Here is a 221,597-nt window from a genome sequence, read left to right as displayed (position 1 = left end):
GTACAATTGACTTTTCATGCCTCCATAGCAGCAGATAAGGAAGGAGGAGGCATTTCGCTTCACCCTGGTTGCTTAGTCCAGACAGATCTCTTACTGAACGTGAGCAATAAAGTGAAAGCTTTGTCTGTCAGACTTCCTGGTTATACTATAGAAGACGTGGGGTGCAAAGATGCCTTCTGGTGTACTGTGTGGCTGACAGGACATCTTTTCGCTTGCTTTTGCTAGAGATTTTTCCTGTCCCTTGCAAATCACAGGAAGGGTAGCTGTGGTTCCATCTCCTCCCTGTCCCTTAAGAACACTGGTAGCCAGGTGGTTATTACACTTCCAGAGTGTAGGGACTATAGGTATGCCAAGCCTCTTTGTGTAAAAGACATGAATTCCCTGTACTTCCTCCTACTTAGGTCTGCACAAAGCCTAAAACCAGATCGAGCTGTCACTTCTGAAGTGACATTATGGAATGAATGTTGCACTCTCATAAGTTGAGCTTGTAGCACCCCAGAAATTCATCCACCCAACTGAGAGGCACGTGCAGCATGTTTGCTGTGTGACACATGAGCTGCTCTATACAAAGATCTCAAGAACTGCAGCATAGTAGAGTTTAGAGGTTTAGAGTAGGTGGAATATTCGGAACTGTAATATGTATATTGTGTGATGGATTCTTGTGGAAAGTATTACCACATACAGTGGCTGCCCTTAGAAAATAAACACAAAAGCTTTTCATTTGATGGTTATTTTAGCATATGGTCAAAGAGTGAAAAGAATTTAATACCTCTGCTACTTAAACTGGAACTCTGACATTTCTATAGCTGATGACAAATTATTTCCCAGGCATATTTCTCAGTTTGTTTAAGCTGAGAGGTAGCTGTTATCATTCTGAAATGTCAGAAAGCTTGTCTGTGGAATGCTGATACTCCTCTCCTTTAAGTGGCATTAAGTATGTGAGAGCAGGATGCACAGGGTCAAATACAGACCCCTTTGTGCAATAAACAACTCCCAAGTCATAAATCATCTCTTTATGTAAGTATCCAAAAAGTTTTCAGCACCTTTTTGTCTTGACCTTTTACCATGGGCAATAGTACTTCTGCTTGCTAGGCAACTGATTTTTGCTCGTCTCTTGAGAGGTTAAAATGAAATAGAAATTATTTTTTTTTTACTGCTGCTTCAGAGGACTGCAGAAAGAAAAGATATTTAAACAGAATGCATAGCTTCAGGAAATTACCAACTGCTATTACGAAAAAACCTGAAAATATTTTAGAATCCCGCACCGTTACAAATGGTACTGCTTGCCAGTATACCATTTTAATGATAATTTCAAGAGGAGACAAAGCCTGACAACATGTATCATGGCAGGGAAATCGCAGCTGCATCCAGAGAGAGCAATTTCAGGCAGGAAGCAGTGGGAGAGTTTCACAGTTCCTTTCAGATAAGAAACTTAAGCAACATACAAATGTGGAAAATAAATTAAAATGCAACGTAAAAACTTCTCTCCTAAGTAAGGCAGTGAAGAAAATCCCCCCCAAAATGTACCTAAAACTTGCTGTGGACGTGTGTTTTCCCACTGTCATCACTGCAGCTTCCTGTGACTTTGACAATAAAACCAAACACTGTTGATGATTTAGTAACACTGAGTGATGCATGTTTTATAAATATTTGCATTTTGTCTTTTATTAAGATTTTGCTAAGCTGCCAAATTACTGATTTCAGTAGGGAGGGCAAGCTTCTGTTTGACCTCCAAGTAACAGGGAGAAAATGAACTTCCTTATAAATAATAATAAAACACTTTAATCTGAAGTTCATACAAAGTCTAATCATATTTCCATCTTCACACAGATTTTGCTTTTGCAGGGTACTGTGCAAGCTTCACTTTCTCAGATGAACTGTGCAAAACAGCATCCATATATCTGCCTAACAAATGAAGAACCGTAAAGATCCTGAACGTGTTTGCAGAGGTGTGCCATTAGCTGGCACGCATCACTGTGCCCTCAGTGCCCAATTCACGGCCACAACCTGCTTCCTCATGCTCTCAACTCGAGCACCAGGCAGGTTGATCGAGGCTGCAGAAGCAGGCATCCGGCTGTGGGGGTCTGCGCCACAACCTTCCCTCATGGAGACAGCAGCCGTCACGCAGGGTCATCAGCTACTTGCCCTTCCCCAGCCTGGAAGAGGCACCTATGGAGGAAGACGTGCCTCTCAACTGAAGTGAGAAGACGGACAACAAAGTGCAGAGTGCTTCCTGCGTTTGCCGAAAGCGTTTTACTTACTGAACGGTGCAGCCTTTGTGGGCTGAGAGACCTTTAGCAGAGAGGAACTGTGGAACAGGAAATCTGGGCTCGTTTTGCTGTGCATGTCAGGCTGCGGCCAAAACCAGAGTAGCTGTGCTAACATGTGAAAAGTCATCTGATAAAAGGCTGCTGCCAAAGAGGCACAACTCAGAGGAGGAATAGCCTGAATGCGTTCTTTTTCTTGGTTTTGGTTCCAGAAGATGCCTCTGTCTCATGACTGTAATAATACTCAATCATCATGCTATAATTAAGGGCTTTTCATGTAATCATCTGTAGAACTGATTACTTTGGGCTATACCCTGCTCATGCTGAGCTTCCTGGCAAAATTCCCACTGACATCAGTAAGAAAAGGATTGGACCTTTCCTCAGCAGTTTACCGCTATTGTTTAACAATACCATGCTTTTCAGACAGTTTGCAGTGGAGATTAAATATTTAGACTCTTAATTCTTGGAATATTAAAATACCACTGTACAAATAACACGCTCTTTCTCAGAAGCCTGAGTTTGTTCTGGTCATTATTGCTTCTAAGGAGTACAACACCAAAGCAAAGCAGGAACAGGTCTGAAGAAGATTTTATCCAAGAGGCTGAAAATCGTAGACTCTCAAGGCATGAAAAATAGGAAGAAAGAGGAATGATTTTATATTGCGGACGATATGGCAACATTTCCTTGCCTTTTTTTTTTTCCCAGTAAAAAAATAACCAATTAAGCAATCAAACCCACTAAAACTTCAAAAGATAACACACCCACAGACTTATTAATTATTTTTTTTAAATGTACTTCGATCTTTTTAGCCAAGTTTTGCCATTAACTCTGATGGGACCAGGATGCACAGGAGATTAGTAGGATCTTGAAAAGCGTTGGATATTTATAGGGATATCCAGAACACACATATGTTAGTAAAGGCTAAGAGCTTGCTTTTCGAAGTATTGCATGTATGTAGTTAATTTTGACTTGAGCTGGAGTTCAGGATGTGCAGCAGTGTTGGAGAACAGACCTTAATCTCCTGTCACAAGGGCCAAGTGTCTCTATATTCAGATATTCTTGCTTTTCATAATTTGCACTGCAGTGGCAGTTAAGGGATACCATTATACACAACGATCCCATTGTAGTAGAAATAACAGTTCATTACTCCAGAGGCCTTTGACTCTAAAGCCAAGGCCTGTACTGGAGGCAGTTTACTGAAAAGAAAAGCGAAGAGCAAATTCCTGCAGTACCCATCTTTCAGCGCCAAGCGCAGGTGCCTGGATGTGGAGGCTGCTCTGTGGAAGTCCTCTGCTGGGCCAACACGCAGGCAGGCTTCTGGCGGCAGTGGCAGAGGTGCCCGAGTGCTGTGCGAGGAGACACCGCAGCTTTCCCTCTGGGGACCACGTCGGTCGGGGCCGGCAATCCCAGCCTGCTCATGGGGGGTGCAGGGCGAGCACCGGGCTGTGGAACTGCGGCTCTGGCTGTTGGGTGGGAGACATGTCATTGCCAAATGTTATTTCTCCCTTTCCAGCCAAGCTTTTGATGCGGTTCCATGTCAGAAGAGCAGCAGGATATTCTGTGCTGCGGCTGGACTTTTCAATGAACTAGGCATTGGTGTGTTCAGGAGAGCTGGCTGCCTCCTTGTTCAGCTGAGGCATCTCCCATGAGGGCATCACAGAAGACATCCTCCCCCAGTACCTGGTTTCCAGACATGGAGAAGCAGCTGAAGGGCTTACAGAGATGGGTCAGGGAGTGTAGGAGCACTTCTCAGTGCAAACATTGCCTTTATGGGTAGATAACATGGGTGCACCTACCCTACACTCTGTGCTGCACCATAGGGCTTGTATGTTTCCATAGCATTTTATCTGCATTTCTTAAGGATTATGCTTCACAAATACTTTCAAAAAGGTCTGATCTTAACTAACAGTTGCAAAAAGATTCCAAATATAGTGGATGGCACGTGGATTTTTTTGGCTTCGTCTGCACTAGCTCAGCAGAAGCAGACTGGAGGAAAAAGGAGCTGGTACTCCAGGGGTTTTTACTTGGGACCAGGTCCAGTTTGACAGCATGGCCTGAATACCTCACGCCCTAGGAGCGTCTCCTGGAGGGCCTCTTCTGCCACAGCTCAGATGGTTCTGGGGTGCAAGCCAGACAGGCTGCTAGGACAGGCAGGAGCTCTGCCTCGAGAGGAATGCTCCTTGATCTGTCTGAACTTTATAAAATACTCGTGAAGGTGCACCACCCGCTGCCTGCACTGCCACGTGCATGAATTGTATTATCAGAAATACACTGGAAATCTGGTTTTACGCATGGCGCTTCAGCTGGCTGATCTCTTCTGTGAGCTGACGCACTGAGCCATTTCTCAAGAGGCATGATAGTCTGAAGCACAGTGTAAGACCCAGGGCTATGCTGCCTTTAATCCTAGCTCTCCCCTTAAATGCACACCTCTTTTTGTCCATCATTTTATCTGCTTACTCACCTTGCTTGGATCTTACAAGGATTCAATTTTGCACATTAGTCCAGAGATGTGAAGGTTTCCATTTAACTAAGTACTGTAAAAAAAAATCCAAATACAGTAATAAAGCTGCTTTGTCATCATGCTAATGTAAAGGAAGAAAGAAAGGAAGGAAGCGAGAAGGAAAGACAAACTGCATGATCAGAATATTGTCAAAGAGAAGTGAGGTGTCAAAACTTAGCTAGTAAAACAATAGTGGATGAAAAAGTTTACTGTCAGCAAATAATTTTTTTTCTCCAAAAGGCAAACATTTCCACAGTGCTGAAAATCTCACCCCAACATCCTTGTTCAACATCAAAATATTCTGCTTTGTGAATTGTAAGTGTTTAATTTTCCTATTCCTTTCATGTTGACTTTGTAATCATACTGGAATACCAAATCAAATATTACAATATGTTCCTACTAGAAGCTGCAGTTAGTGATATATGTAGGACAGTGTTTTGAGAGTATCTATATTTAATACGAAGAAACATAATTTTTGAGAATTTTTCTCTGAGAGGAATTTGAATTTTTTAATTTTGATTCAGCATGAAAACAAATGTTGAAGTGTTAGCATTTCCCTGAGCATGGAGATTCTTAACAGCTGTAAATTATAATTATTCTAGATAATTTTGTTTCTGAAGCCAAACAGAGCAATGGCAGCTAGAATATGCAAGCCTACATATTGTAGTCTATTGATATTCACAGCTTATGCTTTTCATTTCAGCAATTTTCCTTAATTTTTATTTTCTTCTTGTGTATGTGACTTATGCAAGACACATTTATTCAGTCAGTTAAATCTTTTGCTCCATTGTTTCTAACATCAGACATGTCAGCACTGGGATCTTAGCAAAGCATAAAAACTCTCTAATTTTACAAGCTAACATATGTTTGACCTATTCCTTTCTTGGTTCGGTTATAAAAGTAGAGAAAAAAAGACTATTGATATTCAAAGAAAAATAGATATAGAAAGTTTAAGATTTTTCCAGTAAACGGCTCAAGTATGAGGTCAGATTTTTTTTTGTATACAGGACTTTCTTCTTCAGCATTGCCTCTCTGTGTATGACTCCGTCTAGAGATATTCATATCCCCAGGTGAGAGTTGAGAGGATTTAAGGGGAAGAACACGCCATCTGGAACATTTTTTTCCACTTTGTACATTTACAATGTGATTTAGCTGTACCCGCCAGCTCTGCAGCTTGGCTTGGGCTATGCAAGTTGACCGGCATTTTTCTAGCTGCTATCCCGTGGGATTTACGGTTCCGCAGGCCAAATCCTCCTTCCAGTTACACCTCTGCAACCCCACTGACAGTTACAGCATTGTGCGAGGGTAACTGAGGATGTCATTTGGCCTGCAGTTATGTGGAATCACGCCGTGCTTGTATTTCGGTTTTTATTCCTAGGGTCACGTTCTGAAGCAAACCCACAGTTTAATTACAGGGGCACTGTGGTCAGTAAATAAATCTGAGACTCAAAGGCAGTGTTGCAGAAATTAGTGATAAAGCAGAACAACCCCAGTTGGGAGGAGAGATCCTCTACAGCAATTACATTTTAGCTGTCGAGGGAAACCTGCCCCAAAAGCAGGCTGGGCACTCTGAGGGCTGAAGAAGCTTCCAAGGATTTAGAAAATAGATGATCAGCTCCCAGGCTGCTCAAAGAGACAGCTGGAGAGAAACGAGGCCTGAAACGAGGCCTTTTCATTTGATCTTTAGTCTTTTCCAACCTAAATGATTCTGCAATCGATGGAGAGTAACGTTTTTGTGATGGAAGGTGATTTCAGCTGCTGTTTTGTTTTCTGTTTGTCATCTATTGTTACGGACTTGAAAGGGTGCTGGGTATTTTCAGGCACCCCTCCCTCCCCAGCCTTCCTTCCTCAGTATTCTCGAATATTCTGCCCAGCTTTGCCCTTGCTTTTCATTTTGCAGTTGGGTGTTATGTCCAAAGAGAACCAAAGCCTACCAAGATGTGTTTCATGGACTTGCTGGGCTTCAAGTCGTGCCCTTCATGTGTTACCAGAGGAAATTCTCAGCCTGAGTATTTTCTGTACTTTTTGTAAAGATATTAACAGCTGCAAATTAGCTTTTGACAGAAGGACAGAAGGTTTGCAGCCTAGCCATAGCACCAGGTCTTTGATGGAAATAGTTTTCAGTATGGGCCATGAGACCATGCAGCCCCTCTCTCCTTCCTTGAGCTGGAACGTATCCGCTGCTGGGGTGTTGCCCCTCTGGGACATAGAAAATGACAAGTGAAGTTGGAACATCATTTTAAGCTTTTAACTTCTCTTGTCACTTGACTATACCCACTAAGGAAAGTGATTTATGATACTGGCTTCGCCCTCCTTGCTCTGCTAGGAGACGAAGCAATGCCTGACAGGGAGTATCCATCTTCATTGCTGCTGTTTTGATTTGAATTGGTGGGTGCTAAAGATGCAGGAGACAGTAATGGTGCCTTTCAGAATATTAGGGGGTGAAGAAATAAGCTTAAGGAACTGGCAGATTATCAGAGGGGAAAAAAAAAAGTCAGAAAAAAAAAATCTGTTAGGAAAGCAATGTTTGTTTGTTGACTCTACTAATGAGTCCATAGGGGTTTTGTAACGTAATTATCACTGATCTTAATAGATATATTTCTTTCTGGATGCATACTAGGGCTTATTTCTTAGATTTGAATACTTTCAGTGAGTTTATTTTATAAGCAAATAAAAAAGGGCACTGAAAAATAGGGAAAGCCTAAAATTTTGCAGAATCACTAAGTACTACAAAATTGTTACGGGAGGATTTCTTCTGCTTTCCAGACTGCCAGTGGTACTGCCAGAGTCAGCTGGCATTCAGGAGTGCTTGGTAGTGACCATCCTCCCTCCCCAGCCAGCTCCTCAGAAGAATCCCTGCACAGAGAAGTGGGAGCACAGGTTCAGGTTCTCTGCAGAGATGTCAGAGGCAGCAGCCTTACACTTAAAGTGTAGGTACAAGACAAAGAAGAAAGATAAACAAAAGCTTTCAGAGAGTAGATCGAAGCAAGGAAATTAATGAATGAAATGTAATAAATAAATGACTAGGTAGGCGAGGTGCCATGCTTTTTTCTCATTTCCAAGCTCTACCTAGGAAGGCTGGTAAATAGAACTGGTCAATCAGTGAAGCAGTGCCTAGACAAGAAAATGAGTTAATGCACCGCAGAGAGTGGAGGTGATGGGAGGAGGCTGTGTGCACTATCACTACCTGCTCGCTCATTTTCCCCTGAGACAATTTCCTATCATCATTAATGATAATTTCTGGAGACGCTGGGCAGAGATGATTAAATCACTCCACATTTCAGATGCATGGGTTTTTAGTCACTAATAATCTGGATTAGTTTTTGATTAGTGACTACAAGTTATCAAGAAATGTATCTTCACGGCAACGAAACCTGTTCTCTCTCTTGTAAATGTGGAATAAGCTTGAAGTCAGTAGTGTGCCACTGATGCGTAGCAAGCTTAATTCAAGGTAAAATGATTTCTATTTGAAGGCACAATGCTAATACTGAAAGAAGAGCAAAGTTCCCCTTTGTGCAGGAGGCCTAAATGCACCAAAAAATCACCTCCCGAGCACTGAAAATGATGTACTTCTTGGCCCTCTCTAAAGGGGTGAATGCCTTTCATTCAAAGAACAGAAACCAACCATTTATAAAAACATCCAGTTGGCTGGCTTTTCCACTGGAATCATTGTAGAATGTATAAATGGGAACTGGTTAGTCTGGGAGGAAAAAAGTCCACACTAAAGTATATGTACTTAGTAGAGCCATCATCCAGTGCAATGATCAGAAAAACGGCTTGAGGTTATTAAGGGGAAATCATTGAAACTAGCAGCCTAGTGCACAGCAAAAAAAGCAAACAAGATAATAGATTGCAATAGATTGCTTTATGTAAGCAAGAAAGTAAGAGAGAACATGCCTGATTCTTGGTATATGGAAAAATCTATTCTGGGAAGAAAATGAAGCATCTTTACACTCAACAGGTGTGTTCATTTTCCTATACGACATAGTTTGCAGCTTGTGTATCAAAGTATACATCAAGTGTTTGCTTTTAGAAAATTGTATTGATAGATTTTTATCTTTTTAGAAAAATCATTGCAATACATACTATGAGCATAGACAATGACACAGCAGAAACAAGAGAGAAGTAATCAGAATATTTCCCAACCCCCAGAAGGATTAAATTGTTGTAACTGTAAACCAAACAACTTATTACAGGCCCAAACAGCCCTGAAAATTCCAAGTAGCAGCAGCAAATAATTAAAAAGGAAAAGCTGAGACCAAGTCTTATATTTAAAATGTTTCAAGAACTCATTGCAAATACCTCTATTTTATTTCTTTTTTTCCTCTCTCCCTCCCTCTCTCAGTGGCAAACAATAGTAATTGGAAAAAGAAAGTGCAGAAAAAAATGTTACTTACAAATTGTTCTTAGCAGCATAGTGGCCTGACTGGTGAAGGGGCGATGCAGTCCCAGAATATGGCTGCAGAATGGCACAGATGGAGAACTCTTGTGTGCTGATGTGAGAGCAGATGCTGTCAAAGGCATTTTGGGGCATTAGATAAGGCTCTGGCTCCTCTCCATCGGCAGCACCAATCTCGTTACTCTCAGCATGTGAAGAGATCTCACCCTCTAAAGCCAGGGCTGGATGGCTGTAATGAGGCGCACCAGTGCTGGAGACAGCCAAAAGCCTGCAAGCTGAATTTTAGGAAAACATCATGTGCCATTGTCATCTATATTTTCATATCTCACAGTTAAAAATAGGGAAGAGCACGGCACGGTATGACTAGCCAGTTCAGTGCAGGCCTTAACAAGAACATCTCTTGTCTGTGGTTCACTTACTTAATACTTATACTTTAATCTTTGCCTAGTTTACACTTGAAGTTGAGCACTGTAAATACATTAATTACTCTTTATACTGACACCTCTTTCCATATGTCAGTCTCAGTTACATTAATAGACACTCTGTAGACACTTTGAACAGGAGGTGTCTACATAAAAGTTAACAGATTGTGTTGTATCGTGAACTCCCTCTGAAAAGACATAAAAGATCTTTTACAGTAAACAGGAAATGAGTAAGACAAAGAAGCAGTATATAAAATAATAAGTGGTTTAAAGATAGACTGGGAATTTTGCTTTCCTGCCTCATAGTACAGAAATAAAGGGCTATGCAATGAAATTTGAAGGTGGAAAATTATAAAAAAATTAAAATATTTTGTGACATTTGTTTGTAATCATATACATGAAGTGCAGCACAACTAGAAGAGTAAAATTCAAAAATAGTTTGGAGAATCATCTACATATCAAATATATCTAAAGAGACAATTAATGGCAGCAAGACAAAAAAATGGATGTGAAATCTTAAAGAGTTTTAGTTTAACAACCATTACTAAGTATCGGTATAATAGGTGGAGATGAGAAGTAAAGTGGAGATTACCGTGTAGGAGGTTTTCTGCTGACAAGATTTTAAACTTCCCTCTGAGATATCTGGTCCTCGTCATTTTAACAGATATATACAAATCTGTGCTGATCTTCATCTCATCCAATGTGGCTGTTCAGTGCTTGATCTCATCCCTGAACTATAGATCATGCATTCATCCATATGTATTTCTGAAGCTGAGTAAAATTTTCTTTCATAACATCATGACTTAAATTATTAACATTTTGATTAGAGCAGGAACAGTTAATAATTAAATAGAGGGAAAACTAAACCTGCAGGTTAAAAAAGCCATTTATTTGGGCCTGACTACAGACAAATTTATGCCCTTTTCTGTAAATAAACTGTATTTTGATTAAGCAGTCAAGTTCTCTTTCGGTTCATACTCTCCCTATTTAATCAACAACAGCAGGAGAGATAGAATCAGATCCTTGATTGCTATTGATGGCTTATTGTAAACAGTTCGTTGCAAGACAAAGACAAATGCAAAACAAAGGCAGGACTGATATTGTGGCAAACAAAAAACAGGAAAAGCCAGATGCAAAATGCAGATTTTACCTTGATTCCTCGATGAAAAAAAAATATTTAAATACAGCAAATTGGCTGTTAATAATCTCATTATTACAAAGCAAAACCCCAATGAAAGACAGGCTGGCCACAAGCAAGATGGGTGCAAGACACCACATGCAAGTTGCAGGAAACCCCCTTGTTTTGCAATTAGAAACCCAGCCAGTGAAATCATGAGCATAAAGCCGCTCATCCTGTACATAATGTATGGTTTTCATTGCTTGCTTTTCTTTACTTTGGAACAGTAGTAAAGGCTCCTGGGTTTACACTTCTGATAGATAAAAACCTGTTTGCTAAGGCTTGCAACTTAAACATGTGGTTAACAGGAGAATCTGCTGTCCACCTATAATTTTTGTGTAACAAGTGCAAGTTATAGCCAGTATAACTTTTTTATTCAAAGTAGTAATGATGCTGTAATGTGATTTATATAGTAAAAGATCCCTACTCTTTTGAGGAAAGAAGTAACGGCTTAAACCAACCACTTTAAACACTTCCCTATTAATTCCCGGGCGCAGGAAATTTCATTCCCCTTCCACATGATTAATGAAATTTCACAATGTTATTTTATCTGTCTGTATACATAAATGTGCATATACCTTTATAAACTATATGTTTACAATGTAAATGTATGTTTTGTTTTTTTATTATGTCTAAACTCAGTTTAGTAATCTCAACCTTAGATAAATCTGCTTTGAAGTGAAGTGAGGGATAGAAAAATATCTCCTAGCTGGGATTGTGGAATAAAATGTTCTGCAATGCTAAAGCAGCTTATCCTAGACTTATCAATTAACAGTCATAGTGACATGTAGTAGATCACCGGGTGATGTTTTTTTGTGAGTTTCTAGAAAAAAAACACCCCAACAGCCTAGTTTTAAGAAGTAGCTTTAAGGACTGCAAATCTTCACTTGAATTATTAGTTGGTTTGGATTAAGGCCTTTTACTAGATGAAAAATACTTGCTATAAAACAGTCTTACATCTTAGTTTTAAAAGCTTCTTATGCTTGTGAGCCACCTATGTCAATTTATAATGTCATGCTCGTACTTAAAAGCATACTTTCACAAAAAAAACCAACAAGCCAAACGCAGAAACTAAAAATTTACCTAAAAATATATACAAGCAGTGATAGCTAAATCCTTTATGTAAGGCTTATCATCACTAAATGCTGAATGTAAATAGTTGATATTACTTGAAACAGCAGCAGCAGATTAGAAAACAACACAAAACCAGGATGAATCCAGAATCTGAAATGCACCATTTCTAACCACTGCACCTTGTGGGAATGCAAGTTATGATCAGGCTTGAGCAATCATGGCTCTCAGGGCAGCTGAAGGACTGAGAAATACCTACTTCGTAACGCAACTGAGAGTGTCTAGTGAAAGATTTAAAAAAATGGCAGATCTGTCACTCTGCACTGTCTCAGCAGACTGGGATGTGATGATGATGATGATGATGATGATGATGATGATGAAGGCCAGGCTGGATGTGGCTTTGAGCAACCTGGTCCAGTGGAAGGTGTCCCTGCCCATGGCAGGGGGTTGGAACCATATGATCTGTAAGGTCCTTTCTAATCCAAACTGTTCTATAATTCTGTGATTCTATGATGTTGAATTAAACTGCTGTCTTAATAGACTCAGAAATTAAACTGTCACAAGTAGTGTATTATGTATAATCAGAATAGTTTATTACCTCTGAAAACTATGAAGGCCATGATATTATGTATGATCAGAGTCAGACATAGAATTATAGAATATCTCAAGTTGGAAGGGACCCCTAAGGATCATTGAGTGCAACTCTCTGCTCTTCGCAGGACTAAAGCTAAACCATAGGACTAAAAGTGTCGTCCAGATGCTCCTTGAACTCGGACTGGCTTGGTGCTGTGACCACTTCCCCAGGGAGCCTGTTCCAGCGACCAACCAAATCTGAAAGTACATTCTTAACAACTGTCAGGATAAGCCTTTGGCTTTCTCCAGCCTTTAGATTATTTTTATCAGCAAAATGAATTGTCTTTGATAATTTCTAGTGCATATATTCTAGGGGGTCAAACTACAATCCTGGAACATTCTATGCTTCCTCACTGGCAAGTGTTTGAGGAGAAAGTCTGAGCCTGGCTGAATCTTCCCTGCAGTTGTTCTGAAGGCAATTTGGCACTGATCACAGTATGATTTTCTTTTATACAGACAAAAATGAGATGAAGAATGAAAAATAAAGCTCAGTATTTACAGAGACTTGGATCACCCCAAGGACAAGGAATGAGAAATGTTTTTTCACACCGTTTCCTGTTGCCTTATCTATGTCATACATGAATTTGTCCTCAAGAATAGCAGGAGCTCTTTATTAATTTGTTTAAATTTTCCCTTTAAATTTAAAATGTTGAGTCTGTTCATTTCTTGGCCTTGCTAATTTTTTTACAGAGTTGCTTTGTGCTTAGTAAATTAATGAATTGCCATAGAATAGCCGAAGTCCAAACCATTACTGCACAAGCCAAACATAAACAAGTTATATAATGCTGCAATCATTCATTTATTAAAGGAAGTGGAAAAATCAAAGTGTATGTAATCTTTTTGGATGACTGACAGGCAGGTGTGATCAAGAGAATGGGAATCCAGTGATTGTAGGCAGATAGAGAGACAGGTTTGTCTGGGTGATAAGAAAGTAAAGTGAGATGGAATTGGGAAAAATGGGAGAGAGCATCATCTGTTCCAGGACAGAGAGAAGTAACAGTGCGAAGGCTGCTGGGGGGGTTTAGAGGGAAGCACTAACAAGTGCCTAGGGAGATTCAGGAGCCAGGACCCGTTGACAAAGAGGAGCGTAAAGCAGCTGTGCCAGGAAAGCGATAAAAAGAGTTGCAGAGCAGGCTTACAGAATTGCTGGACCACCTCTGATTCTTGATAATCCCCCAGTATATTCGATCTAGAACGGAGAAAGGTAACGCCAGGCTTCAGGAACCTCCCAGCTCAGGTCACTGTACAGGATCCACCTCTGCTCCTGGTCCACCTGCCCACCCCACATAAGCACACCTCCTCCTGGGGTCAGCATGGGGCAGCAAGCCTCAGCCCTGTCTTTTTTACTGCACTGGGCTTTTCAGCTCCATTTGCTTTCAGACATTCTGACCCTACAGACCAGAAAATTGTCCATGTTCATCCTTCCCGCTGCATGCTGTGATTCGGGTTAGCAGTGAGGTGAACCCTCTTTCAGCAAAGCTAAACCAAAGCCAATGCACCTCTAGGGTGATTCTGCTTTTTTATTTCCTTCACATTAGACTGGTGCTAACCAAGTTTCTGATGAAAGATGTGTTTATCTTACAGTGTGGCTAAGGAGGAAATCACAGATACATGGAGGACCTGGTGTTATGGAAAACTCTTGCTTTGGACCATAATCATCACCTTGGCTGTTTGCTGAACCCTAACAAAATCCTCTTAGCTGTGGGTTTGGCAGTTTTGCACAGGGTATGCCACAGGTGCTTGCAGACATAACTGCACAAACACTGAAATAATCACATGGCAATTATTGACACTAGATATTTTTTAACACAAATTAACTAACTGTCAACAAAACCATTGCTATAGCGGGCATAATTAATCTTTTTTTTCAGTAGCATTATATTATCAGTGTTGGAATATTGCCATTCCACCCTGCTTGTTTAAACCTGTCTGAAATTCCACCCCTCCTCTCCCACCTTGACTGATAGAAATAACACCACCGTTTTGGTGCGACAGCTTTTCCCTTACCTCATCCAAGATATTTACAACGTATTATTGGGGTTGGATATGGTATGGAAGCTTGACACCCTGCTCTTATTTTACTCTGATTTCCTGATGAGTATCAGTAACTTTTGTTTCACTCTCATTTTAGCATGGGGTTTTGTTTATTTTCTTCTGTTTTGTGAATATGCTGGGTCTTATCCCCTGATTGTTTAGCATCCCTTGTGTGCAGGGTCTTGTCAAAGGGCTTTTGAAATTTCATGTATGTTAATAAGTTTATCTACTTACAGACATTTTCAAATAAAGCCCCAGAACTATGTGAGAGCTGATTTTCCACTGCTCAAATAATGCTGGTTAGTTCTTGCTACATCTAGAATTTCCAGATGTTTTGTTATTCTTTCAGCCAATTCACCAAATCAAGTTGCCGAGTACAGTTTGTAGGCTGCTAATACTCTTACTGAACTCTAAACAGATTTACTCTTTTGAAGTGTTTTATGACAGAAGTTGTTTTTTAACAAAAGCTTGTATATTTTTGTTAGCAGCTCACCTGCTTTATATTCCTGCAGAATTTTTGTATGTAAACACGTTTGGAGATTTTATTTTATTTTTATTTTTGTTATTGCTTTTATCTACATGCCTTCTTCTGACTTTTTGGTCTCTGAGTCTTGACTGAACTGCAGGAGGGATGCCCAGATCTTACCTGATAAGTATGAGTATATTGGGGGGGATGCAGCCCCAGCCCCAGCTACTCATGTTTCAGGCTTTCCAGACCAGATACATCCTGAAAGTGTGACACAGGCTGAACACCCAGATGTACAAATACAATAGTTGCTGCAGAGACAGTGGCTTTAAAAAACCAAAACGCTCAGCACCAGTAATAGGCACACTATGTTTCTTTCACTATAGCTGAATGGTTTGAGCATTTGGTTGAAGAGGGAAAGTCATCCCTATTCCAGGACTCTATTTGCACTTATTAGTCCGTATTTTGTCCTATTCTTCTCTAGTCTAAAAAGGATAGGCTCTTCAGTGAATATGGACTGGAACTCTGTCCCCTTGATCCCTTGAACCTAAACGCTAGGCTAAACCCCCTCAGATTTCTTTACTGTGTTCCCGGGCTTCACATCCTTATGACTACAGCCACACCAGCAAGGGTCAGTTTTCCCCAATGACACTATTTTCTTGAAAAGTGAAATATCTGAAAAAGACTGGGAGGGATCAAAAGCCATCCTCCTTCATGGGCAAATGCTATAGTACCAGTTCTGTTACGCAGAAGGCTGGTGGTCTTACACTCATCTACTATGTCCCAGTAAAGAAAAATAAATGTGTCCCATCAGATGGTTGTCCTCAGCAGAGGAGCCTGCTCTCGCTCCCTGGGACTTCCTACTGCATAGCTTGCAGACACCTCTCCGCTTGGCAAAGTTTCTTTCCCTTTCCAGTTAACCGACCCTCCCCAGGCCACTACTGAGGATGCCTAAGACCTTACTGCTCCATATGGTCCTGCTATGCCCAAGTGCCCAGCATTAGGCAAGATGCTGCCTATTCTAAGGGGTACCTAAAATGACTCTTTTTTGCAGAGGGGGAAAAAAACCCATATGCAGCCTGTCAAAATTGTCTGCAGGTGCTCAAAACTCCACATGAATTCCAGATGCAACCCCAACAGACTGTTTCCCAGCACTGCTTAATCTTGTGAGCACCTCCCTGCTGAACCTGAAAGCTCCTCGGGCGTTTAACTTTATTCACCCACACATGTTAAGGAGATCCTGTTTTGGGAAGATAGGCACTTATCTCTTGCCTCAAGTCCCACTGCAATCCAGCTTAGGAAGACAGGCATTTAAATCCCTTTTAGAAGCCTGAAAAATTAGCAGCAGTTAGAATTATGTCTGGCTTCTTCCGGCATGGGCCATCAGCTTCGACATACGTGCAAAACGCAGAGAGCACGTCTCAAGCTAAGCACAGGAGTAGAAGTGTACATTTTACTGTTTGAGAGGGATTGATGTGACAGTGTCGACATCTTAGGAGACTGCCCCAACTACTATGTCATGCTTGGGCAAAAAGCATCGACCTTTCCTACTGAACTGGAACCACCGCATGGTGGATACGAGGAGTTGTTGGCTCCAGTTCTCTGGGGGAGCAAACTCATATACTTGGAAAAGATGTGTTATACACAAGATTGTCATGGAACAAACAAGAAAAATAGGGCATAACCTCATAACCCTCCTCCCCGTGCCAGAGAGCCTCTGAACTGCTAGGCTAACCTTGGGTTCCCTTTTGTCTGCTCTGATGTGGCCCCGTGTCTTGCGCATTCCCAGCTGCACAGGCTCTCAGCTGCAACACCTACCATCCACGCTACCTGATGGCTGCTGATTATGCCATTCCGCTGGGAAGTTTGAGCTCAGGGCTTAATTAGAGTCTAGAAACATCACCCACTTCCTTTCTTATAGCTTTATGCATCTTTATGCAAAGTGTGGGTGGAAGCACTGTGATCACATACTGCTTCGTTAGCGCCAGTCCTGCAGGAGGGACAGATAGGCTGCAGCAAGTCTGGATGGGGTTACTGGCTTCCAACGACTTTCCAAGAGGGTATCTGTGCTCTAACCGCAGGCTGGCTTTGCCTGCTGGCACTGTGAGTTCACTTGCAGTCGGTGGAAAGAAGGAAGCACTGTAAGCACCTCAAAAGAAGCAGTCATCATCTTCTGCAGGTCTTCAGAAGCGCCTCTCTGTCCGCTGCCTGTACAGCAAAGCTGAGGCAATTAGATTGCTCCTTTCATCCCTTGCAGGGCTCAGACAGTTAAGATTTCATTGAGGTAATAATGCCTCAGCGAAGTATTTAAAGTAGATGGACAAGATTCCAGCCCAAATACTCGAGGTTTCTGTTAACGATTGCAAGAAAAAAACCCAAAGTATCAATAAGATGGTGATTATTGAAAAATCAGGTTAAAGGATGTATCAATTTAAATTAGGATGTATTCTAAGACACTATTTGAAAAGAATCAAAAGACCTACAGTCTTCTGTTAATATTTTCATTTCTCCTCTGTGCCCCATCAGGCTTTAGAAAAAATAATTAACATTAACAGAGCGTTGAAGCAAATTTTCCTCATCCTTTCTGTGAAGCTGTACTCATGAACCACAGAGGGTTGAAAATTTTAACACCTTGTGAAAAAGTAGTGGGACCAATAAGACCATAATGTTAACCCATTGGTTGTTCCCCAGTTAGTCCAACTCTTTGGATAGTGTCATCTGAGAAAAGGTAGAGGAGTTTTTATTGCCTTATCAATTGATTTTATTCTAGAAAATGTGTGAAAGCAATTACATTATTTATATACAGATTGTGTAAATATACTGTAGGAAGTTTCAGTTTAATGTTGCAAAGGGCTTTCATTAATGCTGTAGTTCTGAGAAAAGGATGTAAACAACATAAAGGAGTAGAGATTTGATTTTTACTGAGATAAGCTGAAAGAATTCAACTTTACTAAATGTCAGCGTTTCTTCTTTCATGTCATTTTATGTGATGCTCTTTCTACCTACTCCACGCACGGTTGTGAAGAATATGCATTAATAATGAATCCTTTATTGATGTGACTTCATGATGTTAATTATTTACATTTGCATAATTCCATGCGTTAGTAATAAAAAAAAAATTCACCAGAGATACATAGAATTAAATGGTTGGGTTTGTCCTGGAGCAACTACACACCGCTTTTACTGTATGCGTATTTCTGACAGAAGACAGAAAGTCAGTTCTGCTGAGCAATCTAATCTGACATTGAAGAAGTATATCGTTAATTGTATTTTTTCTAGGAAGTACGTTTGCTTTTTTATAAAGGGGAGGAGACTGCGTTTCAAACGCACTTCCAGAACTTTGCATGGCTCCCCAAGCCAAAACCTTACCGAAGGATTTGAAACCGACTATGTAGGTCAGCGTCTCCTCCCGCGGAAGGCCTGCTCCCATTTTTTGCCTTGCCCCGGTACTGGGGCTCATCCGCGTTTATGCAAAGCCGCCGGCTCTGTGAATGAAGCCCGCGCCGCCGGGGCCCGGGCTCGCTGCCCGCAGCCGGAACCGGCCACCTACCGGAGGGACCGCTAGGGAGGACGCGGTCTTCTGTCGCCGGTGTTCGGCGTCTTAAAGAGTCAGGCTGAGGGTTTTAAACTGGCAGCAATAAACCTTCGGAATAAACCGCGTGGTACGCCAAGCGTGACTGCAAGGGCGCGCAGTCAGGCCGGTAGGAAGGCTCCGTACGTACACGGCGCTTGGCGACGGCGGGACCTGCCCCTGCCAGAGCCGCGGCCAGGCGGGGGGACGCGCGGCGGGTGCCCCAGGTGCCAGCGGTCGCACCCAGGCCCGGCGGTGCCTGCGGGTTCCGCAACAGCTGCAGCCGCCCCGGCCCCTCGTCTGCGCCAGCGAGGGCAAACCCCGCAACCGCCCAGCGGGCGCCTTCAGCCGCGGCATTTCGAGCGGGAGCCGCCCGCCCCGTCCCCGCCCCGGCGCTTCTAGCCCCGCTCGTCGCTGTAACAGACCCGGCGCTGGCCGCCTCCCCGGGCGGCCTGTCACACCGCCTGCCGGTCACGCCGCCCCCCCCCCCGCTCGCTGCTGAGTCACGCCGCCGCGCCGGCTCCGCTCGCCCCCTCCCCAGCTCCCCGGGCGCCCCCGCGGGGGCCGAGCCTCCGCCCCGCCGCGGCCGGCCGCCGGTCCGCCCGCCGCCGCCCCTTCCCTCCCCGCGCCGGCCGCGGCGCGGCCCTTCCCCCGCCGCACATGCCCAGAAGGGCGGGAGCCGCGGCGCGCCCCGGCGCTGCTGTGACAGCGGCGGCGCTTTCCCTTCCGCTGGGTGGGGGCCGCGCCGCGCCCCCCCGGCCCGGCGGCGGTGGCGAGCCACCGTGCCACGCACAGGCCGGCCGCTCGGCCAGCTCCTTCCCCGCCTCGCCCCGAGCCAGCCGCCGCGGGACGGGAGGCGGCCATGTCGCTATTGTCTGCGCTGGTGCCCTTGCTCCGGGTGTACTGCATCGGCCTCCTCGTCATCCTGCACCAGCTGCGCCGCCGCCTCCGCCCGCGCTGCCCCCCGGCCCCAGGTGAGCATCGCAGCCGGCGCCGCGGGGCGGGGCGGCTGCGGGACGGGGGGTGGCTCCGGGCCGGGGGCGGCAGCCCCCGCCGCAAAGAGGGGAAAGTTTGCCGCACCTTCCCCCACCCGCCCCGGGGAGGGTGGCGGTTGCCCGGGAGCGCGGGGCCGGGACCTCCGGGGGGCGGCGGGGCCGGCCCGGGCCGCACAGCACAGCACTGCCACGACCTTGGCCGCAGCGGAGGGGGGCCCGGGCCGCGCCGCTCCCTCCGCACCGGGGCAGCGGCTAAGGCACCGCTGCGGCCCGGGCCGGGGCGTCGCCGCTGGGCTCCTCCTCCGCCCCCCTCCACGGGCCGGGCCGGGCCCGCCGCGCCGCCCGAGGGCAACGGCCCGGGGGGGCTGCGGCTGGCGGGGCGCCCTTCCCGCCCCCGCTGCGCCGGGCCCCGCCCTCGCCGCCGCCGGCGGCCGTCAGGCCCCGGCCCCTACCGCCCCGTCCGGCCCCCGGCCCGCGGCCGCCCCGGACGCGGGGCGGGGCGGGGGGCCGGGCCCGGGACGGGCGGCTGGCTGCACGCCGGCCTGACTGCGGCCTCGGGAGGCGGCGTGGGGGCTCCGCGGGCCGGGGGTCCCCACTTCTCCTCTTCCTCTTTTTTGCCTTCTGACGGTTTCGCCTCAGACCTCGGCTTAGAGCCGCGCGGCCGCAGCTTCCCTCGGCCCCAGGTAGGTGCTTGGCAGGCGGGGAGCGGCGGGCAGCCTCCCGCTGGCCGGGCCGCTGGCCGGGCGCTCCTGCCGCCGCCGGCGGCCGTTCCTCCGCCCCGCCGCCTCGGGACCGCCGGCCCTGACCTCCCTGCCCCGGCCGCCCGGGAGGGGCGCGCACCCGCTCTCTGGAAGCTTAAACTTCGATACCGGCTGTCACTCGCTCGCAGCCTTCAAGCTGACGGGTGAGTGACACTTGTAGTTTTCTCCAAGGGTCCTCAGATCCGTCATTTGATGGAGAAGTTACGGTTTTGCCCTTTTCCGATCTGGGTCAACAGCATGTTTAATGCTCGCTAGGGGAAGGTTTAGTTTGCCAGAAAACAAGAGATCTGAGTTTCCTCTTTCCTCATGTTACACTTGAAAACTTTAAAATGTTTCCGAGTTTGTAAACTTACAGCGTGTCCGGACGGACATCATCAGAGCTGAGCGTACGACTGCATACAAGTCAGTGCCTTTAACTTTTTCTGCTCGGCAGCAAGTGAGCCTTTGTGGCTCTGTCAGTAGTTTTAACCAGTGGAACAGGGGGGGAAAAAAAGTCTTGGGAGAGCATGGTGTTTCGGTAAGCAGGCGAGGATATTGTTTTAAAGAATATCTGAAGTACTGGAGAGGAGGTGGGACAGGTGCACTACACAGCAAGAGCATATTTGTGCATTTCATCACTCATGGCATCCTTGGGTAGCATTTTGTCTGCTTTTTGTTAATTCCTGATCCTTCTGTGATAGGCCGGGATTCTTTTTTTTTCATTCTCAAAAGACAGTGATAAAACCCCTAAACAAATGAGAGAACCCTAGTGACAGAAAGGGCATATCTGCCTACAGTTTGAAGTCATCTGAGCATTTTTCTAGCGTTAGTTTTTCTTGGCAGAGCAAAGCTGGGTATTGTGCCTAGGGTGTGTAACACTTTCCAAATCTTTTTTTCGAACTACAGAGAAGCAGCATGACAAAAATGTGACCCGAGTATTTTTTGCAGTCTGTTCTTAGCTATTAAAAAAAAAAAAAAGTATTGAATTTGGAAGTGCTGGAGGAAGGCAGTGAAGATCCAACCTGGGAAATGTCAGCTGCCTGAGTAGAACCAGGGCAGATCTGACAGCTGTGAGAATTTTTCTTTCAGCCCTAACTTGGTTTCTTCCAGGGACAAGTAGTTTCCTCGTAGGATACTTGTTTGCTTGGAGTTGCCCCTTGGCAGTTACCTGCTGCCTTGCTTTGACTTGCTGTGTCCGGTCGTTGCTTAAAAAAAGTGAATCAGCTTGTCAACGGGAACTTTTTTACGCAGACTAACCTTGTTTCCATAATAACTTCAAAATAGCAACTGCAGTGCAACAAAAAGCAAAAGTGTTGGTTAGAGCATGCTTAATTAAAGCTTGGATCAGTAAACTACACTAGCACTAAGAAAACTTCAAGTACATTTTCCAGATAGTAATCTAGAAAAGTGCATATGTTTAAAATTTTCTGTATCTTTTTGAAAGGGAGTCTGTAACTCTCAACAAGTACAGGTTTATCGTCGGGGTGCCTTCCCTGGGAGAGCCTAGAGGGAAGAAACGGGGCTGGGAAGAGCAGGGCAGCAGTCATCCAGGCCTCCAGTCCCATCTCCTTGGCCCCAGTTCCCCTGTCAGGTTTCCCGGTCTTCGTGCGCCCGTGGTGCAGCTCTCCCATGGAAGGTTTAAAACAGAGGGATGCCTGGTGGCTCGTCCTTGAACTCTGCGGGTGAGCAGAGGGGTCTGGTGTTGATGCAGCCCTTTGGCCTCCAAATTTTCCAAGAAAAGCTTGCTTTCTTGCACTTGCCAGGAAGAAGCGTTGTGGATTTCAATCCAACTAAACCAAATTTGTTTTGTTTTTCTTTTCTTTTTCTTTACCCGAGCTTAGAGTTGCACACTCTCAGCACATGGGCTTTCACGTGGCTTTTAAAAGTGACCATCTGTTTTGCCACATCCTACCGGGGGTTCATCTAATTTTTATATGTGGGATTCAAGACAGTTTTTTTGGGAAAGAGGGTGGTTTGAGCTCTGAAATCTAGATTCACTGCAAAAACTTAGTGTTTGTTTCAAGTTGCAAACTGAAAAATTAGTAATAGTTGCTATCGAAGTGAGCCTTCCCCCAATAAAGAGTATTGGAAGTTGGTCTGATATTCTGATCTTGAAGCTCAGGGAACGGAAATACAGAGCTGGGAGGGTAAACGGAGTGCAGTCAGTGATTGCTTCGCTAACTAAAATCAGCAGAAGTAAAGGGGAACTTATGTTTAACTTACGTTTTTCCAAGTATCAATTGCACAGACAGTATAACTGCTGATACATAGTGTAAACTGTGTTAGTTTTCAGTGGTCTAAATAATTACTAGTTTCATTAGAAATTACTGCCTGTATTGTTTTGGTTTTTTTACAGTGTTTAATCTTAATTATTTTGAGGGGGGAAAAAAAGCCCTGCATGACTAAAGATCCTGATATAAGCAGCTTTTTAAAAAGAAAAATCTAATCAGTGGATTAGTAAAAGTTAAATTAGTATTACTTGTGACACCAGGATATTAACACTTGAAATGTGGTCACTGAAAGTCATCCTACTGATAACAAACATGGTCATACAGTCTCTTTTGGTATTTTAAGAGCTTATCAAGGAATTTATTTGGCATCTTCCTCCTGCATTTTTCTCTTCTGCTGGTCACGTTTCATTGAAATTTGAGGTAGAGGAAGACTAAATGCTGAATGTTTTGTAGTTTAGAAGTCTTTGTAGTTAAATCTGGTACCTGTGATGTGTGGAGAACTGGCTCTGAAGAAGGTGGTAATGTGGCTGAAGTTTAGAAGGCCTTAAAGACTACTCCCGTCCTTAAGTGATTGAAATTTCATACATATTTTTCATTTGCCCCAATTTCTAGTTGTTCAGTATCATAATTTGTACCAAGTTTCTTTACAATTAATTGTGAAGAAATAATTTGGGAACATGCATCTTTTAATTTGATTCACATATCGAGGGCTTTTTTTAATGATTAAAGTATAATGATAGACTGAGCACTTCCTGGTCAAAGCTGTATGAGCGCTAGGTTGTAAAATATCCAGAGGTGGGTAGAGAATCAACCAGGTAGGAAGGACTGACGGCAGGCAAAAATAAAGTTGCATCTAACAATTAATCCCTCTCCCCCATGCACGCACCTAAGAGTTAGATAGTCTCAGAAGTGAGGAAACAGTCATTTTATGGTTGCCCCTGTGCTGAATGAGGCAAGGGTTGTGCGACGATACCTACCGTGTAATTAGGGAGGGTGCCATCGCTGTGTGTGCACAAGGGGGCAGAGCTAAGGTTGCACGGTGGCTACACACCCCACGTTTCCTCACGTTCCCATGCTTGGTTTCACAATCCGAGTGACTCTCGTGTGGGTTTTGAACCTATTTTCTTTGCCACTGGGGAAACCGAGCCCTGCCTGGTGCAAGGGGTAGCACTGTTGCCCTTTGCAACGTATCTAGTTGCTGGTGTTTCAATGTTACGGCCCTGCCCTGGCGAGGGGAGTCACAGGTTTGTGTTAGGAGAGTGAAGAGGGGTCTGAGAGGTGTGAGGAGGCAGCACAACCTGCCCCAGGGAAAGCAGAGATGAGGTGCTAGGGCCAGGAAACTTGGGCCTTTCTTCCTCCTCCTCCTCCTGTGGCAGCTAAGCCCGCTGCGAGGCCAGCAGAGGATCCTGTCTGCAGGCTCTTAAAAGCCTCAGCCCTGGTACCAGCTGGTGGTGTTGGCCAGCTACATGGAAAGGCATGCATGGCGAGGAAAACAGCAGCTTCTCCAAACCTGCACTGTGTTTCAATGTGGGTGGGAATTCAAGGGAAAAAGGAAGAGGCACGCTTGTTAGCCTGGAGGCTTCTGTGTGCAGAAGGGTTTTTCGCCAAACCAAAGTAGTGCTGGTTTTTTTATCATGGAAAGTTCAGCAAGCTGAAAGAGAGCACTTCCTTCAGCTGCCCTTGTAATAAGCTGTGGGATTTCCCAAAGGCGGTGAGGTGCTTCATTCACAAGGGATTTCATTCTGCAAGGTGCTGGTGTCCAGTTTGGGTCAGAGTTGAAGCTACTCCAGATGTTCCCAAGCCTAGGCTATGAGCACTGTTCACCAAAAGAGGAAAATTTTACCTTTTCAGATAGAAAAATGGGAGGTATGTTTTTTTGGTTTGGTTTTTGCCATTTTTTTTTCCCCTTCATAGTACCAGTTATGCTGTGTAACACTGGAGGAGAGACAGGGATGATTAGCAGTTTATATTTGAGCTATTACAACAGCTGAAGTGTGGTTTACAGCATTATAATAAAGGCTGTGTTATGTTGGCATGTCCTTAACTGTGGCAATGCTACTCTGTGCCACTATTGCCAAGTGCCAGATCCAGCTCAACGATGGCAAAGCTGTAACATACATAAGAATGAAAGGTGGGGTGAGTTTGTAACACTCCCTTGCTCTAAAATAACTTGTATTTTATCAGTGTGTGATGAACTTTTTATGATCCAAGGTGTGTCATACTGATTTTAAATATTAAAGATGCATCAGCTCTTTTATTACAGTGGCTTCCTCCTTGCTTTTAGGAACTGCCACGTAACTGCAAAGGAAACTGTAGGATTTAGTGAAGTTCTGGGAGCCTCTATACTCCTCGAGATACCAGGTCATGGATTGAAATGGAGTGATCTAAAAGCAGTAACACTACATACCGATACAATATATCTTGTCAATGCACAGTCTGATGCTGTGGCAGGTTTACATCATTGTACATTACACCACGTTGTCTTTCAAAATCATCATTTTTTGTGGAATTGCATACCTTGGTGGTGTTGATAGGCACATCTTTGGAATGAGGGAGCATTACCACGTTGAATCAATAGTTTATTCTGGCAACTTAAAAGGCACTGAATGAATCACTGTAGAGGGCATTGCTGGTAGTCGGAACATTGCCCCCCTCAGGGGAAAAACCCCCAGGTCTACACCCAGAAGTAAATCTACAGAACAAATTAGGTAAAATGTTTGCCCTGCATCTCTTGTTCTGTTTCTGAACCAACAGCTATGTTTAAATGAATATGCTTAGTCTTGGTAAACCTGTCTTTGGTTTTTCATTCAAGACATACAGAAAGTGCTGCAAAATACCAACTATAGTTCAGAGAGAAAATAGCTTTTCTTGGGAATATTCATCAACAGCAGAAAGCACACCAGCGAAGCTTGCACACATATTTTTTGGAGATATTCCCTTGCAGCAATGCGAAAAAGTCAGATTGTTTCTTCCTCCTCCAACCAGCCAGTCTTACCACCCAGGGACTTCTGGGCTTGGGTGCAGGAGCAGCTCCTGATGGGCAGAGAAGGAGCAATGCCATTGCTTTCAGGCTGGCTGCAGGGATGCTCCCAATGTTTCTCTTCTGCTCTCTTTCCCTGGATTTTTGTGAAGGGGGCTGCATCTGTGTTTAACTGATTTACTTCCTTCTTCCCAGTCCTGGCCAGGCCCCTGGTGAAGGGCTTGTTGTCACAGGCGCTCTGGTGGTGGCGTGGAAGAAATGGAGAAGCGTCAGCATGCAGTCATGCTTTGCTGTGGCTTGGCTTTTTGGTGTAGCAAAATCAGCTCCAGTGGGTGCCAGCTGCCAGCACTGTGCACAGAGGCGCTGTAGGGCTCAAGTAGTGCTTGCACATGACTGCACAAGAAATGTTTTCCTGTGCAGATACTGAGGTACAGATTGCCAAGTCTTGGCTTATCGCCATGCTCATCTAGAGTGTTACCCCCTCCTGACTTCTGCAGCCTTTTGAAGAAAATACAGCAAAATTATTTTCCAGCTGATGTGGATAATAACATTTATTAGTGCTTCCATGTCTGCTTTTCCTGTAATTATAATGCACTGTTATTCCAGGAACCATGATTGTGAACTAGTAGTTCAGGAGATGGCTTTGATTTCAGAAAGAGGACAGGAAAGGTGTCAGATGCGTATTGTTGATCTGCATGTAGGTTCAAACTCCTTTTCCTTTTACTTCAGTAAGAAAACATTTTTACATTTCAGAAGAGCAGATAATGCTATAACTTGCATCGTAGTTGGGGTTTTTTTTTCTGGTTTTTTTTTTTGTTTGTTTTGTTTTTTAAGCAAATGGTGGAACAGTTTGATCCAACTAACAAAACTTCTTTCAAAATAAACAAACAATAAAACCTTTGCTCCTTCAGTATCAGGTTTCAATTGAAGTAAATGTTAACAGTGAAGTTTAGTAACTCTTAGGCAAGAGGATGTTGGTCTAGCCCTAACTATAACTTAAGAGGCAGGAAAATGTTATAGCAGATCACCAGTTTGTGTGACAGTAGTGCGTCAGCTTTGTGATGGTACCCCTTCTCTACCCAGAGTTATGTAATTTGAGAAGCAAGATTTACTCGGGTCTTCTAGCTCAATTTCACAGCACAATGTGATATATTAAAAATCTTTTAAATTCTTGACATTCTGATGGGCTTCTTGTAGATCACACTTCCTGCAAATCTCATCTTTAAATTTGCAAATGTAATTAGTAAGGTAGGTTTCTTGATACGTTTGCAGAAACGTTAATTTCACATAGTTAAGTGTGGTCAAACTTTTGCTTTCTCATTGTATCTTTATCTTACTGCCTTTATCAGGTACTCATTAATGAGTGAAGGATCAAAAGGTGGGACGGTGGCCAAGAAGCAATGGAGAATAAAAGTTTAGAAGGTTCCCCATCAGACCTAAAGTTAGTGGCTCACCCGAGAGCAAAGAGTAAAGTGTGGAAGTACTTTGGGTTTGATACCAATGCAGAAGGATGCATATTACAGTGGAAGAAGATCTACTGCCGTATTTGCATGGCACAGATCGCCTATTCAGGAAACACGTCCAACCTTTCCTACCACCTTGAGAAAAATCACCCCGATGAATTCTGCGAATTTGTGAAAAGTAACACTGAGCAAATGAGGGAAGCCTTTGCCACCGCATTTTCAAAAATCAAGCCGGAATCATCACAGCAGGTTGTGCAAGATAGCCTCATCATGAAGACCTACCAGAACTATGAAAACAAAAAGCATCAGGAACTGACATCTGCAGTCATCAGCTTAATTTGTGAGGGCATGTATCCTGCCTCTATCGTGGATGAACCCACCTTCAAGGCCCTCTTGAGAACAGCAGACCCCAGGTATGAACTTCCGAGCCGGAAGTACTTCTGTACAAAAGCTATTCCCGAAAAGTACAATGCCATTAGAGAAATTGTGCTGAAAGAGCTCACTGAGGTTCTGTGGTGTGGCATATCCACAGACATGTGGAGGAGTGAAAACCAGAACAGGTCATACGTAACTGTCGCGGTTCACTTTCTCAGCAGCAGTCCTGCCAACTGCCTGGCTGTGAACTCGCGGTGTTTAAAAACATTTGAAGTACCTGAGGATAATACTGCAGAGACTATTACGAGAGTCCTTTATGAAACATTCATTGAGTGGGGGATCAATACAAAAGTCTTTGGTGCTACAACAGATTATAGTAAAGACATTGTGAAAGCTTGCTCCCTTCTAGATATTCCCGTACAGATGCCTTGTTTGGGGCACACTTTTAACGCAGGAATACAACAAGCTTTTCAGCTCCCCAAACTCTGCAGCCTTCTTGCCAGGTGCCGAAAACTGGTGGAGTATTTTCAGCAGTCTACAGTTGCGATGTACATGCTGAGTGAGAAGCAGAAGCAGCAGAATATCCTCCACTGCATGCTGGTAAGCGACCGGGTTTCCTGGTGGGGAAGCACACTCGCTATGCTGCAGCGCCTCAAGGAGCAGCAGTTTGTCATTGCGGCTGTTCTCGTGGAGGACAGCAACAACCACCACCTCATGCTGGAATCCAGTGAGTGGAATACAATTGAAGGGCTGGTGGAGCTGCTGCAGCCTTTCAAGCAGGTCGCAGAGATGATGTCTGCTTCAAAGTACCCAACGATAAGTATGGTGAAGCCACTTCTCCACATGCTTCTGAATACTACCCTGAACATCAAAGAGAATGATTTGAAGGAAATCAGCATGGCAAAGGAGGTGATTGCTAAAGAATTGTCAACCACCTACCAGCACACCCCTGAGATAGACATGTTCCTCAATGTTGCAACTTTCTTGGATCCTCGCTACAAAAAACTGCCTTTTCTTTCAGCCTTTGAGCGGCAGCAGGTTGAAAACAGAGTGGTGGAAGAAGCAAAAAGCCTGCTGGAGAAAGTAAAAGAAAATACCTTTAGGACTGAAGAGAAATTCTTCACAGTTTCAGAAGAGCCCCCTGTAAAAAAAATCATCATCTCCTCTACTCCTCCTCCTACCAGTGTCATCAACAACATGCTCGCAGAGATCTTTTGCCAGACAGGAGGTGTGGAAGACCAGGAGGAATGGCATGCTCAAATCGTTGAGGAGCTGAGCAACTTCAAGTCACAAAAGGTCCTTGGTTTAAATGAAGACCCACTGAAGTGGTGGTCTGACAGACTAGCGCTATTTCCAGTTTTACCAAAGGTTCTTCAAAAATACTGGTGTATTCTGGCCACAAGGGTCTTCCCTGAACGCCTCTTTGGTTCATCTGCTAATGTTGTAAGTGCAAAGAGAAACCGGTTAGCGCCGGCTCATGTGGATGAGCAGATCTTTTTGTACGAAAACAGTCGGAATGGGTCTGAGGCTGAACCGGAGGACGAAGACGAAGGAGAGTGGGGTTTGGAACAGGAACAGATTTTTAATTTAAATGACTCGGTAAATGTAAACAACAATTTCTTTAATATCAGAGACAGTGGGTTTGTTTAACAGGACTGCTGCGGTACAGTTAATAACAAAGAAAAAAGTATTTGTCTTAAGTTACCAAAAATACTTCTGTTTTATGCTTTGAATGCTGTAAATATTGAACAGTTGTAACAAACTTGATTTAGCTTCCATTGTCTATGTTTTCCCCACTGTCTTAAAACATGAATGACTTGTGATTAAACAGCACTGAAATGAATGAGGAAATAAATTCTACAAAGACCGTGATTTCTGACTGTGGCCCAGATTTCAGAAAGCACTTACCCATGTGTTTCCTTTCCACTTGCTTCAGTGGGAGACAAACACATGCTTATGTGCTTTCTATCACAAAAATATTTTCTTGAATTAGGACCCTGAGCAAGGGAGTTTTTAAGATTTACGCCTCTGTTTGTGAATCCTGTGTGACTCAGGATGTTAGCTTTAAATTTTGGATTTTAAAACATTTTTAAAATCCATAAATCTGAGCAGTGGATATTTTTAGAGTGTATCAATGCTATGAAATGAAAAAAAAAAATATCTTGAGCCTGATTTTCTGTTTTCACTACCTCATGTCTTAGGCCTGGTCTATGCCAGAAAAGTTCAGCTGGTATATTTCTGTCAATTAGGGGACTGATGTATTTTTATTTTAACTGATACTGTGCTGGCATAGGCTGTAGTGTGGATGCACTTATACTGGGATAAGTTATTCTCCTTTCCAGTGCGGTGTAAATGGTATAAACACTTCTAAACTGGTATTGTTGTGTCCACGTTAGTCTGGTTTTACCATTTAACTGCAGCAGCTAAATGGCAAAACTTTTTTTTTGTGTGTGTGTGTATGTGTCTAGGCAAGCCCTGATTGTAGTCTCTTGCGCTTTGACAAAGTGGTGACGAAGTGTGCAGGGTTGAGGTGGCGTTGTGTTACCTTGGCTTTGTTACGTTATGGCTGATGCCATGCGGTGCGAAGCGGGCAAGGTATCGGCCCCTCAGCGGCAGTGGCGGAGAGAGGGAGGGAAGGAGGGTTTGGGGAGACGTGTACGGGCTGCGGGTCTAACATTCTGTCTAAGTTACAAAATCCTTAACCTCTTAATTTAAATGGGGACTTTGCCCAGGGTAGCTAGAAAATTTTGTTGGCAAGAAAAGCAAAATAAAAAGCTTTACTATTATGTAAATATATTTAAAAGAAGGGGACCCTTCCATTTCCCCACATGTATTTAGTGAGTCTTTAGGATTGTTTCTTATTACGTTAGCACTTAAACCATCTTTTTTTTTTTCTCCTCTTTTTGGTTCAGTTTGTAGAGTGGACTTTAGTCCCGTCCAGTCTAATGTTTGAGTACTGTTTCTGATTAGTTGTTGTGTATTGTAATTGCTCCTTCATGTCTCTACGCTTAAGTGTTTTAAGCCTTTTTGAGAACTCGGCAAACAAGAAAAAGAAAGAAAACCATCCCCAGCCCCCCCATCTCTTTATGAAATACACATCATAAACAAGATTAGAGTTCACGCTTGGCACAGAGTGGGATAGCAGCCAGCATTTTTCCCTGAGGTGCAGAGGAGGACATCTTGGCATTTTCCAGTTAACAGTCAAAAGGTTTTTGGGGTTTTGTTTTTGTTACTGGTGTCTCGCCCCCCACCTTGGCTATAGTCTATGACTGTCAAGCACAATCTTTCCAGAGAGGTCTGTTGAAGACTGGCCAGTACTGTTCTAGAGGAAGAAGTTGGGTTTTTTCATCATGATGGTGACCATAGACAATTGGTTGTAGAAAGGGCCCAGCCAGGAGGAACACAGAAAAATGAGAATTGTGATAGAATTGAATCTATTGCCAGACTGCTTGTTTATATTATGGTTTAATAGTTTTTGCAAGTTTGAGGCCTTGTGTTCTTTGTAGGTAGTAGGAAGGGGTGGGTGGGTGGGGAGGAAGGGCAGAGGTTAGAGTAAAGGAGCACTGAAGTAAATAGCCATGAACTACCTGGCATGTTTAATCCTGGGAAAAATGCATTTAACAGGTGCTGTGGCCGCTGTTTGGCTGTCAGTAGGCCTGGGTTTTCACTCTCTAGCCCCCTGAAAATTAATTTGCACTTGCACAAAGTACACACAGAGTGCATCCCGTTGGATCTTGCTACTCTCCACACCCACTGAGGAGGTGTATGTGATTGCCCAAGGTACAAAACACAGGCTTGGCCTAAACTCCCGCAGATATATAGGCTGTCCGTGAGGGTAGAAAAATCAAGTTATGGAAGGGAGCGAGATACAGGAGGTCCCTTTTTGATGTTATCTGAGCTCCTGTGACACCCCTGCAGTCTGCCAGGAAGACCTCTTGGTTTTTACATCCGTTGAGTACCAGCTGGTGTCAGTTGTGTCCCCTCACACCACCTCCGCCTGCTACCACTGCTGCTAGCCCTCAAGAAGCTGCGCAAATGTTAGTGTGAGGTGTGTGGATCCTGTCTCACGTGAGCATAATTCAAAGCCGTGCCCTCACAACCAAGGCAGAGCCCAGAGCACCGCTCCCCTGGTCTGTGTTCAGCCTGCCCCTCTTAACAGCATCCATCTCCTGTTTGCATCTTTGTCCTTCTAGGGCTAAACATACGCAGTGATGCTTACAAGCAGTTTTACTGAGATCGGTGCAATGCACTACTCTTTTCTTTCCAGCTTCTTTTTATTTTTTGGTATCCAAAATAAAACTGTAGTCGGTTCAATTGATGTGTGTCAGCATTCTTTTTAAAAAAAAAAGGAGAAGAAAAAGGAAAAAAAAAAACAACAACAAAGCCATTGTTAGTCCTACCCATTGTCTGTGAGATTTTTATTTAATGTTCTAAGCCTGGAATATTGTTAAATAAACCAGAAAAATAAGTTAGTTACTAGATTATTTGTCTGATGTGTGTTCATATCTGCAGCACTTTATGACTTTGAACTCTTCCGCAACAAGGGGAGGTTATATTCTAAGGTTTTGAAGCTATGCATTTATTTTCCTTTTGATCCTGTAAGTTATTTAAAAAAAAATGCTGTACAAATCTTTTGGATTAAAAAAAAATGAAGATGAAAAATGTCAGAAGTTTAGATGGTTTCTCTCGCTTAAATACGTGTGGTGTTTTTCATTTAACAACATAATTTTCTGTTGTTTAGTTGGGTGGAGAACCAAAGTTGCAGAGCTGTTTTAAATATTGCTACAACATGAGTTAAACCCTGGTGTTATTGCCAAGGGTGGGCCCAGAACACATTTCCAAATTATGCTATTAAGTCAGATTTATGTTTGTGTTTCTTGACAGCTAATTTGAATCCACAGCCGAATGTTTCCTTTTCTCTTCGGTACAGCTGAGACATCTTTTTGGAGGGGCGATAAAGGAACTTCAGCTTTTGTGTGTTTTCATGCTGGAAAAGTGATTTTTTAAACAAGCTCTCAAACTACGTACTTTATACCAATAGAATTGCCTTTGGCCACCAGCTAAGTATTTCCAATTCAGGATTAATATTCAGTGGGGTAGGCAAGGTTTCTGAGGGTTAACAACGTAACTAAAGGGAGTTTTGTGGGACTGACCAACCTCTGTGCAGGTATTTTGCCTCTTTGCTGTCAGAGATTACCATGAAGACAAAACCAAAACCTCAAACCAAACTGAAGTTGAAAAGGTGAATTTTTCCAGAAAACCATGTCTAAGATGCCTTGGTTTAAATGGATGGAATAAAGTTCTGGATTATTTGTGGAAAGGGTGCATTATTTTAAATTTCTATCACAGCAGTGTGTTAGATTAATTTAGAGGGTTTTCTTAATTAATGTCATGGTGGTCCAGTTAGCTTTAAAGGAGCATTGTGTGCAGGCAGGAATATGAAAAGCAGAAGAAACGCTAATTGGTTACTTGTAATATTTTGTAGTACTTCTGAAAAGTGGCATGTAGCTCATGATCTTGTCCTTTTTGTGTGATAGCTTAAAAAGAAGGGTCTGCCTGAAGACATCATTTCTGAAGGAGGGGAAGCATACGAATTTGAACACAGAAGTGGTATATTTTACATATTCTATAACAACTGGCTATAGGAAATTTGCACTGGAAAAAAAGCATTTTAGTCTCTGCACGTCATACTCCTTTCAGTGGTCTCCATTTCTGAGTGTCCTTCTTAGGGGATGATGTCTTTTTGAAGGTCTGGAAATCTGGGTTCTGGTGGTGCAGTGCTATGTAGTCTAGGCGGTCTTTTTGGCTATGCTGAGAAGCCTCTTTTGCTTTGGCTTCTGATTTGTTATGTTTTGTAGCTTCATTTTTTTTGCTTTTTAATTTTTTTTTTCCATTTTTCTTTATTTCTTTTTTTCTGTTTTTTTTTTTTTTTTTTTTTTTTTGTTATTTTTTTTTGTTTTTACCTAAGCCAAGATTATATTGTCTGTCTCACCATATTTCCTACAAATTACTAGTCTTCTGCTAAATTCAGGATGTGTTTGTTTTTAGGGGATGTAGGGAAATTACCAAAGTTGGTTTTGCTTTTTAAATTAACATTATTTGGTGCTGTAGGAAGAACTTAAAGATACAGTATAATTTTATGTCTGCCTTAAAAGCAAATCAGTAAAGTAAAATGTCTAATGGCTTTATGCTATTTAAACTTGAATTTCAAAACATCCCTACAGTTGCTGTATAATGCTGTCATTTTTACATACAAAAGCATTTTCTTTAGGTTGAACAATAAAAATCAATTAAATAGATTTTTACTGCTTCTACAGTCATTTTCAGTGCCCCTGCAGCTGGGTTAAAATGCCACAAGGGAACTGAGTTTACTATAAAAAAAAAACCCCAAAGCAAAACACCATCTTCCAGCTTGCCTTGTGTTTTAAAAACATTTTTAGTGATAAAATTTGATTTATAACTTTTTAAAAATGCAAAGGCTGTTGCAGAAAATTTTCAGATGAGTCCCTCAACCTCAGAGATGTCAATATTACGAGATAAAATTCGATTTATAACTTATAAAAAATGCAAAGGCTGTTGCAGAAGATTTTTAAATGAGAGTCCTCAATCTCAGAGATGTCAATATTACGATTTTTGAGCATTACACTGACATTTATGCACAAGGTGCTGTTGACTTACCTTTCTGCCAGAAGAAAAGGTTAGTGTTCACAAAAGTGATGCTGCCATCTGCAATGCTTTGAAGTGGGGATCAGATGTATTTTTTTTCAGAGATGTTGAAAAGACTGGTACTTGCTGCACATGTGTGCTGGTTTCCATGCTTTACAATTAGGACTTTTTTCCAGTGACTTGAATTTGCAAAATCCTGTTCCTCTGTCCTGTCTCTCTCCCTGGCCCTGTCTGGGCAGAGTGCTGGGTGGGAGAAGCCCTGCTCCCCAGTGTGGGGTTCTCTTGCAGAGACACCGTTCCTGGAGAGCAGGTAAACCTCGGTTTAAAATGGGTTTAAACTAGTTCCTTATTCCTGTCCACTGGGGCTACAGCACCTGTGCCATGCTGTGTAAAGGCAGAGCCATCAATTCTTCCCCCCGGGGTGATGTACAGTTGAGCACATCGCTCAGTTGTACCAAAAGTTGCCTACGTGGCAGGGGAAGATGCTGCGGAATTGGGCTCAACACAGCTAGGAAAATAAGCTTGGAGTCAAAGACATAGTAAGCAGTAGTGGTCCTTACTGCATGTCAGGATAGAAACAGGATCTGTGCGGCTCTGGTTGTTTGGGTTTTTAAGGTAAATATCTTAACATGATACTAGTTCGTGCTTTAGGCTGAAGTTGTGCCTGGGAACTTTTGTGAACTATTCAAATAGTTACGTGTTTAATACTCACATAGAAAAGAGTGTTCTGTGGCATTCAAGTAAAGGTTTTCTACAGAGAGTAAAGCTGCAGTTCCTATTTGATATTTTGGAGATTAGGGATAGCATTTACAGTGGTTTTACAGGTATAAATACCGTGGCCAGAGGTACACACACATTCAGCTGTCAGAAGCGGTACGGTAGTCCTGTTTTTGAGTACAGCAGAGGCAGGAGGGGATACTTCCATTTCTAATAAATAAGAAATGTTGTTATTTTAATGCTTTTAGGTAGAAGACTAATTAAAATGCATCTGTAAATCTTCATGATAGTATAATGCTTTATTTGGATATATCTGTAGAGAATTAATCCCTTTGGTTTACTTTGTACACTGAAGGTGTGACTCTATTTGTCCATAGCTGCATGCGCGTGATATCCTGTTCGACAGTGATTCCCCAAACAATGCACAGTAAAGTTATTTTTAAAGTGGCGATTTCTTTGATTACATACAATTTTCAGCATACGTCTTTGTCCCCAAATACTTGCAGTCAGGAATGAGAAATTAATCTTTTATTTCTGCAATGGGCCCTGCTTTGCTTTTGAATTTGAGACATTTTGTGTCTCTGTGTATCTCTGTGTTTACAGACACCACCACTAAAAGTGTTCCATTCTCCCTTGTTTTTTTTTTAATGTGCTTTTTTTCTCATGAGTCATTGGTGAGGTTTACAGTGATAGGAATTTACAGTCATAACAAGGAAGATGTCAAGTCAGCATCAGGAAAGCTCATGCCAGAAACATTCTGTCCTGTGTCATGAATGCTTTGCTCCAAGGGAAACCTTCACGTTCTCAAACATGGCTTTCTGGTGTGTGTGTGAGCGAGAAATAAAGTGCTTTTGCAAACAACGCACAGTTCTGTTTTATGGTGGTAGTTCAGTCTGCTGTGAGTTTGTACTCTGGGAAGCACTCTGGTTTAGCACCAAATTCAAGTTTCTTGAGCACACAGCAGAACTCATGAACAGAAGGAATTTAGCGACAATTAAATCTGCAAAATGCTATCGCTTAATTGATGAGAACAAAGAAGAAGTGGATCCATCTAGGAAAACTACTGAAATTGTAACGGGAACCTGCAATTCCTGTCTGAATTCCTGACAGCATTTAAAAATACTAAATGATTAACCTTCCAGTAATCTGACATTTCAGATGCTGTGAAACAAGTAATTTACACACTTGTTGATGTTTCTGTGCTGCTGGTGGTAAGCTCTGTTAGCTGCAAACCCCTGTGCTCCCAAATGGCCAAGGAAGAGTTTTCAGTAACAAGGCAGGGAGGAAGAACAAGCTGTTACTGTAATGTCCCTGTAGCATGTGGGAGCCTGGGCTGAAATGGCTGTTTCTGAATGACACTTTGATGCAGCCTCGCCGGTCTACCACAGATATACATTCACATGCAATCCAAGGATTTGCCACTGATCGTAAATCTGGCAGGTCCCAAAGGAGCTAGTGCTGTGGTGAGAAAGAGCGAGTCTTGCAGATGAGTGGAGCCTTCTGTGTGTGGTATGTATCTTTTAGCACCCCTGATTTTAAGCCCCGTTCTCTTTCCTGTGCCAGCAGCGTGAACAGTGGTGCTGATCTTCGCTGTGTTATTTGCTGTGGGGCTCTTCTATTTGAAGTGTAAGAATAGGAGAACGTCACCTGCGTGCTTTCAAGAGGCAGTGAAAGTAGGCAGAAGTTCACCTATGCTGTATGTGGTTTGCTGACTGCTCTGCATGAGCAGTAGGTTGAGGGTGATATTTCGTTTACCCTGTAGTGTTGCAGATGTGCGACTGGCATTGCTGCTGGGAGATTTCTGCGTGCCTGGTCAGAGAAATGAGATAGGTAAAGAGCAACCGTGTGCATGTTGTATCTGAAGGTATGATGCAATCCCCAGGTGAACTTAAAGTGCTCGCATGAACTGGTTCTTTTGTTGTCCTGCAAACAGACTAACCGCCTTGTTCATGTCCTGCCCACTCCACCCCACCTCCTCTTCATTCCTTTGGCTGATGTTTGCAAAGATTTCACAGTTCTTATTGAAGATGGAAATTCACAGATAATGCTGGAAAATATTTGTCAGTTGTTGGGACCGTTGCGTATACTTTTTGTGCCTTTTTTGGCAATGCATATTAGAGCTGATGGAATATAAAATTCTTTTTTTACCCAGGGACAGGATCCATGCACGTCTGAAGTTGGTTGTCGTATGCAGAGACTGGTAAACTCTTCCTACAGTGAGGGGTTCAGCTCAGCCTGCAGTGTTGGTCTGTTGGCTGCACTTCTGCCCTTTCTCTAGGCTGTTCAGGAACGTTGCTGTACTCTGCAGAGGGAAAACCGATTCCTCTGGATTGTTTTCCTGGTGTTTTTGTATTGCTGGGGCTGTTTTCTGGTCTGCGAGTGCCTGAAGGAAGGGAACGGGCCAGGGCTTTTCCCCTGATCCTGCTCCTTCCCTGGGCTGGTTGACCACCCTGAGAAGAGGATCGTCCAGAAGGTAACACTGCTGGATGATGTCTGCAAACACCAAGACTACAAAATGATTCATTCATTTTACATTTATTTTTAGGCTAAGATGAAAATGATATAAAATGTGGCCTAAAAAGGAGCCTTCAGACCCTCTGCACTAACTCCTTGAGTTAGGCGTCCAAATATAGATTTAGGGATTTAATCTCTAAAAGTGATCCATTTTGCATGCTCTGTCTTCAGAACCACTAGAAATGCAGGCATCGTAAGTGTGTCTCTTTAAATATCCTTTAAAGAATGGTATTTTGCAGTGGGATGTATATGCAGAACTTCTTTAAATCCAAACCATAAGTTTTCATTTTCTACACGTCCATTTTGTCTTTGGTTGTGCTTCAAAGGTTAGTATCCATAGGATCGTTATGTCTGAAGTGATCTATTCAAACATTTTAGGTCACAAAAGTAGATGGGCTTCAGAAATAAGAGAAATATTTTCCCCCACAATTTATAAGCTGAAAGTCTTAATTATTCTGTGTTGAGGGAGCCAGTTGCAACTGTTCTAGAAAAGCGTGGAAGAACATGAAATGTAAATAATTTCACGTTTTTTAGGTAAAATTCTGACAGTAAAAGGCTTAAGTGTAAGCACCCTATTTTCTGCTCTGTTATCTGCATTGTAGCAATATGGAATGAGACCCATGGTATTTCATTGAGCGTACAAGTGAAAGAACAACCTTCTTTTATTTAGTAATTATTCTACTTGTGAGGATGTTTTCGTTTAGATGATTTAGTCTTAACAAGCATAACTTCAACAGATGGGCATAAGCATTTCTGTTGCTTGGTCCTTCCTTCCTTGATAAATTGGAACTTTTTCTCCTTGTTAATGTAGAACAAAGGGAAGAAGGCAAATGGGGGTGCAGCGTTAGAGGTGGCAGGCTGGGTGTTTGCTTCGTGCTCACGCAGCTGAAGCACTGATGGGTTTAAGAGGCGGGCGATGGGCTGTGTTTGTGCCAGTGGGGCATTTGGGTCTAAAGATGGGCAGATGGTACCTTGCAAAGGATATGTGCCCTTTGCTTTCATGTCAGTAGTATGCCAATCAATGTGATACGTGACTCGGAGCATTAGCTGGTTGTGCAGTTGGGAACTTCTGCAGTCAGTCTGTGTCTCTGCTTTTTTGGGGCTGTTTGGAGTAGCATCTGCTCGTTAGGTGATAGAGCAAACTGTTAGCCTTAGAGATGCTGCAGCTCAAGAAAGTGAGCTATAAAATGTAATTGTTCCTTTGCATCAGAAAAAGAGTTGTGTAACCAAATCCCACTCAGTCACGCTTTGGTTGAAGGCACCAAAGGTTGTAGAAATTCAGCTGAGGAACAGCTGAGTTTTACAGCCAGGGTAGTTGGATGGGTGGAGGTCTTGAGTCATGCAGTACCTTGTGTGGACTCCACCATGAGGCTGCCTGCGTGGGACAAGTTGCACAACCAGAAATCTTATTTGTCTTCAATGTGAGTGCTGAAGCAGTCTCAAAGTTTCACAAGGCCGGAAGGCAGGGGGAAGTAAGCATAGACCCAGTGACGTTATTTTTAGAGATATTTTTGTAGTAGAGTCGTATTACGTTAGTTTGCTTAGACCATGCAGATACTGTCCCACCACAAACACTTTACCTGGGGCTCCCACACTCAGTGCTGGAGTAGCACTCGAGATACACGGGCACTGACATGTAATTCTTGATTCAGCTCAGTTATGGTAAAGGTTTTAGTGCATTGAATACATAGAGTCTTATGAAATATTTTGGTATTTGTGTCACTAAGATTGTGTGTCTTGCCTTGCAGACAGGGAAAGAGTCAAGATTTGGGCAGTAACGGAGTAGAAATGTCAAAATTATACATACATACATGCAGTCCCCTCTTGGTGTTCCCAGAAACTTGTCTGCCAGTTTCAAGGTTCCCATCTTTGCAGTTTCTGAATGACAGATGTCATTACAGACAGTGATTTCGTGTTTGTGGCTTTATCGTAGTGTACGAAATACTGCATTAAAGCTGCAGATGTGGTGGAACATAGCAAGGTTTAAATGGGGTTATCGCCATCCAGGGAAGAAAATATTTGACAGTTACTGTTGCTAAAGGAAATAACCAAAAAAGTGATGATATTTTGCTTTACATCAGGATTGCTTTTAAGAAAAAAAGGTGCCATAGTTTTGTAATAAACCTTTGACGTTTGCCTTCCTATCACTGTATTTGTGCTCTGCTAAGAGAGGTTTGATGTTTCACAGAAAACGCATTGGGCAAGAAAACTACATCCCCCATCCTACCCAAAACACCATCTGAGTTGTGTAAGGCTGAGTAAGAGCGTTTGGCTCTGCTATGCTTCTGCTTTGACTGTTTTCTGACCGAGTATGCTTTCTGAGACTGGCGTTTCGCTGTCTGAGGGAACGTCTAACCATGATTACTAACATTACTTGATATTTTAAGTTAGACTGGGTTAAAAAAAAAAAGGAAAGCTGGACCTAAAAACTGCACTGAACTTGTTTCTGAAGGAGGACCTTGAGGGAACAGTTAAAACCTTTTGTTTTTCTTTTTTCTTGTTGGCACATTGGTGACATGGTGATGTAACTAAACACCCTCCAACTCCACGAGGAAATGCGCATCTCCTAGGTCACTGAGTTACCCTCTGTGACGTGAGCTTCACCAGCGTGAGAAAACTAAGTCACGCCAGATGAAAGCAAAGCTCAGTCACCTCCTGACCTCGCATCTTATGCCAGTGTTTCTCACACACAAACCAGGGGTTGAAGTTAATGAGCCTTATGAGCGTTCAATGAATTTGGGATTAAGTTTTTAATCTGCTGTGCTGCGGGCAAGGGTTTGATTGCCACCTCTGGCTGCCCAGGCATGGTGTGCTGCAGCAGGGGGGGGGTGATGCTCCCTGTTAGCGATTTGTACTAAAACACCTGATAATTAGGGCCCGTACGCCAAGTGCTTTACAAAGCCAACCCAGAAGATGCTGTCTGCCTTAGGCAGGTTATTTTTAAAGCAGAAACCGATAGTTCTGTACGGCAGTATTGTAACGAACACGTTAACCTGTCCTGGCTAAGGAAATCACAGATGAGTTGGCATCAGACCTCATTCTATAAAATAAGTTCAGTGGTACCATTCCAAATGGCTTATAAAGGATGCAACAGTCTATGAATTACACAGAATGAAGGTGACTTTCAAAATAAACTGTTACTGGCACTACACTTTCTGCAAACCAGGACCAACGCAGTGAAGAGATGAGCTTGTAATTTCTTTACTGAATGTATCCCAGTGAACAGGCTGCCTGCAGAGCAAGCAGTAAATGCTGGCTTTTTGGAAATTGAATATAACCTGGATAACTGAAAAATAAACGTTTGTGCTATGAAATGCTTCTTATAGCAGATATACAAGGGCTTCTTGGACATATTTTTTCAAAATAACATCTTGTTAGCGAATAAAGCCATCCAGTGTGAATATAGATATCATCTAATCTGCCTGTTGGAGTGCTTTTGGGCTAATTAACGCCACCACCTATATGCCAGTCCTACTTGTGCATTCATAACTGGAGTCGCTGCACTGCACGGTATACGATTTTAACATTAAATAGTCTGCTGAAAATTAGTAGGGAAAAGGTCAAGAAATGCAAAATCCACATTCTCTCAATGATGCTATACTTCCTAATTATATGATAGAGATATTTAAAGAACAACTAACTGGAATCAGAAGTAAGTTTCAAGAGCTACAGATGCTGCCATTGGTAGTGCCTGGTAGGTGCTATCAGAGTTCTTTGCGTGTGGTTGTAGGCGTGTAACTTTATTCTGTCTGTAGTTTCTCATGGGTTTATTTTTGCAGTTGATCTTTTGAAGTTATTATGTGAAAGCATCCAGCACTGCAGGGAGGAAAGGGGTATTTGAAGATACAGGGAAGAGCGTATAAAACAATAAAATATGTGGGCAATGGGGTAGCCTGGATTTCAGCTTGAGCATGGCCGTTAGGGTTATACTACAGTGTCATATGGTCTTAGTTGTTTATACACTGATTTAATGACCTTTATTGGGATTTTTGCTATTAAGTGTAGCATATTTTCTATCCATCTCTTCCATCTCCATTTTTAAAATAATTTAATTTTTTTCTCAATGTTCGCTCATTAAAACCAGTCATAAAATATTCTAGTGACAGGTGAAAACCATGATTTACTTCCCAGTCTTCTAATCCAATTTTCAAAGCATTCTTTTTCTTCCTTAAAAGAAAAGCGTGTACATATCCACATACATATACAGAAAATGATTGTAATTCAGCGATGAGGTCCAATTTATTCAGTTCAAATTCTTCCAAGCTGCTACCCTCTGCTGTAAAGGAGAAGGCATCTTTACAAGCGCGATCTGGCTGTCAGCTGGCATGTGGTTTTGCTGAGGGCTGCGATGATGGGGACCGAGGCCGAGAGCCGCGGGAACCACCGCAGTGGCTCAGTGGGCAGAGCGTGGCTGGCATGGCCATACTGCCAACAGCATCTCTGTGGGCAGGATCTGTTGCTTGCAAATGCGTCGGGGTCTGTGTCAAAATGGGTTTACAGCATGCTCCTCTAGTTTGGCCAGTGGTGGTTTGGAGGAGGAGATGCTGAGACCTTTTCTTCCTGCTGGTCCCTGGCATGTGCAGCAGCAGCAGGACTAGGGAAAGGCAGGGCTGGCAAAACGCCTGCTCCCCCTGGAGAAACGTCACTGCTGCCACTGAGGTGTAGGTGGTGTGACCCTGGTGAGTTGTTCTGGGTGTCCCTCTTCGTATTGACATCACTCCTCTCTGCCTTGGGTTTGACTGTTAGCTACTGCTTTTTTTACCTGAACACTGGTCTTCTCTAGGTTGAACACACACGGGGCTGGCTTGGCTGCTGAGCTGTCGTGCTGGACAAAGCACTCCCTTGCAAAGGTGCCACATGCATGAGCAGGGAAACACTTGCAGAAGAACAGCTTATTCAGTAAAACAAAGTTTTTCTGTTTCCCCAGGCAAAATCTGGAATGCCAGTAACTGTGTCTGGAGCAGAGTGTGGGCTTTTGCTGGTACAGCTGCACTGGTCACAGGTTGCATCAGGGCACAGAGACATTAGCCAGATGTCCCCGCGTGCCTTGGGAGGGAGGTGGTACTGTGGCCAAAATGAAGGTGTTGTAACCTTCAGCACTGCTGGGTTTTCTGTACAGAAAGTTGCAAAGCTTCAAATGCAATAAAATATAATGAATGCTGATGTAAGTAGCTGCTGGTACAGCTTGCAGAGATGGGAAGGACTCCCTTTCCTCTCCCTGCAAGTAGCTGCGCACCTTTTACCTTCTATATCACCATGATTTTTTCTGACAGAGGTTCTAACTGGTGGCAAAGCCCCACTGGAGGAGCCAGTGTGAGCAGGCTGGCTGTTCAGACTGCTTGTTACAGGGGGCTGATGGAGACACAAGGCTGAAGTCTGGAATAGTAACTGCATTTGAGGGTTACATCTTTCAAATCACCAAGAAGTCAGCACAAAGTGTGAAAGTGTGTGCTTGAAAGCCTTGCATGTTGGTGGAAAAAGCCCTAAACGGAGAAATATTGGAAATGGCAGAGAGTGGCTGCATAAGCCAGTGCAAGCTCTTAAGCTTTTATTCCTCAAGCTTTTTTTCCTCCCCTTGATATGTTTAAATGCTAAATTCCTTTATGCTTCTCAAAAAAAAAAAAAAAAAAGTCATGCAAATTATTGTAATTATTTAGCATCAAACAGAAATTAAATGTAATTTAACTTTTTGTTGTTTAATGTGAGGTTAGTATGAGTGCTGTAGATAGGTAACTGCTGTCCATCAGCTTGGCAAGGTCTGTCCTTTGAGAGGTGGCTCTACTTCACTGAAAGTTGATTATTAGCTTGGCATAATGAATATGGGACTGTAAGACCTGTCATAATAAAGTGTCTTTTTCTCAGATAAGAAGAGGGAATTGTGCCTTGAAAGAGCATTTCACACCAAATGGGCTGTTGCACGGCCACGTGGTTTGAGCTCGATCCTGTGGTCAGATGCAACAGAAAGCACGTGTGAGACTTGCTTGCGCTAGCGCTGACGCCCCAAAAGTGCTGGCATTTCTGTCTGACATCCTTAGGAGCACTGACGGGGCGCACTGTGATGGACTGACCTGTTTGAATGGCTGGTAACATCAGGTAGTGGTGAGTGAGGTCATAGCCTGGCTGTGCAGAAGGGCCGGCGGTGGTGCCTGCAGCCTTCACCCCTTGCAAGCAGGGTGGTTGGGAGGTGTCAGTCAACGCGTGTTTCTGTGTGAAATGAGCTTTTCCCTTAAAAATTTCAAAAGCTATTTATAGGAGGTAATTAAATGTAGGAACAAAAATAGGACGTCTGTGTCATACTCCTGGAGCATTATCAATACTGGGACTTGTTTTGCGAGCAGTTGCGCTTCTTCAGAGGAGTGTGATACTCTCTAATTGAAATATTAATAGCAGATAATGACACTGTGGAATGGTGGCCTCTTATATGGAGAAATACTTTGAGAGCTTTTAATCTGTGTGGTAACTGCATATTAAAAATCTTTTGACAATTTTGATGAAGAGCAATTGTAGAGCATGCACGGTAGCTGCTCTTTTAAGTTAACTAATTCCCTGAATTCTGTGAGTCTGCATTAGAATAATGGCCTGTAAAATTTCATTCAAAAGCAAGTTTTTCACTGAGGAATAAAAATGTCTACTTTTTTAAAAAAAATCTTTCAAAAAAATTAGCTGTCTGTTGCAAAGCAGGTACCTTGTGAAAACTGAATAAAATGAGAAAAATGAATAAAATGCCATCTTTGGAAAGTAAGAGTTGTAGCTGTCTTAAAGACAAAACATGTATGTGCCCTTCATACTTTCTTGTTCCAAGTTAGAATTGATTTTTAAGCAGTTTTGCCTATAGAAAAGGCTCCTTCCAGGGCCTTGGGGGGTTCAGTGAAACTCCCATCTTAAAAACAAATAATAAAAAATACCCCCCCACCCCCCAAGCTATATTCCATCATGAGTCTGTGCTTCTGGAAGCTGGGAGGTGGTCCTGGGAGGTGGCATGTGGCAGTGGAGGGTTGGGCAGCTCCCCCGGGGGCTGGGCAGCCCCACAAGTGCCTGCCCTGTCTCCATCCTCTTGTCCCACACGAGCAAGGTGAGCCTGACTTTCCTTGGAGCCACTGCTTTGGGTGCATCCACTGAGGGGCAGATGGGCACACATGAGTGATGGTCTGCAGACAGCTTTTGCCACTGTCCAGATTCTTCACCAGGTGCTGCCTAGCCGAAGAAATAAATGTTTTATCCAGGGGCTGGTTTGAAGGATGCGGAGGTAGGGCAGAGAGGGAGAGGAAGGGATGCTGAGGCTATTTTCCATCTTTTTTATTAAGCCAGCAGCACCTGAGGGTTTTCTCACATGAATGATGATGCTGTCATGGCTTCTGATTGTTGGTCGCTTCTGACAATTTTATTAATTTGGAAATGTGCTTTTTAATGTTTTGTATTTTAATTAATTGCAGGTATGTCGCCATAGCTTTAAGTATCGATTGGTTTATGTGCTATGCGTCCTATTAAGTAGGTTTTTCCCAATAATCTCTAATCACTTTGTATCTCTTTTCCTGATTCTAATTACTGGAGCTTTGTATATGATAACAAGCACTTAAGTTCACAAGTGATTGCAGAGTTTTCTGAAGTGAAGTACTCCAGAAACTTTCAATTACCTTTTAAGTTCCGTATACCAACTTGTGACTTCTGCTTACTTATTGACGTTAGATGTAAATACTGTCATGCTGAAGCCACGGGAAGCAAAGGGGACTGTTTAAGTGGCAGCAGAGCATTTTGTTGGCTGCAAGAGGCAGATCTGAATGTGACCTTCAGCTGGGTGCTCTTAAGCTTGATTGGGATATGGAAATTACATTCTCTGCCTCTGGGAAGAGAGGAGATGCAGTTTAAACTACTCTTAATGATCTTGCCAGCTCCCCCCTCCCCCCTCCCCCCCCGTCTAATATAATAAGGGAATATTTAAAGAATCGACTTTTATGATGTATTGGTTGCCCAGCTGTATCTTTCCATCTGCGCTCTGAGCAAGAAGTGATGGAATGATTAATTCAATCCTTTAATAGCATGTGGTCATAACAAAAGGTGTTGGAATTCACAAGCGGTACAAATAGAAGCTGTAAAGACGATATTGGGGGTTGTGATACAATATCCTGTACTGTCTAGGAATACAATAATACTGTCAATACTATCTTGAAAATTGAAAATAAAATATTTGGTCTTTTGAAAAGTATGGATCATAGTGCAAAGTATAAATTTTTTTCTGTTGGCTTTTTAATTCCTGTGGTGAGATGCTAAAAAGTAGGTAACTATTTCGCTTTTGGTTTGGATTTCCAGTTTGACTGTAAGTAGATCAGTCTTTCCAGTTTGACCGTAAGTAAGATCATTCTCTGCTTCAGTTTCTGCGTATGAAAGTGCTGATGAATATCTGGAGTTTCAGCATTTTCTGAGCTTTGATTACTGTAAATATTCTCCAGACTTGAAGGTTTGTGACAGAGCCTTTCTTCTGTGGAAGGTGTGGGGGCTTGCCTGCTTGGGTTGATTTCTGCTTTATTTGGGATTAAATCAAGAGTAGCAGCAGGGTTTTTGTTGTGCTGTTTGTTTTTTCCCCTTGCAGAGGTCTCTTTGTTGTGAAACAACCAGCCCAGCACTTACAATCATCTAAAATGAAGTTTCTGCATTGCAGCCAGTTGTGACATTTACTCAGGTCATAATGGAGTAACAGGCATGTCACTCTTTGCCGATTCTTTTTTTTTTTAGCATTTCAAACTCACTGTCATTTCAAACCATTGACATGTTTTTTAGGTCAAAACTGTAACCTAAATGCTAATTTTTCACAGGTAGATATGAAATTTTAAATCCCTTAGGAATTCTGTGCCACAGTGCCTGCATATTAACTGTCAAGTTGTTTGAGATCGCTGGGACGTGGTCTTTCTGAGAGAAGACATTTTCTGGCATTACGTACATTTCACTTTCTTTTCTATTTATGGCTTCTTACAAATTGTCACTGGATTGCTGAGCATGGCCTGGAGGAAGGAAATGTGTCTTTAAATGGCAAATGTTTGGTGGCACTGAAACTTTCTGCTGTTAGATTGGGTGTTATGCTGGGAAGGCTTTTGTATGCTTGGGGTATGACTGAGGGCAAGGGCTTGAAATGTTTTTTTACATCTTGAGGAATGTAAACCATTCTGACATGGAGCTGCATCTACTTCTTAGGTGTTTGTAAAAGCTTGAAGCCTGGATAATCTTCGGTTCCTGATACAGAATGAAAAAAAAATATTTCTAATGTCTCTTAACTTTTGCAGGATGGGAAAGTTCATTCTGCAGGTATTAGACTATGCAGAGCTATTTCCATTACCCCTATTTAAATCTCCTGGGATGAGCTCCTCTTTTTCATCTCTTATTTCACAACAGGAAAAAAATATAATTACAAGGTGACATGACTTGAAGAGCATTGGGAAGTTTTACATAAAATGACATTGCCTGAGGTATTGTACAGTTACATTTGCCCAGAGGGAGGGAGTATGGGAGTAAGTATTAGTAAATCTGTTCAAAAGATAACCAGATGCTTTTTCTTGATTTGAAGATACAGCTGTATGTAACTTCCCTATCTTTCGTGTGACTGGAGTGAAAGAGAAGAAAGCCAAAGAGTAAGATTTAATAGGTAAATATATAAAAGGAATGAAAGATAAGCAGGGCAGAGAATACATGACAAATGGAAATATGTCCTTCTCTATTCTTGTGATAGTATTTTCCCATGTAAGAAATGAGATGGGTAAATGGTTCCTTTAAATATATGCATATGTAAGGGATGGTTATTTTCCTCTTGGAGCTTGTGTCGAGTTTCTTCTCCTGGTATTTTTGACAAGACCAGCAATCTGTCACATGCAGGCTGTGGCTGTCCACTATACTGTAAGGAATTACCAGAATTTCTTCATAGGACTGCAACAACCCTCTTGTCCTTATTTCAGAAAGCCCTGCATTAGATTTTGTGAAGTGCCTTTTACGAGCAAAGCCAGGAGCGCTCACGCATCGATCGCCCTGGCTGAGCCCCGCTGGCGCTGTGCCCTTCAGCCGCCGCTCCCATCGGACCGCGACGGTGTCCCGCACACCTCTCGTACCTGGCTGCACGGCAGCAAAGCCCTCCCTTCCAAGTGAAGGTGGCGTTTCATGGCCTCATTCGAGGCCCTAGTTGGCATCTTTCCCCAAGACAGAATGATTGCGTATTGGAGCAAAAAATGCCATGTGTGGTGTAACGCCAGTGGGTAGTCTGGTGTCAAATATTCTTGCACAAGTTTGTCTATATGTGGTATCAGCCTTTATCTGAAATATCCTTGTCTCGAGACTTGTATTTCTCTGGCAAAAGCTGTCTCAAGCCAAGAATAGCAAGGATGTTTAAGATAAGGATCAGTGTGTGATAGCAGAAGTTGCTCGATGCCCGTTTGGAACTTGCAGAGTCATAATTTCATTAATACAATTTGTATTTGTAGACCTAAAGCAACTTTTCCATCTCTTTTTTCTTTCTTTCTCTCTAACCCCTGCCTCTCCAGCTCCTCCCAGGGATCAAGTGCTTTGCTATTCCTATACATTTGGTTGGGAACTTTACTCCCAGAGCGCATTGTGGGCAAACCTGGATTCCTGATGAATTTTTAGTAGATTTTAATAGTGCACTGTGGTATTTCCCAACTGTCTGATTTGTATAATGGTGTGTTCAATCTATCTGTTTGGCACTCATCAAAATTAGATTCAAATCTCTTATCTTTAGATGAGTTTTGGCTAAGGGAACAAAGTACCCGAGAATGGCAAACATGGCCAGAAGTGAGATTTAGGACTCGGGAACTGCACCCTCCCTTCTACTTTTGCTTTCTTTCACCTTAGGGCAGCTCCATATTCGTTGGGATCAAATTTCCTAATATCTCTCTGTCAAAATCAGCCTGAACTTGTATGGTAAAAAGCTCAGATATATACTTAATCAAACCACTTTTCAATGCAGACTTGTTTCCCATTGTCTTAGAGAAAGCCAATTCAGAAATGGCAAGAAATCTTCCCATATTAACCATCCTCTTTAGTTTTCTCCATTCTCAGCCTCTGCTTTCTTGGGCGGGGGTAACATTCAGCTTTTTTTGGTGTGGTCAATGGGCATGATACAGAAGGTCTGTGTCGGGTTTATTGGAGGAAGAGGTTCTTCGCAGTCAGAGCAAAGACAGCATAAACCAGTTCAGAAAATTGCCACCTATATTGTTTTTGAAAACCGCAGTTACCTTTTTGTCTGTGCAGCCCTTCTGCCAAGTCTAGCAGCATCACAAAGCCCAGGATCAATATCACTGAGGATTCTATTTGACAAATAAACCAAAAGAACTCAGGGTCCAGCCGAAAGATGTGTGAAAATGCAGCTTCCCTTGGCTCTCATAACCAGGCAGGACTTCTTCCCTTGCAAAGTCCAGTCACACACTCTAGAGAACAGGGCACTGAAAATACATGAGCAAGCGCAGAGGAAGTATTTTTCGGATGACTTTGGCAGTAGCCATAGCTTACCTTTCTACCAGTCTGTGGTTACAGTGCCTTGGCTTACACCATCTTTCCCGCACCAAACCACAGTTGATTTGCACCCATAAATAGCAGGAGGCCAAGCTGTCTGTGCAGGTCGCCTCATTGGACTTTTTTTTGCCTTGAGGACAATAACACCATGCAAAGATTTATGATTCAGGTGTCTTAAGTTGCTTAGTGATGTGTCTCTTTCAGCTAAATAGTTGGAAGTCAGGGGATAAGCGAAGAGAGGGTGAGGGGGGCTGAAGCATTCAAAAATAACCTCTTTTTGACAATAAAAATATTTTCCTGTGTCTTTGAGAGTCTTAACACTCTCTTCTGCTTCCCCTTCCACACCCTGTGTTCCCCCCCCACTTCTCCCTTTATCGGTATTTATCCTGTCTTTCCAGGAATCACCACAAGAAATGCAGATAGATGTGTCTTGCAAATGAGATTTTTAATGCAGCTTTCCACCCCGCTTCCCATTTTTGCGAGAAAGATCTCTTATCACAGGACCTGGATTTTTGAGTGCCAAAACCTGTTGCTCTGAAAAGCTGCCTTATTTAGAGTGTCATTGTTTTTCTTTAGCAAAAAAATATTTCTTCCAGTACTGTAATGCTGCCATCACATCTTTCTTGTGAATATTGCACCAGGTTGTCTTGCATCTTTTCTAATATGTGAATTTCTTCTACTATAGTTAGGTCTTGCTGTGGATACTGGTACTTTGGTCTGGGGATAGTGAGCTCTAATAATACTTGTTGCTATCTAATACCTCCCAAGGCTCCCCAGTGTGTTCATGAGTTGAAAAATAAGAGGAGGAGGAGGAGCTATTCTGCTTATTAATCCTTTAGTATGACTTTCTCCTGTGTTGAATGAGATATCTGGGGATGAGTCCTGGAATTGATTTTGGGATCTTGTATCTGGCTTCTGTGAAGGGCTTGACATCTTGCCTGAAAATGTTATCACTTTGTCCCTACAAGCAAGCTGGCATGCTTTTCAAAAAGCTAAACAAATGCTATAAACTTACAGCAGAATTAAATGTTTGGCGTTTTTTAAATTGTTTTCATTGGCAATTAAAAAAAAAATAATCATTAGTCTGGCTCAGCAGATGTTTAGTGCTAACTCTGGAGAGATATCTCTTGTTCCTATGTTGATGAGGCCAGGAAGGGATGAGGATACACATTAGCTCCTTGGCTGGGTGAGTATGCTGCTTTTCTGTTGGCGTAGCTGTCAGCTCCTCTGCTTTTGTGTCGTTTGCTGCCTTCATACACTTTAGCCGTTTGTCCAGGCTTGCTAGATATGTGGTGCCTTGGCTTGAGTCACGGCACTGCTTGGGTTTCCAGGTGTCCAGGCAGCCCAGACAAATTGCTGCTGCTGGTCCAGTGACTGTCCATGCTGCGTGTGTGTGAGAGCTCTGCTGTATTGTGGAAATGCCTGCTTCACAGGCACGGGCTGCATGTGTGTTCCCGTGTCGGATATCCCTGCCTGAAATACAGGGGATGGAGCTTCTATGAATTTCCAGTGTGGGTAAGTGTGAGCTACTGTTTGTTGGCACGCAGCGTTTTAGGACTTGTGTGCGCCTTATGCAATGGTTAAACAGAAAACTTGGTCTTACGGATGCCAGGGGTTTTGCTGTGGTTTTGCGAGTGGTTGTTAACAATCTGTCTTCTCTATTGATGGGTGTGTGGGAGGCTTCTTAAATTAGGTCTTCCCCTGGCTGCTGAAATTCTTACAGCCATCTGGCTGCTGCTGTTCCATTAATAGCACCTTGAGATACTATGCCTTTGTAGGGTAAGGGACACATTTCCATGGTTTGGTTTCTCCTGCTGTTCTGGTTCTTCAACACCTTTCCCTTCCCATGAGTGATTCCAGGACCATCCTGTCTCTGGTACCTCCATTTGCTCGTAATTCCCAACTCTCACTTCTACAGAAGTAAAGTAAGACAAAAGCTAGGAGGCTCATCACCTAGCTGGTGCAAAATTAGAACAAATGCTCTCCCTGGGCAAATAAATCACTCTTACACAATGTGCCCAAGGATTTGAGGTACATGGACCTGTTGGTCATGTGCCAGTGGATCTGCATGTGCACATGACAGTTGTTCATCAGTGAAGGTGTGATGGCCTCAGTTGCTGAAACCAGCAGGATACCTCTTCACAGAAGGACAAGTCAGGCTGGTTGTGACCTACCTGGTTTCCAGCCTCAAAGGCCTTCCATCTTGATTGCATTTTGATGTTCCTTAGGAAAGTGATAGGAAGCAGCAGAGGCAGAAAATATTTTGGTGTGCAAATTTGGAAAGACCATTTGCAATTGAAAGATCATCTGCACAGGCTTACGACATGCTTAGGACATGCAGCTTTTCCACTGGTGAAAGCTGGTGCTGTATGAGAAAAAACATTGTGTGGTTTATTCCTCAGGACTTGAGTACCAGAAATTTTCTTCGGTTAGGATAGTGCTGGGGTGACTTTTTGAGTCCGGGCTCTGTTTACCCAGTTTCTGCCAAAACAGAAGTTTACAGAGATGTGACTGTAACATCTAACACACTGAAGGCTGTTGCTGGAAGCTGCGTGGATTCCCCAGCAGTCCACTGGTTGCCTCTCGGAGCAGCAAATGAATCATTTTTCTACATTTGCTTTGAAAGGGATGTTAATGGCTATAATCTCAGCATCACCACCATGTAAATCAAGGAAAAAGAGATTTTTGTGGAGAATAATTCTGTGGTAGACTGAGCTGTATGAATTCTTCAGCCGACTATAAAAACTCGATGGTGCCTTGTCCTGTGGCATTAGATGAGGACTGACAATTAGTTTGCTTTCTTTTTCTCACTTGGTGTTGCTGTATGGGAACAGCTCCAAACTTGGCTCTTGTTGTTCGGTCATCAAACTAAATATTCATTGGGGCTGTTTTTCTTTTTTTCATTATATCTTTTCCCCCCACCTGTGGTTCTCCCCGTTACCTTCAGGCATAATATTTGCATGTAAATTATTCAGGTATAGGAGGAAGGAAAAAATTAACTGGTAGGATTTGTCTGCAGGGGTCTCTTCAGTGCAAATGGCACCAAAGTCCCTACACTGTGTGCCCAGTTCGGGAGGTGCAGGCAGGTCCCAGTGTGGTGCCTCTTGGGTGGCTCCTCTGACCAGCTCTTTGGATGCCTTCAGCAGCACTTGTCTTTCTTGCCTGATGAGGACTGGAGACTGATTCAGACAATCTAAATTCTGCCTTTGGCCTCCAATGTCTTAAAAAGAGGATTTGATGAAGAGAATAATATAAAGATATTACATTTTAATGTGCATGTGACTCAGAATGTTCCACAATGCAGATGCTAGATTAATAGGGTAGGAGATGGAACTTTGTAAAAATTTGATGTCATTTACTTTTAATAAAGCTTTAATAATACCTTTTTCTTCCTTTTTTTGGCCTTAACTGGGCTGTGTTGTAAAGATTACAGAATGCCAAAGCAAGCAGCTCTTAAGGGGAGCTCTTCTGAGCTTCTGCATTGTCTGTGTTCACATGGTATGTTTCTGCGAAGAACAACGTTTAATGCCTGTGTTGATTTGGCTACTTCAATTAACCCCATCCCTACCCCAGAGCTGAGGTTTTGCCAGCAGGAACTGGTCATCGATATGGAGGTGGTCATTGATACGAGCCTACGGTCTGTTTTATTTCTGGTGGTCTTGGCAGTTGCAGGAACATCTTGACAGCCCCTTAAAAATTGCTATTGTAAAAATTTACAGAATTGCCTTAAATTCTTCATAGTGTCAGCTTTGTGCTAGGATGTGCATGGAAGTTATTTTTGATTAAGGAGAAGTATATTTAAAAGGACAACAATTATTTTAAAACAGCTTTACATCTGGACATATTTATTACAGACTAAATCTGCCTTATTTTTCTGCTTTAGCTTAATCCGCTTGCAAAGTAGACAGGCTTATTTCTTCCAAATGTGTTGGGATACAGGCAGAACCTGCACCCCGGGAGAAGCCTCTCTCAGACTTCAGCGTGATAAAGTAGCACTTAGGGACTGCAGGCTGGCTTCGCCGAACACAAAGGGAAATGAACAGCTTGGTCATGGGATTTCATTAGCAGCAGGACTGTACGGTTCTCTTGTCCCACGGTGAGAGCACTGGCATTACGCCTGTGTAATTGAGATCAGTATCTGCCTACTTACCAGGAGCAGAGGCAGAGTCAGAGCTAGGATGTTTTAAATGAGGTGCAAGAAGCACCAGAGGGAAAATCCCCAGTGTGGCAAAGCCAGTGAGTCTCCACTGCCTCCTGCCTGGAGGGCTCCCAGCCTCCGGCCACGCTCGCTCCTCAACCTCTCACCCAAAATAAACAGTATCTGCTGGAACACCAGGCAGAGCCCAGGTCTGCTTTGAAAGTTCGATGTTAAGTTTCATCATGGAAGAGGTGTTTTCACACTGAAAAGGTGAGTGTTTTGCAAACTCTACCCAACAGCAGAGTTCTAGTGGGAACAAGGCACCAAGAGCCTGCCTTTCACTGTAGTTGCCGCTGGCTTACACATGCAGCCTGGATTTGATCTTGACCACTTTTATCGGTGTAAGAACCAACAGTGTCTCATTTTCATGGAGATTCATTTTACATTAAGGTATTTGTCTCGGTGGAAACAGTACACCTTTTCTGCAGATTAAAATTAAGAATAATAAAAATAAAAGTTAAGAATTAATTGATGGGGTTATTTTGTTGGGTTTTTTTTTGCTTGTTTTGTTTTTTCCTCCCCCCTGCCCCCAGCTCTGAAAGATGCATTTCAGTTTTTCTCTTTGTCTTTCCTGTTTGGCTGCAGTGAGCTGATACACTGAGATGTGACATGCAGTGTTGTGTCTATTCAAAACCATGCTATGTAGAAGCTGTATACTGTACCTGCTGTAAATAAAATGGATACTGGCCATTCATATATGTGTCTGCAGCCCTCATTTCTCCCTCCCTGGGTGCTTCCTTAGCCCGTTGGAGCTAGCTGCCACAAACAGGCCTGTTTTAAAGCTCTCTGTAATATAGGATCTTGCTGAATGCATCTCTGCAGTGGAGTCTGTGCATCTGTCCTGCTCTTCATTGCAGGTTCGTAATGTACCTGATTTGAGTGGCTGCTGGGACCAAAAATTGTCCTGTTCTTTGCAGTCCTCATGGACAGGGTAGGACCAGGCATTTTCTTTCATTGTCCTGTGCTAAGCGCCATTTCACCGCTGTGATACCTGTTACCGCTTTGCTCTTCTGACTTCCCATTTTTCCTTCGTGTTATTGCGCCTTCCCCAGTCCTGACTTCTTTTTCTCCTTTTCTTTCATCCATTTCTTCTAAGTGAATTAATTTTGCACTGAAATGTCACTTCTTATTCAATAGGTAGCTATAGTGGTGCAGTAATGGAAATGAGTGGCAGCACCAGTATGCAACACGCAAAATCCAAATGTCAGGTTGGCAGTGTGGTGAGAGGCCTAAAGGAAAGCAATTTCTCTTGAACAAATTCCTTTTGTTGGTGTTGGAGTATGTTTTTTCAGCTATAGTGAAATAAACAAAAATGGGAATGACTTCATTTTCCTTGTTTCTCCAGATTCTATACTGAAATGCACAGGTGAAAGGGGATGAAGGATAAATGGGGAGAAAGAGTTCTGGGGAGGAAGCAAGCCTCTCATTTGTGCAACTCGCTCTATTGTATCAGCAGAATTTTCAATGTAGTTTATGATTGGATTAACTAAACTTTAAAAAAAAAATTGCTTAGTGGACTTCAGATCACATTTTCGCCTTCTAGCTGACGTTTTCTTTACAAGTACATATGCAGTTGTCACATGCAAAATTCACACGAGTATCTGTCGTGGCCAGAAATGGCCTTTCCTGCTTTAACACCAAGGCAATGCCAGTGCTCCCTGTATAGATTTAAAGCTGTTTGACCCCTTGGGAGAGGCCTCAGAATGGCTCTTGCAGCATGGGCTTGACTGAGTGAAGAGGGATTTGCTTTGCAAGAATTCATTTTTCACTAGAAAAATGTTAACTTGAACTTTTTGACCTAACAAAAGCTCAAAAAATAGTTTGTTTCAGATTTGTCTGCCGTCTTGCAGAGTATTGCTGTGTTCCCAGTTATGAGACAGTCGTGTCTCCTCTCAATTCACCTTTGGTACAAGGCAATGTGCTCTTGTTTTCTTGTGTTCTAAAATGTTGAACAGTGGGCATGTACTGGTCCCCCTTTTTATGAACGCAAATCATTCAGGCAATGATTTTTCACTCCATGGCTGAAAGGACTTGACATTGTATGTCCTTGACAAATTTCAAGTGTATTTGGTCATGCTGAGGCACAAAGACTGTTCACATAGAGGTGACAACTTGTTTCACACTAAGAACTTTCATTTTTCTTCCTCTTTAAAGTCTTTATTTCCAGTCTGCATTTTCAAAAACTCCAAAAATGTATTTTTTTCCTTTTGTTTTCTGCTTCACTGGCAGAGAACAGACCAGGAAAACATAATCTAAAAGGGCCAAGTCTGGTAAAGTAATAAGCAATTAAGAAATACTACCCCGAGTGGACGACTTACCCAAGTTAGTGTCAGGTCTAGCTTTAGTTTCTAGGCTTAACTATTGAAAAGAACGTGGGCATTTTATTTAGAGTTTGTTATGAAAAGTATTTTTGGTGGAAATTGCAGGACTGCTTGTAACTAAACTGAAGCCCTTTGGGAAAGCTCTTGCGAAAGTTTTATTTAGCTCAGATTATATGTATTAGGAAACCTACATGCATGGCTATCACTGTAACAGGAATTAACTTTCAGATAGTTGCAACCAATTCTCACTCTGCATGGATGGGAAGAATCACGTCATTACCTGAAGAGAACAGAAATTCATGTTGAATTGTGCTGGAAAGAACTATGTGTTTCAGAAAAGGTGAAATCTGGGTCCTTTTTGAAGTTACTGTGAAGGAAGCGGCTTGTGCCAGCACCAGTTCTGTCTTTCATAACCATGTAAAATATGAGTTTATGTTGTATGACAAAGCAATCCCCTAAAAACCTAGAAATCAAAATTGAAAGTCCTTTGATAGATTAAAGTCTTTTTAACATTTTTTTTATCTGTAATTTTGCCTATGGACACTGCACCATGGCAAGATAAAATATTCAGCGCCGTTTTCTCCGTACAGATACCTAGCAGCTTCTTCTAAAAAGCAGACAGAAATTCACCTTGGTCACCTGAAGACCACATGGTACTTCACATGAAAGATTCGCCACCTCATAAAAAAATCATATTTGATATTTGACCTAATTTGTGTGTTCCACAAGCAGTTAGATTAAAATGCCTTTGCTCTCCTTTGGTGGGAGGGCTCCCTCCATCCTGGAGAGATGCGGTGGGCAACCCACAGCTGACATGAGAGCTCACAGTCAGGATGGTGGCCGCCCTGCTGGGGCCATCCCAGCCACTTTTTGGCTCATTTGGTGGTCAAAGGGCTGCCTGGGGACACAGGCCGTAGGTCTAAGCATCCCCTAGCAGAGGGCCTTTGAGGAATGAGCCCTGCCTGCTGGGCTGCACGTTGCCCTGGGTTAAGGAGCTTTTGTTGGGGTGCAGGTGGTGTGGGGCCGACTGTGGGCATCAGGGGTGCTGGCTTCTGCAGGAGAGGGATGGGATGGATGGGAAAAGTTGTTGGGGGTTTTCATGCAGAGAATTGCTCCCTCCTTATCTGGGGGCAGGACCCTGTGATTTTCAATGGGGAGAGTGCTCAGTTATGCAGGTAAATTAGGTCAGCTGGCTCCTGCCCTTTAGAGATGTCATCTGCGGCTGAGCTCTTTGCTATTTCCCCCATGCTACTGGCCTGTCCTTCATCATTTAAGAAGTCTTCAGGATATCGTGCTGCCGATAATTAATTTTTTTTCCCTGTATGCATGGAGTAAACCATCCCTGAGCTGACTTGTAACAGCTGTCACCTTGCTCTGTAACAAAGTTAAGGTGAAAATTTTAAAGGCCAGATTGCTGCAGTATGATGACATGCATGCAAATAGAAATGGGAAACTTCCTAAACTGGGTGCTTGTCTTTTGTGTCATCAACCTCAGTCTTTTGTGATCTGTTAATACTGGAAAATTATAGCGCAGTAAATAATGGCAGATGCTCAATAGTTTTTATTTCCATACAGAGTCTGCTTCTGAGATTGTTTACTGGCCTGGCTTGAGTAGTCTGCTAAGTATATACGTCTTTAAAATACTTTTTAACTTCTTAATTGCGTTACTATTGTGAACTAATCTTTTTTTTTTTGTTATTTTTTTTCTTCATATAGTTTTCCCTACACAAAATGGAAAGGTTGCTATAGTGACTGGAGGGGCTAAAGGAATTGGTTATCAAACTGTGAAGCATTTGGCAAGACTTGGCATGCACGTTATAATAGGTAAAGTCATTATTTTGTTAATATTAATATACTTTTTGTTTTGGAAAGTAATTTTTTTTTTCTTTTAAGGATTATTTTCTTTCCAGCATAAGTAAAGATATGGCAGGGGAAGGTAAGAGATACTTTTGCTGGCATTTAGCACAAATAAAGGTTTGATTTATGTTTTGCTTTGCAAGATCTTGAAGAACAGTGGATGGGATTTTTTTTTTCTGCAGAACTTGGAAGAGTTGAACTACCTTATATAAGAAGTAAACAATAAGGTCATGAAAAAAACTTAAAAATATGGATATTACAAAAATAGTTTGTTATCTTAGTACTGGGGGTGGACTATGCTTCAACATTAGGGTACACATGTTCACTGAGGAAAACTAATGAAAGCCTTGAAGGAGTATTCCAATGTGTTGTGGGGGGTGATCTGTGTTATAAGGGCAGACGAAGCCCTTATAACTTTATCCATGTAAACATTGCACATTTACTTCTCAGTTTGTCACTGTAGGTGACCTTTATAGGCAAGGCAAGAAATTAAATACCCAGAGAGGTTCATGTCTAAGATGGGCTGGACAACTCACCTTCTGGAGGTGCCTGCTTTCCTCCATTCCTAATATAGAGTGTATAGAGTCATAGAATCATTTAGGTTAGAAAAGACTTTTAAGATGATCTCAAAGTCCAACCATTAACTGCCAAGTCCACCACTAAACCATGTCCTTAAGCACTGCATGTATGCATTTTTAAACACTTCCAGGGGTGTTGATTCCACCACCTCCTTGGGCAGCCTGTTCCAATGCTTGACCACCCTTTCAGTGATGAAATTTTTCCTAATATTCAATCTAAACCTACCCTGATGCAACTTGAGGCTGTTTCCTCTTGTGCTGTCACTTGTTATCTGGAAGAAGAGTCCTACCCACACCTGCCTGCAACCTCCTTTCAGGTAGTTGTAGAGAGCAACAAGGTCCCCCCCGAGCCTCCTTGTCTCCAGAATAAACAACCCCAGTTCCCTCAGCCGCTCCTCATAAGCCTTGTGCTCCAGACCCTCCACCAGCCCCGTTGCCCTTCTCTGGGTATTAGACTAAGACATCTAACATTAGGATAGGTGAATTTCTGTAGGAACTTCAAAAATGTCCTGATTTCACAATTTCTTCTCTTTACTACAGACAATATTATTGAGACTTTTTTCCTATTTTTTAAAGCTTTCTATACTATATATATGCACTAATGTGTCTACTAAATCTGTCTGTAACTTCTTGAATACTCATATGTTTAAATGCTACATTTTCTTCCCTTCGTCTTTCTTTAACTAGATTTTTTTACCTAAACCACTGTAACTTTTATACCATAAGGTCACTGAAGGTTGGTATTTCATAATAGACTAGCAAGGTGGTGATGCCGTTTTATTTAGCTTTTATACAGAGTGTGCGCTCTCTAAGATTTTGTATACACATCTAAAAAAAGGTACAACCCACAACAAACAAGAAACAAGAGCATGATAGCCATAGCATCTTTAGTCTGGTGCAGTCAGTAATGCTAATGGAGTTGCCCTGGAATCATACAGGTGTAATGCAGAATACCACTTACTCATGCATATTTTAATAGATGTGTCAAAACCAAGCATCTGCAAAATGCAAGCAGATGCTGCTGTATGTAGCTAGATGCTAGATGTAGCTAATGTAGCTAGACATAGCTAATGATGTCAGCATTAATATTTCACTAAAGAAGTTGCTTTTCATATTTAAGATGGACTGCAAAAATGTACTTGGGAAAACAAAAAGGCCAATTTTCTTCTCTTTGCATAGGTCATGGAAGCATAGAACATTGCTTTTTTGAAGACTTATTTTATACCACTTAATTTTTAGGGTATTTCATGCAGCAAAATTCAATGTGAGATCTTTGGGAAAGGGAAGGTGATATCTAATTACAAAATCTCCAAATAAGCTGATTTTTTTCAGCTCACAGTCACCCCCTCATACATCCCATTCACTCACACACCCATGCTCTCACAACCACGAAGATGTGTGCACTCACGTGCTCTGCTGAGCATCACTGGTGTGCAGCGTGGGAAAAGGTATGACAGCTACTGAGTTCTTAGCCTGTGTCTGTGGTTCCTCTTGATTGGAGATGACAGGCTAGTTTATGGACAGATCTTTTATGCCCTTTAGGAGTCATCAGCTCTCAGTATGTTTTTACTTGTCTGGAGTATATAGGCTATGCCTATATCCTATTTTCTGGGTGGGTTAACGGGAAAAGTAATAGTATGGGTGATATGCTGCAATCTGGATGTTATCCTCCTGGTGGCACAGTGCATGGTCATCTGCTGGCAAGTCCTCTGTGCCTTGACATAAACAACACAGGAACAGTGTCCTGGAAAAATGTCCTTTATTTTCAATAAGGGGGATTCTTGTAGCTCTTTGGTCTGCTCGCTCTTCTGGTGCTTACAGACACAAACACTTCCATTCACTCTTTGATCGTACCAACCTTAATCTTTGCATTATGAATGTCTACAAATGTAAATTAATGGAATTAATTATAGGAAGCATTTGATAAATAAGATTTTCAACTGATTCAATTATTTCAGGTAAACTCTGACCTAAACACTGAGCCTGGTGAGCCACAGCCATCCTTTTTGCCTGTGAAATTCTTCAGAGCAGAGGCCCTGTCAGAAGAACGGAACGTCTCAGGCTTTGTTCCAACTGCAAGATTAAAACAGTCTCAAAAGCACATTAAATGCAATGACCTTCCATCCTTGTTGCTAACTGTTGCTCCCAAGTGTCCAGAGTAGGCTTAAAATACTTGCTGGCACATAGGGATGTGTTGGCACATTCCGCTTCAGGCCACGCGAGCAAAGATTTAAGCCTCAAAAATCTGACAGCAAGTGTGCTCTGTTCTAGAAATGTTTTCACCCTATGTTTGTATATAGGCATAAACTCTGAAATAAGTGTGGATGTTAGGTGAATTTGGACTTGCAAGGGAGACTTATGCGTAGCTCACAGTCAGTCCTGTCCATTCACTGATGGGCTTTCCCATTACAGGGACTTTAGCGATAAAGAATGCTATCCCTGCTGCGGGCAAATGAGTCAGACCTGAATGTCTGATGTGAAGATGATTCACAATTTGTGATGGATGTGATTTTGACACTGTTTGACGTTTTAGAGGAGTAGATGTTTGAAGTAACTTACTTTTAGATGAAATCTACCAATGGAATGAGGAAAACAAATAAGCAGAAAGCCTGTTACCTGGTGGAACATGGATAGGCGCTGTATGAGAGGTCAGTGTGCTCGCTCAGGGCATTTTCAGGAAGCCGTTGCATAGTGCTTTCGCGGCTCCTTCCTTTCCAGTCCCAGCACTGGTGCATGAGACCCCTTTCTCCCACTGGCACTCTCCCTCGGTGCATGCTGCTCACCCTGCCCTCAGCCTCTCGCTGGGAAAAAGGCTGGTGTGTATGCTGGAACACTGAAAGTAATTTTCTATGGGTTTCTTTGATAGATTTCATTGAGACTTTCTGCCAGGCTGCAATAGCATTACTTACAGGCAAGAGGGCTTTTACTTTAGGAAGATCTCATGACAGACCGCAGACTCTTGGTAGGGAAAGCTACTGCCAGTGGTGAGTCTTCAGAGTCAAGCCAGCAGGCAGCTCCCACTCCCTCCTATGCAGTATTCTACTTGATAAATAAACTTGCTATTTCATTTTCAGAGAAAGAAGTTAAATGACACACTCTTTTGATGCAGTCACTGACCAGTGACTGATATTGAAGATGGTGTTTTGTGCACACTTACAAATAAATATGCTTTTACGAGTAAGGATGTTGAAAATGAAGGCATCCTGGTCATTTTTATGACCCCACAGTCATAAAACCCAGTAGGCTCAGCTCTGGTTCACAGAGCTGGCCAACGTTTTGTGTCTGAATTTAGACTGATTAGAAATGTAAACTCTTCATATTCCTTCCGTCTTTCACCACTGCATTTTAATTTTAAGAGAATTCTGTGAGTGCATGTTAAAATTGTCTTTAAAAAAGAGACCTTCAGTTTGATTTTTCCTTTTTTTCTCAGTACATTAATAAAAGAAGGCTGGAAAATATGCATGATAGTGACAAATATAATAACTAATCTATATCTTTGATAATCCTGCCTGATAATGGTGAATGAGAAAGATTTCCAGCTCGATAATGTTATGCATATGCTGCTTGGTATAAAACACCAGGTTCAGGAGAGTGTAATCAATCTTTAGTGTCTTAGTATATCAGTGTCACAGTTTTCTAAGACAGGCACACATTCTGAAGGAAACAGCCTCATTATATTTATATATATGCGTATATATTCAAGGGACTTATTTGAGCCATGCAATTTTGGAATAAATAAATGTAGTTCCATCACCAGACTCAGCACTTCTGTGTGACCTCTGTAAGCCCTGCAGGACACCAAGCAAGAGATATTTCTGTCACTTCTTTCATTCACATTCGGCTCCGATTTTCAAACTGGACTCTCTGCGCTATAAATCGTACAATTCTTATGTTGAATAACACTGCAGAGTGGCTTTAGAAGGATAATTAAACCCTCTCAAGATGGTGCAATTCTTCATTTTCAAAGACGGTTTGATTTAATTTCTATTACTGAAAATTTATATGAGATACTTTAATAGTCTTTTCTCACTATACATAGATGTATGAGGTGCTTGAGTTATATTTTTTTCTAGAAAAATATTTATCTTCCTAGTTGTTTGGCCTAAATGAGTTACAGAGTTAGTCAGGAAGTGCCAGAAAGTTACCAGCCTTTTAAAAGTGGGTAATTGTTTCCTTTTTCTGGTATGGACATCAAGTAAATGTGTGCAGATCTCCTTATAATTGTAATTTACTTAAGTTTTTAGAGTTACCAGTACACTGTAATCAGGGTTATGAAGAACTGTACTTACAGTGCTGTCTGTTATTCGTCCACGACGCATGTGCACACAGCCATGCACAGCCACACACAGCCTTCCAAATGTATAAGAATTTTGTTGAACACTTAAGTTCCTAATTTTTATTTGAAAACTGTCACTCTCCTTGCTTTAAAGACTTTTTCCTTTTTAAAAAATGTATTTGTTTATGTTTATTAATTTTGAACATTCCACCTATAAATTTTATAGGTTTCTTTTATAATTGGCAGTGGTTTAAGACTTCTTATTAACAAATTCCTTGCAACATTCCTTGGGACATTTAATACTATTATTAAAATAATGACAAACATCTGAAAAGTTGCTTAGAGAACAAGAATTCTCTTTTGGGCGGTAAATCTCAAGTAGAAATATAAGTCAATCAACTGTGCAGGTGAATTGCATAGTAAAATGCTTTGATTAACTGAGCTCAACTGTCATGTGGATGAGAGAGAGTTGGGTTTATATGGTTTGTTTGGATTTCTAGAAAGCTTAAAGCAAAATTCTTAAGGCTGTTAAGGACACTGCTGAGCCCAAAGGGTAAGTACAAATGCCATTATGTTCATACAAAATTGCATGTTATGACAGACAATAGACATAAATGTTTATTTTCTTAGTAGAGGGTGTTACCACAGGAGTTCAACAGGGATATGTGTGTTCAACATGTAATTTTAGAGGAGGAGCAAATAGTGAAGAGACAAGTCTTTCAAATTGTATTAAATTATTCAGGGTAATAAAGACCAGGGATGTGTGTGAAGAATTGCAGGAAGACCATAAGAAGCTGAGTGTAGAAAGGCATGTGCAAGTCCATGTAGATTAATACAGTGATGGACATGAGGAAAAATCCAGAAAAAACTCCAGAAAAAGAAAGGATGAGTTCTGTGTTGACCATCATCACTTTGGAGGAAGATCTTGGGGTTGAAGTAGATCATTCTATGAAAACTCAATATGCTCAAGAGCTTCCAAAACCCAAACCAAATATTAGAAATCATTAGAAGAGGAAGAAACAAAACAGACAACATACGTTGATTCAACTATGAATCCTTGGTGTGCCAGCACCTTAAATGCTGTTTTTAGTTCTGGTTTGCCTATTTCAAAATGGATAGCATAAAATTTTAAAGGGTTTAGAGGAAAATGAGCTTAACGAGAGTGTGGAGAAGCATCCTTATAAGGAACAACCAAACGGGCTTGGAGTCTTCAATCCGAAAATCTGTTCTGTAGAGGCACCACCATTCACTGTCTCTTCTAAAAGAAGTATGTAAAATGAGCAGCAAAAAGAATACAGTGCTTATGAGATATGGAGATTATTCCAAACTCAGTATAAATACAGTACCACCCATCAGAAAATAAATTAAAACAGTCTGAACCAAGCCACTATGATTAAAACCAAAATTCCTCAATAGCATAGCATTTCTGGACTAGCATCTTCTGCATAGGACCTTAAATCCCCCTTAGTATAGGAAAAGTGTAAGGTGGACAAATAGGAGTTTTGGGCAGTTTTAGAAAGCATGCTGTGCATAGTCCAGTGAGTGTGAATTATATTTTGAAAAAAAATGTCAGGCATTATAAAAAAAATAGGGCTAAATATGTGATGATAAATTTTGGAAGAGTCGGTGCGGTTTTTCTAGACATTTGATTTGTTAATTGAGCATTTATTAAATGCTTTGAAGAATTCAGCAACTGTGTGAATTAATTTAGCCTTGATTTTCAAAAGCTTTTGGCAAGGTTCATGCCAAAAGATTTTAAAGTGGCTAGGTTGTCTTGAGATAAAAGAAAGTTCTCTTGTAGATTAGCAACTGATTAAGAGACAGAAAACGATATTTAGGAATTGTCAGCTTTGGGACGGAGTAAATGGACCCCTGATCCCATAGGTGTATGTTCAGTACATATATAAAAGATAGATACAGAAAAAAGGGTGAACAGTGAGATGATGCATTTTTTGCAAATATGTTTAGGATGGTCAAATTAATTCGACTTTTGATAATTAAGGGATTTGACCTTCTGACACACAAGGAGAAGCTGAAAGAGCTGGGACTGTTCAGCCTGGAGAGGAGAGGGCTCAGGGGGACCTTGTCCATGTGTGTTAATACCCAATGGAGACATTAAAGAAGATGGAGCCAGGGTCGGCTCAGTGGTGCCCATGACTGGACAAGAGGCAATGGGCGCAAACCAAAACACAAGAAAATTCATTTTGTGTAAGGAAACACTTTATTATATTGAGGGTGGTCAAATACTGGCACAGGCTGCCCAGAGAGGTTGTGGAGTCTCCATCCTTGGAGATACTCAAAACCTGACTGGACATGGTCCTGGGCAACCAGCTGTAGCAGGGTGTGGGACTGGATGGTCTCCAGAGGTGCCTTGTGAAATATTAACTGCTGTGAAGAGTGGGGAATGATCTCACAGAGTTGAATGTTTCAGTTTTGAAAGGATGGATAAATATAGTGTCAGTAAGTGCAAATACTGCATACGAGGAAAACCAACCACACCTATATATTTCACAAGAACAGGATCTAAATTCACTACTGCCACTCAAAAAAAAGAAAATAATAAAAATTAAAAATTGTGATTTACTGTTGAAAGCTGTCTGCACAACATCTTTGATAATTAATGCCACTCATAAAGGCGAATAAAATCTTAGTACTTAGCAGAAAAGAAGTTGAAAACAGGACAGGAATTGTCCCTCTTCCTTTGTAGAAATCATTGGTCCATCCTGTTGGGAATACTCAAAAGGAGTCTGGTAGGGCTGGAAAAAACGAGAAAGGGATGGTGAGGAGGACGGATGGCTCTGTGCAAGGTGGGGCTAATAAACAAAAGTTCTTCCACTTGCAAACAGATGACTCAGGTGTGATATCGTACGATTATGAATGGTATAGAGAAAGTGAATGAGAAGTGGTTATTCCCTGTGTTATTGTACACAAAGTAGAGAACATCCATCAAAATAAAAAACAAACAAACAAACCACTGAAGTGCAACTTTTTTCATGTAATTCAGTGTCATTAAATGACAGAGCCTGTTATCCCAGAACCCTTTGGTGGCCAAGTGCTTGAATGAATTGAAGGTGCAGTTAGATGAAGTAGGGGAGAACAGGTTCATTGAGAGGCTCCGTGTGACCTTGTGAGCTTTGATTCAGTAGATCTTTGAAACTTCTTGCTACTGGGAGGGTGTTTTGCTGACTGGCTGAATACCTAGCAAAAGTGAATTCCAAATCAAATATAAGAACAAATGCAGTTTATTATATTACACTATAAAGGAAAAAAATAGCATGCAATATGATAAAAGGAAACTACTAGTTATTATGCACTATATGATAAAAGAGCAATAGGAATGAAGCATCAGATCATTACTGCAAAGTGTTACAGAGACTAAGAAAAGGATACATCACCATTTACCACCTTAACACCATCCAGGCCCACACTTCAGCTGGGAAGCCCCGTTGCAGTCAGCGCCAGTAGTCTCTTGGTAATGGGGAAAATTCCTGCATGGTGCGTCCGTCCATAGGCGAGGCTTCTGGCCCGGCCCTGGAGCTTGCCCGCCTTTATACTAAGTGAAAAACAAAAATAGTTTACACACCTAGTGTATGCAAACTTTTAAGTTTAGGTTAAGCGCAGGTGTGCACCATCTCATGATCTGTAAGGTTCATGTACGCCGGGGACGTTGGCCAGATGCCCGAGTGCGGCGGGGTTACTGTCATGACACAGCTGCACACAGTATTTATCGTCTGGATGTTCCTGCTCATATCCTGCTTTCTGTGGGGGCTCAAGACAAACACCACCTGCTCATTGAAGTTGTCCTTGAGCTCCCTGAACTCACTGTTCAAGTCAAGCGATCCCTAGTTAAAGACAAAGGCTTTTTCATAAGCAGTAATCTATTTAATAAATTTCCACCACCGAGGGTGTACTGGAAAATGCCATTCCTAGACTTACTGCTGTCACTTACACCTTTTCCTTAATCACCTGCTACAGGTTAGCGTTGGAAACAGGGCACTTGTCTAGGTGTATCTTTGGTTTGGTTCTTAACTTGTTGGAACAGGTGGGCTGCTGAAACCTAGGGCAAGAATGGTAATGTCTTTTCTCTTTGCAAGCCGACATCTTCCTGCTTACCCAGTTTTGGTTCTTTTCTCAAAGGAACACTTACAACGTATTTTTTCCTTTCATGTCAAAAAAGCATGTGTTTAATTGTGACTGCTGTATGATGAACAGAATGGCAAAAGATGTGTGGTATCTTTAGGCGTAAGGGAGCTTTGTATCACTTTCTCAAAGTTTTTTTACACCAGGCCACATCCTTATATCCAGCTTTACTGAATAAGAAATTCATGACTTGCAAGTTTTATGGGTGAGACCCAAGATCTATATTCCTTTTTCCTAAACAAGATTTTTATTTGTTTTGTTCATTTATTTATTTATTTATTTATTTTAATTGAAGACATTATAGATTCCTTTAAAAAACACTCATATTGTAGTACTGAGTTCAAATTTCTTATCCTCAGAGCTTTTCAGGGGCATTCATTCCTCTCTCCTAGCCATATGTTATTTGTTGTACAGTGCCATCCACCCTCACAAAATCATAATCCTTATAACACCAGCTGATTGGACTTTGGTTTTCTCTTGAGGCTTTGGGTGCCCTTGCAAGCCCTGTCTTCAGGCTGGCATTCCAGTGAAATCAGTTCCACTTCAGTCACAATGAGGATTATGCTACTCTGATTAGGCACCTTAATTAAAATTTCCAGTTGGAATCTTTCTTATGTTCTGTTGCACAAAGACACCAAACCATCACCCTCTGCAACTCCTTAATCGGATGGTATATATTTATACAGAATTTATTACCATACCACCAAATTCTCCTGGAAATGCACATGTGCATTAGAGTTTATGGGCATGACTTCTAAACTCTAATTACTTGAAGTGATCCGGAGGGAGCTGGGAGGGCCATGGAGCAGCCTGTGAACCCTGGAAAGTTGTTCATCGTTTTAGGGATTAACTGATATGTCATTATCACTAAATAAGTCAAGGGAGGAGTGTTTGTCTCGGGCAGACAGGTTCCCCAGGCACTGGTGGCGAGGGGGTCATGCTTGCAGCAGCTGGGGTGTGTGTGGGGAGGGGATGAGCTGGCAGTGGGCAGCTCACCCTGCCTCCGCTCCTGGGGTTTATCGCAGGCTGAGGGGTATCTTGGTGCACAGGGTGGCTCCTGGGCTTCAGGCTGGAGGAGTTGGGTCTTCCTCTGGACCACCAACCACATCCTGGGTGGTTTGCATCTTCTTCATGTTCATCTCAAAAAGTTTTTATTTGTGTTTCAGTTTTGTGTTGTCTTGCTGAAAGTCAGGAAATTCTGCCCCTGCTAACTTTGGTAAGCAAGGGCTTTTTGGTTTTTGTGGGTTTATTCTCTCCAGGCAACCTTAAGCTTTACAGGCTTGTTTATAGTTGTTTATAGACTATTTTAAAATTCTTTATAATGCCCCACAGTATGTTCCCTTGAAATATCAAGATTGCAGATTCCTGTATTTGCAAAACACCCATTGGAACAGATCTTGCTTTTTTATTGAGATCAATTTTGTACATAAATTATGAGCGTGAGTAGCAGTTACTCTTTTGGAGAGGGTTTCACATTCAAAGAAATCAAAAATATTGTATGAAGAATACATGTAGATCTATCAGGAACCCTTAACTAGTTTTAGTGTAAATGGTTCCTGTGCTGCGTTTCTATGGGCTGTGGTTTTGCCATCCTTATTCAGGCTGAGCAATCCTCTGTGATATTCCTACTGAAATCCCTGAAATAACTTTCAGAGTTAGCATCTGCTTAAGTGATTAAGATGAAAGAGCCAGACCTTTGGGGTAAGATCCAAAGCCTATTGCTGCTGATAAGATTTTTTCTATGTACTTCTGTGGCAGCTTTAGATCAACATGCTTTGACTTGTGGCATTTATGTAGATGAATGTTGAAGAGGAGAATCAATTTTTTTGACTAAAGGTTGTATTTAAATCTATTTTCCATCTTTTTTTTTTCAACATAAATTTCAGTATTTTATATATTATAAAATATATATATTATATTATATATATAATATATATTATTATAATATATATATTATAATTTTTCATGCCATTAAAATGATATCTTATTTTATATAGGTGCATCCATTCAGACTTGAATTTATTTTTATGTTATTAGTTTTATTTTCAGAATTGATTGTTGTCAGCATTGTTATTCAATCAGTCTCATCTGAATTTTTCACTATTCTGCTGGGGCCAAGTAGAAGGAAAACATCAGATAGGGCACTGAACAGCTTGCATAAACAGTTCTTGAGACAGCTATATCTATTTTGAGTTCCCAATAGACACTTTAAATTAGCATGAAAAGCAAGATTATTACAGTTTTGGGTACTTTGATGATCTAAGCTCTCAAGACATTGAATCCCCTTTTTCTCAAAGCTTTTGTTCAGACTCCCTCACTGCATAAAAAACAAGGTCTGCCTTCCTTTTCTTATCCTTCCTTCCAAACCACTTGAATCCAGAGTGGGCAAATCTTACACTGCTAATAGTGCTTAAAATGGATAAACTCTGGCATGGATAAATTCTGGCATGCTGAATGTGGGAAAATTATGGTGAATCACTGGCAAAAAGTCCAGCCAGAGGATTCTCCTGTGTATCACAAAGGTTTTTAAAGAGTCACTGCAAATATGCTACTGAGGATCTAAACCAGCCGGTGATCAGAATTTGACCCTTGTAGTAGTCAGCTGTCCCCCTCCGTAGTTTAGAATGCTGTACTCCAGTACACTTGAAGGTTGTGCCCCTTAGCGACCCATCCTCATCAAGACTGTTATTACAAATTATTTTTGATTTTTTCCCCCGCCTAAAGCTGATTGTGTTAGCTCGGTGACTTAACAAGTGTTTTTTTGAATTTTGAATAATTAATGTAGCACTTAAGAGTAGGCTGTTCTTTTTGATGCTTACCACTCACTTTGCTTAGAGGATCCCAGAAGGATGCAGTGGAAGAGAAGCAGTACAACAGTGCCATGTCCCTTTCCTCTCCCACCCATCCTCAGCAAGGGGATGCTGTTCTCCTTAAGCTAACTCAGAAGCACAGATTACTCTCTCAGGCCTATGGTATCTTTCTGATATATGTGTCTTTGAACTTTTTGCAAGGATTTTGGTAATTTTATTCAGTGTCTTTATTCTTTCTTACAGGATTTTCTTTGAAAGAAGTATTTCAAAAGCCTCTATTACAGTAGTAGCTTTCCAGTTTTGTGATACTCCAGCCTCCAGAATCTGGTTTTCAAACTCTCTGTTGAATCAGGCTGGAAGCAGACATCTGAAGTGACTGTTTAGCAAAATAATTATTTTTTCCCAGTGGTCTAGAGTGAAAAATATGCAAATATGAATAAAATTAGCTCATTTGGAAGGCACTGAGCTTTAATGAATAACCATTTATATAACAGCAAAATAAAGCAAATTAAAATTTGTTGTGAACACAAGCTCTTTTAAAAGGACAAATTAAGTGAACATACTGAGAGTTAAATCAAGACACTGGAGGCTTTAGTAAGCCTGTTCTCTGCGTGAGGAGTGCTGAATGAAGGAGGAATCAAACAAGACCTGCACAGAATTGGCACCAAAGTATTTTTGTTTCTAGCCTAACTCTATATAATAACACACTGAGTTTGAAATCTTACTCAAGTACATCACTTGAGGTGAAACAATGAGGAGAATTGATCTCTTGCCCATAACCCTTGTACACAGATTTCCTCATAAACATCAGTTTCACTGGAGGGTTTGTTTGTTGATGCTGCATCTATATCTGGAAATTAGCATCAAGCTGGGTGTTTCTGATCTGTGCAAGGCTGGATGGTTTTAAAGGGGAAAAAAAAGAACAACAGCAAGAAGGAAATACTGCAAATGTCTGCTTTGGTTTTTGTTTTTTGTTTTTTGTTTTTTTTTTTTTTCCCTTCTTGGTCAGTCTAAGCAATGTAATTCCATAGTTAATGGAATTTATAGGGAACAGTACAAGACCGGTATAACTCTAGGTTTTATGTGAGAATTATTTTCTCTGCAGTATCTAAATGTCTTTATCTTGGCTGTATTTATGTAAATATTGACTCTTCTTGCATATCATGAAAACAAAGATGTGTTGCAAGTCATTTTTTACTGCAGAAGCACAGCAAAAACTCCATCCTCAACAGAATGCATTAGCCTACCTCCTCAAAGTGGTCAGGTTGTACCAAAAATCTCCACTCGGTGCTGTGAGCCTTCAGCTAGTGCAACCGATGAATGACACATGATCTGTCTCAAAGAGCTTACTCCCACTCTTTGAACATATTCTCTGTGAGATCAAGTGAGTCCAGTTTAATGGCACTATAAAGCATGTTCTAACATCTTAAGGTAAATACGAGCATGTACCAGCTAACGTGAGCAGGAGGTTGAACCAGATGACCTCCTGAGGTCCTTTCCATCTCCAACTTATTCTGTGACGCTGTGATTCTTTCCTTGTCTTTGATAGAGATGATTCACTGTTACTAAAAACAAGTGAGAAAAAAAAGTGGAGAGCCTGAAATTTCTGCTGCACAAGTGAATGAAAGGATGGGACACTTGTAGAGTGGCACAAGATAAAGCCTGTATAGAAACCAAGGCAGAGGTTTATATCATCCAGAAAAGAAGGCAGCAACTTCATGAAGTTCATAAGAGATATCAGTATTTGTATCCAACTTAGATAATAAACAATAGGTATTTTGATGTGTCATGATATGGGAAACATTTGTGGATGGATAAATGGAATGTTAAGCTTAATTTTTAAAATGTAACTTGTACTACCAAGCAGAATATTTTGTTTCTGCTTGTGTTTTTTCCTTATAAAAAAATTGCTTGTGTTTTTTGCAGTCATAAAAAAAATTGCCAAACATAAGTCAGACAACTATTAACTGTGCACCTAAGCTGTATGGAACAAAAGGCATTTATTTGATGCTTACTCATATTTTATGCTCGTGCTAGTAAAACCTTTCCTGAGCATTTGAGCCAGGGTAGTGGGGCCTTTCCTCCAGCTGTAAAAGTCTTCATTTCAGAAAAAGAGTGAGGGGAGGTCTGCTCTAACCTATAGTGAAGCTTTTGTAGAATCTGGATGTGATGACGGTTCACTTGGCTCACAGATTCCTGTCTCAGTTCTGCTGGGCCAGCCAGCAGGTGGTCCTATCTTGTGTGAATAAGTGAGACAAACCTGCAGAACTTGTGTGAACAGCAGTGCATTTGTACAGCCCTCTTCGAAAACCTCAGCTATCTGATGGTCACAAATCGTGCCTTTTCACTAAAACTTCATACTGGTTTTATACTGTGGCTAACACTTCATAGTGACATGCTTATGTTCACTGTCCTTAAGTTGACTGCATTGCTAATCTTCCATTTTTTGTATTGTAACAGCTGGAAACAGTGAGAGTGAGGGCCAAGCAGCGGTGAGGAAAATACAAGAAGAAACTTTGACTGGAAAAGGTACCATACTATATCCTTTTCTTTAAGTAACTCTATTCCTCTCTTTTGCTGGCATCTTCTTTTATATGAGGTCCCCTTGTTCATTGTTAAACTTTTTTTTTTTTTTTTTAGTTTGGGAAAACTACTTCTTAAAGTAAAACTGACAACAGGGATAAAATGAGTAGGATATTTTAAATTTTGTTTGATTTCTTTACTGTGTGTCATTGCAAAAGGGCTGCCTGCAACTTACAGTCTGCCTGCGTGTGTGTATGGGCACAATGATTTAATAGCTGGGCAGAAAATCAGAATACTAGTCATTTCTGCTAAGGGCAGCATGATAGCAGGTAAGAGTGGGTGTACTCTTTGTCATTGCTGGTCTTGCCTCCCATCATGTTTATAATCCCATAAAAGAGTGGGTGCTTTTTGGGGTAAAAGGTTTCTAAAAGAACATGGATGCCCACCTGGGTTATTTGACCCATGTCGAGAGCTTATAGTCCTTCAAAAAATAAAACTGTTTCCTTAAAAATAGATGGACTTTTCATATCAAGCCAAAATTCCTATGTTTTTGTGGTTCTGCTGTTTGGGGTTTTTTAATCTGATGAGTGGTCATGTCAGAGGAGGCAAGGAGAGCATAGGTTGATGACTATGAGAAAAGGGATATTGTGCATTATCTGCTGTGTGATTATAATTTGCAATTTATGATGGAGGTTAGTGCATCTAATATTTCCATCTTTTGGATTCAATGGGTCTAGTTCCTAGCAGCATATGATGATTCACTGCTGCCACTTTGATGTATCATTTCTTGGCACAATAATAGGGCAGTGCTGCTACTCCACCCTATTTAGGATCTTCATGGCTTCTTCTGAGATGTAATTCTGTTTTTGTGCCTCTAATAATTACTGTTATGATCATCAAAATGCATTAATTATTGTGTTAAAAAACGCTTTCATTAAGATTTATCTTTTGACTTAAATAAATGTGCGCCCATAGCCTCAGGACACATGTATGCTAGTTAAAAGCATCATAAATTAAGGCATAGTGAGAAGGATCATGAAAGGATAAAGGTAATTATTACATCATTTAAATATTTTGCTAGAAGTTTCTGTACAGAGACCAAAACTATTTGGAATTGTTTACATCATGTGACCTTGGTGAAGCTGAATAAACCAGTGTCTTTCTTATTTTCTCATGTCTGTGTGATCACAAGCTTTTCTAGCACCCCAGTCTTTCTTGATTTTTCTGCTTGAAGTAAGCTGTAACCTTCAGTTATAAACTTTGTCAGGATACAACTGGCAGTTTGAGGAAGCTGAAAGTGTATCTAAAGTTGACTGAAGCTGTTCCTCATTGTAATTATAATGACGGAAGCTTTAGTAATCTCAGGTCCTGGCAGGGCTGACCTTAAAACAAACTGGAAAAGTACTGCCTTTACAGAATTTCTCACTGGCTGAGGGATATTTGTTTGCAAGTGCATTAACCTGTACAAAGGGCTTGTGGGAGTCTGAACAGCAGTCCTGTGTTACTGCTTACCAACGAATTTGCACTGTCCTTTGTAATGGGATGTGTGTGTAGATACTGTGACCAAGACTAGGCTGTGCAAATGTATCACCTTTTCAAAAGCTGCAGTTCAGTATCTGCATAAAAATATTATCAGTAATGTTGACCCTCCTGCCCCCCCCCCCCCTATTTCTGAGCATTTTTCATGGCCCATATGAAAAAACTGCCTGCAGAAACTGTTCCCATCTGGAATAAGGGACTCTTGTGGAAGAACTACTCAACGATGTTGCTGGGCACAGCGTGATCAAGGATTGGGACAATATAGTTATCCTTCTTTTACTATGGGCAATATATATGAGTGGGTGCCATCAGTTTGCTATTCAGATCTCAGATCTCTAATAAAAAGGAAATCTCCTTGCTTGTTAGTAGGTTAGACAGCAAAAGGGAGCAAAGGACCTTGTCCTCTCCTTGTTGCCTGGCTGAGCCATACATAGCACAAACATCCCCAGAGACAGCTCTGGGAAAGGCCAGGCTCGTTGAATGCATGTGATTAGTGTTTTTAAGGCAGTATCATCCTTCTTTGTTTTGTCCCACTGTCTGTCTGGGGCTCTGTCTGCCATCTAAAGGTAGGTAGTTTTACTTGACATAATCTACACTTACTTCAGGGACAAGCGAGAGTCAGAGCATGTACAAAAGTGATTCCTGTGAAACAGCTGATGAGCAATAACATGTTAGCAGTTTCAGAGGAAGATAAAGGATAATAATAAAAAGGTTGTGCACACAGTTGATGCTTTATTGCAGCAGCATGGCAAGACATGAAGAAAGGACTGACAACATTTCTGAATAAGGGAGGCAGGAAGCCTGGTTTCCCATGCTGGAGGCATTCAAATGAAAGCCAGTGCCAAAAGATGGTAGAGTATTGGAGAGGAAAGCAGTTGCAGCCATTCCTCTACAAGGCAGCAATGCTAAAGGACACAGATAATCTCAGCAATGTATCACATCACCTCTTCCTACCACCCATCCTCTCCCACGGTCCTTGGTTCCTCTCCATGCTGGTTCCAGACTGTTTAGGTGTCCTCAGTTTTGGGTCTCTGTGCTGAGTTACCTATTGCTAAGTGTAAAAAGTGAGGAAGGACGTGGGCAGCTGAGTGAAAGAGAATAAGGTACAGGTCCTTGGGGCATGATAGACACAATTCGCTTGACCATCAGAACCTCCTCCATGATAAAGCAATCAAAGCCCTCAGATATCCAGAACAGACCAGAAGAAGTGCTGCATTGTCATTAAAATTATCACATAGTCACTATTTCCAAAAGACCAAGGGCAACAGATTGCTACGCTCTGAATCATAAAGCTGGGAGAAGCCAGAATGATGTGGGCATTTATCTTGCTTCCATTTGTTCAATTGGGAATTTGTGCTGTTAATAGTAGCAATTATATGGCTGGGAAAATTGTAGATGGCGAGGGATTGCCACAGAGATATTCTAATTGTGTAAGTCTCTAATTTACGCGTAGGGTGTGTCTGTGTCAGTGTGTTTGTTGGTTAGATGAGGAGAACGCTTTCCAGGCAATGCTCAGCTGTTGCCCGCTTGCTGAGCGCGGGTTTGCATCGGGAAGGGCACCGCACGTCCTGACCTGGATGCAATTTGGACAGCACTAGGCTGGGAGGTGAGCTGCAGCAGTAACAGACTGTTAGTGCACAGGAGCAAACCTGCAGCTTATCTGAACGAGGAGTCCCCGTGACCTGTCCCTATGTCAGGTCCCCCTAGAGATTAACTTAGACTGATCCAAACCGCTTGTTAATGTAGCCATAATCATAGTTACCAGTCTACAAACTACATCGAATTATAGATTTGGGAAGTTTCTGTGATAAAATCAACTCTCAAAGATACTAGAAAAAATCTTTCCATGTACATAACAGAGTATATCTCCTGATTAAGTTACCCTCAGTTTACATCTTTGCAAATGAGAGCTGGTTTTAGCCTGGTGATTACAAACATACAAATGTTGGAAACTAATATATAAACATGAATGAAAGCTTCATTCATTCCAGCATACGTTCATGAATGCCAATGGAATCAGCAATTAGCAAAAGTTTATGCATAAATATCACTTAGCACAGTATCCAGGAAAGGCTCTCACAATTACAGTGTAGGAGCTGGAGTTGCAACTAGACTCAAAGGAGAAAAAAATTCAAAGTCAGTGAGAAAACAGGGTGTAAAAGTCATATTAAGCACAGACCCCTTCAAAAGGAGAAGCCTGTGTTTAATCACACCCAACATTTTTGTGGCAATTCAAATAAAACCACAATTATAAAACTACACACTAAATCCACAGCATTCATGAGACTTCCATTTGAAGCCAGGTGAGAAAGGAAGAAGAGACTTTCTCCCTCAGAGTCAGAGGAATGCAGAGGTTAGCACGGTGGTAACCAAATTTGTCATTTACAGTCTGACCCACATCAAGACTGTGGGCCAAGCAGTAGGAGGAATGATATTGCCTTAAAAACACTGCAATTCGCATGCATTCAACAAGCCTGGCTTTTTCCCAGAGCTTTCTCTTGGGACGTTTGTGCTACATATGGCTCAGCCAAGGAATAAGGAGATGACAAGGTCTCTTGCTGCCTTTTACAGTACAACCTGCTACTGAGCAAGGATATTTTCCTTATTATTAGAGATCGAAGAGTTAACCCAAAAGAAGAAGGGGTAATCTAGCTGAGAGGCACCAAGCATAACTGTAGAATAACTCATGGGTGGTTCCCCTGCTGATGCTCGCTGTATGTCAGGCACCAATTTTAACAAGACGGTCCATGTTTTTCTGCCCTGTTTGGTTTTGGCTTTCCCTGCAGGCTAGAAGAAGTCAGCTGCTGAGAGTTCCCAAATTCCCAAACTTTTAGATTGGTTTATGCCCCAGAGTCAGTTGTGTTATTTGCAGCACGTGGGCCAATGTTGCATAAGGCAGTTCAGCAAAGACTGATGCCTTGACAAAATGTGCAGAAGTGTCACCCAGGACTTTTTCCTAGACATGGTATGTCAAAGATGGCTGTATGGAAGTGATCATCCAAGTGGTCAAAAATAGTAGAAAATATTTGTGGTCGAAATGTATTTCTATAAGTGCACTTTATGCATGTGTGACTTTATGCTTGCTTGTGTCAGAATTGCTTTGTATGGTGTAGTTTTGAGGTGTAAAAGCATAACATCCTGAGCTTCTGGCAAGACCTAATGGGGCTACTTTGTCCCTTCTACCACATCCTGCCATTGGCATATCCTTTCTCTACTACTGCCAATGCTGGAAGATCTGTAGGATTGGTTTAAAAAGTTTCCTAGCAACAACAGTGCCATTTCCATCTACATGGTTTCTTTTTTTTATGCTGGTGCATTACCTCCAGTATTTAGCTTTGGCAGGCCAAGGACTGCCCTCAGTTACAGTTGTACAACTGAGCGCCAGGCCTATGAAGATAGGGTGGTGATATGAGCGAGGGGTAAAGAAGTCTCGATCTATGTAGGGCCCTGTGTGGAACTGTGGAGCTCTTCTGCATTGTCATTTGATGATGGCTATAAGAACCTTGCCTAAACATTAACTTCCTTTTCTTTCTGTAGCCTCATCTATGGTTATATCAAGTATATTCCAGCCATATGAAAGCATTTGAACCTTGAAAAGTGCTGGATATGTTAAACCTCACCTAAGTCTGTAAGGACTGGATCCTCCAGGTGCTTAAGGGATGGAAGACCCCTTTCTAGAGTCTCAGTCAGTCATGCAGGGGCTAATACAGTTTCTCTGCACTCATAGCACTTCCGTCCCTTACCCAGTAAAGTTGATGACTTTTTGCTCCGTATTAAGTAGGGAAGATTTTATTCCACAGTAAGCTATCTCCAGAGCCCTCTCAATAATTCAGGGGAAAAGTTTGCAAGTCAATTGTCCTGCTTTTCTGTTTGTTTTACATAATACTTTCATACAAAAACATGGTTAAATTCATAAATCCTGCTTGCTTGTGGTTTTTTTTTTGTGTTGGACTTTTGACTTTCAGTGTAACATGTTACGAGATTTTTCCTTCAGTGCTTGCAGACAGTGAAAACAATAGTTTCCCCTATTTTTTGTGTTTCTGAAGACACCTTAGAAATTGAGCTGTCATGTTAACAGGGTGGCAATTCAGACATTAAGAACAATACGAATGTGGTTCACAGAACTAAAGAAGAGCTGCAGATCTGGATAGGAGATGGAGATAAAGTCTTTCAAATATAAAATGTATTCATAATGCAGGCACAAGCTCTGCCTGTTTCCTAAATTCCCATTTCCATTGGAAATGTGAAACGTATTTCATTAACAGGCTCTTCCACTAGGAAACATGATTTTCTCATATTCAAATTATTTCTAATTGAAACTTAGAGACAAAGAAGTGCACAGGTGTAGCTGTAGGCAGAATAGCAAAGTCCTTTCAGATGTCTTGAAACGATTTTCTGACTGTAAATCACCAAAACTTTGTGAGACTAGTGGGACCAGAGCTCCGAGGATAGGATTTTGCTGATTGTGCTGCCCTACTGAAGGCAATGTGAAGAAAGGGAATTTCAAAATGAAATAGCCTCTGCAAGGCCTGAAAAAGCTCCCATTTCACCCTTTTCCAGGATTTTGATCCTTTTATGTACCTGTAGAGCCATGATGTCAAGCAGTGGCCCGATAAAGGTGCTTCTGGTTTGACACCTCCCATAGTATGCCATTATTTTGTCCAGCCTGAGCAATAGTTGCAGGCAGGTTGTATGAGCTATTTTCTAGACATTGTTTGTTCTCAAGAAAATTGCCTTACTGAAAGATAAAGCTAAGAAAAAGGCAATTTGTTTTCTCTCTAAAATGCTTTCATATCTGTCTTCCAAGATCTACTTTATATAGTCCTAGCTTCTGTGGGTTACATGTAGGGCTTTATAAGTTAATTTCCTTGTAACAAGTAGAATATGTTTTGTGGAGATGACAACACAAGCCTTCTATGCTAGGGATCCAGCTGCTAGGAGCATGGAGAACTTGTGGCCTGAAGTAAACATGGGAAAAGCAGAGCCTATATTTGAAGCACTTACAGTCTGTGGACGTAACCTTCCAGGGGTGAGCTGACGTGAAAGGACAGGCTGTGGTCTACCTGAGCATGCAGGCAGTGCTTGGTCTTCCCTCATCAGCTCCATCCTTGCAGCAGTACAGCGAGGCTCCAGAGATAGCACAGCCAGAGTGAAGCCTCTGCACCTCTGAAGGGCCAACACTAGTGTGTCCGTGCTTGCCTTGTGTTTCAAGGGACATTTTTCAGTGGCAAAGAATCAAAGCTCTGAACAGATGTCCCAGTTCTGAAATGAGTTGTGAGCCAGGCCGTTTGCAGTGGTGCCCAGTGACAGGAGCAGAGGCAATGGGCACAAACTGAAATGCAAGGAATCCCATTTCAAAATAGGAAAACTTTTTTTAGCATAAAGGCTATTGGATATTGGCACAGGCTGGCCAGAGAGCTTGTAGAGTCTCCATCCTGGGAGAGGCTCAGAATCCATCTGGACACAGTCCTGGGCAGCTGGCTCCAGGTTCCTGCCTGAGCAGGGACTGGGACTGGACAATCTGCAGACCTGCCTTCCAGCCTCAACCACCATGTAACTGCGAGTCTTTGAAATTTTAGCAGTGAAAACCACACAAAATCCTATCTGCTTCGTTTCTCCAGCCCTGAATACAAATACTGTAAATAGGCAGATTTCTGGACTGTAGGATCTTCAAGGAATTTTATCAGTGTTCGTACAGTGCCCATAATAAGTCTCTTGGACACAGACAGAGGTAAGAGCAACAGTAATTTGACCATAATGCAGTCTTAGGAAATGGGTATTTGAGAAACCCATCTGTGCAGGTAAAAAAACCCATTCTGTGGAAAAAGAGGGAAGGAGTGTAGGAACACTGATGCTGAGAGCAATAATCTGTGTGAGAAGGCCAGGAAATATTGCCCATGACTCTGGAGCAGCTTGCCCTTCTTGTTATTTTTTTCTATGCAAGGTGTATACTAATATGTTTTATTTTGAGACCTAAATTTCAAAACCTAAGTTTCAAATAGAATGTGTTCAAGATGACATGACTCTTGACATCACTGTCACGTTTTCACAATCTGAGTGGAAATTAGCATGGTCACGTGCACTTTGAAACCCTTCTCTGCCTGTGTAAAGGCTTACAGGAAACGCGTAATGCCAGCATTTTTTATAGTCTTTTCTGGTACTTGGTGCTAGAAGATCTTGCTTGTAAGAAGAAAAACAAACACCCCTAAGGAGACTGGTAAACAGCTAACATGAGAATCATTAGATGTCTAATAATCATGTCTGGATTTGCATTTTTCCTCTTAAATTGTGGCGGTGTTTCTGGACAAGATGATGTGAACTGTTACCAGCACCTGATTAATTTCCCCAAGGTAACGGTCAGCTGTGTTTTAGTCCTTTTTTAGTCTTAACATGTCTACCGCTGTCTTCTCTTACCAAGATAACTGTTGACTTCAGATTGCTTGAAAGGAGTAGTTCTTCACAACAGGTGTGACTTGAGGAGACAAAATAAATCAAATCATCTTTCCAACGTTTAGCTTGACCTAGTTGAAAAATAATTCTTGCCAGTGTTTTGCTTCCCAAGCACGGAAAATATATGGGCCTGTGGTGGGAGAGAGATCTCCATGGCTATGGGCAAGATCTGCTGTTCTGTGTTTCATTCTACTCCGGTCTCACTTATGCTTACACACTTGTGCTTTTTTGAATAATTTACAGCTACTAAACTTTCTGGAAGATGGACCTCATTTAAATGGTACAGTGTCTGCACTTCTTTCTCTTTAGGAATTTGATGGCATACCGTGGGGAAAAAAAGAGATGTATGTCTTGGAGGGGAGGAAAGGAAAAAATAATACAAGGAAAAAAAGCAATTTCTCCTGTTCAAAACTTTGCTGTGGCAGTTGGGGCCTTCTGAACTGGGAGTTTGTGGAAAGTTCATTTTCCAAACTAATATTTTGCAGGCTTTCTCCTAGCTTATATTGTACAAGTGGAAGTCAGTCCATGCAAAAATCCCATGGCCCTAATTGGAACAATTTTTCATGAAGGCAAGAATCTTTCCTAAAAAAGTATCTGTTTTGGTGGGAGTGTTTATTGGTGAAAGAGAAACATTTTTGCACTCATATCTGCAGAATGAAGCAGGGACCGCTGCTGCTGCCTGTAGAATGGATTAACTTGAAATGTGGTAGTTTGTGTTCAGGTCAATCCAGATCAAAAGCTTTTCATCCCAATGTGTTCTGGGTTTCTTATGTCCCAGACTACTGTACTAACAAAGGCAATCTTTGTTTTAGATTCTAGACCTTTAAATCTTCTTGAATTAATAAGCTGCTGCTTATCAGTGCTTTGTGTTGATTTTCAAGTACATGCTATAAAGGAATTTCTTTTTTTAAAGAGAATTTTGCAAAGATTTTGCTTAAAACAAGATTTTGTTTAAAAACTGCCACAAAATGGAAATGTCCGAAGGAAAACTTTTCTTCCATGTGAGTCTGAGCCTACTTTCCATCAATCTGGGTGTTGGTTTTTTTCGCTTTGAGATGATGCAAAATTAATTGTTTGGTCCAGGCTAAGTAAAATCTTCAAATGGGTTTTCCTTCAAGACTTTGTTTCTGAAAGCAGAAGGCAAAGCACATCTCCAGTGTGATGAAAACCTTAAGCTTTGAAACCATAGGCCACAGATAATAGAGAAAAGTGTAAAAAATGTGCTTACTTTGTGTAGAACCAGTGTGTGTCTTACAATGTTGATGTAGTGAGCAGTTCTCCTGAGAATCTTAGTCAGGCTCTTCCTCCAGTTAAGATGCTCTCAAATGGCTGGCTGAAGACCACTATCTTAGAAGATATATGAAAAGATTTTTTAGTCTGGTATCATAATCCTGTAGTTACCTTGACAACTACTGGTCGTATATATATCTACATCGTGTTTGCCTCTCCAGATGCCCTTTTAGCTGGTCCTACAGACAGAACATGGATTATTTTTTTTTTAATATTTATTTTATTTGCTTGAATTGTATCTCTGGAAACACGCTATTCAGAAAGCAGCATCCTTTTCTGTGTGTCCCCTCAGCAGGATAAAATAGTATATTTGCCTTTGCTTGCAAAAGAGGACAATGTGCGGCAGTGTTCACGTATTATCCAACTGCCAAACAGTGACTTTTTGTATAAATCTGAAATTAAAATTGGTGCATTTGCGTTAACCAGGCTGGGTATATATAGAGACATTAAGTCTGAAAAAATCTTGAGTTTTGAGTAATGAAAATGACATCACCAAGGGTATAATTCTGCCTGCTCCCTCCTCAAGTGGTGTGGGTGAGCAGAGCATATGGTATCTACTGCATGGTACCCAAGGAAAGGACATCACAGAATAGCAACTTACATTTGCTGTGTGGGGCAGAGCAGAGCTATGCAGACTTTTTCTCCATCTCAGTGAAGTCAAAAGTAGAGATTTTAGGCCCATGTTTGCATTTATTGGTGGGAACTTGAGTCCCAAGGTGCGTTAGGGACCCAGTGACTCTGCTGGCTCCCACTGGCTGTTCCAGCAGTGCATGTGTATGGAGACAGGCAGGGCGATGTAGCCAGAGCAGCTCTGGGGAGACAGCTGGGGCTGAGCTGAGAGGGCCTTCATCCCTGTGACCTCTCAGGTCTGCCTCCTGCCTCCTCGTGGGCAGGTTATCCAGGCAGCAGCCTGGGGCAGAGTCCAGTGTCTCAGCCTGGTGCCATGGGTACACAGCCTTTAGTGGGGGTCTGTGGTAGAGATCTTACTTCACAGTTTTTCTGTTTAGATGAATCAGATGATGTAAATAGCTGGTGCCAAAGTTAACTTCACATGGGTAGTCCAGAAATACTGTTCTTAGGCTGCGTGAAAATCTAGCAGCTATATCCTTAGCCTCTTAAATGTAATTTTACTGTCTTTTTTGGAGATAATTTTTTGAAATAAAGCCATGCTTTTGTGCTTCCAAAGTGTTTACATGGGGGTTGTTTTCAGAAGCTGGATTCAAAAGGGCTAATTCCTCACTTGAGCTAGAGGGATGTTACCCACCAGACCCAAGTTTTGGGATTTGCAAGGCAGCAGAATGAGGCCAGGATGGGGAATTCAATTAAGTCCCTTCAGCTGATGGTAAGAAGCACGTGCCGTGTACATGCAGCACGGTGGTACGCAGGGGACAGCTGTGTGAGGAGTGGGTTGGGGGTTGTGGGTCTGTCCCTGCCTGCTGCCTGTCCAGTGCAGCTCAGCAGGGGATGGACCCGAGCGGAGCTTGGTCTGCTGTCTCACTTCACGGGCTCTTTCCACAAGTTGCCATCGCAACTGCCCAGAGAGACCTTTTAAAGCACACCATCTTCTGGTAGTCACAGAGGATAAAAATTAGTGCTGTTTTCCCTTCAATTTCTTTTTAGCGTCAGATAAGGTTATATGTAACCGATGATATAAGGAGAATTCAGTCTCAGAGGGATTGTATAAATTTACACTACCAGAAGTAAATTATTCTTTGACTTGAATATTTTTTTATTTTTTATTGATCCTTTTTATTTTTAAACCAATATGAAAATTCCCTTGTTTTACAGATTAATTTCAGATTTTGAAGATTAATTTCAGATAAATATTTAAATATGTAGTTTACTCTCTGTGTTAAATAAAAATCAGCATCCTACTGCAGTGGATGCTATAAAAAGGAATATATACACGTGTTCAAAAAGAAGCTGAATTGGACAGATAAAATGAGAGAAAATGGGGGAAGAAAGGAAAACAGAGCGGAGGATAGAATGATGGGAGAAATAGTCACAACCTAAATAACCACATTCCATACTCCGTTTTTGCTTTTGAATGGCCATAATTTTTTAATTTGTTTATAAATTTAATCTAGAATAGACGGTTAAGATACTAATATACAAGTTACTAAGGTCAACAAAGCTGAGAGATACTAAAGAGTGAGAGGAAAGTGAGACTAAGGAGAAGAACTACGCAAGGAGTAGAAAAGGATGAAGAAGCTGTAATTCCATCTCTTTTTGAAAGCAGTGGTAAGCTTTCCATTGACTTGAACGCAATCAGGGATTCTACCTCATAATTTTGAACAGTACAATATATTTCACCTGGACAATTACTCAGAGGTAGCCCAGGAAAGCCAGAATTTTGAACCCAGTTGGTCATCGATTTGTGCTGGGAGGCATCGAGTCTCATGGCCCTTCAAATCTGAATCACGGTAGGTGTGCATGCAGGTGCTGTTGCCATCCATGTATGCACTCCCTACTAAACCCCCCACAAACGATATTTCTTTATTTCTTCGGTCAGTAAGAACTGTAATTCAGCTACACATTTTAAAAAGCATACCTTATAATATTTTTGTTTTCAATGAATTTACAGTTAATTGCAAGGATTTTCGAAGGCTTCTAAAGCCTTATTTAGCCTGTATAGCGTTGAATAGTGGTATGATTTCTGTCTATGCTAGAGTTCATATATGCTAATCAGGTAGCACTGGGCTCCAATTTGCAGCTAGAGTAGCCTGTAAAGGTTGGCCATTAGCTGAATTCAGTCACCTTTTGTCTACAGGTTGCCTGACAAAGAGCTGGAATCTCTGTATCTTCCACTCCCAGTGCAATGAGTGTGAACCAGGCTTTTCTGTATTAAGGATGAATTCAAACCAAAACCAATCTCTATAACTGCTATTATATTTTATGCATGGTACTTACAGACAAGTCAAGGATCTTAGTTGTTTTATATTATACCCTCTGCCATACCCAGTTGCAGGCATTTTGCAGTCCTTCATTTAATGAGCTTCTTAGTTTGAAGAGGTCACACTCATCCAGAACATTGTTTATTTTTCTCAGCTCTCCTGCAACACCTTGCACTTGTCTGCAGTCCTTCCTCAGTTGGGCGTTGCATAATTGTGTACTTTTGCTTGGTCTTTCAGGAAATTCCTAATGATCGTCCCAAGCCTGTGTAAAGCTAAATGTTTCTGTGCTGTCAGCAAGATTCACCACCTGTCTGTTCAGCCTGTTTCACAGAAAAATTCGTTAACACCTGGCACCTACCACTTGTCTGGGTACGAAGCAAATGAACCACTACATTTCTCTTGTGAGTGCTCAGAACTGGCAGCAGGCAGAGGCAAAAGACTGCTCCTGATGAACAGGGCCATTTAGACTGAGGTGCATAGGGAAGGGTTCTCCTTGGGGCCCAAAGAAACCTGGCACTGAAATCCTGGCCCGTTTTGGGTTTTTGTTGTTTTTTCCAGTGGTATGTGTGCAGAACAGAAAATGCTCTGATAAAACAAACAAGCATGATTTGGAAATGCCTGGTACCTTTGCCTCAAATCAACCCCTTCTTGTAATAACAGTTGTACTGAACTTTGTGGAAGTGGGGAATGAAGCTTGTAGGTTGTAAGAGCAAGGTGCTGAAGACACCAAAGCAGCAGCACACTAGGATGCAAGCTGCTGCTGTGTAGCATCATTGGACAGAGGGTGTTTTGTTCAGGAGCCCTCCTGTGTAGTACCTACCTCAGAGTGTGGGTGTCAAGTCCACTGGGAAGATGGAAGAGCAAGTGGTTAAATACAGAGCAATGGGAATGCTGTGTTGATTGATCAGAAACCCTGTCTGGAAATTGCAGCTAAATTAAAATTAAGTGAATGCAGTAAAGAAATATGTAGAAAAAAGATGGATAAATTAGGAAACATTTTTTTCCTTTTTGTTGTAGTAAGAGAAGGAGTCAGGGAAACATGAGTTGTCAGTAAGAACACCTGAAAGGCTTTTTAAGGGCATTTGTGAATACTGTGCCGTGTGTCTTTAACCTAGATATGTTGCACTGAAAGAGATGCAGATACTAGCATGAACACAGAATGCTAGATAAATGCGTGATTTTTGAGTTGCTCTTCCACAGGACATGTGATTTTTATCTCACGAGGGACAGGTTTGAGAAAAAAATCCAAGCCCTGAGAAGCAGTAATAGTGGAAAACCTAGTAATAGCTGAAGGATGACTGGGATTCCAACTGCAGCTGGAGTATCGATGGCTATATTGGACACATTAACTGTATAAACATGGATTCTTCACCTGTTTTAGTTTTCAATATAAACATTAGTTTGTATTGAATCTCCATATTCAAACTGAAGAGTGATTTAAATTGTTGACTGAAAGGTCACTTCAGTGTATTTTGTGAACGTCTCAGAAAACAGAGAAGAAGGGTAGGTGAGATGCAGGAACAGTTTCTAAAGATGACCAAAGGTTGGACTTTGTAATTACAATCAGTTCAGACTCTGAATTCATGAGTATGCTTTGTGCTTTGGAATTTTTTTTCTTTAAAATGTACTATTTATTGTTACAGTGAAGGTCTAAAAGCTTAATTTCACTAAGTGACTCAGGGAGAACTATAAATTAAGATTTATTTTGGCTAGAAATTAATCTTTCCTTAAGCCAAAAGTAAAGATTCACAAAGTGAATAATATTTTGTTTCTTCATTAACACGTCGATAACAGCTTGTCTTCAGGAATTTCAGCCTTTCCAAATTCAATTTCAGCAGTCTTATGTATTTACTTACCTGTTTTAATTAAGAATTGGCAGGAATGAAAAAAAAAATTACTTGTTTCTGAGCTGATATGATCTTAATTGAGAATGCCTGGCTCTCGCATTGTCATTGATAACTTATTTTTATGAATTATATCAAGGCATGCATATGGAATATGTAATACTCCCCCATGGCAATATCTAGCAGAAGGAGCTGAGAGAGCCCAGGTGTTTTAACACGGTGGTTTGAAAAAGCTCCAAAAACAGTATGCGGTTTTGGAATCCTTGGAGGAGGCAGGGGACAGCTTTCCAAACACCTGGACTCCTTGATCCACCTGTAGGATAAGCTCTCCTGCCTAAGATGTTGCAGCATATTAATCATCTTTGCCATGCTTGAACAATGCCCACTTCTTCATGGTGTGGCTTCAGAACAAAGGTGCGATGTTTCTACGCACACCTTGTGCCCCAGAAAATGTATTCTTTCCTGCCTTATTTCCTTCAGATTTGCAGAAAGACTTTGAAGGGCAGGGGTCTGGAGGAAATGGCAAGTAAGAGCTTTAACATGCTTTAGAGCTTCTATGTCCTTATGTATCCCCCTTCCAACGCCACACAGAGAGGGAAAATACAGATACTTACCTAAGTGATGGTTTGCTTTTTAACTCAAATGTAGTTTCTAAGTAGAGCCTTTCAAACTGCAGTAGTAATAGAGCAGATGTAAGCTGTGAGACGCTAAAATGTCTAATGAAAGGAGTGGGCATCTAGCTATGTTCTTGCTGCTTTCCCACTCATCGATACCTAACAAGTAGGGATAAATTGTGACAGGATACTGAGCAATGTGGAGACAAGTGGCATAACAGACCAATGGGTATAGCTGTGTAGGAGGGAAAAAGGGGCACCAGCAAAGTGCAGGAAAACAATGCAGTTGTGACAGTGAAATAGTTTCATAATAAACACATGATCTGAGCTGTTTCTTTCAACTTTCATGTACACTATAAGCAAAGTAATAAATTTTAAGAGTATTTAAGCAATAAATAAATAAATAATAATCATCCAATGTACTGAAAATTTGAACCCAATGAGATATAAGATAAGGTGGTCAACAGACCTTCAGTAGATCTTTATGGGAAGAGAAAAAGAAGCCCCAAAACTATATCTGATGCAACTCAGGAAAAATCTATCAATCATCTGCATTAGTAAGTGGTTATTTATTACTTCTATTAAAAATTTCCCTGCTGTTGCCAGGCCTAACTACAGCTTTTTGAAGTATCTTCCTTCCATTTTTGAATCATGTTGTTCTTTTATCTCCCAGATCAAAGAGCCTTGGTCTTATGTAGAAATATTCAGACTGTGTTAAGCTCAGTTATGGTGCCTGTTACGTAGTACCTGCCCATGTCATGACTTTGAGTGATATACCCACATGGTTTTCTTTGGGATGAGAAATATAATCTGTCCCAATTGGTTTTGGAGAGCTATGTGTAAAGTACTTGACCTAGGAGGTGCTTCTGACTGGTGGCATCCTCACCCTGTACTAAAGCGAGACAGAGGCACATATCAATGCTGACCATCACCTTTGTTTTTGCAGGGAGGAAATCTGAATGCTCTGGAAGTTCTGGGTGAATAGGAAATCTACAGCATGGTCCCACCAAATTGCTTTATTTGGAAGGGGTTATGGAGTCCAACCCATTAGGAACATGGGTGGGTTTTTAAATTATTCTGCAGGGTAGGATAAAATATGGTTAATATATGTTTCATGAAGTATTATTGAGATCCTTGGTTTTCTGAAAATTTCAGTTGGTGCTCAAGCAGGAAAAAACATCCTATTTCAGCGTTCAGAGAGTCAGAGATTTCTAGAGCTAGCAACACGGTTCTAGAGCGAGATATATATTGTAGAGGTTTTTACAGGGCATCTCATCCACGCTTCTGTATCAAAACGTCAGTCTCATCTGGTGTAAAGACTATAAATGAGATCTTCCAGATTCCATTTTTGGGTGTTTTTGTTCCCAAGGCATCAGGAGACAGATAGCGTGGATCTCCTCCCTGGACTCTACCCTATTCGCTTAGCAACAGATCCTTTTGCGAAGAAGGAACTCCAGCATACTTCTTGCAATTTTTATTCCTTGTAAAAAGCAAGCCCTGTCATTACTCAGTGTGCTATCTGCTTTATGAGAAACAGTCCTTTGGGATAACTAATGCTGGGCATGCTTGGTTCAGTCTATCTCACCTCATCTACACTCTTGCTGGAAGTCAGTGACTGAGAAAGCCTTTGTGGATGGTGGTGAGTAACTTGTGGTCTTCTCACTTGCTGAAATGTCTCTGAGGCATAGCTTGAGCAGTTAGCATCTCTAAGCCAGTGGTGGCTGAGAGGTGATGGGAAATGCTGTGGGAAGCAGCAATAACTGATGGGCCGGAGAAGCCCTCCTCCTGCTTGGTCTGGGCAGCAACCCACTATGCTGAAAGCAGCTCCTCTGTGTCACTGGCTCTCACACGCGTTTACTGCAGCTGACTGGTAGACGAGACTCATCAGACCCTATCCGGGGGAACTGGAGTGCCCTTTGTCAGGCCATGAGGAAATAAGGAAAGTGGCAACTGGTGCTGCTGTCAAGGACAAGGTTAGGGGCTTGAACTTGGGCTCTTCTACTCCTGTCCGGTGCTCCCTGGCAGCGCGTGACTCACATAGCCAACCTCAGCCATTTGAGAGTTGGTTGGGTCCTTCAAGCTCTTCACCCAAACACCTTCACTCGTGACAGGAGAGAGACTGGCACATCTAAAAGGCAATTTTCCCCACCTCAGACACCAGTTTTAAGGGGGACAGCATAAATGACTAGCTGGAGCTAGGCAGCTAACATCTAGGCAGCTGTAGTTAACTGAGATCGCCTCCCTTCTTTCTGTTCCTTTGCTGCTATGCATAATTCATTCCTTTACAGGGAAGACAAGTGTTTGTTGGAGTTAGTGAAACAACAGTTTAGAGGCTCCCAGGAAGATATGTATTGAAGCATTTCAACCTGCTGCAAAGCAGTTTGTGTCTGTCTGTAGTAAAATAACATTTTAATATTTATTTATTTATTTATTTATTTATTTTACATGAGATAAGGAAGAAAGTAATTTAACAAATAATATACCTACCACTTCTAGACAAACTCTAGAGATATACATGTTATGGTAGCTGGCCTCAGTCCAGCAAAGCCATTAGCCATGGGTAACTAACAAAAAGCAATGTGCTTAGTTCCCCCTCCTTATGCTTTTTAAGGCATCGATCCTGTGTGTTGGTTCATTTAGCCCATTGGGCTGGAATTTTTGAGGACCCACAAGGGAAAGGCTACAGTGTGGTTCAAGGTTATGTTTACCAGCCCTCCTGCCCCAACCCAGAACCAGTCAGGAAAACTTTTTCCCATCCCCAAACCCAAAGAGTTTTCCTATTCTACAGTTTCTGTGTGTTACATGTCAGCCCTCATCCAGTCCTTTATGCTCCAGGCCTGGGTGAAATTTGTAGGGACTCAGACATGTCAGCCAAGATTCGAGCCCAAACTAAACACAGACATCATTCATAAGGAGAGAGAGAGTAGGTTTCTCTGGTTATGTTCTCCAGAGCGTGAGCGTTATTCATCACAGGTACAGAAAGGCAAGCTTAATGTTTATAATGTTAAGATTTTTTCTTTTTTCAGTTTCTTGGTTTATTGGGGGGGAAGGGTGGGGGGGAACTTGGATCGTTGAAAGAAACAGTAAAGGACATGAAATCAGTTATGCTGTTTATGGATTAAATGGCTTAGATAAGGACCCATCAGAATTTTTCTATAACTTTGCCAGCTTTAAATCTCTGTAACGGGAACACATCAGTGAGTTCTGTGATTTTTTTTTCCTTGAATGTACTGGAATTACACAGTGTGTTTTATACTTCCCTGTGTTTCTGATGAATATTTTTAGCTCCCCATAGGGCTTCTGAAATAAGCCAGTGGAGAACCTTTTCTTTTCTCTGTGATGTTGGTTGGCATGAAGTGCCAGGGTACATGATCTGGGAGTTAACATCTGCACTGAAGATCCAAAATTTTGTGTTTGACAGTTGTGTCTCAAGGCCCAGCATAAACAACTGATAATTTTCCCCTTTTCAGTTCCTCTGCCTGTGTACTGTTTAAGTTAAAGACACAGTTAAGTCTTTGGGATCCTAAACTGCCTTCCAGCTGTGCCAAATAGTAGCTATTAATCAGTTAGGTGCTTTTCTATTTAGGACTTTGAAGAAGTGCTTATAGGTAAACTGAAGAGGAAAGGCAGTAATTCCAAGAGTTACTTTTGTGGTTGATCTGTTCATCTACCTGTTATCTATGAACATGTCTAGTCATACCTTATGTATCGATATATTGTGTTTGCTTCATGCAGTGGGATTTTCCTTACTGCCTCAGGAAGAAGCCTTGACCTCTGTGAAAGACTGTTGGGGTGGATGGCCATGGCTCCAGCATCAAAGCCGCGTTCAGAAACACACTTCTAGTACGTGCACTCAGTATCAACATCTATGTAGCTGTCAGTTCTATAACTTCCAGAAATGTAATTTCCAGGCTAGCGCAACACTGTAAGTTGTCTGATGCCAAGAGCAAAGGCCAAGTCTTCATTGCCCAAAATGTAAGTTTTGTCTGTTCTACAGGGATTTGCACAGTGCTGTGTGTGTCTGTACTTGCTGGTGGGGTGCCTATGAGCAGCATCACTGTAATGCAGATGTGCCTCACTTTTCTCACTCCCAATTTCATGCAGATGTTCTGAGCTCACAGCAGTGCCATCTGCCCTTCCCATGAGTGGAAAACCCTTTGCTGAAATGTTCCTTCCTATGTAAAGGTCACAGTCTGCCACCACCATGAACACTTCCTTCATCTATGAATAGTTCAGCTGAAGCCATCTTTAAGCCAGACAGAAAAATAAATTGCTCCCAGTGGAAAGAGCTCCTCAGCATGATCCAGATTGCCTCAGTGTAGCCCCTTGGGACTATTTGTGCAGTGAGATACTCTTCACTGTGAATAGAAGTGACAAAATCTGGCCCAGAGTTAGTTCCCTGAAAATGTAAATATAGAAACTGCCACAGAAACACATGCAGGGACATAGGAGTCTTTTTTCCACCCATGATCTTTCCCAGCGAGGTCTCTGACTCAGAGAGTGACTGCGGCAGTTCAGAGCTTCACTAGCATTGCGGATTGAGAAGGGGAAACATTGCTGATCCAGTTCAGAGAAGCAGGCAATTTGCTTCTGTAAAATTACACTTGGTAAAGCTTTTGGGAGTTTGTGTCAGGCATATCTGAATCACTCGTATCTCAAATACTTTCAATCATGAGAGGAAGAGGGGGTCACATGAGGATGAGAAGGTATCTAGACGTATAGAGTAACCTTTGATTAAGTGCACAAGCCGTAGAAAGGGAGCCTATCAGCAAATCCGTGCAGTAATCTGGATGTACTGACTGCCAGATTTATTGTGTTTCATGGAGATTTGCAAAGCACTGAAATCCAGAAAACACGAGTTTGCGTTACTACACAGACACCAAACACCTGGTCCCTGGTGTGGTAGGAGGATCTAGGCTTTTGTGCAAGGGGCATTTCCTTGGCAGGCTGGTTTCATCTTCCCTAGCTCTGCCAATAGCACACTGCGTATTGTCAGGCAAGTCAATTCCCCGCCTGCACTTTTCTCCATGCCCAGTAAACACGGGTGAGCAGGCAGGGGAAATCAGGCTGAGGTTTTCTGCGAGTGGAGAATTGGATTCCCTTGGCATAATGCTTGAGACCACTGACAGCGTTAAAACCCAGGCGCTCTCATCCCCACGTCATGAATTAGCAATGGTAATCTTCGCAATGCAGTGCTGCTTTTAGCAACAGTAGTGTGTTTCCTTAATAGTTTCATTGTGTTACACTCACATGCCAGGGCTTATTTCACCTTTCGTTTGTGCAATGTGTCTGTGCAGTACACAGAGGCTCCATCTTCATTTTTGCCTGTAACAGAATTTCTTTATTTAGAAATACCACTAGTGTTGTGGGAGAGAGAGAGATGATTTTTGTTGTTACTGTTATTAACGTCACATTACTCTTCAATTCTTCCCCCCCTCTTTTTTCTCTTTACTTTTTTCTTTTTCTTTTTCTTTTTCTTTTTCTTTTTCTTTTTCTTTTTCTTTTTCTTTTTCTTTTTCTTTTTCTTTTTCTTTTTCTTTTTCTTTTTCTTTTTCTTTTTCTTTTTCTTTTTCTTTTTCTTTTTCTTTTTCTTTTTCTTTTTCATGCCAGTTACAGATCCCAGATGTCAAATAGCAGCAGCTGGCTGCATGGCAGATCCCTTAGGCTGCAGCTGGGTGAACACTCCTGGACTTATTCTAGCTGTGTCATATAGATGGTCTGCAGATTATTTCTCTGAGCTGTCATGCTCTTCAAATGCCTCTAGCGTCTTTCTTTACTTCTCTTATTCTGGTAATACATGGAGCCTGAAAATTCAGTCTTGGAAAACCTCTTATGATTTGTGTAGAAGGTCCGTGGATCAAAAGTATGGCCGATGTATGCATTATTTATTTTACATAAGTAAATGATTCAATTAATAAATAATACCAAATATTCTCAATACAGTATTAGATAGGGATGACTGTCCTTGAATACCCTGTATCTATGACAATAGCACTCTTGTATATGGATGAATGGAGAAACGTTAATTCAGGACGTCTGATCTCTTTCTTTAAAATTATATACTCAGTGTCCAAATTGCTTGAATGGTACTTTTCTCTTCATAAAGTCAATGTGAGTAGACTGATTGAATGGGAATGACATAATAGAGCTTCAGGTTGCAACCAAAGAGACAAGCTGAAATAACAGTGAATTTTCAGTAGAAAAGTGCATGCACAATACACTGTATTATAGACAAAGGAGAGTTAAAAGCAAATTAAAATTTCTTATTTGCCTCGCTGGATATATTTTTAGGAGCACCTGTGCTGGTGAATTTTCTTTACTAGTTGTGCTGTACATTACGTTTAACCAAATCCTTTTAGTATAGTTTTGTAGTGGTGCCAAAATTACCACTAACATTACTTTAATCATAACAAAGCTATGTTTTTACTTTTAACTACAATGTATGTTTTGTAAAAGCAGTATAATTTGAAAGTAAAGTATAATTTAGGTATTTCAATTAAACTTCAGTATCTTTACTCATGATCAATGACATCTTGATAGCTGAATGATTTAATCTCAGATTATTGGGGCATATGCTTAAAGTTTCAAGGTAATATTTCAAAATATCATATACTAATTATTTACCTCTCCAGTACTGTCCAGGATGTTAACCAACTCGAGGCAGTTTATTCTAGAAACAAAATTGCTCATCGACTCAGCCGCTTTCTTTCCTTTTGGCCAGCAACAAGAAAATAGATTTCACCAAGTGAGGCAAATCCGCTTTCTCTAAGTGATCTAATCACTCCACTACTCCACTTTATCTCACTTTTGTTTTCTTGAAATATTACCTGCAGGTAAAAAGGAGGTGGTTGTTGTAGGTATTTGGGTCCCATTCCTAGTGCACCTTTCAAGAATTACTGACTGTGCTTGCAGACACAGTGCAGGATCCAGCTCAGAGCTCTGGGAGAATGCAGAAATGCCATGCATGAGTGACTGTAAGCCCACAGAATTTTCAGTGCCAGTAAAGGCAACTCCGCTGTCATTTATTTTAAATCTAAAGCAGGGTACGTTTTTCTGCTTTATAGTCACTGAATTATTTCCTGTGTGTTACCTTTGAGTGGGGCAGCCATATAGCCTTCACTTGTGTGTCTTCCTCTAGCTGCTTCTGTGCAACTCTTAGGTTCATCTTGCTACTTTCTACTCCCAGCTTTCAGCTTTCTGGAGACACTTCATCTTTTCAGGTCTCCAAAGGACATTGCAAGGCAAATGTCAATATAATGCCATTCTCACGGCAGTTACTAATGCTTCTCTGCCTAGCACAAAGATACTTTTATCCTTCCTTCCTAAAGGAAATGCTATGTATTGAACAATGTTGATGCTTCCTCTTGAAACCATGCACAGTAGACCTGTCGTGCTACTTCCTAATAGCAGTCTAGTCTGAGTGCATTCTTGATTTCTTTGTCCTTGCTAGTCCAGAACAGAAACCTTCTGTTTTTTCTGTTTCCCCAGCAGCTCTTCTTCCCCTGTTACAATTCTGAAGGAGACACTCAATGCAATTGTTCAGCTCCTTTCATCTCATTTTTTGTTGTTGTCAGTAAAGTTCCTGCTTTGTTGTGATTCCAGTTGGTCGAATTCCATTTTCAGTCTCACATGACTGACTGACGAGATAGAGTGGCAAAATATCTCCACTGCTCTGATACAGACTATTGGAAACCTGCAGAAACATTGTCTGCTAAGTATTTTTCCACACTCCGTTTCATGTCTTTCAGCAGGAGGCTTTGTTCCAAAAGCTCTTCCAAATTATCTTTTTTCCTATCTTATTTTTCTTTCTTTCTTTCTATTTATTTATTTATTTAATCAGTTTCTTTCTTTCTGATTTGGCTACATTCAGGAGGTGTAGTTATAGCTAAAAAATGTACAGATATTCTAGAAACTTCATTCAACACTTTGTGATACCTAAAAGAGTCAGAAGTACTCTGCTTAGAAATGGAGTGATACAGGAAACTTCTCTTGGTTTTTTTTCCTTGTTTTTTTCACCTGCTTCAGATATCAGTCATTTCATTTCCAAGTCTTGTGCTTTATCTTGCTTTGAGCTTGTCTAAATTGCTGATCGTCACCGTCATCTTTTTTTCCCAAGTTTCTGATCATATTTGCCTCTACTTTTAAGCTTTTGTGTCATAAATTTTTCTGTTAATTCCCTTCAAAGATCTCTCCTGTCTGCCTGCTTGATCTTTTCTCTTATCCAACTCTCTCTCTTCTTAAGCCCTAGTTTCTTACATCCTGTTACATTGCCTAGCCTTAGTCTAGGTCAATAGGCACAAGTCCTCTGTGATTTCGACGGTCTTGATCATTATCCCGCCTTTTTTCATTTTGTCTTTCTAAAGCCTCCCACTGAAGTAAGTGTACTTTTAAATCATTGACTTCAGCACAAAGAATATCAAGCTCCACATGTGTGACTGCAGGACTGTTGCATATGTGGTACTGAACCAGTTTGTTCTTTACTTTGTAAATACTTCTGATCATGCTGCTTCTCTCCTGGGCTTACTCATGGAAACTCAGAACTAAGAGGATAGACCACCTGATGTCAATGAAAATTTATAAAAGAGTGAAAATATATAAAAGAATGAAAATTTATAACATGGAGCTTTTAATTTAGCTTTTTTTCCCCACCATAAAGTGTCATCATAACACCATGAAGTGTTACTGAAAGCTTGAATTTTATGTTATGAAAGAAATTCCAGTGTGCCAGAGATGCAGGATTTGCGGTTCAGATATGATACATTAACTGTAGCATATTGAAATAATTCTTCTGAAAGAATGCCCTACCACTACAGATAAAAATGTGGAGGGAGACCTGACCTGGGAACATGTAAGACAAACTGTAATCCAGCTTTCATGTTTTCATGGGAGGGAAGATGATATTTTACATGTAATATCTGGAGACAAATAAGTGAGTTGTTCTGCTTGTGAACCTGTATTTCTTTAATGGTGCTAATATTGCACAAAAGCATAAAGGAATTTACATAGAAATTCCTGTCTGAAGAGGAAATGTAAGTCACAATAAGAAAAAAATCTAGCTAAGAAGAAACATGTCAGTAAGAAATGACATTTAGCTTACTGATGTACATACACTCAGTGAGGGAAAAAGCTGCTTTTCCCTTCAAATCTTCTTGAAGGTGGAGGCCTAAAGGAGAACATATATCAAGTAAAAATGTGGTGCTTCTATTCAAGTGATAACAACTATGTTTAGACACCGTATTAAAATGCTTGACTGGAAGATACTTTGATACCACAGTGTGACATGTCCCTGTTAAAATAAAATAGTTCGAAGCTGGGTCTGTGCCTCAGATAATACATAGCACTTCTGCAGCTTTTTCATTCAACCCATGTGTACCTGAAAAGTTCTCTTTTCATGGCCTGTGGATGCATTATATGTAGTAGATTATGATGAAATACTGCTCAAACCACAAAACCACAAGTATCTGCAGCTCAAGAGAGTATCTCTTGACTGATGAGGGGAAAAGAAAATAAAGTATGAAGATATTTCTGTGCGTGACAGAACCAGTCATTCATGTGGCAGATACCATATTATTTATTCAATATATATTTTGATTGCCTGGTGGGGTTCAGGATTCCTGTAAGTGATATTACCTGGGCAACAACTGACTTCTCTGTCATAATTCTCCATTACAATAAAGCCACAAAGTAAGGAAAAGCCTGGAATTCATCTGAATAAAGGAGAGAGAAAGGCATGTACTATGAGATGCATTCCATAAGAGTCTTAATGTTGTGGAAAAATGCTAATTTAATCTGTTCAGTAATGTCGGTGAGCTTTCTAATGTCATTCAATACCACTTTATATAGCATTTTATCCATTTGAATTCTCTTCATACATAATCATATATTTTCAGGTTGTTTGGTCAGAGAGGTGACACAAGCAGAGATGGAATACGAATGACTGCAAGATGCACTGTGCACAGTAAATGATGATGTCAAATAGCCATTTTAAAAAATTAATATAAACAGGAAAACCTCTAGGCAAACTGGACTTTCTATTTGAAATTCTGCGTTGATTCTGCATGAAGCCACAGGTTGGATAGTAATTGTTTTCCTTTTCCTATACTTTTTAATTTTTCAGTAAATGATGACTCTAGTTACCGATTCCATATTTAATCATCAAAATCCCTTGGAATATGAAGCACTCCTTAACATGTATTTTGCAATTAGCTGTAAAAATGTACATAATGAATTCAGTAACTCATTTATGAGTGTGATGTGTGTCTTCTGTATATGAACCATGGACCCATGCCCAGTGCCCTTGATATGAAATTCTCAGCTCATCAGTTCCTGTTCTGAAGCCTCTGAGCCTTCCAGTTAGCTTTGGTCAATCGTCTGGAAAAATTTACTGTGATTAAGAGGTCGCTAAGTGCTACAAATCAAAATGATGCTTCTATTGCATGTGCTGTCCATACTCTATACAACTACTGGTACAAAAATGCAAGGAAAAGCAGAGCAACTCTGTCTTGTCAAAGACATAATGCAGAATACCCTGACAGCATTCATACCCAAGTATGGTGTAATGTAAGGAGACTAGTATTTCTCAGTTTGGAACTGTTGCCTCCAAATTTGTGTGTCTGAGTACATTTTTTAAAAAAACTTTTATAGTATTAAGCAGCATTCACCACTCACAGGCCATAGCATGGCAATGGTTGCCTCACGGACAAATTAAGAGCCATTACAGTTTTTCCCTGAAACTGAAAACAGGAAAAAGCCTATAGCATCTGAGATGGCACAGTCCAAGGATGACACAATTGTTGGCCAACTTCACTTCTCCAAGTTGTACCGGGGTGAGAAGAAAATACATGAAGGGAAGGGTTTTCGTTATAGGAAATGATCGTGATAGTTTCCACTGACTAATGATATTACTCTAAATCTTCCTTTAGAGCCAGTATTTGTTTACATTTTAGGAGCTTCTGAAGCACTTGGTGTTTTTCTAGAAGGGGAAGTGAAAGAAGCCGTCCTGTCATTTGAAAAGCCCAGCTGAACGTGAAGTCACTGTAGCCGTGACTCCTGCTGTCCTGCAAAGGGTGATGTGCCCACTGGGGAGTCATCAGATAACCGCAACAGCTCTACTAGGTAGCAAAGCAGGACTAAAAGTATTGGGCAGAGGAGTGCAAAGTCCACAGTGAACTCTTTTTGTAGTGGATTTGCTTCTCCGAGCACTGAGACAGCCTGAAACTGGGGCTCTGCCCTGCCCTGCCAAAATAGCACAACCAAGGCCTTATTTCTCTCATTTAGAAGATGGGTGTTCTTCATTGAGGCATGTTTGCTCATCTTAATAAGCTGTGTGAATCTATTAAGTAAGGAGGCTTGACTTGAATTGATTGCTTTGTTTAAACATGCTCTAGCTTTTGCTCATGTATATAGCTCATAAAAAAGAAACCTGTTTGAGTTTAGCCCAGTATCCCATGGTGATTACTTAGATGTGCTGTCATAGCCAAGAGCTTTGAGTCTAGGATTTTGTTGGCAGCAGTGCAGCTGCAGTAATTACAATGATATGGAAAACTGAACCACAATTTGAAAACCAAAAGGACTATTGCAACTCTTACAGTTCAGGGATTGCTGAGTAATGTCCATTCAATATATATAGGTAAAATTCATGATGCTTTATTATTTTAAGTAATTAATGTGAATCAAGTCTATTTCAGAAGCCGTTCTCTAGTTTAAGCATGCAGGTAGGAGGTTTATTTGGCTGTTTTGTTTAACCAACCACTTAAGAGTCAAGGAGAAGTTTTAGTGAAATTAATTTTGGCTAGTTAATACTTACAAAAGCCTTTGAAGATATTTATTGCCATATATTTGTTAGATTTTATTTGTACGGGTTGAGGAATGACATCCTTTTGTCTCATAAGCAACTTCTCCTGTGAAAAGAATTTCAACAACTTTTGGGACCTGTCAGCAGTACTTTTTTCCTGATCAGGGCCTGCAAAGGCAGATTTATGGCTTGAATTTTCAATAGCTCCTGCCAGAGCGAGAAATTGAATCCTCCTGAATGCCATGTGCCATGAGTTCTGATCCTTCACATTGACTAAAGCTGTCACACGCAATAATAATGAAGAGCAAAGTGAATTTGGCATGTACAAGTGTGGCCTTGATTCAGTCAGTGGGGATAAGAAACATGTTTTGACCCTGCTCTGGCTGGAATGCGGTGTTGTATTCAGCACCTTTTGTGAGGCTGAATCCAGATTTCTTAGTTGGGATTTCTTTCAATGGAAAACGAGCTAATTTGCTTAATGCAGATATTTTTATTTGTAAGATATTATTTGCCCACTTTTTAAATAGTTCTTATTCCTCTGGTGACAACTAGAGATTGAAAATACCAGCCTTTCACTGAAAAGTCTGCCTGTGAGGGTACCAAACTTGGTTCCATTTCTGCAATTTATACTCTGCTCTTATTTTAAATACTTGTTTAATACATGATTTGATCAATGTTGACTTTAAGAGAATGATGACAGTGCAGGAGAAATGGATATAATTTGAAAGGTGGGTCCCTTTGTGGTGGATTGTAATGTATGAACAAAAGAAAATTTACGTGCTGTGGTGCAGTGATCTGTAATCTTATGGAAGAAGCAGTTGAAAAGCAAAATGAAGTCTGAGAATGTGTATTTTCTGAAAAACCCCCCGATGGATTATATGACTGGTATGTTTTTCCTCAACACACAACTGTATATCTGATGTAATCGAAGAATCAAGAAAAATGACATTGCTGAATAATTTCTGGTAATTATCTTAAACAGAGACAGATTTACGGAGGTGCATGCTATTTTGAGCAACCAGTAACTGTATTAGCTACACCTCACGGACGAACTTTGTGTTCTGTTCAACAGCAAGTTCACCATCCTGTCTAACCAGGTTGTTCAGTAACCTTGAAGAGACGACTTTCTGCTTTTGAGAGAATGTTTGAAAGCTGTGGATATGATTTTTGTGTATTTGGGCGATCAATCGATTTTATTGCTTGGCTGCCTTCCCAGGTCCTGGTTGCTTTTAATACTTAATTTTGCCTTGAACAAGCAAATAAATGTTCTAATCGTGTATAAAGAGAACTGTTTTGATTGTCATGTTTTGAACTCTACAACAGCTTAAAGTATTACAGCTGTATCCTATCAGCATATCGTGACAAGACGTGTGAATTAATTTCAGTAATGAGGAAAATGCCACTAAAACCCTGCAGTACATCTCTGACATATTTTTCATAGCTACTTCATCGTAGTTTTCATCTAACAAGGATTCATTTTCCTAGAAAATTAGGTTCTTGCTCTGTTTTAGAAACACAGTGTTTCTAAAAAGCACTGGTTTGAGTGCAGGCACTACAGCCTGCATTGGTCTTCCCCTGTCTGGGTGTCTTAAGGGCAAAGGAGGCTGTTGACATGTTTGATACCTGCTGACACAAGGAGCAAAGGGTCCTTCACAGCAGAAGCAGGGTGCTTGGCCCACGCAGCTGGGCAGCACCCAGCGAGCCGTTGGGCAGCACAGGGTGCAGCTGCACAGGGCAGCGCAGTGGGCACCCGCGCCCAACCGGGCAGCAGGCATCTTCAATATGGGTGCAGAAACCCATTTTTCAGAAAATATTCAATAAATAATATCTGTAACCTTGCTAGACCAGGTGTGGAAGGAGGTATCATCCAGGCACTCCAAACTGAAATATGCTGCAGCTCTCTGAGACACCTCTCCACAGGAGCTAATGCTGACTTGTTTGCCATTTGAATCCCCGTCACCTTGTCTCCTTTTCAGTTGCTTCGTGTCTTCTTTGTGCTTGATCTCACGTAAGGTCCATTACTTGGAAAACCTTGAAAAAATAAAAATCTGATTAGCTGCTTCTGAGCTGCATGAATGGTGTTGATGCAAAGCGCTGCCTAGAAAATGATCTCTCCTGATGCTTCATTGGAAGTGTTTGGCTTCTGGGGGGAGAGGGAGGTGGCACCAGTTTGGCCTCAAAAAGAAAGAAAAAAAATCTCACCCCCCTCAAATTACATACCTGTTAAATTGCTTGCTTTGCATTAGAATAATTTCACTGTTAGCCTTAGTAAATTAGGATAGCCCATAGGCCACACAAAAGTAAGTAGGCAAGTCAAGGACTTGTCTTAGCTCTTTTTCTATGTACTTCTGTTAATTGTACACATCAATCCCCTTTTTCCTATAAACCCCCTCCAACCCCTTAAAAAAAAAAAAAAAAAGACCCTAGATCAAGGAAATCAAGAATGCATACATTGTGCAATGCTGTGCAAAATCAAAAGAATGAGTAGCACATTAAAACCCTTAACTGTGAAGGTATCTTACCTTTTTAATGCCACTCCAAAAATCAGACATGATGCAAAAAAATATATGTGTGTGTATACATATCTGCATACACACACATATGGTATTGGAAAAACTGGGGAAAGTGTAAGGGTGGATCAAGGAAATGACTGAACAACTGGAGAAAGTGCCTTAGAGGGAAACTTAGGTGTTATCCAAGTATTTGCCAAGTGTATTTGCTTATGCACAGCTCTACATCAAATTCCAGACCAGAGCCAGCTTGCATCCTGCCAGTTTACACCCGAGGCAAAAAATCTGTGTTCAGTTTCTGTCTGACCCTGTAGATTTTTCCTGGAACAGCACAGTCTGTTGTCATAAATTTTAAGAGAAAAAATGCAAAAGGTACTAGAACTAAAGGGCTGTTAGCAGCAGTGGGGGAAAAAAAGGCATAACAAAAGCAATTAAGAACATGTTAGTGAGACCTGAAAACTAGTCCTAATACAACAGTTTTAATGGTTATAAAAGTGATTGTATGATGTGTGGTCTCCTGTGAAGACTGGAATTAGATTTGAAAACTTGGGGCAGGGAGGGTGTTATCTGACCTATGTCCCTCAGTTAAAGGCACACAAAGTCAAATGAGAAATAAGCTTTAATAACAAGGGTGATAAAACATAAAATAAAATAAATAGAATATAAATTTTCGGAAAAGATGGATTTTTCATCTGTCTAGGCTTAGGTTAAAGTAACCTACCTTTTTGAAAGAAGAGTTTCTAGTTCTGAAATATGAATTAATGAGCTCATTGAGTCTCTGAGAAAACTGTTATGATGTGGATAAGAAAGTAGTTAGATTGGGTCAGTGGGTTCTTAGGAAAAGGACAAAAGCTGGGATATATGAGCAGGTAAATCAGTTTCATTATTCAGCATCATAGTAGAAGTAGAATGACAGGCGCAAAGACTGCAGTCTCACATGGATGATTTTCATTATATCTGGACACCCACTTTTACAGGAGACATAACATTGCTAGCTACTACTCTTCAAGATACCTCTGGCAAATGCATAGCTGGTAACTCATTGGCTTTCTTCGTACTCATAAATTCTTCATAAGTGCTAGTAGTTATGATTGAAAAAAGTGGGAATAGAAATGGTTTTGTTTTCCTGTCATACTTATTTATTGTAACGATCTAGGCAAATATTCAGATTCCCGTATTTCTGATACAGTCAGTAAAGGAAGGTTGCCTTCCAGGGCTTCCTTTGAAAGAGCCCACCAAAGTGCTTCTGTGAAGCACTGAAGTTGGATGTGTAGGTTTTGGGCTATGGACTTCTCTTTAGAGAGCAAAGTGTTCTGTTTTTTTCCCCCAGATTTCCTTGTAATTTTTCTTATCATGTCCATATCTGTTCATTCTATCCTGTAAAACATCTGTTTACTTCTGTGGGAACAGAGTTATGCCAGCAGTGTGTGTATTGGGAAAGTACTCCAAATGAATTAAAGTGGGAGGCAGAAAGAATACCCAAATGCTATTACCCCACTGACTTTCTACCTATTAATAAGCCAATTACAACCGTAAGAAGGACCAAAAGCATTTTGTTTCATTTTTATCATTAAACTTCTGATGATAAATGTGTTAGGTATTGTGTTCATACCATTGCATACAAAACTTGCAGTTAATATATAATTAACTCTAATTTTCAAGCAACTTCGGCTTGTTTCCTGTATGCATTTCATTAAAATGCTTTCCAACATAATGGAATTTTATTGAGGGAAAAACAGAAAACAAAACCCACACACAACCTACTTGCTGTTCATCTATTTAAACATACCATGCATTTTCAAATCCGTGATCATTGTGCCACAGTAAGGATATATTCACAAGTGACAGCACTGGCATACAGTGAATCCTGTAAGACGTCAGGATTGGATTCGTAAGTGTTGTTGGGGGAGGGTTAGAGCAAGCTTGTCTATCCTGGCCACTGGTCACAGGTCTGATAGTGTGAAGATGACCTCTTTAATGTTCCACTGATTGCTGTAAGATGCCCCAGGGCTGGCATATGCTGGAGAAGGAATGCATAGCAAGATGTATGTTTAAATAATAGGACAGAGACTAGGGCCAAAAGAGGGTCCCTACAGATAGCTGGAGGAAGTAGGACACGAGCTACCGAGTTGCTGGTGGAGATGTAGCCATCAGTCATGGGCAGATGGATTTCAATTACCCACCGCAGGTAAAGCTGAGCAAGCTTGCAGAGCACCAGTGCAGGAATTACCTGAACAGTGGAAAAAAATTTTTCAGTGGCAGGGCAAAATACGAAGGAATAATGCAGAGGAACTGAATTGCCGATTCACTCTCCCAATGTAACTTAAGAGTGTGGTAGAGAAGGGTGTGATGGGACACTAGAAAAAGAAGTCACGAGTCAAAAGAGATATGATGTGTCAATGGAAATTGTGATAGAACATACATGTTGGTAGAACAATGTACAGTAATGACAAAGAACAAAATATAAAAGATATGTAGGAATTTAAAATAGGCTTGTATTAATATGGTTTATCAAACAGGAGTGCAGGAATAATATCAAATAATAAGGAAGTTTCCAGTCGGGAAAGTAAGGTTTATTCTTATGGCTACGTAGTTCCAGAGGTGGAATTTGCTGCCAGGAACCTGGCCAGGCCAGAGCAGCTACAGGTCTGCAACATGCTGGTTGTGGCTGGGACAGTGCATCTGGAACACTTTGATTCCTCTGATTAGAATGCAAGTCAAAAATAGAGATGCAGCCCTCTGAGAGCTAGGTGCTATTTACATATTATAGCATGACAAAACTCGAAGGAAGTTTTAAAATAATTTTTACCATTTAGAAAAAGTACCCCCCCAAAAAAAAAAACCCAAAACCCAAACTACCACAAAACAACTACAAAGAAAGAAATCTCTATTGCAGACAAAAAAGAATAACCCCAGACCCCAACCCTCTTCATGCTTATCTCTTCTAATAGTTCCTCGTGGCCACCGAAGCATTTTTGAGAAAAAGTTGTTCAAAACCTTGCTATCTGATTTACTTTCTTCCAACTAATTCAAGTCCAAGTAACTGTTGTATTACTCACTTACTGTAGCTTATCATATATTATGAAAACTGTCTTAATTTTCTTTTGCATTCTTGACATGTTTTATCTGGGTTTTTTTTCCATTTGGTGAGATCAGCAACCTTTACTTCAAAATCTTTCCCTTTCTTCTGCCCTCCCACTTTGCTTCCTATATTCCCCCAAAGATCTAGCAAAGAAGAAGGTGTAGTGTGTTAAAAAGTCACTGTATTATTTGGTGCTGATTTTTTCTATATGCCCTGTATGGAGGACAAAGAGCATTATTTAAATATGAACTTTTCTAAGCCTGCCATGGATGGTTTTTCCCTGGATTCGTATGATGAGACTTAAAAGAATTTTAATGGCAGATTTTCCAGCACGGCTTAGTTGAGTGTCTTGATACTAACTTTTAATCATCTCAAATGAAGCTCTGTGTGGCATAATGAAATTCAGCAGAAGTATGCTGTGCTAATAAGCTACAAACTGTTAATACTGAGATGCTTCTTTGGCTGTCTGTCTGGTATGAAAAGGCTTCCCTGAGCCATAACATAAAATAAGTTTTCAGCTATAAACTCAAAGCTCATCTGTTAAAAATAACTGAGGAAAAAGAGGGCATCAGTGGATTCAGTGTTATTAAGATGACTAAAAGTGACAAGGATAAGCTGCTGCTGTAGTGGCTTAGTCTTTCATATATATGCAAAAAAGATAAATGATCCTAAGATATATTTGGTGGCGTATACCCAAAGGAAGCTGGGAAATACCAGTACCAACTTATGTTGAATTCCATCTAATATACAGGCTACTGTCCTGCTCTGCATGTTCAATAAAGTGAACACAAACTGAAATAGAGAAGGCTTTCTGAGGTAAAAGGTCTGCTTTAACAACAACAAAAAAGACTAAATTGATTTGGCTGGTTTTGTCCAGAACAAATTAAATGTGAGAGAGGTTAATCTTGCTGCTTTTGGATATGTCAATAGGCAAATATTAAAACCAGTACAATTTACAGTAAATTTAGAGTAAAAGATGATTTACAAAAACAATGTGGTTTAAACTAGCCATGAATAGGTTTAGGTTAGAAGTTTGTTTCCCAGCAGCTGGAGAAATGAGGTTATGGAACAGGCTTAGCATAATTACCAGAGGAAAGATGTTTTTCACGTAGAAGCTGACAAGTTTATGAAGGGATGTGACATAGCGTGGATATACCCATGATTTGTGAAGGTCTGCTCACTCCATGCTTCCTAACTTTAATTGCAGATGGGTTGTTTGTATGTAACCTTATACAGTAAAATAAAAATCATAGTCTTCCAGTTCTTCTGCCCTCTCTTCCATAAACCCAGACAAAATCATAAGAATTAGATAACATCTTTTATTGTTTATTATTGCACTGATTTCTATAGCTCAACCAAGATTTGGGCTCCCTTGTGTAAATAGAAGGTGATTAAAGAACTTGCAATAAATAATTTACCACTAATTAAAACAACTCAACCATTAAATTAATTTAGAAAACTGCCATTGTATTCGCAGTCTTAAGAGTTCTTAATAATTATTTGTCATGGATCAATTTTTGCATTTCAATAGAGAAAGAATTAATTACAGATGTATATTTTACTGTATTTTGCCCTTCTTGATAAACTTTGGCAATTTTGGTTACAAAACTGTTTGAAACCTTGGGTTCAAGCAGCTCTCAACCACTCAAACAGCAGAGAACGCTTTCCCCAGCTAATGCTACATTTTAATAGATTGAGGACAGAGATTGCTGGAATAAATGTGTTAAGTGGCCAGGAAATAGCTCATAGGTTACAGAGATGTCTTTTGAATGGTCTGATGATTTTTTAATGCTTTTTCAAAATTCATAATGGTTTTTCCCACTGCATTCTTTTCAGGTAGATTGGGTAATGTGATAAGAACTCTGAATTACAATTTTTTCAGTTTCACGCTTTGTTGTTAATCTGTTAGACTTACCATTTGTTATCATCATGGACCGAGTATTCCTATCTGTCAGGCCATCCCTGTACACATTGGTATGCGGTCCCCATTGCCTTGCAGAAATGCAGAGCTGTGAACAGATAACTGAAAGTCATCTCAATTGCCACACTAATGTGTCATTATTTGCCTGCTTCAATGTTCTGACATGGTAGCTCATCCTTTTGCTTCAAAGGGATCCCACTAAGCTAACTGCAATAAGGGCCTGTGGGAATCTTGCTATTTGCGTAAAAAATTATGCCTTTTTCTATGGGTCTTCTAACCTTGTAATGTTTTAATATGTACGTTATGTTGCATGATAATCACTCCTGATTCACCTGCATACTTAGGTCAGGGTTTTTCATGACTGGTGGCTTTTCTAGAGTTGTGCCTTATAAGGCTCTGCAGTCTGTGTTTTTCTTTCTGAGTGTTTGGAAGGAGTGAGACATTCTCAAAATGTGAAAATGGTAAGTTTTTGTCACTTAGACAATATTAGAGCTTTTCCTGCTGTTTCTAGAAGTAGTTGAGTGATCTTGAGAAAAGTATGGTTTTTAAAACTTTCTCTTATTGATTTGTATCCTAAGGAAAATAAGTTGGAATGTCTTTGTGTGACCCAGTGTACTTTTAAATTTCCACTAAACAAGGCATAGTGTTTGACCTGCATTTGATTTTGGAGCTACGTTGGTAGAACTTTGTATTAAGCCAGTGGATTTTTATTCTGAATTAAAGTTTCCTTCTTCCATCTTGCTTGTGCTTTTGCAGAGCACTTTAGCTTTCAAGATTTTTTACTGAAGGTACATTACAGAATTAATACCACTTGTATTTATGTATTTTTTAAAGTATCATTACATACAAAACATTATTGGATTCCAAGTCTGACTGTTATTAATAGGTGGCTTTATCACAAGCTGACCATATTATAACAGGAGTTACTCAGATAACCTCTGAGAGAGCAGGGGTATGTTCTTTAAACTGTAGAAGTACCAGCCGGAAGTTTCTCTCTTGTCAGTCATTGGTTTTGTGATTTTCCCACTAATATCTTAGTCTTATTTCCCCTCTTGTAATTAAAACAAAATCTTATAAAGTGACAGATTAGATGTTTCTGCCAAAAATTACTGCATGACACACATTTCTCTTGAGGTGTGTATTTCCAGCCACTAGAAGGATTGCTCCCACTGTTTTGTAAGTACCAGATGCATCCTCTTCCCCCTCCTTTCACTGAAAAACTCCAGAAGGCAGAGTTCAGTTGTAAGGAAGGATGTGTAATTTACACCCTCCTTTACCATAAGCAAAACTAGATTTTGAAGAGGGACTGAAAGAATGCAAGAATGCAACTGCAGTAGAGGGAAACAGAAAAGTGACACAGAGGAGGAAAGATGTTGCTTTCTGCTTCACGCTAAGGTGTCCAGCCAGGTATTATGCAAAATGGACCACGACCCTACTCTTAGGAAAAAAAAGGAGCTGCATAAACTGGCCCTTCCTAAGAGTGGATTCACTTCAGCTGCAAAGCATAGTAGTCAGGAAACGAAGGGCAAAGGGGAACAAGAAACTGCTCGTGTTGTGGGCAAACTAACCCTGTCAATCTAGAGGAGTGTGGAAGGACTCTAGCATGCTACAAGCATGGAGTACAAATGCCTTTTACTCAGCTTCATGGTGAAACATAACCTGTAACTTTTGAAATGTCATCAGTGGTTACTTACATACTTTGATTGCACACTCTTTGCCTTTTAATGGCAGCTGCTCACTCCGACTGAGGTAAGAAAAAAGTATTCACTGGATATTGTAGCCATAGTTGCCAGTGATAAAATAGGTGTCGGCACTGATAATTCTGGAAGAAAAAAAAGAAAAAAGAAAAAAAATTCAAACCAACTCAAACAAAAATCTAATTCTTTGAAGATCTTTGCTGATGTACTAGTTGCATACACAGTTTCTCTGAGTGAATTTTGAAAACAGTCCTACATTAAAGTAGCATAAAATCATAACTGTGAGTCACAGCTTATGCAGAGACAATGTAATTTCTGCTAATGTTAAGAAAATATATCTTAAAAGAGCAATGATCAAAACTGAGTTGATTAGAGCTAAAGAATGTAGTAATTTGGAACAATGCAAGTCAAGCATCTTAAAGGGTTTGTTTTCTGTTAGGAATTTAAATCTCCTAAAAAGCATTTCCAAGCTGTAACAAGTCCTTTATTCCATAAAAACAAAATTATGTGGAAAGTGCATATTGCCCTCCAGGAAAATTACATTCCAGGTTGCCCAAATGTCTTAAATTATTCTCTCTTCTCTTTGGCTCGGACTTCCCTTTCTTCCTTATTGACTTAGCTGAGGCAACAGTGAAGAGATGTCTTCAGAGAACAAGAATGCAGCTGTTCCCAAAATAGGGACGGGAAATATTCATGATCAATTTACCTTTTTCTTCATGACTTTCAGAACTGTTTAATAGACAATAGATCTTAGTAAGCATCTTTCTGCATCACGTCATTCTCTTTGGGAAGGTAATTTTAAATGATAAATGAAGGCTGAACACTGTGGGAAGTCATCCACGCAGACTGTTTGGATATGTACTATAGATAGCCAAGCCTATCAAAACCGAGAAAACTACAACTTGCTCACTGTCAAGTCCAGAAACTTTGAAGATATGTTACTAGACAGATACTGAGCCATTTGAGTAGGCACAAATGAAACTCTGTCTGGATAACATCAGGTCAATCTCTGCTTAGGAAATATCAGTAAACTTGGAGTTTATAAACCTAATATTTATCCAAGGAGACATAGAAGGGAACAAAGAAATCCTCCAGTGGTATCGTGAACAACTCTCTACCCCAGTGGTTATCATGCAAGATAATCACAGTTGTCCTCCTTTCTCTTCAGTGGAAATGAAGATGCAACCATGGCCACACAGGTTTTCCACATCTCAAGATAACTAGCCCTGTGGATAAGAATTAGCAACCTTGTTTCTTGGTAGCTTCCCTCAGCTAGTAGCTCATCCAGCTGTGCTGTAGCTCATCAAGAAATTATAGGTTCAACTCAGGAGTGAGTAACTGTAGGGTCAGGCCTTGTGTCACAGGAGATCAGAAAGATGGGCTATGCTGGTGCTGATCTGTGCAACACTCAGCGTGGGGTGATGCTCCCTCTTCTTGCCAGGAGCCCTATGCTACAAATACGGGCATACTTCAGCCATTCCCATGTTTTCTTTCCACCTCGCTGTCTGTAGGCTATGTCCTTATTGAACTTTTTGAAATGATTTTCGGGTAATTTCTGCCTATAATATAGTCATCCCTCTTTAATTCAGGTCAAGACTTGTATTGTTTCCAGGCTTGCTAGAGAGGGGATGATGCCTCCCAGCTCTTATATGCAGCAGCGTCTTGTGCCACTGTGCTGTGCCTGCAGCCTGTGGAGAGCTGCCGCTGAGAGCTGCGAACAGGATGTATTTCTCAGGAGAGCAGAAGTTGATGGTTTGCTATAAATGCAAACCTCCTGAAAGAAGATTTCTTCTGGAGAGCATGGAGAAGAAATGGGGAGGAGAGGATAAGGGAAGATGAGGGAAGTGAAGCGACTGCATGTGAAGGATGAGTGGATGAAGATTAGTTCCTCTGTGATGATTTTGGAGGCTGGGCAAAGGAAAATACTTAGTTTTCTACATACATGAAAGTTGTTGAGACAAGCAATATGCCGAAATTGAGTACAGGGTAGAGGAGGTCCCTTGGGAGAGTACCCTAATAACCTAATATGAAAGGCTCATATCTGGATTCAGAGAGTATTTCTAATCCAAACATAATTTGTATATTAAAGCTGTTTCAAAGCCCAAGTGGCATCTGGACATTTGCCTATTTGCATCCACTAGCTACCACCACCGTTACAGCGCAGATGGCAGTATGTCTGCCTCAGGGTATGACTTGTAATAGGGAGTGAAGGTCTGCAGTTGCCAGAAATTGAATTACCAACAGCCAAGGGTCTGAAAAAGTGGAAAAATTGAATAGAGATAAATCACAGAGCATTGATGGCTGCTATCCAAGTAGTCTGAAAGAACCAAACAACAAAGCAACCAAGCTGCTAACCCAAATATGTAATTTACCCTTAAATTAGCACTCTACCTGCCCTTTAAAAATATATGGTTCCACAGCTTTATACATAGCTAACCAAATTTACTTTGGCCTCAGAAATAGTGGCTGAGGAGACTTGTGTCACTTCTCTGAAGCAACCAGAGGAAGCACACGGCCCCTGTGCTGGCACAAGACGCTGGGACTGGGTCATCGCTCTGAGTCTCGCTGCAGCCATGCTTCCCCCTTTCCCTGAGGCAGAGCTGACATGTTTTCCCAGGTGGGCACTAGCTCATCTGTGCTGCCCTTTCCTGGATGAGGGAGGGGAGGCGGGAGGGGACCCACCACCCTACCCAGTGCCAGGGCCTGTTGTACTGTGCACGCCATGGCATTGGAGGCCAGATTCAGCCCTCTAGAGGTGCGAGCTGAGCTGAGCCCTAAACACAGACTTAAGGAGGCACTATGGTGGGTGAGATTCTGCTAAAAACAGGCAGTGTGGTTTTTATATGTTGCGGCATGCTGCACCAAAATTTTGCATTACAGCCTTTTGATCTTGCAGCATTGCTAATCTGGGGCTCTGCAGCAATTCAAAATGTATTCAAAAGGCAGCATTCAGATCCAGACCTGTTGTTAAAGGTAGTCTGCTAGAATAGCATGCTCGATTGCATTAAAGTTATCTGATTTCTTTCCCAATATGTGGGGCGTTATCTTCCCCAAAAATGTTAGTTTACCAATAAGCAGAAATCAAAAACCTTCATTAAGTCCTCAGATCCAGTATCCTGCCAGTTGCAGTTCTCTGCTCCCATTCTTCATAGTGTCAGGATCACAGCTATCGCCATGTTAGAAACAGTAATCTATAGTGAGGAGAATTTCTAGCTTCTTCATTAGCCAAACATCAGTACTACATCAGAAAGTGTGGGAAGAATAATTTCATACATTATTGATTCCCTGCAGAGGATGCAAAATTTAAAAGGTTTGTCTTTCTGAGTTTATTTTTCTTAGATAAAAGAATGGAAAAAAATCCAGTTTACCTATATTTGAGTTATATTTGGGTATAAACAGACTAACGAGATTCTATTTTCTCCCTGCCCCCTCTTAAAGGCTTGTCCCTGAAGGGTGCGTGCCAAAGGAAAAAGCAGTGCTGTGACTATTGCTTCAAAAATGACAGACCCTTCTTTCTACTGCTGGTTTCCTCCCCACTAACTAGAGAGCAGATGCATACAGAAATAGTTTCATACACTTAATATGCATTTAAAAATGCCATACATCTCTTTTCACCAATGCAGCAAGCTTGGCTGCCATCACTGCAGTATCACTGAGGCATTGCTGCATACCTTACGCCCCTTCTGCATGTGAGAAGTTCAGACCTGGAGGAATATCTCACCAACACTTTTCTAAAATTAGTTTAGCTGATGAAGTTTCTCCAGAAAGTCCAAAGACTGACTAGGAATGCAAAGACTTATCCGTACAGGTAGTTCTTTCTCTAGAGCTGGCGTGAAGGGCAGTGCCAAACACCGTCATGCACAAGCCGGGTATTTGAACAGAAGAAAGGCTTAAGTATCCATTTTTTGTTCACCTGGTACCTTACTCAAGCTGTACCTTTATAACAAAATATTTTGGTTTGTTTTTCTTGAAAAAAGGGGGTTTATGCTGTTAGAAGTATCTGTTTTTTCCTAAATACTTCCCAAATGAGAGTATACCCTTTCCAGCCAGACATAGCCTTCTCAGGGATATTTTTGCTAATGAAAGGAAGATTTTACACAAGCTGTCTAATGAAAATGCTTGTCAGAATGAGTTGATACTGGACAATACACAGAATGCATATTCCTAAGAGTAAGAGTTACACAGATGTCCAAAAGTCAGTTTGATTTCAAGAAGAATGAAAATACCTGAAGCACTGAATATTGTGACAGAGATGAACTCTGTGGGTCCTTGCTCAATGGCTCTGGATTACATTGCCTGAAATTCCAGGTCAGTGTTAGCAGGGAACCGCTATGAAAGATAATTGCTTTAAAGCACCGTCACTGAATAGGGACACTGCATCAGAGTGATCATGTTAAAAGTTCTGGAGGACCAGCAAGGGAGGTGAGAGAAGAATAGCAAAGTAACAAAAATGATTTTGTGCGTATGTATGAGAGATCTAAAGTTTCCTAAAGATTAATCCATCTGAAAGAAAAAACCCAAAACCTTTCTTACATGAATACTTTCCTAAAAATAAGAAGAAATACCTATTTGTACAGAAGTAAAAAGAGAAAGGAGGTGGAATCTAGCATACAGGGCAGCCTGTGAAGCAGCAGTCAAGAGACTCTGGTTCTATTCTTGGCATTTTATTCTTCTGCACTTCTTTTTCTTATCACTTTGCTAGCTAGTAAGATCTCTGCAGCAGATTAGTAGCTACAAGAACTATGTGATTTCTAGAGCAGCAGCAAAACTGTCAGTTCATACCTGGGATGCATTTTTATACTGTCGTTATTTTAGAAATGATAATGTCTTGTAGTTTGCTTAAGCTCAGTCTCTGCTGTGTGCATGTACATACATAGTGACCCCAAACCCAACCACTACAATTACCTTTACATTCTATGACTCTCAGGATGTATTCGTCAATTAGCGTGCAATGATATCTCAGTTTTTCTGTTGAGAAGTCACAGTTATTTTAGAGGCATTCACAGTACGGAAAGAATTTAAACACTCCCTGCAAGAGTCCTTATCTTTTTCCAGCATGAATTTTCTTTGTATTACCCACCCATCTGTGAGCCTTTAGCCAGATCCTCCTGGAAGTTCTCACTCTTTTTTTCCTAATCTTGAGTATGATGAATAACACTGGGTCATCTGCACGCATGCCCAGTTCTCTGATTTTTCTGTCATTCTTTTTGTTCATTGTTAGTTGAAACTGAACACTGCCATTCAAATCACCTAGTTTTTGAGGTTTATAATGCAGAGGTTTAAATCTGAGTCAGTGTCCCCAAGCTCCCTTTGCAGTCTGTGGAGAGGAATGAACAGTTGTAGGACATGATTCATCTCATCTTAAACTAGATTTGTGAAACAGGTCAGATGAATCATATCTTAGAAGCCCTCTACAGACCTAAGCTTGCTTAAGCATGAAAGAGAAACAGCCTAGTGTCAGATCTGGAGAAAAGGGAAAAGTAATCCTATGCATCCTGATTCCTGGAGGAGTGGGAAAGGATGACGGCTTTGCTACCCAAGGTTATTTATGTTCCCTTACCATAACCCAGGTAACATCCTAGGTACAAGTTGGATAAGCCAGGAGAAGCACTTGCACCAGCAAACCTGTGTGAATGAAGCAAAGAGGGGCAGGGGTGTGAGGGGAGAGCAGCCACCCCACCGTGTGATCAGAAAACAGGTTAGCTGTGACTAACCTGGCCCTAAGGCGGCACTGCTGGTGGAAGGAGCATCTCTTGCCTCTCTCTCCTCCACCCGGGCTGCCTGCACCTGCTGCCCTCACCTCGGACGGCCCTGCTGCCTCTGCTGCCACAGGGGAGGAGTGACTTGCTGATCGGTGCAAAGACTATCTCCAGAAAAAAGAGGAAAAGGAGGGAAAAAGTTTGATTTTTTCAAGCTTGCCTCATGGGTGCTAGAACTGACATGGGGGGGGGGGGAAGGAAACTTCTGGTGACAAGGAAGGTAGTCTTTGCAGAAGTATGTGTTTTGGGTAGTTCTTATGTCTGGAGCAAAAGATGTTGTATTCCGGACAACTCAAAGTTATTCTTGCCGGGAGCTTGGAAATGTTATTCCCTTCTTCTTTGTTTTATTTCCTTTGACTTTGCAAGGTTTTTGTCCTTGAAGTACTACAAAGCAGAGACATTATCAGCCTCTCTGTGTTACCTCAGAGGGTGTGGAGCAGAATTATTTGCTGAGGTGTTTTCACAGGAATACCAAAGCTTATTACAAACATACTTCTTCACACTGGAGTTTTTTATTTTAGTGGTTTTGAAATGGTAAGCAGCTATACTCAGAAAATGCATGCTCTTTTCAGGAAATGTAGCCAATGGGAGAGTTGTTTTGCCGTCACATAATGATTCTCTGGTATTAAAGTCTAGCCATTAATTGAAAGCTGATTTCATGTATGAAATATCTAGACAGTGTACTAACAAACAGTCCTACTGGAAGGGATTTTTTTCATATCTCCAAGTATATACTTGATACTGGCTTATGGAAAGAAGCTCCTGCGTAGTAGACTAGGACATGCTGGTTGCATTCTGAGTTTTGACTGAAGACTTTGATACTTGCCATAAAATAGCACAGAAGATCTTGATGATCTATTTTAAAAAATCAGTAATAGCAGGTAAAATTTAGAAGATTGAAGGTTACAAGCCAGTTCACATCTCTAGACAATTACATCCATAAGAGGACAGGAGAAGCCAGACCTGCACCAATGATGACCAAGTGGCCCAGCTCAGTTCTGGGCCACTGTGAGAACTGGGGTACCATCAGCACTGAGCTATTTCAGTCCAAAAGCAGGCTAATTGGATTTGAAGGTTCATTATTGGAGCAACTAAAACACAAAGTCTGTTATGCAGATATTATGGATCTAGGAGTGCCTGTAATTAAGGTAACCCTGTTTTAGTGAACGCCTGCCTTTCTGAACAGCCTCTTCTTTACTGAAACTCATGTTGATTCTCTCTCCAAGATGAGTACATTGGGAATGCGAAGGCTTCTGGTTTTCTTATTTTATAAGGTGATGAAAGTAGACTTCCACAATTAAAAGTAAATAAATTAGGGAGGCTGGGGAAAGCAAGATTTAGGAGTGTAAAGATATAAGCAAGGTTGCTTGTTTGAAACTAAATTGAATTTGATAGGGTTTAGCTAGCTTGAAGAAATTTTTTGAGTAAATAAATGACATCTACTTGTGAACAGTAAGCTGCTCATATAGGAAAGAAATTCTGCAAGTCAAGAGGGGAACAGCTCAAGAGGTGTGCTGGTGCATGTTTTATTCAGGATACATGTCTGATAAAATATGCTGAAGAAGAAGGCTTCCAGCAAAAGATTTCTGGGCCTTTTTGTGTCCTCACTGGTACTCTTTCATGTGCATGTATGTGTCCTTGATCATCAAATTATACAAGTGAGTAGGTATCTTATCTTTTAAGCTACCAACCCAAAATGCACTGCGAATGTACAAGTCCAGAGTTGAGAAACTGGAAACAAATGATGGCTCCATATACTTTGCAGAACTATAACAGTTTAAATCACTTGAGGACTCAGTGTCATTTCTCGGAAGACTCCTGCTCCTAGCTTGCTCTGAAGTACATTTTCCTTTTGTCGTCTTGTAAAAGCCTTGCTGACTTCCATGTTATTTAATAGCTTGACTCTGTATTACTTCCAAAAAGCTCTTCACTTGAGTTTCATTCCTGATGGAAAGTGTTAATAGGAGGACACTGTAATGTCTGTGTCACATATGTGCCGTATATTTTGAGGTTTTAAATGAGATCTAAGTCACGGTGTTGAGCTAAGCCACTATAAGGAGTAAATGTCACCCAAGAAGAAAAAGAAACATATCTGCAATTCACAAAATTTAGCAATGAAATTTAATATAAAAATCTGTTCACCAGGGAGCAGGAGGAAAATATAGAAGAATATAGAATTGTAGAATTGTTTGGGTTGGAAGGGACGTAGCGAGGGTAATAATAGTAGTAATGAGGGTATTCTAAACCATTCTGTCCACAAATGATGCACCTTCACTTGCTCACTGTGAGCTCTTCTGTCCCCGTGAGGCAAAGGGAATTTACCTGGGATTGTCCTCTTGTTTCTGGTCCCTGTGGAAGGAAGAAAACATACTTATTTGTGAATGGGATGAAGGCTGTCTTCCTCAATCCTCAAAAAGAATTATGAGAGGCATTTCCACTGCAATGCTTTTTTTTTTTTTTTTTTTTCTTTTTTTTTTTTTTTTTCCCAGATATCAGCCCCAGAGTGAAACCAGTGGTGTGGCCATGTCAGTCTCCCACCGTTTTTCCACAGGGCTCTAAATGGTCCTATGAAGAGCCAAAATCATATTTCCTTTCAGCCTAAGTAAAGGCACACCCATAGATACTAGAAATGATGACAGAGAGGGTTCCCAAAACAGTTGTTCAGTGGGGTAAAAACAGTCTTCCCATAGCAACAAAGGAGGATATCAGAGGACTTCGTCTCTCTGCAGTCAGAAACCTGGGTGATGAGCACCTGAACTCATGAGGAGGAGGAGGGAGATGACATCTAATTTCCAGCAAGTGTATGATGAAATTTTGTACGTATCTATTATTGTATTTGCCATTCTAAAATAATAAAGCCTCCCCAGTCAATAATCTAGAGGAAATTTTATCCACGGGAAACTGAGATAACCTTTCTCACCCTGAGAGCTGGCATTGGATCCCACTGCTCTTGTCCTGCTGCCACCACCTCCTAAGGTTACTCTTCTGACAAGTTGATAGCAGATTATTTCTTTTCAGGCCCTGTCCCTGCTGAACAGAAAATGTCAAATATTATACAGCAAAGTACTACTTGCATGTTTGGAAAACCCAGAGCATGCTATGTCTGTAGGAACTGTGCGAAAATGGTAGCATCTTTAAATAACATCCTGCCTGGTGGTGCTATTAGCAGAGTCGTGCATGGGCATTTCTGTTGCTTTACATGTGTTACCTCCTTATTCTACTGCTGTTACATCCCACTGCTTTGGCAAAAGGATCTGTGAAGCTGTTCAGGGGGCTTTCCTGTGATGAGCTGATATTTTGGCAGTAAGGGGAGCTGCTGGTTGTGATGGAACTGAAACACTGTTCTTACCCCGGAGTTTTGCTTATTTTGATTAACCAATACACAAGAGCTACTGGGTGTTTGTTGAATTCAGCAAATTAAAGGATCACTGGACTAGACCACATACTCCTCTTGTGGAAGCTGAAAGAAGTTAAGCAAGAGATTGCTCAGATCCTGAGAACAAATTCCTTTTTTATTTTACTCTCCAACCTCTGAGAGAGAAAGCATCTCACAGAAAGCTGAAGGCATTTTTTCCCCATTTCTCTTAGTACAGTATGTTAAAGCTACATGGTTAAGAAATCGCACCATGAAATGCCTTTTTTTTTTTTTTTTTTTACTCTTTGAGCAACAATGTTCAAACCATGCTGAGGAAGAAAACAAAGCATGAATTGCTACTATTGGCCCAATGTGGATTTCTGTTTATGTCGTGAACACCCATGCAGAGCTCTTTTTTGACTGAATAGGCTGGAGGATGACACACGGAGGCTGTTCACAAAGCCTATCATTAAGCACAGGAAGCTAATCTCTTTAAACTGCCTTTAAAGTTAGTGGCACTCGAATGGATGACTCAGAGAAGAAGCAGCTGAATTTCAGTGCTCTTTCTTGCCTGCTGGAAGGCTGTAGACAAACTAGGCTAACTAAAGTTGTGAGTGTATCTTTTAATGATCATACCCAAACCGTATGTCTTTAAATATGCTCACTATTTTGATCTGTGGCACTGCACTCACGCACTTTGCCAGATGGATGTGTTCCATCTGTCTTTTTCTTCAATGGCATATCGCAAGCATCAGCTTGAACAGTAAATCTGTGCTGGAGTTAGCCATAGTTTATTATTTCTATTAATAGTCTATGAATGATCAGTGATCTGAAAAAGCGCCACAGCATTATTCAGACTAATAAAGGACAGAGGACAGTACAGGATAGAACCTGTAAGATGCTCAACACGTAACAGCCAGCATTTTAGTTCACAGTCACGTACTTAAAAGTTTGAAGGATTAGGAGCCAATGTTCTGCAAATTGTCATTATAACCACAGCTGAAATTAAGGGTCAACCAGTGTCGTAAGTACAATTGCAAATAGGATTTTCTGTGCATTAATCAATTTAATATTTAATTCCTGTGAATATCAGCTGCTGATGCAGAATGGGGAAGATTCTGGAGTGTTTGTGGTATAGAAGTCAGAGAGGTCATCAAGTGCACAAGGGCAGGAGCATGGCATAAACAGGAGATACTGTGCTTGCTGCATTTGTGATGACTGTCTCATTATGCTCAACTTGTGCTTGGCTGGTACACACCTTATTTACCTGTAGGATTTTGTTTGTTTTTGTTTTCCTAGAAGCATCCTGAATAGCATGCAGTGTTCTGTAATCATGCACGTCTGCACAGAACTTGCACCACAGCCCTTGTGTTAGTCTTGGACAATGTAGGAAGAAATTTCTGTTAACAGAAGTTACGTTCTGTGGATGGGGGCTTGTGTGCTTCCACACACACCCAGTAGGCAGACTGGTAAACAACAGGTTTGTATTAGCAGCCTAGAACCACTTTTGCCTTTTCCACTCAGTGTTGTCATTGTAGTGGCCACAGTTTTCAGCTCAGCTGGCTGGAATTTCCAGCTGGCCAGAAGTTCGTTCCCCTCCCTTGGCAGCCGTGTTTTAATTGAGAATGGCTTTTATTTTGGCTGGAAGATGTGTAAGCAGATGAGCAAACCTTGCTGAGAAAAATGAGTTGATTCTGGGGCACTGTACTTCGGGGAGAGAGAAGTTTCACCACAGGAGAAAGGAGATACCAAGCTTGTCTCTGAAGACTGGACCAGCCAAAGCCACTGTTTCTTTGTGTCAGCAAGGACAGTGCAGTGACAAAAGGGAAGGAGGCTCCTGTCAGACTGTTTTATGCCTTCTCCTCCTCCCAGTTCATGCTTTTTATCTCCTGGAGTTTGCTCCACTTCAATTCCACCTGCCACCTTGCTAACAGAGCTTCTCTAGCTCTGCAATGCAGCATCTATCAGATGGTATTTTCCTCATTAAGAGTGCTTTCTGGTGAACAGCAGCTCCATTGCACTCTCCAGGTGCACAGAAGCATACTCAGTTCTTTCATGAGCAGGACAATGTTTCTCTGTGCTGCTGTGCAGATGCCAAAGTACAACTCTGTGAGGCAGAGTAACAGATGAAAGGCCAAATTCCTCGGTGCCCCCTGTGGAGATACGGCAGTCAGAGAACAATGCACCTGTGTGGAGCTTTGGCACATGTTTTTGGGCATGAGTATGTGACTACTGAGCACCACTTCATATTATCTTGTCTAGGAACCATTCCTTGTGCCTTGCTGGAGGAGTAACTCTTCCTGCTGGTGTCTTCAGACACTGGACAGATGGGTGGCAAGCAGGAACAGGCAAAGCGATCCTTTCTGTAGTCCTCTTTCCACCATGAGCTATGAGTTCTCAGCTCCCTGCCATGCTGGGCAGAGTTGCACCTTTCCCTAGGATGGAATGGACCCCCTGCTTGTGTTTTTAACACAAAGAGACAGTGAAAACATGATGGAAACCTGCTTTGGCATTAAATAATAGAAGAAAGCTGACTGACTTACAATTTCTGCTGAAGTGGACCTGTAGCTGTCCGTAATAATTGCTAGATGACAATTTAGAGTTGAATGCAGAAAGAGTGGTAGTTGGTAGGTGGCCTCCATCTCATCTTAATCTGATCTAAATCAAACCTAAGTGACATAGCCTTTGCAGGAGCCCAGACATTGCATTTTCTTGTGTTCAGCTGATCACTGAATATCTCAAAAGTTACATTCCCCGCTCATTCACTGCAATATCTGACCATTCCTTTTGCTTCTGAATTTTCCTTCCATAGTAGAATAAAATTCCTATTTCATGCTTTTTATGCCCTGTGATACAGATACAGAAGAAATGTGCAAGCAGGGCCAACTGTGCTGGCATGGAAAGCAAAGGAGAGGAACTCTAGGTGTTAAAAAGAAAGGTGTGCTAATAATATGAAGAAGCAGATGGACAGAAATGGGAAAGTTGACCCCAAGTGGGAAACTCAGGGGAACGTGAACACTCAGGGGCTCTGTCAGGCTCTCCTAACACTGGGCCTTCTCCTGGCTCCCATGGGGCTCATGGTGTCAGAAAGCTCTCCAGGAGCCACCAAATGCCTGTCCTTCAGGTCCTCTGACTTTGGTTACCATGACCAAGTGAGCAGAGGGTGCACAGTGCAGGAACAGGCACTGAACAGTGCAGGTGCTTGGTGGTGTCCTGTGCAGTCGGCCAGCATAGCTTTCTGTGATTCATGTGGCCTTCTTGAGGAGCAGCCAGAAAACGTTGTACCAACTTCTCTGTTGCTGAGAAGGCGCAGCACCAGGTAGATAGTCGCATGAAAGAAAGCAATTAGGCAAAGCAGCAATTGTAGCACCATCATATACATATCTATTCATATGTGGATAATGGCATAAGTAACTCTCTCTTTTGGGAAATTATGCTCCTTTTATATTTTATTAGCTAATAACTTTCTGACAACAGAGTCATCAAGTTACATTAATAGTAAATAGTAAGATATTTTTAAGAGTGACAATTTTATCCAGTGTCTGACAGTAATGTATTCACTTGCTTTCTTTGGAAAGGTTATTTAGAAAAGAACAAGGGACACATACAGTAGAAGAAAGAAATATGAACATGTCTGTCATTATAGAAGTACCTGAAAGCAAGGAGTAGTGTAGAAGAAGAGATAAAATGGGATAGAGTCAGAAATTAGAATATTTGAGTAGCATTAGCTGCAGATATTCTGTATGTAGATTCTATTCCCCATTTTTGTTCTCAATAGCATACAGAAAACCAAAGGCACCAGTTATTTTTGAAAGCCTATTATATTATTAAACTCAAAAGTAGAATGACCACTATTGTCAATTATTAGGTACTTGAATAATTTAAAGTATAGTGGCAGACAAACCAAAAAGACAGGAAGTAACATATCTAAATATTAGTTTTGGCATGTTTCGGTTTGCTTGCTGTTATTGCAGATCTTCTTTTGCCAACATTATTTCTGAAAAGTGGTTCAAGTCACATTGTTATTTCAGGTTCAGGTTTGGCCATTTGCTCACATTATTAAACACTGGTCTATATTAATTAAGACATTTTAAAAATTGACATGCTTAGTATATTTGTGTGTATTTCAAAATATTTTAGAAACTAACAATTGTCCTTAGCAACGGTGTAATTCTTTGGTACACTGATTTAAAAAAAAATTAAGTGCTCGGACCACGGGACAATGAAGAAACTCAGTTTCTGTTCAGGGCACTGCCACCGAGTCAGCACATGAGTGGGAGCCGTGTTTTGGCACTCTTTCTTGAGTGGAGCAGTACCTTGGTTGGCGCAGCACTCACACCAGTTAAACTGCCTCCCTGGCAAAGAGCCGCCATGCACGAATAAGCATGAACAAGGACTCTGTCCATTAATGTTTCTGCCTTGTGAGCAAAAAGAAAACTTTGGGTGTTGATTTGTTTGTTTGTTTTTCTTTCCAAAGCATGTTCTGATCTTCGGATGGCAAATGCTGTACAAATACTAATATGATGACACGCTTTCCAAGTAAGCAAGTAAATAAGCATGGTAATGATAGCCTTAGTCTACTATGCCATTAGTCTGGGCATGGTACAGTCATAATGAAGGACGAAATTAGCTCTGAAAAACTAAAAAATTAAGGGAGGGGAAATCAGATGCATGTAACAAAAAGTTAATTCCAAGGACAAATAATAGTGCACTGGCTGGGCTGAAAAGCATTCGCCTTGGCATACTGGTTCTCTAACCACCTTTGCTGTTGGCAATGCAGAAAAGGACAATTTCAAGGTCAGATGAGGGGAGAGATTAAAATTCAGTTTAGTGAACGTTCTCAGGGGCCTGCTTTTCTTGTAATGCAGTGGTGTTAGCAAAATCCAGGAGAGTCAGTAAAGCTGCCGCAGTTCGTACTGGTGGTGAAGAAGTGGTTGGACCCTGCACTGTGCCACAAAATACTGCAGCTAATGAAAGTCCAATGCCCTTTGTGCCAAGATGAATATTTTGTATTAAAAGGGACTCTTCCATTGCCACTGTGCGTGGCTGCCTTCTATGAAGCTGATGATGCTTTCCTTAATCTCTGTCCTTGATGAGCTGCCTGGAGAAGTAGAGCAACAGCAGAGTCAGCATAAAGCTTCACCTAAGTCTTTACTTCATTCGTTGTTGTGCTAGTTACTAATAAGTTAGTATTACCAGATTTTGCATATCTGAGTAATTACAATGCCATTCATGTGGTTTTATATAGCTGCAGGGCCACAAGAGGAATGACCTGAACAGCTCTCTTCTTTTACAGGAGTTAATAACTGTTCATTTCCTTACACCTCTGGATGCAGGACATCAGCAAAATTAAACAAAATTGCAGACCTCCTAAAGGTCTGTAAGGAGCTCAAGAAATTGTCCAGTGTTATTCATGGGTCAGTGTTGTTGAAATGGTATGACTTTACAGCCATTCTGAAAAAAAATACATTTGCACCCTCTTAAAACTGGATTCTAAGCATTCTTTTGTGTTTTTTTTTTTTTTAAACTGAATAGGCCACTAAGTCAATTTCAGAGGACTAATACTGTCTAGGTGCAAAAATATATAAGGATTATTAAAGCCCCATGCTGTAAAACTGAAGGGAACTAAAGGAACTATTCTCCTGTAAAGGATTTTAATAACAGATGTGATGGTCTCTTGCTACTTATCTTGCTGTTGTGCCTGCAGGCCTTCTGAAATTCTTATTGTACAGACATACTATAAAGAGGCATTATGGCTCACGGCCTCAGCTGTGACAGGATGAAGTAGTTTGGTGAACATCACTGATGGACCAGGGAAAAAAGTAAGAGGAAAGGTCTCACTGCAGTCTGTGTAGGAGCCTGTTCACCCAACAGTTTAATGTTCTTGTCAGAAAGGATTTCTTTAGCCTGTGTGAAGAACTGTGTGTCTAATTTCTCCTTCTTTTAAAGGCTGTTTCTTTCATAAGAAGAGGTAGGGGAAACCATGTGCGAGGAAGGGGTGGCTGTGCCTTCCTGAGGAGCACAGGGGAGCAGCCCTCAGGCTGCAGAGTGGGAGGGTGGAGGGAAGAGAGGGAAACACAGTGAAGATCTGGAGCTCCAGTCCTCACTGTGATGGCTAAAGCCATCCTGGGGACCAGGCATCTGTGCAGAGGTTGCTACAGCTTGGGAAATCAAGCCAGAGAGTAAGGACTCACCCAGCAAGGACACTGAACAAGGGGACCATGCTTTGCATAGCCTTCACCTTTCTTGCTGCTGGACTTAGTCACTGGAGGTTGCTCAGTACTGTCTGGCTTTCCCATATTGAAAAACCTTTTGGTCTTTCTTGGAAAATTCACTTTATGGGAGAGGTTCAGGCAAATCCACCTCAAAGCTATAGTGTACTGGGTCTAGCTGGGGTGGAGCTGACAACATCTAGCTAACTTGGAGCCCCACCATGATATGTAGCAAGCTAGACGAGAGAATAACATCTGCGCTAGAGATTCACATTTTCTTGCTTAAATAGCTGATGCTTAAACAGACCAAAAGCCTGGCATGAAATATGTATACTTTCTAAAAGGCTAAAACAGGTGGATGAGGTCACAATTTTCTTTCTTTTCCCCCTTATATTGGGTTTGTGTGGCAAGGCTTTGGTAGCGGGGTGGGGGTACAGGGGTGGCTTCTGTGAGAAGCTGCTAGAAGCTTCCCCCATGTCTGATGGAGCTAATGCCAGCCGGCTCTGAGATGGACCCGCCGCTGGCCAAGGCCGAGCCCATCAGTGATGGTGGTAGCACCTCTGGGATGGTGTATTTAACAAGGGGACAAAAATCTGCCCAACAAAATTGCAGCCAAAGAGGGGAGTGAGATGATGTGAGAGGAACAGCCCTGCAGCCCCCCAGGCCAGTGCAGGAGGGGCAGGGGGGCTCCAGGCACCGCAGCAGAGATTCCCCTGTAGCCCATGGTGAAGCCCCTGGTGGGGCAGGCTGTGCCCCCAGCCCATGGGGGTGAACGGGGGAGCAGATGTCCACCTGCAGCCTGGGGGGGACCCCAAGCTGGAGGATGGAGATGTGCCTAAAGGACGCTGTGACCCCATGGGCAGCCTGTGCTGGAGCAGCTCCTGGAAGGGCCTGCGGCCCCATGGAGAGAGGAGCCAGGACTGGGGCAGGTTTGCTGGCCGGGCCTGTGACCCCGTGGGGGACCCATGATGGAGCGGTCTGTGAAGAACCGCAGCCTGTGGGAAGGACTCATGCTAGAGAAGTTAATGGGGAACTGTCTCCTGTGGGAGGGACCCCAGGCTGGAGCAGGGCAGAGGGTGAGGAGCTCCTGCCCTCAGGAGGAAGGAGCTGGCAGAGACGGCATCTGATGGACTAACCGTAGCCCCATTCCCCGTCCCCATGAACTACTGGGGGGAAGGAGGTAGAGAAATCGGGAGCAAAGTTGAGCCCGGGAAGTAAGGAGGGCTGGGGGGAAGGTGTTTTAAGATTTGGTTTTATTTTGTACTATCCTACTCTGATTTGAATGGCAATGAATTAAACTAATTTCCCCAAGTCAAGTGTGTTTTGCCCCTGACGGTAATTGCTGGGCCATCTCCCTGTCCTTACCTCGACCCACCAGACGTGTGTTCCATTTTCTCCCCCCTGCCCAGCTGAGGAGGGGAGCGATGCAGCAGCTTTGGTGGGCACCTGGCGTCCAGCCAGGGTCAACCCACCACACCCCTCCACACCCCTTTGCAAAGTTTCTAAAGAATGTGGATAGTTTTTGTGGGGATAGCTGCTGCTTTGTGGAGGGACACTGCTTGGTTTTGCTTCATAACCCTGGTTGTGGCTGTCATGCAAAGCAAGGCAACTGATGAAGCAGAGCTGTGAGTCAGAGCGTGAAAGCTGAACAACTGCAACAGGAGGAGAATTTTCAGACCTGATGGATTTAAAGTTATTGGGGCATTTAAGTAATATTTTTTAATTTTGATTAGTTACTTTTGTAGTGCTCTAGTAAAGGGCAATGGCTGACTAATACTTTGGACAAAGGGTGCTTTTGTTGAAGACATGTTTTCTTGGAAATAAAAACATACCGGTGTTAGATATATTTTTGAGACATTGACACTGTGCTGCTTGACCAATGTTGCTGGCATAGGCAGACTGCTGACCCCCTGCCCCCTGTCACGCTGCCCCTTGACCAAGAGTGGCACTATGGGCAGGATGTCTTCCCCAGTATCCATGCGAGGTATGATCCTCTCAAATCACACTGCCATTGCTGGAGACAAGGGATGGTACGACTCTTACCCACATTCAAAAGGCATTTATGTGACTGGGTGTTGCTGCCAGGTGACCCAGACACCAAGTGTCCCTGGATGTCCACCAGAGCCACGGTATTGCTTGTGATGCCGTGTTTGCTATCAGTGATCGAATGAGTCACCGTATGGGCATGCCATTGACCATCTTTCCTACTGCCTCAGTAAAGCTTTGTGTTATGATACGTTGTCAGACTCCATCACTGTTCAGATGACAGACACTCGGCAGATAATCTGAAAAAAACCATAGGGCAGTGTATTGGCATCAGAAACACAGGGAGACGTTGTGATGCCTGATGTGGCTTCTCCACTCCCCATCTGATTTCCAGTTGCCATGTCTTGATCATCTCAGTGCTGAAGAGCTGTAACCCCTCTTCCTCCATGGTAGCAGTAAAAATAACAGTAGGACTGGGACATATTTGCTCCATTTGATACCCTTCTTCACCTCCTGGCAGCAGCATTCCTAATATTTGTTCTCTGAAGAATCAATAGTTTAAAAATAGACATTTAGGAAGGAAGGAGAAAAAAGGAACCTTCTGAGACCAGCTTTACTATAATTTTCGAAACCTGGTTTATTTTTAAAGTCTTTACTTTCCTGATGATATTATCACATTCTCCTTGTTGATTTCTTTAAGTGTATTTTAATATGATTGTAACTGACTTAACTCTGTTTTTGTTCATCTTCATCTCTTTCCTAGTGGAGTTTTTATACTGTGATTTGGCTTCCATGAAGTCTATACGGCAATTTGTGCAGCGGTTTAGAGCAAAGAGTTGTCCACTCCATGTCCTGGTGAATAATGGTGAGTTCTGGTTTTTTCTTCACATATCTGCCAGGGAAGATGTAACAAATGGGGCTCTCATCTATCATTTCGCATTTCAAATTGATTATCTGAACCATATGGCAGGTTACAATATGACTGCATTAACAGGGATGTCTTTCTAGGAGTTAAATTGCATTTTTTCAGAGTGAGTCAGCTGAGCAGACTGAACCATTCAGTGCCACCTTGACTTGTGATGCTATTGCAAGTCTTGTTCCTTTGCTGTGCTTTTTAGCACTAAAAATCATGTGACTGCACAAGAATCTAAGCATCCATAATTTAAAAAAAAAAAAAAGGAAAGGAACCTGTTTTTTATGTCTGTAGAAATCCTGTCCTTTTACCTTTATTTACTTTCTTTTCCCTTATATTTTCCCTGTATGAGCACATTTGTTTACTGTGGCTGCCTGGTGAGCTGGGTTGGGGGATTAATCCATCTGAAATATAATCTAGCAAATTATCCAGCAACCTCAGAGCAGTCACTGCTTAGATCAAGGTGCTACTGGAAAGTTGTCCATGAAGCTGCATCCTCAGTGGTCAGAGAACAAATTAAAAGGACAATATTTGTCTTGCATTCATACAATTATCAAATGAATCTCATTACTTTTAGGGATTTTAACTTTTGTTATTCACATACTTGCCATCTAATTATGTTTTATAGCCACAGTATTTTTGGAAACCAGCCCATACAATAACTTTCCTCCAAAAACCTTGCATGCTATGCATGCACTTTCCTAAAGGGGAATTTTCACCTGTCTATTTAACTAGAGGAAAAACCCGCCAGCAACAATTTAGGTTTCTTTTAGAAGTTTTCTGCTGTTATATGCTGCTGTTCTTGTTTTCCCAATTATTTGCATGTATTTTTATTAAGACATCCCAAAGAACATTTTCTTTTCCTGTGCACCCCTCAATTCCAGCAAGGGCAAATGTACTGTAAATACATGAGTTTGTTACATTTGTTGATGACTTAAAGAGCTCTCAGTAACACAAGCAAATATTGCAATAAAAATTCAAGAGTTTTTTATTTCCTGATTGATATGAAACATTCATGAAATGTTTAATTAAATGTTCATTTTTATTTGATTAGTCAAAAAAGCCTGCAATTATTATTTTAATTGTACAATAATTAAAGTTAGTGGATATTTAATCGTGGTTACAAAATCTTTCCAGTTTTACATGTTTATTTTTAAAGATGCAGAGTACAAACTGTTACACAGATGTGAACAACATTATTTGAAAAAACAGCATTTTGTGGAAAAAAAGGTTTTGAGATATATACACCTGTCAGGCATCCTCTGCCCTCCATTGGTTTTCTGCACGAGCAAAGCCAGGACTGTGCAGCAGGAGCTTGGGGGCAGCTTGGGGGAAAAATGATGGGGCTGAAGCAACAGCATAGCTGAGAAGCCCTCCTGAATAAAGGATATCGTTCTACCCTAGCTGCTGCTGAAGCAGGATGGATGAAAACTGCAGCTAAGGATGTCTTTTCAGAAACAAAGTTATATGAAAACAGATTTCCTAACGTGCCTATTATGATACGAGACCAAAGAGTGTAAGCTCAAAACTTCTTTTAAGAAGCTCAAGACTAATATTTGCCTGAATCAGTTTATATTTTCACAACCTCTGAGAAAGACATTTGATTTCATTTACACTTGGTTACCAAATGCAACTGGCAAGAGAAATCTGTTGTTTGAGAATCCTGTTAGTAACTACAATTAAATGAGTGGTTCAGCTCCGCTTTTTGCTGAATCTTTAACAGAATCACAGAAGCAAACATGTCCAAGGCTGCTATAAAGACTCCTGTATAATTAGGTTAGTCTCCGACCATTACCTGGCAAGTCACCAGCCTCCACTTCTGAAAGCTCTTTCCCATGTTTGTTTTCTGGTTTTGTTTCCCCCCCCCCTCCCCCCCCCCCCCCCCCCCCCCCCCGATCTTTTTTGTTTGCTCTTGAAAATAATCTGTAGCGTATAGTTTTGTTACTAGTTTCATAGTGAAAGCCCAAGTGATTTCTTGGTACACAAGAGGAAAATGAATAAAACCAAATGGAGGAGAAATGGCCTGATGCAAAAACTTTTCAACAACTTCTCTTGGATTTCCATCAGTGTTGAACTTATCCAAGACAAATGCTGATTTTTGGGCTAACTGGTAGGACTTTTCCCTTTCCCTTCCCCTTCATCTTTTTTTTTTTTTTTTTGGTCACTGCTTTCACTGTAATGCAATGCACTAAAGAGGAAGGTTAAGTCCATCGTGGACTGCAGGGTTAGAGGCATTACTCACTAAAAAGCCTCATCACTGTGGCCAGCTCCACTGCCTTTGTGATGTGATACTCTGGACACAATCTTGTGTGCCTGGAAGAGGGCAATGCTTGCAATATTTAAATGTCTGATGGGAATGAGTTGTTGGGCATGTTGTCAGTGAGTGTGTATGCTTTCTGTCAGAAAAGTCCTTTGTCAATAGGAAGGCATTTTGCATGACCATTAGATGTGTTGCAGGACATCTCAAAATGACACTGCTGATTTTCTTATGTCTCAGTGTATGCATCTAGAATAGTAGGTTTCTTAGTATCACCTAGTACTTTCTTATTTCTTATAGATCTTGAAGCTGTGGTATTCTTGATATGATGAGATATTTTTATTTTCTAGAATATAGGGAAGAGCCTGTGGGCCAGGAATCTGAACAATGCATTTGTGAGCAGTCATATGCTTTTGAGTCTGCCCCAAAGTCTGTTTGGGCTAATGGAAAGTCTCCATTAGGTTTTGGAAATCAGACTTCGCGTGGGTCCCAACTTCTGCTGCATCAGACCATCAGCAACCTAATAAGAATTTTCTGCTCTATCTTCATAGAACCAAGTGTTTTATTGTCAAGGACTGTACCCTTTTATTACATTTACTGTAAAAATGCCAAGAACCGTTACATGGCATTTTTGCACAGTATGTTAGTATTATTTAATTACTTTAAATCAAAATCTTTGAAATTGATTTATATAATCATGTCTATGCATTAGTGATCTTTCCACATCTTATTTCCATGAATATGTGTCCTGTATGTATGTGAAATCATATGATACTTGTTTTGGGCTTGTGTGAACTTATCAAAAAGTCAAACATTTCAGGATGAGTTGAGGAAAGTTCTAACGTTATGCAATAGTACAAAGTATGAAATTAACATTGAAATATTATTAAAGACAGATGATTTGGCATGAATTACTGTACTAGGTAAATAATCAATGTCTGACCCAAGATTGTTATGAAATCCAGCAGTTTTCTGGGTCACTGGTGATTTTTTTAAAAAATGTATCTCCATCACTTTCTCTCCATCACTTGCCTAGCTCAAGGATGCAGCTGGAAATTAAATTAAACTAAAATCCTCAGTTTCACAGTATTCTTCTAGAGTTAGGTGCCTAGGTCCCACAAAAATTCGGTAAGGTTTACGTATCCAATGAATTCAGACACTTTAAGAAGTCTTACGTGAACATTTAGGGCATTCAAAATGGAGATTAGGGGACTACAGTCACCTCCTCTTTTTTTTGTTATAGCTGATTTTAGCATATACATTTAACTTTCTAATTTCTAATTTAAAAGGAAAAATTTGGTTGAATGCACGCATTATTTCAGCTGACAAATAAAGGCCTGTTGTTCCATTGCTATGCTTTCTGCATCGGTAATGTGCATGCTCAGCTCTTGGCTTTTGAAATAAACAAAACATATTAAAGATGCAAATAGAGTATTACATAAACATTTTTTTTAAAATATAATGCTAGTGCTAAAAAGAAAAATGCTATGACACAGAAAAAAAATTTCTCTGTGTGTGTGGGGGTGGGTGGGTAGTATGCTACAGAGATGAACTATGAGCCACAGAAAGATGGATGCAGTACAGGCAGTTTAGAAAACTTAATCTGACAGAAGGTCAGAAGAATATGTCTTCTAGTCCACTAACTAGCAATTGGCTGCCAAGTTTTTTGTTATATTTTTGAAAAGAACTGTGTCTTTGTACAGCTGAAAAGCATTTAGCAAATTACAGCATGTACACTAGTGTAATTATTTTATACTTTCATTAAAATGGTATTGCTGTAAAGGCACATTAGAAAATCTACTATCTTCCTGTGGTTGCAAAAGGGACAGGTAGTAAAACACTTCATAAAATTCCACAAGCAGTAGTCACTGTTCCATGCCAGAGAGTCATGGACTCAGTCATTTTCTCTGTGCTCTAGTAATGCTTATCAGCACCTTGTAATGTTTTTACTTATACATTGTTTACAATACTTAATGATGTTAAAACCAAAAGAGCTAACACCAAAATCACATCTTTGATGATAACAGAATACCTATGGATACCAAACAAGCACAAGTTCACAACTTCCTTCTCTGTTGCAGTACATTGAGTGGTTTATGATTTGGGCTACAGGTTAGGAAAGGAGGGGCAGAAAATGACAAGGACATTTAGTATATCCTTTGGCATGCACACACACACGCACAGGAAAAGAAATTTCAGGATATTATTAGCCTATTGTAGACAGATTACAGTTAATATATTTCAGGTTGAAGCCTATGTAAGCCAATTTAAAATCAATATTTCTGAACTGCTGGCTTATTCAGATGTTCATATTTTGTATGTCGTGGATCATCTGAGAAACCTTATTCTTTTGAGAGAATGAAGTCTCTGTACGCTTTCCTCTTTAGTTCTTAGGGCACAATAAAAGCTATGTCAGTAGGTAGGTATGTGAAATACATGCATTTCTTTGTGTTACTTACACACAGTCCAGCCATGTGCAGTCCAACCATAACCCTTCGCAGGGAGCCATTTGCATAGTCCCATGGATGCCGTCATGGTTGATCACATATTAGATTATTCTTGTGTTTGATTATTTGCAGATGAGATCTTCAGAAGTGTGAGATTTGAGGGGTGGGAACGAGTGGATATATCAAATACAAACAATTTCATAGGCAGTTGCCTATTCACAGGCATGATTGATTACTTAGGTTTAACAATAGTTACAGTATCATAGTGGGATCTACGAAAAGATCCTGTCTCACTGGATTAGGTAAGAGCCAGCTCCCCTCCCTGCAGCAGCTGCAGGCTACACAGACTCTTAAGATGAAAAGGAGAGAAACCCCAGATAAGTGGAAATTCACTGGAGAAGGCCTTGAGGGAAAGTTAGTGAGGAGGATTGCTGTTGGCTCCAGTGGAATTTGGATTTCATCAAAAATAATGCTTCTCCTCCAGCCACGCATGAAGGCTGTGGTGAACTCAGGATCTGATATCTCATATGAATCTTGTTCCAGTGTCTTGCTTGCAGCATCATGTTTCATCTTTATCCTTCCTTGAAGACAAAGTAGATCAGTATGTAAGCAAAGCTGAAATTTAAATGGTATGGAAGAACAGGGAGAGAAAGAGGAGGACAAGCAGAAGAGCAAGTGACCCTTTACCCATATGCAATGGATGATAAATACTAGATATCATGGGAGAGCTGAGCCTTTTGGAGATGTTTCGTGCTGGAAAAGGTAATTTGAGGCGGTGCAGGAGATTGTCTTAAAATGGATATTCCTTGGAGGACAGAAAACTAGAAGATTCAGAAGGACACTAACACGTAGCATTAATGTGTTCTAAAATGAGAAGATACTCTCAGAGCCATATTTTTTGAAGACTGGTGCTGCATACTTAGATTTTTCAGAAGAGGTCATCTTTATAAGAGATGGAAAGTATGGGGATGATGGCTGATCACACACTGCTCTTCACAGGTGTTATGTGCCTTGGGTGCTGGAAGTAACTTGTCTGGGCACATGAGTCAGAGCACCATGGTACTGCTGATGGTATCCAACCTAGCTTGTTCAGAGGAACCGAGGTTGTGCAATGCCAGCATCTACCTAGCACCCAGATTTTTGTCAGTGCTCATCAGCTAGAGCTTTTATTGTACTTCAATAGCATTGTTGTCTGCCAGAATATGTATCCTATATAAAGATATAAAATTTCTTGTGATAGGTTTATTTTTTATTAGAAGAACTAATAAGTTAAAAGAGTGACTTTAGGCTACATCTGACTTTCAAACTGTAAGAATTTCATTCATGAAAATCCTGACTTTTCTTTGATACTATCTTTGTCTTTCTGATTATTTCCAAAGCTTTTTCTCTGTCTGTGATATCAAATGCTTTGTGAAAAGGGAAATATCTCAAGCTCCACATGCTGCAGGTTCTTGACCCATTTGCTTTTATGTCCTGAATGTGAATGTTTTATCAGTGGAAGACAGATAGAAAATTCAGCTGATGGATTAGGAAACCCAACCAGTTCTACTTAAGTGTGTGGAACATTTGCCACTGGCTTTTTTGAGAGGCTGGAGTGAGCCATGTTTTATTCTTACCTAATCCTTTCATACCTTTTAGGTAAAAATACTTTCTATACAAATTGCAAAACAAGGTATTTTACTTCTAAGAGAGCTTCCTATTGAGTTTGAAAGCTGTGACTGACTTTCCTATTTTCTGATTGTGAGTGGGATAACTCACCATTGTGCCAACTCAAACAAACAGCTACTGAGCATGGTTTTGGGAAATGAAGCTTTTTTTTTTTTTTCCAGCCAGACCCAATTATGAATGCTCTGACTTATTTTAGTGTAAAAACAAAACCTCAGTTATGGATTGTATATTCTTTTTTTAACCGACACATTTTCCAAGGAACTAGCTTGTGCTTTCTGTGTTTGCTATGTAGCAGTGTGACACTGAATCAGAAAATTAGTCTGTTCTTAAGGCGGTATTGCAGCCTGTTCAGTCTTCTGTTCAACCTGTGAAGATTTGGTTGTTCTCACAGTCCTTGAATGTGGATTGTCTGTATTTTTTTCATTTTTTTTCTTCTTTTTTTCTTCATCTACTGATGAACTAAGAGCTTGTCTTTGCTGGAAGGATGCACTGCTTTATCTTCTTTTGCATAGCTAATACAGTCCACTTCTCCCTTGTGGGCATTATAGGTGGGTCTGGGAGCACTAGCAGTAGACATTACTCAATTTTCAGTTCCTCACTAGTTAGCCAAACTTTTAATGTTCGGGCTAAGAGTTTCTTTGCCAAGTATTTGCCTTAGGCTAATTTATTTGTATTTGGTTTTTTGTAATTCCAGATGAAAGAGTTTATCTGTTTCCAACAATGATAAGAAAAACATCTTAGGGTTTCTTTAATTGAAAAAATGACGGCAAGTTTCTATAAGAAAATCTCTGGTGTTATCATGGTTTGGAATGGGGACTGGAATGCAGGCAAGATACTGGCTTTTTGTCAGAGGCGGTTGCATCTTTTGCCACCCATGGAATATTCCCATGATGGGTCAAGTCAGAAGCCTGTAAGCATTGCAGTTTAAAAGGCAACTTTTACTTTTTTATTGCTAAGGATTTTGCCTGTACCAAGCATGTCCTGAGTCAAGACTGAGCAGGTCTTTCTGCTGGAATCACAGTGCTGAGCTGTGGTGTGAAGTACTATGTGCTGGCATATGCACTGTCACTGAGGCTCACACCAGCATCCTGTCTGCTCCCTGTGGCTGCCTCTGAGCTGTGGCTCACATCAGGCTCCTTCTGGTCTTTCCACTGTCCAGACGAGGGGCCTGGGTCCTCCGTGATCTGTGTGACAAGTTTCTGTGCCATGAAAAGCAGACTATGGGGTTGGGAGAGGTGGATGGCAGGTGATGGGTGCCTAGCTTCTACCTTGACATAGAGTTGGAAAATGACTGTGGAGCTGGGACATGTTTTCAGCACACTTACAACCTAAATGTCTCGCCAGACATGGGTGGTGAGCTGATGTAGCTGGTGACCTCAGTTGGCCAGTGACCACATCTCTCTGGAAGTGCTGGCCCTTGTGTTTTTAGGCACAATGACAAAACCTGTAGTGTGGAATGGGAAGAAGTCTGGTATGAATGGAGATGGGACAAGACCATAACCCCCAAGAGAGGTATATCCATACAAGAAACCTGGCTGTGGAGAACTGAAATAGAAGAGAGGCAGTTAAGGCTGGGCTTTTATAAGGGAGAGAAAGCAGAAGATGGAGCTGATGGTGGGGAACAGGACTGTCTGGTGGGAATCATTAGGATGGTGGAAAACTTGATGGCTATACATTTGAGTTTGCTGGCTGAAAGACTTTTAAATGGAATCAAACTATGAATGTAGTGTATGTTCTTGTTCAATATCAGGGAATTCAGAAGAGAGCAAGTATGGGAGGAGGGAGCTGGGGTGGGTAGTGAGGATGAAGAGGGTCATTAGATATGTCTGAACTGCAGGAGAGGTCTGAGTCAGAGTTTGCAAGTGCTTAGACACCTCATTTTTCATGAGGATTGCATCCTTTTCTCAAGGACTACAGTCTCTTCTGTGCACAAACTGATTGAGCCCTTCCTTGCAGTGAGGGAGTTCTTGACTGATCTCTTTTTTGTGAGTTTACTGATGTTTAACAGTGATGCGAATTATCCCCCCTGGTGGGGATGTGATTGGAACCTCTCTCTTCTGTTTGGCTGCCAAGTTTGAAATAACTTGTAAAAATTAATTCTCAGCTATCCCTGTGTCACAACTGGTTGACACTGAAGAGGGAATGGGCAAGCTGGTGGGAGCCTTAGAGACATGGATCATGGCCCCATAAGGAAAGCAGCTTCAGGAGCGAGCGAAGGGCGAGCCAGACGTGTGACTGGCAGATGCCTGCAGGATGCAGGGTGAGATCTGTGAGATACAGACACAAAGGAACTAGAGTGGCTGGGTAAGAAAATAAGGCAGAACAAACTGTTCGAAGGGAAGGAGAGAGGCAGATGAAGCTGATATGCCTGTCTGGGGCTGAGCCTCTCCCCTCTTTCCCGTGCACATGCTGTTCCTTGATAAGATCTGCGCTGGGTCACGGGCCGCTGGGTGTAAGGCAGGGAGGGGAGCGCAGCCCAGCGCTTTGGCTGCGGAGCAGCATGGTGCCCTCAGCTTTGGCAGGGCTCTGCGTTTTGGCCTGCACGGGGAGCTGGGGGAGTTGTCAGAAAGCCAGCATGTGGAAAGAGTGATGGGTGGTGCAGAGCCCCTTGCAAGGGAACGGGGAGGCAGGAGCTAGTGGGAACTTGCTCAGTGCTGGAGCAGAAGCTCAGGCAGACTCCTGTGGAGGAGTTGTTCTGCAAAGAGGCAAGAGAGACCAAACCCTCTGGAGATGGCTCTCTTCTACAGCCTAAGGCTGAGTCCTGGTGCTGCCCTGCTCTTTATCAAACCAGTTTCCATGGTGGCCAGTCGCCTCCAGGGAAGGTCCATTCAGAGGACACTGACCTGCCACTGATACCAGACAGGCTGACAGCAGATGTCATTGCATCTCCCCAAGGGTCAAATGCATTGGTGTGGACTTTATGTGTCATCGAGGTGTCATCATTACACCATGGGGTAAAATTCCTTCAGTTTCCTCTCAGACTGCATTAGAAACCTGCATATACATATATACAGAGCTGCAGAAGATACTAGGCAGTGCAAGAGCCTGAACTCCCTCTGGGGAGACAGAAAATAACACCGTAGCATTGGAGAGCCATACTAAGCTTCATTTGTGGTTTTGTGTTTTTCTTCTTAACTGTTTGGATTTTTGCCTTTTCAGCTTTTATATACTGTTAATCTAGCTTCTGTGTGTCATCCTGTCTTGAATCAGAACACTTTACTGGGATACCAGTAGGTGCGGCGTACCAGTAGCACTGGGCTCTGGGATGCGTATGTAGCTCAGCAAGCAGTGTTTTGCAGCAGTGCTGTAAATTCACCTCTCCGCAGCCCAGACAAGGCATATCTGTAAAAAGCAGTTATGTGGACACAGTTGTGTCTCCAGTAGGCACTTCTGGGGACAATTCTAATAAGGCATTGCACCTTCTCATTGCTCACTAGCCAGGGGAGATGCACAGGACAGGCATATTCTGGGGCAGCATAGCCCAACTGAATGAAGTGGAACAAGCAATCTATTATAGGCAGCCTAGCCAGGGGATGCTGCTATACAGTTATAGAGATGTTCACTCCACTGTAGCTGTCTCTGTTCAGAAGAGAAGTGGGCTCTACTATTTTATACATAGATGGATCCACCCATAGATCTTTTGGTGTATAGGTGTGCAGAGCAGAGCGATTTTGACACTCTGTTAAGTAATTCATGTGATGGAAAACACTGCTAAATGAACCAGCTATGCCAACCAGTACAAAGCCTATATGGAGAAAAGAATTACTGTCTCTATTAATTTTTCCCAGAACTTTTTTGGTACACTATGTGTCTCTTCCTTGTGAATAGCAAGAATTGGGTGAATGTGATTATATAGGTTCATCTACTGCTGTGAAGGTGTTACATGTAAGTGTACGTGGCTGACATTTTGTGTCTGCCCAGTCTTTGGGTTGCTGGGGGTAAAAGGACCTGCATGTGGGGGCACTGCCTCCGAACCCTCTTCCGTGAGCCTGGCTGGGAAGGATGACATTTTGTTCTGCATGTGAAAAAGAGATGTAAAATCTTTCTTTTGTAGTGAGTTTGAGAGAACTACCTTTAAAACCCTCCAAGTAGCTCATGGTATATAAAGCCAGATGAGTGAAATACTTGTGTTTTTCAAACTCTTAAAACATATTTTGTAATGGAGCTGAAAGATGTCTTTGCAGTGGGAGGTACAGGAATTACAGCAATGTTTACCATCATCTGCAGTACAAGCAGGCATGGTACAAATTCTCCTATGTTATACAATAAAAATATGGTATGCCTGGCCTGTAATATTTACAACTGTCATAAACTTTTTGGTAATGCTGTGTGCAGTATCAGATCCTTTATGCTCTTAAAATTACATAAGACTAATTCATTAATGGATCCCAAACCAAGAGTTTCTTTAGAAACTTTTCTAGAAAATCATAATAAATGACTGTTTACAAAGACAGTTCTCTTGAGGTGTATTCATTCTTTGAGGGAAAAATATGACTATTGACTAGTCATAAAAGTAAAAAAGGATATATTTTTTTATTCTTAATAGCTGATGTGTATAATTTGAAGGTATTAACAATAAATGTGTAACTGCAGCACACTGGAACATATTCATCTATCTGTAAAAAGAACAGTTGTTCAGCATAGTTATGCAGCAAAATATTTTCCTTATTCTATTTCTGCTCTTGAAAATCACACATTGATGTTCCGTTTAGACAGTTTTCTGCATGCATACTGTCAGTCTTTTGCCTGAATATTCCAATAACAGCTAATGCAACTTACTTACTAATTTGTTTTCTAATGCCATGCTGGTATCAGTGACATTTTTAAAAAATAAACCTTCTGGAAACAATCTAGCTAAATCAGAGGGAAAAAAGTGTCAGAAAGTTGTATCAGAACTGAGGTGTTTGACATTAATGCTCTGTGTCCTGCCACTCCAAATTTCACATGCACTCCAAAAAACCTGAGGAAGCTTACTACTGATAATTAAAATCAGAAAGATGCTGAGTTGTATAGATTCCAACATCATTCTTAGTTTACAATGAAGAGGTAAGGTAAAAAAAACAACAACTAAACAAACAAACCCCAAAAGGCATTTTTAAATGTTTCAATAGTATTGGGTTAATGGAAAGAATTAAAAATAGAAGCAGCTTTTGTTCTTTGAGTTACTTTGGGGCCCTTGAGTAAAGCTGGTGATGTTTCTGGACAAAAGAAAATCAATAGCATGCCACTTTTAGTATCTACTGAATGTTAGGTAGTTAATAATTTAAAAAAGAGAGCTTGCTGCTACGCTTACAAGGTTTTCCCTTTTGTTAGAGAAGCAGCCAGGTTCAGTTGCCTGTCGGGTATTCCTTTGCATGCTTGCTCTCAGTGAGTTAAAATGCTTCTCCTCAAATAAGAGAAACTGCCCTCAGATTACAGGGCAAAATTTTTTGATAGCCTTGTTATGAACTGCCTCAAAGATGGGAGCCTTTAAAAAAAAAGTCTTTCAAAGGTGTTTTGGATTAATATTATTTGACCAGTTCTTGAAGACAAAAAGGAAATTGTAGTAGCAACAAATGCAAGCAGAAGTGATTGTGTCTGCTCAAAGGCTTTACCACAGTTTCTCAGAGGAAGCTCCTGAAGAATGAGCAAAATAATTTTCAGGAACGTCTGTCTTAACAGTTGTGCAGTGTTTGAGTGAAAATTTTTCCCATCTCCTGACCTGAGCCCAGATCTGTTTTTTGCTTCCAGGACATGCAGCACAGATGGTGGAGACTAATTGGGGTGGAGGGCAACACCTCTATGTGCTCCTTAAATCCCATGCCTCTCCAGAGGTCAAGGGGGCAGTTGTAGCACAGGCATCCTTGGGGATGGTGTGAGCAGTGACAGCCTCCCTAGGCTTACCTGCTGGTCATGATGCAAAGTTGAATGGCTTTAGCAGCCATCTACCGCACTTCTCTCCAGAGAAATTCCTCCATCCCGCCATCTGACTTAGCTAACAGAAGTGTGTGTGTGAATGGAGGGGTCCTATAGTGAGATCTGCAGCAGCCCTGGCAGATGCAGAAGCAGCAGTTGGGGTTCACATCAGCTTTGCTGTGCCAGGGCTGCTGGTTTATGTGGTTGCCTTCTCTTGGGCTTGCATTTTACCAGTGTTGCTGCAAATAGACCTCTTCAAAACTGCTTCCTCCTGCCTTTTTCACATGTCAGAGCTGTGGAGGGCAGGACATGGCCTCAGAAAGATGCAGATCATTTCCTTGTATCAGCCCTGGTGCTCAGAGATGCAGCAATCTGCATCCCATCTGCCCTCCAACACCTCGTGCTAATCTCTCACTGCTAAAACTTGCACTGTAGCAAGCTGAGAGTTGGTCTGGGAGACTGGGGTTTTTTGTCCTTCCTGCCCTTTCCTTCTTCCCAGGAAAACAAGAACAGGTTTCAGCAGGGCTTGTCTCATGTTTATGTCTGTCCATGACCTTCATACCAGCACTCAGACCCAGGCACTGCTCTGAATGTCATTTATATGCCAATGTGCAAACTACAGAGGAAGTGGAAATCTGTTTCCAGCTGCGAGCAGTTGCATCGCGCATCAGAGTAAGTGCTGCTGAGGAAGGAGAATACAATGGGACACCCGACCATACACCCTCTAATTTGTGTCTTCCCATTGTTAAAGCTGAGATTTGATGTGCAGAGAAACCACACCCAGCAGCTGGGTTTTCCTGTCATTCTGAGAGATCTGGGATAGTGGCTGTAGGGACAGAGACACCAATCAGAGCTTCTGTAGAGCCCCATCTGGTAATTTACGTTGTGTTTCTTTCATCATACCATCAGAAAGCATCTCTCCTGTTCAGTCTTAACTTTTTGGTAGGCAGGTATGCTGTGTTACACCCAAACCTTTTGTTTGCTCTGTCATCTTCTCGTCTCTTTCCCCCATGCTGCTTCTCCAGTTGCTCCATTAAGTAGTAGGCAGCCATAAGTGAACCACTATGGGTGCTGGCCATGCTAAAAAGATCCTGAAAATGCCTCCTCTTCAATCCAAGCAGCAGTAACAAAGCAGAACTGTCAGGTGGCGGGACCCCCCAGAGAAGGAGTGGTGTAGATGCGCGGCATGTGCAATTTAAAATGGTCATTTAATATGCCATCATTGGGCTGACATCAAGAAATGAGATGTTAAAGACTTTAATGAACATGTGAAGTAGCACAAGGAACAAGCTGACATTCTCTCATGTCTGTGAGCAGAGGTGGCCTTTCTACTGTATCATATTCATGGGTTGTAGAGGGAAGACGAATGGCCTGCAACATTATTCTCCGTGAACCACGTCCATCTACATTTAAATTACAAAGATGAGGTCCACTTGTACAATAAATACATTTTAATAAAATAAGAATAATTTACAACAGGCAACTCCACGTTATAATTGAGAGGGATAGCTATCCCCCACACAGCCTCAGTACACAATATAATTTATGCATGAGCTCAGGATTCTCTGCAAGATGCTGAAATCAATGCTAACATTGCATGTTAGGGATGTGGATACTTATTTTAGGCAATGAGTTTGAAAATTGTGGTTTGTAGAAATGTATGCAAAAATATTGCCAAAATAAGCATTCAAAAACTCATTTCAAGATGCAGCTGCTTGTAAGCACAGTAATTAAGATATATTGGGTAAATTTACTACATCTTTTCTCAACCACACCAGTGAGATAGAAATTGCAGATTTCAGAGGAAGACTCAACAGATCTTTAAACTCCAGCCAGGACTCAGCAGAAAGCCGTCTGGGAGAGCAGGTCTGCTGCTCAGCCTGGTCTTGTCTTCGTTGCTCTGAGCTCTTTGATGGAGGGAATGTTGTTGGGATCACCCAGCTCCCACCTATTGTAGATGGATTAACTATTATTGTGGATCTGCAGCATTGCATTCTGGCATGCCAGCAATGGGTTAACTCAACTTTTAATGTCTTCAAAACACTTTTCACAAATGAAGTCATTTATCCCCACAGTCCTGCAGGGAAGGAGGGAGGGAGGGAGTCAGTCTACCTGTTTTCTGGATAAAGGAACTGAAGTGGGGGTTTTGACATTTTTCTCTGCAGGAATCAATCAGTGTCTGCTTTACACTTCAGATGCCATCACCAATCACTCATCGCTCTACATGCCATGTTTACACTCTGCAGCAGGAGATCCATGCTCATTCTAGCTTGCTGCTTCTCTGAAATAAATCAACAGGCTTTACCTCTACTTTCTCCTCTAGCTGGGGTGATGCTGGTCCCTGAAAGGAAGACGGAGGATGGGTTTGAGGAGCACTTCGGCTTGAACTACTTGGGACACTTCCTGTTGACTAACCTCCTCTTGGACACGCTGAAGCAATCAGGAACGCACAGTCACAATGCTAGGATCATCACTGTCTCATCAGCCACCCATTACGTAGCCAAATTGCACCTGAGCGACTTACAAAGCAGGTACTGATCTGTTTTTTGGTATTGACTGATCTGTAGTAAGGGTGTGCAGATTAAACTCCAAGAGGATTGTTACTGAATACTGAATGTGCGGGTTTTTTTGTTGCCTTTTTTTTAAAATGCCGATTCTCAAGCCATTGCTTAATATCTTTCAGGCTTGAACAAAGCTTGCAGCCTTCAGTCAAAGATACAAATAATTTATAAGCTTGTGCACCAAGTCTTTTATTCTGAACCGTGAAAGCCTCGCTTTCCTTTCTGACGCTTTTACTGCAGTGACGGTTGTGGTGGAGAGCCTGGATTCAGTAACTGGGATGTTTTAAAGTGGCTTGGGTGAACGCTAATAGGCCTTTTCCTCAAGTGAATGCATGTGTAGAGGCCCTCGCCCTGCCCTCAGATGGGTGCAAAGGGATGCCTATGGCTGCAAGCTCCCTGCCTGCTGGGCATGGGGCTGCTGACTTTGCTCTGGGAGGACAACTAGCCCCACTGGCCCAGCTGCCTCACAGCTTTGCCCAGCCCACACGCTGCCTGCCGCTCCTTCTTCCCTGGCTGCTCTGCCCGCTGGCCTGCAGCTCCTGGCACAATGTCCTCCCTTCCCTCCATCTCTGGCCTCTCCCGTGTCCTGCGCTACTCCTGTCATCCCAGTCCCCCACCTTCTCCAGCTTCCCTCACCTGCCTCCCAGCGCTGGGCAGCATCATGCCCCCTGTCCCTGTGGTGCTTGCCCTCTCACAAGTCAGCCCGGCAATTCACTGCAAACACTGGAGCTCCCGCTTTCGTCTGTGTCACGCCTTGCGCTTCCCCAAGAGCTTACCGAGATCCAAGTGCACAGCCATCCTGGGTTTTTAACAGTGAAATGGGTTAAAATGTGTATCTGTATTCCGCGTGACTATTTTCGTTTAGAGAAACTGTGGGTGAATGTCTGAGGAATATTTCTAACGTTAGGAAGACATTGGATGAGGCGGATAAATATCTCTGGTGTCACACAGGAACCATGCAGAGTTGTTTAGTTAATTGAAGAATGGGCAGGATAACTGAGATAGATACATTTCAGAATTTCCCCATGCAGTCGTGTACGGCAACTGCGCGCTTACTAACAGGCTCAAACAGAACCTGTCTTCTGATGGGCTCCAGAGAGTTTCTGCCTGCACAGAGCCACTCTGAGTTTTGTGTCATTTCCATGGTGAAATTCTGTTCCTGTCCTTTGACAGGGACTTCAGCACCTGTTCACAGCCACTTGGCCCGAGGTTGTATTTTGGAACAAAGACTGAAATTAGAGGGCTGGGCTCTTTCCACTGAAGACAATTTACGTATGAATGTTGCATTAAGCATGTCAAACTTTCTGTTTGACTTCTGATTGCATACTACGGCATCAGTTTTATTACAAGTGCTTTGTTTAAATTTTGCAAGGTAGTCGAAGTTTAATCTCTTGCTTGTAAAACAACCACAGGAAATTACCCTTACTCTTCACTTGATGTGTGTGTTCATTGTTTCTGATGGACATGTGCTGGATGGCACCATGCAAGGGGACTAAGAGGAGTGTAATTAGTATTTCTTCAGGCTAAAGTGCAGAATGCAAAGTTAAATGTGGCTGTTCTGTGTCTCTAGGTAACAGTGATTACAGAACTGTTTATAGAAGCATTGATTATAGAAAAGCCTTGTGCTGTGCCTCTTCAATTTAGGATCATCCTTACCTGTGATTCATCATTATTAACTCGTGTTTTAAAGGAACCAGAAATTATTATTAAGTCATATTTTACAGGAATCAGAAATGATTCAGTTAGGAAACTTACGATTGAGCACAAACATGACCAATCTGATGTAAAAAATAATAATATACCAGTGAGATTTACCTGCAGCTTTTGCACCAAACCCTGCTCTTTATATTTCAACTTTATTAGTGTAAGAAGAATTATAAAGGATGACAGGCTCTGTCTGATTTTGCCTGCTCTTTCCCACCTGGATGCTCAAATCGCTCAGGGGCAGCAGTGGCGCCTGCTTTCTGAGCACACAGGCACACGGGTGGGACCCAGAGGGGACTGTGGATTCAGCTCCAAATCTTTTCTTGGTTCAGGTCGGAGGAGATACTCCTCGGTTGTTGTTTTTTTTTTTTTTAGCTTAACTGCCGATAAGATGCCACTTGTGCAAATCGTTATCGCATAAACGGTGCTGCTAAAAACGGTGAGATTACTTCTGTGTTCGAGTGTGTGCCTACGGCATGAGTGGGTGGTTTGGCAGCCCTGTGGAGGACTGTTGTGGGGTACCGTGCGCAGGCATTGCCTACACCATAGGGCCTCAGAGACACCTTGTGATTCAGAGCAGCATTTTAGAGTTTTAATGGAGGCAGTAAAGACACCCATGGTAAGCACTGTGATATGATAGTGTTCCATGAATTGCCACAGTTTCCCGGTGATGCCATCCTTCATTTTCGCTGCTTGTGTGAATGGGAAATCTTTCTAAAAATTTAATATTGGCTTTTCCCTTATTTTAGTTGCAGTAGCTGGCCTTAATTAATTTCACAACTTGGGTCTATGTTCTGTGATTGGCTGGTAGTCCTAACCTTGCAGGAAGGCACCAAACCAATTTGGAGTCATTTCTTCACAGTGGAGAAGGGGGGCTTTACTCTGTGCTGGAAAAATCAACTGGTGGCAGCAGACTGTATTGTTTACTGTATTCTTGTCCCAATATTCCTGGGTTTTGATTGGCCTAGTGTCCAAACTGGAGGCCACTGATCATGCAGAGGAGGCATTCATCGACCAAACATGACAGAGAAGTAAAGGCAGAAGCCTGTCTTGACACAAAGGTGACGGTAAACTGAGGTTCTCTTCTCTGCTTAACCACAGATTTTTCTATGGGGTCATTCTCCCACTTGGGAGACTCTGGGTTGGCAGTCACTGTTGTGGCCATCGCTCCCCACTGCTTGTGCTTGCTGCTCAGAGGTCTGCTCTGAAGCCAGATGTCATCCATATCACAGTGACCCCAGGGCAACAGCATAACAAGTAATTGTTGGACGGTCTGTCCCATGAACAGTATTAAATGTTACTGTCTTCCACATTTCCTCTTTGGTTTGTTTTCTGCCATCTTGCCAATCTGATTTATCTTTTCAGCTCCTTGTTGGCAGCATGCTTAATTTATTTTTTTCTTTATTTTCCTTGCATTTTACATTATTTTTCTTCTTTTGTTATCTCTCTCTTCATGCTTGTCTACTTGATTTCTCTGTTCACAGTTTCATCGTCATCTGTGTCTTTTGAGCTTTTTTGTCTCCATTGCCTTTTCCCTCCCTCCCTCTTATTTCTCCCTCCTTTTTTTTGGTGGTGTCTTAATTCTGCCCACCAGTTAATTTCCTCCTCCCCATTTATCTTTCTCTTATCTTCTCCCCCTAGCCCCAGTCCTATTTCTCCTCTATGAATGTCATTTCTGCCCTTCACTGCGCAATCTCTTCACACACACCAGTAAAAGAGACACAGCATGGGTACATCAAGGCAGGACAGAGCTTGTTCCAAACTGGCAGGGCATAGCTTGTTTCATGTGTGTTATTGAAAATGCAAACGCACAAGAGCAATGACTGTTCTCCCAGTTCTTTTGCTGAAGGATATATGAAGAACATCAAACACCTTTGTGGTCTTTTAGATCCAGACCATTTTCAACAGCAATCACATGAGTCGACAAGGGGATCCCTAAGGCAAATCATTCTCCTTCATCCCTACTTTGAATACGACTGTTTTCAAGGAGGTGAAAGTTTAACAGAAACGCTATCTATCTGTACGCGTTTCAACAGTGGTGATTGCAGCGATTACGTGCTGAGGGTAGTACACTGTGCACTCTAACAGCATAGCTAGAATGTCCTTTTTCCTCTCTTGCCTGCCTTAAATAATACTTTCTAAAGTGACAGAAGGAAAAAACATATGGTCACGAGAGGATATGGCTGACTGGTTTTAGCAAAAGCTTGAAGAACATTGTGCCGTCCTCTTGGCTTGAGATAGGCTTGAACAGTGCACTGGAGTTCATGGTGCTTTCACAAGACTGAGATGTGGGGCACCCCTTCAAGTACTCTACCTACTGAAGTAAGAAGGAATTTTAGGAAAATAAAGAAAAGAAGACATCATTCCCTTTCCCAGGCTGTGGGTCACACCTGCATATGCTCCCTTTCCCAGGGGTTAGCATCTTTGTGTGTTCTGTCTAGCTTTTTCTCCATGACTAACTATTCCTTTCATCATCCTCTCGTTTTGCATGCCAAATGGGCCCTGTAATGCTGTGAATCACAAATCTATGAACTCCCCAGCCACACACAACTCCTTTTCTGGTTCATGTCTCCAGTATATTCAAGAACAGTTAGTCACACTTTCCCTGTTTTCCTTCCTCTGCTCTCCAACTACAGAAGCGGATGGGTTTTGTAACCATCCAAGCTGGTACAGTCCCCAGATAATTTCTGTATTTTTTCCCTTTAGCCCTAGAGCATGAATCATCTCAGAGACAAAATAGATTGAATGAAAGGAATTGCAAAAATCCCGGGTGCCACATATGCATCCTGGCTGGTGTAAAATAGCTTAAACAGCTCTGCCCAGGACCTGGGAAGATGCTGGGGAGACCAGGCAGCTCCAGTTAATCTCGTTAGGCAGTTCATAAGGGCTGTAACAGGAGGTGTCGTGTACTGCTGGGAAAATCTGCCAAGCAAAGTCTCTGGAGACCTCCTGTTCTTGGATGGGTGGTGTCCTGCATCTTCACTTCTTGCGTGTGTGCGATGTTTGTTGGTAAATGAAGTTGTATTAAGTTTGGGCAGAAAGCTTAGAATTTTGTCCCATCAGCATTGCTGAGACTTTGAAAATAATGTCCATGAATAGCAACGAAGTGTTAAAATGTCACATTACTTTTGGAAAATATAAATAATTTTTTCAGACCAAACCCTTTGATTTCATTGATTTTAGAATATTTTCTTTCTGATTTATTTGTAATTATCTTTATGAGTACACTGTCATTCATATTTTGAAGTGTAATATTGATAAAACTGAAACACCGAACCTTCAATTTCAAAGTCATCCTGTTGAAGTAAGGTATATCCATCAGTTTAAAATTACTTTTTTTTTTTAAGCTGGACATTTATTTAAAACATATTTTTATACTAGGAATGGTTTGATGAGTCAACATTTTTTACAATTAAAAGCTTTTATTTTTTGAAATTTTCCAATTGGTTCCTCCAGTGCCTTTTTGTGACTGATCTGTCACTTAATTCTCTGGCTTAGAGAGAAGAAGAATGGAAGAATCTCTGACTTAGAAGAATCATTGGCAGAACTTACGGGATGTACAATATCTTAAATTCAAGCAAAACCAAACATGAAGCTGATATAGCATACTGCTATTGTTTTATTTCCAAATTTTAAAATAATAAAGGAAAATTTGTAAAAGGAAGGAGGATGGATTTTATATATTACCCTTCTATTTGTTTAATCCATTTTAGTCAGTACGGTAGTCTATCACAGTTGCATATTAAAATGTGTCACTGGACTGTTGCTTGATATAATGCTGTGAAACTACAGAAATTGAACCATAAAAGATTATTCGAGACAGATACATGTTATTATAGATTTTATTTTATTCGAGGAATAGATGGTTTTGTTTAAGCAGCTTCCCCACAATGACTTTTATCGCATATTCTGGTTCTATTTGCAAGATAAGTCATATTCCCTTGACAGGACCAAATACCAACTGCAGCACACTGCTGTGTTCAGTATATACCTTCCTGCAGCAGGTTACAAAGTTTTTCTGTCTATAGTTAGATGATACGTATTTAAATGCTTAATGCACATACATAGGGGTATTGCTCTCTTTCTTTGGAAAATGCTTTCTGTATAAATGCAAAAGGATTTTCTGTTTTGTAAAATGATCCCTTGCATTGGCAGCAATTACCGTTAATTGCAAAAATTGACTTGCTGGCCTGGAAAGTGAATGTAGCGGTGAAGGCACAGATCTCAAATTCTAGGAATTCATTACAAAAAATAAATGGGCTGTTATACCAGCAGACCAATTCATCAGTCCAAAAGACAGAATTTTAGTTCATATACAGCCAGTGTTTTATCCATGTTGCAGGCCACAGGTTATCTCTATTCATTCCTATAATGGGGAAATATTTATGTTAGGATGCCAGCTTTGGAAAGTTTTAGTTTTAAATTTATTGGTGTATTTTTGTTCTGTCTAATGAAAATACTTTTAGGATTCATTGGTTTCTGAATAATAATAACACAGTGTAACACTACTAGCACAAAGGTAATGCCAGATTTAATGTGTTCAGGGAAATTAAATGTAGCTACTTTGTATGTCACAATGTTAAATTCCTTCTTGTCTAAAAGGGATTAATGGTCTTAACAAAGGATTCGTAATAATGGTTAATGATTTAATAGGACACAGTCCTTCTGAACCAGTTCAAAATTGCAACTTGTTGGGAGGTACGTGATACATGGGTGTTCCTGCTGCTCAGCCTCTCCCTGCGCAGTGGGTTGGGTGGGAGAAGTGAACCTTCTGTGGCACGCAGAACAGTGGGTATCATAAACGTGTTGTTTCCTAAATGGGAAGATGGCTCAATGGTAATTTGAAAGCTGATGTACTGTGCTCATGTGACAGAGAAGGTAAAAGACTCTTGTGGAGAATGCGGAGTGGAGAGAGCTTGGCACCCTTGAGAGGAGAAGGTTAGTTTAAAATCTCCCTGTCAGCAAAAAGACTTATTAGGGCTGAGTGAACTTTAAAAGCTTTGGAGTTCAGGTCCTGGGTGATTTTTCAAATGGTTTTAGCATTCCTTTCAACTGCTTTGGCTACAGCCATCCTCACAGTACCTTTTCAGTGGAGTCGTCCTTCGAGCTGCCTAGCATAGCTGGGGAAGGCTGGCACATATGTCTGTAAATCCCTGGAATAACATCTTAAGAGAAATGGTCAAAATGATCAGCTCACCTTCCACAAATCCCCTCTGGGTTCAGCGCTGTTGCTGCTTCTGGTTCTTCACAGTCATACATTCCTGATCTTGCCAGTGCATTAAGGATTACAAGGTGTAGTGGAGAGAGGCAAAGGCGGATTTCTGCCCCTGCGATTACAAATAACTCTTAACCTTTTCTCTACTCCCTGTCCTAAGCCTATTTTTTTCAGTGAAGGAGAACTTCATCTGTTCAAAAGCCAACGAAGCATTTGAATACTTAAACCTGTGAAGAAAATTTGGTCTTTTGATTAAATTGAGTTCTCTATCAAAAATGTGAGTTTTATGAAAAATATACTTTCTAAGTAAAATAAATCACTGTAAAAATAAAATATTTTAGCCCCTGGGAGTTTTGATACTGCCAGACTTATATAGTTGTAGTGCTATTGCTCCATTTCTTCTGTTCTCGTTATGTGTCAGGTGCTGTGGTTGCCCTGCTCTTCTTGTCGTGGGAGGTGGACAGTCGCTGTACACAGCAGCATCCCAGGCTCCCAAAAGGAACAAGGACCGAAGAGCACTGTGTCTCACAGTAGCTTTCTGAGAAGCTCAAGGGCTTTTAACAGTGATACTAGCTCTAACATGGCACTGCAAAAATGTCCAAATTAAAACATTATGAGTTTTGTGTGAAATCTTTTGTTCTCGGCTCAAAGTTGGGGGGGTGTTCGGTATCTGAATTGCCACCAAAAATCAATCAGTCTGCCAAAGAAACAGTATCTTTTAATTGTTTTTTCAGTGAGAGCTGGGGCAGGGCAGCTCTGTGACTCTGTTGTTTTTTCAGGGTTTGAGCATGAAACTTCTTGTCATTTCCTGGAAAGCCAAACCTGCCTGACTTCACTTGCTTCTGATACGTTTGCAAGTAGAAGAGATCTCATGCGCTCTAGCCCCAGGGCATGCCATGCCACTTCTTAGGAAATGCTTGGTTTTCCATTACAGATCTCTGTTTACAGCGTTCCAAAGTGACACAGTACCGGGAAATTTATCAAACAAAACCAAAACCAACTCGAAGGCTAAACAAAAGAGAAAGTGATTGCTGCCACTGTCCCTTATGGTACTTTGCAATAACCACTTTGCAATCCTGGCTATGGACCACTTTGAGCCACTCTGTTACTTGTTTCTTGAAGGTTTTTTTGTTTGCTGAAGTTGGCTTGTATGTTCCGTAAGTAAGACCCTGCCTCTTCACAGACCCGTTTTATGCTTATTTAAATCCTGTATCTTTTCTGACAGTGGCAGAGGGACGCTGCTGATGTATGGTGTCACATGAACAAAAGCCTTTCCTGCTGTGTCTGGACTATAAGTCATTTCATGGGTGCAGAAAACTTCCACATTTTAATCTCTCCAGTATCTGTTGGCATTTCAGCTGTATTTCTTCTTTATCCTAGAAAGGTCTCCCAACAGAGGGGAAGACTTCTCGTGACTGTTGTTGACAGATGTCTTTCTTTATGAGCTTGTTCCTTGTCTTAGTTCATGTACTGGGAGTTACTTCACTTTTACCTCTCAGTTTGAAACCATGATATTCATATTCTTGCTACCTAAGAAAACTTTGAAAAAGCAGAAGTTGTTAGATTGTTTCAACAAACAAAAAATTGATTTTCAGAATTGTTTTCTTCTTGATAATTTTGCCAGACTTGATAATTTTGCATTGCTTTTGTGGACAGAGTGATGGCACAGGATTTTCTGCAAAGTATTTATAGACATCTTGAAGGAGAAAGGTGTTTTCAGTCTGTGTGCACATTCAAACCATGTTTCCCCTGGTAAGACAGACCAGTCCTTCAGTGTGGTGAACATTTGCACTTGCAGAACACATTCAGCACCTCCTTAACTCTAAGGCAGTGCAGTGGGTTCAGCCCACCACAAAATGAAAACTTACATTATCTTCATGTATACACCGACACATTTCATGTAGTCTACTGGAAATCTGCTAACCACATTTGGTGCACTGCACTGGGTTTGAAATGGCAGCACTTTACTGTGCATAACCAGACCCTACATTCCCTTTCAGTCCCAGATTGTTCAAGTTATTACTGGGCCATTTTATGGCCCTTTGTGTGTTCTGGTGGAAGGGAAGGAATCATAAGACTCATTGCTTCCTTCAAATTAAAAACTATGTTACAGGAGAGTTAAGAAGCTTTCCACAAGTGGGTGGAGAGAGCCTTAGAGCTCTTCTTATTATCATCCAAGAGATAATCTTAAAAGACGTGTGACAATCTTTAGTAACCTGAGACCCAGACTATCCAAGAGATAATACAAAAAGATATGTGGCCATGATGTTTCCCCACCACTCAAAAGGGTCACCACAAGGACATAGAATGTAGGTCTTGGATCCTTGATCTGTTTCTTAGCCGCAGCAATGCAGAACCATGCTTTCTTCTATTTATTTACTCATTGATTTGTTTTATGGAGATTTTTAATTGAATGAAGGGGCACCATTATGCTCAAACACCGCTTCAAATATTAGCAAGTACTTAACACTGTATCTTATGAACTGACTGTAGAAAAATGATGCTTCAGAAGAGGCAATTTATATCATTCTTTATAAAAAGAAATATTTCCTGGGAGAATGGAATTACAGTAATTACAATTTGAACTTGCCATCAGTATTTAAAATCATCAAAAACATTTGAAATTAACACTAATTGTACACAAACAGAAAAAATAGACTTTTTTAAAAGATACTGATTCTAGTGAGACTTCGAGAAGACCAGCCTTTGAGTCTGTGTTTCATACATTTGAGAACTGTGCTGAGCACACAGCAATGGAGTTGCGCACAGCAGGGTAATCAGTACAGCAGGAGGGCTCTTGACATCTCACCTCCTGCCATCAGGAGGAGGGACCAGCCAAATGAAAAACGATGCATTCATTCCATGTGGATGACAGTAATGCCCAGGTTGACAAGGCCCTACTTATTTCGCCTTTCATAAATATTTTTATAACAAAGACATTCCAAATTCCTTCACTGAATGTAGTCCTCCAAGTCCTCCAAAGGCAGTCAGTTAATTTTGGTTCCCTCTGCATTTCCTACAAGCTATAACAAGGGGCTAGTTACTGAACGCTATGGATTTATACAGTAAACTGCTGAAAGTTGGAAAGCACAGCTTTAAAAAAAACAACCCAAAACCAGCTTGTGGTTCTTACTGAATTTTGGATTAAGCACAAGGCAGGAATCACTGACACAGCTACTGAGACCATTACCAATGCTTTGCCTCAGAGAGAGAGCAAGCACCTTCCAGCCCTGAGCTTCTTCCCCTAATTTTAGGAAGAAAATGCTATTTTACCACTGTTGAAAGATATCAGACAAAGTCCAGTTTTGGCCAGAGCTGTACATGAGCAGCACATGGCACTGAGGAGCTCGCTGCAGGGAAAGGGGGAACCTTTGAGACCTGGTCAGTCTTAGTGAGTCAGAAGGAAAGGGCAAGGTGGGCTGCTCTGAAAGTGCCACCTGCCTCTGGCTGCATAAGTAACCCCTGTGCGACCAATTAGGACATGAAGGATTTGCTTTTCAGCTTGTGTAGAACCCCTGATTTTATTTATCAGTCTTGTAGCCTTCCTTTCCAGCATGTCCAACACAGGGTCATGAGGGCGCTTCAGGAGTACCTAATGCTTGCATCCTTATGCACTCAAATTGCAGCTGCCGGTGTATTCCAGTTCAAATATGTGGGGGTACACTAAGGCCACCTTGACTGTTATTTGTATATATTTATAACTATTTTTTTTTTTAAAGGCTACATATGAAGTATATGAAAGGAATGTACATGAAGAAGTATAGCTGTTCTGTGAACACCCAGAACACCCAGGCATGTATATGAAACAGGTGACTATACAGTGGCCTATAGTAGTAGCTGGTAACAGGAAAGCTACTGTACAAAACAACTGTAACAGCATCTGAATAATTAGATACGTTAAGACTTTAGATTTAAGTTTTGTTTTACTAATGCATATGCTTGTTTCTTTCAATTGGAAAACCACTAATTTTCAGTGGCAATATGTATATTCTAATTTCTCCAACAGTATTTCCTTTTTTGTGTGTTGGGGGAAAATCACAACTGATGAGACTTAGCAAATGTGTTCAAGGGACAAATACAGATAGTACTGTCAGGAAGTATGCTTAAATCTAATAAGCAGTATTTAGGACTGAGGCTTTGGTTTATCGTAGGAAAAGAGAAAGAAGTTGCTTATGATAACCACAGAAAACATACCTACCGCTATTCTGTAATATATTTCTGTAGCTGCTTCAAAATAAACTGCAAAAATCTATCAAAGATGTTGAAAAATCTTGTGCTGCATTCCCTGGAGAAAGAAAATTTAAGACTGTGAAAGCTTCATGAGCGTTTAATAATAGTCTTTTATATTCTTGAATAAGCAATGGTGATGATGTATTGCAAGATTAATACATAAATCATTAGGAAACTTTAGTCATTTTAATACAGCAAGTCTGTGTTTTGCTTAATTCACTGATTCATCCTAAGGCATACATTGAAATTTTGTGTGGCCTTTCATTAAAACCCCCAGCATGTCACCCACGTTTTGCATCACTTGTCTTTTAATGGAGCACATAGCAATCGTGTTGTTCCGCAGTTTGATCGTGGTGCACTCTGCCCTCCAGGCAAATTAACACACTGGAAATTGGGGAGCGTGGTGATGGGTGCAGGGAGGATGACATGCGCAAGACAAGTGCAGTGTGAAAGAGGTTCATGTCAGGAAAACTTCACCGCTAGCACTGGCCAGGTTAAATGTAGCTGTGTGTTGGTCAGGATGGCCACAGGTCCTCTGAGCCTTTTGTTGAAGCAAGTTGTGGCAGGGACGGGAAAGGGTGCTGTCACTGCGTGCTTCTTTCAGTCTGTCTGCATCCGCTTCCTCCACATGTGTGCATAATGCAAAAGCAACCGTTAATGAAAGAGAAGAAGCCAGAGAACGATGCAAGAGCCTGTGCATAGGAGGTGTGGAGGAAGTGGTCTCTGCAGAGCAGCAATTTTGTTTCACCTATTACCCAGTGGGTACCCTGAGCAGACTTTATGTTCTTCACTAAGCATGGTATCACTGGATGTAAATGGGAGACCTCTACAGAACATAGACCAACTAAAGCCAGCCAGAAAAGAAACCGGAGTAAGGCTGGCTGCCAAGGGAAGTGCTAAACATGGATCCAGTTTTCAAACTTGGATAGCAGCTGAGTCCGTATTTAAACACCTAATTAGCTGCTGCAGGCTTCAGTTTGAAATTTGGCTTCTCATTACTTTTTACAAACATTGCCCCAGCATGCTAGGGAGAGCGCTGCTGGAGACAGCACCATGGAGATGAGTGGTAAAATCAGCTTCTGGTGGAAAATAATTTAAAAAAAATAATTAAAAAAAATTAAAAAATATCAGCAAACCACAAAGCACTCACTAACCCCAGAATTGAATACTTACTTGTTTTGTTTTGGCAAAAATACAAAACAATTCCTTTCTCTTCTCCTTCCTAATTTTTGTAATGACAATTCAAACTTGTCAGTCTATGTCAGAAAAAATCTAAAGCCAAAAATAAGAATTTATGCTAAAAATTATTCAAACAGAAAATGCAGAGCCTGCCTTATCCTGAATCTTTATTCTTTGATATATAATCAATAAAACAGTATTTTAAAAGGAAGGAGAAGAATTTGTATATTGCTGCTCTTCTTGGCTGGATTTCAAAGAAGCTAATTAAATTCTGTCTGCCTTAACTCCTCCTGTAGTTTCCATTTAGTGAGTTGTGCATTGCCCTATTTTATCGGCACTGACTCAGCAAAATGCTATGGAGGGACATCCCCCAGGGGAGACTTTTTCCATGATAGGAAGAATAGTCCACAGACAGCCCCATTCAAAAAAGGGGGTGAGCATGAACTTCTGCAAGCTACCAGTGCAAGGAACACCACTCCTTCCCACTGGACTTCTTCCCACCATGTCCTTGCTCCGTTGTTCTTACCTGCTGACCATGCACAGGCCTGCCATGCCACAGCACCTGCTGTCTGGCATGGCTCAAGCCTGGTGGGCAGTATTCATTAGGATGGATCCCCGGGCAGTCCCAACACCAGTACGTCCTAGCTCTGTAGCTGACTGGCCAGTGCGTATACACCACTGGGAGCTGGGAGCTACCAGTCTTTTGCCTGGCTGGCCACTTAGGAGGCAGGGTTTCTCTGCTTGAGAGTCTGCCTGCCTTGCTGTGAAGCATTGATACCCTGTGTCCTCAGGGGTCCAAGTGTCACAGGCACCTCACGTGCACTGGTGTGCCATCACGGTTTGTGCACTTCCATTTCAGAAAGGTTTTAGAGCCTTCAGAAAATAAAAGCAATGTGGAAATGCATAATGCCAATATTATTTCATTTAACACATAATTATACTTTCATTCAGTGTAGAAAATGTACATACAGTGTGTAGAGCACCAACAGAGGCTAGATTTAGATGCATAGGCTTTAAAGCCACGTAATTTCATACATAGGATGAATACATTTTATGGTTTTAAACTGAAGGAGGGTGGACTTAGGATGGACATAAGGAAGAAATTTTTACGATGACAGTGGTGGGACAATGGCACAGGTTGCCCAGAGAAGCTGCGGATGCCCCATCCCTGGAGGTGTCCAAGGCTTGAGCAACCTGGTCTGGTGGCAGGTGTCCCCTGCCCATGGCTGGGGGGTTGGACTAGATGATCTTTAAAGGTCCCTTCCAACCCAAACCATTCTGTGATTCTACATGTATGTGCATGGGAGATGCAGTTGTGGTACAAGTATAGGAGCTTACGTGCTCCGATTTTTCTGACTGGATGTAACAAAATCAAGTAAGCAGTGCTGATTTTTTTCCCCAGTATGTCATTTAAACAAAATGATTCTAATAAGATGGGGTCTCGCAAACAAAACAGTTGTTCAGTGAAAGTCCTTGTCAGTTCTGCATCACAGGTTATTCCTCTGTCTTATGTAGTCCATTGATGTCAGATTCCTGGAAAGCAAAAAGCACACACAGAGAAAATGGGAATAGAGCATTGCAGGGAATCATTGCAGGGATTCTGCCAAAAGTGTATCTCTGTATATCCCGTTTTATATCCTTCATATCTATAGTGTGTTACTGAAGTCTGATTACCCACTGCCTTGCAAATCATTTGCATCTCCGCACTGTGATATAAAAGGCTTCCTCACTGATTGGATAGTTTTTTATATCTTCTCAGTGCTCATGTTTCTCTGACATAGATATCTATGCAAAGTACAAGGCTTTTGAGGATCCGGCCCTTGTAGTTCATGCTTCATTGCCACAAGGTAAGTCAAAACAGCACTTGCACAAAATGTGGGAATGGGAAGTCATGGGGAGCATTCACCGTCCTCCTATCTGGCATCTGAAGGTTACTGAAAGCCAACTAGACCCAAGCAGAACAAGTCATGGTCTTTCCCAGCACCACTTCCCTGTGAGCTGCTTGCCAGACAAGATCACTCTAATTCAACCCAGGAAGCTTGTCCTGTGCCCCAGCTTGTGTTCTCCACTGGTGGGGGAATGGTGGCGCTGACGGACAAGTGCCAGGGTTAGCTGCCAGCTGGCTGCAGGGGCGGTTTCATGTGAGTGCATCTTCCCATGGGTGGCATGAGCTCTGGCCCGCATGGCTGCACAATGGGAAGCTCATATCAGCTGAGGATCTGGTCCTTCAAGTTAAAAGGGTTGAAATATGCATGAAGCATAAGGTGACATTTTGAGTGTCTCAGATCAGAGCACGGACATTACTGAATTTAAAATGTAATGATGCCAAGTCACTTTTATATTCATGCAGTGATTGTTCTTTATTCTTAAAATAGTCCATTTTACCCCAAGGCGCAGGTGATATCTTTATGATGATGGAGCTAATATCCAGCATGGTACAGCTCAGGCCATTGGTTGGTGAAAGGGCTGTTTATGATCAGCTGTCCTTTTTTATTCTCTCTCAATTTATACACTGCTTTTGTAGCCTGTTTGTTTGTGGTTTGCTTGAACAATAGAGCAGGGAAAAAGAAGAAGAAAAAGAAAAAGATACACTGGAGATTCAGTGTTGTTGTCTTTTATTTCCTGTAGCTGAGCTGTATGATTTACCATTGTGTCTCCAAGTCTCTGAGTCCTTTCAGATAACATGAACAGTTACATTGCTTTAGTAGCTTTATACCTCTGCAGAGAGTCAGTCTGTTTGCAAGCAGCCAGGGCTTTCTGTGGTGAAGTGTACAGGATATTATAAATAAGGTATTCATTGAGAATGAGATAACAAAAAGAACTCTGAGATATATTTGCTATTCATTCAAAATAAAAGCCTTGCACATAGTGGCAATCGCAGAAAACCAAAAGCGAGCTTTCAGCAGAGTGGGAGCATCCGCAGCATGAGCGTTTGCTGCACTAAGGGTGAAGGTGTAGAGGATGGAGTTGTAGCTGCAGCTGTCAAAGAGGCAGGACAACAGCTAGAGGGAAGGAGAGAGATGGGAAAGAGAGATCTGCTCCTGGGTAGGTGCCCTTCTAGCTCCCTCCAGCAGCAGTAGCTGCTGCCCCAGGGACCCTAACCCCTGATCCCCATAGGCAGCAGCAGCAATCAGTGCTGCTTCCCCAGGTTCTGGCAGAGGCAAATGGGATGGGGACCAGAGCAGTTTTGCTGCCCCCAGGAGCCCGTTGCTTTAGGCTCCTGCCTGCTTTGCCTATGAGCTGTCTGTAATGACAGGAATTACCTTTGGTTCTGCTAAGCACAAAAAGGGTTAGATGAGAGGCTGTAGTAATTACAAGAGTGAACTGTCATGGCACAGGAATTTGTGGAAGTGATACCAAGGCCCCAGTCAGGAGGAGTATTTTAAACGACATACCTGCTAATTTGCCCTGGAACTAGCCTGCTTATTAAAAAAAAAAATAAAAAAATGCTTCTGCTTACATGCAGTGAAACCCAACTAATCAGTAGTTCCTAGAAAGTTTGACTTGAAAGGCAGGCAGGTGCACAGGGCTCTCAACAGATAGCATTTTGCCGTAACTCCCAGCATTTGTGTGCCTTCGTCGCACCTCCTGTTTGGTGCAGACCCAGCCAGCCGTCTTTGCTCTAATGGCTGTGTTTGCCATAACTGTGGTTACAGTTGCAGCTGCTCTCCTTGCCCCATCTTTTTATCCATCTCTTTTATCTGTGTGTAATCTGGTGTGTCACTGGGGCAGGTGCAATGATTACCTTGCTCATTTATACTGTGCTTAACACAGGAGCCTGCACCAGAAACTAGTAGGTCCTGCTGCAATACAAATAATAATAACCAAGAGTAGTATGATCAGGCTTGGATTTACTGGGTGGGAACAGGGTATGTATGTGTGGGAAGAGGGCAGTGAGGAAGGGTAGAGTAGTTTGAGGTGACGATATCCTGGAGGGTGGTGCCTCAGCCTTTCCAGTTTAAATAGGTTGACATAGAGGTTCTGGCAGGTAGTGTGTAATGTTATTTTAATTTTTTTCCCCGCCATAAATCAGACTTGGTGTCTGATGGAATAATCACCAGAACTCCAGCAAATAACACGCCTGCCAGTGATAAGCTGTTTCTTCTGATGACTCAACACACAGCTGTTTGTTTGCTGGATATTGCAAAATGCAGGACGTTTGATGTTTGTGCAGTTCTGTTTTCCTTCTGATTATTTTCATGTGCATCTCCCTTTCTCTTTCTCTCCTGTATACAGATGTTCGTATTCACCCCATGGAGCCTATGCCCAAAGCAAACTTGCCCTTGTGTTGTTTACCTATCAACTACAGCATCTTCTGACTGCAGATGGAAGCCATGTGACTGCTAATGTAGTAGACCCTGGAGTAGTGAATACTGAGCTCTACAAGCATGTGTTTTGGGTTGTAAAAGTCGTTAAATGGATGACAGCCTGGCTATTTTTCAAGGTACGCATTTTTTTAAAATCATTTTGTTGCCATGCACCTGCATTGTGAGAGCTGTAGCCAGCACGGAACTGAAGGTTTTTTGGAGTTTATCATAATGTGTAGTATTTATTGCATTTCTCCATGTTATGATAAAGATGAAGACTTTAATAAAGATAAAGATAAAACTGATAAAGACAGGCCTTTCCCAGAACAAACACTTATTTTAAATGGAGGGAGTGAGGTCTCACGGTAAGGAAAGGGAATGCCTTTCACTGTCTGTGCCCATGCACTGATTACCCCTGTCCTGACCTGTCCATGTGCCTGTGTGCGTGCGTGGGGGCAGAACACCATCCTAACTCGGAGCCAGGATATGCAAAATGTTCCTTGGAAGTGTCTTGTATGTTCTCTTAATGAGAAGCAAACATGATCTGTCTACACAGTCTACATGTATGCAGCGTGTTATAGAGAAGAGGGCAAAGGGAAGAAGGAAGCTGTATAAAAATGGTGGTGGGAAGTGGCCATACTCCAGACTGTGTGGCTCCAGAGACTCATGCTCGGGGAGGTGGGACAGTTTTCCTTTAATTTTTTCATCCTAACACATACTTGTAGTGGTACCTGATTTTCTATTATCTATTTCTGGTCACGGCAGGAAACTTAAAGCTGTTTGATAAAACCGATCCAGAAGTGGGGCAGACCCAGTTACAGTTAACTTCATTAACTTTTTATAGTGGTATAAGTGGATCAATCTGAAATCAGTTTCGCTGCATAAGTGCAATCTCCTCATGCAGACAAGCCTTGGGAGGCCTTGTGCTGAGAAAGTGTACTGCTTAGAACTCTTTCAGAAAGTAGTTTTGGACTAAGTGAATGGAACCTGATTCCATTAGAGAAAATTAAATGTCCTAATTAAAACAAGGTATTTTAGATCAAGGGGCATGTCCCACAAAGCAAATTAATTTTAAACTTTGATATGGAAATATCACTAGCTTTAATTTTAGAAATGAAACTGGAGGCTGGAAGAGTGGCTGTAAAATAAGATGCAAACAAATAAACCCATATTTAAAAAAAAAATTAATAGTATCTTCTGAGTACACCTTGAATATTGCAATAAAATTGTAATAGGAATGCTCATAATATGTAATGCATTCTTAAAGAAGAAGAATGCAGCTTTGCCAGACCGTATATATTAAACTTGTTTTGCCTCTTGTGATTGCCATTTTAAATATCAGCCTTGGGTGGTGGTGTTTTTTCATTGGACTTACTTCACCTTACTAACATAACAGTTTCATGTAGATATTTAGCTTGTGCTCAGCGTTTACTCTAGAGCCACAGAATTCTGACAGAATTTCTGTGTCTGAGTGTGAGAATTGAGTCTCTTGTTCCCAGCACTGAATCTCACCCAGTTTTATTGGTGCCCAGGGAGACATTTTTGTATTATACTGACCATGTTTAGACACTGAATGAGATGTCACTGAACACACATCAAATAACTTTGGATCTAGCACAAGAAGGAGTCTCATACTTACAGCTCTAATACTAATGCTGCTGACGTTTCCTGATCACTTCCTTATCTTTGGATGAGATACCACTCTAAAGGAATTCTACCTTGCAACAGGTGAGGGACAGACATCCTGACTTGCATGGAAGCGCCATGTGTGTACTGCCTGAAAAGCAAATGCATCAATTGCTTTTTGAGTCAAAGTAACTTCAGGTTTGGATAACTGAATGCCTCAGTTATCAGGTTGAGATGTTCACATTTTTATGTAACGTTCGGTGTGTTTTTCCTATAAGCCAAAGGAGAAGGAAACTCTTCCCATCACTCTTCCTACTCTCCCTGACTTCTGAGTTACAGCTTCCACTTTTACTCTTTGCATATTGCTTAGGATATGTTTATGTATTTGGGACTGACTTTGCCTTGTTTTCTCACATTCAGGATCACATAGGTATGCCCTGTTCGACTCCGGCAGAACTGCATCACAAAGCGATGTTTAGCTCCACGGCAAGCTGGCACTAAAAGCCTGCCTGGCAGTTTTAAGAGTAGTGTACCAAGGGCCGTAGTACCCAATGTTCAAGCTTAGGTGGGTCTTGTGTTGGTCTCATGCACTAGGGTAAATTTCCCCTGAGAAAAGTAAGAAAGCAAGTACAAGAAAATGCAGTTGTCTGATAATATTAGCGGATAGTTGGTATTATGGATTTCTTCTCCCCTGGAATTTTGTTTCTGAGTGCACGTATATGAATCTTCCTCCTAGTATTACAGTAGTAATGCAGTGAAAATGAGGTGATAGCTCTATAATCATATTGGCTCAACTAACTTTTATTACATTGAAGTATTCCAGAGTGGTTTCTAAACGCGTGCAGGAAATTGCTTCATCCATTGCAACCTGGTGCTCATGAGAGCCAACACAGCCCAGATAGCTCCGATGAGGAAATGCATCATGGATTTATCATATCAAATTCCCTCAGGAGAGAGCCAGAGTTGTTTGATTTAATTCCAGAATATTGTGGCAGAGCCTCCACTACCTTTAAATGAATTTCTGCCAGCACTGGTCCCAGTTGCATTCAAGTCGACTGCAAGCCTGGCCCCCACTCTCTCTGGGCTGCTTGTGTTTGAGGCAGCTCAGTGTGGCAGGCAAGGTTGTCAGCTCAACATCCACCTCAGAGCTGCCTCAAGATATTTAGGTACTTAAACAAATAAACCTACAGTCTTGTAAATAGGCCATGATACGTACATATAATTTGCTCAAAGTATTAACAGCTTGAGTTTCTTGGAACTGTGAAACATTGTCTTTCGCTTTTCATATGTAGCTCAGAAAAATCTCTGCCAAACCAGTTTGGGGTTTCTTTTCCCACAACAAGCTGCAGTGAGAGGCACCCCTGTAGAAATAAGACAGGCCAAGCCAAGGGATTGGTGACAGTCATAAAATTGTGAAAAAAATGCCCACCCTTTAAAAGGGATGGTTTAATTCTCTCTCAGCTCAATTCTTTCTTAGGAAAGTTATTGTCTGCTTCAGTACGCAGTCTTTACATTTCCATTTTGTAAATGTTTTCTCTACATTTTTAATAAACAAGAATTGCACCTGTTGCATGCAAGACAGAAATTATGTTTATTCCTAAAAAAAAAAAAAAAAAAAAAAAAAGAAAGATTTCTACCCTGTGACTTCTCAGTAAATAAAAGCTGGTGAGCTGTCATAGTGCTCTGCAGAGTGCAGTGAAATATGTTATCCCCTAGGAATTTTTAACATAAAGTGATCTTCTTTTTGAACAGATGAAGTCCAACTGGTAAACAATAACTAACTAGTAAGATGATAGTAGCCTAAAAAGACATTCATTGGGCATCAAATTGCAATTTAGCCAACTGTGCAACACACCAGTTTTAGTGATGCATACTGTACAAGCTGGGAGCCAGGAAGGTACCATTTCCCTCACAAGTTTTTCTCTTTTGCTACAGATAATGAATATTCATTCTTAAGCCAGATGGCCTCTGCTTGTGACACAATTAAAATGCCTTAGAGAAAAAAACCCAAAAAAGTTGAGTCCAAGGCAGGGATTATTCTGCTTTGCGTGACTTCATTATGCCATTATACTAGAAACATTTCCCACTTAGCAGTGTTGTAAACTTCCCCAAAAACCTTTATGACAGGCTTGGTGAATGTGTCATTATCAGATATAGAGTATTCAGTCCTTTCAGCCACCTCAGATTGCTATTTAGGAAGGAATTGTGGATGGAAGACTACGCTTCACATGTTGTCTCAACTGTCATTTCCAAAGACATAGTGCCACGTAAGTGATTATTGACTGACAAACTGAAAATGAGTAGGATTAGTGACCCTGCCAGCCTGTAAAAAAGAAGAGAAAGGCTTCAGGAACACAGGCTAGAAATCAGCCGGTATAAACTAGTTCATTTCTTTCATCTGTCAAAATAGGCTTAACTCTAGTGTAATTTTCCTATAACATTTTTAAAGAAATGCTTTCAGTCTGTAAGTGCTGCTGGAAAACAAAATCTAAAGAACCTGTATTCATCATTCATGCCAGAGGACATAGTCATGCAGGTCTCATTGCATCACTTCTTATTCAAACTGTCCCTTTGGCACTGCAAACGTAGAAACTTCATTTCAACCTCCCCCCCGAGGTGTCAGAAGACAAACACATCACTGCACAATAATGCCAGCTGTAGCGAATGAGAATAATTAAATTCTACAGCTGAAAGCAGCAATTCATCAGCATCAACATCTTCTGTCCATGTGAGTGTGTGGTCCTCATGTAAAGCTAGTCTGGAGTATTCTCACAAAATGAAAAATCCTTGCAGAAACATGTTATTGACAGTTAAATTTTACAAAAAGGTTTTCAGGTCAAAAGTAGCATTCTGGTCAAAATTAGAGAGAAGGGAATGGTCTACTTTATTCCAGTAACTCAGGTCTTTAGACAGGTCCCATTTTTGTACACATTTGTAAAAGGATTTAAGCTTCAGAGCCATAGGGGTCCTTTTTTTTTCCCTTCTAATAAATATTTGATTATTCGTACACCCATAGAATGATTCTAGGGGGGAAAATGAAGGGACTTACCTGAGAAGGGTAATGAGCAATCCACTCGTGAGCTCCCAAACCCTGGTGATCCGAGTGTGTTTCTTGCGTGAGTCCCTGGACTTGGGTAGGCATCCAGGTCCTGCCTGTTATGGGGTATGTGGATGCAGTGTGGCTGCTTTATTTATTCTAACTGCTGAATAAGAAAGCTTTGGAGCAGTCTTTTGTGTCTGTCCTGTTAGGATCAGACCCCTCTACAGTAGGCTGATTCTCAGTGCATACGTAAATAGCATTGGAACCTGGTCTCCACTGAATCTGTTGTTCCCCTGTGTCCCAAAATATCGTTATCTTTATCCGTGTTTTCTCAGGTCTAAGTTTATTTAATGTTTACTTTAAGAGACACATTGAGAATTGCTAGAGAATGTTTTCATGGCAGGAAAGTGAAGGATTTGTTTTTCATGCCTTGGTATACGGCATGCAAAGGGGTAAGGATACTACTAGTACGGGACAGCACAAAATGGGTAGGATTGATTTGGAGTGCATCAGAGGGAATCAAGGCTGCTGAAGTTCTTGTTTGCAACTCCTATTCGGAGCAGCTGCTGGTGTGATCTATCCCCAAACCACACCCAGGCTTCCTCTTGGAGGGTGCTAGTTGGAACAGGCTGAAACACAGCCATGGAGCAAGCAAAAACTAAAGCAGTGTGTGCAGTCAGAGATCCATCTCATGCCTTGTCCTGCAGTTTTATTTGTTTGGTTAAAAAAAGGAAAGCACCCCTTTGTTTTTCCTGACAGTGTGAAATGGGAAGACTATCTCACATCTTTCAAAAGAGTTCACAAGACAAGAAAACTGTCTCCATGTCTAACGCTGCCTGCAGGATTGACCCTTTTTAACCTGGAAAATAGTCCAAAGAAATGCAGGTTAAACCTGCACTATGCGCTATGTAAAAACCTATGCTTTCTCTATGTGAAATTGTTTTGGAGCAAAACTTTTGGATAAGTGACTGAAATGTTGTCGTTATCATTTTGCTGGCAGGCCGGGAACATGCAGAAAACACGTATTTGTACTGTGTAAGAAAGGGTTTAGCCCTAACTCCTCTGTGGTAGGATTGTTGATTTAACTTGACAGCTTGGACAGATTACTTCATTCTATCTGAAAGGAATTCAATTCATATCCAAAAGAGTGAAAAAAATAGTCTCTGTATTGCTGTAGGAGAGAGTGTGTAAACAGTTAAGAAATTGTGAAAATATATGAGCCTAACCAGTGTTAGCACATCAGCACCTATCATCCTGTAATCTGCAACTATTTTCATATTCAGAACCCACGGAGTTAGTTAGGAAAGACATTTTCCATCAGCCAATTTATTCCTTGCCAACATTTCCTAGCAGTACTTTCCTATATATTTGGTTAATACCTTTGTATGGTAATCTATTCCCAGTCAGACTTGTTGAAAATGGAGGAAACACAAAAGGAGAAGATAATTTGCCGTAGACCAAACACATGCCAGGGACCTGGTACCAATTACTGTCAGTTTAAAAGAAGGTAACCACAATGCTGCTAATAAAAAGGTCTCAAAAAAGAGGTTGAAAAGTTGGGGAATTAGAGAAAATCTTGACATTTCAACTAGACCATTAGTGTTTTACTTTCAATCCATCGTCTTTATAGTTAGAGGTTATAGCATTGCACTACTGTAGTTCTCCCTCGCATGCCTGGGAAGTTCTACCTCCATCACTACATAATTATAATTCCATTTTCTTTCAGTCAGGTAGTACAACACTGTTGGAAACTTGAACCCACTGGCAGCAGAACACAGGGCAGCCACTAATCTTTCTCACTGTTGTATATTTCAGACAGCTCTTTGAGAGAGAAAAAGAGCAAGAGAGAAGACCACCCCAGCCCCACTGAAATGACCCATTCAGCAAGGGTGCAAACAGGAGTTACAGGCACTTTCTCTCTCCCATGTGAAAGACCTGTGCACTGAGTTAAGGAGAAAGACCACCAACTAAAATAAGGAGATGCAGAGTAGGAGGTTGTGGAAGTGCATATTAATACATACATACATATATATATATATATATACACACACACACACACACGGACAATTTGCCACCAAGTACGATGTGCATTATAGATCAATCAATATTTCTCTGGGGATGACCTAACTAAATTCCTTATTCGTTTGCTACTTGTGAGTAATGCAACAAAACAATGCTTATAACATTTATATTGCAGAGCCCCATCACCTAAAGCCCCTACTTACTACAGAAAAATTAAATTTAGGAGGCTTTGGAGATTTACAGGCACTCCTTTTCCCCTCTGTGAATGTGACAGTCCTTAATTTACCAATCCTAAATTTACCAGCAATCCAAGACAACTGAAAAACCTTTCAATGTGAAGTAAGGAAGCTCTTCCATGAACAACATAGACACAATTTTTAATGGTTATCCTGAGCTTTGAAAAGTTGACAGAAAATTCCAAGTTCTGCCAAGAAGCTGACCCAACACCCCTTTTCCAGTGGTCTGAGGCACCTGTGCCTGGAAGCCACCTCTGACATATCTCCTAGTTCATAAATATCTGCAATATGAATGCCTGCATCAGAGCTGTTCATCCAGTGATCTCCTCGTGGTCCCTGCTAGTAGTGGATCAGTTTTATCCCAAGATAAATATCTACAGTTGGCCAGGTGAATCAAGTCCTTCAAGTGCCAGTTTGTCCCTGTGTACGATGAAGGGATCCTCTGGTGACTAGCTCAGCTATAGATGTCTGTGCTGTATAAAGGTATAAAGTTGGTTGAAATGAATCCCATCCCAAGGTACAGGACATTAAATTAGTTTTATTTTAAACAACAGCACAGGAGAGAGTAGGAACTGGAAAGGTGTGTTCACATGTCTGGGGCACAGGTAATCTCTACTCAAGCTGGTTTTTCAAATGGCAGCTCTAAGGTGTTCAGAGAACCAGACCATTTCGCGTACAAGTGGGAAGTGTGTTCATGGGCAGCCACAGGTGAGGCAATCCCAGTTACTTATGAAATTTATTTTTCATATAAGTTTACAATCCATTGTGTGCTTCCACTACTTATCACATATATATTGTCATGCATTTACATGGGTAGTTATGTGTGCTCCCTATATGTATTTATAATTGTGTAATGTATGTAAAAAGAGAGAAGCTGAAAAGCAAGCATTACTCACTATTTGAGGAACAACTGTAAACAGCAAATACAATTTTTAAAATAACAAGATCATCCAGCACCAAATTTGTGATTTTTGAAAAGTTTCAATTCAGAAATCACTTGAATAACTCTGGCTTTACTAACGACCATAACAATTACAATTGCCAGCCCCAAACATTCATATCTGCATTTTTGGGAAGGGTACTGAGATACAACAAGTTGTAGTTCACATGTCTTGTTTTGTTCTTGTTATGTTCTCAACTAAATACATGGGATTTGGTGGATTTTAATAGGTAAACATGAGCAGGAAATTTGGTGCAGTGGCTCTAGCTCCCATTTTTTCTAGAAGGTACTTGATCCTAGATGTAAACACAAGTCATTAATACAATCTGTCCAGAGTTAGTGGAGTCTATATGTTATTACATATTTAAACATTCTCTTTAAGTTGGGTCTGTGAGTCTCTTCAGGGCAAATTACTACATTTTTTTGTTGCCATCTCAGCACTGGAAAGGGGAAGAAACCACAGGAGTGATGTTACCACAGACCAGGCGCTCCGCTCTGTGGGGAATACAGAACATACGCAAAAGAGGATTTGAATGAAACCTGAGCAATGTGCAATAAAACAAGAATGAACTTGGACAGCTTATCATGGATGGGATTTATAGTGGTATTTGTGTGGCCCCATCATGCTGACCTACTTTTCTGTCACTGGAATAGGAAGGAGGTGCTGCTGCTGGTCCTAGGCTCAGGCATGGTCTGAAAAACTGAGTTGCTCCCAATGTCTCTTAATTACTTGTCAAAGTCTTGGAGCAAGCCACCAACAACCTACAAGCTTAACTTACCGTCTTATTAATAGTTTATCCAATTTAGTACATACGTTATTTCTTGAATGAACAGCAGGGACCAGAATTGGTGCCCTGTGCCTGGCGGCCCTGTGTTCCCATGGCGTTGCTGTGAGCAGCGTTGTGCAATGTCTCCCCAGCTGCCTCACGTCCCTGCAGCAGGCAGCAGCATGCTGAGGCTGAATGTGTGTCAGGAAGAACCGTATTGATTGACTTATTCGATATCTTTGCCTGCCAAGCCAGGCTCTTGAGATGCAAAATGTAGTCTTCCACAGCATCTGCCACTTGTCGCATACTATCCTAAGATGATTGAAAATGTAGAAAGGGAAAAGCTGTCCCATTGTTTTTGGAGCTCAGAGTGTTGAAAATAAAATTACATGCTATGAGTATATTTTGACAGGTGTGTCTGTTCTAAAAATGAAAAGGCACTGTGGGGCAGGATGCTTGTTTTTTCTGTCAGAGTTGCACATTGTCCAGGTACAAAAGCTATTTTTATGGCTGCCCAGCCTGGGAATGTAGTTTGGTCATTTCTCAGAGAGGAGTTCAGTTATCACCAATGTCATACATCATGACCAGTAATGACAACTTAGGTCCCTGTTTTCCTCTGCATATAAGATGATGACTTCCATCGTCATGAAGTTTTTGGTACTTCATCAGTGGCTTTGCACAAGTGTAGCTGATCAGAACCTGCTAAACAAATAAGTAAGACCCAAACCTAAAAGCATCCAGATCCCAATCTTATTGTGTATTCTTGTAACAAGGATTATCTGATTTGACTTCACATTCCTTATGTGGAACACTGTCCTTATGTAAAGCATTTTATGTCTGATCCTGCTCCTCAGAGGTTCTCCTTGATCTGGGGCTGGCCTTTTATTTTTCTTGCCTGGTTTAGGTTTGTGGCACGTGTCCTATTTTATATGCCTACTATCTGGGGAAGTGTATTGAGGCCGGCACAGATACACCAAACCTAATTGCTTTAGAAGGCTTGCAGATCTCCAGAGGTGGTAAGTATTTCAAATGTTCATAATACTGGATTCAGCTGATATTGCTTGAAATCCATTGTGGGTCTGGAAGGCAGGAAGCAGGGACTTTCACACAGTATTTTTTTTCCTAAATATAGTTGCCCTGTTAATATTATTTTAAACACACTCAGTGCTCATTTTCGGTTTTCACGGTGTGATGGTTTATTTTCCCCTCATATTGGGGCAAGTCTGTTTCATACGAACCACTCTTTTAACTGCAGAGTATATCCATCACCCAATGCCTTGGCTGTATAACTTCTTCTGTGAGGGTTTCAATCCACTCATCACAGCACTGGGTCAAAGGCAGATTGCTGTTGAGTCATCTATTTCCAGCTTTTTGAAAAAGTGATAAAATACAAAATGTGTTTGTGCTCAGGTACCTGAATTTGTCATCTCCAGGTCACTACACAATGGTTTACTCAGAGGAGCCAAGGGGATTGATTATAAAGCACCTCCTGTTCTCAGTAGCAGCACTCATACATGTGATGTGCAATCTGTCCCATGCTCCCCCGGATGGAAAGAAAGCGTTTGCAGCATTAGGGTCATTAGACTTCATAGATGTAAGCAGGTACCATCCCACCCAAGGATGGTATCAGTGCTGTTGCTGTTACCATAAAGACAATGCATCTTTTGTGAGTCGATTTCAGTTTGACTCTGTAGAAGCTCTAGGCAACAACTTTTTTTTTCTTCTTTTTATTGTCAGGTTATGTCATAATACCTAGCAATACCTTTAATCAAAATAAACAGGAGTAAGGTGGCTTTTAAGGAAACAATTTTATCAAGATAAGAATGAATTGAAGCAAGCTGACTGGAAATTTATTTACTTTGAGAAAGTGAGAAAGAAATAAGTAGAAAGAAGTCAGACACTTCTTTCTCCTAATTGGAATCAGACTCTGGAAAAGGCTTCCACAGAGTGGAAGTGAAAAGTATATAAGAAAAGTGTTGTTTTAAAGATGGAGTTTAAATAGGTGTATGGAGAATATCAGCTGATAGGATATCTGCAAAATTGGGAGATCAGAGATGTTCCAAGGAGTCCCTACAACCCCCCCATTTCTTCTGAATTCCTTTTGTATTTAGAATCCAATTTTTTGTCCTCAGGTTTATCTGGTTTGTTCCCATGAGGAAAAGAAAAAAGGAACTCGGTCTAAGAGTCCAAAAGTTAAGATTTCCCAACAAATACTAATTTTGATTTTGAACTTTTAGAGTACTTAGCAAATCTTTCTTTAGGAAAACCTCTGGTGAAGATGTGCCACTTCTTGCACTCACCATCCTTGCCTTTCTAGACAACATTTTTTCCAGTTGTTTGCTGATGAGCTGTGTTGAACTGTGCTTCCAACAGTTCTGGCTTTTGGTTACAGGAGAGAAGTGAACATGGGGCTGTGGTTCAGACTGAAAAGCCTTCACTGAAGATGAGATCTTTTATTTTCCTGGTCAAGAAATCTGTGCGTGCCATTAAAAAACAAATTAGCCAAGTTACACTGAAAATGGAGATGTAGAGATAGCTGGCATAGCTGTCCAGTTAATCTCTAATCTGGGTTACAGCAAAATTCTAGAAGCTGGTCAGTGCTGAAGAGACCCTTCCAGCAGAGAGGCCAGGCAGCCAGGGCCAGCAGCATGACCGATGTACGAGAGACCATGGCTTCTCCTGTGTTTCCACAAGTAGCCCAAGCCATTGCCTTGGGCCTTCCTGACTGACTGGTTTGCATCTAAAGTACCTTCGAGATGACTAACTGCAGGGAGGCTTGTAGCCATGCTGGGCGGCAGCCAAGGAGCTCCAACTGACAGTGTCCAGAGTAGACTAACAAGGGTTTGCACAATGAGGATTTCCATTCCTAAAATGTCCAGAACAGAGAGTTTGGTTTAGGATTTTGCCTGAAGGGAAGACAGGTATTCTTACCTTCCTGTTTTGTGATGGCAGATCAGCCTCACCTGAATTGGTGCTTTTGCTGCTATTTGCTGTATTTTTCTTATGGAGAAATTATACAGTACATTTTAAAATTTGAATTTCGTTTTTGTAGACTTATTTATTTAAACCATTATGTGGTATTTAGGAGGGGGCAAAGCTGGGTTCTTCACCTCTCTTGGATGGGTCTTTCAAATCAGAGCAATAGACCTGCTGCAAGCTACTGATCATGGGTCTGTTACGATAGCTAAGATGTGTCGATGCTTCAAATTACTGAGTTAAAGCTTTGCCCTCTATTATGAATGGGTGTCTAGGTTTAAAAATAAATCCTTTGGGTTATACCAAAAATTTGAACTGTCAAGAAAGAAATGGTGTGATGAACCGAAACATAGGTCTCTTAAGCTGCCCTCAATTTAGCTGTATTTCAGTAATCTTTCATTCACCTCTCATTGCTGTCAGCAGCCCATAGGGGTATTTTTATAAATATGATGGAAATAGCTGTCTATGAATCATGTCACTAAGATGCATGTGGTTTTGCCGCTTCAGGGAATAAGTAAAGAGTGTGTAGTTTCTCTGGTGAAGAACACTGCATTGCTGGGTCATTTGTACCAATTGGTATTTCTTCATGTAAACAGATTTCTTGCATAAAAAGAATCTTTATTTTTATGTGTGGTAGGTGGAAGTATTTTTGTTAAGTAAATGCATATAACTTCATTTCTTGTTTTTCTATGTTGTCACTGTCAACATGTGTTTCTGTAAAACTTTAGTCAACAGCAGATATTTATTAACAGACCTTTGCAAATATGTTGTTATCACAGTTGTATAGTGCCTTTATCATAGAGAAACAGATGTATCTAAAATGCAGGAGCTTGCAATAGCTTTCATGTTTTAGAGTCTCTGCTAAAATCCGTGGAGACTAGACAATTGTCATGGTAAAATATCACTTACCTTCAATTATTATTTTTTTCATATACAAAATTATTTTAATAAAAATAATTACCTTTTAAATAATATACTAAACAAAAATGTAGCCTACTCTAGCTTTGCAAGTTGAATGTATATTATTAAGTATTTTTCAACGATATTCTTTCACTCTTGATTTCAGCCACCTGCAATACCTAAGAATTTTTAGGAAAGATAAATAAATAGCTCTAACAAAATGCAAAACTGGTTATTTTGAAAGACTGCAAGATCCTTTCCATTTGACCTGCTGTTTGTTATTGTTACTGTAGATTATGGATGGGAACACCTGTGATTATCCTCTGGTTAATATACTCTTGAATTGGAAGAAAGGGCAGAGCTGTGGTGCAGCTGGCAAATAGCCAGCTAACCTCCTTTTCAAGCATTTAAAACACCTCTTCCAGGGGGCTTCTTAATGAAAAATACATGGGGATGGCTCTTCTGACAACCCATGGAATATGATAGATGATAGTAACCTTTTTTCTAAATGAAACTGGAAAACTGGGAGCTGGCAGGCCAGCGTGCTCAGGCACACAAGTTTTGGGATAAGAGCTTCCTTTCCTGCTCCTTACCTCATAAATACATTTTTAATGTTTATTTTAAAATTATGTCCATATGTACTGGGCTGTATTCTCATCTCCGTTTTGTTGAGCCTTCTTCACTCTTTATAGTTTCAAAATAGTTATATTTGTACTTATTTAATATAGAGGCAGTTAGTGCAGGCCAGAGGACCGTCTAGATTTTGTGTCCTTTTCTATAAAAAAGCAAACTACGAGTGTGAGCAACTCTGTACTACTTGCAAATGAGATGAATGCTAAGAAAATCTTCAGTCTTATTGTGTAATTTCTCATACTTGCCTAAATAAGAGGAAAAAATCCTGAGTGAGCTTTTTTTGAAATGAGTTTACATGTTCAGAGAAGGAGTTAAAGAGCATACTTGGCTCAGGCATCTACTTTTGCTTAGGGAAATATTCTCTGTAAGAACGTGTACCTTGGTGCTATTTTGTCTTCAAAATTCTCTTTGTGGTTATGGGTTTTTTTTTTCTGCTGTGGTCTTCTACAGCTATTTGTAAATTCTTCATAATATTAATTTAGATTAGAAGAGGAATCTGCCTGATTTTTCAAGAACCAAATTGCTTTTCTCCATCTTATTATATTAGCGATTAAAAATTACTGCTGCTTTCTTCTGCAGAACTGTAGTAAGACACGCAAATCTGGTTATTTCTAGTCACAGCCGGGTATTTTTTCTTTAAAAATCTCTCCCTCCTATCAAGTGCTGCTGGTAACTGTTGTCAGGTATTTGAGTAGCTGCGCTCTGGTGGCAGGTGTGAAGTTGTCTGTTCGTTTTCTAAGCAAAGACCAGATGTTTGTTCTGGGCTAAGCAGACTGATTTGCAGTTAAACCTAAAGTAAAGGAACATAATTTCAGGCTATAAACCAGCCATGCCTCAAGCCATATGTAACTCAAAAAGAAAAACATGAGAGCCAGAGGTAATCAGCTTCTTTGCTTCCCTGTACATCTGCAGTATTTGCTTATGCAAGTGAAGAATGGATGGTTGTTCTCTCCTCTGTGTTAACAGAGGAGAATTCAGATTTGTACCTTGGACTAGTTCATAGTCTTCCCTTGCTCTAAACAGAGGTGGTGATAAAAACAAGGCAAAAGGCTATATTTAGAGAACTGGGCTGATGGGAACTCATCAGTTTGCTTTAGGAGCCCGTGATAAATCTGTCTCCCTGGGAGACTTCAGTGAGCACTGAGGCACATCACCTCCAGCTCTGGCCACCTCATGTACTTCCACTTACTCTGAGCTGTAAACCATTGCACGCTGAAAAAGAAACTGGGAAAACTTTAAGAATTTCATGTCCTGCAGTGTTATACTGGGCCCAGGAGAGGTGAGGTCTTGATTGTTTTGTGGCTGACAATGTCTTGTACAAGAAGGAGCTTTGCACAGAGTCCCATGGCTACAGCACTCCAGAAATAGTCATGCCACTGCTGCCTGTTAGATGTATCCATCAGAAGTCTAGCTTTTGCATTTTAAGCTAGTGTCTTTAATGTATTCACACTAACCTTTAATACATTCACAGTATTACAGGCAGGAAAAATTACACTGGGACAAAGGATCAAAGGCAAATATTGATGAAGAAATTTTAAATAATGTGCAGATCTCTTGTGGGCATTGATTCATGTGCTTCATGGTGTCAATAATTGTTTGTGAATTGCAGCCATTTTTTCCTCTGAACAGAGCATTACTCTTGAAATATAGTCATTGATTAGTCTTTGATTAGCTCTGTAGTAATTTTCATGCATCAGTAGTTCTGATAAAAAAAAAGTAGCACTTATTTTACACCAATGTGTAAGACCCATACATTGTTCATTAATAACTGAAAGGAGCCTTTAAACTATTTTCTTTATTGCAGAGACCACACTGACATTTTTAATAGCCATACATTTCAGGATAAATGGAAAATGTCTGAAGGGCTTTTTATTTTCTTCAGGTTGGTTTTTGTTTTGTTTTGTTTTGTTTTTTTGTTTTTTGTTTTTTGTTGTTTTTTTTTTATGGGGCAGTTGTAAATGTTCTGATGTCTCAGGACAGGGCTGCAATAAGAAGGACATGTTTGTCACTTTGGTGCTAATGTGATTTCCTGTTTTTCCTACTGTATGACTCTCCATTTTATCCCAATTGTCACTAATGTGCTATTTTTTTATGATTAAATGATGAGACCTAAGATTCAGCAAGGAGAAAATAATTAAAACTATTTGTTTCACAGACTGTCAGCAGCTATTAGGGATTAGACAAATATAAATTAAGGGTGTTTTTCCCCAAGCCATGTTACAGACTTTGCAAAGTTCACAAACAATTGTAATCCTCTTTTATTGAACAGATTTAAAAGTAAAGGTCAGTTATGTTTAGGTCAGTTATGTTCTGGTCAGTAAGGATTTATGTAATTGGTAAAACCCAAACATTTCGATTATTTTTATATAAAAACTGTGCTGCTTTGGAAACCCTTGCTTCTCAGTTGTGGCTCCCCTACAGAGCTCAGGGACTAAAAACTAGACACATCAACTCAGCAGACATTTGTAGAGCAAAGAGGGTTTTTCAGCTTGTCTCTCCAGATGCAGGAGCTGCTCCTGCCCTGGGAAGGGTCAGGCAGTGGCTGGCATTGTGGCTGATGCTGGTGGCCTCTGCACCCTGAGACCACCCCCACTCACACTCCTCCCCTTGCAGCCCTACACACCCAGCAATACAACATGCTGTCACACCACCGTTTCGATGCCCCTTGTGATTTTGCTGCAAGAAGAGCCTTGGTTTCTGCCCAGCTCTAAGGGCTTAGTACCGCTTGTAGACCCACTGTTTCTCCTGTCTTCCCAGATATGGCTGGGTCAATCCATTGGTGAGATTTTACCTAATATTTCCCTCTTCTTTCTCTACTGTCAAAAGGCTTGTGCTTGCTCCTTTGTTCCAGAGTTGGTAAGAGCCATCAGCATGCCCCAAGAGCTCATGTTTGAAAGCTGCTCTCTACCCCTTTTTGGTTTCTGAAGGGGTTCAATGACATGGATGGGTGATCCAAGGAGTGTGAGTGTCGGTGATACACTGGGAACCCTCCTGCCCTGAGCCCCTGAGGAGACCCTCCTCAACATGGCATATGTGCTGCAAAACGGGATCTCATCCAATGGGGCAAGCAACCAGCACACTCAGTGAGGTTGCAGGGAGGGCCTGGCAAGTGGCATTTAGGAATTCAGGAGGAAAAGGGAATGAAGAAGAGCTGGGACTATCTGCGAGTGTCGTGGGGCATGGTAGAAGGGCAGGCAGAGAAAACGAGTGAAAGTTTAGACTGTAGATGTGCTTCGCATGCCACCTAGAGAAACAGGGTCCTGATCTTGATTGGAACAATTCAATTCCACTGTGAAGTACATATTAAAAAACAATAGGTGGCTGGAGAGCTGTGCAGACTTGCAGGTAAAGAGCAGAATTTTAAGCAAGCTGCTGGGCGGGCAGGAGAGGCGGTGGGGAGGGCTGGGACAGGCAGCCTGCGCTGCCACTCAAGCCTCTGCTCAGACCTCAGCCTGCAGTTTTGCGAGTTAAAAACAGTTACTAAACCACAGCACAGTTCTGCATTAATTCAACAGGAATTTTTCCTGGGAAGCAGAAGTTTAATCATCTGGGGCACAGCTCTTTGCAGAGCGCACCGGCGGGCAGGGCTCATTGATTGGGCTCTCAAGGCAAACAGGCAGGTGTAGTGAAATGGCATTGCCAAAGAGGGAAGTTCAATACCAGCTCCCTAAACAAAGTAAATTATTTCAGCACCAGATGAGTCTGTAACATGTATTGATCGAACCACAAAACCTCCCGGTATTTGTTTCTCATTCTAAACAACTGCTCTAACCTTTCAGTCAAAAAGCCCTGTGAATACAAGTGCAACAGAAACTCTCCTGGGGCACTTAATAAAAATAAAAGGTTAATTCTCACTGTGTTATTTTGGCTATTGATAGTTCTGCAAGTGTAGGTCTCTGGGTCATACCTACCTACCTATGCCCTTAATCAGTCCAGTATCAAAACCCCAGTCAGAAGCTCTCTGCAGAGACAGGAGCTATCTGAGAATGAAATAAAAGGAATATGTTCAGGAAGGTTGTTGGGATTTTTTACATTCTTGCCCCACAAGTTCTTTTTCTTTCCCTTTTCCTTTTTCTTTTTCTTTTTCTTTTTCTTTTTCTTTTTCTTTTTCTTTTTCTTTTTCTTTTTCTTTTTCTTTTTCTTTTTCTTTTTCTTTTCCTTTTTCTTTTTCCTTTTCTTTTTCTTTTTCTTTTTCTTTTTCAATAGCAGACTGGGGAAAGACTTTGGCTATAGAAGTGATTAAATGTTTTTCTTCTCTCCAGTTTTTCATTGTCCTCCTTCATGTAATAAGATTTGACTAATCACTATGGACCTAATTTTTGGAACTTGAACCAATTCTTCCTGTGACACAAGCCAGGGCAGTCGGTTTAGACATTCACAGAGGACTGTACCTGTACAGCAACATGACACTTTTGCTGTGACTTCTGTCATCCGGCAAAGGAAACAGGAACATGGGAAGGATGATACCTGCCACCAAATCCACTCCTGGCCTTTGCAGGGGAGATGTTATTCACAAATTAATGGCTCCATCTGCTACCTTAATGAAGGTTTACAAAACACCTTAGAAATCAGCCTGTATATTAAAATTGACAGGTTCAGTGTATAGTAAATCTGGGTCTTGCTATGTACTAGTACTTAACAATCTTCAGTACCTCCCACTTCACCGCTTTCCTTTATCTGTTCCCCCGGCAGGAACTGCCACCTTTTTTTTTTTTTTTTTTTTCTCTCTCTGCCCCCTTGCAAATTGATAATATCACCTCTCCCAAGGCTAATATCCCCCTCTGCACTACAAGTACCAACCTGCCCTTCTTTCAGACCATTTAGCAGATTAAATGTGATGATATTGAACTCAGGAGTAATTGTTTTCAAGATGGAAGGTTTTTGCTTCTGTTTAAGACCTTGGGAAGCATTTGTGTGGCTAAGAGTTTGCGTGTTTGCTTTATAATGAGCTTTGCAGTGCAAGATATGATGACTTGGATCTTGTCTGACATAATTTTAGAAACATGACTAATCTTATTGAAATCAATGGTACTATTTGCCTGTCTAAAGTGATATATATATATATATATATTCTTTGCTGCTTTTCTGAATTTAAGCCATCAGTAGGTTCCTTGATGGACAGTAAAGACCCCCAGGGCTGATTGATTTAAATAAAGGGATTTAAGTTACAGAGCTTAAACTCACTTTCAGTCTACACAACAAAAAGCTTGATTTGAATAATCAGATTCAATCCTCCTTTGCATTTGCATTTTTAGTTATTTTGTTAAAAACAGATTGATTCTGGTGGTTTAGTAAGCACTGAGAGATGTTGATTTGCACCTGAATGTAGCCTTTGCCGTTAAATTTAGTACTTCTCTTAGGTAACTGAGAGGATAAGCTACTTAGAGAGCTTCATAATCAGAATCTATCTGTGATTTCATGACTTTAGTGTTCTGTTGTGATAGAAAATGGGAAACAGCTGTTTACAAAATGACTGATTTTTTTCTTCACTCTTTTTACAAGCTGCTTCGAGATGAAATACGAGTTTAATTAAAAAGAAGGGAAATGTCATTTTTACAAGATTTTATTACTTAAACAGAAATACCTTGAACTTATTTAGCACATTTCTCTCATCAAAACCAAGGATGTATAATCTGTAATTACTGACTTGAATTAACTAATTCTGATTACTGTATCTATCAGAAAAGATAGGATTAGAAAATCTGAGCTGCCTTCACCTATTTCTGTTCTTCACTAAAACAACCATAGAAAATCAGACTACTCTTCTTATTTTCCATCTTTGGAGTATGCCGCTAGGGACAGACCTGAATTAATTTATTAATTCAGACCTCGTTTATATCTTTTTGTTTATCATTCAAGAATAAATGCTGAAATTGCCAGCAACTAGAATAAAAGGAAGCATAAATTTGCTGAATAAGATTCCTTCCCTCCCCACCACTTTTGCCTGTCTTCCAGTTTGGGCTTTCTCCTGTCAGCTTGGGGAATATTGCAAAACTATAATTTAAACACAACAGCTATCTAGAAAACAGAAAACCAGACCTGTGGACAGTGCTAAATGCTATTTGGTGATCTGCTTGAAACGTCTTCCAGCCAGCCAGCACAGCCTCTTCAAGACTATCACATTTCAGTCCTGCAGAAAGGCTTGGAGTCAGCAATAAGGAAAAGGAGATGGAGGCTGAGACCCAGCACAAGGATAAGCACTGTGAGGCGGTGTCTCGTTTTCCATGCAGGAGCTTTTTGTGGAGGAGACCCACAGGACCTGTTGCAGCCCAGCTAGCATGCTGCTACAATGTAGCCATGAGATATTTGGAAGAAAGTGTATTTTTGTTTTCACCTTTCCCATCTTCTCAGGTGTATTTTCATCTTGCATGCTATTAATGCAGAGATGTAGCACCCTGTAGTCATTTTGCGCTTTAGTGTTTCTGGTCCCCATCTTTGCTAGTGCAGTCACATGGCCTACTTGAGTCCTGGAGAAGAAGTGTCCTCTGCTGACCTTACCTGGTGATCCAGGAAGGGATCTGCACCTTCTTACCTGAGCCATCTGGTTTCAGCAAGTGCCTCCAGCGGGCAGGTGAGAAGCCTGGGCAGGCAGCCAGCATCTCCAGGCCCCACCACCCTCCTCAGACCACATGTGGAAACAACCCCGCTGCTCTTTGGGGTGCAAAACGGGGGTTGTAGCAATTTAAAACAGAAGAGGCTGTGAAACAGCCGCTGGCCTATGTAATTTGGGGTTATTTCATTTTGTCTATGTTCTGTACAGTCTTTATGCTTTTTGATCTCACTGGAGTTCATAAAGGTTTTCTATATTGTGGTTATCTTTTAAGTATTTAGGTGTTCCATGCCTGTTCTGAGTGCTTATAAGCATTAAAAAACAGTAACAGTCCTTATAAGAAAGTTGTGAAGTTGGAGTTGTGATAGTTTCCATTTTCTGAGAAGGGAAAACAAGATTATGTGACTTGTGAAATGTTAAAGAGTAAGTAAAAGAGTAGAGATGATGGTAGAGGGCTACAAGTCAGAAGTCACCATATATCTTATGCCTGAAGTCATGTGTTTTCAGCAAAAGCCAGCAAAGACATTTTACTTTGTGTGAACAGGCAGGTAAATATAATAAACTGTTCACAAGTACATGCACTCAAGAGCATCCTCTTCAGCACTTAGAGCCTTGCTGTTTCTCCTGCTCTGGAGCTGGTAAAAATGCAGCTACCATTTCAAATGCAAACACTTCTGTGTGATTTTCTGTGTTGTTTTATTTCGATTGCCAAAATCTGGCATCATCTGAAAGAATTCAGCAAACTAAAGCTTACCGATGTACTGGTATAAGATAATGCATAGAGAATGAAAGCTCTAAAGCTTTCATGGATGTTTGTTGTTTTAAGTCCTCTTTAATTTTGATCCATTCACATTTTGATTCGTATTTAAATTGTGTTTTGAAGTAAAAAAATTGGTCATATATTTTTAAATGATGCAGATATTCCAGCCACTACCTATCAAAGAGGTTGCCTCTCTAAGAGCTTTGTTGGAGGGAGGGGTAGTCTTACACTCTTACTCGTATTTCTCAGATAGTCATAGTTCAAAACTACTAATTCAGTAGAATTAAAGCCTTACATAGTTAATAATCTAGCATGGCTACTCAGCTGTAATTGAGTATTCTTACATAATGATAGATCAGTCTGTATCTGGGAATGAGGAAGATTATATTGAATTGTTCACATGATACTGTAATTATGGCCATAAAGCTGGTAGTAAACAAATAAATTGTGTATTTTCCTTTTACAAACACAGAAAAGGAGTAACAGCCTAGTGCACAAGGCATCAGGATTAAGATTTAGGAGGCTCATTCTTTCCTCATCTCTTCTCCTGACCTGTGCATTTGTTTCAGTAAACCACTTGCCTGTCTGTAAATAGAGGTGTTGCAGAAAATCCCAGATTATTTGAAGATACGCAGAACAATTCTGAGTGGTTTAAGTCTGGCATCCTCAGCAATCGGTAGCTGCAGGACATCACCTGGTTTCCAGAGGGCTGGCTGACCAGAGTGTCACACTCCCAGAAGAGGCTTCAGCATTTTGAGAAGTACGTGTACTCTCTCAGCTCTCTCCTCCTGTTATTGCCTGCCTTATTTCCTAGAGACTGGATGTTCTTCCAGCAAATGACTGTCTCTGGCTGGATGTTTATGCGATGTCTGGGGCAGCAGCCTCCTGTCTATCAAATTTTGCATACTGCTGCTGAGCTGAGTGAGGTAACGAGTGTAATGTAATTGGAGTGGCTGTAGCGATATCTCAGCTCTGACTTTGAAGGTATCACTGTCTGCTGCAAAGCAGGCGTAAGGATAAGCCTTCAGGCAAAGTAATCTTCCTCAATGCACTTGACAAAATGAACAAAGGACTTGGTTATGATTAATTACTTTGACCCAAAGTTTCAAGTCCCTGCTTAAATCCAGTTACGTAAAGTTGGGTTCTTGTTTCCATTTTGAGAATTGCTTAAACCTAAACATAATTCTTCTAGTCCTCCATTTCAACAGTTAGAAAATGCAAAGTATGGATCCACAAACACTTCTGCTCAAATCACTAAGGTTATATTTGACTTCTAAGTGGGACGGTTTGAAGTTAAGACATGCTAATTTGTTTTTGTAGTATCTACAAGTGAGTTCGCTGCTGAAGCTGCTGTCTGAAGTCAATGGAGATCTCTTCAGTGTGGCCCAGAAAGCCGGCCAGCCAACAGGGGCCTCATTCAGCTGCCTGATAACACAGGCATCTGATGCTATTTGAGATGACCCATGATGTCCTGCTCAGTCTGAAGCAGCTGCTTTGGAAGAGGAAGGTTCAGAGCTATGGCTGCTGTCTTCCTGAGTAAACCTTTGATCATGTTTTGAGTCTGAAAGAAGAGCCGTACCAGGGTTTCAGAGTAGAGCTGCTTGGTGATTTTCCAGCAAAACACGTTTCTCAGATGGCATTGCTCTGACACAAAGCAAAGCGAAACCTGCCACGGTTGGCTCCATTAAACGACTCATGGGAACTCAGGCATTCAGACAATGGTCCTTGGGCTCCCTGAGCAACCTGCTGACCCTGGCCATCTCTTGGGGACAGTTTTATTCTTCCATGGTCTACTTTATCTATAGGCTTCCCAGCCACCTGTGTGGAGGCTGATGTGAAGATGAGGTGGGGCTTCCCAGGTTCTCTGTGTAGCTGGATTGTTTTGAAAGGTCATTCAAAAAAATTTGGTTTCCATAGAAAGAGAAGAAGAGATCCAGGTTTTGATGCTCCTTGTGTCTGTTTACCAGCTATCTCTGCTTCTGTTCTTTACAGCATCTTGTACAAGGATACTCAGGGAAAAGCTTCTCTTTTTCCCAGAATAGGCATGAATTATTCATATTATAAAAGTTCCTTCCCTTCAGCATTTTAGTATTTTTTTTAGTTTGGAAATTGCCTTCTGTTCTCAATTTATCAGTGTTTTGTCTTTTATTATATATTCGTATCTTTGATTCAGAAATTATTGCTCTGTAGCCACAACATTGTCAAGAGAAAGGCTTCACATTTTAACTCAGCCATTTGTTTGTAGCTGCTGTCTCTTTTAAAGAAGAAACCTAAAGATTTTATTATGAAGTGAATTTATTAAAGAATTCTCTTTGCTGTGAGTTGGGGATTGAAGAGAAATTAATTTGGTGGTGCTGACTGAGTCTCTAGGGAGAACTGTATATTCAATAAAACATCTCTATCTCTTTCTGGTGTATAATCAAGGCAGAAATTGGATAGAAAGAGAGTAATAGGGAGCTACATGGGAAAGAATAGGAGAAGAGAGAGAACCCAGGTGAAAACTGGGGATTTTGAGTTTTGAGAAGGCAGAGATCTTTGACAAGCTGTGCTGCCAGACATCTCTGGCAGCTTTGGCTTCCTAGGGATCTGACAGTTGGCCCTGGCCACGGGTCTTACCAGGGCTTACAGTCGGCTGTTACAGCCTCGTTGATGAAAGCTTGCCGAACACATCCTTATACCTGCGTCACAGTTTCCTTGCTAGCCTTTGTTTTCATACTCAGTGTTTCAACTAATCATTTTTCGGCCGAATTTTCCAAAGCAATGATCACGTCAGGAGGTCTAGACACTGCAGAAGTTACACAAGAAGTGTTGAGCACATGTAGCCCGTATCTTCACCAGCAGGCTGTGACACTACAGCAGCTGTTGTTATTTCACCTCAAGAGTCTTGCACCAGAAAGTAACCTGGTTTTGAAATGAGTCAGTCGTTCACAGATCATAGTAATCAGCGCTCCCTGTAACACAGGTAATTTATTTCTCACAAGTTGTTTGCATCAATATTCATGGGAACACAATCCCAGCTACTCTGTTTCTGACAGTTTTCAAACTATTCCGTGTTGCAGTGGCTTTGTGTTTGCCTTTGTTCTTGAGAGTCAAGCAGTGCACCAAGGGTGGCTGGGTGTCCCCCCTCCATTAGCTGCCAGCAATTAGATGACAGACTTTGCTGTACCCAGTAAAAGTAATTTCATGTTCTCATTCTTGTTGCTAAGCCCCACTGTGTATATGCATAGTACTGTTCAGGGATCCCAGATGATCATTGTCTTCCCTGAAGAAAGACAGAAAAGGCACAAAACTGTATATGCAGAGATTTTAGTCCAGTCAGTAGAATACTAACATTTTCAAAGCATTACCAGAATAATTAACATGGAAAAAAGTAAAGGAATGCTGGCAAAGGTGCCTGAGTACCCAGGCCCAACAGATGGCCTGTTCAGTGCTTACTGTGTCTTCCTAGTTGGAACCTGGAAAATGTGTTGGTAGCCAGAGACATGTCTTGTCCTTACCCAAGTCAGGAATGGCCTGAGGGAAACTCATCCATTTAAAAAAGTGAGGCTAAAGAGCAAACACACTGAACCCTCATGCCAAAAAAACCAACCCCTGAAAGCTCCTTGAAGTCATCAGCCCATGAGCAGATTTCCCATATGAACTGACAAGTTCATGACATAATGGATGTGAGTACATGAGGTAGGACCTTCTCATCATAAAACCAGTGTCGGTGAGTGTTCCTACAGCAGTCTACTTAATGTTGCTGATGAGGGGCATTCCACCAACACTTAATGTGTTCTCCATCACAAATTGTATGGATAAAGGTGTTTTAACATGTTCTTCCTCAGTATTCAGCCATTTGCCAGCATACTAGCCAGTCCTGATGCACAGCTGCCTGTTTGACCCCTCAGTCGTGTCCCTCAAAATGCAACTGCAATTTCAGTCGTTGGGTTTGCCAGCTGCTTCCTGCTCTGTCCTCTTTGCCCAACCTTCTCTCCTACCATCTCTCAAGATGGCAGCATCGTGAAGTTATAAAATACAAACCAAGTATAATCAGCTGATTGGCTGGGGTGAGGGGAAGCTATTCCAGAGTAAGAACTCCCCTGATACCATAGGTTGTATCACTACTGCTTTTTCAATCATATGGCAAACTGTGTCAACCGATGCAATTGGAATTATATGCATGCTGCCCATGTGAACTGTTCATCACAGTGTTTAAGACACAGCAAGGTTCTCACTGTTTGCTGGTACTTAACTGAAGATGGTACTGGGAAAATGAATGGATTGCAGAAGAGGAATTATAGGAGCTTGTTAGTTTTGTTTCTGTTCCAGTTTTCTGTAGTTTCTGATGTACATACCATACTGTCTACCCAGGACGCCGAGCTATGAATTCAGGTGAAGGTGGAACTGGATGAGTACCTGGATTAATAAGAAAAATGCCACAAAGCCATAATGCACAACTGATGCAGGTGCATCGTTTCCAAAGAGTTAAGCTGTTGCGCACGTTGTAGACAAATGAAAAGCATGTGACATTTCATAGAGACATGGCTATAGGGCCTGACTCGTCGGCTAACACATTTTGTGAGCATTAGCACCTAGTATTGACAAGACTATATGGCACTTAAAAATGCGTTAATCGAAATGCATTAACTGGCAAGTCTTAAAAACACAAAACTAAACCACAAACCCTCTTAGTATGTGTCCTAGCTTTCATAGAATAGAATATTTCATTTAATGCTGAAGGAAAAGTATTCTACATTAATGATTTACTATTGGTGAATATTTTAAAAAAGAATTAGTAGAGCTTCTGTAAAAAAAAAAAAACCAAAACATATCTTTCTTTGGGAATAGGTAGTACTGAAATAATGTCATTTTGTGTACATAGACTGCATTTTGCTTAAATCAGCTGGTCACATGCTATCTTTTCTCTCCTTCCACAGCCTACACATGTAATAAGCAATATTTCAGTCTGACCTTTATTTACTGTTGAAGGGATACTGCAATCAAATACTTAATTGCAAAGGAAAGTGAAATACATGATCAATACTGTAACAAGCAAAAGGAATTGCACATGCAGAATTTAATTAGGAAGAAGTTAAGCAGAAATCAGTTTTACTTGGCTATGACAAAGGTATCAATTACAGTTGCTTGGATACTAATAATACAATAATATGTAAACAAAAATCCAATTTAAAAAAAGTTCAGCACAAATAAGTTGGTAACTGAAGAGAGAAGAAGCATTGTGCAGTTTATGGGAATCCCTCTTGTCTTAGGACAAGTCCAGCCAAATCATGATGTTATGGATTCTATGTATGTGTGTGTATATATATATATATATATATATTTATATGTATATGTGTGTGTGTATATATATATGTATATATATATATTATTCTGTTATTGTTTGGGTTTGGGTTTTTTGGGGGTTGTTTTGTTTTTTAATTCTGGCAGTGTGTAGAGTATCCTCCTCTGTGATTTGAATGATACTTATTACTGCCTGTCTACCTGCAACTTTTGGTGTAATACATCAGAATCTCAAAGGTGGGAACTTGCTCCCGTTTGTATAGAGCATCATGACAAACATCCTGGGGTTTATAGATCAAGGTATTCAAGTGCTGGCTGGTGATTTCGCTGGCCTCTTATCAGGTGCTGTCCTTCCTAGAAGGCCATTGGCATCACAGAATGGGTCAGATGTGTTGCTTTGGACAGTAGTCTCCTGCTTGTGGTAGTTTTCCAAGAGCTTTGTGGTTTCTCCTCATCTTTTGATGGGCTATCATGTGGTAAAAGAAGAGCTATGGGGTTCCCAGGAAAGCTGGCAACTAGGCTGAGGCTGCCACTGCTGGAACAAGTCAACCTGCTCCCTGTCCACTCATGAATTGCTCCAGTGGTTGCAACCTGTTGCCAGCTTCTTTCTTCCCAAGAGGTCCTCAGGTGCTGGTACACAGGCAGGACATGTATGGATATGTCTGTGTGTCTCTGTGGGCTGCAGTTTAACTATGGGTGTGTAGTAGATCCAAGACTTTGGGAAAGAGCCTTGATGGTGTATGGGCAGGTGGACATAGAGTGCTTTCATAGTAGGTATGAGCATGATCCAGAGATGGAATCACAGCAAGTACTTTTCTTCCAGCCTCTCAAAACAGGTAGGTCATCCACCCAGCTGGAAGGCCAGGGTACTCCTGGTGTAGAGTTTCCCTTTTACTTTCATTAAAACAGAAAACACGCCAGAACAATGAAGAGAGAGATCCTCAAGTAATGGAACATTAAAGCTTTCAACATTAATTAGGCACTCAGAAGATGGGATAAGACAATTAATTAATCATACATATGCAACTCTGCTCCCTGTTGCACTGGAAAAATTGTTTTCCTTTAACTGAAATTATTATGCACTAATTGCTTAATGTATTATAGTGGGTTTTTTTTCCTTATGTGTTTAGATAATTGCTTTTAGCAACAGGTGATAGAAACTAAATAGGAATTTTTCACAGAACCTTCCACTCAGTGTATTAGATATGGTGGACAGGATTAAAAACAAATTAAATCTTGGGGCAAGTTACATAAGCTGACCTTAATGGATGGTGACAATGTCACTGTGCTTATAGACCCGTCACAATGTGGCCATGTAAGTGCATTTATTCATGTCTGAGCCTGTTCAATATTTTCTTTGTATTGAAGAATAGAAAACATTTGCTACATAAAATGGTTTGGTAAAGGTCTACTAGGGCTGCATGAATAAAAACAATAGCTGACTTTCAACTTGTACACTGCTTTTATTTAAAATATTTAATATTATTTGAAATGGAATGGAATGGAATAGAATAGAATAGAATAGAATAGAATAGAATAGAATAGAATAGAATAGAAAGACTAGAGTATTTCAGTTGGAAGGGACCTACAATGATTATCTAGTCCAATTGCTCACAAATTTGGGACTGACCAAAAATTAAAGCATGTTGTTAAGGGCATTGTCTAAATGCCTCTTAAACACTGACAGACTTGGGGTATTGACCACCTCTCTAGGAAGCCTGTTCCAGTGTTTGGCCACCCTCTTGGTATAGATCCCCTCTGGTGGGGAGCTAACCTGACATATCATCAAAAAATAAAGAACCTGATAAATACTGCATATGATAGAAGAGACTTCCCATTGAATCAGCAAAAGCACATAGCATTTCTGATGCTGTAGGAAGATCCATACAGACCAATGTCTGAGGCTGCAGAGAGCCCTGCTCATAAGAACATAATCACATGTATTCCACCCACAGAATTTTTTTTTAAAGCATTTCCGTTTTGAGCTGTTGTTAAGATTTGGTAGTCATCGACATTGACATTTATGCTTGTTTGTGCTGGGGAGCTGGAGAACTCAGGAACATAACGTCCAGTGAACCATCACATGAGCTAATGGTTTATCTGTGTCACTAAATTTTTAAGTACAGCAGTATGTTAAAAAAACTTTTGGTTTCTTTCTGTCATCCAGAGTGAGTGGTATAAAATATGAATGCTTGTATTCATCATTTTTCTGCTGCTTTACAGTATTAAGGTATTTTATATTGCAGCATAGCTGATTGTGATAGTAGCCACTATATGAGCATGTGGAATCCAACTTTTTGGAGTCATCCTGATCATGTGAAGAATTATGCACACACATATCTTTACGTTGTTTACATAATGTACTGGATGGGAATAGAACTATTTTTCATAATACAAAGAAGGGTGAAGAAGCAGTAGTAGAGTATAAAACTAAAGTAAATGGGCACATTGTGTTTCTAGATGGTATCTAACTGTCCAGTCATCTTCTTAAAAATAAAAAAATATTCCAGCAGTTACCTGAACTGACTTTTTTTTATGTACTGACTGATGTTTTGCTGAGAGAACAGCCTGTTGGATGGCTGAGTTATCATCTTATTTCATTCAGTGTTATTTGGAACATGACATGCTGTCTTTGTGTGGTAACTGGCAGCAAAAGCTGGCTATTCCGTGGCTGCTGAAGGAAAGCACGGTGATACTACCACTCCTTGCAGCCTGTTGGCATCAGTTTTCCTTCAGCTTAAACACTTTTGGTCAAGGGCTTGGCATGGAGTGGAGCATTCGTATTGTAGGGTATATCGCTTCAGCAGTTCACTTTTGGGGGAACGTGCCTGTGGTCACACAGGGGATGGATTTCCTTCACAGATGCTGAGGGTGCTCTGCCTGGGCACCAGCTGGAGAGGTCGCAGTTTGGGTAAACTTGACTTATTGTGTGATTGTGTGACATGGCTCTAGTTTATTTGTAAATGAAACCAAATGCCAGATGCATCATATAAATAAATTATTTTTAGTAAGTTGTATTTATGCACAGTGAGAAAACAGAGTTGTTTCTTTTTAAAATATCATAACCTTGTCACAAAAAGCTTCAAATTACTTAGATTTGTATTTTTATTAAAGCACTGAGTAACCTGTTCAATACTGTCTCTTTCACCAAGTGAGTTCTTTAGGAAAAGGCATCCTGTCAGGTGCAGCAGACAAAGCTATGAGCAGCACTGGCACTGTTAATGACTCAGAATGACTGCAAGGACTGTACAATGATACATTATTATCTACTAGGCGTTGATTAATTATATCACTGATAAAAATGAAACATATCAAACATTGTGTTTTAAATATGTCCTTCAATGAAAGAAAAAAAAAACACAAACATTTAAATAATTTCAGTGATAGCTGTGTGATCCTTCTGAAGGCAAAATGGAAATGTTTTGCATATCCTCAGGATGAAAGGAGTTATCACTCTAAGCTATTAAATTTCATTTAATACTCATGGTCTGTCAGACATTGCAGATCTTTCACCATTTTGCTTTACAACACTGCAGAATTCTGAAAACTATTGGAAAATGTAATTCCCTGGTTTACCTGCCTGCTGGGATTGAACTACGGAATCTTAATTTGCTGTTGTACTTTCCATGATCTTTTGCTCGTGTCATATTGTTGTAACAATGAACACATTGCACGTACAGCATAGCCTTCATCTTCTTAAGGCAGAGTATAGACCCTTTCAGCCCTGCAAAATAAATAATTAAACTAGGATTATAATATTTGTGTTTGCTTTTGGGTTTATTAGCTCTAACTGTGAAAACTAAATCAATTATTTTGTATGCTCCTCCTGACTGGCTCCTGAAAAAATGGACCAGAGTTTTCCATATATCTGTTCTGTGGCTTTAATCTATCTCAAAATAGCACTGTTGTGGAAACAAAGTCTCCTTTGCTGGTTGAATAAGTGGCATTTTTATCATTGCCACCATGAGGTTTGCATAAGAACTACAAGTTTGATGCAAAACTAGGGAAGCTGATTGTCATTGGTAAGGTCCCATGGTGTAATGTAATTATTTTATTATACCTGTCTCATCTGAATTTGTTATGGTTTTTTTGTTTGCTTGTTTCTGCAGACTCCAGAGGAAGGAGCCTCTACAACCATCTATGCAGCAGCATCGCCTGAGATGGAAGGAGTGGGCGGCTGCTACCTTTACAATGAGGAAAGGACAAAATCTGCTGACGTAGCATATGATGAGGAGCTGCAGAGAAGGCTCTGGACAGAAAGCTGCAAAATGGTTGGGATTTCTGATGAATCCAGCAGAATTCCCTAGAAGAAGCCACTTCCAGCTGGGTAAATGAAATACATTGACAAGCATCTTAGGTGAATTCTTGCAGCATCAGTCATCATCCTGGAAATCACTGTTCAGTCCCAAAGGCAAACATGAACAGCTCTGTTCATCACTTGAACCCCTAGTCTGCTAGGGTGTGGGGGGAATATTCCCACAGAAAGATGTAGTGGTTGGTTTTAAATCTAACCATCAGTTTTGTAAATCATGATGTTTCAGTCTGTGATTAAAATACAATCTTTAACCTTGTGCACAGCTGAGTTTTCATTTTTTGTTCAACAAAAGAAAAGGCATTCCCTGGTGAGCATGTTGTGTCTGTGGCGTGTTGAACTTAAGGCACCTTTGTTACATACAACTAACTCATTTCTAATCAGTTTTAAAAGTTTCAGCTTTTTTCCTTAAGCTTCATTAATCTTTAAGACTCTTTATAATGAATGTCAGCTTGTTCTAATGCAGGCATTTGGCATTCATGATGATTACGTTGTTTCTATCACAACATCAGTTTTATGTGTCAAGTTTTATCCAGAGGTATTAACTGAAAGTCAGAACCAAAAAAAAAAATGTAAATAAGGTCTTCAGACAAGATATTGAATTCATTTGTTTTCAGTTCGAGTGCAGCTCTCCGTTGAAGGTGAGCCATAAGTGTAAGGAAGGGATCAAACATCATAACGGTGACACTGGTTTCAGCAGAGGATGAAGTTGGCCTGTTGTCTTGGCTGTGGGCTAAGATTACTTGTCCCTTTTTTTCCTGGACCCATGTAAACTTGCATCCACAACTTCACGCATTTTCTTTGGCAAGGAGATTCACTCATCTACTGCTCGTTGCGTGAAGAATCGCCTCCTTTCATTGGTTTTGAAACTAGTTTGTATGAATCCAGAAACTAGAGTTTATGGTTTGGAAGAGGCAGCAGACAGTTAATGCCAGTCCACTTTTGTCACATTGCTAATGGTTTGGGAGACTTCCAGCATGTCCCCATTAAACTAAATCTTTGCCGTGTTGAAGAGTAGCTCCTGCCTACTCATCCAACTTACACAGCAGCAACAGGATATTTTCCCTTTTGTTGTATTTCTTTCCTAAAACTTCCTAACAGATTCCTAACAGCTGTTTTATTTTTAATTTTATTTTACTTTCTCCGAGTGTGGAGCTGATATTTTTTCTGAAACTATTTTTGGTAAACCTAAGATTTCTCTTCTGAGTGGCATAGTGGTCTGTTCAGACACCATCAGTTTCAAACATGCTTCAGTGTGCACAGTTCAGGGAACTCTACCTATGTCTGCCGAAGTGAAGCTTCAAGGATGATGTCCACATCCATGGAGTAAAGAACAAGACAGACACGTGGCAACATAAAGATAGTCTGAGTTTCTACAAGCTCAAATAAGTAAAAGAAAAAAGAAACAATGAAATATAAATAATATATAATATAATAAATTAAAAAAAAGAAAAAAGTGGATCAAAGATGATAGACACAACATTCTAACAGCGACGGTGATAAACCACAAGAATAATTTACCAAGAAACTTCCCCTGGAAGTTTCAGTCAAGGTTAGAAGTCTCCCCAAAACATCTAGAAGGCTCCTTGGAGACCTTATAGCAGACTTCCAGTGTGGAGGGGCTCTTTATCAGGGAGTGTAGCAATAGGATGACAGGGTAATGTTTTTAAACTAAAAGAGGTAATATTTAGATTAGACATTAGGAAGAAATTCTTCACTGTGAGGGTGGTGAGGCACTGGAACAGGTTGCCCAGAGAAGCTGTGGATGCCCCATCCCTGGAAGTGTGCAAGGCCAGGCTGGATGGGGCTTCGAGCAACCTGGTCTAGTGGAAGGTGCCCCTGCCCATGGCAGGGAGCTGGAACTAGATGATCTGTAAGGTCCCTTCCAACCCAAACCATTCTGTGATTCTATGACCTTTCCCTCAGTGAGAGAAACTTTCCAGGCATGGATTCTGTGACTAGGGAGCATAAAATCTTGCTGTTAATAGAGTAATCTCTACCCTGCTCCCATCTCATTTATTTTAGGTGTCATCTGAAAAAAAACAGCATAATCTTATAAATGGCCTTGCATTTCCTTTTTGAAGATAGGCACAGCCACAGCAAAATAGACCAATAGGTGGACATAAAGCTTGTATTCACTTTGGGGCACTGGAAATCACTGCATGGCAGAATTAAGTGCAAACACAATGTTGTGCTCTTATTTGCAGCAGACTAGAAACAATGCAAACATGTTCCTGTGCACTGAACCCTGACTAATATCCCTTCTGGGCTTTTTAGCTCAAACCTGGTAGTTCACTGTCCATTTCTCCAACCTTTGGTTCAGAGAGGGATCACATCTAACTGAAAGGAAGCATGCTAATATGTCCAGAAACTAGCAAGGAGATGCAAAGACAAAAAACCCCATAGTATGAACAAAGAAAAGCAGATGAGAGCAAAAATAATAAAAAAATCTGAAGGAGAGCATATCTCCTCTCTAAATTAAGTCATGCATGATTTATTCCTAGCTCCTCAGAGTTAGTAATACAAGGGCTAGCAGCAGGAAATTTATCACTCAATCACTATAGCACTTTCTCTGTACGACTGGCTGAGGTTGTTGGGTTTTTTTAGTTGGTTTTTTTTTGGTAAGTGAACGTAGTGCTTGTGAAATGTGCCAGACTGACACTCTGGGAACTGCATTCCTCTGTTTATTCACGGATTGTGCACAGGATGCAGTAAGCCTGCTAGACAGCCAACATTTTGATGTTGCCATAGCATTCCCACAGAACATCACTGCTGCTAGAAGTATGTCCAGGATTACTCAAACTAGGTGGGACCAAATTACCTTCAATTTTGACTCTCTCAAAGCTCCAAAATATTCACACAACCAGTTTCAAGTGGCATAGGGATTGGTAAAATAGCAAACACTAAAGAGAGCTACTCACACTTTCAGTGTAATCTGAACCACTTTGTTAGCAGTCTCAGTCCAATGAAATCTGTTTTAAACAACACTGAAAACATGGTTTGTGACAACCAAGAACACAGATTGTGTCTGCATGAGGCAGGGGGAAAAGTGTCCTAAAGCCAGGGATTTTTAGAGCGGTGCAATGCTATGAAGATAAATTTGAACTGGTTGCAAAAAGAGTTCTCTCAGGAACTAAAGGCAGAGCTGTGCCAGCTCTGCAATGTCACATAAGCACATGAGATTGTCTCGAGCAAACTCCAGTGTTGTCACAAAGCGCTGCATGTCACTGGGAGCACTCGCTTGTGGTACTGCTGCAAAAATAAAAAATAATCCTTAGCATATCTATTTAGGGGGGAAATATATATATATATGAAGCAAGTAGAAAGAGGACAATTATTTTGCTTCACACAGAAACGGTAAGAGCTGATTTCACATTTTAAGGACACAGAATGTCTGGATATCTGAGAAACCCTATGTTTCACTTCACTAATGACGTGGTTGAGAGAGAGCCTGAGCCCTTGTAGCAGTTCTATACATATAAAAAAAAATAAAAATACCTGAGAGCTTTTTAACCTTGCAAAGAAAGGCAAAACAAGCTCCAATAATTGTAAATTGAAGTTAGAGAAATTAACCTTCCAACATGAAAGCAGATCCTCTCTCTGTGGGAGTAACTACATATTGGAACACATAACACCTGATATCTGAAGATAAAGAAAAGATGCCTCTGAAAAGATACCTGGCAAGGAGGCCATGTAGGCTGCTAAGCAAGGTAGGTCAGTCACAGTGAAGTCATACTTAGATCCTCCCTCATGTCCTGAGTGACAGCACTTATTTTGATTTGTATGAGAGTGACCCATTGCTCATAACTTCTAAAATGGGTATTTCCATGCTAGTACTCCACCCAGGCTAATGTTTAATTAAAAATTCTGGGTGACTTTACCTAGTCTCAAAAAGGCACACAAGATCTGCAGTCCAGTTCAAGTCTGAGATGAACAGAAGCATGCACTAAAGGCCACCATGGGCTGATACTAGTGCTTTTGGTGAAGGAGTAAAACCATTTCAAACTAATATCTTATTCTTTTTTTAAAAAGGGTTGGGTTTTCTTTTCAGCTCCTGTGGGGAAAAAAAAATCTTAAAAAAGGACAAAAAAGATTAATACTGTTTTGAAGTATAGCACACAAAAAATGGTATAGCTCTTACTGCAATGAATGTAGTCATCTAGGAATTTGATAAGACAACGTTTTTTAAACAGTGAACTTGCACAGGAAATAAATAATGTGCTGACAAAGAGCCCTAAGTTTCTTAGAAAAAATGTTAACTTCTTCATTAACCAACTAGTTTATTTGTAAAAAGACTTGGTTGGTGGGGACATTAATTAGGTACTGAAAGAGTAAGTGCTGTGATTCGTGTGTGAATACACTGTTATTTGCACATAATAGTTACATCCTTGCTTCCAGTTCAAAATTGATGTTAAGCCTAAATGTGGAACCTCTAGCCACACTTTCACAATCATATTTTATAAATATCTGAACTTTATGGTTCAATTTTTGCACAGCTATCAATTACTTTAGTACACAGTGAGAAGTGATATACCATAGAAACAAAAGACTTCATTATTTAACATCAGGCTTCTTATTGCCTCTTCTAAATGCATGATAGTGCTAGTCCTAAATATAACACATGGCAGTCTTAAATCCTCATCCTTAACAAGCTATCTACATGCAAGCTTTGGCTCTTGTACAGTTCGGATGTTAGGCTGTCCTTACTCATTGTATGATGTGGTTTGTGCTCCAGCTCCCTCCATGGAAAGACAAAATCAGATTCCAGTGAAGTTAACATGAAATCTGTCACAGATAAGATAAGACACATGATTTTAAGAGAGCAAAGGCTGACTACGCTGACCAATCTGCAGCAGTTGCAGAATTCAGTGCAAAAGGTGAAGTGTATTGTACGACGTCAGGCCAGGCAAGATAAGCCATTATTATGAACAATTTTTGGAAGGTAGTTTTATTCCTTTTTAAAGCAAACCCACTGTGTTTTAGCAATCCACTGTGGTAATATCGAGAATGCTGTGACCATTGTCAGGAGGAAAACGGACAGGTGGCCAAGAGTGCTGTTTCCAGATGCAGGTAGTTAGTGGTTCCCATACCGTACCCACCAACTCTTGTTAGCATCTCTCCCTCTGGAAATGGACCTGAGGCAAGAGTTCCCTTCACACAGGAAATCGGGAAGAGGCAAAAAGTAGCAGTGATCATCAGTTATTTAGACAAACAGTGTCTAGTTTGAAACCAATTGCCTTAAAGTGAAAGATTTCCCAATCCCAGAAAAGGAAAAGGAGAAGAAAAAAGAAAAAGGAAAAAAAGAAAGAAAAAGTGAAAAGGGCCCAGAAACAGGCTATGGCACTTTTGGAGTAATATTAAACCTGGTCACCTCTCCACAGACAGAATGCAAGCCGTGTTAAGATGGTAAGCAGGCTTATGTCCTTTGCAGAGACCAAAGACCACCAAACATGGCCTTCCCCTCAACCTAAAATGCCTGAACCCTTAAAATGAGCTCAAGTAACATCCCTGTTAGTTTGCAAACAAAGGGATCGGTTTAATCTATTATTTACCTTCCCTTTTCTGATACTAGTAACAAGATTTTTTCCAGCTTGCCCATATTTATGGAATCTGTAATTTAGTCCATATTGATCTGCATATATTCAAGTTCTTTGATGTATCTAAGACTTTTTTAACAATACTAAAGGAATAAAACAAATTTCTTGTAAAAATTACAGGATAGCTGAAGGCCAAATCCTGCATTCTTTTCTCAGGGAAAACTTCCATTGAAGACAATGTTGGTTCTTTACAAGAAAGCTAATGCTGTGCTCACAAAAGTTAATGTAAAATATTTGCACAGAACTTTTCTCTTAACTACATTGTACAGATGTGCTGAAGTTAATGAGACATCCCAGCATCGCTGTAGAAAGACACGTGAAGAAGCTATAAAGACCTGTTATCATTTAAATTTGATAATGCCTGAGAAAATTATCTCTGGAGCAAAAGAGCCTTCATGCTTCTATTGATATATTAAAGCCCTCTCTTTGTCTCAAAGAGATTAATCTAAAAAAATGTGCAATCTAAAGATTCCACTGATAGGGTATATTGAGAAAAGAGAATAGCAGTCATCTTACTTAAAATAAATCACCTAAAAGCAGGACAGATAGTTTAAGCCAGTCAGTTAGGCTCCGTCTGTGGTCAGTAAGTGTAATACTTCTGTGGGACAATTCCTCTGACCTATTGAGTGTGAAATGAGTCATGATGGCACCTCTCTGGCCAGAGAAGGAAAATTGACAAGTAGTCTCAGGTAAATGTCCAGTGCCTGTATGTTGTCAACTCTTGTTGGGTCAGCCAGCTCTACATGCAATCAAACTGCCTAAGAAAAAAGGTTTCCTTTTCTGGTTGGTGTCCTCCTCTCCGCCCTGCGCCCCCCCACACCCCCACCCCCCTGTTCATGTTTTCTTAGCTCAAAAGGCACCATAGCAATCTTATGGTTTGATCTTCTGGACAACAAGATCGGCTTGTTCTGATTTGAACTGGATTGCCTCTTCTAGATAGTCATCAGTCCTTGTTTAAAATTTTCCAGTGAAACATAGAGTACCTTGGATATAGTCTTTCCAGTCATAAACTACCCTGAGCTTACAAGCCAGAGCTTTATTTCACATCTGAATAGGAGTAGCCTTTTAGCTCCCAGCTATTTGATCTAGTTACACTTTCATCTGCTGAGCTGAAGAACCTGTGTTCTGATCCCAGTGAAGATGGCCAGTCAGGGAAGAAGTCATCTCTTGGTGCATTTTTAATAACCTAGCTTGATTAAGTTCTTCAAATCTTTCATTAGAAGTTGTGTTTTACATCTTGTAATAATTTTCCAGTCTCTTTGTGAATCTCATCCAGTTTTTCAACTTCCCTCCGGCTTTCAAGATCTCAACAGCTTAATATACACAAGTGATCTAGCCTCAATAGTCAGCTTATTTTTCCTCTGTTCCTACACCCCAAGGCAATGTGGACCTTCTTCCCTGAAACATCACAGAGGAGCTTAGATTTGGAGACTCTATAAGCCTCTTTCAGACCCATAAATACAGCCCACTTCATTTGTTTCATGATGTATGATCTAATAGAAATCTGAATGCTTCTTTTATTGTGATTTATTTCCACTCTTAAAGCCCTAAATTTGCACTAAAGAGTGCTTGGGTGGATTTTGGAGCTTTTGAGTCAGGAAGTGCAACAGGCATCAAGAGTCAAGGCGCTGACATCATGAAAACATGCCATAGTTCAGCAATTAAAACCATAGATAAAGTATTAAGTAGTGACCTGCCTTATCTAGAACATAACTAATTTCACCAAATCAGTAATTTCCTTTGTTTTAGAAAATTTTCTGTTATTTATCACTCTGACAGAATCTCCCAGAAGACGTTTCTTTCTCATCTCAGCCAGGATTAGCTGTACAAATGCATATTGCTCTGCACCTGTGAGGTGAAGAGATCCCCAGCAATTACACAATACTTGAGCACAGTGCTGAAGCTTCAGCAACTTAGCAGTGATTTAGAAAAGCAGATTAGGGTCTCAGAGATATATATATTTTTTTAATCTACTCCTAATTCTTCATCTTCATTTTTAACTTCTCTATACCTTTCATATGCAACTTCTTTATGCGACCCACTGTGTAGGTAGGTGACTCTCCCAAAGCTGATGGAAACTGGTTTTGTTCTGTGCATCTGCTTGGCGCAACAGTTGTGATCACAATATCGTAACTCCCTCTTGCGCTGCTGGGTCTTATTCCTGGACGCTGAATTCAAGCTGCAAATTCACAGCATCTCCGCCTGTTAGGAGAAGAATCATTACAAACTGTTTTATGGGACTCTAAACCACATTTCATACCGCATTTACTTAATACGCAATTGCTGTTACTGCATTTATCAACAGTTTTCTTGTAGAGCAGAGAGCATTTTACCACCAGCTCATTCTCTGGGAAATGCTGAAAAGTACAGCTGTCATCCTGTATCTGAACAAAACCCCAAGATACTGGTATTTCCTGGTTCTGAAGTATATATTCTGGAAAACCAAAAAGGTCTAATCAAACAGTTAAACTCAGACAACATTAAAAAGGAAATAGAAATATTAATATCAAAATTTTAAAATACTCTGTTTTCCAGAACATGAAAAATAGCAGCAGACTCATTTTTTTTTTTTTTATATACCTTGTAAACAGAAAAAATATATTCAAGATTGAAGTGTTCTGGATCGATATGGCTGTGTTCCTCATACCATTTCACTTTAGACAGTGCAGCATTTTGCAGTGAGGAGTTTTTTTTAAACAAGCTCAAGGAAGAGGATGTTAGTGAAAGACATGTCTTTCATTCTGTTCTAAAAATAAAATTCTACATCTTAAGCAATTGTGCTTTGAAGAGATGTTCTTTTGACGGAGGTGACTTGGTGACTTGAACTGTAAGAGAGGATTCGTTGCACAGAAATCTGCCTTCCACATCACACTGCTGTGGCCAAGGAAGACCCACAAAGGAAGGTACCGCACATTTGCTCAAATTTTTGTCTCCTCTCCCTCCACTTGTTTCAGATATGGAGGCTGCATGAAAAGAAAACAGAAGGAAATCAGCAGCAATGTACTTCCATTGCAAAAGTGCAAAAATGGAAGAGCAGTTATCCAAATCTTCAGCAGACCAAGCACTTCATATCCATGATGTGTTCAATGGGATTTTTTTAGACCGGATATTAGGAAATATTTATTCACTGAAAGGGCTGTCAAGCACTGGAACAGGCTGCCCAGGGAACCGGTTTTGTCACTGTCCCTGGAGGTATTCAAAAGACATGTAGATGTGGCACTTAAGGACATGGTCTAGTGGTGGGCTTGGCAGGTGTTAGGTTCATGGTTGGAGTAGATGATCTTAAAGATCTTCTCCAACCTAGATGATTCTATGATTCTCCATATCAGTTTTGAATAGGGCCTTGAAGAGTAGCTCTCAGGGTCACAGGATTTGGGAAATTTGGTCTCATCTGTTAGGAGCTGTGACTTACCTCCTCCTGAAATGAAAGAATCTTAGTTTCCGTGCTTGTTCAACCATAGTTTCACAATAGCTGGTGACACAAAGTAGCTGCTGTTTTCGGTTCAGCTGAAAAGGTCAAATTCTGGGAGTTGCTCTTTTTAGAAATATCCTCTTAATTCATTGACAAATTTTTACAAAACCATTTTTATTTTATTTCAAAGGCTCTGAGGTCAGGAGGGACTACCACAGTCATCTGAACAACAACCTTCAAACCTGAATATCTGCAAAACAGTTTTATGAATGTTTTGATGCTGCAAATACCTTCCTATCCTGTGTTGTTCTAAAGCAAATGAAAAGGTCTGGGTAATAGGTTAGACTGAATTTTTTCCTTTCCCTAAAGTTAATAAAATCTACATGACCTAATTCTCTTGAGAGCAGATGTTTTGGGACACTGCAGTTAGACTATTCATCACATCAGTTCAGCAAAACACATGAGTATAATAGTGTGTGCTTGAGCATATTCTTGTAAGTAAATTGCTTTTAAGCATGTGCTGACATTTCAGCACGTGCTTTACTGACTCAGGGCTACAGTGTGATGCGTTGCACATGTGGGACAGGTGACAAAAGGGTTTTAAAATCACACCCTGGTAGGTATAATACACAGCACAAACTGGAGGGCTAATATTTATATGTAATAAAGACCAGGTCCAATGGTCTCCACGTTTCACAGTTTGTCATAAACACCAAAACTAACCCTAAGATATGTTTCAACTTTAAGTCTTTTAGTTTAATGCATTTTATCGGAAAAATCGTTGTGTCTGCATAATCTCCAGAGGAAAATAATAGAGACATTAAAATATATTTTTAAAATAGAAAAACAAAACCAACCCTATATTGTGGGACAAATAGTCGTATACCACAAGTTCAAACCATACATCAAAGCTCACTGAGGATAACAGTTTTGGGAGAAGACATGGGAGAATGATATCCTTGTCAGACTATTATAAATACGATGACTCTTATGTGCCAGTACTTGATTATGTACAGTGCTACAAGACAACTCAAAGCTCTGCACTTCTTTACAGGAACACGAACTGGAGTGGTAACTGTGTGTCAATGTAAAATTGTTTATTTTCATGAATGGAAAATAAAGAAATTCAGAACCACTTAGATTTCAGCTGTTCAAAAAGCAGTTGATTTGCTGAATACAGATGAACACTTGTATTTCTTCCTATTTTTCTTGCATTCTTCTTCATTTTTAATAAGTCTTTTGTTAGTCAGATATGATAAAAAGCTTTAGATCAAACCTCTTGAGGTAAAATCCAAAACTCTGGGGAAAAATAAGAAAGATTAATTTGTTTAGCTTCTAAAAACATAACCACTTTGCCAAGAGCCTCCAGCTGGCAGGATAGAAAAAATGTCTCTCCCAATTGCAAATTGCCAATTCTAAAATGGCACAGCAGCAGCTTTCCACCCTGATTACCTACAGCTGGCTTGCCTTTCACATCCCCTCTGCTAGGCAAAACAATAGCTTCCTCTTGCCACCTCTTCCATCTACCTTCTCCAAAATGCACACAAAGTTGTGAAACACGGTTGACAATTACTTGTGTATTTGAGATGAGCCTGCACTGTCAGGAGCTCACAAACAGGAGGAGTCCACGTCAGTCTCCAGACCAGCAGGCACAGCTGTTGGAAGAACAGCCAGGCTTTTGGCTCACAAGCCCTTCTGTGGGTCTCAGAAAAATACAAGTACTGATCTTAAGACTCTTGGTTTAAATTCATTCTGTTTATCAAGTAGGTAGCTCAAGAGAAAGGTTGATGAGCAGCTATGGGCCTGAGGGAGTCTTCTTGGCCGAAGAAAGCAAGAACTTTCAAACCAGAGGGTGGAGATAGTTGGGCAGAGGAAGCTAAGGGGTGGGATATGTTTTCATGGGATTTAGGCAGCCTGGGTGTTGCTTCAGATGAAATAAAAATTTTAAAAGCTGCTCTGTAGGTGTTCTAAAAACACAGTGATGCTGGTGGGGCAAGATGTGGGCAATGTAGCATGCAAGTGCTCTTAATAGCAATGAAAGTAAGCACATGCTTAGATTAAACATGGGCCGAGGTGGTGCTCGGGACTGGGGGAGGCAGCAGGGCTGGCAGCTCCCTGCTGCAGGTGAGTGTGTGTACAGGAGGCTGCAGAGGCTCAGGCTTGCTGCTTTGCTTTTCTCCTGGATCTGTGTCTCTCTGCAGCCTGGCAGATCTTCAGTGCTGGCTGTGAAAGAGGAGACCGCCCACCCAGCTAATCCCTCGCTGTTTGTGCTACACTCCTGGAAAGATGGAGATTAGTTGTGGGAGGGAGGATCGGGGGGACGACCTGACTCACTCCCCTAGCACTGAAGAGGCAGTATGGTTGGTATTTTATGAACAAAACAGTCCCAGTGCCTGTCATGGGGGTCCCAGCCCTGCAAGAGGGTCTTACAAGAACTCAGAGTACAAAACACAATTCAGATTGTCAGAAGATTTAAGCACGGATCTGCCTAGTTCCTGGGTAAGAGAGTTCATGTAGGAGCAAAGCATCAACTGACAAGATAGAGAAGGTCCCAGTCATGCACAGCAGCAGAGTTCTGTGCACCTGAGGGAACCACAGGTGAGACAGGAAGGGTTCCAGTGAGTTAAAGCCCTCCTAAAGTTAGATGAGTCCTGAGCAGGAGTATTTTTGGTGGGATATTTTGGTATTACAGTGTTCATCTCTGTCTTATTTTAGAGGTTTTGTGTGTTTGTTTTGTTTTCAGATCCGAACCTTGCTAATTCACATTGGCTAGGGAGAACCCGGGGAATGCCCTGCTGGCACACAGTGCTGGAGCAGCCAGATCTGAGATACTTTGCTCACCCATGGGAAAGCAGAACAGGTCAGTGGCTGATAGAAGGCTGAAGGGCACCTGCCTGCCTTAGGCATCAGATATCCTCCTTAGAACATGGAAAGGAATACCAGGCGACACCAGGAGCAATTCAAAGTGACAGAAACATCGCTGGCACAAACATGAAGCTAACACAAAAGCCAAACTGTTGCAAGGGATGCCCATTGTACTCTTGTGTGCGCCTGTTCCCCTCCCCTCTTTCCTCCAACGGAGCATCAGACAGCTGTAATTACAAACAGCACCTGTGTCAGGTGAGACCCAAATGTTAGGTGTCTAAATACATCCCAAGCACAGTGGGTACCGGAGTCTCTCTTTAAAATAGCCCAGCATCTCTTTCTCTCTAGAGACACTCTAGCTCTTACCTACAAACACCATGGGAAAAGGGACTGTTTAAACCCAAAGAAAGTGGTGGCAGGACAAAGACAAACAATTCAGTGATAAATGAATTAGGCTGAACAGCAACAGAAGTTTTCTTACAATCTGGGGTTACATCCCAGGAATAGTTTTAACAGGATTAAGGAGATTAAAGAAATTGATTTTTTTTTAAAAAAAACAGAGTCCCATTAAAACAGGGACAGGTATATACACAGCAGTGGACCTGAGCAGCTTCATTCAAACTTAAATTCCTTGACACATTTAACATCATGCATTTCTAGACAGTGCAGTTTGCCTTCTGGTGAATGCTGGTTATCTGTGAAGACTGTTGAAGAGCTTTTAGGAATGACAGCCCTAGGCAAGCCTGCCACCAGCAAAGACTTCTTGCACTGACTAGAATTGCAACAGAAAGGAGAAATTAATGAAGGCTTCTATAATAAGTGTAATTCAGGAAGCAATTAAGACACTCTAGCTTTAAACCACAGCAGAAATGCTTGTGCTGGAGCTCAGCATCCAAGTATAAGGAGGGAACAGAGGAATCCCCTACTGCTGCTTTGGAGTTCTCTCTCTCTTCAAGTGAACTTGATCTCTGGCATGCTGAAGGGCTGCTCTTGAACAGATTGCTGGGTGTTTCCCTGTTTCTGGTGATTTTTCATTCCTTATACATGTAAGCAGTCTGTAAACTTTTAAGTGGCAAGTGTCTGGATTAACCTTCCTTGCAGTGTTCCCAGCAGCATGGACAGCTCTTCTCGGTTGAAAAATAAAGTAAAATAAAATAAAATAAAATAATAAAATAAAATAAAATAAAATAAAAAAGAAAAGAAAAGAAAAGAAAAGAAAAGAAAAGAAAAGGAAAGAAAAGAAAAGAAGAAAAGAAAAGAAAAGAAAAGAAAAGGAAAAGAAAAGAAAAGAAAAGAAAAGAAAAGAAAAGAAAAGAAAAGGAAAGAAAAGAAAAGAAAAGAAAAGACAAGAAAAGAAAAGAAAAGAAAAGAAAAGAAAAGAAAAGAAAAGAAAAGAAAAGAAAAGAAAAGAAAAAAGAAAAGAAAAGAAAAAAGAAAAGAAAGGAAAAGGAAGTGGGGGGCAGGCAGGGGGAGCAGAGTCTGGTAAGAACAATTGAGTTCAGCAGCTCTTTTGAGTTCAGATTCTGGTTTTGAGTGTTTAAAATCCATGTCTACACAACACAGGTTTTGACACATTTGTCCTGACCACATCACAGGTTTTTCATGGCTAGGAGCTCCCTAGCACCCCTACATAATGCTGTGTGGGCCTGTGCTCTCTCTTCCAAGAACTGGGGAAAATTCCCGTGGTTAAACTCTTCAGCTTTCCTACTGACTTCAGTTAAGCGGTTCTGAGGATTTTTATTTGGCTGATTTCATATAAAAATACCTCTTCCTCTCCCACACTTTACGATACACGGTCGCTTATTTTCTTGATATTGTGTACTCAGAAATGACTGATGGGGTGCAGACAGCAGTGAGCCAGTTGTGCTGCCAGCACTCTGGGAAGCTCAGACTGGCAGGGAGCTCCTGGTGTCCCTGCGCACTTTCAGTAGATTTCTTGCAAGGGTGAGGGTGGTGAGTTATGAGCTGCTACTTGTCAGCACAGGTCATATGAGCTCAGAAGAAAGGATATTTTTTGTAGACAGCCTTTGCCATTTTAACTTTTGCTGTGGATGCAGGACAAGAAAGCATGTCTGCAGGCATAAAGGTAGAGACTAGCAGTTCAAAAATGGCCTCAGGAGTGGACATGGGAGTTTGGGTCATTCCTGATACTGAACAAAATAGGTGACATTTGGGAGAGAGAAAAATGATGGAGTAGCTTGTTTTACATAAAGGCTTCACTTCTGTATCTGACTTTTACATGAACCCAGGAAGGCTGGAGATGCTCTTACTGCATCCAGGTTACCTTTTCTAATGCAGGAAGCACAGGGTACAGAGACTGCTCTCCTGCAGTGTCCCAGTATCACTGCAGGGCCAGAGCTGAAGCCTTGAAACAGAAATGCTTCAAATAAAGGTGTCCTGTTAGGATGTGAGGTGTCCAGACCGATCCACTTTTGTGTCTGTGCAGGCACAGACTTGAAAGGGATGGAGGCTGTGTTAAGGAAAAAGATCTGGAGAAAGCCAGAGGATACAATTGAAAAAGAGTAGAATTAAGAGATTAAACTTCAAAAAATCTGTGAGAGAAGAAATGTTAGTTCCACTCACCCAGCTTGCTTCTGAATTTTAGGATCCCAGTGGAACCGTCCTCTGAACTTCAGTAACTCCGTTGCTCACTGAAGAGTCAGTGGAGAGCAGGACGAGTCTTTTCAGTTTCCCAGAGGGATATCATGTCTGGCCGTGGTTAGGTGCAGTAGTTAGGTAGACAGGAGCTTACCAAGGGCAAATTGCACTAGGAAAGTTGGAAAAGGCAGAGCAGGAAAGAAATAAACCAGCTAAGGAACATAACAAGAGCCAGGACAGAGCAATTTCTAACACAGTGGGATAATAAAATATGAATGATGCAAGCTATGGAGGAGAAAGAAAATCTTCAGGGAGAAGACTGACCATGGAGAAGGCAGCTGCAGAAGAAAACAGAATATAATCCTGGCTAAGCAGCTTGAAGAAAATGGAGTAAAAAAGCAGAAACCTTCGGTTTGTTTTGAAAGAATACTTTAGACATTGCTGCCTGGAGAGAAACACCTTTTGCTTATCACTATTTTAATGCAAGAAGAGAGTGAGACATTCTTGTTATTCCCGACCTGTTTGTCTTGGAAGTAAATTCATCACATGTTCTGTTTGCTTGGTGCATTTGTAAATGACTATCCTGATCTTCTAAGCATAATCTTTGAAAGAGAGGACTGAAGAAAATTCTCTTTGGATCTGTGCCTTTGAGAATGAGAGAAAAAATGAAGCTTCAGTGACTAACAGGCATCTAGTTAAACACGGTGAAGCAAACAAACTACAGCCCAATGCTGGGTCGGTTTGGTCTCTTTTTTAAATTTCAGTTTTAGTTCAAAACACTGATCCTGAGATCCTCTCCTCCAATTTTCTGCCACATTACTCCACCAAAATAGCTTAGAAGTTCCTCAGCCACCTTGAATTGTCTCTGCCCACGTTCTGCTCTCAAGCAAGTTCTTGGTTTCTTCCTCTCAGCCTGAGTTGAAACCACTGAACCTGGGAAAGGAGTTTTCCTCTAAGACTTAAATAACAACTCTGCTGGCTGCTACCTCTATAAACAGGGGAGAGAAGTGGCACATGAGTCACTTTTAAGAGCACATATTTCTTTGTCACAAACTGAAGACTTCTGAGGTCAAGGTCAGACACTCAGCTTTTAGGCAGGATGGATCTCACTCTAGGTGTTCCTTCCAAGGAAGCAGGCAGGTAATCTCAGAGCAAACCTAGTGTATCTTGACAAGACCGAGAAGTATGTGATTTTCTGAGAGGGACTAGGCTGCCTGGAGAGGCTTGGAGCTACTTTAACCTGGGCTGGACAAAGCCTGAGCAACCATATCTTGTTCAGAAGCTCACCCTGCTTTGAGCAGACAGTTGGACCAAGTGAGCTGCAGAGGTCCCTTCCACCCTGAAGGGCCTGCTCAGACTATGAAGTCTGCATGTCTCTGCAGAGTACCCTGATGGCAAACTGTGTCCTTCAGCAGAGGAGAGGAGAGGAGAGGAGAGGAGAGGAGAGGAGAGGAGAGGAGAGGAGAGGAGAGGAGAGGAGAGGAGAGGAGAGGAGAGGAGAGGAGAGGAGAGGAGAGGAGAGGAGAGGAGAGGAGAGGAGAGGAGAGGAGAGGAGAGGAGAGGAGAGGAGAGGAGAGGAGAGGAGAGGAGAGGAGAAGGGGAGGGAAGGGGAGGGGAGGTTGCAGCTGAAGACAGAACTGAAATCAAACTTCCGTGCACCAGGGAAAGCATAGCTTGGGGTGGACTCATTCAAGAAGAGAAATCCTAGTTTCTAGTTTGCCACAGCTCTCTTTTTGTATCTTATCTTCAATCAGTTCATTAAGTCTGAAGCAAGGAAGGGAAAAGTACACTAAGAACAGTTAAAACCTAGCCCATGGTTCTTGAACTTTGTGTTAATAATAGAACAGGACATCTGTCCTAACCTTTAGTCTTTAGTCTGGTTGAGACATTCTAGAGTCAAGGCTCTAAGGACTTCAGCATTATAAAAAAAAGGTTAGCCTCGCACTGCATCCACAACATAAAAGAAATCTGGCAGTATGACTTTCTCATCCTTTTGAAGCAAAGGGTAAGAGCATTTAACCGTCAGGACAGTCTTCTGGGCTGCATATCTGCAACAGAGACATCTCAATGCAAAGCTGAATAAAGTACCTGGGAGATGAGGCTCAACAGTTCATTTATGCAAACTTTTAGATAGCTCCTGGCTCAAACAAACTGTCTTTTTTGGTTCCCTTCATAAGGTACCAACTTTTCCTTATGACAGAGGCTTACTCAGAGCTCTGGATTCAACTCTGGAGGACCAAGGACCTCAAAATTGACCATGAGGCACCAGGGTCTTTGATCAGACCTGCACCTTGGGGCCTGACTTCATGTTCTCCATCCAAAACCAGAGATCTACCTCAGAGGTTTCTGTTAACCCTTTCCCTGTGGAAGGTGCTTCAGTGCCAATTGCACCAGTCCTGCTCCTTTTTCTCCTGTATGACCTTCCCATGCTATTGCAACAAAATCCATACTGTGTCTCATCATAAGTAAGTTCATATTTGAATCCCCTGCAGTATAGAAAAACTGTAAGAAAAAGGAAAATAAATAACACACAGTCTTATAAATTTTATGAGCAGAATCAGATCCTTCCTCTTTTGCAACAAGGACAAAATCCAGTTTCTTCGGAAAAAATCTTTGATGATTAAAGAGTTGTTGGCAACAAAGCCACAGAGGCTAATTATGAATTCACTGTTGCACTTCTAGTCGCTGTCATGGATAGTTGGCAGGCATCAAGGAAAGACTGTAATATCCTAGATTGGGAAACAAGGAAGGAAAAGATAAGGCTAGAGTCTGACCTGTCTCATCAATTTATAAATGGTTAAGTCCTTCCATGGAAGTGGATGAAGCTATACCAGTGCATAGTCTGTAACTGCAATACTATTTTCTGTTTATATGGTATGTATAAGCAAGGGAACGTAAATCCCAAACGACACAAAACATGAAACAGTTCTTTAGATGAGTGCAACACAGGGGCTTCTGTATATCTGTGAGCTCATTCTTTTCTTCCTTCTTGAAGTCATGAAAAATGTTTATATATGGAAATGACATAAAACTGCAGTTATCTTCCCTATAGACATACCTATTTTGCAGGAACATATCTGTTCCTGGCTATTCCAGGCTATGTGCACCATTCTGTGTCTAAAAGACGATGGACCCTTGTTCCCTCACAGCAGGTTTGATACTCAAAAAAGGTTTTTTGTTCTGTTACAGCCATATGTGACAGTAGGGCTTTCTATTATGAAGCTCTTTAAAAAGACATATTGCTATATTGCTTCTCATTTATGAATTCATAGCACAGACGTAAGGGATGAGACTGGATAAAATACATGCCCACAATGGGAGCCTTCTGGCATAGCAACAATAGGCTTGTGAAAGAGCTGAGCTGCCTTAAAGGTCCAATCTCATGAGAATAGCAGCCTTCAGCCTTTGAGGAACAGTGGTCTATTCAGGGTTTCTTTTCTAAACCTGTTTCTCCTTTTATGCATGTTCACAACATACTGTTTTTCCCTCAGAAATAAAATGCATGGAGAGGAAGGGGTGTTCTTTCACTGTTGGAAGAAAGGCTGAACACCTACCTCTGGGTGGATACTGAACAAGGACAGCCATGTCTGTATTCCAGTCATGTTTCCTTATTGTCTGTGCCGTCCTCCCCATCTCCAGAGCACGGGAAACTGCTTAGGGGGATGTAATTCTGTTTAAAAGTCTGTCACTGTGAATTACTGAGGAGAAAAGGCAAATCACAGGGTAGCATAACAGTACTTTGGTGCCAAAATAATACTAGACCTTTGCGGTGTCAGGAAATAATTTGCAGTGAATATCCAAGTTCCCCTCTATCATTTTCTTGAGGCTAGAAACATGTTAATGTCTTCTACACAGAGAAACACAGGCTGCATGTTAAAGGCACATTTGGAAAGAGAAGCCGGCACTTCCAGTATATACCACTGCCAAATTTTAGTTCTTAGACCCTGAGTATAAACAACTGCCTCGCATTTGACATGATCAGGTCTACCTGTTCTGTGTAAGGTTTCCACCAGTGATACAGCAACTGCATTTGGAGTTTGTTTGCCTCAAAGTTGTGTTGTTTTTTTTTTTCATCCCGGTTCAAAAATTGCATAACTATGTTGCCTTCATGAAACAGGATGTTTATAACACAAAAGCAGATGAGCCTGGGGTGCTTTGGGAGACTGTAGGTCACATTTAAAATAACTTGCATGTAAAATTATTCAGCAAAAAGCAGTAGCCTGAAGTGAGTCAGTGGTTCAGATACTCTCTAGTGTAGTTAAGCAGCCTAGGAGATTTTGTTACTGGTCTTTTTAGAATCATCATTGATCCTTGAAAGGAGACCATGCCTGCTTGTATTTTCAAAAGTTCTATTCAGGAAGGTTGTTCCTAAGAAGTTCAGCAATATTGCATGCTAATCCTTGGAGGAGGGCAGGAGCAGATTGGAAGTCAAGAACACAAAGTAAGGAATATACCTTATGCTGGCTCTCTGCACAGCAGCAGATTTCATTTCTACAGAAGCCTTAGAAGGGAAAACAGACCCAAACAAAAACCCACCTCCCTTGTCAACTGAATAATGATTAGAACTAAAAGTCAGTCCAAGCCAGTAGAGAGATTGCCCAGAAAATGACAATGTCAGCAGTCTATTCAGATGGACAGACTTGGCCAAGACTCACAGATTCCTTATGGCCATTGGATTCCCTAAAACTTTTGAAAATTAGGCTGCAAACTCATTAAAGAGAAACCGTTTCTTTTAGATAAGGTTAGCAGTGGTGGCAGAACCATCACCCATTTGCCAGTGCCACAATATCACTTAAATTTACCATTTCAAGTAAACTGGTACTACACCATGTGAATGAATTTTTTTTTTTAAAAAATAGGATGGATGCAATAATTTACTTGTTGTTTTTAAGTGTAAATGTTTAATTTGAAGGAAGTTCTTTGTCTCCACATAATAAAAGTGACTGCTCCCTCCTAATGTTCAACAGAATCTAAATTGGATTCATGTTAAATGATTAAATTTGCCAGTGAAATTGTTGCCTTTGAATTGCCTGCTGGGAGTCTCTCTAATGACTTGTGTTTTGCCCTTCTCATGTCCTTTCTGTCCAATCAAAAAAAAAATCCCACCTTTTTTTACTGTCAAATTTACAAATTAAGCAACTTTGCCACAATGCATGCAATGCCTGGCTGAATAGGGCTCTGATTAGCTGGCGGTGTCAGGGCTCACCATTACAGTACAAAGAAAAGAAGACAGTTTAAAAAATCTACTTCTTGCACCATTTCAATAGGGATAAAAAAGTCAGTAAAAAATGATCTTCACAAAAATTGTAAAAGCTTCTGTGAAGTGAACATTTTTTACTGCACTGACTTTTTATTATTATTATTTTCTTTATCTGCATGCTCTTAGTTCAGGCATTGGGAAACTGGGAAAGTTCAGGCCTTTTTAAATAGATTTTAAAATTACCCCTCTTAAGCTTTTTCATGCTTTTTCATGCTTCTGTCTTTGAATTTTTCTTTCTTGAGAGGAGTAAAGAGTGAATGCAGAAGAAGGGAAAATTGAAGACAAATATATTTTAAAATTTGAGGTTTTAAAAATGGAAACAAAAAGAAATGACATATTAGAAAAGCAGCTCTTTTTAAAATAAACCCACCTTTGCAAATGCACTGAGAAGAGTGAACCATCCTTTGGCAAGCCCTCTGCATTAACATTTGCTATACTTGAAAAAATCTGGGAATGTTCTTTTGCTCTTCAGGTGTTTACTGAAATCACTTAATTCCATAACTATGACTTTTCTTTGTCATTCCAGTTTTCCATTTTAGTTTCCCTTGCTGATTTTATATAAATCATCAGCTTCATGGTTTTCAATTAAATCAATACTATCCACAACAGCTAAGCATCTACTGCAGTTCTTTGATGGCCACTTCTAACAGCGTTTTATGTTTTAACATGTTTTGAGCAATATCCAAAATGCTTTTGCAGGGCTGGTTGAAGCTAAGTAGCTTTATAAATAACTTTATAGGAATGTTGCATGGAATAGAAGAACATTAAGCACAAGAAAGCCTGAAAGAGAAAATTATTTTAATTTGTGTCTCAAGAAATAATTTCAGGCCTCCAGAAGCAGAAATTATTCTACAGCTCAGAAACAGGCTGCAGCATTTGGAGAAAAGCACAAGATTGCAGTCTAATTATAAAAGGCTGTGCTTGTACCATTTTCCCCATTTGTTACCATCAAAATCATTAAACTAAATTAATTTAGCATTGTGCCATTCCATCTTGTTAAAATCTATGTCAAGAGAAAAAGCAAGAGAATGAAGTAGTTTGTTCCCATACCTTATAAAGATGTTGCTACATTATTTCATGTGGTGCAGAAGTCTCTGGCTTACTGGTGAGAGACTGCGGTGTTCTGGGTGGCTGCAAACTGCAGAGAGCCCATTAGCTTCTGGGGTCTAGTCTGTGGGACACAGGTGTGTTTATGCTCTGTGAAGTCCTTCACCGTTGCATCACAGGGCCAGGAGAGTGACGTGCCCCCCACCCGGGTGCGCAAGGCAGAGGGTTCGTGGTTTTATTGCTGGACATCCCACCTTGTGCTGGTGCGGTGCTCTCAGCAAAGCTGGGGGGACACAGCCCAGCAGCTGCTCTCTGGAAGGGAAGGTGTCACCGTGCCCTCCCCGTGAACCATGCAGGCAAGCTGAAATGTCTGACAGAAATGTCGGGGGGAAAGTGGGCAGCAAAGGGGATGATGAAAGTTGAAAGCAATGCGATATTTTACTTCTGCAGCTTTCTCCTGTCTCTTTAGGCTGTACAGAGACATGGCTACCCAAAGGTGTAGGAAGGGACCTGCCCTGGGGTCCAGGGCATCCTCTGCCCCAGGTGGTGGGAAGCCAGGGAACAGCATGTCCTGGCCAAAGGCTGTCAGTGCTAGACTACTGAGTGAGAGGCAACTGTTCCTGTTCACATCCCACCTCTCACAGAATCAGCCAGGTGTCAACAGTTCCCCTTTCTGCTCTCCCAACCCCTGTCCCAGAATCCCAACATTCAAAGAGACCTATTAAGAGGAGGGGTCACAAACTTGCAGATTCTCAGAGGCGCCCACCTCAGACCGGCTGGGAAGAATCGACATCCTGAAGAGATGCCCATCTGCTCCCTCTACCCCCAGTGACTGGTTACAAATCCCCTTCTTAAACCCCTGTTGGAGGCTGTGGCTTGATCATAGTGGGGCAGGGGCTTCCAGGTCTTGTTGACCCAGCATGAGTAGCATTTGTTGCTTATTTCCATGCTGGGCATCGGAAGACTAGAACACCTTTTTGACATTGAGGTGCTGGAGCATGCTCAAAGGAGGATGACGAAGCTGGTGAAGGGTCTAGAGAGCAAGTCTTGTGAGGAGCAGCTGAGGGAGCTGTCGGCGTTTAGCCTGGGGAAAAGGAGTCTGAGGGGAGACCTTATTGCTCTCTACAGCCACCTGTAGTGAGGTGGGTGTTGGTTTCTTCTCCCAAGTAACAAGCGATAGGATGAAAGGAAACTGGATATTAGGAAAAAATTATTCACCAAGAAGGTTAGACAACATTGGAACAGGTTGCTGGGGGAAGTTGTTGAGTTACCATCCCTGCAGGTATTTAAAGGATCTGTAGACGTGGTGCGCAGGGACATGTTTTTGTGGTGGACCTGGCAGTGTTATGTTCATGGTTGAACTCAATGATCTTAAGGGTCTTTCCTAACCTATAACATTCTATGGTTCTGTGGTTCTATTTGCACCATCCCTCTGGTCACATCAGGCTGATACTCTATATCTATATCTATATCTATATATCGTATACTGTACGAACCTGGGTTGCCTGTAAAACCAGCCAGCTGTTCTCTCTCTTACAACGATGAAGAAGCCTGGTAGCTCTGGAATTTTTACAAGATTGAATATTCCCACTGAGACAGCCTCTTAAATTACAGGCAGTTTCTATTTAATCATTATGTTTAAATATCTTTAAGCCATCGATGAACACAGATTTTTTCATTACATTGTCAATGGGCTAATAACCATTCTGAGTCTGTTCCCTACTTGTGCACATTTTGCCAAATAAAATGTCAACTGTCGCTATTTGGCCATTTTCAAATGCAAAGGCAGATGTCTGCTCTTGTAGGCAACATGGTCAGGAAGGTGTCTTTTTTTTTTTTTTTTTTTTTTCTTTGGAGGGGGAGGAGGGAGAAGATGTGGATAACCATCCTTTTTCTCTGATACAGGAGTGTTTTTCTGAAATGAAATTTGGCTTTCCAGCTCTTATGAACTCTCTTTCATAAGACAGCTAAAAGATTCCTCATAAAAGACAGCAAGCCTGTGGAAGAAAGGTGATGGGATTTCATTTTTCCTTTTTCCTTTGGTTTTCCAGCAGGAATATTTTTGTCCATTCTCCTATCACCAAAGAAGCTTGTGCTGAGTGCTCTGTATGTGACTTGACTATTATTCTATTATTTAATTGGTGTTTGTTAATAGCCGTAGCACATATTTATTCTTTCTGTCTGAAAGAACCTTTAACAATTGCCCCAAGAGATCCTTTTCTGTAAAGCACCTCAGCACATCTGAGCTCAGCATCCCCAGTTTGTTGCTTCACTGTGCTGGCAGCATTTGATAACTCTGGGCTCTGGGGGAGTGTGAGGAATACAAGTCCCTTCCCCATAACAGCAGGAACGGGGATCATCATCTGGGAAATGACACATCTGCTAATGCAGCTGGTAGGTCTTCCCCCAGCCACATGGGATGGCAGGAATGGAGCTCTCCTGTCCTGTGAAATCAGCTCCTGGCATGTGGTCCTGTTCTTACCCACTCCTCCTCATCATCAACCTTTCTATCAGCTTTTCACTGTCCCGGTTTCGCGGCTTCTCCCCTCGTATGGTGACACCTTGGCTTTGCCCACAAACAAGGCTAACAGAGGTAGCATCTACACACAGCTTTAGCCAGACCATAACTAAGATTTCTTATTACATATATTTAATACAACACACACAGGGATGTATGTTTATTTGTCATATTACCCTGACATATGCAAAATAAACCAAAGGGCCCACGGGAACCTTTTTCTATAGCAATTATTCTATTTTCCTTATCCTTCTGCCATCCATCAAATGATAAACTCTTTGGGACAAAGAGAGCTTAATTTTATTTGCCTATTGGCAACAGCAATCTTCTACATGAGGAATGAATAAATAATCTCTTTTTTTTCTTCAAGAATGAGCAATGGAGTTTCTTTTTTTCCTTTTCTTCAGAATAGAAACAACAAGGTAAAAAAATCCCTCCTTTGCTTCCAGTAATGCCTCTGGAGAGCTCCTTCAGGATTAATTTCAATTTGTGGGAACCTCTAATAGAGGGTGTTTTTCTTTACCACTTCAAGAAAAAAAGATTATTGTCATAAAGGGATCTTTCCTCTGCAATTAGAAAAACATATTTTAAAGAATAAACATATATTTTAAAACTTCTTGTTGTGAGTAGAGTTGAAGATAAGTTAATCATCTTGAATTCTCTGTCTTTCCTGCCTTGTTCTAAGAACTTCATCTCCCTCTAGATTAATAACAAGACAAGAGTTAGACATAAGATAATTTACCACATCATTTATTTACACATTTTAATGAAGCAAAGATTATAGAAGCATAACAGAGCTGAAGTTTGTTGTCAGTTGGGTTGGGAAATGTATATAAATTCCAGGAACAACTTAGTCAGTACCGACACTATTTTAATTGTAAATGGAAATTATGCAGCTAACAAGTCGTATCCTGTCTTTTCATTGCTCTTGATCTGCAAAGCAAGAATCCTAGAGGGCATAATGGGAGATCTCATAAAAAATACTTCTGAGAAATAAAACCTGATGTGTGATTCTCCTGCTTTAGTTTTTACTGCACTGCTGCACTAGCGTAAAAAAAAAAAAAAAAAAAAAATTCGAAGCCATTTTAATATACCTTGATGATTTCATTTTCTTATTTTGCAATCAAGTAGCATGGACCATAATCTTGAGTGATATCGAGTCATCGCCAATTCAGTGGAAACATCATCATTCAAGTACTTGATTACACACTTGACAGCAACAGGATCAGTTTGGAGTAAAGTTGTGCTGACCCATAGCTGCCTTTGCAATGTTTATCTATAAGGATGGGGTCTCTTTTAAACGCTTAGAGGAATTTATTCTACAGAACCAAACAGAGAGAAAGATGCAGGAGCCACTTATGAACGAGCAGATGAGACATGCAAATCTTAGAAATGTTTTGCACAGTCCAGCCATAGAAGGGTAGAACAAGGAAATTCAGATATCCTGCCACCTGCTTCCAGCACTGCTTCTCTGTTTCACTACAAACAGTCATCAAAAAAAGAAAAAAAACCATCTTTTGGAGCATTTGGAGTAGAGAGGGAGTGAGTGCCCAAACCATGAGGCTGGGAGCCATCATTTCCTTGTGTGGTTGAATGAACCTTGGATCCTTTTCTCCAGGCTGATGTCCAGAAGAGCACACAGCCTTCTGATATGGATGCTCTTCTGGGAGGAGGTCAGTATGGGCTGGAAATCACTCAGGATGGAGTGGGAACTGTGCCAAGGCATTTTGTAAGGTGGCTGTGTTACAACACAGAACAGGTGGGGCATGAGTCATCCTCTTTCCCTTTGCATCAAACAGCATACCTGCAGCTGCACTGGATACGGATCCACTGTGGGGACATGTTTTGGGAACTCTTATGGGACCAGTCCTTCCAGGATTACGGGACAGGGGAATGCCTGCTTTCTGTTTTGCAGTTTAGTTTAGGCATGAATATAGCGTTGAGATGCCCAGTCCCATCAAAACCAGGGCATTTCTGGACATGTAACAAGGCATAACTGAAACACACAAGGTGCCTCCAGGGTTGCCTGGTGTTTTTCAAGATCACAAATTTGGATGGTACTGTGCATCTTGCCTCCACATTCCTGTGTTCAGGGGAGTGTGGTGGAGCCAGCCAAGATGTCTGTACCTAAGTGTAGACATGCCCTTGTATACCTAGGGAATGAAAAACCTACAGACAGTCAGCACCTGAGAAATCTTCAGAGGTTTTGTAGCTGAATGGTTTGGTGCCTACGGTCTCCTGTGCATAACATTAAAAGCCCTTTGTTTACTGAGGGTCATTTTTCTTTGGAGTCCCTGGCACAAAGTAGCTCCTCTTTAAGCTTTTGCCCTCTCCTTTTGATTTCCCCAGGGACCTTCTTCTGTGACAAGTCACTGCTCATGGTGAGATAAGTTATAAATGAAACCTATGTACTATTCTAGACTTGTAAATCCAATAACAGACAATTCTTTCTATTCCCTGTTTCCTCTACAAGGAGGCAAAGATTAATTAACCTTCTTGGCCATTTCCTTAGTTAGCATTTCTATTTTCTTATTAGCAATCAAATAAAAATTTCAGCTTTTTTTTTCTTTTTTTTTTTCTTCTTTTTTTTTATGTTTTGTTTTGTTATTCAGGTAGGAAAGGGAGATAGGAAGATATGAAAAACACATATTATGCTTTAGTTATTTCAGTCTATATCATCAACTTATATGAAGTCAGCAGAAATCCTGAGGCTTGCTCTTTCATTTCCTCAGTGGGAAAGTTCAAGTTTAAAAGGAGCAAGTGTAGGTCTTCCATGATACTTGTGATTTATCAGTTTCTATTTCCCCTGAAGTTATCCATCTGAATCTTCACAGCCTTTCCAAAAAATCATTTGGATGACCCTGGGTTTACTTACCACATTCTTTCCCACATTCATCACCTTCACTCCATGTCATCAATTCTTTGTTAAACCTTCTGAAAAATGACATCATTCCCTTGTCCCATTTATCACATCATAATTAGATTTGGGAGCCCAAATCATATGGGGTTTTAATCTTTGTTATCCATTGTATCAAACATTTTTCTGAAATTGAGATCACACTATCAAAACTGCATGTTGGGAAATGTGTCACACACTTTTTCTTCCATGCTGCTCCCTATGCATGGCAGAAAACTTTATCTGCAAAGTGAATTCATTGTCCATATGCAAATTTCCACTCAAAACTTGTCTCAATTGCAGTGCCAAAAGTCTGACAGTCAGGCAGCTGGCATGTTGTAACTGCTGTTCTTCATTACCTACCAGACTGCCTCTTATGTGTTTTCTCCATCTGTTGCTTGTAACTACCTTTGGTCCTCTTGTTACCGATCATGGGACAGACACTGTCTATTTACACATAAAATTCACAGTAGAGGTCTGGTTCCTATGTCAGTGCCTAGCAATGTCTTACCCTGGCAGAAATATGCAAACAGACTTCAAAGCAAACTGCAACTGGATAACAGAAATGCATTCAGCTATTAAAACATGTACATCACCTCTTATAAAAGTGTATGTGAAGTGATGTGCTCATGAACCCCTTTTATGAATATCTGATAAGCTGATTGCTGTGGTGCTTAGAAGCCCTCTGTTGAATTAGCTGGCATTCAACCCTCTATCAAGGCATTCTTTCTCTAAGGTACTGGTATTAATGAATCACATATCATCTGAAAGAAAGAAGACGTTACTTATTACTAAACCCTGTATTTTCTTTTCAGTCTCATTTCTTGTGCTCCATAGGTAAGCATCGCACGTTTCAGCAGTGGAGTACCATTTGACAAAGCTGTTCCTCATTGGTGTTTAAGCCAAAGCAAGCAGATCATGATTAATGCAGAAGGAAAAAGCTGCAATTCTATGGCTACAGACATAGGTAATGCACAGGTTTTAGGGGGTTTAGTAGATTATTAAGATGTGACAGTTTTAAAGTCTGAGAGTTGAATGAAGCAGATGGAATTACAACCTGAAAGCACAGCTATAGCCAGGGGCCTTTTGTAAGGGTAGCTATTACAAATATACATGGGTATGAAGAGCAGCTGCAGTTAATGGTCAGAAATGTGGCCAAAGAATTGATAAGTATTTATTGTTTCCATTATTGTAAGTCTAATATTACAGGACAAATCTAATGAACAAAAGAAATCATGTTCATCTGCTTTCCAAAGAAAGTAAGCAATTTTGGGTAAAGAAATAATGGTAGAAGGAGGTGATGAGCAAAGTAATCCCACTGTTTGGAGTGAGTGTTCTGAGAAACAGCAGAAATTCCTTATTGGCAAATAGAATTTCCTGTGCATCTTGAATTCTCTAACCTTCTAGCTGTTATTCCCCTCAGCCTTCTCTAAGGCTGGCACCCCCTGAGATGTCTTCCAGCTGTGTCCTCACAGCAGCTCCTATCAGGCAGCTCTCCATGAGTTGGCAGCTAAAACTCTGCCATTGTAGCCATTTGGCAGAGAATGTTTTGCTACCTTTCTGGTTTAGTTCGACTTTTCTAAAGAACCACCAAATGTGGGTGAAAGACCCCCGGGCAAAAGAAGCCAGTCAGCCCCCTCTTCCCTGCCTTTGTACGTGCCCTCCCCTGCCTCCTCCCAAGCCCTGACCACATCACGCCCTGGTGTTGAGGTTGCTTTGAGTAGGAAGGATTTACAGCAGCCTTGGCCAGAATATCAGTGCCTGCAGCCGGTGCTGAGGCAGAGGTTTAGCTGGGGATGAGCAGTACACTTCCTCGGTTGTCTCTACAAACGCTTCTGATAGATTTGGCAATTAGAGATGGGTGATAAAGTTTTGTTGACAAGCAAAGGAAATGCTGACTTGTTCAAGCTTCTAATGGGAACATATGGTTGCAATTAAATGTTTTCAAAAGGACTCCTTAGGGCAGGATGGACTTCTGGTAACAGACTGTGACAAATGGTTAGGACACTTCCTTGAGGCAAGGGAACTGGGGGTCCAAGGCCCTGCAGTGCCTTACATATGGAGCAGAACCTGAAAATTCTGCCCATCAGGCAGGTACGTGGTCTGATCTGATGGTTGCATAGTCCCTAAAGCTTTCTGCTGGTGTATAAACTGATGGAAAGTGATAGTCTATCCACCTTCAAAACTTGAAAAAGTCTCAAAGTGAATCTGTATCAGCTGATGGCATTTTATGTAGGACAGAGAATTGCTCTCTATCCAAGTCTGAGCACTTCAAAGGGTATGGTAATTTGTCAGTGATTTCTCTCAATGTTGTTCCAAGGCATGAAAGGTCCTTTATACCTGTATCTTTCTGTGGCAATTTGTCCATGTTTTTGATACTATTAGGAGTTATTTTATCTTTGGTATTTCCTCATTTCTCAGAAGAGACTGTTTTAATGACACTTTCCACCTTTCTCTCTAATATATTGTGCAAAGTAGCTTTTATTTCAGCAGCTCAGAAATGTTCTTCACTGAGTGGTCACTTCATAATCATTCCTGTGGTTCCCAATATCTTCTTTATTACTTATGCCCAATGATCCTCACCAAACCAAGAGGCAGAAGAGTATATGGAATAGCTAGCCCCTAAGCAGCTTCTTCCCCACTGGAAGGCCAGCCACTGCATGCAGATTTAAACATTATGCTGCAGATATTCACAGAAAAGGGAAAGGAAGCATTAACGGGCTGTGCACAGTGAGGGCTAGGAAATGCTGGCTGTCATTAAACAGAAGAAATATTCAACTAGGAAATCAGTTTCATTTTACCATGCTAACATCAATAAATAGAAATTAATGAGTGACATGCCTGTGGCCCCTTGCCCATTTCACTTGTGACCTTGATCCCTGATTTATGTGCAAAATAGATTGGGCTGAGCTCACCCATCACCAAAAGGAAAGAGAGCACAACAGGTAGCAGAATGACAGCCTCAAGAAGTTGTTTGTAGGTACCTTTCTCTGCACGGTTATATCAATATGTGTGTTCAAAAGGTGTTGCCTTTCTTCCAAGATGTCCACTACTGGCATAGCCAGAACACATGATTTTATCAGAAACAGTAATGGGGACCCAATTCTGCATGCTCTAGAAAGCATTTGAAGAGGTTACAAAATGTATTGATCCTGATGGATGTCCCAGAATTTCATTTACAAACATCACTTCACTGCACACTCCTCTTGCCTGTGGAACAAGGACTTTTGAGGTCACAGAGAAACACAGTCCTCCTTTATAACTGTATTTTACTTGGCCCAGTATAAGTGTCTTCAAAGTTCTACTCTACCGCAGCCCTTTGATGTGTAATGTCACATTGAAGAAGCTATATTCTATAGCTATGCCTTGAGCTATTGTGTCTAATAGGCTTTCTGGTGGCTTTTCAAAAACATTAAACATATGTATGGTTTAAGAAGATTCACAGGCAAGAAATCCAGTATTCACATCCATCCCCTACTAGGCTCAGCATGAGAGCATGAGACAACTTCAAAGCTTCCAAATGCAAAATTCAAGTCTCAAGAAAGCTTTTCCAGAAAACAAACTTCTGATCAAGCACTTTCCCTGGATCTTCTGAAGTAGGGTGATACCCAAAAGAGAGCAAAATCAGCACAACAACCCTTGATCACATTTCTCTGGAATTTGTTGTTTTTTTTCCCTCTGACTTCATGTACATTAGTGCTCCTTTGCACTTGAAAGCTAAATCACATTCAAACAAATTATGAATTCAAAACACAGTTACTGTTTCTGAATCATACCATAGGTGGATGCTGCTGTTCCAGAGTGACTGAATTGCTCCTGCTCAGCTGCAAGCTGAACCAAGCCCAGGCAGAGTAAGGCACTCCAGAAGATATGAATGTGTTTATGGGAGCCACAGCTCCTGTTTTTGGGATAGGAAGAGTTTTGATTGTGTACCATCAGGTAAAGGAAATTTGTATTCTCAGTGTCAACTTTTTCTTCCTCTTTTAGCTGAGCTATGAAAATCCAGGGAGGGAATTCTGCCCCCATAGTTTAAGTCCCTATCTGAGATCCCTTACCAGCCACAGTCACAGAATTAATGAGGTGAGGAAGACAACTTTGTGTTCTCCAGAGACAGCTCCAGTCTGTGTCACTTAGTGTTTCTTGACTGCATTGAGAACTCAGCCACCTCCAAGAGGGTGATCTAGTCTATTGAACTCCAGTGACATCCACAGAGAGTTTACAAGAACCAGTAGGCAGTGCCGACTGCATCCATATACCCATATACCCAGCATTTGTTCTGCCCAGCCTTGTTCTGAGATGGAAGGAAAAAAGTATTGCAAAACAGGAATGAAAGTAGCGGGGTTTTTTGGTTTGTTTGTTTCTTTGCTTCTTTTGTTTTATTTTGGTTTGGTTTTGTTTTGGTTTGGTTTTTTTAACAGCCCATGGGTGTCACCTCACATGCCCTGAGATGATCCTGAACTGTACTGCTAGGACATAGGCATATCTGGTGCTTTGGTCCTCCCTCCAAGAACTGCTAGTTGTCAGTCCCTGATGGTCAAATATATGCACTCTCAAAAGGGCTGGGTCTGGAAGAACAGCGTATGCCCAACCTTAACCACTCAGCCAGGGTCTCTGATTTAGTTGGTTGGTTGGTTGTTTCCACTGGGACTCTTGAATCCCCTTGCGTATGGTGGATTGGCTTCTGCTGAAGGTTTGAAGGGTGCCCCGTGGCCTGCTGTCTGGAGGTCTGGAGAAGTGACCTCAGTACTCTTTGAGCAGAGTAAAACTTAGAACTTGCAATCAGTCAAGGTCAGCTGATTTGCTGCTGGCTACCAAAATTATTTACAGTACTGACATCATTTAACATTTTGGCCTTTTGTCATGCATTATATGTGAAGTCCAGGTACTTGTTGATCTAAATGTAGATTACAAGAAAACTTTTGCCATGAAACTAGTGGACACACCACCAAGAGTACACATCACAGTTTTGTGATGAAAATCCATATCCAAGAAGCTTCTGGCACAAAAAGGGAAGTATTAATTGATTACTCTTTTCCAGCATTAGGCACTCCTGGAAAGATTGTATGGCTTTTTTGAAACTCACACAAAGACACAAGTATGTAAGCTCTGCAAAAGTGTATGGAGCTTGACAGGATCCTACTGGAGTTACTGCAATATACCTTCAGAAATCAGTTGTCAAAAACAAGAAGTGCAAGGAACCCACTACATCAAAAATATGATTTCTTGATTTATTTCTAGTTTCTTCTGTCATGACAGATGATACTTGATCAAAACAGATCTTTTGTGATTTTCCAGTTTTAGTCTTCATAACTAGATCTTACAATAAATTGCAGAGGATATAAACTGCGGAAAAAAGACCACTTCACAGATAGCAGGAAACGGAGTTTTGGATGGAAGTAACACAAAAATTAGTTTTGAATTATTTCATCCTTTTAGTATTTTTATGCTAGTTGATTCTGTATTCTTTTTGTTTTGCTAACTAAAGCCAAAAATCAGGCACATGCAAAGTCCAGCTAAACAGTGTTTGTGAATTTATAGGTATGAAAATAATCTGCAGTCAAGAACACATTTGTTACTGGTGGCTGAGCATTTCAATTTACACCTCTGTGCTTTCCTCAAACTATTTCCACTGAGTAACCAAGACCATCACAGTGATATTGATCTCTAACTTCAAAAAAAATCAGCCAACCCTTATTTATTTCTTCTATTTTCTTTCTTTTTTTTTCTTTTTTTATTTTCTCTTCCTGTTCCATTTCTCATCTACCATTCTGCATTCTTCTAAAGCCAGTGAGGTTAAAGACTTAAGTACCTGAGCCTTTTGACAAGACACTTTCTCAAAGAAAACCAAGTGTTTGTGAAAGTGGCTGATGTGTCAAAACAAATGTACTTGTAGGAACGTGTTGGCTGTGGTGAGTTTTGAGTGGAGTAGAGGTATAAGTTTCATGTGCAGGCTTTGTTTCTTGATGCTCTGTTTTGGAGAGGCCAGGTTTTCTCAATGACACTGGGGAAGCCTTCCCTACATATCACAGCAATTTGTCTGCAGCTGGAGCTTGTATGCTTTCCATATCTTCCTTCTGCTGAAAAGCCCGAAATTTTAACTTTTCTTTCAAAATTAGAATATTTTTTCAAAATTTTTCATTTTTTCCAAAATAAAAATCCAACACTTAAATTATCTCCATTCCAGATACTACAATCTCCTTTTCCTCTACCATTCATTTCTATATGTTCCCATGGTAGAGCTGGTACCCATTTCACTGATTGATACCCATTTCACTGATCAAGTTGGATTTAAAAAAAAAAAAAAAAAAAGAGTTGAGGAAATGCTGATTGATGCTGTGTTTTTCTGTGACTAATAATTATACACCAAGGCAATAAATAACTTTTAAGTATTTGTATGAAGAAGCATAAGGAAAAAAGAAAACCTAGAACTTTATTCTAATGCCTCCTAAAACTATGAAACTAAATGACAACAGATCTTACTAAGATTTCAAAAATCTGTTGGGCATTTACTTCAGAATTAAAAGAGAAAACAGTTATCTTAAACAGAAAATCTACTCCTATTCTACCATGCACTGGAACAAGATAAAACGAACAAACCAACCAACCAGTGGGAATATTTCAAGCAATGTCTTTTTGTTGTTGTTGGGGTTTTTAATTCTTCTTTTCCATAAGGTAATACTAACACCCACAACTTTACTCCATGGTACTGCTTACTCCTAGGAAATACCTGTTTAATATCTGTTTATCTCAATATGATGATCCTGTTCAGTTCCTCGCCTCCCCCCCCTTCCCCCCAATGTCTCTTGAATGAATTGCAACTGTCAAAGTAATGAAATAAATGGGTAAATATTATCCAAAATAAATGATTTATCAAATTTTAACTTGATTAATTGACTGGATATTTTATGTATTAATAGATAATGAGTTGGTTCTGGGTTTAGTCCCAGAATTTCTGTTTGTACACCTTGAAAGAACATATAATATTTATTTTTTTCAGACTGTTCGTTTTAGAGAAAAAAAAAATAAACAAACAAGTATTGTTTAGCCTCTAAAGCCCTGAGTAATATTGCTTTCACTAGGAAGAAAATACTGGCATGATACAAAAATTTTTCCATAATCATCTGCTCTGAAAAGCAAAACCACCACATGCATCCTCTGATTTCAGGTGTCTGAAGGAAGCAGGGTTGCACATTGCTGTCCCATCAGGCTGGGTCTCACTGGTTGACCTTCCACATCTTTTATACCTATCTCCACCAGACACAGCTATGTCAGCACTCTGGTGCAAGCCATCCACAGTTTGAAGAGTACATACAGACCCCTCCAGTGCCTGCGAGTCCGTTCCCAATCCTTTCTAACCTGCTGGAACTCTCCCTGCTCCACTAATGAAAGCATTTTGCAAAGCTGTGTGATAAGGGAGACAGACAGCTGCATGAGTTGTATCCAGACTTTGCCCCAGACAGGACAAAGCATTCACTCCAGTCCCTTCCTGCCTTCAAACATAACGTGTTGATGGTGAAAGCAGAGATGCCGTGCCGCCTTGCTCTTTCCTCCACAGGCAGAGCCAGGGAGAGAAGTGCCATCAGCCAGTAAAAAAATGAAAGCTGCGCACAGACACAACCAAGCGTCAGGTTTGCTCAGCATCATCTGATAACTCCATGGAACAGGTGATCAATATTCATCAGCATCACAGTTCTCCTGCTAGTGATAGTTAATAGGCTGATAATGCCATCCTCCTTGTAGCCAAACCCCATCAGGGACCAGACAGCTGGAGCTAAAGAAGAAAACTTATCAGATCTGGCAGGAGACAGTTTAGGAGGCTAAAATTAACCTTGGACCGTTCACAGAAAGAACTAATTGTTTGTGACTGCTAGATTCCTGCCAGTGGCAAAAGTTTATTGCTGCACAGATCTTAACCTGACACTAGTTTTTCTGCAGCAGGAAAAAAGAAAGAAAATGAAGCGGTGAAAAAAATAATTCCAGGGTTCTTTTTAACCCCTCCCCCACAAAGAATTATAAATTAGAGTACATTTAATGAAAATTTAAGCTAAAGATTAATGCATTTGTGCTATAAAGATTCAAGTTGCTTCAGGACTCCAGAACATATTGTGAATTCATGAGCTTGACAGAGCCTTTATCAAGAAAAATAGAAGGGTCTGTCAAAACCCCCAAGTCTGCTGAATTACTCTTAGTTTATTAAAACCTCCAGTGGTATAATTTCCTCCTCTTCCACTAACAGCAGTACATAAGCAGGAAGCTGTTCTTGACTGAAGAGTCATCAGCTGGAGCTCATGAAAAAGGAGGCAAATAAAGAAGTGGCATAACCAAAGGTGATGGTAGACTTTACTTCAATATCTGAGGATATGCAAGAGAGGGAAGATGTAACATTTGGCAATATGCTTGAGTCACAGGTCTCTTGACTGTCAGGCATAGTGATGTTCAGCAAATGTACTGTGTAACAGAGCTACAGAGCAAACTCCAGTACAAGAAGGTGAACCTGGAAACACATGTCTGTGCAACCTGTGTGGGAAAAGAGAGAACTAAGAGCTGGAGACAGGTTCGCTTCAGAGAAGAAGAAAAAGAATTGGTGAGAGCACAAGATAAGTC

The 221,597-nt window shown here is 41.2% G+C and overlaps 1 protein-coding gene across 4 annotated transcripts; it reads left to right on the top strand.

Moving 5' to 3' along the window:
• The first annotated feature begins 6,460 nt into the window (after positions 1–6,460).
• Positions 6,461–187,059, top strand: ZBED1 (zinc finger BED-type containing 1). 4 transcript variants are annotated; one of them, XM_080376064.1, is made up of 7 exons: positions 19,158–19,514; positions 56,965–57,072; positions 71,370–71,438; positions 125,143–125,244; positions 139,883–140,090; positions 156,685–156,892; positions 186,598–187,059. In XM_080376064.1, the coding sequence occupies exons 1-7, from the start codon at positions 19,403–19,405 to the stop codon at positions 186,793–186,795; spliced, it is 1,005 nt and encodes a 334-aa protein (XP_080232190.1). In that variant the 5' UTR covers positions 19,158–19,402; the 3' UTR covers positions 186,796–187,059. The 4 variants fall into 4 exon arrangements, with proteins under 4 accessions (XP_080232187.1, XP_080232190.1, XP_080232189.1 ...); XM_080376061.1 differs by lacking the exons at positions 56,965–57,072; positions 71,370–71,438; positions 125,143–125,244; ... (1 more) ...; positions 156,685–156,892; positions 186,598–187,059 and adding an exon at positions 26,836–31,805 and having other exon boundaries at positions 6,461–19,514; XM_080376063.1 differs by lacking the exons at positions 19,158–19,514; positions 56,965–57,072; positions 71,370–71,438; ... (2 more) ...; positions 156,685–156,892; positions 186,598–187,059 and adding exons at positions 19,540–20,218; positions 26,836–31,805.
• The last annotated feature ends 34,538 nt before the right edge of the window (positions 187,060–221,597 follow it).

Source organism: Falco punctatus (genome assembly GCF_963210335.1).
Source record: "Falco punctatus genome assembly, chromosome: 2".
Taxonomy (NCBI): Eukaryota; Metazoa; Chordata; class Aves; order Falconiformes; family Falconidae; genus Falco; species Falco punctatus.
The sequence above is the reverse complement of the archived record's forward strand: the minus strand, read 5'-3'. Positions and strand labels throughout refer to the sequence as shown.

What these genes read in the sequence shown, in the direction of transcription:
- ZBED1 (XM_080376061.1), top strand. Translation starts at nt 26,887, where the DNA reads ATGGAGAATAAAAGTTTAGAAGGTTCCCCATCAGACCTAAAGTTAGTG.